Source organism: Bufo bufo, chromosome 5 (assembly GCF_905171765.1).
Source record: "Bufo bufo chromosome 5, aBufBuf1.1, whole genome shotgun sequence".
Classification (NCBI taxonomy): Eukaryota; Metazoa; Chordata; class Amphibia; order Anura; family Bufonidae; genus Bufo; species Bufo bufo.
In genome coordinates this window covers 544488737-544777094 of record NC_053393.1, presented here as the reverse complement: position 1 = coordinate 544777094, position 288358 = coordinate 544488737, and the positions used below count along the sequence as shown (strand labels likewise).

General features: G+C 43.4%; 1 protein-coding gene across 1 annotated transcript; it reads left to right on the top strand.

Annotated features, from left to right (window-relative positions):
- Positions 1-68533: 68533 nt before the first annotated feature.
- On the top strand, positions 68534-240368 carry ADCYAP1R1 (ADCYAP receptor type I). The gene is given in 17 exon segments (XM_040431354.1): positions 68534-68621; positions 105035-105137; positions 141864-141971; positions 164960-164992; positions 165472-165504; positions 167561-167661; positions 173035-173132; positions 178869-179001; positions 182568-182721; positions 190063-190123; positions 197019-197088; positions 198027-198118; positions 216373-216453; positions 234671-234800; positions 239293-239334; positions 240179-240283; positions 240285-240368. Coding segments are annotated over 17 exon segments (1479 nt in total). The 5' UTR covers positions 68534-68570.
- Positions 240369-288358: the final 47990 nt, after the last annotated feature.

Genomic DNA, 288358 nt, shown 5'->3' with positions numbered 1-288358 from the left:
TGCCGTCATAGAATTCCGTTATGGTCCTTGGTAGCAGAATCCATAACGGGATTCTCCGATAACCAGAACCTTGGACGCCAAACTTAAAACAGAAGTCCGCTCAACACTATTCGCTACCCTGAAGCACGAGGAAATTCGGCTTCGCGGCAGATCGAATTTATCCTGAAATTTGAAGTGAAGTCTTTGCTCAACACTAGCTATACCCAAAAATAAGAGCTCACGCACAGGACCATGTTTTTGTCCGCATCCGTTCCGCATTTTTTCTGCGGGTCGGACGTGGACTTATTCACTTCAATGGGGCTGCAAAAGATGCAGACGGCACCCCGTGCAAAATGCGTCACGAACACGGCCGGTATCCATCTTTTGTGGATCTCTAATTTGCGCATCCGCGAAACAGGCAACGGTCGTGTGCGTGAGCCCTAAAAAATGTGCACGACCAGTGGGCCTCTGCCTAGAGGAGACCAAATCGTAACTGGTCCCAGGGTGGCAGGAACATGTTGGTGAGAAATCAACCCCTGGCTGTGTCGAAACCTCACTGTGAAGCCCCCCTCCGTACGGTACTGCATAACGTCTAGACCCAGGAGCTTAGTCATAGGACCAGTGATCTCCAGGACCGATGGAGGCGGCGACATTCGATGAGATAGGTGTCCATGTTTTACGTCAAACCCTGAAGATGCAATAGTCTATATCATCGCCTTCCAAGGTTCCATTGATCTTTCTTTTTGTTCCTTTCACCCCTGAGGTCAGAGAGGAGGCATGAATGTGAGAAGCTCTGCAATGAGGCCACGTGACCAGGAGAGTGAAGCAGCATCTGCACATCAATAGAGACGAGGCAGCTGTGAGGGCGCTCACATCCCACTGCAGTGCTCCTCAGCATCGCAGCCCAGCACCCAGGTCCCTTCTCCCCGGAGTTGAATGACTCAGTTTGATTTAAGAGCGTAATCTAAATAAGCCCCGTCCCATTCACACCCTAATTGGCCCGGTGGACCGGATGAATATTTATAAGAATCGCTGCCTAGAAGTGATTGGCTAAGACGCCTTTTCATCCCCCTGACTGTAGGGTGGTCTTCTTCTCTCAGCAAGGTTTGCCGTGCTTTGTCTAGTGCTAAAGACCAGGGACCTGCAATTCCCTTAGAGACGCAATTCACACAGAAGCCGCTTCGGGATCTCGCGTTCTCCCTATGGATATGTCAAGCGGGCACGTAAACTTCTGGATGGCATTCGGCAGCCTGTAAGGGAATGCACTCCTTGCAGGATCCTCCGCGTTGGCTGTGCCGGAGCCCCCCCCCCTCCCTCTATATTCAGATCACATACTTCTACCCCTGTACTGCAATAGAAAATCACTGATACCAGGCAGATACTGCTGCGCCTCCAATGCTGCCACCAGCACCAAACTTCCACCTCAGCTTTGGGACTGAATCTCTCGGCTGCGGCAATTGGTAAGTAAGTGCACTTAACTCTTTGGGTGGTGGCATCTTCATTGTCTAGTAGCATGCATGCAGCCAAGTGACAAACTTGGCTCTGCTATATCTATGACTAGATAGGTGTAACAGCCTCCTGAATGGTCTGGTGGTGTGTGCATTAGTTGCAGTGTGTATCCTGTCAGTGATACAATGTCTTTATATGACCCCCCCCCCCCCTAATTCTCCGCAGCCCTTGTAGTCACAGTCACAACATGTTGTCATCACTGGTTGAATGGCTCCTCTATGCCTATTAGAGGGGTGCAAGGAATCTTCTTATGGAATTCACATCTATGGATGATATACATGTATCTACGGTCAGGTGGACACTGGGGGAGGGGGGCAGGAGGCTCCTTTAGATTCCAGTGCAGTGCTTTCCTCTGGCACCTGAATTGTTCATGAGGATCACGTCTAGGGTAATGCAATATGTCCATGGGATACAATTCCAACGATGATGGATTGATTTGAAGCGCAATAAATGTTTTTAAAAATCGCAGTTTTTTTTCATATTAAAAAAAAATAATATGTGCTTGTATTAACATTTGAAAATACAATAATGTAACAATGTATCCAGTGTGCAGGTTCATTCCCATCACATGTTTACAAACAAAATCGATAAATATTTACATTTTTTTTTCTTCCTCTGGTCTGAAGCCGATTAGATCTCAGAGCCAAAGATTTGTTTCCATCTGTTTCTACTTTTATTTTTATTAATATTTTTTATTTTTTTTTATTATAATAAGAACCATTCTTCGTACAGTCACATCTCCTTGGAAGTTTATATTCAAAAATCAGAAATTGCATTTTTGTTATTCCCAAGAGACTTTTTTTTTTGCTTTTATTTATACTATTCCAAAAATATAGAATTCTTTATCAAATAGAAAAAGAGAGATGCTTTTATATTTTTTTTAAATCTTTTTCTTGGGGAAAAAAAATCTATTTAAAACACAATTATTATATTTTTTTACATTAATAATAATCATTATCACTATTGCCAATTTATTTTATGTTTATCTTATGTTTATTATTGATGTTTTATTATTTATGTTTCATTTTTCTAATTTTTTATAATAGTCACATTTTGCATTATTATTTTGCATTTTTATTACTAATGATGTTCAATTTATTTTTCTATTACTATGCTTATATATATTATTATTATTATTATCGCTGTTACATTTTCTATAATTACTATTATTATTTATTTTATTTCCCCCCCCCCTTATTTTAGATGTTTTTAAGCCATCTTATTGTGGTGCAATAGGGACAGAGCTCTTGTTCTTTTTACATGGCATAAATTATAAGACAAAAGTTAGTTTTTTCTTCTGATCATTCAAAGATGCCACCGATAAAGGGAAATGGTGGTGGATCGGAGAACATGATGTCATGCTGGAGGGTCTGCTGCAATGTCACCATAACGCGGCGTCACTCTCAGTCTATGAACGCAGTGCCCAGGACCAATGCTGTGCATGGTATCAGATGGGATATTTAATTAATAGCTTTGGTTTGGTGCATTTTTATCAGGAATCCCTCATTATTAACCCTCCGGTGACTTATGTCCTTGAGGTCTCCTAATTTTCCCTTTGACCTTGTCTTCTAGGCACTCCATAGAGTCCACAGGCAAGGCGTGTGGTCGGTGCTCCATCACATTGTCTATGGGCACCAGCACCATAAAATAACAATAGGCCGTTTGGGTTTATAAGACATGACCTTCCTGGCCCAAAAATAAGGGAACAGACACACGTGGCAGACGCCGACCGTGCAACCTGCGCCAATTTACAGTGTAATCAAACCGCGGCCGCTGCGTGTGTCGGGGCTTTTCTGCACCTGACCCTGAGAGCAGCTAGGAGGACAGTCATATCTCCATTTGGTAAATCCGGCAGAGGAACAAGCTACCAGATGTGGCCATAGCTGGACACCGCCAGGCACCACCGCATCCCCATCCACTGTAATGAGATCTGGCGGATTTCCAGCATAAATGGCAGGAGATACACCTCTGCATGCAGCGGCACTGTCCACCCCAAACTGATCCCGTTATAGTAAATAGGCTTCCGGCAGTGCCTGGCGGTGTCCAGCTATGCCAGATCTGGTAGCTTGTTCCTCTGCTGGATGAACCTACCCTAAAACATTTGGGCATCGTTTATTTAGGCCACTGTTTTTGCCGCTGCGCTGGCGGTGGATGCGCAGGAGTTATGTGCCAGTTCTAAATGTAAGACAGCGTCCGAGTCGTCTTACATTTAGATCATTTTCTACTCCTAAAAAAGTCGTAGAAAATTATGAATGAGACTGGACTTCCAGCCCGTCCCTTTCCCCGCTCATGGCAGGTCTAAAATTCTGGGTCCGGGAAAGTCACAAATTGCTGCGCAAAGGACCTTTGCACCACAATCTGCCCCAGAAATAGCGCCTACTATAGACCTATTTCTGGTTAGTAAAAGACCCCCTTGGAGTCAAGACTTCAATAGCAGAGAATCAATTAGCTGCTTAATAAGGGCAAACTAGGCAGATGGAGACACTGCCCCCTTGTGGTGAGAAAGAGAGAGAGAAAGTACATAGAATAGTCTCCTTACCAACAGAACAGTGAGTGCAGCTCTGGAGTATAATACAGGATGTAACTCAGGATCAGTACAGCATAAGTAATGTAATGTACACAGTGACTCCACCAGCAGAATAGAGAGTGCAGCTCTGGAGTATAATACAGGATAAGTAATGTAATGTATGTACACAGTGACTGCACCAGCAGAATAGTGAGTGCAGCTCTGTAGTATAATACAGGATGTAACTCAGGATCAGTACAGGATAAGTAATGTAATGTATGTACACAGTGACTGCACAAGCAGAATAGTGAGTGCAGCTCTGGAGTATAATACGGGATGTAACTCAGGATCAGTACAGGATAAGTAATGTAATGTATGTACACAGCGACTGCACCAGCAGAATAGTGAGTGCAGCTCTGGAGTATAATACGGGATGTAACTCAGGATCAGTACAGGATAAGTAATGTAATGTATGTACACAGCGACTGCACCAGCAGAATAGTGAGTGCAGCTCTGTAGTATAATACAGGATGTAACTCAGGATCAGTACAGGATATGTAATGTATGTACACAGTGACTGCACCAGCAGAATAGTGAGTGCAGCTCTGGAGTATAATACAGGATGTAACTCATGATCAGTACAGGATAAGTAATGTATGTACACAGTGACTGCACCAGCAGAATAGTGAGTGCAGCTCTGGAGTATAATGCAGGATGTAACTCAGGATCAGTACAGGATAAGTAATCTATGTACACAGTGACTGCACCAGCAGAATAGTGAGTGCAGCTCTGGAGTATAATACATGATGTAACTCAGGATCAGTACAGGATAAGTAATGTAATGTATGTACACAGTGACTGCACCAGCAGAATAGTGAGTGCAGCTCTGCAGTATAATACAGGATGTAACTCAGGATCAGTACAGGATAAGTAATGTATGTACACAGTGACTGCACCAGCAGAACAGTGAGTGCAGCTCTGGAGTATAATACAGGATGTAACTCAGGTTCAGTACAGGATAAGTAATGTATGTACACAGTGACTGCACCAGCAGAATAGTGAGTGCAGCTCTGGAGTATAATACAGGATGTAACTCAGGATCAGTACAGGATAAGTAATGTATGTACACAGTGACTGCACCAGCAGAATAGTGAGTGCAGCTCTGTAGTATAATACAGGATGTAACTCAGGATCAGTAATGTAATGTATGTACACAGTGACTGCACCATCAGAATAGTGAGTGCAGCTCTGGAGTATAATACAGGATGTAACTCAGGATCAGTACAGGATAAGTAATGTATGTACACAGTGACTCCACCAGCAGAATAGTGAGTGCAGCTCTGGAGTATAATACAGGATGTAACTCAGGATCAGTACAGGATAAGTAATGTATGTACACAGTGACTGCACCAGCAGAATAGTGAGTACAGCTCTGGAGTATAATACAGGATGTAACTCAGGGTCAGTACAGGATAAGTAATGTAATGTATGTACACAGTGACTGCACCAGCAGAATAGTGAGTGCAGCTCCGGAGTATAATACAGGATGTAACTCAGGATCAGTACAGGATAAGTAATGTATGTACACAGTGACTGCACCAGCAGAACAGTGAGTGCAGCTCTGGAGTATAATACAGGATGTAACTCAGGATCAGTACAGGATAAGTAATGTAATGTATGTACACAGTGACTGCACCAGCAGAATAGTGAGTGCAGCTCTGCAGTATAATACAGGATGTAACTCAGGATCAGTACAGGATAAGTAATGTATGTACACAGTGACTGCACCAGCAGAACAGTGAGTGCAGCTCTGGAGTATAATACAGGATGTAACTCAGGGTCAGTACAGGATAAGTAATGTATGTACACAGTGACTGCACCAACAGAACAGTGAGTGCAGCTCTGGAGTATAATACAGGATGTAACTCAGGATCAGTACAGGATAAGTAATGTATGTACACAGTGACAGCACCAGCAGAATAGTGAGTGCAGCTCTGGAGTATAATACAGGATGTAATTCAGGGTCAGTACAGGATAAGTACCGTAATGTATGTACACAGTGACTGCACCAACAGAACAGTGAGTGCAGCTCTGGAGTATAATACAGGATGCAACTCAGGATCAGTACAGGATAAGTAATGTAATGTACACAGTGACTGCACCAGCAGAATAGTGAGTGCAGCTCTGGAGTATAATACAGGATGCAACTCAGGATCAGTACAGGATCAGTAATGTATGTACACAGTGACTGCACCAGCAGAATAGGGAGTGCAGCTCTGGAGTATAATACAGGATAAGTAATGTAATGTATGTACACAGTGACTGCACCAGCAGAATAGTGAGTGCAGCTCTGGAGTATAATACAGGATGTAACTCAGGATCAGTACAGGATAAGTAATGTATGTACACAGTGACTCCACCAGCAGAATAGTGAGTGCAGCTCTAGAGTATAATACAGGATGTAACTCAGGATCAGTACAGGATAATTAATGTAATGTATGTACACAGTGACTGCACCAGCAGAATAGTGAGTGCAGCTCTGGAGTATAATACAGGATGTAACTCAGGATCAGTACAGGATAAGTAATGTATGTACACAGTGACTGCACCAGCAGAATAGTGAGTGCAGCTCTGGAGTATAATATTTCAGGATCAATGTATGATAAGTAATTAAGTATACTGCTTACGATTACTCTGTAACATCCTTACACCTGCCAATGTTGTGGTCTGCTCAGGTGTCAGTCTTCACTGTAGCCTTTGCATTATATGTATGAGCCAGCAAGCCAGATGAAGAGGGCTGCTGTATACGTTTCTCTCTGATGGATGGAATTGTGAGAACATACAGAAAGGTAGATGTTTTGGTAAAAGTAAAGGTGTGATTATCAGCGGTAGCAATGCCTAATCTTTATGTAGAGAGACTCCTTAAAGAGATCCAATTGAGTTGTTTTTTTTGTATTACCACCAGAGTATTCTTATATCTTCCTATCTGTTGCTTCTCTGACACCACCCTACCTGTGGGTCATTCTTCACTGTAGTTTTGGCATTCTATTCATGAACTAGGAGGCTCAGGATGAACAGAGCAGGGCATTGCTGTTGTGCATGGAAATGTCTTAAACATCCCTGCAGCCGGTGATTTACAGTGAGAAGCTTTTTCTCGACTGCACCTGAGATCTGAGCTGCGACATAAACACCTATGTGATGAATTCCTCTGTACTTCTGTCTGACGTGCGGGCACAAAGACCGGGATTAGGACTGGAGACCCGTCCATGATGATGATGATGATGAAGGCCAACGAACTGGTCAGAAATGATTGATGATCGGTACAAGATTCTTAAAGGAAAAGCGCCACTCAGTACATGGGAAGGGGCTGGGGGTCTGTAAAATTGAATTAAAGTGAAATCCAGCCAAAAATCCATATGTTCAAGGCTGTGGTTTTCGGAGAGGGCTGTGGAGAAGTTTCTGAAACTGGAAATGAAACACAAAAGTCTATGCAAAAGGCTATTGAAATCAATGGCAGTGTGCTAAGTGTGATAATCTCTGACCCGTGCCTTTTGTTGAAATTTGTGGTTGTCCGAAATCATAGGCTGCACCAATGGGATCTTCTCATGTATGAGATATGATAGGTGTTCATGTGCTTTCTCCTTTAAGAAAACGTAAATCAGCGATATCTTTATCAGCGAAATTGCAGAAGGCCTCGATGGTAAGGTGTGTCTTTTTGCTGATGACACAAAGATTTGTAACAGGGTTGATGTTCCTGGAGGGATACACCGAATGGAAAAGGATTTAGGAAAACTAGAGGAATGGTCAAAAATATGGCAACTAAAATTTTATGTTGATAAGTGCAAGATAATGCACCTGGGGCGTAAAAACCCAAGAGCAGAATATACAATCAGTGATACAGTCCTAACCTCAGTATCTGAGGAAAGGGATTTAGGGGTCATTATTTCAGAAGACTTAAAGGTAGGCAGACAATGTCATAGGGCAGCAGGAAATGCTAGCAGAATGCTGGGGTGTATAGGGAGAGGCATTACCAGTAGACAGAGGGAGGTGCTCATGCCGCTCTACAGAGCACTAGTGAGACCTCATCTGGAGTATTGTGCTCAGTACTGGAGGCCATATCTCCAGAAGGATATTGATACTTTGGAGAGAGTTCAGAGAAGAGCTACTAAACTAGTACATGGATTGCAGGATAAAACTTACCAGGAAAGATTAAAGGACCTTAACATGTATAGCTTGGAAGAAAGACGAGACAGAGGGGATATGAGAGAAACTGCTAAATACATAAAGGGAATCAACAAGGTAAAAGAGGAGAGAATATTTAAAAGAAGAAAAACTGCTACAAGAGGACACAGTTTTAAATTAGAGGGGCAAAGGTTTAAAAGTAATATAAGGAAGTATTACTTTACTGAGAGAGTAGTGGATGCATGGAATAGCCTTCCTGCAGAAGTGGTAGCTGCAAATACAGTGGAGGGGTTTAAGCATGCATGGGATAGGCATAAGGCCATCCTTCATACAAGATAGGGCCGGGGGCTATCCATAGTATTCAGTATATGGGGCAGACTAGATGGGCCAAATGGTTCTTATCTGCTGACACATTATATGTTTCTATGTAAATGTATTTTAGGAGTAACGGTCTGCAACAGCGCTATGCCCCTTAGAGAACTCTGCCACCACCATCGTGCCAAAAAATCCAAGAGTAAAGGGTTAAAATTTGCGGCAACTTAGAAATACTCCTAGAATTGGATTGATGGGAAGCTGAGATTCTAGGTCCTGTATGTAAAAACTGCAGAAGGGGATTTGAGGTATAATGTGAAACTTTTGGGCCCCAATGCCATATCTGGGCCCTGCGCCATTTACAAAACTTATATGGCAGAGAGCCCCCATGAGACACCAGCGCCCGGGTGCAATTCTCACCCCTGATTGTCATTCTCTGCTACATTTTAACCCCCTGAACAGGAATCAAATGGCGCATAGCAAAACTCTGAAAGGGCTGCAACCCCGAGAGCAATGATGTTATTAAAAGTAGTCTTCACCATTTTAGGGCCACATTTTTGAGTTATTTCATTTTATCTCTTTGTCTAAATGATTGAAAAATGATAACATTCTCTCTTCCAGCAGCCACCACTAGAGGGCGCTCGCTGCAAATAGATTAATGGAACTGATTGGGAACTGTATTAATCTCTATGTCTTGAGCTCCCTCTGGTGGTGGCTGCAGGTAGTCAATATAATGATTAGGCCCCGCCCACCAGGAGCCCAATAGCATTAACTTGCTGTGTTTCTAAGGTAGGGACAACACTTTCTCTTAGGAATTACATCACATTGTAGAAAGCCCGGACTATGACATGACAGATTGACAGGATTTTACTATTTGACGCTCTATGTAGTTTATCTCCATTATTTTATAGCCTATATTATATGCTGTATACAGTGGATGTATACAGCCATATAGCTCCCTGGTAACGCTATGCGCTGCCGTCTCTATCTCAGCATTCATATACATCCCCTGTCACTTGTGTAAACATCATGGCGCCTGACCTCACTTACATATACATTCCCGTCTCTCTTCCGGAAGGCAGCGCTCATTCAAAATCCTTCCCAACACTCAGACCTGTTCCTGAATTTGCATTTGTAGAGAATTTCATCCGTCTGTATGGAGACAAATACTGAGTAGATTATAAGTTGTAGATTTCAAGGTCCAGAAATGACCGACTGGTTTGACCTTAAAGAGGACCTTTCATCAGATTTGCAAAAGTCCAATTAGGGTGTTACCTTATAGGGCGTCCCCCACTGATGCCATGGCTTTTTTTTTTTCAAAAACCCACCCGTTTGTCCGCTGTGGCCCCCCCCCTGTTCATTTTGGCGCCTTGTATTATAATGAGGAGTATCGGAACAATGAGGAGGGGACCCCAGGGTTTCTCAATGGGCGTCTCCTTCTCCCTGGCTGTAGCGCTGTCCAATCACAGCCAGGGAGAAGGAGACGCCCATTGAGAAACCCTGGGGTCCCCCCTCCCCCCTGTACCGATGATAGTAATTAGCATACTGAGCGAGGAAAATACCGGAGGGCAAGCGGGCGAACGGAGCGGCGCCCAGGAATAATAGTAAGCACTATAGGATCCCTGCTTTATGCCTTATCTAACGTGTTACTTATCTTATAAAGTCTGGACCCATGAAAGGTCCTCTTTAAAGGGGTTGTGTGATGAAGAGCCTTCCCCTGTGTCTCCCGTAGACGTCTCCTATACGTACCGTTAAGCCTCATACAGATGTCCGTGGAACACGGTTCGTGAGATACCGGACTGGCATTGCAGGAGCGCACGGCGTCATTGGTTGCTATGACGCCGTGCGCTCCTGCAATGCCAGTCTGGTATCTCACGGACCGTGATCCACGGACGTCTGCATGAGGCTTTATATGCACAGACACCTGCCTGTCAATGTGTGAGAGGAGATATACCGAGGAGGGCGCAGAGTATTTTACCATATGTCCTGCCCATTTATATAAAGTAGGGCGCAGTCCTAATCTAAGCCATTGGAGGTGCTGGTAGTGTACAGTCGTGGCCAAAAGTTTTGAGAATGACACAAATATTAGTTTTCACAAAGTTTGCTGCTAAACTGCTTTTATATCTTTGTTTCAGTTGTTTCTGTGATGTAGTGAAATATAATTACACGCACTTCATACGTTTCAAAGGCTTTTATCGACAATTACATGACATTTATGCAAAGAGTCAGTATTCGCAGTGTTGGCCCTTCTTTATCAGGACCTCTGCAATTCGACTGGGCATGCTCTCAATCAACTTCTGGGCCAATTCCTGACTGATAGCAACCCATTCTTTCATAATCACTTCTTGGAGTTTGTCAGAATTAGTGGGTTTTTGTTTGTCCACCCGCCTCTTGAGGATTGACCACAAGTTCTCAATGGGATTAAGATCTGGGGAGTTTCCAGGCCATGGACCCAAAATGTCAACGTTTTGGTCCCCGAGCCACTTAGTTATCACTTTTGCCTTATGGCACGGTGCTCCATCGTGCTGGAAAATGCATTGTTCTTCACCAAACTGTTGTTGGATTGTTGGAAGAAGTTGCTGTTGGAGGGTGTTTTGGTACCATTCTTTATTCATGGCTGTGTTTTTGGGCAAAATTGTGAGTGAGCCCACTCCCTTGGATGAGAAGCAACCCCACCCATGAATGGTCTCAGGATGCTTTACTGTTGGCATGACACAGGACTGATGGTAGCGCTCACCTTTTCTTCTCCGGACAAGCCTTTTTCCAGATGCCCCAAACAATGGGAAAGAGGCTTCATCGGAGAATATGACTTTGCCCCAGTCCTCAGCAGTCCATTCACCATACTTTCTGCAGAAGATCAATCTGTCCCTGATGTTTTTTTTGGAGAGAAGTGGCTTCTTTGCTGCCCTTCTTGACGCCAGGCCATCTTCCAAAAGTCTTCGCCTCACTGTGTGTGCAGATGCGCTTACACCTGCCTGCTGCCATTCCTGAGCAAGCTCTGCACTGGTGGCACTCTGATCCCGCAGCTGAATCCTCTTTAGGAGACGATCCTGGCGCTTGCTGGACTTTCTTGGACGCCCTGAAGCCTTCTTAACAAGAATTGAACCTCTTTCCTTGAAGTTCTTGATGATCCTCTAAATTGTTGATTGAGGTGCAATCTTAGTAGCCACAATATCCTTGCCTGTGAAGCCATTTTTATGCAACGCAATGATGGCTGCACGCGTTTCCTTGCAGGTCACCATGGTTAACAATGGAAGAACAATGACTTCAAGCATCACCCTCCTTTTTACATGTCAAGTCTGCCATTTTAACCCAATCAGCCTGATATAATGATCTCCAGCCTTGTGCTCGTCAACATTCTCACCTGAGTTAACAAGACGATTACTGAAATGATCTCAGCAGGTCCTTTAATGACAGCAATGAAATGCAGTGGAAAGGTTTTTTGGGATTAAGTTCATTTTCATGGCAAAGAAGGACTATGCAATTCATCTGATCACTCTTCATAACATTCTGGAGTATATGCAAATTGCTATTATAAAAACTTAAGCAGCAACTTTTCCAATTTCCAATATTTATCTAATTCTCAAAACATTTGGCCACGACTGTACACGACCCAATAAATCACCCTATATTAAAGAGAGACCCACTTAAACATACAGACTCACAGACCAGACTCCCTAAATAAATGCAAAACCCCAGACCAAGCCCTAAAGAAATACAGCCCACATAGCAGTGCTTATTTTCCAATCACACAGCAGGGCCTATATAATAATCACATAACAGTGTCTATATAATAATTACATAACAGTGCCTATATAATAATCACACAGCAGTGCCTATATAATAATTACATAACAGTGTCTATATAATAATTACATAACAGTGCCGATATAATAATACATAATAATGCCTATATAGCAATCACACAGCAATAACTATAGTAGACAAATTAGACAATCCCTTTAAGAGGCGGAGCCTGAAGGAGGACGTCTATAAAGCTAAATCATCACTCATTTCAATTTTTCTGCATTTAATATTTTAATATAAAACAAATTAAGCAAAAAAAGTAAGGTCCCTGTAATTATCAGTGCCAATAGCAGCAGAGCCTGGCCACAGCCATAGCTCATTATAATTACAGATATCAGGTGTTTGGATTTCTACAGCTGAAGTCTTTATTCCGTGACCACAGACATTCGTCTCATCCCTTCACTGCTTACAGGCCCCATGGGACAAGCAACATCCACTGTATGTTCTATCAGCGGCAGCAACAAAACCAACCGGCGACGCAGGAACACATCATTAGTGGTGAACCTGACCGGAAAACACATTATATACATCTGTACTAATATCCTGTACAATATTCTAACACCACATGTTTATCTGTGGATTATCATATAATAGCGACAGACTACGATCACTATTACACTGCAGCCTGAAAAACAGAAGGATGGGAAATGACAACTCTAAGAAGCATAATGGGACAGAAAAAGGTTGTCACTTGTCAAGTATATAAACTAGACATCTAGGTTAAATACATCAACACAAACTAGTATAATATTTTGCCCCCACACTACAGACAATGAAACTGTAATTACATAATATTTTACTAAATCCTATTCAGAAAATAAAACTATTATAAAACTGCCTCCTTTGTATAAGAATATAACTACTATTATACTGCTCCTATGTACAAGAATATAACTACTATAATACTGCCTCCTATGTACAAGAATATAACTACTATAATACTGCCTCCTTTGTATAAGAATATAACTACTATAATACTGCTCCTATGTACAAGAATATAACTACTATAATACTGCTCCTATGTACAAGAATATAACTACTATAATACTGCTCCTATGTACAAGAATATAACTACTATAATACTGCCTCCTATGTACAAGAATATAACTACTATAATACTGCTCCTATGTACAGGAATATAACTACTATAATACTGCTCCTATGTACAAGAATATAACCACTATAATACTGCTCCTATGTACAAGAATATAACTACTATAATACTGCTCCTATGTACAAGAATATAACTACTATAATACTGCTCCTATGTACAAGAACATAACTACTATAATACTGCCTCCTATGTACAAGAATATAACTACTATAATACTGCTCTTATGTACAAGAATATAACTACTATAATACTGCTCCTATGTACAAGAATATAACTACTATAATACTGCCTCCTATGTACAAGAATATAACTACTATAATACTGCTCCTATGTACAAGAATATAACTACTATAATACTGCTCCTATGTACAAGAATATAACTGCTATAATACTGCTCCTATGTACAAGAATATAACTGCTAAAATACTGCTCCTATGTACAAGAATATAACTGCTATAATACTGCTCCTATGTACAAGAATGTAACTACTATAATACTGCTCCTATATACAAGAATATAACTACTATAATACTGCTCCTATGTACGAGAATATAACTGCTATAATACTGCTCCTATGTACAAGAATATAACTGCTATAATACTGCTCCTATGTACAAGAATGTAACTGCTATAATACTGCTCCTATATACGAGAATGTAACTACTATAATACTGCTCCTATATACGAGAATATAACTACTATAATACTGCTCCTATGTACAAGAATATAACTGCTATAATACTGCTCCTATGTACAAGAATATAACTACTATAATACTGCCTCCTATGTACAAGAATATAACTGCTATAATACTGCTCCTATGTACAAGAATATAACTACTATAATACTGCTCCTATATACGAGAATATAACTACTATAATACTGCCTCCTATGTACAAGAATATAACTACTATAATACTGCCTCCTATGTACAAGAATATAACTGCTATAATCCCTGTTACCAGGCAGATTAGGTGTAATTTATACATCCCACCACTAGATGGGGATGAAACTTAGGTTCTATATACACCTAGCCCAGGCCTAGTTAGTCAGTTGAGGTCTCTCTGAGGAGATTAGAGCAGATCTGAGGAGGTCAGATTAGATTAGTGGAGAAAATGTAGAGTGAAGAGTCCATGACACAGATTAGTGAGTGGAACCAACTTCGCTATGAGGTGATACTAAGATGTGAGGCGCAGAAGAGCGATTTCCTTCTGTGGCCGGACTATACACTTGCATCCCTGACCAGTAGGAGAGAGTTGCCTCCCTGGAATAGAAACAAGCATTCCTAAGGAATCATAGGTGATAAGAGCCATTATTGAGGGCCACAGACACCTTTGCGCATGGTGGAGGATTTATAGCTTCTGGCAGCCACACCAACCTTCTGAGAGACAGATGAGTTTGCCTGTCACAATGTTCAGCTTGTAGGGAAAGGACAAGGAATAGGACCCAGCACATCAACAGGAACAAGGTACACCTTACCCACAGCTCCAAGCCAAACCTAAAAAGCCTACAAACAGTGGATTTGCAGAATCAACTCTGTTAACAACAAGAGACTGCATATTTGTACTGCTGCAACCAAAGTCATCAACAGTAAAAGTTGTGAGTTGCATCTTACCACTGTCTACCTCATTATTACCACTATTGGTTGTACCACCATTAACGGTACTGGCGTCACGACAAAAACCATCAAGGGACTGAGCCGCAACAAGCACCCTAAGCACCCCTAACATCAAGGAACCACCATCTTGGCTGATGCTTCCTACCACAGAGCGTGCCCCGGAGGATTTCCTGCTGTCCACCTCAACACTGTGCTGCCAGCCCAGGGAGGCTTTCTGCTAACCGTGAATAAACTGATGAACTGTGTGTTATAATTTTGCCCCTCATCGGTCCACCGTGCACCTCACGTGTTACCCCTGCGCTACTGGCTGGCTGCACCAGGACCCCCCAAAAAATGCCTGGAGTCGTGGCACTCCATCCTTCTCCTCTAGTGCAGGCTATACAGGCCTGGCCTTTAAAAGAAGAAATGTGGTGAGGTTCAAACACCGAGGTGCCAAAGAAGACCTCCCCGATAGGAGGTTTGTGGAGAGGGAACTTCTGTGTCACCATGGGGTTCGTGCCAGCTGACATCTTGGCAGTGATAAACCTACCAGATAGACAGGGTTATGATGTCAGCTTTAAGCTCATGTCTAATCTGGATAGGTTCTGGGCTAATTTTCCCAGGTTTAGGGACACAGAAGGTTGGAGTAAATTCATTTTTATTGCAATCTCCAAACCGGTCACAGTTAACATCACGTTCTGGAATGAGGCTGTCCCTCCCCAGGATATGTGGTGTGGCTCTGGAGACACTGCGACCTTATGTCTGACCTAACTAAGAACAGGGACGATGATGGTATCTGGACAGGAGGGTGGAAGGTCCTGGTCAAACTGCGCCAACACAATAATATCACATGGCATCTACCCAATTTCTTCTACATTGAGAGAGAGAAATGTGTCTGCTTCTACCCTAGTCAGCCCGGGAAGTGCTTCAGTTGTGGCAAGGCCTTTCATCTGGCCAGTGCCTGCACTGTGGTGAAGTGCAATCTGTGTGGTGAGGTCAGTCATGTAAGTGCGGTACGCCAGACCTGCAGGGTAATGCGATTGTGAGGTCACGGTCAATGGCAAGCGAGGGTTACTCACAGTTATGTATGGAAACCCTGGGCAGGCATACAGCAGTGAAGGAGAGGCTGGCACAAAAGTCCTCTGGGGCACACTCTGTATTGAGGGACCAGGCCTGGTGTTGGATGAGGTGCCCTGGATGTTGCAGGTGTTTTATGTGCCCGGGGCAAGGTCCCTTTAAGGTTCGTGCCGGTAACGGTGGCACACCGTGTAGAGATAGGTGGAATAATGGAGGAATCAGTAGATAAACCAAATGTCTTTTTACTGGAAACTCACAGTGCAAACTTTACACATACAGTTCAATTTATGGATGGTTGTAAGGCAGTTCCTCAGACAGTTCTTTCACAAACAGGTAGACTTCAGATGGTGGTAGGAAATAAACAGGCAAGATACTTGGAGGAACACAATGATGATTGCTTTACAGTGCAATGCTGCTCTATCCCCTTCAGCTATTCTAGCTGGCTGGATCCCAAGGCCCGGATGCCTAGATGCTGGCTTTTATCCTTGGTATATCGTTCCTTCTCCAAGATCGCACTTGCTGCATTCTATATAACTCTGTCCATCATGGTACTTATCTGACCTGGTGTTGACTGGAATGGAAGGGAGGATAACTGCTGGTTTTCCCCAGGAGGTGTTATCCTGCTACTGGGGAGTCTTCAGAGCTAACCTAGGCTCTCTTTATCCACAGGTAGGCTAGGATCCCTCTACTAGCCCCCTGGTTACAGCTAACAGCCTGGGCTGTCCAGCTGCATGTCAGGGGGGGGAGGCTCTGGCTTGTCCTCCTCACTGGTCTCAGCAGACCCCTGACTTTGAACTCACTCCGAACTGACTCCGAACTGACTCCCCTTCCCTGTCTGGACCTGAATACTTATACCAGGGCTACTCTAGCTCCCTCTAGCGTCTGGGATGACTAACTACAGAGACTAGGCCTGATACTACCTAATACAGGGAAAACATTACATATAAAGCAATACGTTAGAATTTACAGAACACATGCACAATTGAAAATGACACTCCTGTCCCTAGTGAAGAGAAGTCACGCACACCCCAATTGACCCTCGTGTAGTGCCCACGCTTAGTCCGTGAGGCCACTACATACCCCCACGCTTTAACGTTGCCCGACCTCGGCGCAGCATGAAGGGGCCCTGCCCAGCTGGATACTGCACCTGAAAAAGAGACCAAAAAGCAAAGCAGGAAACACATCTACATTTGCAGAAGCATAATATATACACACATCAGGCAATTCCAACTGGCTTAGGAACAAGTACTGGTGAAAAGGGGCGTCGTTCTCTTCTCTCAGGATCATGTGAGGGAACAGGGGCGCTGACCTGGCACAGCGTAACATTATACCAGGATAGTCCATATGTGCAAATTGTCCTTAAGAGAACAGCAGAACACAATAAAACAATTTAAAAGTTCTTGGAGGCTCAAAGAACAAATAAGAGTCCGTACCCAGGTTCCTTTCTTATAAATCACAGAGGCTCGCGTGCAGTGGAGTCCATCTCTGGGCACATTTCTTTGGTCTTCCGTTACACAATAAAAATGACAGCACATAAAAGATAGTCCATACTGTCAGGTGATATAAAAACAAGTGCTGTAATACCCCTGATCAACCTGAAAAGGGGGTTAAGGGTAAAAGGTGCAACAACGGAACAGGCACAACTTGATGTGTGATAGCAGAAGCAGGCAGGAGGTCCTGGAAACAAACATGGCTTTGCTGACTTTATTATTTCAGTAAGTGACCACTACCACTGAGTCGTGGGAGAACTGGCAGCAGCAACAAAGGACCAGAAACATAGGACTCCTGTCCTGAAAGGGTTACATTTTCAAAAGTCATCCCTTGGCAAAATAAATCAAAGGCCTAGCAGGCTAATTTACAAGGGCGTATCACAGTTACCCGGCTCTGCTGGCAAATAAGGCCTGTAGTAATCCTCTACAGGTGGATGTGCCCACATTACAGTGTTAGGGGGCAGCTGTAGCATGAAGGGACCCCTAATAGGTATCGGCCCCATAGGCCTAGGGGTAAGGACATTTGAGGACCGCACCGGTCCAGGCATAATGATTGTAGGCTGTGCTGGATTAGATACCGCCGCCGCAAGCGGTCCGGTGGGCGCTGGAATGACTGACTCTGCGCAGCAAGTCACAGGGTTAGAGGGTTGTCTTGGGGGCACCGACGGAGCGGAGGTGGTAGAAGGTGGTCTACGGGTGGTGACAGGCACCCTTACTTCGTCCTTCCTAGGCGGCGTCTGGATCCTGGCGGTGGCAATCTTGCGCAGCTCCCGCAACTTTTCTTCCAGACGGACGATCTGGTCACCTATGCTTTCGGTCTCAGAATCGCTGTCCTCTGCTGTCGCCGCCGGCGCAGGTACAGTGTAGGATGCATCGGACGCAGCCGCTGCAGGTTCCGGTGGCGCATCGGGTCTCCTACCCTTCCGGATATTTTCCACGGTAACGCGGAGTCCTTTTAGATTTTCCATTTCATGGATTGTTTTCTCCCGGCGAGGCAGCTCGGGGGACGGATAGGGACTCACCCATTTTTCCAACACAGTTGGCTGCCAAAACACATTAGGACCAATGAAAGAGCCCCGCTCCTGGAACGCGTGATGGGCTGGTTCTGGAGAGCGCTCAGGTTTGCACTCGCAGCCAGAATAGTCCTCATCTGCCTCCCAGTCCTCCGGTTCCTTCTTGGGACGGGTCACGGCAGTCGCATATGGGCCTCGCAGGCTCTCGGCAGGGGTGAATTCTACCTCCTCTCCCTCGCGGAGGTTATGCAGATGCTCAGGGAGGTAACCTCTCTTGACGGACCTCCGGTTGACGTACAAGTCTCTGCCAGTAATGTGGTCTTGTATGAACCCGTAGCCACGGGTTTTGTCAAAGGACAGCACCAACCCCCTTCTCCTTTCCAGGCGGGGTTGGGTATTAGGATGACGGTCGTAAATGGACTTGGTCAGTTCTTCATAGTATATTTTAGTTTTAGTATTCCTCTTTATCGCGCCCTCCCGGATCTCTGCCATAAGTGTTGACCACTTGAATGAGGGCTGAAAGAAGTCTCTCCAGGAGCCGTAGCAGTGCTCTGGTTCTTTCCCCAGTGGCGGGCAGGCGGGTCTCTCCGGTCCCGGAGAGTAGGCCGGTGGAGCCTCTTCTGGCTCTACACCAATATCAGTCATGTTCAGTAAATCAGGCGCGGACATCCCAGCAGAGCAGTCTTCACTCTCCAACATGCTCGATCCTTCTCTGGAGAGCGACAGGGTGGCGCCAATAAGTTCAGACAGATCCTCCCATTGCACTGGGAGGCCGCCCCCCAGGTACTCCAGTATGGGGGAGGCGGAGTCCATTTCTGCAGACATGCAAATGTCCAGACAGGCGGTGACGCCAACTTTTAGCTTTTTCCCGCTCTTCTCAGCAAAAAGGCGCCAACTTTTACCGCCAATTTAGGATGAAGATGACGCAGCAGTAATCTCAAGCAAGCTCAGCGGCCATCTTTAGCAAAAACGCTGTCTATTCACTGACAGCAAGCGGTGGCTTAAACAAGCAGCAAACAGTCCATAAAACACTATTTTCACACCGCTACTTAGGACAGTCCTTTGGCCCAGTAATTTTCAATAAACCAATTAGGGCTTGGTCACTTTAAGATTATTTTCAGCAGACAGTTTTGTAATCCAACAATGGCGCAGATATGTTCCGTATCCTGTTCGTGGACGCCAATTTATGCGGTACGCCAGACCTGCAGGGTAATGCGAATGTGAGGTCACGGTCAATGGCAAGCGAGGGTTACTCACAGTTATGTATGGAAACCCTGGGCAGGCATACAGCAGTGAAGGAGAGGCTGGCACAAAAGTCCTCTGGGGCACACTCTGTATTTAGGGACCAGGCCTGATGTTGGATGAGGTGCCCTGGATGTTGCAGGTGTTTTATGTGCCCGGGGCAAGGTCCCTTTAAGGTTCGTGACGCCAGTGCCAATTGGACGGTGGCACACCGTGTAGTGACAGATGGAATAATGGAGGAATCAGTAGATAAACCAAATGTCTTTTTACTGGAAACTCACAGTGCAAACTTTACACATACAGTTCAAATTATGGATGGTTGTAAGGCAGTTCCTCAGACAGTTCTTTCACAAACAGGTAGACTTCAGATGGTGGTAGGAAATAAACAGGCAAGATACTTGGAGGAACACAATGATGATTGCTTTACAGTGCAACCCTGCTCTATCCCCTTCAGCTATTCTAGCTGGCTGGATCCCAAGGCCCGGATGCCTAGATGCTGGCTTTTATCCTTGGTATATCGTTCCTTCTCCAAGATCGCACTTGCTGCATTCTATATAACTCTGTCCATCATGGTACTTATCTGACCTGGTGTTGACTGGAATGGAAGGGAGGATAACTGCTGGTTTTCCCCAGGAGGTGTTATCCTGCTACTGGGGAGTCTTCAGAGCTAACCTAGGCTCTCTTTATCCTCAGGTAGGCTAGGATCCCTCTACTAGCCCCCTGGTTACAGCTAACAGCCTGGGCTGTCCAGCTGCATGTCAGGGGGGGGAGGCTCTGGCTTGTCCTCCTCACTGGTCTCAGCAGACCCCTGACTTTGAACTCACTCCGAACTCACTCCGAACTGACTCCCCTTCCCTGTCTGGACCTGAATACTTATACCAGGGCTACTCTAGCTCCCTCTAGCGTCTAGGATGACTAACTACAGAGACTAGGCCTGATACTACCTAATACAGGGAAAACATTACATATAAAGCAATACGTTAGAATTTACAGAACACATGCACAATTGAAAATGACACTCCTGTCCCTAGTGAAGAGAAGTCACGCACACCCCAATTGACCCTCGTGTAGTGCCCACGCTTAGTCCGTGAGGCCACTACATAAGTGCTAACTGTGACACCATCAGATGCAATCTGTGTGGAAATATGGGCCACCCTCACAGAGATTGCCCAGATGCATGGCACAACATCTGTAAAGAGCTCCCTGATGAGGAACTGGTGGAAGAGGCCGAGGCTGTAGAGGAGGAGGCCTTGATGTCAGGGACCATACTGACGAGGCAAGAAGTCCAGCAGAGGTTAGATAGTGTAGAGCCAGAACATCGGGGCTTAGAGAGTGTGCAGGGTGACATGGAGACTGTCCCTCAGGTCCAACAACAGTCAGATGAAGCCTCATTTGTATCACCATCTGTACCTGAGGAGAGTAAGAGCAAGCAGGGAAAATGGAGGAAAAAAGACACGTCTTCCCGTAAGCCCGAGGCAGATTACAACATGGACCAAAGGGTCAAGAAAAAAGTCAATACAGGTGCAGATGTAATGGTGATATCTAATAGGTACGAGGTTCTGACAGGGCCACGTTGAGGCAGGGGTGAGACAGGGTTGCCCGTTGAGTCCACTGCTGTATATGTTTGCCTTAGACCCGTTCTTGAGGTTGCTGCAGGAGTGTGATTTTTCAGGGGGTTCCAGACCCCACTGTTTGCTTCTGAGTGTTGTTACCTACGTGGATGATCGTGAGGAACAGATGTTGTTTGCAGCCATTAGAAGTTACTCAGAGACCTCAGGGTCTCTGGTCAATCTTGAGAAGAGTCAAGCATTCTGGACACTGAATTCTGATCCAGATTTTGATCTGCCACAATTTGCGAAAGCCTCCACCTATATTAAAATTCTTGGGGTTAAACTCGGGAGGGAAGATAATGCCAGGCTAAATTGGGAAGAAAGATTGGAAGCCGGAAAGGCAAAGGTTCAGCGATGGAAGAGCTGGAGGCTGACCTATAGAGAAAGGGTTAAAATGACTTGCCTGGTCCCTGTCTTCTTATATGTCTCTGTCTTTCCTTTGCCAGAATCTTTCTTGGCTAGGCTCTTTAGCCTGTTCTTCCAACTTCTTTGGGGGAACAGGTTGAACCCAGTTAAAAGAGGGATCACCTACCTAACTACTATAATACTTCCTTCTATGTACAAGAATAACTACTATAATACTCCTCCTACGTTCAAGAATATAACTACTATAATACTGCCTCCTATGTACAAGTATATAACTACTATTATACTGCCTCATATAGAAGAATATAACTACTATAATACTGCTCCTATGTACAAGAATATAACTACTATAATACTGCTCCTATGTACAGGAATATAACTATAATACTGCTCCTATGTACAAGAATATAACTGCTATAATACTGCCTCCTATGTACAAGAATATAACTGCTATAATACTGCTCCTATGTACAAGAATATAACTACTATAATACTGCTCCTATGTACAAGAATATAACTACTATAATACTGCCTCCTATGTACAAGAATATAACTACTATAATACTGCCTCCTATGTACAAGAATATAACTACTATAATACTGCTCCTATGTACAAGAATATAACTACTATAATACTGCTCCTATGTACAAGAATATAACTTCTATAATACTGCTCCTATGTACAAGAATATAACTACTATAATACTGCCTCCTATGTACAAGAATATAACTACTATAATACTGCCTCATGTAGAAGAATATAACTACTATAATACTGCCCCCTATGTACAAGAATATAACTACCATAATACTGCTCCTATATACAAGAATATAACTACTATAATACTGCTCCTATTTACAAGAATATAACTACTATAATACTGCCTCCTATGTACAAGAATATAACTACTATAATACTGCTCCTATGTACAAGAATATAACTACTATAATACTGCCTCCTATGTACAAGAATATAACCACTATAATACTGCCCCTATGTACAAGAATATAACTACTATAATACTGCTCCTATGTACAAGAATATAACTACTATAATACTGCTCCTATGTAGAAGAATATAACTACTATAATACTGCTCCTATGTACAAGAATATAACTACTATAATACTGCCTCCTATGTACAAGAATATAACTACTATAATACTGCTCCTATGTACAAGAATATAACTACTATAATACTGCCTCCTATGTACAAGAATATAACTACTATAATACTGCCTCCTATGTACAAGAATATAACTACTATAATACTGCCTCCTATGTACAGGTATATAACTACTATAATACTGCCTCCTATGTACAGGAATATAACTACTATAATGCTGAATCCTATGTTTTATGCCTAGTGTCCTATGAACTGTGGAGCAGTAAGCTATCGGCTGCCGTACCCCACCGCGGTATTCATTGCTATCTTGAGGCACCTGTGACCGGGAACATAAGCACCTGACGCTCCCACCATTATTTATGTGTCCGGCCAGCAGTTGTCAGAATGGCTTGGGCGGCCGCCTGTGCATTGACCAACTGGGGCGTTTTCCAGTTGGGTCTATGACCAGTCCATTCCTGATGTATATGGTCGAACTGAAAATCTTTCACAGGAAATAAGGTCCCGATAAAGCAGGGGTGCACAACCTGTGGCCCCGGGGGGCTGCATGTGGCCCTTGATATCATTCTGTGCATTTTTCATGTATTCTCCCATTAGATGGGAGTCCTGGGGGTGTAACCAGACATTTATGGTATATATTGTATGTACAACAGACCATAAATACAGTATTTCAGTTAAAAATATCCCTTTAACTTTTATTTTCAGCCCTTGAGTTTCCTTCAGTCTGACAATGTGGCCCCCATCAAGAAGAGGTTGTGCACCCCTGCGATCAAGGCTGGTTTTATTTTTTGTTCTTGTGTTATTGTTTTTTTCCCCTTATTATTATTTTTTTTACAAAATCCATAAGGAATGCCTTACAAGAAAATCATTACCCAGCAGAAATAAAGCGATGATCATTACCGTGAACAGAATGTAGATTCTATGATATTATCAATTTGCTATTATAGAAACGGAAGCGAATGGTAATTTTAATTTAAAAAAAAATATTAATTTTCCCTGGAGAATTTCTACAGACCACTAAATGTTATTTATTCCAAGAAACTGCTCCATAGAAAGTTCTGTACAGAAAACAGGAAAATGACCCTATAATTAATGAGCAGTCATTATAGAGGACGAGGGATGAAAGAAAGCTCCTGGAAGACGCTGCTAATTGTAACACAGCATGAGGCCTCACGCACACGGCCGATCCGTGCATTGGGGATGCAAATTGCAACGTCCCAACTTGAATGGGTCCATGATCTGTCCGCACCGCAAAAAAAATAGAACATATAGTGCTTCCGTGGGGTTCCGTGCCTCCATTCGAGTGAATGGGTCCGCACCTGTGATGCAGGGAGCACACGGCCGGTGCTTGAGGCCTGAGGGTATCGCAAAGAGAAGAGGTCACCTGATTAAAGAGCACGTAGATAAAATGATAATACAAGTCAAAATATTATAAAATAATTATATCTGTTATAAAAATAAAGACCTAAAACTACTACTCCCACTATTTACAATAATATAATACTAATGACTATAAAAGTAATAAAATGGCTATTGTAAAAGGAATGCATACTACTACTGCTTCCACTACTACTACTGCTACTAGTACTAATACTACTATTACTACCAGTACTAACACTAATACTATTACCACTATTACTACTACTAGTACTAATACTACTACTACTACTACTACTACTTCCACTACTAGTACTGCTACTAGTACTAATACTACTACTAACAGTATTAATACTAATACTATTACTACTGCTACTAGTACTAATACTACTACTACTACTACTACCACTTCTGCTACTACTAGTACTAATACTATTACCACTTCTACTACTTCTGCAACTGCTACTACTACCACCAACACTACTACTACTACTGCTGCTACTACTACCACTACTAGTACTAATACTACTAATACTACCACCACCACTACTACTGCTACTAGTATTAATACTGCTGCTACTACCACTACTGCTACTAGTACTAATACTACTACTACCACTACTTCTACTATTGCTGCTACTACTACCACCACTACTGCTACTACTACTGCTGCTACTACTACTATTACTGCTACTACTACTACTACTACTAGTACTACTGCTACTAGTATTAATACTACTACTACTTCTACTACTACTACTACTACTATTACTACTAGTATTAATACTACTATGACCACTTCTACTACTGCTACTACTTCCACTACTGCTACTACCACTACTATGAGTATTACCACTTCTACTAGTACTATTACTACCACTACTACTACTGTTACTACTACTATTACTGTTGCTACTACTACTGCTACTACTACCAATTCTACTACTACTTCTGCTCATACAAATACTATTGCTACTACTACTACTGTGCTGCTGCTGCTGCTACTACTACTACTGCTACTATTACTACTGATACTACTACTAGTACTAGTACTACTACTATTACCGCGCCTATTGGTACTACTACTACTGCTACTACTACTACTATTGCTGCTGCTACTACTACTACTACTACTACTACTACTGCTACCACTACTGCTACTACTAAAACTAAATGTAATCTAAAATAAAAAGTTATAGTAATATTAAAAATTAGCACTAGTAATATTAACAATCTAATAATAATAATAATAATAATAGTATTAATAATAGTAAGCATACAGTATAATAGTAATGACAAAAACATAACATCTTATATCACATTATTATTATACATTATTATTAATAAATATCAATAATAATAATAATTATATTAATGATTGAAATAAAAATATGCAATATAAAATTAATGATAAAAATAATTTAATAAAATAATATAGCACAATAGAAAAAAATAATAAAATATGTGATAAAAATTTATAATAACCTTTTGGCTGAAAACTTTAGTAATCTGGGACAGACTGGTTGCTGGGCAACTACTGCCTGACCAGCTCACCTAAAAGACTGAAAGCAAAGTATCCCTAGCAACTGTTGTTAGGCAGGGCATTCTTAGCAACGAGCTGCCAGGCCATGATACTCTCCATTCGTGACAACATTCTCTTTGTTGAGATAATACGGGATGGGATTATGCAAACCCCACCCAAAAATCAATGTTCCCGGACATTTTGGGGTTTCCTCTTAATTGTTACAATTCTAACTTTGTTGGTGTCTGTGGTCTCCATCATGAAGATACTGACCGACCTTTACGTGGCCAATATCGGGACATTTATGTCCACCCCAGATACACCCTCACTATCGGAACTCCCATTTTTGAATGTGGTTGTATAAACTTCAGTTCCCAGGATTGTACCGGTGAGAAAGGAACCGGTGGCGTGTGTTACAGTTACAGATGTAGCAGAGCTCGCAGGCGCACTCGGTGAGTTATGACTGTGACTCTTAACTCTGCTACATCTGTTTGTTCTTACTCTTTGTGACATGTGGTGGGGGCAATAATGTACATGGGGCATGGAGGGTTCGGGGCAGAACGGGGAGTCCGTGAAAGGAAAGATGGAGGAGTAGAAACAAATATAGGGCATAGAATATCGAAGCTTCTAGCGATTAGGTGTCGAGGTTTGAAAGAAAATAAAAATGTAGCGTTTGGTGCACTTGTTCTGGTCTCTGGAAGAAAATGCTGCAGGCGGAATAATAAGAGCGAGCCGTCACAATGAGGACACCCGTCGAGGAAATAGGACTGCACAGCAATTGCCATAAAGCAGGTTCCATTAAGCAGCCCGTTCGGCTTCTGGCTTTTGTTGGATAAAGCTCCTTTCACAGAACGGGGAGTTCATCCTCCTCCTCCTCCCCCCCTTTTATTCCTTCTGCGCGGGGCGCCGGATATTTTTGCATGATCAAAAATTGCTCTGGTTTGTTGATGTGAAAACATGGAAGGAAAATAATGTAGAAAGTGGAGGTAAGAGAAGCAGAATCGCCGTGCAGAGACGTGTGGCCCCGGATGTCACCCCTTCTGTCTCTTCATGGATACATTGGAGGAAATGGATTTCAACTTTTTGCAAATAAAAAGTGGAGCAATTGAAGAAGAAGTCACTATTATTATTACCGTTTCTTAAGGGACCTCTGAAAATAACAGCGGAAACCTGATTTTCCTTCCTTCTTTCCATCCTTCCTTCCTCCCATTCTTCCTCCCTCTCTCTCCTTCCTTTTCATCATCCCTCCCTTCCTTTCTTTCCTCCATCTTCCTTCCTTCATCCCTATCTAACTCTCATCATTTCTTATTTCCTCCTTCCTTCATCCCTATCTATGTCCATTCCTTTCTTCCTTCCGCTTTATATTCCTTCCTCCCTCTTTCTGCCTTCAACGCTATCCAACTCCCTTATTCCTTCCTTCATCTTTTCATTCCTTCCTCTCTCTTCCTTCCTTGTTTCCTTCCTGTCTTCCTGTTTCTTTATTTAACCTCTCTCCAGTCTTCCTTCCTTCACCCTAACTCCTTTCTTTCCTTCCTTCCTTTATCATCTCCTTCTTCCCTTCCTTCCTTCCTTCCTTCCTTCCTTCCTTCCTATCATCCTCTTTTTCTTTATATTCCCTCTCTCCAGTCTTCCTTCCTTCATCTTTTCATTCCTTCCTCTCTCTTCCTTCCTGTTTCTTTATTTAACCTCTCTCCAGTCTTCCTTCCTTCCTTCCTTCCTTCCTTCCTTCCTTCACCCTAACTCCTTTCTTTCCTTCCTTTATCATCTCCTTCTTCCCTTCCTTCCTTCCTATCATCCTCTTTTTCTTTATATTCCCTCTCTACAGTTTTCTCTCTCATTCTTTCATCTTTGTCTTTCTTTCTTCATTGTCCTTTTCCCTTCTCTCTAATCTGCCTTTTCCCCCCTTTCCTCTTTCTTCTTTTTGACCTTCACCTCTCCATACCTCTTCCTCCTTTCACCCCTTACTTTGTGTATTCTCATCATCCTTTTTTTTTTTCTTCTATTTTCGGTGGGTAGGTGAGTATCAGTCATTGAGCCCACTTCCACCTCTGGAGACCCCCTTTTAGTTTCTATGCCCATCTCTTCTCTTGAGTGTGAACTTTAAGTTTCTCAGTTGGAATTGCGGAGGTCCTAGCTGAGGAGCAGAGGAAACCGGAGGTGCAGCTCAAGGAATGTCCTGTTTTTCCTTGGGGAGAGCTAACTGGTATATGGAGTCTTACAAGCAAGGCTTTCTAATATGCAAATTAGATTTCTGCCTCAAGAGTGAACTGAAGAGACATTACCCCAGTAGAAGAGTGGAGGGACCAACTTCATGTACATAGCCATGGTCTTGGAATGTACCAAGCACATAGAGGTCATTAGCCCTGTAGTGAGTGGAATTAACTGTTTTTGTACAGAAAACAGTTGACTCAGAATAGACACCGGGTAGCACAAAAAAGTTGCTACAGATCAGCGAGTGTGAACCCACTGTGCCAACTGACTGGCTTGGCTTTTGGCTAAACCGTAAGGGGGTTATTAAGGCGCCCCCCTGGTATTCACCTTTAAACCCCTACACAGTGATCTGGACTTTTCTGCAGGGAACAAACGGACTGCTACCTCCTGGGATAGTCCGAGGGTAGTTGGCACTGGGGTCAGCTACTCTGGTGCAAGCACTAGAAGCTCAGGGTACAGAAATCACACCGGAAAACACAGAAAAACCACTGGTATAGTCTGAACAGTCAACAAGACTAGAATGCAGTGCACAGTTAATACAGACACAGGAAATACTTGCAGGCAGAGTAATGACGAGGCAAACACGAGGCAGGCAGGTTAGGGACTTGACTGGAGCACAGACAGGGTAGACGGACTGGTTTAACATAAACATGAACTGAACTTGGACTTGAGAGGGCAGGGACACACAGGCAGGAAGGCAACCACTCGAAACGCGGCAGTAATACAGGCAGGAGATAATACAGGATAAGCACAGGTAAATCGCAATAGCACTAGACCAGCAAACCCTTTACTGGTCACAAGGGAACCTAAAGCTCAGGCACCCTCCTGCTGGAGAGAAGCCTTGGAAGATGTATTTGAGGGTAAATGAATGACATCCTACGGATACATAATGGTTTACGCTATTTCATACTGAAAGCTGTCTGTATCATGTGTACACTGAGAATTGAGGCGGTGTGTATACTTTTGCAACTCCCTTTTTGTTGCTTCAATGCATCCGGAAAAAAAAAATGAAACAATTTTGCAAATAGTTTTTATATAAAATATCCTACCGTATTGTGTACACAGCTCCTATGCATACATATGGTTACAGAGTGCAAACTAATTCATTACAGTAGAGAGACCATTATCCCCATGGTCTGAATGAACTGAAAACCGAAGAGGAGGAATTTGTATTAACCCCTCCCCCTCCAGTATAGGTGCATCCTGTTCTCTCAGGGAGAGCGTTAGGTAGTCCTTGGGAACTGATTTTGTGTTAGGGCACAAAAATATGTGATCTTCTATATAACAATGATAGTATGCAATTTAAAATGCACCTTAAAGACTCCGCCGCTTCTACTGTACTTTGTGTTTCAATTTGTCGCCATTTTCAAGATCCGTTTTTCTGTCAGTGAACAACAACAACACTGTTGAAGGCACGACTGAGGGCTTGTTGCAATGTATCAGTGTAGATAACAGCTTTGAATCCAGGACAGAGCTTTTTGTTGCCGGGGAATTGTCTAAACTGATACATTGTAACGTTCTACGGTCTTAAAGATGCGAACAAGAATGTTCTCATTCACTTACAGCAAGATGAGATCTTAAAAATGGTAAAGAATTTAAAGCCTAGAGTATATGATAGAATTATCACCACCTATTACAGCTCATGCTGTGCTCTGCGGGGGGAAAGCTTCGGACCCCCCATAAACTGGGGACGCCCTGTAGCTCTGATAATTTACTGGAGCCATTACGGGGGCTCTTTCCACCTCCGCCCATCATTACATACAGATGAATGAGGTTCCCTGGGTGGAATGACCTGCGAGCTCCTCGTGTTGCTGCACAGACCTGTTACATGCTCCCTCTCTCATATTTTGGATGGTGCTCTACAGGCAATCAGTGCATCAGCCAGCAGGGAAGGCGCAAGCTCCTCAGCTCTCCATTGTACTCCGTCGCAGCAGCACACGACAACCCGCCGAGCTTTTATGTCTTCTCACACACGCCGAATGACAGTGAATGCGGAGTGTGCCGCAGCTGCCGGGTACATACTGACAGGTCACTTTAATGACAAGAGAACAAAACGCCACAGACAGCCACGAGCCCGGTAACAGTGAGGAACGAGGCGCGAGGCATCCGCTGGGCTACATAGGAATACTAGAAGATCAGCTCTCTTATTACAGTTCAGGATCTGTTCACATCTTGTTTTGCGAGCATATGCTCCAAAAATCTCATTTTGCATGCCAGGCGTATGGAGGGGCCCACTCGCACCCAGTGTATACCAAAAGAGTAAGGACAGTCCCAGTCCCGTTATATAAACAAGTCCCAGTCTAAAAAAATCAAAGCCCAACACCAATAACATACAGGAAATCTAACTTTGGCTCTGTTCACATGTACATTGGTCATTCTCTTCCGTCAGAGCAGTGAGTGGAGAGCGGGAACCAGTACAGGACAGACACCACCAGCACCGAATGGACCCCAGTGACTTAAACTGGCCATACGCTCCTAAATGTGTCAGCTGTGCTTGTCGGGATTTGCCAACTATCTAACGGCACATGTCATAGAGATCAGGATCGGCCAGTTGGATTCCCTCATGCCCGATCCTTTTGATAACGTGTTGCCAGAGGAGTTAGCGGCAGTGCCTTACCCCCCTCTTTCCATTCAGATGCCTGCGTGCTCGGTTGTATGAAGGGTTAGGAAAGGTAGCTAACGAGAATGTCAAATATATGGCCGGCCTTATAATGGGTTCCGTCATGGTTGTCTTGCATTTTACCAGAAAAGGTAGCATTCCCCCCCCCCCCCCAATTCTTGTGATGGAATCTGCCACAAAGGGTCTGAACGGAGGATCCAATGCAGATGTGAACAAACCCTTAGCACAACTTCATAACCACAAACATCCTAAAAAAGCTCAACGCTTGTAATGTTTACTAGCAAGAAAGGTACCCATCATCGCATACTCTAGAGAACCAGCCCTACTCTGGATCAGACAATGGAGGCACCCACCTTACTGTAGACCTTTGGGGAACCAAAGTAGGACATGCTCCAAGCTTTCCAGCACATTGCCACAATCCTCCTGTGGACTCAAAATACCCACATAGAAGCAGTCATTGAACACTTTAGTCAAAAGAAGAACCAAGGAGCCCTTAAAGGTCTTATAGAACTCATATTAGACCAGCTATGCCAGGGACTTCTTCAGAGTAAATCCTTCATTCGCTGGTCTCACTTCTCCTACCTGATCACTTTAATTTTAACATCAACTGAAGGTTCCTCCTAAGTTTGGGATCCTTCCTTCCCAAAAGATGTTAGTAAAATAATGTCTCTGGACCTTCTCACGGATCCAGTACAATCAAGCATAACTGTCTCATAAGGGTCAGGTGAGCGATACCTCCTGATCAGGTGATGCATACCTCCTAGATGCATCTCTAGAACCAAGTACACATATTACTGACGGCTCTTAAGAAGATATTTCACTCTGGAGATGTCCTCATAGCTTCCTCAAGTTTAGACAAGACAATCAAGCTTCCTTCTCAGGTCCTGGTATAGACAATACCTGTCTAGTGCTCCTGAGGTAGGAGAGCTGAGGGAAGAACCACCACCCATGTCTCCCAACTGAATGGCTGGCACAACGATGCTCAAAATAAAGGATCCAGTTTTATACTTCTTTTGACGGATCAGAAGAACAGACAACGAAACGGTGATGTGAACCTACCCTAAGGAGATATTTCTGATCCCACCAGGTTTGTGGGACATAAATGTAATTCAGTGTTAGATCCAGTTCCTTCATGAGAAGATCTAAGATCAGGCAGTTCACTGTTTCTAACTCGATGACCATTCTGTGGTCTTAAAAGGGACCAGCACTCCATTACATTGCTATGTATCTAGAGAGCAATGTAAAAGCCCAAACCTTCACTCCCTTTCAGCCTTATACACTGTGGGCAAATCTTCCACAGGTGGGTCCACCTCCTTCCCTTTACTATCCAGCGCAATAGACATCACATCGCCCTTCTGGCTTCTGTGGACAGACTCCACTGCAGAAGCCAGGCTAGTGTGGATGATGGCATTTTCGTCCTCTCTTTCATTCTTAAATCATCTTTAGAGCCTAGATCAGTACCCAAGGAGATGACCTCTTGCTGCTCTTCCAGTTGGTCAGTTTCCTGCTGTATGAGCTTTACCTTCTCCTAGACAACCTTGTAAGGCTCCTACAGCAGGAAACTGACCAACTGGAAGAGCAGCAAGAGGTCGTCTCCTTGGGTGATGATCTAGGCTCTAAGGATGATTCAAGATGAATCATTGCTGCTAGTGACATCATCTAGGGATCTGGTTCTACTCAACCAGTTGAGGGTCCTTGTTCTTTCTTTAAACTCATGGAATTGGTTCAGGACCCAGAAGCCACAGGTTCTTACAGACTCAAGACCTATCAGCCTTCTTTCAAACAACTTCGGCAACTTTCCCTACACCTATGAGTTTTGTCTTCTGCCCAGTTTCGCCTTCAGCTATCTGTGGGCCTTGTGGATTTCCTAAATCCTGGAATGACCAGGAACCCCATCCTTGCTGTTCTTGCAGGATCCTGGAGGCAAGTAGGTGGCTGGTTTCTCCTGCTCCACAACTGACCTACTGTACACCAGAAAATAGGAGCCTGGGACTGTATTCTGAAGCTCATTCCAGTGATCTTAATGCTCCATGGGGAGACAACAAGACCTCCATGCAGATGGCTGATGCAGGTAACTCCAAATATGAATAATGAATATGCTCTCTGTGTTGATCCTAGGGATGAATGTGACAGGAGAAATCCTTATCCCCTCCGGTAAGGATTGGTGGTTACATCCGGCTACAAATCCCAGAAGTCTTTGTTCTTTCGTCATCTGTGAGAAGAAAGACATGACAGACATTCATCTCCGGGAGTCCTGTGTATATGTCCCTGAGGATACGCTGTTCTCGTCTCAGGGATCCTGCCCTGCACAGTACAGGATGGAGACATCAAATGACGCCCTGCTCTTCTCTGAACTCCAAAGTTCTCCTCATCTTTTTCCTAGCAGTTTATCTAATATCTAGCATTCTCATATCTTCTCTATTTTTTTCTGTCTCCTTTGGAAAGATACCTGACAGACATTACAGGCCTGAGCTTCACCAGGGTTTGTGTAATCACTGGCGTTTTTGTTGGTAAACTCAAGGCTTTAAATCCCCATGTATCCGGGTAGAGTTTGCACAATGCCTGATCATTTTTAGGAAATCTTATTTAGTTGGGATTGTCACTGAAATGTCGGTACAATGCTAAAAATTTCAGGATGAGCTTGTCATCCAAATGTCCCAGACTTGGTTAATCTTCCATTTTATGTCATACAATAGTAGAGTATGTATGGATAAACTACAAAAAAAAAATAATCTCTGGGTGAAGAGTCTCTGCTGGTGCAGTCACTGTGTACATACATTACTTATCCTGTACTGATCCTGAGATACATCCTGTATTATACTCCAGAGCTGCACTCACTATTCTGCTGGTGCAGTCACTGTGTACATACATTACATTACTTATCCTGTACTGATCCTGAGTTACATCCTGTATTATACTCCAGAGCTGCACTCACTATTCTACTGGTGCAGTCACTGTGTACATACATTACTTATCCTGTACTGATCCTGAGTTACATCCTGTATTATACTCCAGAGCTGCACTCACTATTCTGCTGGTGCAATCACTGTGTACATACATTACATTACTTATCCTGTACTGATCCTGAGTTACATCCTGTATTATACTCCAGAGCTGCACTCACTATTCTGCTGGTGCAGTCACTGTGTACATACATTACTTATCCTGTACTGATCCTGAGTTACATCTTGTATTATACTCCAGAGCTGCACTCACTATTCTGCTGGTACAGTCACTGTGTACATACATTACATTACTTATCCTGTACTGATCCTGAGTTACATCCTGTATTATACTCCAGAGCTGCACTCACTATTCTGCTGGTGCAGTCACTGTGTGCATACATTACTTATCCTGTACTGATCCTGAGTTACATCCAGTATTATACTCCAGAGCTGCACTCACTATTCTGCTGGTGCAGTCACTGTGTACATACATTACTTATCCTGCACTGATCCTGAGTTACATCCTGTATTAAACTCCAGAGCTGCACTCACTATTCTGCTGGTGCAGTCACTGTGTACATACATTACTTATCCTGTACTGATCCTGAGTTACATCCTGTATTATACTCCAGAGCTGCACTCACTATTCTGCTGGTGCAGTCACTGTGTACATACATTACATTACTTATTCTGTACTGATCCTGAGTTACATTCTGTATTATACTCCAGAGCTGCACTCACTATTCTGCTGGTGCAGTCACTGTGTACATACATTACTTATCCTGTACTGATTCTGAGTTACATCCTGTATAATACTCCAGAGCTGCACTCACTATTCTGCTGGTGCAGTCACTGTGTACATTACATTACTTATCCTGTACTGATCCTGAGTTACATCCCGCATTATACTGCAGAGCTGCACTCACTATTCTGCTGGTGCAGTCACTGTGTACATGCATTACTTATCCTGTACTGATCCTGAGTTACATCCTGTATTATACTCCAGAGCTGCATTCACTATTCTGCTGGTGCAGTCACTGTGTACATACATTACATTACTTATCCTGTACTGATCCTGAGTTACATCCCGCATTATACTGCAGAGCTGCACTCACTATTCTGCTGGTGCAGTCACTGTGTACATTACATTACTTATCCTGTACTGATCCTGAGTTACATCCCGCATTATACTGCAGAGCTGCACTCACTATTCTGCTGGTGCAGTCACTGTGTACATGCATTACTTATCCTGTACTGATCCTGAGTTACATCCTGTATTATACTCCAGAGCTGCATTCACTATTCTGCTGGTGCAGTCACTGTGTACATACATTACATTACTTATCCTGTACTGATCCTGAGTTACATCCCGCATTATACTGCAGAGCTGCACTCACTATTCTGCTGGAGCAGTCACTGTGTACACACATTACTTATCCTGTACTGATCCTGAGTTACATCCCGCATTATACTGCAGAGCTGCACTCACTATTCTGCTGGTGGAGTCACTGTGTACATACATTACTTATCCTGTACTGATCCTGAGTTACATCCTGTATTATACTCCAGAGCTGCACTCACTATTCTGCTGCTGGAGTCATAATATACATTCCTCTCGCCTTTAGGTGGCAGTTTCTGTAGCGGGGGATACTAGGGGGTTGTTGCTCTGTTCCTGTAGTGGTTTTGCTCTAGGTGTAGCTTTGGACCCCATGGTATGTTTAGTATTAATGCTCTTCAGCCTCATCAGTAATCTTGCCTCATACAGGATCTTCTCCTCCGCAGTGTCAGACATGGCCGCCCATCCCCCACAGCTCTTGTGTCTAATTACTGCAGATTGTACATGTGCTCGGCCTGATATAGTTCACTACCTAATGTCTCAGAGCTGAGATAATCAAGTAGCAGAGCGCACCCTGCACAGCCGAGACGTGTATACAATGATGTGATCGGACCGGAGTGGTGAACCCGTCAGTGCACGTGGCCCTCGCACTAATCACTGCGCTGACAGCGCTCACATCCTCGGGGAGGAGAGTTACTACTTCTGTCCTGTGCTCTGTGATCTGCTGGATTACGTAGACAAGGAGGGCAAGAGCTGCCCGCAAACTCCGACGTAATGCCCATATTATAGTATCAGTCATATTAGTGCCCATATTATAGCATCAGTGATATTAGTGCCCATATTATAGCATCAGTCATATTAGTGCCCATATTATAGCATCAGTCATATTAGTGCCCATATTATAGTATCAGTCATATTAGTGCCCATATTATAGTATCAGTCATATTAGTGCCCATATTATAGCATCAGTCATATTAGTGCCCATATTATAGCATCAGTCATATTAGTGCCCATATTATAGCATCAGTCATATTAGTGCCCATATTATAGTATCAGTCATATTAGAGCCCATATTATAGTATCAGTCATATTAGTGCCCATATTATAGTATCAGTCATATTAGTGCCCATATTATAGCATCAGTCATATTAGAGCCCATATTATAGTATCAGTCATATTAGTGCCCATATTATAGCATCAGTCATATTAGTGCCCATATTATAGCATCAGTCATATTAGTGCCCATATTATAGCATCAGTGATATTAGTGCCCATATTATAGTATCAGTCATATTAGTGCCCATATTATAGCATCAGTCATATTAGTGCCCATATTATAGCATCAGTCATATTAGTGCCCATATTATAGTATCAGTCATATTAGAGCCCATATTATAGTATCAGTCATATTAGTGCCCATATTATAGTATCAGTCATATTAGTGCCCATATTATAGCATCAGTCATATTAGAGCCCATATTATAGTATCAGTCATATTAGTGCCCATATTATAGCATCAGTCATATTAGTGCCCATATTATAGCATCAGTCATATTAGTGCCCATATTATAGCATCAGTGATATTAGTGCCCATATTATAGTATCAGTCATATTAGTGCCCATATTATAGTATCAGTCATATTAGTGCCCATATTATAGCATCAGTCATATTAGTGCCCATATTATAGTATCAGTCATATTAGTGCCCATATTATAGTATCAGTCATATTAGTGCCCATATTATAGTATCAGTCATATTAGTGCCCATATTATAGTATCAGTCATATTAGTGCCCATATTATAGTATCAGTCATATTAGTGCCCATATTATAGTATCAGTCATATTAGTGCCCATATTATAGCATCAGTCATATTAGTGCCCATATTATAGTATCAGTCATATTAGTGCCCATATTATAGCATCAGTGATATTAGTGCCCATATTATAGTATCAGTGATATCAGTGCCCATATTATAGCATCAGTCATATTAGTGCCCATATTATAGTATCAGTCATATTAGTGCCCATATTATAGTATCAGTCATATTAGTGCCCATATTATAGTATCAGTCATATTAGTGCCCATATTATAGTATCAGTCATATTAGTGCCCATATTATAGCATCAGTCATATTAGTGCCCATATTATAGTATCAGTCATATTAGTGCCCATATTATAGTATCAGTCATATTAGTGCCCATATTATAGCATCAGTCATATTAGTGCCCATATTATAGTATCAGTCATATTAGTGCCCATATTATAGTATCAGTCATATTAGTGCCCATATTATAGCATCAGTCATATTAGTGCCCATATTATAGCATCAGTCATATTAGAGCCCATATTATAGTATCAGTCATATTAGTGCCCATATTATAGCATCAGTCATATTAGTGCCCATATTATAGCATCAGTCATATTAGTGCCCATATTATAGCATCAGTCATATTAGTGCCCATATTATAGTATCAGTCATATTAGTGCCCATATTATAGTATCAGTCATATTAGTGCCCATATTATAGTATCAGTCATATTAGTGCCCATATTATAGTATCAGTCATATTAGTGCCCATATTATAGCATCAGTCATATTAGTGCCCATATTATAGTATCAGTCATATTAGTGCCCATATTATAGCATCAGTCATATTAGTGCCCATATTATAGCATCAGTCATATTAGTGCCCATATTATAGTATCAGTCATATTAGTGCCCATATTATAGTATCAGTCATATTAGTGCCCATATTATAGCATCAGTCATATTAGTGCCCATATTATAGTATCAGTCATATTAGTGCCCGTATTATAGTATCAGTCATATTAGTGCCCATATTATAGCATCAGTCATATTAGTGCCCATATTATAGTATCAGTCATATTAGTGCCCATATTATAGTATCAGTGATATTAGTGCCCATATTATAGTATCAGTCATATTAGTGCCCATATTATAGTATCAGTCATATTAGTGCCCATATTATAGTATCAGTCATATTAGTGCCCATATTATAGCATCAGTCATATTAGTGCCCATATTATAGTATCAGTCATATTAGTGCCCATATTATAGTATCAGTCATATTAGTGCCCATATTATAGTATCAGTCATATTAGTGCCCATATTATAGCATCAGTCATATTAGTGCCCATATTATAGCATCAGTCATATTAGTGCCCATATTATAGTATCAGTGATATTAGTGCCCATATTATAGTATCAGTCATATTAGTGCCCATATTATAGCATCTGTGATATTAGTGCCCGTATTATAGTATCAGTCATATTAGTGCCCATATTATAGTATCAGTCATATTAGTGCCCATATTATAGTATCAGTCATATTAGTGCCCATATTATAGCATCAGTCATATTAGTGCCCATATTATAGTATCAGTCATATTAGTGCCCATATTATAGTATCAGTCATATTAGTGCCCATATTATAGTATCAGTCATATTAGTGCCCATATTATAGCATCAGTCATATTAGTGCCCGTATTATAGTATCAGTCATATTAGTGCCCATATTATAGTATCAGTCATATTAGTGCCCATATTATAGTATCAGTCATATTAGTGCCCATATTATAGTATCTGTGATATTAGTGGAATTATGGTATCGGAGAGTTTTATGTCAGGGTTCGGACACGTGGTTGGATCCGCACAGTGGACATAATACCAGGTGTGGTGCCCATTAAACACCATCCATAGAGCCCGTTGTCCATAGAGCGCCAATAGGACTTCTGCTGTGATGTCTGTATAGAGGAACGACCGGTCTAGAGAGGGGATCGTTTTCCTGAGGTTCATCCAGCAGAGAAATATCCGCAGACGGCAGCAAACTTTCTCCCAAACGAAGCGGTGACGGACAGCTGTTTGTATGTTACGGGGCCAGGGAGCCGCCGCCGCCATTTATCAATATTTCATCTTCTTTCCCATTGTTTAATTTTGACAATTTTCGGTAGAGAGGATTAGAGGGTAAAAGCCATCAATCTTCCGTAGTGCGATATCCTGCAGCGACTGCGGAGAAATCATTTATCAGCATCCCCGATCCGGCGGAGGACACTGTTTAGATATCTGGAGCGGACGACACGGCAGAGCTGAATTCCTGCCAAATAGGGTCTAGTGGAGGTTGCGAATCTATTATCCATTTATCTATCTCCTATCTCTCCACCTGGTGTCTATCTTTCATGATTCACGAACCAGGAGGCTCAGGATGGACAGGGATGCCCGTTGGCCCCTGTAGATTTATTTTGTGGTATGTGACAGATATAAAGGAGATTTGGATGTGAACGGGTCTTGTGATTGGGACCAGATGGCAGCATCGGAAGCTGGAATCTTAGGGGGTTCCCTGTACAAGGACGCGTGACCCCCGCGCTGCGCTCCGTCTTACTCAGCCTTTCTATACCTCAGTCCTGTATGTTCTCCGCGTCCCGCTGCTCGTATCCGGGGAATCTGTCTTCTTTCCCATGGAATCCATCGTTTTATGTCCTGCCAGGAACGGTCGCAATTCTTTTTTCTTGCTTCATGCAAATAATTTCTATGATGACATCAATGGCGCCGCTGCTCGGGGGGATACTTATTAATATATACTGAAAGAATGAGAAAAACTCATTCTATCTATTTATCCATTATCTATCTATACATCTACAGTGGATATAAAAGTCTACACGCCCCTGTAAAAAACAAGACAAAGATAAATCATTTCAGAACTTTTTCCACCTTTAATGTGACCTATAAACTGTACAACTCAATTGAGAAACAAACTGAAATCTTTTAGGTGGAGGAAATAAAACAAAAAAAAACCTAAAATAATGTGGTTGCACAAGTGTGCACACCCTCTTATAACTGGGGATGTAGCTGTGTTCAGAATGAAGCAATCACATTCACAATCCTGTTAGATCGGAGTCGGCATACACCGGCCATCATGTAAAGGGCCTCTGATTAACCCCAGATACAGTTCAGCTGCTCTAGTTGGTCTTTCCTGAAGTTTTCTTAGTCCCATCCCACAGCAGAAGCCATGGTCCACAGAGAGCTTCCAAAGCATCAGAGGGACCTCATTGTTAGAAGGTATCAGTCAGGAGAAGGGGACAAAGGAATTTCCAAGGCATTAGATCTACCATGGAGCACAGTGAAGACCGTCATCATCAAGTGGAGAAAATATGGCACAACAGTGACATTACCAAGAACTGGACGTCCCTCCAACATTGATGAAAACTGGTCTGGGAGGCGACCAAGAGGCCTACAGCAACATTAAAGGAGCTGCAGGAACATCTGGCAAGTCCTGGCTGTGTGGTCCATGTGACAACAATCTCCCGTATTCTTCATATGTCTGGGCTATGGGGTAGAGTGGCAAGATGAAAGCCTTTTCTTACCAAGAAAAACACCCAAGTCAGGCTACATTTTGCAAAAACACATCTGAAGACTCCCAAAAGCATGTGGGGAAAGGTGTTATGGTCTGATGAAACCAAGGTGGAACTTTTTGGCCATAATTCCAAAAGATATGTTTGGCGCCAAAACAACACTGCCCATCACCAGAAGAACCCCATCCCCACAGTGAAGCCTGGTGGTGGCAGCATCATGCCAAGGGGCTGTTCTTCTTCAGCTGGAACTGGGGCCTTAGTTGAAGGGAGTCGTCACCACAATTTGCCCTTATAGACCACTTACATAGCGCTGTAGCAGAACTATAGATCAGTCAAACGGTACCTTTGTCTTTTTGTTTGGATGTTCACCAGGGGCAAAAACGGAGTTTTATTCATATGTGAATGAGGGCTCGCAAGTGCCCAGGGGCGGCGTTCGGGCTGTAAGTGCCCAGGGGCGGCGTTCGGGCTGTAAGTGCCCAGGCCGCTCTGCCTTCTTCTCACATAACCCCTCCCCGGCCTGTTGCTTGGCCCGCCCTGTAAGCCTCTTACGTCATCCAGTGTACTGGCCGATATCCCGCCGGCGCATGTGCACTGTGATGACCATTGTGGGCAGCAGCATCATACTATGCGCGGGCGGGATATCGGCCAGTACACTGGATGACGTAAGAGGCTTACAGGGCTGTGCCCAGGAGATGCCCTCGCAATCTGACAGATTTGGAGGGTTTTTGCCAAGAAGAGTCAAAATGTGCCATGCTGATAGACTCAGACCCAAAAAGACTGAGCGCTGGAATAAAATCGAAAGGTGCTTCAACTAAGTATTAGTTTAAGGGTGTGCACACTTATGCAACCATATTATTTTAGTTTTATATTTTTTTCTTCCCTCCACCTAAAAGATTTCAGTTTGTTTTTCAACTGAGTTGTACAGTTTATAGGTCACATTAAAGGTGGAAAAAGTTCTGAAATGATTTATCTTTGTCTCATTTTTTACATCACAGAAACCTGACATATTAACAGGGGCGTGTAGACTTTTTATATCCCCTGTATACAGTATGTCTGTGTATATCTCCTGTTATCTATCTTTCTATCTCATATTTCTCTAATAACAATAATAATAATGATATTTATTTCTATAGCGCCACCATATTCCGCAGCACTTTACAATTCCGAGGGTTCATGTGCAAAACAAAAGACATCACAACGTAACCGGCTAAAATAGAACCGCACCACTAGTAGTGAGGGCCCCTCTCGCAAGAGCTTACAATCTAAATGTTTATCTATCTCCTATCTATCTATTTATCTCATATCCCGGCTCAGACTGGCTCACAGGGCTACAGGTGAATCCAGCGGCGTTCCCGCTGCGTGAATGAGACCCGGGCCCCGCTCCGGACAGCAGAGACACGGAGCAGTAACATGGCTGATAACCCTCCGTGCCTCTCTGTGACCTTTTTACTACAAAATCACAGTGAGATAAAGTTGTCACTGTAATTTTGTAGCAAAACGATCACAGAGAGGCACGGAGGGTTATCAGCCATGTTACTGCTCCGTGTCTCTGCTGTCCGGAGCGGGGCCCGGCTCTCGATCACGCAGCGGATTAGCCGCACGGGATCCGCTCGTGTTAAAGAGCCCTAAGCCCAATGCATGGCTACACTCACCCAGTCGTAATAAAATCAGGTCCTACCTCATCCAGGGTGTCGCTGGCGTCGGCGTGATGTCCGCTGGATCCAGAACAAGGTCCCTGTGGTGATAGAGAAAAAGAATAATCACATAAGGAAGGGATGGTGACTGCCCATGTGAAATCGCCAGCAGGGGGCGCTGTGCTGGTCTGGAAGACTGAGCCATGCCAATGTATAGCAGGGTAATTTAGGACAAAAGTTATGTCCTTCTTGTGGCCCCTCACAGCAGTTATGCCCACCTTTGTTCCCGTCACAGTAGTTATGCCCAGATATGTGCCCCTCACAGTAGTTATGCCAAATATGTGCCCCTCACAGTAGTTATGCCAAATATGTGCCCCCTAACAGTAGTTATGCCAAATATGTGCCCCTTCACGGTATTTATGCCAGATATGTGCCCCCTCACAGTAGTTATGCCCAGATATGTGCCCCCTCACAGTGGTTATGCCCAGATATGTGCCCCCTCACAGTGGTTATGCCCAGGTATGTGCCCCTCACAGTGGTTATGCCCAGATATGTGCCCCCTCACAGTGGCTATGCCCAGATATGTGCCCCCTCACAGTGGCTATGCCCAGATATGTGCCCGCTCACCGTGGTTATGCCCAGATATGTGCCCCTCACAGTAGTTATGGCCAGATAATGTGCCTCTCACATTAAATATGCCCACATATGTGCTCCTCCCAGTGGTTATGCCAGATTATGTGCCCCCCCTCACAGTAGTTATGCCTTCATATGTACCCTCTCATAGTTATGCCTTTTATATGTGCCCCCTCACAGTGGTTATGCCAGATTATGTGCCCCCCTCACAGTAGTTATGCCTTCATATGTACCCTCTCATAGTTATGCCTTTTATATGTGCCCCCTCACAGTGGTTATGCCAGATTATGTGCCCCCCTCACAGTAGCTGATATATGTTCCCCCTCATAGTTATGCCTTTATATGTGCCCACTTTTGTGCCCCTCACTCTAGTTGTGCCCATCCCCCCCCCCTTCCCCTTTGCCCCCAGTCTGCCTTGTTAGGAAAAGGAAAAAAAAAAACATACTTACCCTCTTCCCTGATGTTGCGCTGCCGCACTCACATCGCGCTGCTGGCTGTACTGAAGGCAGTTTCGCGGCCCTTCAGAGCTCCTCCCACAGCCAGCAGCGCGATGTGCGGCCAGCAGAGGGAGCGCTAGAGCTCCTGCTTCACTGATGATCTGGAGACAAGAACTGCCGGTTCGAGTGTATGTGAGTGAGTGCGCGCCTCCCCCCTCTGCGCAAACCTCCCCCACCTTGCCTCATATTAAACATGTAATGACGGGGCCCGGCATTGTCACTGTACCTCACGCCGGGCCCCGTCACAGCGCTTCATTACATGTTAGTACAGCGGGCCCCCTCCCCTCACCGGGCCCGGTCGCACCCCCTGCGACCGCGATCGTTACGCCCCTGGGTGAATCCTCCGGTGGGCCCCTGAGCAAGCTGGGCCCCTAGTCTCCCACCCCCTGCACCAGTGGCACATAACACAGTAGACTTACTGCACTACATACATATATTCAGTGTACAAGATCTCATCCAGCCTATGTTCATATAAAAATCCTGATAGATTATTAAAGAAACTCCCCAGTTTATTACTATAGACACGATCAGAGCTGAGATGACTTCTCGGTATAGAGGAAAGCCACCAGTGTCCTCTTCTCCCCAGGACCTACCTTCTCAAAGTCACTGCAGGGACCCCCATATTCAATCATCTGGTAGCATCTTGCTGCTGTGTGAGCAGGGAATATCTATCCATCTATCCATCTATCTATCTATCTATCTATCTATCTATCTATCTATCTATCTATCTATCTATCTATCTCATATCTATCTATCTATCTAATTATATCATATCTATCTATTATCTATCTATCTCTCTATCTTCTATCTATCTATCTATTATCTATCATCTATCTATCTATCTATCTATCTATCTCATATCTATCTATCTATCTATCTATCTATCTATCTCATATCTATCTATCTATCTATCTATCTATCTATCTATCTATCAAAATAGTTTATTTTAGCGGCTCATCCCTTTTCTTGCTCTGGCTCCATGACTCACCCCGTCATACCTGGTTCTACGTATTATCACTGTAGACCGGCACTCTTCATTTGGAACAATCCAGAGACGTCAAATTTATGTCATCCATATATCCATTTATTATATCTAATATAAAAAGTATGACAAAAATATAAAAGTCAAAAATAAAAACACACAGACTTAACATGCCAATGCCCCTCTAATGACAGTAGATCTGTTTGGTCTCTCTTCGTCTCCACATAGGCCTCCAATAGGGCACTGTACCTACAGGTGAAAGTCGAAAAATTAGAATATCGTGCAAAGTTCATTTATTTCAGTAATGCAACTTAAAAGGGTGAAACTGACATATGAGACTCATTACATGGAAAGCGAGATATTTCAAGCCTTTATTTGTTATAATTTGGATGATCACGGTTTACAGCTTAGGAAACCCCAAAGTCACAATTTTGAGGTCCCCTTTGCTCAGGGGGTATGGATTAATTAGCTGACTAGAGGGTGACACCATGAGCCGAGAATATTGAACCTTTTCATAAAATTCTAATTTTAAGCTGCATTACTGAAATAAATGGACTTTTGCACGATATTCTAATTTTTCGAGTTTCACCTGTGTGTGTGTATATATATATATAATATAGTCCTCCTCATCTACTGTGTATCATTCTTCTAACCCGATTGGATGTCAGTGTTGGTATTTAGCTGATATTATAGTTTAAAAATATATAATTCAAACATTTATTCCAAATATGGTCGTATTATAATAACACACTGGTCAGCAATCTGTAGACAAACCATCTGTCCCAGAAGATATTTTGTATTATTGTGCACATATATAATTCATCTATGTTCCCGATGCGTTCGTTTTCCGGTTCACCTTTATATTAATAATGATATTTTTTGCGATATCTATCCAGCAGTGATCAGGAGTGTATACTCAAATATATTTTGATGCTATCCACCGTGGCGTCCCACGTGGTAGCGATAGCGCTCAGCGTCTCCGTCTCCTGTACGAACAGCAGTACCTGCACCACGATTGCAGTTGCTGGACCCCGGCGTGCCACGCGGTGCATTGCGCTATGTCTTAGCTGCCCGGATCTTCACAGGGTAAGGCTACTTTCATACTAGCTTCCGTTACTGATAATACAGCCGTCTGCATCCGGTATGAACAGATCCGGTTGTATTATCTGTAACATCGCCAAGACGGATCCGTCATGAACTCCATCGAAAGTCAATGGGGGACGGATCCGTTTTCTATTGTGGCAGAGAAAACTGATCCGTCCCCATTGACTTACATTGGGGGTTATGACGGATCCGTCTTGCTCCGCATCCCAGGACGGAAAGCAAACCGCAGCACGCTGCTCTCCGGTATGAGGACGGAACGGAATGCATTTTGGAGCGCTCCGTTCTGTTCAGTTACGTTTTATCCCCATTGACAATGAATGGGGACAAAATGGAAGTGTTTTTTTTTGTTATTGAGCCCCTATGACGGATCTCAATACCGGGAAACTAAAACACTAGTGTGAAAGTAGCCTTACTCAGGTGATGTCTGTGGGGCTCTGCACACTTCATCTGTACTTATTCCAGCAACAGGATTTTTCCTCAATAGGTTAGTGGGTCCTGGATTCTATAAGTAATAATCAATAATCCATGGTATTACACTCCTGATCACTGCTGGATAGATATCGCTAAAAAATATCATTAATAATCTAAAGGTGAACCGGAAAACGAACGCATCGGGAACATAGATGAATTATATACACTCACCTAAAGAATTATTAGGAACACCTGTTCTATTTCTCATTAATGCAATTATCTAGTCAACCAATCACATGGCAGTTGCTTCGATGCATTTAGGGGGGTGGTCCTGGTCAAGACAATCTCCTGAACTTCAAACTGAATGTCAGAATGGGAAAGAAAGGTGATTTTAAGCAATTTTGAGCGTGGCATGGTTGTTGGGGCCAGACGGGCCGGTCTGAGTATTTCACAATCTGCTCAGTTACTGGGATTTTCACGCACAACCATTTCTAGGGTTTACAAAGAATGGTGTGAAAAGGGAAAAACATCCAGTATGCGGCCGTCCTGTGGGCAAAAATGCCTTGTGGATGCTAGAGGTCAGAGGAGAATGGGCCGACTGATTCAAGCTGATAGAAGAGCAACGTTGACTGAAATAACCACTCGTTACAACCGAGGTATGCAGCAAAGCATTTGTGAAGCCACAACACGCACAACCTTGTGGCGGATGGGCTACAACAGCAGAAGACCCCACCGGGTACCACTCATCTCCACTACAAATAGGAAAAATAGGCTACAATTTGCACGAGCTCACCAAAATTGGACTGTTGAAGACTGGAAAAATGGTTTCTTGAACATGACAATGAGTTCACTGGACTAAAATGGCCCCACAGTCACCAGATCTCAACCCAATAGAGCATCTTTGGGATGTGGTGGAACGGGAGCTTCGTGCCCTGGATGTGCATCCCTCAAATCTCCATCAACTGCAAGATGCTATCCTATCAATATGGGCCAACATTTCTAAAGAATGCTATCAGCACCTTGTGGAATCAATGCCACGTAGAATTAAGGCAGTTCTGAAGGCAAAAGGGGGTCCAACACCGTATTAGTATGGGGGCACTAATAATTCTTTAGGTGAGTGTATGTGCACAATAATACAAAATATCTTCTGGAACAGATGGTTTGTCTACAGATTGCTGACCAGTGTGTTATTATAATACGACCATATTTGGAATAAATGTTTGAATTATATATTTTTAAACTATAATATCAGCTAAATACCAACACTGACATCCAATCGGGTTAGAAGAATGATACGCAGTAGATGAGGAGGACTATATATATATTTGTGGTCGGGGCTATGTGCGAAAGAACCTACCCCCTAATGTACGCCCCAACAGAACTAGCGGCTTGAGTTGTGCCATAACCGCTTCCGTCGAGAGTACACCTGAAAGAGGCCATACCCTGTAGGAGAGTGAAAGGAAAAAGGGCGGGCTGGGAGGGGAACACTGCTGCCGTCCGTCCCCTCTGGAGAAAGGTGCGTGCCAGATATAGGGCAGGGCGCCCCTCCCACAAATACAGTCCAATTAATCGGCCTTAATACTTGTGGCCGGGGCTATGTGTGAAAGAACCTACCCCCCTGATGTACGCCCCAACAGAACAAGCGGCTTGAGTTGTGCCATAACCGCTTCCGTCGAGAGTACACCTGAAAGAGGCCAAAAACCCAGCATGAAAATACAAAGCGTGTTCATTGACGTATTACAACGCCAAATTCTGAAAGGCACAAGAAATCGCGCTAACGGGGTTCGGAACATAACGGCTGTAACAAGACGAGCGCCACCGGCCCAACTTACGGATAATGTGTGCTGGCACCTGATTCCTGAAGCGGCCGAGGCTGCCCCAATCCTGAACGAATGCCCTGACACCGTGAGGGGGTCAAAACCTAGATTGACCGCCAGTATACGCGCATGCGCTATGAACTGGGAGGTGGACAACGCTGCTGTCCCGAAGGGTAACAGTGGGGTGTTAGTGCCGCGACCTGCCAGTGCCCCTGACAATTCCTGCAGGACGTGGACCAGACCCCATTTGTGAGACGTGGGGGAAGAATTTGACCTGGGTAGGGGGACCTGACTGGGAGGTCTTGGTCATTTAGACCACAGTACGGCCTGTCCAATGGTTACCCCAAACATGCGCTGCTGCCACCACGGGATACAGGTCCCTAGCCTCCGTTGACTGGAAATTCCCGTGGCCTCGCAAATCTCCTCCGGCCACGCCCCATTCAGCCAATGGGGGCCAAAATAGCAGAGAAACCAGTGCTGACCCCGCTGTTGGAGAATATGACGGGGGAGTTGTGCGAGACCGCCGGGACAAACATGGACACGCCATTCCAATGACTCAAGAAGTGGTCCCACATGCTCAAATCCGCTTGCGCTTGACTGTCCAGGAACACTGGACTATCCTGACAGGGGGCTGCTGAGAGGAGTGGTAACAATCTGTCTACGAAAACCTACCCTGAAGAATGACGCGCATCGCAAAATTTACATGCCTAACAACGACTGCGGTTCCACCTTGGTGGTGACCCTACCAGTGACGAAACTGTGAATGGCTGCGCGGACCCTAACCAACTTGTCTTCCGGCAACCTAGCTGACATGCTCTCTGTGACTGTAAAACAAGCAAAATGACGGACCGTCACTACCACTGTTTAGCAACAATTTGACTACCACCCGTGCCTTGACACCACCACCGCCACTGCAGAAACCATCATGCAAAGGTAACTGACCCTGGTGACCACCTGACAGCGGAGGTACGGAGAAAGAGGAGACGTGTGACAGTGGAAAATAAATTGGAGACAAAGAAGGAGGACCTTACCGGAAACAGGACACGATGCTGATATGAGAAGAACACAAGGAACCAACCGTGGAAATAGACCTATCCGCATGAAGTAAGCAGAATAAGTATTTTCTTTTATTTTTTATTTTTTTAACAGCGCTTGCGCCTGCGTTCAAGTGGCCCGAAGCTGGGTGACGAGACACGATTGTCAGATTGCCGGGGTTCTCACGGAGTTGGCTGAACGGCTGACGGGCATATGCAAAAATAAAAACACAGCTATCTATGTAGCAAGCAAATTGCGACAAGTGTATGAAGACAGGCAAGTGAGAAACCTGCACACCTGGAACAGAACAATGGAATAAAATGCCATACAATGTGAAGGGTCTGGCGTGCCCCTGCTGGCCTACGTCTAGGGGCGCCTGTTACTGGGGGTACTACCCCCAACAACTCATCACCATCACGCTGTATGGCAATAACCCCCTACCTAACTGACAGCACGGCGGCCCGTGCCAGACTTTGCCCCCCATATAACAGTCACGGTGATTATACAAAATTCGTCTTGACAGAAAAGTTAAAACAGCTAGGCTGTGATTAATCAGGCAGATTGAAACTCTGCCCTCAAAGACTAGCCTTCTCATTGACATTCCCCCCCCCTCCCCCCGTCCTTACTCCCTTACAAGCCTCCCCCAATGCAGAAAGATAGAGCCTAATGCGAGTAGCCCCAGCAAATATACGAACGGAGTCCCGCTGACTCCTGCTACCTGCGTGCAAGTCACGTGGGAGCGGGGCCGTGCTGCCAGACTGCCGTTCCGGTGTAGGGATGTCCCTCTCATACCTTAGAGGGACCGACCCCACCGACCGGACTAAGGAGCCGATACTGCGCTGAAGCAGCAGCTACTTACGCGCCGCACGAGGAGGAACAGGACGCCGGACTGCAGGAGGAAGCGCCGACCGGAAGTGATGCTCTGTCGCCTAGGAGATGCTGACGCCGCCGGCTGTAACAGGAACACTGCTGCCGTTCGTCCCCTCTGGAGAAAGGTGCGTGCCAGATATAGGGCAGGGCGCCCCTCCCACAAATACAGGCCAATTAATCGACCTTAATACATATACAGTACAGACCAAAAGTTTGGACACACCTTCTCATTCAAAGAGTTTTCTTTATTTTCATGACTATGAAGGCATCAAAACTATGAATTAACACATGTGGAATTACAAACCGGATTCCAAAAAAGTTGGGACACTAAACAAATTGTGAATAAAAACTGAATGCAATGATGTGGAGATGGCAAATGTCAGTATTTTATTTGTAATAGAACGTAGATGACAGATCAAACGTTTAATCCGAGTAAATGTATCATTTTAAAGGAAAAATACGTTGATTCCAATTTTCACGGTGTCAACAAATCCCCAAAAAGTTGGGACAAGTAGCAATAAGAGGCTGGAAAAAGTAAATTTGAGCATAACGAAGAGCTGGAAGACCAATTAACACTAATTAGGTCAATTGGCAACATGATTGGGTATAAAAAGAGCTTCTCAGAGTGGCAGTGTCTCTCAGAAGCCAAGATGGGTAGAGGATCACCAATTCCCACAATGTTGCGCAGAAAGATAGTGGAGCAATATCAGAAAAGTGTTACCCAGCGAAAAATTGCAAAGACTTTGCATCTATCATCATCAACTGTGCATAACATCATCCGAAGATTCAGAGAATCTGGAACAATCTCTGTGCGTAAGGGTCAAGGCGGTAAAACCATACTGGATGCCCGTGATCTCCGGGCCCTTAAACGACACTGCACCACAAACAGGAATGCTACTGTAAAGGAAATCACAGAATGGGCTCAGGAATACTTCCAGAAACCATTGTCAGTGAACACAATCCACCGTCCCATCCACCGTTGCCAGCTGAAACTCTACAGAGCAAAGAAGAAGCCATTTCTAAGCAAGATCCACAAGCTCAGGCGTTTTCACTGGGCCAGGGAGTGTGGCAAAATGGAAGACTGTTCTGTGGTCAGACGAGTCACGATTCGAAGTTCTTTTTGGAAATCTGGGACGCCATGTCATCCGGACCAAAGAGGACAAGGACAACCCAAGTTGTTATCAACGCTCAGTTCAGAAGCCTGCATCTCTGATGGTATGGGGTTGCATGAGTGCGTGTGGCATGAGCAGCTTGCATGTCTGGAAAGGCACCATCAATGCAGAAAAATATATTCAGGTTCTAGAACAACATCTGCTCCCATCCAGACGTCATCTCTTTCAGGGAAGACCCTGCATTTTTCAACAAGATAATGCCAGACCACATTCTGCATCAATCACAACATCATGGCTGCGTAGGAGAAGGATCCGGGTACTGAAATGGCCAGTCTGCAGTCCAGATCTTTCACCTATAGAGAACATTTGGCGCATCATAAAGAGGAAGGTGCAACAAAGAAGGCCCAAGACTATTGAACAGTTAGAGGCCTGTATTAGACAAGAATGGGAGAGCATTCCTATTTCTAAACTTGAGAAACTGGTCTCCTCGGTCCCCAGACGTCTGTTGAGTGTTGTAAGAAGAAGGGGAGATGCCACACAGTGGTGGAAATGGCCTTGTCCCAACTTTTTGGGGATTTGTTGACACCATGAAATTCTGATTCAACATATTTTTCCCTTAAAATGGTACATTTTCTCAGTTTAAACTTTTGTTCCGTGATTTATGTTCTATTCTGAATAAAATATTAGAAGTTGGCACCTCCACATCATTGCATTCAGTTTTTATTCACGATTTGTATAGTGTCCCAACTTTTTTGGAATCCGGTTTGTATATACATAACAAACAAGTGTGAAACAACTGAAAATATGTCATATTCTAGGTTCTTCAAAGTAGCCACCTTTTGCTTTGATTACTGCTTTGCACACTCTTGGCATTCTCTTGATGAGCTTCAAGAGGTAGTCCCCTGAAATGGTCTTCCAACAGTCTTGAAGGAGTTCCCAGAGATGCTTAGCACTTGTTGGCCCTTTTGCCTTCATTCTGCGGTACAGCTCACCCCAAACCATCTCGATTGGGTTCAGGTCCGGTGACTGTGGAGGCCAGGTCATCTGGCGCAGCACCCCATCACTCTCCTTCATGGTTAAATAGCCCTTACTTTCAAAGTTTTCCCAATTTTTCGGCTGACTGACTGACCTTCATTTCTTAAAGTAATGATGGCCACTCGTTTTTCTTTACTTAGCTCCTTTTTTCTTGCCATAATACAAATTCTAACAGTCTATTCAGTAGGACTATCAGCTGTGTATCCACCTGACTTCTCCTCAACGCCACTGATGGTCCCAACCCCATTTATAAGGCAAGAAATCCCACTTATTAAACCTGACAGGGCACACCTGTGAAGTGAAGACCATTTCAGGGGACTACCTCTTGAAGCTCATCAAGAGAATGCCAAGAGTGTGCAAAGCAGTAATCAAAGCAAAAGGTGGCTACTTTGAAGAACCTAGAATATGACATATTTTCCGTTGTTTCACACTTGTTTGTTATGTATATAATTCCACATGTGTTAATTCATAGTTTTGATGCTTTCAGTGTGAATCTACAATTTTCATATTCATGAAAATAAAGAAAACTCTTTGAATGAGAAGGTGTGTCCAAACTTTTGGTCTGTACTGTATATATATGTATACACACACACAGGTGAAAGTCGAAAAATTAGAATATCGTGCCAAAGTCCATTTATTTCAGTAATGCAGCTTAAAATTAGAATTTTATGAAAAGGTTCAATATTCTCGGCTCATGGTGTCACCCTTTAGTCAGCTAATTAATCCATATCCCCTGAGCAAAGGGGACCTCAAAATTGTGATTTTGGGGTTTCCTAAGCTGTAAACCGTGATCATCCAAATTATAACAAATAAAGGCTTGAAATATCTCGCTTTCCATGTAATGAGTCTCATATGTCAGTTTCACCCTTTTAAGTTGCATTACTGAAATAAATGAACTTTGCACGATATTCTAATTTTTCGACTTTCACCTGTACATACAGTGCCCTATTGGAGGCCTATGTGGAGACGAAGAGAGACCAAACAGATCTACAGTCATTAGAGGGGCATTGGCATTTTAAGTCTGTGTGTTTTTATTTTTTACTTTTATAATTTTATATTTTAGTCATATTCTTTATATTAAATATCATAAATGGATATATGGATGATATAAATTTGATGTCTCTGGATTGTTCCAAATGAAGAGTGCCGGTCTACAGTGATAATACTATCTATCTATCTATCTATCTATCTATCTATCTATCTATCTATCTATCTATCTATCTCATATCTATCTATCTATCTATCTATCTATCTATCTATCTATTATCTATCTATTATCTATCTATCTATCTATCTATCTATCTATCTATCTATCTATCTATTATCTATCTATCTATCTATCTATCTATCTATCTATCTATTATCTATCTATCTATCTATCTATCTCATATCTATCTATCTATCTATCTATCTATTATCTATCTATCTATCTATCTATCTATTATCTATCTATCTATCTATCTATTATCTATCTATCTATCTATCTATCTATCTATCTATCTATCTATCTATCTATCTATCTATCTATCTATCTATCTATCTATCCCTGGGAGGTCTTGTAAACCTAGTTCACTTTAATTGATCAGTTGTTAAGTTGCTCTCAAATGAAAAAATATAAATCTGTAAATAATAATCCCTCCGCACCCACATCGGGCTCCCTGCTCTTACAGTAAAGAATCCTCCCCGCTATAGGTGCCTGAACCCTTCCCCCTCCAGGAGGCGCTCTTGTCTGTTAATATAAATATCCGCTCCCAGTCTTTTTGGTATAGACTTTATAAATACTTGTAGTTGCTTATGTTTTGTAAAGCTCTTAAAGGAACCCTCTGGACACAATGGATACACTATGTTCTGCTCCAAAGAAGGCGCGCCGTGGCACATGGATTCTGATTGGGTCTTCTCTGAATACTTGTGTCATGCCCCGCCCCCAGCCTCGTATAGATCTTCCTGGAGTGCCCCTCTAATCTCTCCTTATGACGGAGGTTTTCTACCACCCCGATCGATTCTTTATTCTTCTCTGGATATTTCTTTTCTCTGGAAATATTATGGCTGTGACTGGAGAGATTCATTACTGATATACTGGTATCTGGCCTGAGCCGCTGTCAATATCAGCCGCCGTCCTGTTTGTCTGTAATGAGCTGCCTGACATCTGCATCTAAGGGCTCATTAGATTAATTACTAGGAGACATCAGCCCTGGGATGAAACATGGCTATTTTCCATTGCAAGGCTACATAGAAATGGCGATTCACATTGTATGGTGGGCAAGGTGCATGGCACATCTGCAGAATGTTATCGGAATGGGTTGTAGCAGAGGGGGAGCGCAGCTCTGAAGCACAGACCGATCCACTGTATTGATCTCCTACAACGTACACATTAAAGGGCATCTCCACTGCAATAAACACAGGCAGCAAAGTGTTTCTTAATAGGATCTAGTGTATTCATCTTCTTCGAGATCCCTTTTAGTCTCTTCTGCAAGCTCTGGGACATCGAGTAGACCAGCAATCAGTTGGCTTCCTGTCCCGGTGACCACCATTTGCGTTACAGGCTTCTACATGAACAGAAGTGGTCACAGGCCGCACAGACTGGTTTTACTTCCCTCTAGCTCCGGCAATGGGAGAATGTAACTTAGGGGAGATATTTAGTGACCTGAGCAAAAAAAAAACTATTTGTAAATTTTTAAAAAATTCCTAGAATTTTGTGATTGTTGTAAAACCCCTTTAATACTTAAAGGGCGACCTCATCAAGTTAACCCTTTCTCTAAATGCAGACCCACCAGTGTTCAGCTGACTGCTGTGGATCCAACACCTGAGATCCCAATGCCCACACCTCACCTGGCCTCATTCGTGGTGCACCCCTGGCCCCACTCCTACTCCACTGAATATTTAGATATTTTTCTAGAAAAACTCCCACCTGTTTTGCGGTGGGTGGAGGACTGGGATCTTCTGCTGACAGATCTCTATCAAGTCGAGCAGAAACCATTGATGAATTCACTTCTCGTGTGACTGTTATTTGGGGAGATTTATTGTCCATATATGAAGGCGGCTGATCAGTTATTTCTATGTTTTCTGCAGAACTCGGTTGAGCCTCACACTGTCACAACCATATATTTGCATTAAAGGAGATCCGGTTGCTAAGCAGCAGCAATGTTGGTGCTACATTCAATTCTGCACGATACATACCAAACAATGGGAAAATTAACTTACTGTGCATGATGCTCTGCAGAGGCCATAGCGCCAAATCCTGAGAATCTGACATCATTTCATTTTCTCTTCTGAGCTTTGAATATTGCAAGAATAACCTTTGCGAAAAAAGTTGCCAGAATAACGGACAATGACGAAACTCCCCACCCTGAAAACGTGCAAACAGGGGGTCAGCACTGTCTATTCTGTGTGACAAATATCTTTTGTGGCATTTATTTCTCTGGGTGAAAATTCAAAACAATCATCACCTAATAGCTGAATTATTCAGTAAGAAGAGAGTAGGTCACACAAACCACTGCATGAAATATACTGACCATAGGAAGATACAACTGGTCTGCCTAAAATATACACAACAATGAACCACTGAACTGTTTCCTATGAGCAAGCAATAATTATAATAATGCCCCTATGTACTATAACAATATAACTACTAAACCAGTTAAAAATAATATAACTACTATAATACTACCTCCTACGTACAGGAATATAACTACTATAATACTGCTCCTACGTACAAGAATATGACTACTATAATACTGCCTCCTATGTACAAGAATATAACTACTATAATACTGCTCCTATGTACAGGAATATAACTACTATAATACTGCCTCCTATGTACAAGAATATAACTACTATAATACTGCTACTATGTACAAGAATATAACTACTATAATACTGCCTCCTATTTACAAGAATATAACTACTATAATACTGCCTCCTATGTACAAGAATATAACTACTATAATACTGCCTCCTATATACAAGAATATAACTACTATAATACTGCCTCCTATGTACAAGAATATAATTACTATAATACTGCTCCTATGTACAGGAATATAACTACTATAATACTGCTCCTATGTACAAGAATATAACTACTCTAATACTGCTCCTATGTACAAGAATTTAACTACTATAATACTGCTCCTATGTACAAGAATATAACTACTATAATACTGCTCCTATGTATAAGAATATAACTACTATAATACTGCTCCTATGTACAAGAATATAACTACTATAATACTGCCTCCTATGTACAAGAATATAACTACTATAATACTGCTCCTATGTACAAAAATATAACTACTATAATACTGCCTCCTATGTACAAGAATATAACTACTATAATACTGCCTCCTATGTACAAGAATATAACTACTATAATACTGCTCCTATGTACAAGAATATAACTGCTATAATACTGCTCCTATGTACAAGAATATAACTACTATAATACTGCTCCTATGTACAAGAATATAACTACTATAATACTGCTCCTATGTACAAGAATATAACTACTATAATACTGCTCCTATGTACAAGAATATAACTACTATAATACTGCTCCTATGTACAAGAATATAACTACTATAATACTGCTCCTATGTACAAGAATATAACTACTATAATACTGCCTCCTATGTACAAGAATATAACTACTATAATACTGCTCCTATGTACAAGAATATAACTACTATAATACTGCTCCTATGTACAAGAATATAACTACTATAATACTGCTTCTATGTACAAGAATATAACTACTATAATACTGCTCCTATGTACAAGAATATAACTACTATAATACTGCTCCTATGTACAAGAATATAACTACTATAATACTGCTCCTATGTACAAGAATTTAACTACTATAATACTGCTCCTATGTACAAGAATATAACTACTATAATACTGCTCCTATGTATAAGAATATAACTACTATAATACTGCTCCTATGTACAAGAATATAACTACTATAATACTGCTCCTATGTACAAGAATATAACTACTATAATACTGCTATGTACAAGAATATAACTACTATAATACTGCTCCTATGTACAAGAATATAACTACTATAATACTGCTCCTATATATAAGAATATAACTACTATAATACTGCCTCCTATGTACAAGAATATAACTACTATAATACTGCTCCTATGTACAAGAATGTAACTACTATAATACTGCTCCTATGTACAAGAATATAACTACTATAATACTGCCTCCTATGTACAAGAATATAACTACTCTAATACTGCTCCTATGTACAAGAATTTAACTACTATAATACTGCTCCTATGTACAAGAATATAACTACTATAATACTGCTCCTATGTATAAGAATATAACTACTATAATACTGCTCCTATGTACAAGAATATAACTACTATAATACTGCCTCCTATGTACAAGAATATAACTACTATAATACTGCCTCCTATGTACAAGAATATAACTACTATAATACTGCTCCTATGTACAAGAATATAACTACTATAATACTGCTCCTATGTACAAGAATATAACTACTATAATACTGCTTCTATGTACAAGAATATAACTACTATAATACTGCTCCTATGTATAAGAATATAACTACTATAATACTGCTCCTATGTACAAGAATATAACTACTATAATACTGCCTCATATGTACAAGAATATAACTACTATAATACTGCTCCTATGTACAAGAATATAACTACTATAATACTGCTCCTATGTACAAGAATATAACTACTATAATACTGCCTCATATGTACAAGAATATAACTACTATAATACTGCTCCTATGTACAAGAATATAACTACTATAATACTGCTATGTACAAGAATATAACTACTATAATACTGCTCCTATGTACAAAAATATAACTACTATAATACTGCTATGTACAAGAATATAACTACTATAATACTGCTCCTATGTACAAGAATATAACTACTATAATACTGCTCCTATGTACAAGAATATAACTACTATAATACTGCTATGTACAAGAATATAACTACTATAATACTGCTCCTATGTACAAGAATATAACTACTATAATACTGCTATGTACAAGAATATAACTACTATAATACTGCTCCTATGTACAGGAATATTACTACTATAATACTGCTCCTATATATAAGAATATAACTACTATAATACTGCCTCCTATGTACAAGAATATAACTACTATAATACTGCTCCTATGTACAAGAATATAACTACTATAATACTGCTCCTATGTGCAAAAATATAACTACTTTAATACTGCCTCCTATGTACAAGAATATAACTACTATAATACTGCTCCTATGTACAAGAATATAACTACTATAATACTGCCCCTATGTACAAGAATATAACTACTATAATACTGCTCCTATGTACAAGAATATAACTACTTTAATACTGCCTCCTATGTACAAGAATATAACTACTATAATACTGCCTCCTATGTACAAGAATATAACTGCTATAATACTGCTCCTATGTACAAGATTATAGCTTCTATAGATTATAGCTACTATAATACTGCCCCATACGTACAAATACATGTACAGTCAGGTCCATAAATATTGGGACATCGACACAATTCTAACATTTTTGGCTCTATACACCACCACAATGGATTTGAAATGAAATGAACAAGATGTGCTTTACCTGCAGACTGTCAGCTTTAATTTGAGGGAATTTACATCCAAATCAGGTGAACGGAGCAGGAATTACAGCAGTTTGCATATGTGCATCCTACTTGTTAAGGGACCAAAAGTAATGGGACAGAGTAATAATCATAAATCAAACTTTCACTTTTTAATACTTGGTTGCAAATCCTTTGCAGTCAATTACAGCCTGAAGTCTGGAACGCATAGACATCACCAGACGCTGGGTTTCATCCCTGGTGATGCTCTGCCAGGCCTCTACTGCAGCTGTCTTCAGTTCCTGCTTGTTCTTGGAGCATTTTCCCTTCAGTTTTGTCTTCAGGAAGTGAAATGCATGCTCAAGCGGATTCAGGTCAGGAGATTGACTTGGCCATTGTAGAACATTCCACTTCTTTCCCTTAAAAAACTCTTTGGTTTTTGGGTCATTGTCCATCTGCACTGTGAAGCGCCGTCCAATGAGTTCTGAAGCATTTGGCTGAATATGAGCAGATAATATTGCCTGAAACACTTCAGAATTCATCCTGCTGCTTTTGTCTGCAGTCACATCATCAATAAATACAAGAGAAGCAGTTCCATTGGCAGCCATACATGCCCACGCCATGACACTACCACCACCATGCTTCACTGATGAGGTGGTATGCTTAGGATCATGAGCAGTTCCTTTCCTTCTCCATACTCTTCTCTTCCCATCACTCTGGTACAAGTTGATCTTGGTCTCATCTGTCCATAGGATGTTGTTCCAGAACAGTGAAGGCTTTTTTAGATGTCATTTGGCAAACTCTAATCTGGACTTCCTGTTTTTGAGGCTCACCAATGGTTTCCATCTTGTGGTGAACCCTCTGTATTCACTCTGGTGAAGTCTTCTCTTAATTGTTGACTTTGACACACATACACCTACCCCCTGGAGAGTGTTCTTGATCTGGCCAACTGTTGTGAAGGGTGTTTTCTTCACCAGGGAAAGAATTCTTCGGTCATCCACCACAGTTTCTTTCCGTGGTCTTCCGGGTCTTTTGGTGTTGCTGAGCTCACCGATGCGTTCCTTCTTTTTAAGAATGTTCCAAACAGTTGTTTTGGCCGCGCCTGATGTTTTTGCTATCTCTCTGATGGGTTTGTTGTGTTTTTTCAGCCTAATGATGGCTTCACTGATAGTGACAGCTCTTTGGATCTCATCTTGAGACTTGACAGCAACAGATTCCAAATGCAAATAGCAGACTGGAAATTACCTCTGGACCTTTTATCTGCTCATTGTAATTGGGATAATGAGGGAATAACACACACCTGGCCATGGAACAGCTGAGAAGCCAATTGTCCCATTACTTGTGGTCCCTTAATAAGTGGGAGGCACATATGCAAACTGCTGTAATTCCTGCACCGTTCACCTGATTTGGATGTAAATGCCCTCAAATTAAAGCTGACAGTCTGCAGGTAAAGCACATCTTGTTTGTTTCATTTCAAATCCATTGTGGTGGTGTATAGAGCCAAAAATGTTAGAATTGTGTCAATGTCCCAATATTTATGGACCTGACTGTATACTATATGACTTTGCAGCAGGCAACAAGAATACATTTTGTTGTGCACACAGGATTTTAGGTTTATTTGACCTCTGACGGTTTTGTTTCTCACACGGTATGGCAATGCACCGTACTATATAAATTTATCAGAAAACCAAATCTTAGTCTTGTTCAGGCATTAACTGCACTTGTGTTTTACCCTCACTATCAGGACCTTCACTCCTCTGTATGGTTCTGTCTCTTTTGATTCCCTCATGCTTGGCATCGCGCGTCCCTCTATAGACCAGGAGATCTGTTGGAAGAGCTCTCTCCTTATTAAATGAGCTCTCTAACTGCCTCCTGATGAGCCTAATGAGCTCCTCAGCTCCTCGTTAGTGGAGTGGATGATGGTGGAGTTGGAAGCCTCCCTTCTCTCCCCCAAATCTGGAAAACCAAGTCCTTTTCCAGGTTTTGGATTGAACCTAAATACAGCTTTGCTGCACAGTTCACTCCCAGGATGCCAATACACTTTCAGTGGCATTTTTGTGGCATAACCAAACCATTCCAATAGCTGTGCTGCCACCAACCGTATCTACCACTAGTATCCTCTAATATAAGGTCATCTGTATCTTCGGTCGGTAGCACTAGAGTTTTTGAATTAGTGATATAAGACAACAAGTGTCTAAAACCAAATCTGGGGGACGGTGATTTCTCAGAGGGGAGGGTTGAAACTTATTTACTTGACTAATTAAGTTTGATGAAGAACAGTAAAAAATATCTCACAGGTATCTCTCTCCATTGAGAGCACAGGCACAGTCGATCGAGCCGATCGTGTATGTTTTTTTTTGGGGGGGGGAGAGACATAGCTGTCCAACAAACAAGCGTATCTAGGGTTTATGACCACCTTTTGGAAATGAAAAGGGACATGAGGAACATTCACCATGATCTCCACTCCTGGGATGATGGGTTTAGTGGAGGTTCCATATTCTCTATGTCATCCCACCACTATGGGGAGCTCAGTGCACAGGAGGTTATACAGTTACCATTGAACTGAATGGAACCTTTAAAATCTCTTTGCACTGAGTTCCACTCAGAGGCATCTGCAGGAAAATGCTATGGATTTATGTCAGGAAGCCGGAGCCCAGTGCTATGCACGCTTTTTCACCATAGCAGTGACGTGATCTGTCTCCATGGTGAGTATCCCATCATTAATGCCCATTTGCCATGTTGTGTTTGTAGGCTATGGCTAGCTGTAGTAGGTTCCTTCACCATCTAGTCCCTTGCTCTACTCTTACCAATTCTTGGCATCTGGCTTCAGCTTGGAGATATGCGACCAGATTCTGGCTCACGAGGTTACCGCACTTTTGTGATCTCTGGGAAGGTCTCCGAAGACATCTCCAGCTTCTTCTCATCCGCACACTTATCTGTCCCTTGCTGTTGTTTCCAGCAGACCACTGGTTAACTGTTAATTAGATTCCATTCTGGTGAAGAATCCTGCAGCAGGGGAAATTCCTTTTCATTAAATACACACTCGATAACCCGTTGTTGGGTGACAGACTGTCTGTGTGTAGAATGCTAATGTCCTCTTCTGGAGACCCCTAGTGCGGCCAACAATAGCGCATTGAACTGCTTCCAGCATCTCTTTCACTTTTCTAAGGAGCACCATAAAGGTATTCAACATTTTCAACATTAGAGGCTTTAAAAAACATTCCTTCTACCGTCTTCAGAGCTGGTCCTCCTGATAGGCGTCACCGGCCACAATCTGGCTGCTTGCCTATATCACACCTCAACCTCAGCTACATATGGCCGCTTTATCCATAGGGAAAGAGGTGATCTGCACTCCATTGTAAAAAAAAGGGGTGGGAGGGCATTTCTATGGTTCTTTGCTTTTTTGAGCACAACTCTATTTTATCATAAGGCAATATATGATGTCACTGGGTTATGAAATCACCAAAAAGAATTAAAAGGGTTGACTAGCCAACAATAACATTTTAAAACAGACTCAGATTGGAGCTAAAAAGGAAAATAAGTGATGTTTACTTCCCGAGTCCCTCCTGTTCCAGTCCAATTCAGTAATTGGCTGAGCGGTCACTGCCTGCCTTTCGAAAGGAAGCTGGAAGTAGAGAGAAGTGAGGGACTAGGAAACATAAGACCACTGTGCCCTGGACTCTTTAAATCATTGATAGTTCCATGATGGAAGTTAGAAATGAGGGCAGATTGGACATCAGGATCATCATGGCAGAGCAGTCGTTTCCTTTCTTTACAGAGGAACCAGGAATCGGAGAGAGGTGGGGGACTAGGAAACATCATCTCTGGACCACCGTGACCTGGACTCTTTACATCATTGATAGTTCCATGATGGAAGTGAGAAATTAGGGAGATTAGGCATTGGGATCCTCATGGCTGAGCAATCATTTCCTTCCTTTCGAGAGGAACCAGGAATCAGAGAGGTGGACTAAGGCACATCATTTCTAGCCAACCATGTTTTGGACTCTTTACATCATTGATAGTTGCATAAGAGAAGTGAGAAAATAGGGCAGATTAGGCATTGGAATCCTCAACATTGTCCAGAACGATGGAATCAATACAAATGTGGAGACTGTTTGTTTTTGTATCTCCAAATTTGTAGGAATGGTAACTGGGGCTATGAGTTGTATGTACTGGCGATATCTATAAGAAAGGGTCTTGATTTCTGGTCACCCTTGATCACAGGTTGTTGTAGATACTGTTGAGATGATCAATCCAGCCCCAGTACAGATTTGTACTGGTGAAGTTGTCCTCTTCCAGAACTCCAGCCAGTATGGTCTTTCCAACATGTTGACCTCCAAATCCAAAACATTTTACTATCAATACTTTTGTCTTTTTGCCAGTCTTAGTCTTCGAGCAACAAGGTAATTAGTTAATTGGATATGATCTTGATGAGCTGTTCCAAAAAAAACACAAAAAAACCCCAGATTTTCTAGTGTTCTCCATGAGGACATAGGAAATGTTACTCGTTCTAAAGAGAAACAGAAGCAGCTAATGTCATACTTGTGGAGACAATGATATCAACCGTGAAGATCATTTATCAGGACAGAATGTTGTTTGCCACGGCCATTAGTCTGATTTGATATCCTGCGGAAAATAACGCAATGATTGCTTGCAGGTTCCATCACGGCCAGTTCATGACTAGTTGGCAGGAGGAAACTTTATCGGTTATGATTTTGTCATGCCAGGATTGAGGGTGGGGAGGGCAGGATGCCAACGCTAGTTATTACATTCGCTTATGTTCTATTTGCTTTTTATGGAACGTTTTTTTTTAATGTTAGCATTTTATCTTTGTGTTTATTCCATAGTGAGAAAAAAGGCAAGGAATGGCTACCAAATAGCATGGTGGACCACCCAATGCCTGTAGAATAGCCTTGACCCCACCTCAATGACTTCATACAACATATGCATGATGGATCCAAAAGTCACTCCTCACATGAAGGTACATGGATAACATGGACCATCATTCAACTGTGATTCAACAATTACCCAATTTGACTCACACTGGTTGATAGCTGAGGAGGTTTTGGTCCATTGCAGATGTCAAGAGTCATATTTTTCTGCAGGTTTCTCCTGTGAAACATATCTTAAAGTGTAACAGTTTCAGTTTATTTTTAATATTGAGTAAGGACGATGATGTTAAACATTTTTGTAATATACTTTATTAGGGAAAGAGGTTTCTTTGTACTAGAAAACAGTGTGTACAGCCTAACTGAGGAGAGACTGTCTTCAGCTTCCTACTGAGCGCTGAAGGCTCCTGTGTCAGATAGGCAGGCTGATGGGGCACATTTACATAGCTAGTGGGGCAGGCTGGAAGCCTCTGTACATTGCACACAAGTGTCTTCAGTGCTGAAGACTGAAGACAGACTTCCCTTAGCAATGCTCCGTTAGAGCTCCTTACACCCTGTTTTCTAGTACAAAAAAACATTCCCTATAAAATACTAACAATAAACTGAAATAATGGTTACATTTGAAAGGGGGTGGGATTTATGCAAATATACTCATAAGTGGGCGTTTCCACACAGTCCTGTGGGCATCTCTGAGTAGAGCAGGGGCAAGGCTTAAAGCGGTTTTCCCATCTCAGACAATGGGGGCATATCTCTCCCCAGAGGTGAGACCCGCACCTTCACCGAGAACGGGGCCTGCAAAGTTGTGGAGGGTGCACTGCGCATGCGCTGCCGCCCTTTATTCATTTCTATGGAGCGCTGGCTCAGCTATTTCCGTTGGCCCCATAGAAATGAATGGGAGCGGTGGCCGCCCAAGCCCTATTCACTTCTGTTGGGAGAGTGCTTGGTGGTGGCCGGACCCGGGGAAACCTCACAGGCTGTGGCTAAAAGTCAGAGGTTGAGCCAAATATACTTTGACTTGTGCCATTTTTCTGCCACAACCATGAGGCTACATAATTGTGCTGTGCAGCACGCCTCTTGTGCTAAATATTTTGCTTGATTTTGATAAATTTTTTGACATTTGTGCCAAATTAAGCCTCTGGTATTGTGTCCAAGCAATGTGTGGGTTTGCCATGTTGCAATAAATATCTCTACCACCAGGGGGTGCTGAAGCTGGTGGATATTTTGTGCAACAGCACACTGTGTGGTCAGGTGTTGTACTACAAGTAAAATGTAGAAAAAAAGTTTTAAAGGGAATTCTGTTTCTTGAAGCATTATCATGATGCCTGTATGGCATAAAATGACACTTTTCATGTGAATTTTATCTTTTTCCCACACGATGAGGCACTTCGGTCTTGTTATAATCCGGTGACTATTGTATTGGCTTTTCATGCCTATGATGATTATGTCTATTCTCCTGCACATTCTGCTACCTCCTGACATGAAGCATCAGAGAATACACATCACACTTTGCAGTAATTAAACCCTTTTTACGCGTCCTCTCCTGATTTTCACAGTAATTAACCATCAGTTTATTTCAGCTGGTGGTCAATTATAGGATTGTTGGCGCAGATGTGCGCACTCTTCAACTTATCCTCAAGCAGAGGATTATCCCGTCATTCAGACGGGGAAATTTGCCATTGCTAGATTTTGGTTATAGTAATTAAGGATTGTTTTTTTGAGGAAGTGGGAAGTACGGTTAGGCGGTATTATTTATCATAATTAATTGCAAAGGGGTTTCAGAAATCAGGTTACTAAAAAGTGCGAAACCATGCGCTAAAATGTACCTCTGTATTATTAAATAAAACATCTGGCTATCTACCAGTCTGCACACTCTTTTCTCCATTCACATCTAAAGCTGCTTTCAAAAGTCTGATGGTTGCTCTTGCCAACAGTCAGCAGCTTAGCCCCGCCCCTTTGTCAGACATGTGACACAAGAGCGACTGAGCTTCAGTTGTGCAAGCTGTGCAGAGGATACATTGTAGCAACTTGTGGCTGTTTCTCTGACGCAGTTTGTCTCACAGGTAGAAATATGTCAGCTGTCATGTGACAGTTAAGCCCCGCCCAAGTTAGTAAAGTATTATTTTTTTTAATGTTAATTTTTTTCAGTGGTAACTATGTACCCATCACATCCTGTAAAGGTTTCACCAGTGCAACACTATATAACGCCTGGGCTTTCACACAAATAATCCTACCATTGTGTCTGTGTATACAGCTCCTATGCATAGTGTGGGGTATTGCTCTGGTAGACAGGCTAGCGGACGCAGTACAGAGGCAATCACAAAGTCTTTAACTTAAACAGTTCAGTGTTTATTCACACATAAGGAAAAACAAAATGACCGTTCACAGTCTTGGTGTTTGTTCACACCATGCAATGTCCACAGAACAAAATCTCCACCTGGTTAGCAATTTTCCACCCGCAGTCCACAGCAGGCTTTAGGGGCCTGTTTCCCGGCATGCGGCTCTCAGCCCTTTAGCAGGGCACAACTTCATAGGTCCCAAAACCCAGAGACTCCCCAGCTTCTCTGTCAGATGGAGGATAAACCACACACAGCTGAGACTGCTGGCTGGGCCTGGAGCGTGGGGAGTAGCCACCCACCCAGCACTTTGGCTGCTCCCAGTAAGAGCCGGCCCGGATCGGCTTTACAGCCATACTAACAAAAACAGTGTGTAATAGAAATATTTGTAGTAGAAATTCATCAAGACTCAGACAAAGGTGTTTTCATCCTGAGTTCTGCTGAGCACTGCTCCATTCCTGCCCGGTCTGTTCACTTTTATTTCTTAGTCACAAAAGGGTGTGACAATAGAAAAGGGGCCGGCCTGTCATCCGACCACTTCCTTCATGTAACAAGGAGACAGGAAGTGATGACATACAGGAAGATGAGAAACCACCATCATTTAAAATAACATAGCCAGCTAACAAACACATGTATACAATAATCTCCCATTACCACTGGAGTGAACTTTATCCAGCCTTGCTCAGTGATCAATGCCAAATAAAGTTACTATGATCCTCATGAATGTTTATTTACAGGACAGCGTCATTATCTCCAGGGGCTGATCAGGCGCACTAGAGACAACAAACGCACGTTCCTTTCATATATTGTTCTCTTAACAAATGCATCCACGCCAAGCCAATAAATCCGCGTCTTGCGCGGGGGCCCTAGCCGGCGTCCATACATCAGCCAACAAAACACTGCTCTGCTGAACACATCAGTCTCCCCCGGCCCACAGCCCAGTGCTTAGCACATGGACCATTCGCCGACAGAGACCTCTGCGCCCGGCAGCTGTGTTTCCACATATACAGGAAGATATCCACTCCAATAGTTTACCCTGACACTGAGAGACATGATGACAATACACAATATATTAGAAACACATCCTAATAAAATTTCCACAACAAGTGTCAGTCAGCACTAGCTGCCGCTGACACTTAAAACTACCGGCTCTTTCCTCACCGAGGCCAGGAACCTCCGTGACACATATCTTCCGTCACTGACAGCCCCTTGTGCCTTCCTACATACCTCCCCCTTTGTTCAACCCTTAGGGGGTGAACACCCACCTGACAGTGTACCCAGGACAGGGCATCTGCGTTTCCCTGTAACCTGCCTGCCCTGTGTTCCACGGAAAACTTGAAGTTTTGTAAAGATAAGAACCATCTGGTGACCCGGGCATTCCTCTCTTTGGCTTGGCTCAACCACTTGAGAGGGGAGTGGTCGGTCACCAGACGGAACTTTCTCCCCAATAGGTAATAGCCGAGAGGCACTCTCTCTCCACTATACTGTACCGGGTCTTGGCTGGGGTAAGCTTCCGGCTCAGGAAAACAACAGGGTGTTCCTCCCCATTGACGTCCTGAGAGAGTACAGCTCTGAGGCCTACTTCAGAGGCATCGGTCTGTACCACAAACTCCCTTTTGAAGTCCGGCGTCACCAATACCGGGGACCCACCCAGGGCCGACTTCAAAGTGGAGAAAGCCTTTTCCGCCTGCTCATTCCACTGAACCGTCACTGACTTGCGTCCCTTCAAAAGGCCTGTCAATGGTGCGGCGACTGTAGCAAAATTGGGGACCAACCTCATATAGTACCCCACCATACCCAGGAACGACTTTACTTGCCGAGTAGTGACAGGTGGGGGCCAATTCCTAATTGCCTCAATTTTGTTCACCTGAGGTTTGATAGTTCCGTGCTCAATAACATACCCCAGGTACTTGGTCTCTTCTAACCCTATCGCGCTCTTTTCTGGGTTAGCAGTTAAGCCAGCCTTCCTAAGGGAGTCAACTACAGCCTGTACTTTAGGTAGGTGACTTTCCCAGTCGGTGCTGTGTATAACGAGATCGTCCAGGTACACTGAAGCTGGGGGCTCGTTATCTGGCAGGTTGGGCAAGACTTACAATATTTTTCTATCTCTCTGAACACACTGGGCCAGTAAAACCGCTGTCGAATCCGGTCCTGCATTTTTTGCATTCCCAGATGACCCCCGAGAACATGCTGGTGGGCTAACTCTAACATGAGTTTGCGATAAGCCTGGGGCACCACCAACTGTTCAATGGATTCACCTCGCAGCTGGTTTACTCAATACAACATCTCTTGATGAACCACAAAACAGGGAAACACAGACTCTGCCCCCGGTTGTTGTGGTTCCCCATCTATTATTAATACATTTTCCTAGGCTCTGGTTAGGGTTGGTTCCTGATGTTGTGCAGTACCAAAATTATCCCCGGAGATATTGAGGTCGGCTAACTCCGGACCTGGCGGCAAGTCCTCCATGTCTCCCACCATCACACTTAACGGGGTTGTCTCCCCCTCTTCCACCGAAGTGGCGGTCACACCTACCGCTGGCCCTTCGGACTCGGGTTCCCAAGGTTCTGATCTCCCCCCTGAGCCGGGCCACTCTTCTAAGGTTACATCTGTCTCACGGGTTTTGGCAACTTTCGTGTCCGGCCATAGTGCAGTGAAACCGGGGTAGTCTCTCCTAATTATTAGTTCATATGGTAATTTTGAGGCGACGGCCACCTCATGAGTCCACCTGCCGGCCACCGTTGATATAGAGACCAGGGCGGTGGGATAGTCCTTTAAGTCCCCATGAATGCACACAACGCCGACCTTTTGGCCAGTATACTCGACGGCCGCACCAGGGCAACTCTTACCAAGGACACCAGGTTCCTTGAATCCAGCAGTAAAATGTAATGAAATCGGAGTTGGAGGTGGGTTGAGGTTCCTCAAGGTGAGAGCTGAACAGTGAAGACAAGCAGTCTGTACCAGCAATACATTATCTCTATAGTGAGAGCTTTTATGGCTTGTCCTTCACAGACTCTTCTGCTTCAACGGCTTTTCAAAAAGAAAAAATAATTCACAATTTTCGATAGTTCAATTTTCCTGTCATTCCCCAGGCAGAGCAACGATTGTGTTGATGTAATTTTCACACTATTTCTTCTTACCCTCTTCTTTCTTCTTGTATTTGTTACAGAGCCCTGGACTGAAATCTGAAGCTTTTGTCAAGCAGATTTTTTTCTATTTATTTTTTATTATTTTCTTGAGAGCAGAGCAGAATAATTCACAGAATTCTTCAAACAAGATAAAAATGGAGATGATTATCAGACTGTACTTGCTGCTCAATGTGGCTTCTTCACTGGTAGGTATCACCATCTCCTGTTTTCTGTAGCCTATTTTTCAACTTTGCCGTGTAGACTGGGACAGGGTCAGCAGAGTCATCTCTTTATCATTGAAGGGTGGGGTCATCAGAGTCATCTTGCTGGAATTAGAAGCTGTAGTCAGGAGAGTTATCCAGAGTTAGTCATCAGTCATCTCATTATTAGATGGCAGGGTTAGCAGAGTCATCTCATATCATTAGAGGGAATATTAGGAAATTCATCTCAGGAACAGGGTCAGCAGAGTCATCTCATTATCTTTAGTTTATGGGATCAGCAGAGTCATCTCATTGTTATTAGAGAGCAGAGTCAGAAGAGTCATCTCATTATTATAAAAGGGTGTGGTCAGAAGTGTCCTCTCATAATTAGAGGGGGGGTCACAAGAGTCATCTTGTTATCATTAGAGGGTAGGGTCTGCAAAGTCATATAATTTTCATTAGAGGCGATGCTAAGTAGTCATATCATTATCAATAGAGGCAGGGATTAAATCATGTTTAAATGGAGGAGGTGGAGACTTCCTTCTGCTTAGGACTCCTGTGAGAGAAGAATCCATTGAAAAGCTAAGGAGATTCGAGCTTAAATGATCGGAAATGTACTGTAGGGCACAGTGCTCTGCTGGAAGCTTCTTCCCCTTCATTTTGGTTATGTTGGCTGCTGATGCTCCCTCACTGACAATTACTAGGATTGATGCGCACACACCTTAGACAAAACTTGGCCAAGATCTCTGGTTCCTGCATTTTGGTTATCTGTTGTGTATGGGGGTCTCAAACTTCAACTCCTGATTCTTCTCCAACACCAATGTAGTTGGAAGGAAGGATCCGGCATGTTGGCTTTCAGAACTTCTTCAGAACTACGTTCAGCAATTCTTTTTTTGCTTTGTCGATTTAGTAAATGTCATGTTGTAAAATGTGTTGGAATATGAACTGAACAAAAACCTGTGTAGTCGGTGGACGTGTGTGTGCGCTAATTTGTTATCCAATTTTTGGGTATTAAAAATTATATAATGTTACCCAACCAAATTCTTCCCTGTCAAAAGTTTTGGGACAAAATTGGCACAAGATAACGGCCCAGGGCCATGTAAATCTCAAAGATTGAAAACTGCAAATAATAGACTAGGAGGTAACTTTTTATATTAGTCAAAAACATCACATCAATTTTTGAATTTCTAAAATGACCTCAAAGGGGTTTTCTAGAATATGACACCAGTGGTCTATCCTTAGGACAGGCCATCAAAGGATGATTTCTAGGTGCCATATAGTGATCCAATAGCGAATATTAATCGTGAATATCGCAACTTCGTAAATTCGCGAATATTTCGAATATAGTGCTATATATTCGTTATATCGAATATTCGTCATTTTTTAACATCTGAAAACATGATTCCTCCCTGCTTCTTTCTTGTGTGTAAATAAGCCATTGGCCCACAAGCAACTTAAGCAGGAAGAAATCATGTTTTCATCTGGAAAATAAAATTCCCAATATTAAAAAAAACAAATATGTAGCAACAAAGTGAATATATTCGTTATTTAGAATTTTCTCATAAATATTTCCTATCTGTACAGTTGTTCGCATACTCCTCCCCGACAAGCGTCCCCGTCACCATGGGAACGCCTGTGGGTTAGAAAATACCATCGGATCTGAGTTTTCCGTGAGATCGTGAAAACTCAGATCCGATTGTATATTCTAACCCACAGGCGTTCCCATGGTGACGGGGACGCTTGTCAGGGAGCAGTATGCCAAGGTGGAATAACAGTACACATTGGAAAAAAAAAAGATGAATATTCAAAATAACGAATATATTCGCTATATTGCTATAACTTCGTCTTTTAGAATATTACGAATATTCTAAAAAACTAAGTTATAGCAATATAGCGAATTCTCGTAAAATACACATATAGACTGCAATTTAGCTAATATAGTGCTATAGTATTTTTTTTTTATAGTGTAAATTTTTTCCAAAACTGAAGTTCAGAAGAGGCAAAAAAACTAGACTAAAAATAAAAAATACTATAGCACTATATTAGCTAAATTACAGTCTATATGTGCATTTTACAAATATTTGCTATATTGCTATAAATGTGTTTTTTAGAATATTCGTAATATTCTAAAAGACGAAGTTATAGCAATTTAGTGAATATTCGTAAAATACACATATAGACTGTAATTTAGCTAATATAGTGCTATAGTATTTTTTTTTTTATAGTGTACAGTTTTTTCCAAAACTGAAGTTTAGAAGAGGCAAAAAAAGTAGACAAAAAAAAAAAAGATTATAGCACTATATTAGCTAAAGTACAGCGTATATGTGTATTTTACGAATATTCTCTATATTGCTATAACTTAGTTTTTTAGAATATTACGAATATTCTAAAAAACGAAGTTATAGCAATATAGAGAATATTCGTAAAATACACATATTAGCCTAGCCATAGCCATAGGAAAGTTGCCTTATACAGTTGAAAGAAAATTTGCAATACGCAAATAATTAAATTGCATATTATTCGCGATAAATAGAATAATGACGAATATTCGATTTCGACGAATATAAGACGAATATTCAATCGAATATTCGCGAATTATCGCGAAATCGAATATGGCACCTCCCGCTCATCACTAGTGCCATATTAACCATCAGAATGAAGAGGCTGGAGCACTGGGGTCTCTTTCCTGTCCAGCGATGTCCAAATGGATGTGGCTACATCCGGTACTGCTGTTCAATCCTTTCAAGTAAATGGTGGACAGTTGAGCTGCAGCAGCAGGTGTGGACCCACAACGTCACTGAATGGATCTGACTTAGGTTTTTAACTTCTAAGGAGTTGACTAAATGGTCACAAAGGTCTTCACCCTTTAAACTCCTATAGGGATCTGGACTGTGCTGCAGGGAAACTACCTACCTCTTGGAGTAGTCCTACCTCTTGGAGAAGTCTCTGTTCAGTCACAGCTGAACCAGGCGGGTCAAAAGACACCAGTGCAAAGCACCAAGGGGACAAATGAGAGAGGCCAGTGGACAGGCTGAGGTCAGAGCAGGTAGACTTTGGTCAGTCCAGTAAAAAAGTGATAGGCCAGAGCAGATGGCACAGGATGAATATGGAAGTCAGGCATGTGCCAGGACAGAAAACAGAGGGCAATCTGGTAAATAGAAAGAGGTCAGGACAATTCTATAACAATACTTCACAGGACTAAAGCTAGGTCCTTATTTCTCAGGCCCCCATAGAGAAGGGCACCTTAAATGCCCCAGAAAAGGCTTCCATTGGCTGGAGACCAATTAGATGCTGGTTCTTTAAAGGTGTTGTGCACATTGGGGGGAGGGATGGAGGGGGTTAGGCAACCTCACCCTCTTGGTCAGATCTGTGAAGGAAAGCTTACTTACATGCTTTAAGCTGGCTCCCCACTCCTTCTCTCCCCGGCTCCACGGTTCCCCCAGGATATCAACTTCCATTTTAACACCACTGCAGCCAATAACGAGCCACAGTGGTGACCTATTTCCCTGGCATCAAGTGGACCATTTAACATGATGCAAGGGGAGCAGGTCACTGCTATGGTCAGTGACTGGCTGCAGTGGTGTTAAAATGGAAGTTGACATTGTAAAGCAGTGGAGCAGCCAAGGCCAGGGAGAGAAGGAGCTGGGACTCCAAAAATAGGGGTTTGCCAAACCCCCCCAAAGGTGGACAGTCCCATTAATAGGGAAGAGTGTGTGCACCCTATGGAAGCAGGGAATAGCATCAAGTTAAGGAAGTTGTCATGGGCGCAGACCACTAGCATCATACAGCACCATGGGCAGCCACACCATGGACAATTGTGTGCTGTGGATTGCAGTGGTTGGCGGTGGTCCTTGGGGGGTTGGGATTGCGCCAAAGTGTTATATCCTGAAAAATGGCTTTAATGTAAAGAAAAACAACAATCAATGTCTTGGGCAAATGTAGAGACAACTTGTGGGGTCTTAGGAGGACCACTAATGTCTAAAGCTTCAGCTCAATCCGGCATTAGTCCCGAAGATGCTTCCCTCCCAAATATTCTCCACAGAAGTCTTCATTGGCTTTCCATCCTGCTTCTGGTCTTCTGGTGCTGTAGCAATCACAGGGATTGCATCAGCCTCCTCTTGGCTCGATAATGTCGTTCTGCTCTGTTTACGTTTTCTCGATGGAAATGCAGTAATGATATTTGATTAACCTAAGCCGTTTTGAAAAAATATAGGGAGAATTCTTCCGAATGCCATTCTTTGGGGTTGCAAAAAAGGCTCTTCAAAAACAAAGAAAGTCATGAGTCATAAATCTGGCTCCCTGTTGGAAGTGAATATTAAACTCGACTGCAATGCAGCTGTTTTACCAGGCAGCGATAATTCACACAGACTCGTTTCCATAGATATCGCTTGGATTCATTGTGTGACTCCGGAGCGAGGTGACATCAGGACAGGCACTGTTGTTATTGTTATTGTAATGCCCTGGAGCAGGGAGTACTTTGACCTTAGGACATTTGTGGACATTTGCCTATATCCCCTATACAAAGTTAACACTTCTTACTTTATTTCTCTTGAAAGGGTTAACTTATACTGTTTAATACTGGGTACCTGCATTTTATATGTTGTGATGATATATATCCTGTTCATTATCACTGTATTTACATGACTCTGTGGAAAGGGTTAATGAATACTGAGAGACTGTTAGGGCTTTGATTAAGAAGCTGGTAATTTTCCACAGCTGCCATAGGGTTTAAGTAGACCATGTTTTGGAGGGAAAAACCCAGACTTGTTTACCATTAAAAGCAGACAGCCTGACCTTTTAAATGTATGGATTTTGCTCTGTTGTTGTCTGGAAACTTATTTTTGTTTGGAAAACCTGCTGTGTCATTGCCATTGAGTATCATTGAAGCTCTAATGTAAGACTATACCAGACGGGAGCTGAAACAATGTATCTGTTTGTGCTGAGTTTCTCCACTCCACCCCTCCCACTAGAAGGTTCTAGTCTAGGAAAAACTGTATATAAGGAGAGCAGTCAAAACTCCTAGTGTGCTGCAGTTGGAGGGGAAGACTCTGCCAGACTACTGAGTGACCAGAAGAAGACACTGAGATGGGGATGCTGAGCCACAGACCATGGGTCACTAGCCCTGTGACCAAGGAACCACCCGGACTACTGAGCTACAGACCGTTGGCCCTTGACCAGGATGCCAGCCTTCTGAGAGAGAGAGACGGACAGCTAGCCAGGAAGGAGACTCTTCCAGACTACTGAGTGACCAGAAGAAAATGCAGAGAAGGGGATACTCTGCCACAGACCCTGGATCGCCAGTCATAGACCAGGGTACCAGCCTTCTGATGAGAAAGAGGGACCGTTAGCTCAGGCCTTTCCTCAGCATAAAACCCTTCTTCTGCCAGGGAGGAGACTCTTCCAGACTACTGAGTGACCAGAAGAAAATGCAGAGAAGGGGATACTCTGCCACAGACCCTGGATCGACAACCTTAGACCAAGGTACCAGCCTTCTGATGAGAAAGAGGGACAGTTAGCTCAGGCCTTTCCTCAGCATTAAACCCTTCTTTTGCCAGGGATGAGACTGGAGAAGCCGGCCCTACACCTCTCCTGTATTGTTTTGCTCCTGAATTCCTCCCATAAAGAAGCACACTGGTTTTTTGCAGACCCCACCTCTCTGGACTGATTTCCCATTGGGATGCACTACGCCTTACCATCCCTTCCGGAGAGCAGCAACACGTGGTGACACTTTGACTGTGTCCGGGGGAACCGGCAGAGCGTTAGGGCCACCCTAAACCCGGCCACTGCATTATCGCTCCTCTGTCGAGACTGCTACAGTCTACGGCAGAAATACTCAACCTGCGGCCCTCCAGCTGTTGTAAAACTACAACTCCCACCATGCCCTGCTGTAGGCTGACAGCTGTAGGCTGTACAGGCATGCTGGGAGTTGTAGTTTTGCAGCAGCTGGAGGGCCGCAGGTTGAGCATGCCTGGTCTACGGTAAAAGATGCAGTTTTGGATACATTTACTCTGTTGATAACAAATGATTAAACTAAATATAACACAGGATCTTTACTCTCCACCCATGTACATCACCGGGCATGCACTCTAAACGTCTATAGAGGTCTATAAGTCATTTTCTGATGCACAGGTAGATGTCTGCTATATAGCAAATCAGTGCAGAGAGATGGCTACTGCTTAACAAAAACATGTTACACATTCTCTTTCCTCTGCTTTCGTCCTTAGTGAATTCTGTACATTTCATGAAGCATCCTCACTACAGTTTCATAAATTAAGCAATATCCCATATTTTTTTTTTTTATATAGATGTGCATGTCTATTTTAATCTTACAGCTTCATCTTAGTGTACATAGGAGGAGTATTATTATAGTTATATTCTTGTACATAGGAGGAGTATTATCGTTAATTTCTAACAATAATTTGTTTTCCCTTAGTCCTAACAGCAGCACAGATGGGGTTAACTGCCCCTGTGGACTGGTAGGACCGGCGGAATTTTAATGAGCCCAAAGAACCAATAAACGATCTTCAGCTCCCTGAAAGGGAGGAGATCACCCCCCAGCCCACCGTGTTTTTAACAAGCATAATGTATTTAGGGTGGGATATTTGTGTGCTGCTGTTAGGACTAAGGGAAAACAAATTATCATTAGAAATTAACGATTCCCTTACGTCCTACCAGCAGCACAGATGGGGAGATAGCAAGAAGAATCCCCTAGGGAGGGTCCTCATGCCTGGCAGAACTAAGAACAGTCTGCCCAAAAGCCGAAAACTCTGCCATCCTAGCATCTATCCTATAATGGGAGATGAAGGTTGACTCAGAGCTCCAGGAGGCCGCCTTACAGATCAACTCTAAGGGGAGGAGTCTTCTCTCCGCAACCGAGGTGGAGACCACCCTAGTAGAATGGGCTCTCACAAACTCAGGAGGATCTAAGGATTGGGAGACGAAAGCTTCCATAATGGCCTCCTTAATCCAGCGACTAATGGTAGCTTTAGACGCTTTATGGCCTTTAGACTTACCGGCAAACAGGATAAGAAGATTCTCATCTATCCTGAACTCTCTAGATCTATCCACATAGATCTGGAGGCATCTTGAAATATCCAGCGGGTCTCTAGCTGGAGTATCAGAGGAGGAGGCTGTAAACAAAACTGGTAAAGAGATTACCTGATTGATGTTCTGGAAAGTAGGCACCTTAGGCCTGAAGTAGGGTAAAATCTTCAGGAGTACTCTGTCCTGCCGCCAGTCCACCTGTCCAGAGGACAGAAAAAAACACGGTGGGCTGGAGGGTGATCTCCTCCCTTTCAGGGAGCTGAAGATCGTTTATTGGTTCTTTGGGCTCATTAAAATTCCGCCGGTCCTACCAGTCCACAGGGGCAGTTAACCCCATCTGTGCTGCTGGTAGGACGTAAGGGAATAGTAGTTATATTCTTGTACATAGGAGGAGTATTATTATAGTTATATTCTTGTACATAGGAGCAGTATTATAGTAGTTATATTCTTGTACTTAGGACCAGTATTATAGCAGTTATATTCCTGTACATAGGAGGCAGTATTATAGTAGTTATACTCTTGTACATAGGAGCAGTATTGTAGTAGTTATATTCTTGTACATAGTAGCAGTATTATAGTAGTTATATTCTTGTACATAGGAGGCAGTATTATAGTAGTTATATTCTTGTACATAGGAGCAGTATTATAGTAGTTATATTCTTGTACATAGGAGCAGTATTATAGTAGTTATATTCTTGTACTTAGGAGCAGTATTATACTAGTTATATTTTTGTACATAGGAGCAGTATTATAGTAGTTATATTCTTGTACATAGGAGCAGTATTATAGTAGTTATATTCTTGTACTTAGGAGCAGTATTATACTAGTTATATTTTTGTACATAGGAGCAGTATTATGGTAGTTATATTCTTGGATATAGGAGGAGTATTATAGTAGTTATATTTTTATACATAGGAGCAGTATTATAGTATTTATATTCTTGTACATATGAGCAGTATGATAGTAGTTATATTCTTGTACATAAGAGGTAGTATTATAGTAGTTATATTCTTGTACATAGGAGGTAGTATTATAGTAGTTATTTTCTTGTACATAGGAGGCAGAATTAAATAAGTTATATTATTGTACATAGGAGCAGTATTATAGTAGTTTTATTATTATACACAGGAGGCAGTATTATAGTAGTTATATTCTTGTACATAGGAGCAGTGCTATAGTAGTTATATTATTGTACATAGGAGGCAGTATTATAGTAGTTATATTCTTGTACATAGGAGGCAGTATTATAGTAGTTATATTCTTGTACATAGGAGGCAGTATTATAGTAGTTATATACTTGTACATAGGAGCAGTATTATACTAGTTATATTCTAGTACATAGGAGCAGTATTATAGTAGTTATATTTTTGTACATAGGAGCAGTATTATAGTAGTTATATTCTTGTACATAGGAGCAGTATTATAGTAGTTATATTCTTGTACATAGGAGGCAGTATTATAGTAGTTATATTCTTGTACATAGGAGCAGTATTATAGTAGTTATATTCTTGTACATAGGAGGCAGTATTATAGTAGTTATATTCTTGCACATAGGAGGCAGTATTATAGTGGTTATATTCTTGTATATAGGAGGCAGTATTATAGTAGTTATTTACTTGTACATAGGAGCAGTATTAAAGTCAGGGCTTTTTTTCTGGCGGAACGCACCGGAACGGCGTTCCGACACCTTTTGACATCGCAGCCTGCGATGTATCAGCGGGGATGGACTGGGAGGAGGAGCTGGGGGCCGGTACGTTCACTGTGCTCCGGCCCCGCAGTTCCAGTAGAGACTTATAAAATGTGTAATTAAATGAATAATGATTCATGCTGCCACCTCAGTAGTATAACTTTCAATATATTGTACTCACAGGGCTACTACTGTTATCGTAATGCAGGCCGGCCGGGCAGACGAGCGGCAGCGTCACTGACTGACGTCACCTGCCTGCGCCGCCTACTTTATGAATGAAGTAGGCGGCGCAGGCAGGTGACGTCAGTCAGTGACGCTGCTGCTCGTCTGCCCGGCCGGCCTGCATTACGATAACAGTAGTAGCCCTGTGAGTACAATATATTGAAAGTTATACTACTGAGGGGGCAGCATGAATCATTATTCATTTAATTACACATTTTATAACTGTACTGGAGCGGCAATGGGGGGGTCTGTGGATGACACTGTTATGGGGTGGGAGGGTCTGTGGATGGCACTGTTATGGGGTGGGGGGGTCTGTGGATGGCACTGTTATGGGGTGGAGGGGGGTCTGTGGATGGCACTGTTATGGGGTGGGGGGTCTGTGGATGGCACTGTTATGGGGTGAGGGGGTCTGTGAATGGCACTGTTATGGGGTGGAGGGGGGTCTGTGGATGGCACTGTTATGGGGTGGGGGGGTCTGTGGATGGCACTGTTATGGGGTGGGGGGGTCTGTGGATGGCACTGTTGTGGGGTGGGGGGGGTCGGTGGATGCCACTGTTATGGGGTGGGGGGGGGTCTGTGGATGGCACTGTTATGGGGTGGAGGGGGGTCTGTGGATGGCACTGTTATGGGGTGGGGGAAGGTCTGTGGATGGCACTGTTATGGGGTGGGTGGGTCTGTGGATGGCACTGTTATGGAGTGGGGGGGTCTATGGATGTCACTGTTATGGGGTGGAGGGGGGTCTGTGGATGGCACTGTTATGGGGTGGGGGGGGGTCTGTGGATGGCACTGTTATGGGGTGGGGGGGTCTGTGGATGGCACTGTTATGGGGTGGGGGGGTCTGTGGATGGCACTGTTATAGTATGGGGTGGGTCTGTGGGTGGCACTTATAGGATGGGGGATCTGTGGATGCCATCCCCAGATCCTCCACCCCATAACAGTGCCATCCCCAGATCCCCCATTAACAGTGCCATCCCCAGATCCCCCATTAACAGTGCCATCCCCAGATCCCCAATTAACAGTGCCATCCCCATCTGTGGGGTTTCTTTGCTGGGCTGGACTTTTATAGCCCCCCCCCCAAATTTTACTTGCATCCCTGTTCTCTAAAGGGGCGGTTTTAGGGGGCAGCCCTGGGGGTGGGTAGGGGCGGTCCTAGGGGGTGGGTAGGGGGCGGTCCTAGGGTTGGGTAGGGGCGTGGTCAGGGGAGGGGGGGTGAGTTCCACCACCTTTTCTCTGAGAAAAAAAGCCCTGATTATAGTAGTTATATTCTTGTACATAGGAGCAATATTATAGTAGTTATATTCTTGTAGATAGGAGCAGTATTATAGTAGTTATATTCTTGCACATTGGAGGCAGTATTATAGTAGTTATATTCTTGTACATAGGATCAGTATTATAGTAGTTATATTCTTGTACATAGCAGCAGTTTTATAGTAGTTTTATTATTGTACATAGGAGGCAGTATTATAGTAGTTATATTCTTGTACATAGCAGGCAGTATTATAGTAGTTATATTCTTGTACATAGGAGGCATTTTTATACTAGTTATGTTCTTGTACATAGGAGCAGTATTATAGTAGTTTAATTATTGTACATAGGAGCAGTATTATAGTAGTTTAATTATTGTACATAGGAGCAGTATTATAGTAGTTTAATTATTGTACATAGGAGGCAGTATTATAGTAGTTATATTCTTGTACATAGGAGCAGTATTATAGTAGTTATATTCTTGTACTTAGGAGCAGTATTATAGCAGTTATATTCCTGTACATAGGAGGCAGTATTATAGTAGTTATACTCTTGTACATAGGAGCAGTATTATAGTAGTTATATTCTTGTACTTAGGAGCAGTATTATACTAGTTATATTTTTGTACATAGGAGCAGTATTATGGTAGTTATATTCTTGGATATAGGAGGAGTATTATAGTAGTTATATTTTTATACATAGGAGCAGTATTATAGTATTTATATTCTTGTACATATGAGCAGTATGATAGTAGTTATATTCTTGTACATAAGAGGTAGTATTATAGTAGTTATATTCTTGTACATAGGAGGTAGTATTATAGTAGTTATTTTCTTGTACATAGGAGGCAGAATTAAATAAGTTATATTATTGTACATAGGAGGAGTATTATAGTAGTTTTATTATTATACACAGGAGGCAGTATTATAGTAGTTATATTCTTGTACATAGGAGCAGTGCTATAGTAGTTATATTATTGTACATAGGAGGCAGTATTATAGTAGTTATATTCTTGTACATAGGAGGCAGTATTATAGTAGTTATATTCTTGTACATAGGAGGCAGTATTATAGTAGTTATATACTTGTACATAGGAGCAGTATTATACTAGTTATATTCTAGTACATAGGAGCAGTATTATAGTAGTTATATTTTTGTACATAGGAGCAGTATTATAGTAGTTATATTCTTGTACATAGGAGCAGTATTATAGTAGTTATATTCTTGTACATAGGAGGCAGTATTATAGTAGTTATATTCTTGTACATAGGAGCAGTATTATAGTAGTAATATTCTTGTACATAGGAGGCAGTATTATAGTAGTTATATTCTTGCACATAGGAGGCAGTATTATAGTGGTTATATTCTTGTATATAGGAGGCAGTATTATAGTAGTTATTTACTTGTACATAGGAGCAGTATTAAAGTCAGGGCTTTTTTTCTGGCGGAACGCACCGGAACGGCGTTCCGACACCTTTTGACATCGCAGCCTGCGATGTATCAGCGGGGATGGACTGGGAGGAGGAGCTGGGGGCCGGTACGTTCACTGTGCTCCGGCCCCGCAGTTCCAGTAGAGACTTATAAAATGTGTAATTAAATGAATAATGATTCATGCTGCCACCTCAGTAGTATAACTTTCAATATATTGTACTCACAGGGCTACTACTGTTATCGTAATGCAGGCCGGCCGGGCAGACGAGCGGCAGCGTCACTGACTGACGTCACCTGCCTGCGCCGCCTACTTTATGAATGAAGTAGGCGGCGCAGGCAGGTGACGTCAGTCAGTGACGCTGCTGCTCGTCTGCCCGGCCGGCCTGCATTACGATAACAGTAGTAGCCCTGTGAGTACAATATATTGAAAGTTATACTACTGAGGGGGCAGCATGAATCATTATTCATTTAATTACACATTTTATAACTGTACTGGAGCGGCAATGGGGGGGTCTGTGGATGACACTGTTATGGGGTGGGGGGGTCTGTGGATGGCACTGTTATGGGGTGGGGGGGTCTGTGGATGGCACTGTTATGGGGTGGAGGGGGGTCTGTGGATGGCACTGTTATGGGGTGGGGGGTCTGTGGATGGCACTGTTATGGGGTGAGGGGGTCTGTGAATGGCACTGTTATGGGGTGGAGGGGGGTCTGTGGATGGCACTGTTATGGGGTGGGGGAAGGTCTGTGGATGGCACTGTTATGGGGTGGGGGGTCTGTGGATGGCACTGTTATGGGGTGAGGGGGTCTGTGAATGGCACTGTTATGGGGTGGAGGGGGGTCTGTGGATGGCACTGTTATGGGGTGGGGGGGTCTGTGGATGGCACTGTTATGGGGTGGGGGGGGTCTGTGGATGGCACTGTTGTGGGGTGGGGGGGGTCGGTGGATGCCACTGTTATGGGGTGGGGGGGGGGCTGTGGATGGCACTGTTATGGGGTGGAGGGGGGTCTGTGGATGGCACTGTTATGGGGTGGGGGAAGGTCTGTGGATGGCACTGTTATGGGGTGGGTGGGTCTGTGGATGGCACTGTTATGGAGTGGGGGGGTCTATGGATGTCACTGTTATGGGGTGGAGGGGGGTCTGTGGATGGCACTGTTATGGGGTGGGGGGGGTCTGTGGATGGCACTGTTATGGGGTGGGGGGGTCTGTGGATGGCACTGTTATGGGGTGGGGGGGTCTGTGGATGGCACTGTTATAGTATGGGGTGGGTCTGTGGGTGGCACTTATAGGATGGGGGATCTGTGGATGCCATCCCCAGATCCTCCACCCCATAACAGTGCCATCCCCAGATCCCCCATTAACAGTGCCATCCCCAGATCCCCCATTAACAGTGCCATCCCCAGATCCCCAATTAACAGTGCCATCCCCATCTGTGGGGTTTCTTTGCTGGGCTGGACTTTTATAGCCCCCCCCCCAAATTTTACTTGCATCCCTGTTCTCTAAAGGGGCGGTTTTAGGGGGCAGCCCTGGGGGTGGGTAGGGGCGGTCCTAGGGGGTGGGTAGGGGGCGGTCCTAGGGTTGGGTAGGGGCGTGGTCAGGGGAGGGGGGGTGAGTTCCACCACCTTTTCTCTGAGAAAAAAAGCCCTGATTATAGTAGTTATATTCTTGTACATAGGAGCAATATTATAGTAGTTATATTCTTGTAGATAGGAGCAGTATTATAGTAGTTATATTCTTGCACATTGGAGGCAGTATTATAGTAGTTATATTCTTGTACATAGGATCAGTATTATAGTAGTTATATTCTTGTACATAGCAGCAGTTTTATAGTAGTTTTATTATTGTACATAGGAGGCAGTATTATAGTAGTTATATTCTTGTACATAGCAGGCAGTATTATAGTAGTTATATTCTTGTACATAGGAGGCATTTTTATACTAGTTATGTTCTTGTACATAGGAGCAGTATTATAGTAGTTTAATTATTGTACATAGGAGCAGTATTATAGTAGTTTAATTATTGTACATAGGAGCAGTATTATAGTAGTTTAATTATTGTACATAGGAGGCAGTATTATAGTAGTTATATTCTTGTACATAGGAGCAGTATTATAGTAGTTATATTCTTGTACATAGGAGCAGTATTATAGTAGTTATATTCTTGTACATAGGAGCAGTATTATAGTAGTTATATTCTTGTACATAGGAGGCAGTATTATAGTAGTTATATTCTTGTACATAGGAGCAGTATTATAGTAGTTATATTCTTGTACATAGGAGGTAGTATTATAGTAGTTATATTATTGTACATAGGAGGCAGTATTATAGTAGTTATATTCTTGTACATAGGAGCAGTATTACAGTAGTTATATTCTTGTACATAGGAGGCATTTTTATACTAGTTATGTTCTTGTACATAGGAGCAGTATTATAGTAGTTTAATTATTGTACATAGGAGCAGTATTATAGTAGTTTAATTATTGTACATAGGAGCAGTATTATAGTAGTTTAATTATTGTACATAGGAGCAGTATTATAGCAGTTATATTCTTGTACATAGGAGCAGTATTATAGTAGTTATATTCTTGAAGCAGTATTATAGTAGTTATATTCTTGTACATAGGAGGCTGTATTATAGTAGTTATATTCTTGTACATAGGAGCAGTATTATAGTAGTTATATTCTTGTACATAGGAGCAGTATTATAGTAGTTATATTCTTGTACATAGGAGCAGTATTATAGTTGTTATATTCTTGTACATAGAGAGCAGTATTATAGTGGTTATATTCCTGTACATAGGAGCAGTATTATAGTAGTTATATTCTTGTACATAGGAGCAGTATTACAGTAGTTATATTCTTGTACATAGGAGCAGTATTATAGTTGTTATATTCTTGTACATAGAGAGCAGTATTATAGTAGTTATATTCTTGTACATAGGAGCAGTATTATAGTAGTTATATTCTTGTACATAGGAGCAGTATTATAGTAGTTATATTCTTGTACATGGGAGCAGTATTATAGTAGTTATATTCTTGTACATAGGAGGCAGTATTATAGTAGTTATATTCTTGTACATAGGAGGCAGTATTATAGTAGTTATATTCTTGTATATAGGAGCAGTAATATAGTAGTTATATTCTTGTACATAGGAGGCAGTATTATAGTAGTTATATTCTTGTACATAGGAGCAGTATTATAGTAGTTATATTCCTGTACATAGGAGCAGTATTATAGTAGTTATATTCTTGTAGATAGGAGCAGTATTATAGTAGTTATATTCTTGCACATTGGAGGCAGTATTATAGTAGTTATATTCTTGTACATAGGATCAGTATTATAGTAGTTATATTCTTGTACATAGGATCAGTATTATAGTAGTTATATTCTTGTACATAGCAGCAGTTTTATAGTAGTTTTATTATTGTACATAGGAGGCAGTATTATAGTAGTTATATTCTTGTACATAGCAGGCAGTATTATAGTAGTTATATTCTTGTACATAGGAGGCATTTTTATACTAGTTATGTTCTTGTACATAGGAGCAGTATTATAGTAGTTTAATTATTGTACATAGGAGCAGTATTATAGTAGTTTAATTATTGTACATAGGAGCAGTATTATAGTAGTTTAATTATTGTACATAGGAGGCAGTATTATAGTAGTTATATTCTTGTACATAGGAGCAGTATTATAGTAGTTATATTCTTGTACATAGGAGCAGTATTATAGTAGTTATATTCTTGTACATAGGAGGCAGTATTATAGTAGTTATATTCTTGTACATAGGAGGTAGTATTATAGTAGTTATATTATTGTACATAGGAGCAGTATTACAGTAGTTATATTCTTGTACATAGGAGGCATTTTTATACTAGTTATGTTCTTGTACATAGGAGCAGTATTATAGTAGTTTAATTATTGTACATAGGAGCAGTATTATAGTAGTTTAATTATTGTACATAGGAGCAGTATTATAGTAGTTTAATTATTGTACATAGGAGCAGTATTATAGCAGTTATATTCTTGTACATAGGAGCAGTATTATAGTAGTTATATTCTTGAAGCAGTATTATAGTAGTTATATTCTTGTACATAGGAGGCTGTATTATAGTAGTTATATTCTTGTACATAGGAGCAGTATTATAGTAGTTATATTCTTGTACATAGGAGCAGTATTATAGTAGTTATATTCTTGTACATAGGAGCAGTATTATAGTTGTTATATTCTTGTACATAGAGAGCAGTATTATAGTGGTTATATTCCTGTACATAGGAGCAGTATTATAGTAGTTATATTCTTGTACATAGGAGCAGTATTACAGTAGTTATATTCTTGTACATAGGATCAGTATTATAGTAGTTATATTCCTGTACATAGGAGCAGTATTATAGTAGTTATATTCTTGTACATAGGAGCAGTATTACAGTAGTTATATTCTTGTACATAGGAGCAGTATTATAGTTGTTATATTCTTGTACATAGGAGCAGTATTATAGTAGTTATATTCTTGTACATAGGAGCAGTATTATAGTTATTATATTCTTGTACATAGGAGCAGTATTATAGTTATTATATTCTTGTACATAGGAGGCAGTATTATAGTAGTTATATTCTTGTACCTAGAGAGCAGTACTATATTTGTTATTTTCTTGTTTAGTTGGTGCAGTACTTTAGAGTTTAAACTATGTAGCTGAATTAGTTTGAAAAGGGACAATCCAAAAGGGACTATCCTGTCGGGAGCACATATAGAGTGTCTTACTCAGATGGGGGATGTTGAGCATAGTTGACTGTTGTTTTCTGATTGTGAGACATTTTGCAACTAAATAAAAAATTTTTTTTTAATCACATCTGAAATATTGAATCCCAAGTTGATATCACCTGTGACTGGAATTCCTCTTGAAGTTGAATATGACAAGTGGGTGATTCATGCACTGATGGTGCAGACTTTTGTTCCCTGCTCACTATGAGAACTGAATTGTGAATGGAATGTGCATCTCATTGAAAAGATAATCATTTGCAGCACAAGAATTAACAGAACAGGAGAGAAAAGCAGTGAAGACAAGTGGGTCGTACTTGACGACACAGTGTGAACTGAAGACAATATGCTTCTTTTCATTTTTTAACCCTGGTATGATGGTCTGGAATTGGCCAATGGGAGTGAAGAATGGAGATTCGGTCAGCGTCAGAGAAGAACAAAATGTCTCAGATTGATTTTACCATCTCTCTTGGCTTCTTTTGTCTCTATTTATTAATGCTACGGTGATACTCCATGGTATTCTATTGGTCTTGCTCAACCCATATGACTCTGGGCATGTATGGTCCAAGACACTATGATTGGAGAACAGCTTGACAGCATTCGGTCCAGAAGAGAATCCCTAAATGGATTCTACATCTCTACATCTCTTAGACCTCATGGCTTACTTACTCTTCTTGCCAGTCAGGAGTGGGATATAGGTTTTCAGATGTGACTGTCACGGATGTAGTAGGGGAAAACACCAAAAGACAACAAGAAGGAAGGGGAAAGACACTTGGCGTTACCGCTAGGGAAGGAATAGGGTCACCACCTATAAAACCCTGCTCCTGGCCCTAACTCCTATCCGTATGGTCACCTCTCGATGGTAGAGATGCCCATACACATGAACCTAAAAAACCCTGGTAACCCTTGGATGCCCTAAAGGTAATGATAGGGCAGAGACAACCCATTACTTCCCTGGTGAAGGAACCAGTGTCTTGCTGAGGCCTAGTAAACAACTGGGGGGGGGATACAAAACACATCAAGCGGAGCACTTAACTTCTGAGGATGATGGACAGGACTTCAACAAGAACCGCATTCCAGCTCTTCCAAAACCAAATGAAGCTATCCCAAGCAAGGAGTGATGGGTGAAGTCAGACTAAATAGGGAGAGATAAAGTTCACATGATCCACACGTGAATAGGAGGTGTGGATGTACCAGCAACACACAGACAAAGTGAAAACAAAAGAGGCTGTCTGATCACTCATGTGCAGTCAGTCTTTCAGACCTTCTAACACCTGTCATAGGTGTGACAATACCCCCCCCCTTCTACAGGTGACCTCCGGGCACCCAGGACCGACCTTATCAGGATGAGCTCTGTGGAATGCTCTCACCAGACGACTAGCATTAACATCGGTCGCTGGAACCCACATCCTCTCCTCTGGTCCATACCCTCTCCAATGAACGAGATACTGGAGGGATCTCTGGAGAATTCGGGAGTTCACAATCCTGCTGATCTGAAATTCTAAATTGCCGTCCACCATGACAGGAGCGGGGGGTAAGGAGGACGGTTCAACAGGTTTGACACATTTCTTTAACAGCGATTTATGAAATACGTTAGGGATTTTCAAAGCCTGAAGAAGTTAAAGACGGAAGGCTACAGGGTTAACAATGGCAGTGATCTTATATGGACCAATAAATCTTGGGACCAACTTCCAAGAAGGTACCTTAAGTTTAATGTTTCTTGTAGACAACCACACAGAATCACCCACTCTCAGGTCCGGACCACTCATACGTCTCCTGTCAGCCGCACGCTTATACCTGTTACCCATATTTTTCAGGTTATTTTGGATTTTCCGCCAAATAGAAAACAAAGAAGAGGAAAATCGTTCCTTCTCAGGAATGCCGGAATTATGAGCACCAAAAAATGTACCAAACTGTGGATGGAACCCATATGCCCCAAAAAACGGCGACTTATCAGTGGATTCCTGTCTACGGTTATTTATAGCAAACTCGGCTAACGACAAAAATGAAGACCACTCTTCCTGATTCTCTGAAACAAAACATCTCAAGTAAGTCTCCAGATTCTGATTAGTCCGTTCAGTCTGTCCGTTCGACTGAGGATGAAAAGCCGAGAAGAAGGACAATTGTACACCCAGACGAGTACGGAACGCTTTCCAGAATCTGGATACAAACTGAGTCCCTCTATCGGACACCACATCAGAGGGAATGCCATGTAGTTTCACAATGTCGACAAACACCTGTGCAAGAGTTTTAGCATTAGGTAGACTAGGTAATGCAATAAAGTGTGCCATTTTACTAAAAAGATCGACAACCACCAGAATCACGTTTTTTCCCGAAGAATGGGAATACAGTGTATTCAATACACCATAAAAGCAAAATTTTAAGTGCCTTTATGTTCAGCCGCTTTCCTCTGGTGGAGTAGAGAAGTCAGGGGCAATCCAGGCCTTGTTCATTTTGATAAGAGTCAACCTGTCAGCATTTTCAGTTGACAGGCAGATGCGCTTATCAGTTATTATGACCCCAGCAGCACTAAATACACACTCTGACAAAACGCTGGCGGCAGAGCAGGCCAGCACCTCCAAAGCGTAGAGCGCCAGTTCATGCCACATGTTCAGCTTGGACACCCAATAGTTGTAAGGCACAGAGGGATCATTGAGGACGCTGACACGGTCTGCTACGTACTCCTTTACCATCTTCCAAAACTTTTCCCTCCTTGTGACACTAGGCCGCACATCAGGGTGAGGGTGCTGACGGGATGTCATGAAACTGTCCCATGCATTGGAGAGTGTTGCCCTGCCTCTGTTGGAACTGCTGTGAGTTCCCCTCTTCTCCCCTCCTCGGTTGCCCAAGGAAGTACAGACTCTGCCGCCAGAGTTGTCAGCTGGAAATTTTTGGAGCAATTTTTCCACCAGGACTTTCTGGTATTGCACCATTTTGCTAGTCCACTCCACCACAGGAATGAGAGATGAGAAGTTCTCTTTGTAGCGGGGGTCGAGAAGGGTGAACATCCAGTAATCGGTGTTGGCCAAAATGCGTACAAGGCGAGGGTCACGGGAAAGGCAGCTTAACATAAAGTCAGCCATGTGTGCCAGAGTCCCAATAGATAAGACTTCGCTGTCCTCATCAGAAGGATGACTCTCAATATCCTCATCCTCTTCCTCCTCTTCGGCCCATCCACGCTGAACAGATCGAATCAACCTGTTGTGGGTACTACCCTCTGTAGCGGAGGCAACCGCTTCTTGCTCCTCCTCGTCATCCAATTTGCGCTGGGAAGATGAACTGAGGGTGGTCTGGCTATCACCCTGTTTACTGTCTTCCCCCATTTCCACCTCTTCCACATGCAAAGCGTCCTCCTTCATTGTGAGCAGCGAGTGTTTCAGTAGACACAGAAGTGGGATGGTTACGCTGATAATAGCGGCATCGCCGCTCACCATCTGTGTTGATTCTTCAAAGTTGCAAAAAACCTCACAGAGGTCAGACATCCATGCCCACTCCTCGCTTGTAAAAAAAGGAAGCTGACTGGAAAGGCGACGACCATTTTGCAGCTGGTATTCCACTACTGTCCTCTGCTGCTCACAAAGCCTGGCCAACATGTGGAACGTGGAGTTCCAGCTCGTGCTCACGTCGCAGAACAGTCGGTGAGCTGACAATTGCAAGCGCTGCTGCAGTGTTGCCAGACTGGCGGCAGCTTCAGATGACTTTCGGAAATGGGCACACAAGCGGCACACCTTCACCAGTAGCTCAGGCAAATTGGGGTAGGTTTTGAGAAACCGCTGAACCACTAGGTTGAACACGTGGGCTAGGCATGGTATGTGTGTGAGCTTGCCGAGCTCCAAAGCCGCCACCAAGTTACGGCTACTATCAGACACAACCATGCCTGGTTCTAGGTTGAGTGGCGAGAGCCACAGCTCAGTCTGGTCCCTTATACCCTGCCACAGCTCTGCGACGGTGTGCTGTTTGTCACCTAAACATATTAGTTTCAGCGCGGCCTGTTGCCGCTTCCCCACTGCGGTGCTACACTGCTTCCAGCTACTGACTGATAACTGACTGGTGCTGCAAGATGACAATTTAGAGGTTGAAGTGGAGGAGGAGGTGGAGGAGGAGAAGGGGGGCTGCAGCCACTAATGTAGGTGGTGGTGGAAATCCTGATGGAAGTAGGACCCGCAATCCTTGGCGTCGGTAGCACCTGTGCCATCCCAGGGTACGACTCGCTGCCGACATCCACAACGTACACCCAGTGTGCCGTCAGGGAAATGTAGCGTCCCTGGCCAAAAGCACTTGTCCATGTGTGAGTGTTAAGTGGACCTTCCCTGTAACTGCGTTGGTCAGGGCACGGGTGATGTTACAGGACACATGCTGGTGTAAGGCGGGGACGGCACATCGGGAAAAATAGTGGCGGCTGGGAACTGAGTAACGAGGGACGGCCGCCGACATCAGGCTGCGGAAAGCCTCAGTGTCCACAAGCCTAAATAGCAACATTTCCAGTGCCAGCAATTTGGAAAGGTGCGTATTTAGTGCTATGGTCTGTGGGTGGGTGGCTGGGTATTTGCGCTTTCATTCAAAGGCCTGGGGTATGGACATCTGTACGCTGCGCTGGGACACAGAAGTGGATGTGCTAGCTGATGGTGCTTGCAAAGGTCCAGGTGCAGGGCGGGAGGCTTACGGGCCTGTGTCTTGGACAGGGGATCGGCCAGCACGTAACACAGGTGAAGAGGAGGCAGTGATGTGACCCGCAAATCACTGATTGTGGACCCAGGCGTTTGGCCCACTTATTACGGTGCTTGGATGCCATGTGGCGGATCATGCTGGTGGTGGAGAGGTTGCTAGTGTTCACGCCCCTGCTCATTTTTGTATGGCACAGGTTGCAAATGACAATTCTTTTATCGTCCGCACTTTCCTCAAAAAAGCGCCAGACTGCGGAACACCTACCCCTTGGCAAGGGAGATTGCCGCAAGGGGTGCTCCGGGGAACAGTTGCGGGCCTTTTTGGTGTGGCCCGCCTTCTCCTTTTTGCCACCCCACTGCCTCTTCCAGCCTGTTGCGGTGCTGCGGATCCCTCCTCCTCCTGCTGCAGCCAGTTTTCTTACAGCCAGAGACAGGGCAGTGAGGAGGAGGAGGGTAACTATGGCTGGTCTCCTGGGAAACTGAATCATTTTTATATATTTCTTAGTTTAATTGTAAACTGAAAAAAAATTGCATCAAATGAAAGTATGAAAAAAGAGAAGCGCTGAGAGATTTTTATTTTTTGTGCATTTTCTATATCTAGTGCTATTTTAATGCAAAGCCAGTGGTGAAAGCCAAATGTCAATCAGTAGTGGTGTGAGGGGGCAGACAAGTTACTGAAGCCTAGATGGACTGGAGATTAACAGCTGAGACATCTCAACTAGGGTGAAGCGAAGAAACAGGAACGTGTCCGAGCGAGACGCAACCAGGGACATCAGAGATCAGGGTCAGAGGCAGGCCCAAAAGACAAGCAGGCAGTGACTGTCAGGTGTAAAGGATTTTAAAGGGGTTTTCTTAGACTTTTAAACTGATGACCTAGCCTCTAGTGGAGGCCGATCAGCTGCTTGTGAAGGCTCACAGCTTTCCCTAGGCCGTGTGACATCACAATCACTCAGTCCCATTTAAGTGAATAGAGCTGGGCTACAATACCAAGCACAGCCACAAGACAATGAACGGCGCTGTGCTTGGTAAGTGAGAAGGCCGCGGCACCCACAGGAACACCAGTGCCTTCTGAAACAGCTGACTGGCAGGGGTCCTGGGTGTCGGACCCCCACCAATCGGATACTGATGACCCGATGTACATGTCGGTTCTTTAACTGCTTCCCAACATATGACGTAATAGTACGTCATGGCGGCAAGTGACTTGCTGCATTTTGACGTACTATTACGTCATGGTGATCGGGCGGGCACCGGAGCGGTGCGCACCGGATCACTGCAGGGACCCAAAAGTCCCTGATAGCCGGGCCCCTGCTGTATCCGCCGGCGTCGCTGTAAAAGCCGATGCCAGCGGATTAACCCCTTCTATGCCGCGATGGGAGCGCAACCAAACGGAACGGAATGCATTTTGGTGCATTCCGTTTCGTTCCCTTCAGTTTTGTCCCCATTGACAATGAATAGGGACAAAACTGAAGCGTTTTCTTCCACTATTAAGATCCTATGACGGATCTCAATAGCGGAATTGAAAACACTAATATGAAAGTGGCCTAAGACAATCGGTCAAAAATAAATAAATAAATATGGCTCTCAGACTATGGAGACACTAAAACATCATTTTTTTGGTTTATAAAATGCTATTATTGTATAAAACTTAAATAAATAAGAAAAAAAAGACATATTTAGGTATTGCCACGTCCGTAACGACCTGCTCTATAAATGCTGTAAAAATAAATAAATAAAAACTGTGCCAAAACAACCCATTTTTTGGTCACCTTGCCCCATAAAGTGTAATAATGAATGATCAAAAAATCATATGTACCCAAAAATGGTACCAATAAAAACCTCAACTCTTCCTGCAAAAAACGAGCCTCTCAAAAATGCTTTATTATGTAAAACTGAAACAAAGTATGTAGACTTAGTTGATATTGTCATGTCCGTAACAACCTGCTTTATAAAAATAGCACATGATCTACCCTGTCATAATATTGTTGTAAAAAAATAAAAACACTGCCAAAACAGAATTTTTTTTTGTTACCTTGCCTCACAAAAAACATAATATAGAGTGATTAAAAATCATATGTACCCCAAAATAGTACCAAAAAAACTGGCACCTTACTCCCTAGTTTCCAAAATATGGTCACTTTTTGGGAGTTTCTACTGTAAGGGTGCATCAGGGGGGCTTCAAATGGGACATGGCATCTAAAAACCAGTCCAGCAAAATCTGCCTTCCAAAAACCATATGGTGCTCCTTCCCTTCTGCGCCCTGCCGTGTGCCCTTACATCAGTTTACGACCACATGTGGGTTTTTCTGTGAACGGCAAAATCAGGATGATAAATATTGAGTTTTGTTTGGCTGTTAACCCTCGATGTGTTAAAGAAAAAAACTGATTAAAATGGAAAATCTGCCAAAAAAGTGAAATTTAGAAATGTCATCTCCATATTCCTTTAATTCTTGTGGAACACCTAAAGGGTTAACAAAGTTGGTAAAACCAGTTTTGAGTAACTTGAGGGGTGTGGTTTCTACAATGGGGTCATTTATGGGGGGTTTCCACTATGTAAGCCCCACAAAGTGACTTCAGACCTGAACTGGTCCTTAAAAAGTGGGTTTTGGAACTTTTCTTAAATATTTAAAGAATTACTTCAAAAATTTGAAGCCTTCTAACGTCCTAAAAAAATACAATGACATTTACAAGATGATGCCAACATAAAGTAGACATATGGGGAATGTTAAGTAATAAATATTTTATGAGGAATCACTTTCTGTTTTAAAAGCAGAGAAATTAAAATTTTTAAAATTGCTAATTTTTACAATTTTTTGGTAAATTTGGGATTTTTTCATAAATAAAGGTGAAATATATTGACCCAAATTTATGACTATCAGGAAGTACAATGTGTCACGAGAAAGCAATCTCAGAATGGCTTGGATAAGTAAAAGTGTTCCAAAGTTATTACCACATAAAGTGACACATGTCAGATTTGCAAAAAATGGCCTGGGCAGAAGGGCGAAAACTGGCCCGGAGTAGAAGGGGTTAAAGATGGTGCTCCAGATCGGGTGCACTAGCTGCCAGGTTTCTGCTGTTTTACACAGCTGAAGCCTCAGGTTAATGTCTGTGAATGGTGATAATGCAAACTACATATATTTAACCCCTCAGATGTCGTGGTCAATTGTGACCACAGCATCTAAAAGCAGCTTTCCCCATGCGCTCCCAAGGCCCGAATTGCATCCACAAGTGGCGACTGGGGGAGACGTTCATTCCTTGTGATAGCCTCAGTCCCAACCACAGCAAGGCTCCATAGGAGCATAGCATAACTCCTATAGGCTGCAATGGTACTTCATTGCAGTCTATGGGACAAGCAAAAAAAAAAGAGTAAAATTTTTTTTTTTAACAATCTAAAAATATATAAAAATTCACATCATCTCTTTTCCCCATAATAAAAATCAAACAACAAATTAAAGATCATATGCACCACCACTTCCCAAAATGCCCAAACTATTAAAATATAGATGTATGTATCCCGTAAGGTGAAAAAAGGAAAAAAAATAATCAAAATGACCCACCTCCTTCAAAGAATTTTTAAAAAAGTGATCGAAAAGTAATACATATATATTCAAAATTATGTTTCTAAAATCTACAGATCACCCCACTAAGGCCTCATGCACACGACCGTTGCACCGTTTATCATCCGCGTCCGTGATCCGTGTTTGCTGTCCGTCAAAAAAATATGACCTGTCCTATTTATTTGATGGACAATGGTTCACGGACCCATTCAAGTCAATGGGTCCGTGAAAAAACACGGAGGCACACAAGATTGTCGTCCGTGATCCGTGTCCGTAGGCTACTTTCGCACAGACGGATCCGTAGATCCGTCTGCATAAAAGCTTTTTCAGATCTGAGTTCTCAGATCCGACAGTATATTCTAACACAGAGGTGTTCCCATAGTGATGGGGACGCTTCAAGTTAGAATATACTAAGAACTGTGGACATAACTGCCCCCTGTTGCCTGTCAGCACCCGATCTCTTACAGGGAGCTGTGATCCGCACAATTAACCCCTCAGGTGCGGCACCTGAGGGGTTAAATGTGCGTATCATAGCCCCCTGTAAGAGATCAGGTGCTGCCAGGCAGCAGGGGCCAGACCCCCCTCCCTCCCCAGTTTTAAATTCATTGGTGGCCAGTGGGGCCCCCCCTCCCTCCCTCCCCAGTATTATATTCATTGGTGGCCAGTGCGGCCCCCCTCCCTCCCCAGTATTATATTCATTGGTGGCCAGTGCGGCCCCCCTCCCTCCCTCCCCAGTATTATATTCATAGGTGGCCAGTGCGGCCTCCCCTCTCTCCCCCCTAATTAAACCCCCCCCCCCCCCATCATTGGTGGCAGTGGAGAGTTCCGATCGGAGTCACAGTTTAATCACTGGGGCTCCGATCGGTTACCATGGCAGCCAAGACGCTACTGAAGTCCTGGCTGCCATGGTTACTTAGCAATTTTAGAAGCATTATACTTACCTGCGATGTCCGGGCGCTCCTCCTACTGGTAAGTGACAGGTCTGTGCTATAAGCAATGCGCCGCACAGACCTTTCACTTACCAGTAGGAGGAGCGCCCGGCCGAACACAGACAGCGCAGGTAAGTATAATGCTTCTAATATTGCTAAGTAACCATGGCAGCCAGGACTGCAGTAGCGTCTTGGCTGCCATGGTAACCGATCGGAGCCCCAGCGATTAAACTGGGACTCCGATCGGAACTCTCCGCTGCCACCAATGATGGGGGTGGGTTTAATTGGGGAGGGGGAAGAGAGGGGAGGCCGGACTGGCCACCAATGAATATAATACTGGGGAGGGAAGGAGGGGGGGCCGCACTGGCCACCAATGAATTTAAAACTGGGGAGGGAGGGGGTCTGGCCCCTGCTGCCTGGCAGCACCTGATCTCTTACAGGGGGCTATGATACGCACAATTAACCCTTCAGGTGCGGCACCTGAGGGGTTAATTGTGCGGATCACAGCCCCCTGTAACAGATTGGGTGCTGCCAGGCAGCAGGGGGCAGTTATGTACACAGTTCTTAGTATATTCTGACTTGAAGCGTCCCCATCACTATGGGAACGCCTCTGTGTTAGAATATACTGTCGGATCTGAGTTTCACGATCTAACTCAAATCCGATGGTATATTCTAACATAGAGGCGTTCCCATGGTGATTGGGACGCTTCAAGTTAGAATATACCATCGGATTGGAGAAAACTCCGATCCGATGGTATATTAATAGGGACTCCTGACTTTACATTGAAAGTCAATGGGGGACGGATCCGTTTGCAATTGCACCATATTGTGTCAACGTCAAACAGATCCGTCCCCATTGACTTGCATTGTAAGTCAGGACGGATCCGTTTGGCTCCGCACGGCCAGGCGGACACCAAAACGACTTTTTTTTTTACTTTCCTTCATGTCCGTGGATCCTCCAAAAATCAAGGAAGACCCACGGAAGAAAAAACGGACACGGATCACGGAACTACGGAACCCGTTTTTGCGGACCGCAAAAAATAACGTTCGTGTGCATGAGGCCTAAAAATGAGCCCTCATACAGCTCCATTAATATAACAAAGTTATGGGGGTCAGAATATGGTGATGCAAAAAAACTAAATTGATTATTTTTTTTTTATAAGTTATAAAACACAGGTAAAACTATATAAACGTGGTATCGCTGTAATCGTACTGACCCGGAGAATAAAGAGAACAGGTCAGTTTTATCTCATAGGGAACATAGTAAAAACGAAACCCATAAAACGATATAAACGTGGTATCACTGTAATCGTACTGACCCGGAGAATGAAGAGAACAGGTCATATTTACTGCACAGGGAATGCTGTAAAAACAAAATCCATAAAACTATGGTGGAATTGCATTTTGTCCCCCAATTTCACCCCATTTTGACTTTATTTCCAGCTTCACACTACATCGTACGCAATATTAAATGGTGACATTAGAAAGTACAACTTGTACTGCAAACAATAAGCCCTCATGCACCTATGTAAATGGGAAAATAAAAACAAATTATAGCTCCGGCAGGGGCAGGGAACGAAAACACTTTTGTCTCGAAAGCTCGATATGTAACATCATTACTTCTATTTTTGTTAGCCATTAAAAGGGATCAAACCTGCAAGACTCTTATTTAGTTTCTCTTAATGAGAGTACTAAACGAAAACATGAAAATGGAAAAAGTCCAGGGTCCTGAAGGGGTTAAAATCCTTACGATTTTCTGGACTTCTGAGTTCACATCTAAAAGTCTAGTTCTTCCAGCTGAGGTTTTGTTAGCATTGTATCCACTGTAGACAATCTGAAGTGAGCTGTTTGGACTGCGGATTGATACATTGTATCCGCCCTTATACACTGTAAATGTAAACTAGCGAGCCTTGTGCTGCTCCCTTTATGGTCTAGACTAGATACAATGGTAACAAGCCCTTGGGCTCTGATCTCATCCGCGTCACGACCTTCCTTCATGTTTTAGACTTTTTGACTTCCCACCAGTTGCTTTTTGCTTCTTACAATAAAACTGTTATGAGAAGATTCAACATCTGTATGTGATTCACACAGGATAAATCCCCATCGGATGTCACTTCTGAAGTTCTAGCCAAGAAAGTATTAAGTTGTGTAAAGAAATAAGGATAGGTCATATAAATGATGGTCTGGACCATCTACAGTTGTGTTCAAAATAATAGCAGTGTATTTAAAAAAAAAAGTGAATAAAGCTCAAATCCTTCCAATATCTTTTGTTTCCATACATGCAAATGCATTGGGAACACTACACATTCTATTCCAAATCAAAACATGAAGAAAAATATATCAAATTTGTGTTGTTCCTCTAAAAAAATTGAATATTTGACTGTTAAAAAACATAGCAGTGTTTGTATTCTTCTTTACAAACTCAAACATTCACTATATAAACTGAAGAATGTTTGAAGATTTTGCTTTCCTCTGAATCACTTCACTAATATTTAGTTGTATAACCGCTGTTTCTGAGAACTGCTGGACATCTGTGTTGCTCGGAGTCACCACCTTCTGGCCCCTGTGAACAGGTATTCCAGCCCAGGAGGATCGGACTACATTCCACAGTTCTTCTCTGTTTCTTGGTTTTGCTTCAGAAACTGCATTTTTGATGTCACCCCACAAGTTTTCTATGGGATTAATATCCGGGGATTGGGCTGGCCGCTCCATAACGTCAATCTTGTTGGTCTGGATCCAAGATGTTGCACGTTTACTGGTGTGTTTGGGGTTGTTGTCTTGTTGGAACACCCATTTCAAGGGCATTTCCTCTTCAGCATAAGGCAGCATGACCTCTTCAAGTATTCTGATGGATTCAGACTGATCCATGATCCCTGGTCTGTGATAAATAGGCCCAACACCGTAGTATGAGAAACATCCCCATATCAGGATGCTTGTCCACCATGCTTTATTGTCTTCGCAGTGTACTGTGGCTTGGATTCAGTGTTTGGGGGTCGTCTGACAAACTGTCTCCGGCCACTAGACCCAAAAAGAACAATATTACTTTCATCAGTCCACAAAATGTCTCTTTAGGCCGTCAATGTGCTCTTTGGCAAATTGTAACCTCTTCAGCTCATGTCTGGGACTTTGCGGGGGCTTCTAGCAGATCGCTTGGCTTCACATAGGCCTCTTCTCATTGTAACAGGACTCACAGGTAACTTCAGACCTTCTTTGATCTTCCTGGAGCTGATTGTTGGTGGAGTCCTTGCCATTTTGGCTATTCTTCTATCCATTCGAATGGTAGTTTTTCGCTTTCTTCCACGTCTTTCAGGTTTTGGTTGCCATTTTAAAGCATTTGCGATCATTTTAGCTGAGTAGCCGATCATTTTCTGCACTTCTTTATATGCTTTCCCCTCTCCAATCAACTTTTTTAATCAAGGTACGCTGTTCTTCAGAACAATGTCTGGAACGACCCATTTACCTCAGAATTTCAGAGAGAAATGCACTGTAATCAGCATGTATAACATTTGCTGCCTTCCTTCCTTAAATAAGGACAATAATTGCCATCTGTTTTTCAAACAATGAATGACCTCACTCATTGAACTCCACACTGCTATTATTTTGAACATGCCCCTTTCAATAAGTGATAGAATAACAGAGAATCAGCAGCATGCATGTCATGACTGTTGGGTCTGTTTATTTCTATTACTCTACTACACCTGCTAGTAAATTATTTGCCATGTAGAAATATCATTTCTACCAAAAACAGTGATTGATCAGGTTAGTGATGTCTGACTGCTATTATTTTGAACACAACTGTATGTTTTGGGTCCCCAGCTTGAGTGCTGCAGATTGCTGACCACTCATCTGCAGTAATTATGCAGAATTTGGTGCATTTTGGGAATGTTCATGAAAAGTGTCACTGCTCTCCTGCCAGTTTAATGTAAATATCGTGAAATGCAGAGGAACGAGAATCAGAGGGTGAAGGAAGACGAGATTGAAACTGATGGACAGATGGTGGCATGCTGGACGGCAGAGACCTGTGATCCTGTCCCTCCCTGGATCTGAACTGAGTTGTTCCAATCAAAGCAATTGTGGCAGGTGACAATTATTCTACGCCATCACTTTCAGTCAGTACAATGAGTGGAAAATCAGTGAGAGAGAGTAAACAGGAGCGTGTAAAAGAGAGAGAAATGAGAGCAAGTACAAGAGAGAGCAAGAAAGAGATGAGAAGAGAGAGAATGAGAAAAAGAGCAGGAAATAGAGGGGAAGAGAGAATAAGAAAGAGAGCAGGAAATAGAGAGGAAGAGAGAGAGAATGAGAAAGAGAGCAGGAAATAGAGAGGAAGAGAGAGAATGAGAAAGAGAGCAGGAAATAGAGGGGAAGAGAGAGAATGAGAAAGAGAGCAGGAAATAGAGGGGAAGAGAGAGAATGAGAAAGAGAGCAGGAAATAAAGGGGAAGAGAGAGAATGAGAAAGAGAGCAAGAAATAGAGTGGAAGAGAGAGAATGAGAAAGAGAGCAGGAAATAGAGGGGAAGAGAGAGAATGAGAAAGAGCAGGAAATAGAGGGGAAGAGAGAGAATGAGAAAGAGCAGGAAATAGAGGGGAAGAGAGAGAATGAGAGAGCAGGAAATAGAGGGGAAGAGAGAGAATGAGAAAGCAGGAAATAGAGGGGAAGAGAGAGAATAAGAAAGAGCAGGAAATAGAGGGGAAGAGAGAGAATGAGAAAGAGCAGGAAATAGAGGGGAAGAGAGAGAATGAGAAAGAGCAGGAAATAGAGGGAAAGAGAGAGAATGAGAGAGCAGGAAATAGAGGGGAAGAGAGAGAATGAGAAAGAGCAGGAAATAGAGGGGAAGAGAGAGAATGAGAAAGAGCAGGAAATAGAGGGAAAGAGAGAGAATGAGAAAGAGAGCAGGAAATAGAGGGGAAGAGAGAGAATGAGAAAGAGAGCAGGAAATAGAGAGGAAGAGAGAGAATGAGAAAGAGAACAGGAAATAGAGAGGAAGAGAGAGAATGAGAAAGAGAACAGGAAATAGAGGGGAAGAAAGAGCATTAGAGAGCAAGACATAAATAGTGAGAGAGAACAAAAGAGAGAAGAGCGAGAGAAAGGTACAAAGAGACAGAAGAGAAGAGAATGAAAGAGAGAGGGGAAAGAGTGCAACAAATACAGAAAAAACGAGTGAGAACATAGTAACATATAGTAACATAGTACATAAGGCCGAAAAAAGACATTTGTCCATCCAGTTCGGCCTGTTATCCTGCAAGTTGATCCAGAGGAAGACAAAAAAAACCTGTGAGGTAGAAGCCAATTGTCCTCACTTTAGGGGAATAAAAAATTCCTTCCCGACTCCAATCAGGCAAGAGAGTTAAGAAGAAAGAGAGAGAGGGCAAGAAAGAGAGTGAAAGCAAGAGAGGGAGAGAACATGAAAGAGAAAAGAGAGATAATAAAATAGTGAGGAATACAGAACATTAGAGAGAAATACAGAAAGAATGAGAGAGAGTGGGAGAAAGGGAGAAGAGTGAGAGGGGTAAAAGGAGTGAGACAGAGAAAAGGAGTGAGAAAGAAAGAGAGTGAAATTAGAGAGCGTTAAAAGAGATTGAAAACAAGAGACTGAGAGGGGAAGTGAGTGGAAGCGAGAGACTGAAATAGAAGAGTAAGAGGTGGGAGAGAAACAGAGTGACAGAGAGGAAAGAGAGAGATAAGGAAAGGGGAAGAGAAGGAAAGAGCAAGAGAGAGGAAATACAAGATACAGGAAGAGATTAAGAGAGGGGAAGAGACAGAAAGGGAGAGAAAACTTGACTAAATGAATGAGAGAGCGTCAGAATTCTTGGCTAACAGACGGGTGCACCACAATTTTTTTGATATTTTTTCCTTGGCTGACAGGCGTGTGGTTTAATGGTGGAGGGATCGTGGCTTTAGAGGAAGCAAAATTCAGGGACCTGATTCCAGCACAAATGAAGCCACCAAACAGAGGAGACAGCGTAAGGTGTGCCAGACTCTCCATCCATCCTCTGTGATAAATCTGGGGCATCTCTGCCTGTCTAGGCTGGCGCCTCAGCGAGAGAGCGACACAAGAGCAAAAGAAGGAAATGGGAATTCATGTCTCTCCTGATTTTATATGAAGAAGGTTTAGTCCTTGTACAGTGAACGGCTCTGCTTCTGCCTCTTTCTTTAAGACTTTATCCCACACTTTTTGCGTCTGTTTTTGGTGCATCTTGTCCGATCCGCTGTGGGACGTACCTATTAAAGGGGTACTCCCCACTCGAACACTTGTCCAAGTGGAGAATACATTTAGAGGTGACTGCACATGTGTAATGTTCTCTACATTCACTACTATGGGAGTTATGGAAAAGAGCTGAGAACACTGGAACCTCAGGGGCGGGACTCTCATCTCTCAGACATTAACCACATCACTTCCAGTTCACACACATATAACATCTTCTCTTCTTTCGCTCTCTGTGTCTGTGCAAATCCTGCAGAAAGGAACGTGAGATGCAAATCTAATTCCCCAAATCTAAGCAGACAGTTCTGAAGCAATGAAGTCCAGTTTGCTTTGTTGTGCTGTGGCCATACGCTGTACTGAGTGGCCGGACTTGTGGCCCTCGGCTTTCAGTCTGCACACCGATACAGGATACAATGAGGGTTACTAGGTTTCATGGTAGTAGGTCTTGCACTATATATGTGCACACTGTAGCTGGTACCTTACCAGGGTATACTGCAGCTAGCACTTTATGGGGGGTTACACAATATGGGTGCACACTGATGCCTGATGCATTTTTATGGTGCACTGTGGCTAGTAGTCAATGGGGGCACACCATTACGTGGTTCAGTATGCCTGGCACTTTATGGTGACACATTTGTTGGCACCATATGGGGGCACTATGACTTGCACCATATGGGTGCACACTGTTGTGGGGTACCATATGAGGGTGCACACTACCTAGCACTGTATGAGGGGACCCTTTGGCTGGCACTATATGGTGGCACTTTTGGCACTACATGGGGGCATGCTGTTCTGCATGGGGCACACAATGACTACATGGGGGCATGCTGTTCTGCATGGGACACACAATGATGACACCAGGTGGCTTGCACACTGGGACTAGCATAATCTGGCTGGCACTGTATATTGGCATACTATGCTGCATGGGGCACACAATGGGGGCACACTGTTCCATAATATTGTGATCTGTGAGGGTCCAACCTCTGGGACCCCCAGTAACCCGGAAAACAAAAATACTAATTGACAGCTCCATTTGGGGTTTGATGTGATTTGCCAATGTGCAGGAAAACGTGAACGGGTTGTAGCAGTCGGACCCCCATCGATCCGTAAGTGATGGTGTGGGAAACCCCTCGAATACACCCTCCACTCTGGCAGATCCTATTGTGAAGTGGAAAAAGAGACTCGTGTTATTCAATCCATGATTAACTAATATAAGGTGAATTCTGTTTTATTATGACTACTACCCCCACCATTAGAGATGACAGGTGTAATTATCCCATATGGAAATCTACAATGAGATATTTCCAGGAAACAATGTAACGAGGAGCCACTTCCAGTCTTCTTGTATTCCCCCCAGATCCTCCTTGTAATGGGTTATATTTTAAGAACCAAACATTTCAATGACTTAGTAGCTTCATTCCTGAATGTCTATGATTTCTTCCTCCTCAGAAAGTAATACAAATTGACTGAGCCACTTTCCGCGGGGATTACACAAGATTGTTCTTTCATATTTTTTTTATCTAAGTGTCTAAGAAATGACTGTAATTTTCAACACTTTACACAGAATCGAAGGACGAGGCTCAACGTGGGGACAAAGTATAGGCTGTGACATGTTTCGACACAGAGGTAGAGTGCGGGATGATAGGCGGACATGAGTCAATCCACACACCACAATGGAATGACACCAATTTTCCAATCGATAAACGCCCTCAAAGATGCCACATTTTGGGATTGGTTGTTGGTTAATACAAAAACTTTTCTGATTGGTTCTGGGACTAGATTCTGTGAGCGGGGGCTGGGTAGTTCTCCACTCCCATAACAAGAATGATAGGAGAACTTGACAGGGGAAGGGAGTGGAAGGGAGAGAGCAAAAGAGAGAGGTGGAGAAAGAACAAAAAAGAGAGAGGGAGGAGGAGAGAAGAATAGAGTGAATGAGAGAGAGAACAAGAAAGAGATAGGGAAGAGAGACAGAGAGGGAAGAGAGACATAACAAGGGAGAGAAGTAACGAGCAAGAGGGAGGAAATACAAGAGACAAGGAGCAAGGAATAGACAGGAAGAGAACAAGCCAGGGAGAGATTAAGAAAGAGAGGGGAAGAGGCAGAACAAGAAAGTAAGAGACAGCAAGAAATAGAACAGAAAAACACAAGAGAACAAGAGAGAGAGAGAGAGAGAGAGAGAAAATAGTAAGAGGAAGGTAGAAAGAGAGAGAGAGAGAGAAAAGGGAAGAGAAAGAACAAGAGGTAACGAGAGAGAGGGGTAAGAGAGTGAGAGCAAGACAGACAGGTGAAGTGAGAGAAAAAGATAACAACAGAGAGAACAAGAGAGTGGGGAAGAGAGAGATTGAAAGAGAGAGGAAGAGAAACAACAAGAGAGAGAAGGGAAGAAAGAATAGAGTGAATGAGAGAGAGAAGAAGAAAGCGATAGGGAAGAGAGACAAAGAGGGAAGAGAGAGATAAGGAGGAAGAGAAATAAAGAGCAAAAGGGAGGAAATACTAGAGACAGGGAGAAAGGGATAGGAAGGAAGAGAACAAGAAAGACAGAAAGAGATTAAGAAATAGAGGGGAAGAGAGAGAACCCAAGAGAAAGAGAGAGACAGAGAGAATAAGGGAGAGAGGGAAAAATTGAGAGGAAAGTACAAAGAGAGACCAAGAGAGAATTGAAGAGGAAGAACGAGCGAGAGAGAGAGAGAGAGAGAGAGAGAGAGATAGAAGAGTAACAGGTAAGAGAATGAGATGAAAGCAGAGAAAAAGAGAGTGAGCAAGAAATAGGGGAAGAGGGAGAGAAAGATGATAAGAGAGAGGACTAGGGAGTGAGTGGAAGGGAGAGACTGAAAGAGAGAGAGATGAAGAAAAAGAACAATAGAGAGAAAGAGAGGAAGAAAAAAGGAAGTGAGAGCAATACAGTGCATGAGAAAGAGATGGATAGGGAAGAGAGAGATAACAAGGGAGAGAAGTAACGAGCAAGAGGGAGGAAATACAAGAGACAAGGAGCAAGGAATAGACAGGAAGAGAACAAGCCAGGGAGAGATTAAGAAAGAGAGGGGAAGAGGCAGAACAAGAAAGTAAGAGACAGCAAGAAATAGAACAGAAAAACACAAGAGAACAAGAGAGAGAGAGAGAGAAAATAGTAAGAGGAAGGTAGAAAGAGAGAGAGAGAGAAAAGGGAAGAGAAAGAACAAGAGGTAACGAGAGAGAGGGGTAAGAGAGTGAGAGCAAGACAGACAGGTGAAGTGAGAGAAAGAGATAACAACAGAGAGAACAAGAGAGTGGGGAAGAGAGAGATTGAAAGAGAGAGGAAGAGAAACAACAAGAGAGAATAGGGAAGAAAGAATAGAGTGAATGAGAGAGAGAAAAAGGAAGCGATAGGGAAGAGAGACAAAGAGGGAAGAGAGAGATAAGGAGGAAGAGAAATAAAGAGCAAAAGGGAGGAAATACTAGAGGCAGGGAGCAAGGGATAGGAAGGAAGAGAACAAGAAAGACAGAAAGAGATTAAGAAATAGAGGGGAAGAGAGAGAACCCAAGAGAAAGAGAGAGACAGAGAGAGTAAGGGAGAGAGGGAAAAATTGAGAGGAAAGTACAAAGAGAGACCAAGAGAGAATTGAAGAGGAAGAACGAGAGAGAGAGAGAGAGAGAGAGAGAGAGAGGGAGAGAGAGAGATAGAAGAGTAACAGGTAAGAGAATGAGATGAAAGCAGAGAAAAAGAGAGTGAGCAAGAAATAGGGGAAGAGGGAGAGAAAGATGATAAGAGAGAGGACTAGGGAGTGAGTGGAAGGGAGAGACTGAAAGAGAGAGAGATGAAGAAAAAGAACAATAGAGAGAAAGAGAGGAAGAAAAAAGGAAGTGAGAGCAATAAAGTGCATGAGAAAGAGATGGATAGGGAAGAGAGAGATAACCAAAGAGAAGGAAAGAGCAAAAGTGAGGAAGTACAAGGGACAGGAAGCAGGAAATCTAATCCCATAATGGAAATGATGGGAAAACTTTTTGTGTTTTTACAGCTGGAAACAAGAAGTCTTTAACCCTTTCCTGTACTGGGCCGTATATCTCTGGATAGATGGGAGTGTACGGCAGTGTCATTATGTTGGCACTGCTGTTGCACATGGTGTGGTTGATAGCCGGACTCCTGCTACATTGGCCAGCACAGTAGAAACCTCTAATTCCGGGTGTTAAAGGAGCAATAATCCCAGAAACTAAAGTTACGCAGGAGACACACTAGGCCCCAGTATTCATCAGCCTCGAGATCATCTGCACCTGATACAAACACTCAACACAAGGATCAAATTCCACCACATCCCTTACATTGTCAGATGAAAGATGGGGGAGGGGTGGCCCAATGGGCATCTCCAAATGAAGAGAACTGGAGGGAGGCTTCTGATGCAGCCGGTTGCCTTACAGCCTTTGAAATCTTCAATCTATGAAAAGAATGAGGGGGATGGGGGGATGGTTGACCCCCTAGGAAACATACAGACAAATTCTTTCTAGGGCAATATTAGACAGATTAGGACCAAAGGAGAAGAGGAGATGGAGAAGAATTTTTTTATGTTTGTTTTATTTTTTATTTAGTATTCCTTTAGCTCTACTTACCTTTACTTCTGGTAAATGAGTACAGTTTTTACAACCCGAAAGGTTGGGTATAAAGTTGGATGTTGTGAGTGATGTCACCCATTTTTCTTTTTGGTATTTTCAGATGGCAGTGATGCACCCGTACTGTGTGATCAAGAAGGAGGAGGAGTTGTGTGCAGATAAAATACAGAAACACGAGGCTGAGAAGTGGAACGATTCTCTGCCAGGTAATTTGCTCTTATACAATACTCGCAGGATAAGATAACATTCATGTCTTCATCGGCTCACAGACAGTCCCATCAGATGCACAAAGCAAAGGCTGATCTTTAGAATTTGAGGCCCATTGAAAATAAGTTATAATGGAAACTTTAAGTAGAAGTAGTCTAGACTGCATGGAGCAGAGCTGGAAGAACATACTCTGCAGAGGCCTCGCCTGGTGAAGGGGGGGGGGGGGGGGGCCCCAGGATAATAATAAAATAGGTTCATGTGACTGTCCAAGGCAAACCAGAGGCTCGGCCAGGAAAACAATCAAGTAAAGCCAAAAGAAAAAAAACACAATAAGAGGGTGACCCAGGATATTCTCACACATGGCACAAGCAATGCTAACACTCTCATTTAATCAGATCATAACTCAGGCTATCCTCATGCTCTTAACTAATCAAAGCATAACTCAGAATATTCTCACAATCTCAACTAATCACAGCATAATCCAGGCTATTCTCACACAATCCACTAACCAGAGCATAACCCAGGATATTGTCATACTCTCAGCTAAACAGAGAAAAATCCAGGCTAATCTCACACACAACTAATGAGAGAATAACTCATCTAATCTCCAATTTAAACAAATCTGAGTTTGACCAGGCTATTCTCATTCTCTGAGCAAAGCAGAGAGAAAATAGGTTAGTTTAATGTTCACAACCAATCAGAGCATAGCCAAAAAGCTATGTTCATGCTGTCAGCTAATCAGAGCACAGCCCAGGCTATTCTTATACTCTAAAATAATCCAAGCATAACGGAGACTATTCTTATTCTCTAAACTACTCACAGCATAATTCAGAATATTCTTATGCTCTCAACTAATTGGAGCATAACCCAGGCTATTCCTATTCTTTCAAATAATCAGATCATAACCCAGGCTATTATCATGCTGTCAGCTAATCATACTATAGCATAGGCTATTCTCACACTCTTAACCAATCAAAGCATAACCCAGGCTATTCTTATGCTCTCTCAAGTAATCAGAGCCCAACCCAGCCTATCATGAATCTCTCAGCTAATCATACTATGACAGGCTATTCTCATGCTCTCAACTAATCATACTATGACAGGCTATTCTCATGCTCTTAACTAATCATACTATGACAGGCTATTCTCATGCTCTTAACTAATCATACTATGACAGGCTATTCTCACGCTCTCAACTAATCATACTATGACAGGCTATTCTCATGCTCTCAACTAATCATACCATGACAGGCTATTCTCATGCTCTCAACTAATCATACTATGACAGGCTATTCTCATGTGCTCAACTAATCAAAGCATAATCCAAATTTTCGCACTCTCTCAACTAATCACAGTATAAGGGTACTTTCACACTAGCGTTATTCTTTTCCGGCACTGAGTTCCGTCCTAGGGGCTCAATACCCGAAAAGAACTGATCAGTTTTATCCCCATGCATTCTGAATGGAGAGCGATCCGTTCAGGATGCATCAGGATGTCTTCAGTTCAGTCTTTTTGACTTTTCAGGACGGAGATAATAATGCAGCATGCTACGGTTTTATCTCCGTCCAAAATTCCGGAACACTTGCCGGAATGCCGGATCTGGCATTTTTTCCCCATTGAATTAAATAGTTGAGAGCATGAGAATAGCCTGGGTTAGGGTACTTCCACACTTGCGGCAGAGGATTCTGGCAGGCAGTCAAAATGCATGCAAACCGATGAGGATCCTGATCCGTCTGACAAATGCATTGAAATGCCAGATCCGTCTCTCCCGTGTCATCCGGAAAAAAATGGATCCGGCATTTATTTTTTTCACATTTTTTGCGATCTAAGCATGCGCAGACCGCAAAAAACGGATCAGTTTTGCCCTGAGTGTTCCAGCAAAACCGATCCGTTTTTGCGGTCTGCGCATGCTTAGATTGCAAAAAATGTGAAAAAAATAAATGCCGGATCTACTTTTTTTCCGGATGACACGGGAGAGACGGATCCTGTATTGCAATGCATTTTTCAGACGGATCCGCATCTGTATCCGTCTCACAAATGCATCCGTTTGCGTCCGGATTGCCGCAACCGGCAGGCAGTTCCAGCGACGGAACTGCCTGCCGGAATCCTCTGGCGCAAGTGTGAAAGTAGCCTAACTCAGGCTATTCTCATGCTCTCAACTAATCGCTGCTTAACCCAGGCTATTCTCATGCTCTTACCTAATCACAGCTTAACCCAGGCTATTCTCATGCTCTTACCTAATCACAGCTTAACCCAGGCTATTCTCATGCTCTCAACTAATCACAGCTTAACCCCAGGCTATTCTCATGCTCTTACCTAATCACAGCTTAATCTCGGCTATTCTCACACATTCTGAGTGTGAGAAGCTGTTGCCATTGATAAGTGACCATTCCCTACACAATTGTGATTATGATCCACGCTAATTTTTCCTGATAGAAGAGGCTCTATAAGACACCTCCTGATTGTCTGCCCAGTATATGGTAAAATTAGACAGATTTATTAGCTCAGTACAGACCCTGAATATCTGGGTTATTTCATTATATTGAACAGTGACATCACGGAACCAGACTCGGCGACATTAGCTAGTACAAGGGAGATATTATCATAAGAAAACACTCCAGCTCAATATATTAATTTAATCTGAGAACTTATCATCAGGGAACATCTCCTCGGATGGAGGATATTTTAACTGAATCTGACACCCACATTCACTCATTGGTACTATGAATGTCAGCTTGCTTACACAGGAGAGGTTGGCACGGCATCCTGTTAATAATATCTCCCACTATGCTGACCAGATTGTCTTCTATACTGGGAACAACCAAGCAGAAATCCTAAGCCTCATACACATTGAAGGGCACTAACCAAAATACGCCCTGCACTATATTAGGAGCCCACACAGATTTTTGCTGTATCCTTCCATAATTTCATGAAATGACACGCTCCCCTTTCTGGATAGAATGCATCGATTTTTTTTTTTTATCCAGAATCTTCTGGTTTGGGAATATCATTCTAGAACTGCAGTAAAAACTGAGATTTACAGAGTCAGAATAGTAGCAAAGTGGCAGATGGATCAGTTATAAATGCCATGGCAGATGAATGGTGTTATACACCTGCCCATTCCATGGCAGTCGCCAGCCATGTGCCATGTGCGTCCTGATGGCTAACCTGGCTCTCTTCCGCTTGTGTCAGTTTGCCATGACAGTCTGACTGCTCTCCTGGTGATGACCCCTGGCTGACCACACTGCAGCTCTATCAGTGCTCCTGGGGGCTACAACCTGGGAATCCACAGGCCGCACCGCCGGCTATAGGAGGCGGATACACTGACAGTGACCACAGACCACACCACCGTCTATAGGAGGTAGATACACTGACAGTGATCACAGGCCGCACCGCCGTCTATAGAAGGCGGATACACTGACAGTGATCACAGGCCGCACTGCCGTCTATAGGAGGTAGATACACTGACAGTGATCACAGGCCGCACCGCCGTCTATAGGAGGTAGATACACTGACAGTGATCACAGACCACACCGCCGTCTATAGGAGGTAGATACACTGACAGTGATCACAGGCCGCACCGCCGTCTATAGGAGGTAGATACACTGACAGCGATCACAGGCCGCACCGCCGTCTATAGGAGGTAGATACACTGACAGTGATCACAGGCCGCACCGCCGTCTATAGGAGGTAGATACACTGACAGTGATCACAGGCCGCACCACCGTCTATAGGAGGTAGATACACTGACAGTGATCACAGGCCGCACCGCCGTCTATAGAAGGCGGATACACTGACAGTGATCACAGGCCGCACTGCCGTCTATAGGAGGTAGATACACTGACAGTGATCACAGGCCGCACCGCCGTCTATAGGAGGTAGATACACTGACAGTGATCACAGGCCGCACCGCCGTCTATAGGAGGTAGATACACTGACAGTGATCACAGACCACACCGCCGTCTATAGGAGGTAGATACACTGACAGTGATCACAGGCCGCACCGCCGTCTATAGGAGGTAGATACACTGACAGTGATCACAGACCGCACCGCCGTCTATAGGAGGTAGATACACTGACAGTGATCACAGGCCGCACCGCCGTCTATAGGAGGTAGATACACTGACAGCGATCACAGACCGCACCGCCGTCTATAGGAGGTAGATACACTGACAGCGATCACAGGCCGCACTGCTGTCTATAGGAGGTAGATAAACTGACAGTGATCACAGGCCGCACCGCCGTCTATAGGAGGTAGATACACTGACAGTGATCACAGGCCGCACCGCCATCTATAGGAGGTGGATACACTGACAGTGATCACAGGCCGCACCGCCGTCTATAGAAGGTGGATACACTGACAGTGATCACAGACCGCACCGCCATCTATAGGAGGTAGATACACTGACAGTGATCACAGACCGCACCGCCGTCTATAGGAGGTAGATACACTGACAGTGATCACAGGCCGCACCGCCGTCTATAGGAGGTGGATACACTGACAGTGATCACAGGCCGCACCGCCGTCTATAGGAGGCAGATACACTGACAGTGATCACAGGCCGCACCGCCGTCTACAGGAGGTAGATACACTGACAGTGATCACAGGCCGCACCGCCGTCTATAGGAGGTGGATACACTGACAGTGATCACAGGCCGCACCGCCGTCTATAGGAGGAGGTAGATACACTGACAGTGATCACAGGCCGCACCGCCGTCTATAGGAGGTAGATACACTGACAGTGATTGCAGGCCGCACCGCCGTCTATAGGAGGTAGATACACTGACAGTGATCACAGGCCGCACCGCCGTCTATAGGAGGTAGATACACTGACAGTGATCACAGGCCGCACCGCCGTCTATAGGAGGTGGATACACTGACAGTGATCACAGGCCGCACCGCCGTCTATAGGAGGAGGTAGATACACTGACAGTGATCACAGGCCGCACCGCCGTCTATAGGAGGTAGATACACTGACAGTGATCGCAGGCCGCACCGCCGTCTATAGAAGTTGGATACACTGACAGTGATCACAGGCCGCACCGCCATCTATAGGAGGTAGATACACTGACAGCGATCACAGGCCGCACATCCGTCTATAGAAGGTGGATACACTGACGGTGACCACAGGCCGCACCGCCGTCTATAGGAGGTAGATACACTGACAGTGATCACAGACCGCACCGCTGTCTATAGGAGGTAGATACACTGACAGTGATCACAGGCCGCACATCCGTCTATAGAAGGTAGATACACTGACAGTGATCACAGGCCGCACCGCCGTCTATAGGAGGTAGATACACTGACAGTGATCACAGGCCGCACCGCAGTCTATAGGAGGTAGATACACTGACAGTGATCACAGGCCGCACCGCTGTCTATAGGAGGTAGATACACTGACAGTGATCAGAGGCCGCACCGCCGTCTATAGGAGGTAGATACACTGACAGTGACCACAGGCCGCACCGCCGTCTATAGGAGGTAGATACACTGACAGTGATCACAGACCGCACCGCTGTCTATAGGAGGTAGATACACTGACAGTGATCACAGGCCGCACCGCCGTCTATAGGAGGTAGATACACTGACAAGTGATCACAGACCGCACCGCCGTCTATAGGAGGCGGATACACTGACAGTGATCACAGGCCTCACCGCCGTCTATAGGAGGTAGATACACTGACAGTGATCACAGGCCGCACCGCTGTCTATAGGAGGTAGATAAACTGACAGTGATCACAGGCCGCACCGCCGTCTATAGGAGGTAGATACACTGACAGTGATCACAGGCCGCACCGCCATCTATAGGAGGTAGATACACTGACAGCGATCACAGACCGCACCGCCGTCTATAGGAGGCAGATACACTGACAGTGATCACAGGCCGCACCGCTGTCTATAGGAGGCAGATACACTGACAGTGATCACAGGCCGCACCGCCGTCTATAGAAGGTGGATACACTGACAGTGATCACAGGCCGCACCGCCGTCTATAGGAGGTAGATACACTGACAGTGATCACAGACCGCACCGCCGTCTATAGGAGGTAGATACACTGACAGTGATCACAGGCCGCACCGCCGTCTATAGAAGGTGGATACACTGACAGCGATCACAGGCCGCACCGCCGTCTATAGGAGGTAGATACACTGACAGTGATCACAGGCCGCACCGCCGTCTATAGGAGGTAGATACACTGACAGTGATCACAGGCCGCACCGCCGTCTATAGGAGGTAGATACACTGACAGTGATCACAGGCCGCACCGCCGTCTATAGGAGGTAGATACACTGACAGTGATCACAGACCGCACATCCGTCTATAGAAGGTGGATACACTGACAGTGATCACAGGCCGCACCGCCGTCTATAGGAGGCAGATACACTGACAGTGATCACAGACCGCACATCCGTCTATAGAAGGTGGATACACTGACAGTGATCACAGGCCGCACCGCCGTCTATAGGAGGTGGATACACTGACAGTGATCACAGGCCGCACCACCGTCTATAGGAGGTAGATACACTGACAGTGATCACAGGCCGCACCGCCGTCTATACTAGGTAGATACACTGACAGTGATCAGACCGCACCGCGGTCTATAGGAGGTGGATACACTGACAGTGATCACAGACCGCACAGCTGTCTATAGGAGGCAGATACAGTGACAACAATCACAGGCCGCACCGCCGTCTATAGGAGGCGGATACACTGACAGTGATCACAGACCGCACATCCGTCTATAGAAGGTGGATACACTGTCAGTGATCACAGGCCGCACTGCCATCTATAGGACGTAGATACACTGACAGTGATCACAGGCCGCACCGCTGTTTATAGGAGGTAGATACACTGACAGTGATCACAGGCCGCACCGCCGTCTATAGGAGGTAGATACACTGACAGCGATCACAGGCCGCACCGCCGTCTATAGGAGGTAGATACACTGACAGTGATCACAGGCCGCACCGCCGTCTATAGGAGGTAGATACACTGACAGTGATCACAGGCCGCACAGCTGTCTATAGGAGGCGGATACAGTGACAACAATCACAGGCCGCACCGCCGTCTATAGGAGACGGATACACTGACAGTGATCACAGACCGCACATCCGTCTATAGAAGGTGGATACACTGACAGTGATCACAGGCCGCACCGCCGTCTATAGGAGGTGGATACACTGACAGCGATCACAGGCCGCACCGCCGTCTATAGGAGGTGGATACACTGACAGTGATCACAGGCCGCACCGCCGTCTATAGGAGGTAGATACACTGACAGTGATCACAGGCCGCACCGCCGTCTACAGGAGGTAGATACACTGACAGCGATCACAGGCCGCACCGCCGTCTATAGGAGGCGGATACACTGACAGTGATCACAGGCCTCACCGCCGTCTATAGGAGGTAGATACACTGACAGTGATCACAGGCCGCACCGCCGTCTATAGGAGGTAGATACACTGACAGTGATCACAGGCCGCACAGCTGTCTATAGGAGGCGGATACAGTGACAACAATCACAGGCCGCACCGCCGTCTATAGGAGACGGATACACTGACAGTGATCACAGACCGCACATCCGTCTATAGAAGGTGGATACACTGACAGTGATCACAGGCCGCACTGCCATCTATAGGACGTAGATACACTGACAGTGATCACAGGCCGCACCGCCGTCTATAGGAGGTAGATCCATAGAAACATAGAAACCTAGAATGTGTCGGCAGATAAGAACCATGTGGCCCATCTAGTCTGCCCAATATATCTGAATACTATGGATAGCCCCCGGCCCTATCTTATATGAAGGATGGCCTTATGCCTATCCCATGCATGCTTAAACTCCTTCACTGTATTTGCAGCTACCACTTCTGCAGGAAGGCTATTCCATGCATCCACTACTCTCTCAGTAAAGTAATACTTCCTGATATTACTTTTAAACCTTTGCCCCTCTAATTTAAAACTATGTCCTTTTGTAGCAGTTTTTCTTCTTTTAAATATTCTTTCCTCTTTTACCTTGTTGATTCCCTTTATGTATTTAGCAGTTTCTATCATCTCCCCTCTGTCTCGTCTTTCTTCCAAGCTATACATGTTAAGGTCCTTACACTGACAGTGATCACAGGCCGCACCGCCGTCTATAGGAGGCAGATACACTGACAGTGACCACAGACCACACCGTCGTCTATAGGAGGCAGATACAGTGACAGTGACCACAGACCACACCGTCGTCTATAGGAGGCAGATACACTGACAGTGATCACAGGCCGCACCGCTTACTCACTCTGGTGATGAACTGGTTAAATTAAACAAGTGTTTACTCCTTGGATAACCCCTTTAAATCCATATTGACCCTTACATGACAGAATACACATCATTTCAGTTAACGCCCCCGAGGAACATCAACATTTGTTGGGGGCTTTGTAGTGCCGAGTGCAAGTAGCCAGGCGGAAGGGGTTGTTCCTCAAACACATGTGCCTAAAGGAGGTGCAGATATCCGAATTTTACTCTTCATTGCCTTGTAAACTACACATTTATCACTGGAACAGGAACTTCACCTGTAGATGAAGCAGCTAAAGTAAGACTGGAGCTCTTCTTTCCTCCTCTTAAATAATAGTCTGCATCAACAACTCAAAGCCTGAGCATTGTCAGCATTGTGAGCCTTGTGAGCATTGTCAGCATTGTGAGCATTGTGAGCATTGTCAGCATTGTGAGCATTGTCAGCATTGTGAGCATTGTGAGCATTGCACTTTGGTTATGAGTGACCACCGGGTATCCAGCTGCTTAAACCCCCAGCGATATATAAACGGGGGGAGCACTAATTCCACTGCCGTGCCACCACAGGTGAAATCGGGCATTGCAAGGTTCTCATATGAATCAAGGACAACGAGAGGACACAGCCTTTATTGTTCTTTCCTTACTTCTAGATACTCATGGCTGGTAGCGTTCTCTGTGTAGTCAGAAGCTGAATTTCCTTGTATTTCCTTGATTCCTGTGATGTACGCAGGCCTTCTGCATGGTAATGTCTGCCGTGGCTCTTAGAAATATTTCCATTAGTGAATATGTAGTAATCATTGTTATGCTGTATGCCTGGGACTTGTGCCTCAAATCATGCATGATGGCGGCTCAGCACGATTAGAGGCGAACGCGCATCAAACGCACTTTGAAGAAGGCACTTCACTGGAGAGAATGTTAACGGATGGCTAATAGTGGAAGAGCCCGCCGAGCAATTAAAAGCAGCACAGCCTCAGAATTTAAGAGATGAATAGAAAATCCAGCCAGACATGGGGAATGTCTCGTCTAGAGGAGTCAACAGAAGCTGGCCATCCTTAGGATGTGAATCAGTAGCGCAGGATTTGTATGAGGCTTATTAGATAAGAGGCTGCCATGAGGAATGCTACAGTGTAAAGCATCATCAACATGTCTTCATGACCTTGCCTGACAGGCTTGGATATTCAGGACAGGGAAGGTAATCCCTAACAAAAGCTACACACCAATCATTCAGAATAAGATTAACATGCAAAATTATGCATTTTCCCATGTTAACTAATCAGAATAAAACAGTCCCCTATGTATGGTAAAAAAAATCTATAAACTACCTAGTGTGATACTGCCTTCTACCTGTAGGAATATAAGTACTATAACACTGCCTCCTATGTACAAGAATATAACTACTATAATACTGCCTCCTATGTACAAGAATATAACTACTATAATACTGCTCCTATGTACAAGAATATAACTACTGTAATACTGCTCCTATGTACAAGAATATAACTACTATAATACTACTCCTATGTACAAGAATATAACTACTATAATACTGCCCCTATGTGCAAGAATATAACTACTATAATACTGCTTCTATGTACAGGAATATAACTACTATAATACTACCTCCTATGTGCAAGAATATAACTACTGTAATACTGCTCCTATATACAAGAATATAACTACTATAATACTGCTCCTATGTACAGGAATATTACTACTATAATACTGCCTCCTATGTACAAGAATATAACTACTATAATACTGCTCCTATGTACAAGACTATAACTACTATACTACTGCTCCTATGTACAAGAATATAATTACTATAATACTGCTCCTATGTACAAGAATATAACTACTATAATACTGCTCCTATGTACAAGAATATAACTACTATAATACTGCTCCTATGTACAAGAATATAACTACTATAATACTGCTTCTATGTTCAAGAATATAACTACTATAATACTGCCCCTATGTACAAGAATATAACTACTATAATACTGCTCCTATGTACAAGAATATAACTACTATAATACTGTTCCTATGTACAAGAATATAACTACTATAATACTGCTCCTATGTACAAGAATATAACTACTATAATACTGCTCCTATGTACAAGAATATAACTACTATAATACTGCTTCTATGTACAAGAATATAACTACTATAATACTGCTCCTATGTACAAGAATATAACTACTATAATACTGCTCCTATGTACAAGAATATAACTACTATAATACTGCTCCTATGTACAAGAATATAACTACTATAATACTGTTCCTATGTACAAGAATATAACTACTATAATACTGCTCCTATGTACAAGAATATAACTACTATAATACTGCTCCTATGTACAAGAATATAACTACTATAATACTGCTCCTATGTACAAGAATATAACTACTATAATACTGCCTCCTATGTACAAGAATATAAATACTATAATACTGCTCCTATGTACAAGAATATAACTACTATAATACTGCTCCTATGTACAAGAATATAACTACTATAATACTGCTCCTATGTACAAGAATATAACTACTATAATACTGCTCCTATGTACAGGAATATAACTACTATAATACTGCCTCCTATGTACAAAAATATAACTACTATAATACTGCCTCCTATGTACAAGAATATAACTACTATAATACTGCTCCTATGTACAAGAATATAACTACTATAATACTGCTCCTATGTACAAGAATATAACTACTATAATACTTCTCCTATGTACAGGAATATAACTACTATAATACTGCTCCTATCTACAATAATTTAACTACTATAATACTGCTCCTATGTACAAGAATATAACTACTATAATACTGCTCCTATGTACAAGAATATAACTACTATAATACTGCCTCCTATGTACAAGAATATAGCTACTATAATACTGCTCCTATGTACAGGAATATAACTACTATAATACTGCTCCTATGTACAAGAATATAACTACTATGATACTACCTCCTATGTACAAGAATATAACTACTATAATACTGCTCCTATGTACAAGAATATAACTACTATAATACTGCTCCTATGTACAAGAATATAACTACTATAATACTGCCTCCTATGTACAAGAATATAACTACTATAATACTGCTCCTATGTACAAGAATATAACTACTATGATACTACCTCCTATGTACAAGAATATAACTACTATAATACTGCTCCTATGTACAAGAATATAACTACTATAATACTGCCTCCTAGCTGTGAGGTTGTGTGTCAGTAGCTCTCCTGAGGCTTTGGATGTCTGGAGAAAGCCCAGGGCGGGGCCACTCTGGGTGGGGATGCTCCCCAAGCAAGGCCCAGGCTCCAAGGCCTGTTCTGGGAAATAATTCCCAGTCTTCTCACTCCATGGATAATTATCCAGAAGTTTCTTTGGAAGGAAGGAATGTTCCGAGTGTTGCCAGTCCCAGTGCAGCAGGAAGCAAAGATGAAAAGAAAATGTTGGAAGTAAAGAAGGAGACATCACTGAGTAAGACCATGGCTGCAGGTGTGCAATCCACCCCACCCGCAGGCAGACAGAGGAGAACATCCCTGGAGAAGCAGACCATGCAGGAGAATCTGCAGCAGCCTGTCCTGATACGGTCTGACCGCACACGTTACGGGAGTGGGAACAGCGCAAAAGTCGCCAACCCGACAGATGAGACCAGAGGGAATACTGAAGGAAGGCTTCATGAGGCCACAAGTGCAGTTACTGAGAAGAACCAGGGGCCCAGTCCCCAATCTGGAGATAGTGACCTCGCAGCAGTGACCACGGCTGCACCAAGTCCAGTGCAAGGACCAAGGAGCCATTCTGTGAGTACACTGCCGGCGCAACCCCCCAATACTCAGCGTGCACCTGAACTATGTCTGGCCGAGCGGATCCCAGCTCTGGTCAAGAGACTAGAGACATTAAAAAGAACAAAACTACAGCTGCAGAAACAGATTGTGTCTATAAGTTAAAGGCAGCAAACACTAACAATCAGGCTGTCCATGACAAGAAGCTGAGCTCCCTCGCCGTGCAGCTCGCTGAGACTGTGCAGGACATGGAGGCTGTACTGGAGCAGATGGGACCAGTCGCTGAATCCTTCAGGAACCAGCAAAGACTTGAGGGACATGGGGGAAGACCTGCGCCAGAACCATCTCCATCTAAACCCAAGTCTCCAACCTGTCCAGATGACACCCAGCAGGCCTGTGCAAGACCAGTCCTCAGACCAGCCAGCTTCCCTTTTGAGAAAGGGAATTTGTACAGAGAAGTGGGAGAAAGTGTCCAGCAACAGCAAAGACCTGCAGAGACTCCTCAAAAGGTACCACAAGTCCCAGCGGTTTGTATTGTGAAGCAGGACTATGGACTCAAGCCAGAAGGTAACTCTGCAGTAGCAGTGCAGTCACCACAAGCCCTGGGGGGCAGTAGAGAGCAGCAGGACTGTGGACTCTCGCCTGAAGGTGACTCTGCAGTAGCAGTGCAGTCACCACAAGCCCTGGGGGGCAGTAGAGAGCAGCAGGACTGTGGACTCTCGCCTGAAGGCAGCAGTGCGGCAGAGAGCTCACAGGTCATGGCTCAGCAGGACTGTCGGGGCTCTGTAGAGCAGGATCATACTGCTAGTGACTGCACTGATATGACTGTATGTGATGTTACTGATGAGGTTTCTGCAGAGGGGAGCGCTTCACAGTCTGTGTGGGATTTGGGGTCATCTCTAGAGTCAGGTCCACCATTAGATCAGCCTTCAGAGGCTTGTGACTCGCAGAGTATTATGGATGATGGTGGGGAGGGGGCTGTACAGTCTGATGCACAGCACTTCCCCCCTTTAGTTACACCAGAAGTGTCAGACCCCCATAGTGCAGGCGGTCAGCAGCCACCACAGCGCCCCCAAGTACAGCAGGAGGGTGGAACTGGTGGTGTCTCCTCTGGTAATGCCTGGAGCCGTGGGTCACCATCCTTCAGGTCTAATGTGAACTATACAGGTCAGGCTTTTAAGAGGAGGAACGTGGTCAGGTTCAGACATAGAGGGGTCAAGGAGGAGTTGCCTGACAGGAGGTTTGTGGTCCGTGAACTTCTGTGCCACCAAATGGGTTTCCTGCCATCTAACATCCTGGCAGTGATAAACCTTCCTGACAGGCAGGGGTATGACGTCAGTTTTAAACTCATGTCTGACCTGGACCGCTTCTGGGCTCATTTCGCCCGGGTGAGAGATGCTGATGGCTGGAATAGGTTCAGCCTCATCCCCATCTCTAGACCAGACACAGCAAACGTCACCATAATATTCTGGAACGAGTCGGTACCACACCAGGATATTGTTGTGTGGCTAAAAAGACACTGTGACCTAATGTCAGATCTGACCAAGACCAGGGACGAGGATGGCATATGGACTGGGGGGTGGAAGGTCCTGGTAAAGTTACGGCAGGTTAACAACATCACCCAACATCTGCCCAACTCATTCTTTATTGGCCGGGAGAAAGGGGTATGCTTCTATGCGGGTCAGCCTAGAAAATGTTTTAAATGCGGAAAGGCCGGTCATATTGCGAGTGTGTGCACCCTGGTAAAATGTAACTTATGCGGGGAGATCGGCCATGTCAGCGCCACCTGCCAGAACATCCGGTGCAACCTCTGTGGTAGGATCGGTCACTCCCACAGGGACTGTCCAGACGCCTGGCATAATGTTTGTAAGGACTTCCCTGATGAGGACTTGCTGGAAGTGGCAGATGACCTAGAGGAGGAGACGCTGTTGTCAGGGTCAGCAGTGACACCGCCCGAGCCTCAGCACAACATGGGTGACAATATAGGTGACATAGTGCCTGACCAGTCCCAGCCAGGAGACACTGAGGGGAACGGGGAGGTCACTGAGCAGGTTGTGGGCACGTCATCTTCTGCCCCAGCATCAATAAATCCGCAGAAGAAACGGAAGAAGGACAAAACCAGCCGTAAGCCTGAGGGGGAATGGACCACTGTCCAAAAACCTTCCAAAAAGAAAGTAGACCCCGGGTCAGGTGTCATGACTATCACAAATAGGTACGGTGTCCTATCAGAGTCAGACGCTGAGGAAGAGATGGAGAGAGAGTTAAAGAGGGTGGTAGATGAATTTAATGAGGACCAAGAGGGCGATCCCCCCACAAAAAGGAAACCCCCGCGAGCTAAACGTCTGTCCGAATCAGACATGGAGACAGGTGGTCGGCAGGTGGGCTCAGACTCAGACCCATGATGATGGGGGAAATATCTCTGCTACTTGTACTTTGCTTTGCTTTGATGGCTGACTTTACCCTTAAAGTGTTCTCCAGTAATGTGAACAGTGTCAGAGTGAGGAGGACCAGGCATGTGGTTTATGAACATCTAAGGTCTCTTGATGCTGATGTCTTTTTCTTACAAGAGACACGTTTGAATACTCTAGGACTCTTACGGGAAGCCGAGCGTGAATGGCGGTCTGGTCCATCCTTTTGGTCACTGGCTGTAGAACCAAGTGCCGGGGTCTCTATCCTCTTTAACACCAATGATGTAACTATACATAGGTTGACAGAGGTATTGATGGGAAGGTGCCTAATTCTGGAAGTTACTATTCGGGGTAGGAGGCTCCGTCTTATAAATATCTATGGTTCGCAGACAGTGACTGAAAGGGTTAACCTTTATAATGAAGTGAAGCCATATCTCTTCACATCTATCCCTGTCATCATGGCTGGAGATTTCAATGCCACCAGGACATCTTGTGACAGGACCTCTAATAGGCCTCTTACCAGAGACTCCAAGGTCCTAAACAGAATTATTCAAGAGGCCGGGTTGTCAGATGTGTTTGTGCAGGGTGGTCGGAAACCAAAATTTACTTATTTTTGTGGTGAAAGAAGAAGTCGGATAGATTTAGCTCTGGTGAGTCCCACAGAGACCATTGGTGAAAAAGATGAGAAGATCGTCCCTTATTCAGACCATCTGGCCTTATATTTCTGTTTAGGTGTCACAAAGTGTTCTGGGACAGGTAGAGGGTTATGGAGACTTAATTCCAGTCTATTAGAAGACCCTTCGGTTAAGAGTCATGTTCACTCTCTTATACAGAGTCAGCTAGAGAGAGTGGACTTTTATGACAATATGGCCGACTGGTGGGAGGATGTCAAGGATGAGATCAGATCCCTCTTAAAGAGACTGTCAGTTATAAAGGGGAAGAGTAAGTATGGCCAGTATCTCAAGCTGCGGAAAGAATTGGAGTCACTATATTCGGCGGGAGGGGATGACCAACAAAGGATAGACCGGCTGAAATCTGAGATAAGGCAGTATCAGTACAGCAGGTATACCTCCCTGGTTCTTGAACGGGATTATGGGACCTTAGGGTCTCCTGATCCCTTTGAGAATTGCCGGGAGCGAGTGGCAAATAAATCTGTCACCGGTCTCACTGACCCCCAGGGTGTTTTGCAAGAATCTCGGGAGGGTATCCTGGGGGTGGTGAGATCTTACTATGCTGACTTGTTTCAGAGGAAGGTTTTGGATAGAGACAAGATGACCCAATTCTTGGAGGCAACTCCGCTCCCTGATACTAATGATTTGGACTTTTCTCCTTTGACAGCAGATTTGACGGTGGCGGAGGTTAAAGAGGCAATTGATAAGTTACATCTGAAGAAGGCACCAGGTCCAGATGGGATAACAGCAGAATTCTATAGGACATTCAGAGACCTCTTGGCCCCAATCCTCGTGGATGTATATACAAATTGTCTAGAAAGTCACCTGATGCCTCCATCCATGAGAGTGTCCTCGCTGATTCTGCTGTCCAAAGGTAAAGAGTCGAGTGACATCAAGAACTGGAGGCCGATTGCCCTCTTGAATGTCGACAGAAAGATTCTGGCAAAAATTCTGTTTTCTAGATTAGTTTGTCTGTCCTCAGCACTGTTGGCAGGCTGTCAGTTTGGCACAGTAGAAGGGCGGAACATCTCTGGAGCAGTCATCTCGATAAGGGAGATGTTTGAGAGATGTAAAGCCCTGAGGGGTGGGAGATATGTTGTGAGTCTTGACCAGGCTAAAGCCTTTGACAGAGTAGATCATGAGTATCTATGGGCCACTTTGTCAAAGTACGGTATTCCGGGGCATTTCATCGATTGGCTGAAGACTCTGTATTGCGAGGCTGAGAGCTTTCCTCTGGTCAATGGTTGGCAGGGTGATACCTTCAGGGTTGAGGCAGGGGTGAGACAGGGTTGCCCACTGAGTCCACTGCTGTATGTATTTGCCTTAGACCCATTCTTGAGGTCACTGCAGGAGTGTGGTTTTCAGGGGGTGCCAGTCCCCCATTGCCTGCCTCTGAGTGTTGTTGCCTATGCGGATGATGTGACTGTAGTGATATCTAAGCCTCGTGAGGTGGAGATGTTGTCTGCGGCCATCAGAAGTTACTCGGAGGCCTCAGGGTCTCTGGTCAACCTTGAGAAGAGTCAAGCTCTCTGGATATCAGACAGTGATCCAGACTTTGATCTGCCACAATTTGTGAGAGCCTCCACCTATATTAAAATCCTAGGGGTCAAATTTGGGAGGAATGATAACGCCAAACTAAATTGGGAAGAGAAGTTGGAAGCCGGAAATGCAAAGGTTCAGCGATGGAAGAACTGGAGGCTGACCTATAGAGAAAGGGTTAAAATGTTGAAGACTTACCTGGTCCCTGTCTTCTTGTATGTCTCTGTCGTTTTTCCTTTGCCGGAATCTTTCTCCGCTAGGCTCTTTAGCCTGTTCTTCCAACTGTTGTGGGGGAACAGGTTGAACCTGATAAAAAGAGGGATCACCTACCTACAGAGGAGAGAGGGTGGGTTGGATATGCTGAATCCAAGGGTGTTCTTTGACTCCATGTTTCTAAAAGTTAATTTTGGTTGCCTGGACTCAGAGAACAGCTTCCTGTGGGTGAATAGTATCAGGGACTGGATAATGCCTTTTGCAGAGTCTTGGGTGCGAGGCGGCAGTCTCAAGAGGGGTCGATGGACGAGTGACTACCTCCCCCAGTACCTGGACTATGGGCTGAAGTGTGTGAGAAGGTGGAAGATAGAGAAGTCCTACATTGAGGGTAAGCCAAGGAAAGATCTATATGTGAGGGTCTGTAGGGCTTTCTTTTGTTCTCCACTTGTCTTGAGGGATTGTGTGACTAGCACTTTACAAGAAAGTCTGAAGCTTCTCAATGGGAAACGACTCCCCGCCAAATTATTTGACATAGCTTGGTTGTCATTACATGGAAAGCTATTTGTTAGGGGTAACCTGAAATTTTTAAGTGTTTCAGATAGGAACTGTCCTCTCGGTTGTCAGCAGGAGGAGACGATGGAGCACTTCATATCTGACTGCAGGGGTGGGAGGAGAATATGGGAAGAGGTGTCACAAAAGCTAAACATCCCATTACTGCAGTCCCTGACTTATCCTGATATAATCTATGCTGTTCCATCCAGAAATAGGAATGTAGACAGGGGGACAATGTACCTGATCATTTCTGTCATAAAATATTACCATTGGCACATGAGAACCCGCGTGTCTATACACAATGAGCCATTCCACCACACCACAGCTGTAAGCCAAATAATGTCTGAGCTCCAGTGGGTTAAATCATTAGAGATAAAGAGTAACCCGAATAATAGGAAATTATGGAGAAATGTGTCTTTGGTTTAAAACAGAAAATATGATGTTATTTTGTGTGTTTTTTTTCTCTTCTTTTTCCTCCCCAGCAAATGTGGACTTTCTAAGTTTAATATGATTCTATAGTCATTCTAGTTGAGTAGTCATTGTGTGTACAATGCCTGTTATTTTTTGTTTTTTGTAAGAATGTATTTTAATTGTATTTTTTTTGTTTGTTTTCACAATAAAAATTGCCTCCTATGTACAAAAATATAACTACTATAATACTGCCTCCTATGTACAAGAATATAACTACTATAATACTGCTCCTATGTACAAGAATATAACTACTATAATACTGCTCCTATGTACAAGAATATAACTACTATAATACTTCTCCTATGTACAGGAATATAACTACTATAATACTGCTCCTATCTACAAGAATTTAACTACTATAATACTGCTCCTATGTACAAGAATATAACTACTATAATACTGCTCCTATGTACAAGAATATAACTACTATAATACTGCCTCCTATGTACAAGAATATAGCTACTATAATACTGCTCCTATGTACAGGAATATAACTACTATAATACTGCTCCTATGTACAAGAATATAACTACTATGATACTACCTCCTATGTACAAGAATATAACTACTATAATACTGCTCCTATGTACAAGAATATAACTACTATAATACTGCTCCTATGTACAAGAATATAACTACTATAATACTGCCTCCTATGTACAAGAATATAACTACTATAATACTGCCTCCTATGTACAAGAATATAACTACTATAATACTGCTCCTATGTACAAGAATATAACTACTATGATACTACCTCCTATGTACAAGAATATAACTACTATAATACTGCTCCTATGTACAAGAATATAACTACTATAATACTGCTCCTATGTACAAGAATATAACTACTATAATACTGCCTCCTATGTACAAGAATATAACTACTATAATACTGCCTCCTATGTACAAGAATATAACTACTATAATACTGCCTCCTATGTACAAGAATAGAACTACTATAATACTGCCTCCTATGTACAAGAATATAACTACTATAATACTGCTCCTATGTACAAGAATATAACTACGATAATACTGCTCCTATGTACAAGTATATTAAAACTATAATACTGCTCCTATGTACAAGTATATAACTACTATAATACTGCTCCTATGTACAAGAATATAACCACTATAATACTGCCTCCTATGTACAAGAATATAACTACTATAATACTGCTCCTATGTACAAGAATATAATTACTATAATACTGCCTCCTATGTACAAGAATATAACTACTATAATACTGCCTCCTATGTACAAGAATATAACTACTATAATACTGCCTCCTATGTACAAGAATATAACTACTATAATACTGCCTCCTATGTACAAGAATATAACTACTATAATACTGCCTCCTATGTACAAGAATATAACTACTATAATACTGCTCCTATGTACAAGAATATAACTACTATAATACTGCTCGTATGTACAAGAATATAACTACTATAATACTGCTCCTATGTACAAGAATATAACTACTATAATACTGCCTCCTGTGTACAAGAATACAACTACTATAATACTGCCTCCTGTGTACAAGAATACAACTACTATAATACTGCCTCCTATGTACAGTAATATAACTACTATAATACTGCTACTATGTACAAGAATATAACTACTATAATACTGCTCCTATGTACAAGAATATAACTGTTATATTCTTGTACACTATGTAAGTGTATACTTTACCAAACATTTGGCATTTTGCCTGGTAACCCACCCGTTATTTCCCCCCTCAGAGGCGATATATGAGGATGATATAGGTCCTGCTATTGTCACTGACGTCTGGATCTTCTCAAGGGAGGCATGAAACAAACATCAACCCATCGAGTGGATGGGAGGTAAATTCAGCAGTGGCGCGGTGATGAGCCCCAGTCGCTCTGTGCACATGAGACGTCCTGAAATATCTCCAGCTATTACCGCAGAACGATAGCAGACCTCCGCCACGAACAGCAGAAGAAAGTGCGACGTAACCACCATCAGACAGCCCATCCGGGATGAAACCTCGTATTTAAAGAGATACAGGTGACCTATACTCAGAATAGGTGATGAATATCAGATCAGTGGGTGTCCGTCACCCAGGACCCCCGCCGACCAGCTGTTTCGGGCCAGACACTATGCAGTGGATTAAACCAGAAGCAGACAGCGCCATGTACTGTGTAGTGGCAAAGTGGGGTACTGCAGCTTGACTCCAGGCCCCCTGAGGATAGGTCTTCAATATCGGTAACTCAGACGACCCCTTTATGGGAGTTTTGTCTATTTTAGTGACGTGAGGTGAGCAGGACCATAAGGCTTATTAACATGAACGTGAACAACTGCCATTTTTAGAACCAATTGAAGTCTAAGCGGCTTTTAACATGGGCATTTTTTTAACGTCCAGTAAAGAATGGCCATCAAAATATAGGACACAGCAATATGGACTTCATTGAAATAAATCTGTCCATTTTTAACTGCCGTTTGGACAGGAATGCGCCCCTCTAACAGGAGTTAAAAACAGGTACACTATGTTGAAAAAATGTAATTTGAGGGGTTAAAATAAAAAAATAAAAAAAAGACATGCAGGGGCAGTTGCTTTTCACTGCAGGTATCAGCTTTTTGATGTTACATTATCATGCTGGAAGGGCACAAGGGGGAGCATAATTTATACTGGAGGGTGCAAGGGGGAGCATAATGTATACTGGGGGGCACATGAGGGAGCATAATTTATACTGGAGGCTCAAGGGGGAGCAGAATTTATACTGGAGGGTGCAAGGGGGAGCATAATGTATACTGGAGGGTGCAAGGGGAGCATAATTAAGACTGGAGGGTGCAAGGGGAGCATAATGCATACTAAGGACACAAGAGGGAGCATAATTTACACTGGGGGGCACAAGGGGAAGCATAATTTACACTGGGGGCACAAGGGGGAGCATAATTAAGACTGGAGGGCACAAGGGGAGCATAATTTATATTAAGGGCACAAGGGGGAGCATGATTTATCCTGAGGGCGCAAGGGGGGGCATCATTTACACTGGGGGGCACAAGGGGGAGCATAATTTATACTGGAGGACACAAGGGGGAGCATAATTTATACTGGAGGGCGCAAGGGGAGCATATTTTATACTGGAGGGAACAAGGGGGATGTAACGGTCGCGTACACACACACACAGGGGGGAGGGAAGTGACCACTGCGCTCCACCCTTACCCCTGGCCCTGCCTACTTGCCTCGCGAGTCCTAATGACAGGGGACAACTGGACGGCAATCCCTAACTTGGAGTAAGTGCAGGGATGACAGACAGACAAACAACAGGACGTGAACGGACCGAGTCAATACCAGGAAAGCTGCAAAGTACAAATGGAGCAAGCAGAGAATTGTCAGGAGAAGCCGGGGTCATAAATACCAGGAGAGCAGAGAAGTACAAGAGGAGCAGGCAAAAGGATGGTCAGGAACAGGATCAGGTAAGTATTCAGCAGTCCAACAAATAGCCAGGAACCTAGAAATTAACAGGCAACCTGTAGCCAGCAGGCTGCCTGTATTTATAGTGGGGAGTGAGGGTCATGTGACGTGGCCAGCGTCACATGACCGACAGACCAACCAGTCGAGCACTGAGTGATCAGCTCGGCGCTCAAGGCAGACTAGGAGCAGGGAGCCACCCAGCTAGTAAAGCCGCCCTGGGAATGAGGTCAAACACAGAACCTCATTCCAAAAGCTAAGCAACAGTTCTGCGGGCAATGGGGGACCGAGTGCACCTTCGGAACCCCGTGACAGTACCCCCCCTTTTACGAGGGGCCACCGGACCCAAGACTTCAGGCGATGGCTTTTCAGGGTGTTCTAAATGAAATTTACGAACAAGTCTAGGAGCATGAACCTCCCTGGCAGGTACCCAAGATCTCTCTTCAGGTCCATACCCCTTCCAGTGAATCAGGTACTGCAAGGAATTACGCACCTTCCTGACATCCACTATTTTAGACACAACATACTCGACAGCATCATTAACAAGAACCGGCGGAGGCGAGGCTTTTGATGGTACTACAGGTTCAAAATATTTTTTAAGCAGAGATTTATGGAACACATTATGAATGTGGAATGACTCAGGCAGCTCCAACCTAAAATATACTGGGTTAATCACTTCCGTGATCTTATATGGTCCAATAAAACGAGGAGCAAATTTTTTAGAAGTTACCTTGAGAGATAGATTCTTGGAGGACAACCATACTTTATCCCCAACCTGAAAGTTTACCCCCCTTGAACGTCTCCTATCGGCCTTGAGTTTTTGAGAACATTGAGCCTTTTCTAGGTTCGATTGAACCTGGGCCCAAACTGTGCACAGTTCGGAGGAGAGTTTATCCGCTTCAGGGTTAGAGGAGGAGACGGATGACCCAGAATGAAAACGGGGATGAAAACCATGGTTACAAAAGAAAGGGGAGAACTCAGCAGAAGAATTGACACGGTTATTCAAAGCAAATTCAGCCAACGGAAGGAATTTGACCCATAATTGCTGGTCATCAGCAACATACAACCTCAAGAATTGTTCCACAGACTGATTAAGGCGTTCAGTCTGCCCATTACTCTCAGGATGGTAGGCGGAAGAAAAAGACAATGAAATTTTACATCTTTGACAAAAGGCCCTCCAGAATTTGGACACAAACTGCACACCCCTGTCAGAAACAATATTTTCCGGGATGCCATGTAAACGAACAATCTCTCTCACAAAAATAGATGCCAGGGTTTTAGCATTCGGAAGTTTAGACAGGGGAATGAAATGAACCATCTTGCTAAACCTATCGACCACTACCCAAACCACAGTCTTACCCTCCGCCAGCGGTAGGTCAGTTATAAAGTCCATCGAGATATGGGACCAGGGTCTACTGGGAATGGGTAGGGGTCGTAGGTTACCAGCAGGGCGAGTCCTAGGTGTCTTGGACCTGGCACAAACCTCACAGGCTGACACGTAGGACTTGACATCCCTACTTAGAGTGGGCCACCAATAAGATCTAGAAACCAGATCCTTAGTGCCCTCAACACCCGGATGTCCACAAAAGGCAGAATCGTGACACTCACCCAACAGCTGGAGACGAAATTGTACGGGAACAAACAACTTATCTGTTGGGGTGGATACCGGTGCCAGATGTTGTTCAGACCTAATGCGAGCCGAGATATCCTGGGTAAGAGCTGCTAAGAAGATTTTTGCTGGTAGGATGGATTCAGGTGGTACCTCAGTAGGTTGAAAGGCCTGGAAGCTCCGAGATAATGCGTCCGCCTTCACATTTTTACTTCCCGGCCTGAACGTGATGGAAAAATCAAAACGAGTAAAAAACAGAGCCCATCTGGCTTGACGGGGATTCAACCTCTTAGCAGACTCGAGAAACATAAGGTTTTTATGGTCAGTGACAACAGTTACACAATGTCTTGCCCCCTCCAGGAAATGCCTCCACTCCTCAAATGCCCATTTAATGGCCAGCAGCTCCCTATTCCCCATGTCGTAGTTTCTCTCCGTGGGAGAGAATTTCCTGGAGAAGAAGGCACATGGTCTCAGATTAGTGAGGCTAGCAGGACCTTGTGAAAGGACTGCTCCTACGCCGTCCTCGGACGCATCCACCTCCACAATAAAAGGTCTCTCCTGATCAGGCTGGATCAGAATGGGAGCGCTACTAAATGCCTCTTTTAATTTTTCAAATGAAGAAATGGCCTCAGTAGACCAATTCTCCAAATCCGCCCCTTTCTTAGTAAGGTCGGTCAACGGTTTAGCAATTACGGAAAAATTCATAATAAATTTACGATAGTAATTGGCGAAACCTAAGAACCGTTGTAAGGCCTTTAAGGATGAAGGTCTTACCCATTCCTTAATAGCTAGTACCTTACCAGGATCCATCTTGAAGGCGTGAGGAGTCAGAACATGCCCTAGAAACAGAATCTCCTGTACACCAAAGACACATTTCTCTTGTTTAGCGGATAGCTGATTCTCCCTCAACACCTCTGATACTTGTTTAACATGAAACACATGGGATTCGAAGTCAGGAGAGAATATCAAAATGTCGTCAAGATAGACAATAACAAATTTACCTAAGTACTCCCTAAGAATGTCATTCATGAAGTTTTGGAACACAGCTGGGGCATTGCTGAGTCCAAAAGGCATCACTTGATATTCAAAGTGTCCTACCGGAGTATTGAACGCTGTCTTCCATTCGTCTCCCTCCTTGATTCGGATTAGATTGTATGCCCCTTTCAGGTCAATTTTGGAAAACCAGGTTGCCCCCAGAACCTGGTTAAATAAATCCGGAATCAAAGGGAGGGAGTATCTATTCTGGACAGTGATTTTATTTAATCTCCGGTAATCGATACATGGCCTAAGACCACCATCTTTTTTGTTAACAAAGAAAAACCCCGCCCCCATAGGAGAGACAGAAGGTCTAATATGCCCTTTACCAAGGCTCTCCTTAATATAATCTTCCATGGCCTTGCGTTCGGGCATAGAAAGATTATAAATTCGTCCTTTAGGAAACTTGGCCCCCTCTACTAACTCTATGGTACAATCATAAGGTCTATGGGGGGGTAGAACCTCCGGGGTTGGTGATGAGAATACATCAGAATATTCTTTAACAACAGAGGGTAAAGTATCAGACTTTACTGAGACCCCAGCCTGTACCACGGACAAGCACGAGTCACACTTAGGCCCCCATCTCACCAACTCCCCATTGGACCAATCTATAGTGGGGTTATGTAGTCGGAACCAAGGCAACCCTAGTACCACCTCAGCAGGTAGGTTCTCCAGGACTAGAAGCGAACATCTCTCTGAGTGGCACACACCCACGGTTAGAGAAATCTCCGAGGTACATAAGCTCACCGTACCACCAATAAGAGGAGTAGCATCAATAGCCATGACATGGATAGGAGTTGGTAAGGCAAACATAGGAATACCCAATCTTACAGCATACTCAGAGTCAATAAAGCTAGCCGCTGAGCCAGAATCAATAAAGGCCTTACCCGGCCATTTATCTACTCCCAGAGAAATGGTAATGTGTACCGAAAGCTTACATTTAGAAAATTCAGGGTGTACCTGGTCTTTAGGTTGCCTTGTCTTAGGAGACTTGACAGAGAGGACCTTCTTAGGACACTGGTTGATCCAATGGTCAGGATCTCCACAGTAAAAGCATTCTCCACGTCTGCGGCGAAGATTCCCTCGGGTCATGCCAACCTGCATGGGTTCCTCGGTGGAGACCTCAGCATTGTCTCTGGGATAGGCCTCTGGCTGGACCACCATCTGGGAAGAGAACTGTTGTTCCTGTCGTCTCTCTCTAACCCGTCGGTCAAGTCGGACAACAAGGGTCATCATCTCCTCTAAGGTCTCTGGAAGTTGATAACTGACCAGAAGATCCTTTAATTTATCAGACAGACCTGACCTGAACTGACTCTTCAGGGCTGGTTCGTTCCAACCTGAGGGGACACACCACCTTCTGAATTGGGTGCAATAATCCTCCGCTGGTAAATTGCCCTGAACCAGTGCCTTTAGAGCCGTCTCGGCTTCTAGAGCCCTGTCTGGTTCATCATAGAGGGTACCCAAGGCCTGAAAGAACCCCTCCACAGAATATAAACAACTGGTGCCAGCAGGTAAAGAGAACGCCCAGTCCTGGGGATCACCCTGTAATCGGGAAATGATAATGCCCACGCGTTGACTCTCGGGGCCAGAGGACACGGGGCGCAAACGGAAGTAAAGTTTGCAACTCTCCTTAAAAGAGAGAAACTTCCTCCGGTCTCCAGAAAAGGGTTCTGGGAGCTTAATCTGGGGTTCAAAATGCGGACTGGAGGCCTGAGGAGTGGAAGAACCTTGCCCTAACTCAAAAGAACTGAGTTTTTCCCCTAACTCCTGCACCCTCTGCGTCAGATTAGAGACATGGTCAGTCAGGGTCACAAGAGGATTCATAATACAGTGGTTATTGGGCCTGTTAATCTGTAACGGTCGCGTACACACACACACAGGGGGGAGGGAAGTGACCACTGCGCTCCACCCTTACCCCTGGCCCTGCCTACTTGCCTCGCGAGTCCTAATGACAGGGGACAACTGGACGGCAATCCCTAACTTGGAGTAAGTGCAGGGATGACAGACAGACAAACAACAGGACGTGAACGGACCGAGTCAATACCAGGAAAGCTGCAAAGTACAAATGGAGCAAGCAGAGAATTGTCAGGAGAAGCCGGGGTCATAAATACCAGGAGAGCAGAGAAGTACAAGAGGAGCAGGCAAAAGGATGGTCAGGAACAGGATCAGGTAAGTATTCAGCAGTCCAACAAATAGCCAGGAACCTAGAAATTAACAGGCAACCTGTAGCCAGCAGGCTGCCTGTATTTATAGTGGGGAGTGAGGGTCATGTGACGTGGCCAGCGTCACATGACCGACAGACCAACCAGTCGAGCACCGAGTGATCAGCTCGGCGCTCAAGGCAGACTAGGAGCAGGGAGCCACCCAGCTAGTAAAGCCGCCCTGGGAATGAGGTCAAACACAGAACCTCATTCCAAAAGCTAAGCAACAGTTCTGCGGGCAATGGGGGACCGAGTGCACCTTCGGAACCCCGTGACAGGGGAGCATAATTTATACTGAATGGAACAAGGGGAGCATAATTTATACTGAATGGAACAAGGGGAGCATAATTTCTACTGGGGGCACAAGAGGGGGCATAATTTCTACTGGAGGGTACAAGGGGGGCATCATTTATATTGGAGGGCGCAAAGGGAACATAAGTTATACTGGAGGGGACAAGGGGTAGCATAATTTATACTGGGGGCACAAGGGGGAGCATAATTTGGACTGTAGGGCACAAGGGAAGCATAATTTATACTGTGGGCACAAAGGGGAGCGTAATTTATACTGAGGGCACAAAGGGGAGCATCATTTATACTGGAGGGCACAATGGGGAGCATAATTTATACTGGGGGTACAAAGGGGAGCATAATTTATACTGGAGGCAGAAAGGGGAGCAAAATGTATAATGGGGGCACACATGGGAGCAAAATTTATACTGGTGGACACAAAGGAGAGCATAATTTATACAGAGGGGCCGAAAGGGGAGCATAATTTACCCTGGGGCACTAATGAGGGGCATTATCTATACTGGCCCAACTACATGGGGGACATTATATATATTAGGGATATTGAAGGGGTTGGGGTTTTAAAAAAAATGAAATTCATCTGTTTTTAATGGTCATTTTTTACCAGCTGTTAAAAATTGATGCAAAATGGCCATAAAAAAACGGATCTGTTTTTCACAGACGTAAATGTACCGTAAGGAATTTAAGTAACATCTCAATATTCTCAATGTATTCTTACATTCACTGGCAGCAAGCAGAGATCTAGAAAATGGTAAGGTGTTGAAACGCGCAGTCAATTAGAAAGTTGCAGAACTTTGCATTATGCCGTGATTAAGCTTTACTTCTATAAAACACGGCCGCCCCTTTAATTCTAACGCTCCTAACACGTCCTGCTAGATTTGGAGAATGGCGGGGCTGTCGCTGGGGGAAAAGAAATCACTTTTACATTTTCCTCCATGAGGCCGAGTGCAGACAACTGTACGACAAAGCGTCAGCCTCTTCATTGTAATCCTGTGTAACACGAAACGCCTCGGGTTTTCCTGCATTTAATGGCGGCTGCAGAGAGATGTGACGGGTCAAGTCAAGATGTCCACATCAGAGTGCGAAGCCGTCCGACCGATCGAATGTGCATTAGAGTCTCCATGTAAGAGGGAATCTGACAGGAGGGTCTGCGGAACCCATGGGGGATCCAGATGCTGCAGAACCTCTTTAGAAATAGGAAACACAATTTCTTTACATTCAAGCATTAATTAAGGATAGGATCAGAGGAGAATGAAGAGAATGGAACAGAAGTAAATAGAGAAGCGAGGAGGAGAAGAAGTGAATTATCATCGGGGAGGACGGGACGGCAGATAATGGTGGAGGAGGAGTAAAGAAGCTGCACTAAGGAAAATAAGGGTATATATATATATAACATGGACATACCAAGCTAATATAACACCGCTATATCAATGCCCATATAATACTGCTGACTGCTGGCCATGCCTCTACAATGCACTAGAAGACATTTTGCCCAGTTGACAGACTTTGAGAAAGGGGCATCATTGGACTGAGAGAAGCAAGATGGTTGTTTTGATGAATTGCCGCCATCTAGTCTGTTTGGACTCCGCTGTTAGGAGGTCTTAGGAGCATTGGTTACACACACATAGTGAACAGATGCCAGGTGGCCTCGACAGACCATCAGCGGAGAGGATGGTTTGCTCTACCGACAAGCAAAGGAGCTCCACAGTTTTGTTCTCCACCATCCAGACACATTACAGCCCCCGGTCTCTGCCCGGACCATTCCTAGGCGCTTAGTAGAAAGCATTTTGGTGCCCATTGCATGTCCTGCCATTAACAGCCACCATCACCTTCATTTGCAGTGATGTCGTGAACAAGAAAACTGGACGGCTATGGACTGGAACTGTATTGTGTTTAGTGATGAATGCAGGTTCTGTTTGGGATTGTACGATAGTCGGGTTGGAGTATGGAGGCCTCGTGGTCAGCTCTTCAATCCTGCCTGTGGAAGGACACTCTGCCCCCACGACTGGTGTGATGATGTGGGGAGCCATCACATACGACAGTCGGTCACCCCTAGTAGAGATATGAGGGACACTAACAGCTCAGCGATATGTGCAGGACATCCTCCCGCCACATGGGTTCCTCTCATGGCAGGGCTGACAACTGAGGCCGTATCTCATCTTGCATCCAGGCTAGAGATCGTATCTCATCTTGTATCCAGGCTAGAGATCGTATCTCATCTTGTATTCAGGCTAGAGGCCGTATCTCATCTTGTATCCAGGCTAGAGGCCATATCTCATCTTGTATCCAGGCTAGAGGCCGTATCTCATCTTGTATTCAGGCTAGAGGCCGTATCTCATCTTGTATCCAGGCTAGAGGCCGTATCTCATCTTGTATTCAGGCTAGAGTCCGTATCCCATCTTGTATGCAGGCTAGTGGTCGGATCTCATCTTGTATCCAGGCTAGAGGCCGTATCTCATCTTGTATCCAGGCTAGAGGCCGTATCTCATCTTGTATCCAGGCTAGAGGCCGTATCTCATCTTGTATCCAGGCTAGAGGCCGTATCTCATCTTGTATCCAGGCTAGAGGCCGTATCTCATCTTGTATTCAGGCTAGAGGCCGTATCCCATCTTGTATCCAGGCTAGTGGTCGTATCTCATCTTGTATCCAGGCTAGAGGCCGTATCTCATCTTGTATCCAGGCTAGAGGCCATATCTCATCTTGTATCCAGGCTAGAGGCCATATCTCATCTTGTATTCAGGCTAGAGGCCGTATCTCATCTTGTATTCAGGCTAGAGGCCGTATCCCATCTTGTATCCAGGCTAGAGGCCATATCTCATCTTGTATTCAGGCTAGAGGCCGTATCTCATCTTGTATTCAGGCTAGAGGCCGTATCCCATCTTGTATCCAGGGTAGTGGTCGTATCTCATCTTGTATCCAGGCTAGAGGTCGTATCTCATCTTGTATCCAGGCTAGAGGCCGTATCTCATCTTGTATCCAGGCTAGAGGCCGTATCTCATCTTGTATCCAGGCTAGAGGCCGTATCTCATCTTGTATTCAGGCTAGAGGCCATATCTCATCTTGTATCCAGGCTAGAGGCCGTATCTCATCTTGTATTCAGGCTAGAGGCCGTATCTCATCTTGTATCCAGGCTAGAGGCCTTATCTCATATTGTATCCAGGCTAGAGGCCGTATCTCATCTTGTATTCAGGCTAGAGGCCGTATCCCATCTTGTATCCAGGCTAGAGGCTGTATCTCATCTTGTATCCAGGCTAGAGGCCGTATCTCATCTTGTATTACAGCCATATAGCGCACAAATAATACTACCATATACAGTCAGGTCCATAAATATTGGGACATTGACACAATTCTAAATTTTTTGGCTCTATTCACCACCACAATGGATTTGAAATGAAACAAACAAGATGTGCTTTACCTGCAGACTGTCAGCTTTAATTTGAGGGGATTTACATCTAAATCAGGTGAACGGTGCAGGAATTACAACAGTTTGCATATGTGCCTCCCACTTGTTAAGGGGCCAAAAGTAATGGGACATAATAATAATTATAAATCAAACTTTCACTTCTTAACACTTGGTTGCAAATCCTTTGCAGTCAATTACAGCCTGAAGTCTGGAACGCATAGACATCACCAGACGCTGGGTGTCATCCCTGGTGATGCTCTGCCAGGCCTCTACTGCAACTGTCTTCAGTTCCTGCTTGTTCTTGGGGCATTTTCCCTTCAGTTTTGTCTTCAGCAAGTGAAATGCATGCTCAATCGGATTCAGGTCCGGTGATTGACTTGGCCATTGCATAACATTCCACTTCTTTCCCTTAAAAAACTATTTTCGTTGCTTTTGCAGTATGCTTTGGGTCATTGTCCATCTGCACTGTGAAGCGCCGTCCAATGAGTTCTGAAGCATTTGGCTGAATATGAGCAGATAATATTGCCCGAATCACTTCAGAATTCATCCTGCTGCTTTTGTCAGCAGTCACATCATCAATAAATACAAGAGAAGCAGTTCCATTGGCAGCCATACATGCCCACGCCATGACACTACCACCACCATGCTTCACTGATGAGGTGGTATGCTTAGGATCATGAGCAGTTCCTTTCCTTCTCCATACTCTTCTCTTCCCATCACTCTGGTACAAGTTGATCTTGGTCTCATCTGTCCATAGGATGTTGTTCCAGAACTGTGAAGGCTTTTTTAGATGTCGTTTGGCAAACTCTAATCTGGCCTTCCTGTTTTTGAGGCTCACCAATGGTTTACATCCTGTGGTGAACCCTCTGTATTCACTCTGGTGAAGTCTTCTCTTAATTGTTGACTTTGACACACATACACCTACCTCCTGGAGAGTGGTCTTGATCTGGCCAACTGTTGTGAAGGATGTTTTCTTCACCAGGGAAAGAATTCTTCGGTCATCCACCAGAGTTGTTTTCCGTGGTCTTCCGGGTCTTTTGGTGTTGCTGAGCTCACCGGTGCGTTCCTTCTTTTTAAGAACGTTCCAAACAGTTGTTTTGGCCAGGCCTAATGTTTTTGCTATCTCTCTGATGGGTCTGTTGTGTTTTTTCAGCCTAATAATGGCTTGCTTCACTGATGGTGACAGCTCTTTGGATCTCATCTTGAGAGTTGACAGCAACAGATTCCAGATGCAAATAGCAGACTGGAAATGACCTCTGGAGCTTTTATCTGCTCATTGTAATTGGGATAATGAAGGAATAACACACACCTGGCCCTGGAACAGCTGAGAAGACAATTGTCCCATTATTTTTGGTCCCTTAACAAGTGGGAGGCACATATGCAAACTGCTGTAATTCCTGCACCGTTCACCTGATTTGGAGGTAAATACCCTCAAATTACAGCTGACAGTCTGCAGGTAAAGCACATCTTGTTTGTTTCATTTCAAATCCATTGTGGTGGTGTATAGAGCAAGAAATGTTACAATTGTGTCGATGTCCCAATATTTACAGACCTGACTGTAGTGCCTAAATACTATTTTAGGTAACCCGATGAACCAGTCATGTTGGGATGTCTGTCAGCTATATAGATAGGGTTGCCCCTCAGAATCACAGATATTCCGGATTGTGACGGGTGTACATGGGCACCTACGGTGCGGTAGTAGATGCAGCCAGCTCTGTTCCCTTATGTCGGGGCTGGAATGTGACTGCTGCAGTGTAAATGTTTGTGCAGGTTACTGTTTCCATAGGACATACACACGATCCAGGATTTACAGCCTCCAGATGTGACATGGTCCTGGGTGTGAAGGGTATTTACATTATGTCCCTGGCTCCCCTCCCCCCCTCCCATGTATCTCAATGAATGTCTAAAGAGCTTAATCCGAGCCAGTATATCACCACCTTAATATACCGCCACCGCACACAGCATCACACTGAGGAGCCGTTCCCTCTCCTGATATGTCAGTTTTAATAACATCTTTTCTTATAAGAAGCCGTTCCTCTGTGATTCCAAATAAAAATAAGTAATTGGGTGTTACCAGTTGGAAGGGGGGGGGGTCCCTCCACACTCTGACAATGGCAGCACTAATTGCATTGTGTCAGACTGTGCAGGGACATACCTCCAACCTGTAACACCCAAAGGGAACTTTATTCATATACTACTAGCAGGAATAATAGAGGAAAGACACAATGCAGAGTCATAAGAATAGATGCTCATTTCATGTAGAAAACAATGACTTACTATAACAAGCATGTCAGGAGAGGAGACAGCAGCCTGTATTCTGCCAGTGTATTTGTGACATGCCGACAGGTATAATGACATCCTCTATAGGCTGCCCGTTAGCAGAACAATGACTGCTGTAAGTGAGCCCTGCATTCTGCTGGTAGGGAGGCAGATCTCTTCCCATGCTGCTCCCTCCTCCCTACCTCAGCATGCAGCCTCACACACAAGATCTCCTGCAGCTCCATCCCCCTCTTCCCCCTATACCAAGAGTCACCTATTTCCCTGGGAACCCATGTCCTGCAGCTTCTGCCTACCGCTCCACCACTGCGTCTCCACAACGTGTTCCAGCACAGACCGCCCACATATCTCTGCAGCTTTTTAAAACATTTTGGGGCTTTAGCTTCTCATGATTTTACCTCTGCTTGCTGTCAGTGAACGGTCAGCAATGTAGAGTGATGAGATTGTGTTCCTTGTTAAACACCTTCGAGGCAATTTTTTTATGATTGCATTTTACTCATTTTGGTTTGACAAGAGGCAGTGTTTATGAGGTCAGGAGATCAGAGATAAGGCTTCACATGAACCATCAGCTGACGGGACAGATTTTTTTTTTTTACCCTTGTATCTCAAAAACAACTGAACAAAAATCTTAAGACCTTAACAAAAATAATTAAGACCAATAAAAAAAAAAAAGATTTCTAGTCCAAAATGATATAAATGCGATCATAAAAAAAAAAATTGCCCCCAAGGTGCCAATAACCTTTAGTGAATATTAATCGCAAATATCGACACTTCGAGAATTTGCGAATATTTAGAATATAGTGATCTCTTTTATGATTGCATTTTACTCATTTTGGTTTGACAAGAGGCAGTGTTTATGAGGTCAGGAGATCAGAGATAAGGCTTCACATGAACCATCAGGTGACGGGACAGATTTTTTTTTTTTTACCCTTGTATCTAAAAAACAACTGAACAAAAATCTTAAGACCTTAACAAAAATAATTAAGACCAATTAAAAAAAATATATAATTTTTAGTCCAAAATGATAAAAATGCGATCATAAAAAAAAAATTGCCCCCAAGGTGCCAATAACCTTTAGTGAATATTAATCGCTAATATCGGCACTTTGAGAATTTGCGAATATTTAGAATATAGTGCTATATATTCATAATTTTGAATATTCTAGATTTTTTTTTCATCAGTAACCTCCCTTCTTGCTTGTGGGCCAATGAGAAGGCTGCAATGTCTTTGTCAGAGCTTAGCAACATCCCTAGCAACCAACAGGAAAGTTGCCTCCCCCTTACTATATAAGAACCTCCCCAGCAGCCCTTGTATGCAGTATTTTGCAGATCTGAGAGAGAGAGCAGTGACATTGCTGTGCTCTGTGCTTTCCTGTGTCATTACATTAGTTAGCTAGTTAGTTAGTTAATTAGTTAGTTAGTTAGTTCGCTCATATATATAATACAGGTTAGAACATATAGGATACAATACATTAGAATAATTCACTGCCCTACCACAAGGCCGAGCAGCATCTGAATAACCCCTCACAAAACTCACGTCTTTACACGGCTAGGTACATAAAAATAGTCTTTATTTAAAAAATAATAAATAACATACAGAGACGAAAAACACAACCACAAACAGTGCGGTACAGCTGAGAGACCTGGTATACAGTATATCTGTAACCTGCTATGAAGAGGAGGGGGGGGGGGGGGCAGGGCTGCTATAGTTATCTACAATAACAACGCACAGTGCAAAAATATACCCCATATACTTAGTATGTAAATCTCAATAGAAAGTATCACATATCCCCCATAAAGGGGAGAGCACAATCCTAAAACAAAACATAGCTTACCCTCCTCAGAAGGACCGCACTCCCCGACGCGCGTTTCAGCAAACACCTTCATTCCTTTTACTTTAATTATTATTAATCATATAGTGTATTACCTCCGATTTTTTCACTATTATTATTGCTTTTTATTTTATATTGTTTTTAACCCGATTACTGTTATTTTATATATTATTATTATTATTATTATTATTAGTATCTGTTTGTTACTCCCATTTGGTAAAGGGGACAATGCACATATTGATGTGCAGCCCGAGTTCTTCTGATCCCTGATGTATTATTGAGAGTCTTGAAGGTGCCTTTTTTCTCCATCGGTGCAGTTATAGAGGAGGCTCTTGGAGACATTAGAAGAGGTTTGGTCTCTCTCTACAGTTTTACTTAAAATTTTAATAAAGTGATGCCATGTCATTGGCAGGTTTTGTGCTGATTCCTTTCTTAAAGGTTGTCCCAACCTTTAAGAAATATTGCTAGGATATGCCACCAATGTCGGATACTAGAGATGGGACCCCCAAATTGACTGAGCCACAGCCACCCTCTATTCACTTCTATAGTGTTGAAGATAGCCAAGCAAACTCCTGAACTGGGGGTGAAGGGGGGCGGTCAGAGGCCTTGATGTAGCCCCCAGGGCACTAGATCTGGTATGATGGAGGCAACGCAACATTGCCGAATCATTTATTCCAGCGTTCCAGTAAAGTTTCATTCAGGTATCGATGACCATCCAACTGGAAATGAGGAGGATCACCATACCTGCTGATAGACCACGTGTGGCAGATCTTCCTCCATCTGTGGCAGAAGCCGTTCCCTTAACATTTCCAGGTGGAGCGGTCGGTGACAGAATCCTTGGAATAAGAGAAGGGGCCGTAGACATTGCTTCTACTCATTGCACAGAACACGTTTACTTTGGGTGTGTCCTTCATGTGCTTGATAAGAGCATGTTCTGGTGATTGACCTTCCCACTGAGGTGACAGGAGCCTCATCGCTGAACCCCAGCCTGTCAGCGAATTCATCCTCTTCCGATCAGCCCTGAAACTCATTGCAGAAGTCATGGCGTTCCGGCTGTCGTCCGGTTTCAGCTCCAGAGGAATATATAATCTATATGGTCTACAGCACAGACGTTCTCATAAGATCCCCCGTATCGAGGTTTGTGGTACTTGTAGTTCCATACTGATCAGCCTGGTCGACTCTAGGACCATGCTCATACACGGCTCAGACCCTGTTCAGTTTCGTAGACTGTGGGCGGCCCGAACTTTTCCCATGACATAAACCGCCTGTGATATCGAATGTCTTCACCCTACCTGAAATGCCGTTTCTATGTGGAGCACATTGGCCAAATTTATTCCGAAAAATTTTGCTGTCCTGTCATCATAGACCCCGATTCTGCTAATTCCAACAATGTCGCCAACTTAATCTTGCCCCTTGGAGTACAGGCCATGACTAACCACAAAGGGGCAGAATTATGACAACTGTCAAAAAAAATTAAAATAAAAAAGCATAGCAGCTAACCAACCAATCACAGCTTTTATTATTTTTCCAGATCAGATTTTTTGTTTGAACTTCGACTCTTCGGCCTTTACTACAAGAACCGTCCTTTTTGTATCACCCTGTATGTCTCTAGCCGTCTGATACACAGTTCCAAATCCTAGACTTTCATGATGACATTCTGTCTTCCTGCAGCCACCACTAGGGGGAGCTCAGGTGCTCACAGTATAGTGCTGTGAAAACTCAGTCTACAGTAAACTCCTGAGCTCCCCCTAGTGGTGGCTGCAGGTAGCATTTTATCATAACTATATTAATGATTCCCAAGTTTTTTTTTTTTTTTTTTTGAGTGGGGAATAGAGATGAGCGCATTTCAGGTTATAAAATTCGTTCACGCTTCGTTTACTGGTAAATGGCGAATTGCGTTTTGGCTTCCGTTACCACGGACCATAACGCAATTTCTATGACGGAATGCATAACGGAATGCTTTTAGAGCCATTCCGTTATTCATTCCGTCATAATTGAAGTCTATGGGCTGCAAAACGGATCCTTCTCGTTTCCGTTATGCCGAAGAGGAGTCTAAAGGCATTCCTTCTTAGAATTGCGTTATGGTCTGTGGTAACAAAATCCATAACGCAATTCACCTTTTACCAGGAAATGAAGCGTGAACGAATTTCAAAATATGAAATTCGCTCATCTCTAGTGAGGAACCTCTGGGGATAAATATCTTGGGGAACCCTCAACAATTTTTTTTTTTAAATTCTGGGTGTGGTTGATATATAAAAGTTGAGACACCCGCCATTCCCTATGTGATGCTGCCCCGGTCCCTGATTTCTACTTCCTCTTCTCACTGACCGCAGTGGTGATCCACCTCAGACAATGACGGGCTGAGAGTCGAGACAGGCGGGGAATGGTGGGGGATGGGTCAGGTGAGTATCAGTTCTTTTATTTTGTTTTAACAAATTTCTTTCCAGCTGGAGAACCCCTTTAAGGAACTACCCAGCTCAGAATGTTGTCTTATGTAGACAAAAAGTACAAAATGGTGGAAATCCACTTTAGGGTTATGTTCACCTCTCTGCTGGTCATTGAAAATTGCCTTCTTCTGTATTGACCAGATGTTACATTGTAGCGCAAAAATGAAATCTTGTATCGGTGTGACATTAAATAAAATACAATGTAATCTTCTTTTTCAGGGTGCCCGGGAATATGGGATAACATAACCTGCTGGATGCCCGCGGCGGTTGGCGAGGTTGTTTATGTGCGATGTCCGGCGTGGTTCAGCATTATCGAATCTGAGTATGGTAAGAATCAATTGAGGTCATGTCAATTTATCAGTTTTGGGAAAAGCAGGGTGTCACCGAGTGACAAACGGCCACCATTAGGGCACATTCACAAAAACAGACGTTAAAAACGGATCCACTGTCAGTTTTTCATAGCCATTTTCGTATCCATTTTCTGGCCGTTTGTCCATTTTAATGGCCGTTAAAAATGTATTAACTTCATTGGCTTTTTTTTAGGAACCCAACCCCTGCAGTTCCCCCAGTATAAATAATGCTCCTATATTTTCTCCCATATTTATATTGGCCCCTGTAGTGCCCCCAGTGTCTATAATGGCCCCCGTAATAGCCACAGCATATGTAATGCCCGCCATAGTGCCTTTTGTAGATATAATGCCCCCCATAGTGCCTTTTGTAGATATAATGCCCCCCATAGTGCCCTTTGTAGATATAATGCCCCCCATAGTGCCTTTTGTAGATATAATGCCCCCCATAGTGCCCTTTGTAGATATAATGCCCCCCATAGTGCCTTTTGTAGATATAATGCCCCCCATAGTTCCCTTTGTAGATATAATGCCCCCATAGTGCCTTTTGTAGATATAATGCCCCCCATAGTGCCTTTTGTAGATATAATGCCCCCCCATAGTGCCTTTTGTAGATATAATGCCCCCATAGTGACTTTTGTAGATATAATGCCCCCATAGTGCCTTTTGTAGATATAATGCCCCCATAGTGCATTTTGTAGATATAATGCCCCCCATAGAGCCCTTTGTAGATATAATGCCCCCCATAGTGCCTTTTGTAGATATAATGCCCCCCATAGTGCCCTTTGTAGATATAATGCCCCATAGTGCCTTTTGTAGATATAATGCCCCCTATAGTGCCTTTTGTAGATATAATGCCCCCCATAGTGCCCTTTGTAGATATAATGCCCCCCATAGTGCCCTTTGTAGATATAATGCCCCCCATAGTGCCTTTTGTAGATATAATGCCCCCATAGTGCCTTTTGTAGATATAATGCCCCACATAGTGCCTTTTGTAGATATAATGCCCCCTATAGTGCCTTTTGTAGATATAATGCCCCCTATAGTGCCTTTTGTAGATATAATGCCCCCCATAGTGCCTTTTGTAGATATAATGCCCCCATAGTGCCTTTTGTAGATATAATGCCCCCCATTGTGCCCTTTGTAGATATAATGCCCCCCATAGTGCCTTTTGTAGATATAATGCCCCCATAGTGCCCTTTGTAGATATAATGCCCCCCATAGTGCCTTTTGTAGATATAATGCCCCCATAGTGCCCTTTGTAGATATAATGCCCCCCATAGTGCCTTTTGTAGATATAATGCCCCCCATAGTGCCCTTTGTAGATATAATGCCCCCCATAGTGCCTTTTGTAGATATAATGCCCCCCATAGTGCCCTTTGTAGATATAATGCCCCCATAGTGCCCTTTGTAGATATAATGCCCCCCATAGTGCCTTTTGTAGATATAATGCCCCCATAGTGCCTTTTGTAGATATAATGCCCCCCATAGTGCCTTTTGTAGATATAATGCCCCCATAGTGCCTTTTGTAGATATAATGTCCCCCATAGTGCCCCCTGAATATAAAATGCCTCATAGTGCCCCCTGTATAAAAATGCCCACATATACATAATGCTCCCAGATACCACCTCCCCCAACCCATGATAGTGGCAGAAAAAATAAATAAAAAAATCGCCTCACCACCGGCAGTCTGGGGAACACTTGCTCCGCACTGGAGGCCCCAGGACTTGACACTCCCTTGATCATGTGACTTCACAACGCAGGGAGCATCAGGTCCTACTGTCTCCAGTGCCGAGCGAGTATTTTATTTTTAACTCCTTGCCTTCTGCCCCTCTCGTATTCCTGTTTCCAACGGCCATTACACGGGCGCACTTCTGTCTAAACGGACATTGAAAACGGGCCCATTGATTTCAATGGGGTCCACCTGGCCGTGAAAACAGCAAAAAATAGGACATGTTCTATTTTTTAAGGGATGCTATTCACTGGCCGTTAAAAAAATGGCCATGTAAGTAGCCTCATAGATTGCAGTGGTTCTGAAAATGGCCATGTGACAGCCGTCGCAAAAACAGCCGTCACACGGTTGTTTTTCAATGTCATGTGAACATAGCCTCAGTGTGGCTTATCCACAGCAGTTGTCAGCTTCCCTCCAAAACTAAGCAGGTTCTGGACTATGAGATCTGGAAAAACTTCTTATAGAAAACAGGTAATTCCAATATACATCTCAGAAATCAATGGCCACAGTAAAACATACACAAAAATTCTGAGTACCTAGAGCTACCACTGGGGGGAGCACACTGTATACAGATGTTCACACGGTTCCTATTGTAGCTCCCCCTAGTGCTGGTTGTTATATTATTATGATTCTATGATATGAAGCAGGGGATTCTTAACTCTTTATCATAAAAACAAAACTCCAAACCCTATAGAAATATCTTACAAATTTCATTTTCAACCAAAGACTTTCACTTTGATCCCTCTGTCGCCATTTTTTTTTTCATTTTGAAAAATTCACATATTGTTTTTTGAGTTTTATTTTCTATGGCATTCACTGTGCAGTAGAAATCACATGATAGCTTTATTCTAGGGGCCACTAGGATGGCGGAGATACCAAATTGATAGCATTTGCGTCATGTGACACTAATGATACTTTAAAAAAATGACAAAAAAAATAATAATAATAATAAATTTGCTTTGCTTTGAGCCGTAACCTTTTTTTAAAATTATTTTTTCTGTCTATGGACCCGCTTGAGCGGGGTGAGTTGTAGTATTTTTGGGGTAACATGACTTTTTAATTATTATATTTTTTTTTTGGGGGGGGGGGGGTAATATGATTTTTTTGGTTTCTTAACAGCATTCACCGTGCAGGACAAATAATGTGAATTTTTTATATTTTCATACTAAATTGCATTCATTTTTATTTTATTATTATAGAAGGAAAACAATTTTCGGATCTGTTTTAAATATTTGTTTTATTTTTTAGATGTTTAAAAATACTTTTTTTTTATCACACTTTCTAATTATTATTTTTAGTCCTCCTAAGGGACTTGAACTGTACCATACTTCTATATTGCAGCGTATGGTGATTTTACTGACATTTTATCAAGCAAGGCTTTTGGCTACACCCCAAGTCAAAATGTTAGAAAAGGGTTAATGGGCGTCCCCCAAAAAATCCCCCTAAAAACAACCAAACTCTGTTTAATGGAGGGGATTCTCTCTGTTGCCTTCATGAAGGGTGATGGAAATCAGACTCCCAACATGGACATTCCCTTTAAGAGCAACACTGCCTACATTGCCTGCCGATGCAGCTGCACATCTGACATGACAGAGCTCAGGCGAGCAGACGGCAGCAGTATTTATTATCCCCCACCATCCCGTATCCCGCGCCGCCTGCGCCTGGGTTGCTGTGGCTACAGAACGAGTCTTATTTTTGTATCTTGTGCTGTTTGTCTAATTAGGATGAGATAATCAGTGAGCGGCAGGTGCGGCGCCAAAACACCTTGACAACGCTTTACTGCGTGCAGAATTGATCTAATTCCTCATTATATAGAAAAAAAATAAAAAAAATAAAAAAATAATGATTTTATCTTCAAAATTTCTTCCAGGAAGCCTCACAGCTCACAGCCAGCAATCTGCAGATTCTGCCACTGCTTTATAACCGTTTATGTTTCCGCAATCAACCACTTTGGAGGGGGTTGATAGAACTTTACATATTGATCTTACTGGTGCTTGCATATAATTCTAGAATGACAGTGAGGACGGACATTTATATATGTATATTTCCCAGACATATCTGGGAGCTTTAAGGTGTAGGCAAAAAACTTGAGATCTAAGAATGTAACACAGTACAGAGGTTCAGTGGCAGGAATACAAATACAGTATTTATGCCGTGAGCTCCCCCTAGTAGTGGCTATATAATCTGTATGGAGTGAGCTTCTTCTAGTGGTGGCTGTATAATCTGTATGTGGTGAGCTCCCTCTAGTGGTTGCTTTATAATCTGTATGTAGTGAGCTCCCTCTAGTGGTGGCTGTATAATCAGTATGTAGTGAGCTCCCTCTAGTGGTGGCTGTATAATCTGTATGTAGTGAGCTCCCTCTAGTGGTGGCTGTATACTCTGTATGTAGTGAGCTCCCCCTAGTGGTGGCTGTATAATCTGTATCTAGTGAGCTCCACCTAGTGGTGGCTGTATAATCTGTATGTAGTGAGCTCCCTCTAGTGGTGGCTGTATAATCTGCATGTAGTGAGCTCCCTCTAGTGGTGGCTGTATAATCTGTATGTAGTGAGCTCCCCCTAGTGGTGGCTGTATAATCTGTATGCAGTGAGCTCCCTCTAGTGGTGGCTGTATAATCAGTATGTAGTGAGCTCCCTCTAGTGGTGGCTGTATAATCAGTATGTAGTGAGCTCCCTCTAGTGGTGGCTATATAATCTGTATGTAGTGAGCTCCCTCTAGTGGTGGCTGTATAATCAGTATGTAGTGAGCTCACTCTAGTAGTGGCTGCATAATCTGTATGTAGTGAGCTCCCTCTAGTGGTGGATGTATAATCTGTATGTAGTGAGCTCCCTCTAGTGGTGGCTGTATAATCTGTATGTAGTGAGCTCCCTCTAACAGTGGCTTTATATCTGTATGTAGTGAACTCCTTCTAGTGGTGGCTGTAAAATTAATATGTAGTGAGCTCCCTCTTGTGGTGTCTTTATAATCTATATGTAGTGAGCTCTCCATAGTGGTAGCTGTGTAATCTGTATTTAGTGAGCTCCCTCTAGTGGTGGCTGTATAATCAGTATGTAGTAAGTTCCCTCTAGTGGTGACTGTATAATCTGTATGTAGTGAGGTCCCTCTAGTAGTGTCTTTATAATCTGCATGTAGTGAGCCCCCTCTTGTATTGTCTTTATAATCTATATGTAGTGAGCTCTCCATAGTGGTAGCTGTGTAATCTGTATTTAGTGAGCTCCCTCTAGTGGTGGCTGTATAATCAGTATGTAGTAAATTCCCTCTAGTGGTGACTGTATAATCTGTATGTAGTGAGGTCCCTCTAGTAGTGTCTTTATAATCTGTATGTAGTGAGCTCCCTCTAGTAGTGGCTGTATAATCTGTATGTAGTGAGCTCCCTCTTGTATTGTCTTTATAATCTGTATGTAGTGAGCTCCCCATAGTGGTAGCTGTGTAATCTGTATTTAGTGAGCTCCCTCTAGTGGTGTCTGTATAATCGGCATATAGTGATCTCCCCCTAGTGGCGGCTGTGTAATCTGTATGTAGTGAGCCCCCTCTAGTGGTGGCTGTATAATCTGTATACAGTGAGCTTTTTCTAGTGGTGGCTGTATACTCTGTATGAAGTGAGCTCCCCTTATTGGTGACTGTATAAACTGTATGTAGTGAACTCCCTCTAGTGGTGGCTTTATAATCTGTATGTAGTAAGCTTCCTCTAGTGGTGACTTTATAATCTGTATGTAGTGAGCTCCACATAGTAGTGGCTATATAATCTCTATGTGGTGAGCTCCCTCTAGTGGTGGCTTTATAATCTGTATGTAGTGAGCTCCCTCTAGTGGTGGCTGTATAATATGTATGTAGTGAGCTCCCCCTAGTGGTGTCTGTATAATCTGTATGTAGTGAGCTCCCTCTAGTTGTGGCTGTATAATCGGTATGTAGTGATCTCCCCCTAGTGGTGGCTGTATATTCTGTATGTAGTGAGCTCCCTCTAGTGGTGACTGTATAAATTGTATGTAGTGACCCTACTAGTGGTAGCTGTATAATCTATATGTAGTGAGCTCCCTCTAGTGGTGGCTTTATAATCTGTATGTAGTGAGCTTCCTCTAGTGGTGGCTTTATAATCTGTATGTAGTGAGCTCCACATAGTAGTGGCTATATAATCTCTATGTGGTGAGCTCCCTCTAGTGGTGGCTTTATAATCTGTATGTAGTGAGCTCCACATAGTAGTGGCTATATAATCTCTATGTGGTGAGCTCCCTCTAGTAATGGCTTTATAATCTGTATGCAGTGAGCTCCCTCTAGTGGTGGCTGTATAATCTGTATGTAGTGAGCTCCCTCTAGTGGTGGCTGTATAATCTGTATGTAGTGAGCTCCCCCTAGTGGTGTCTGTATAATCTGTATGTAGTGAGCTCCATCTAGTTGTGGCTGTATAATCGGTATGTAGTGATCTCCCCCTAGTGGTGGCTGTATATTCTGTATGTAGTGAGCTCCCTCTAGTGGTGGCTGTATAATCTGTATGTAGTGAGCTTTCTCTAGTGGTAGCTGTGTAATCTGTATGTAGTGAGCTCCCTCTAGTGGTGACTGTATAATCTGTATGTAGTGACCCTACTAGTGGTAGCTGTATAATCTATATGTAGTGAGCTCCCTCTAGTGGTGGCTTTATAATCTGTATGTAGTGAGCTCCTTCTAATGGTGGCTGTATAATCTGTATGTAGTGAGCTCCCTCTTGTAGTGTCTTTATATTCTGTATGTAGTGAGATCCCCATAGTGGTGGCTGTGTAATCTGTATGTAGTGAGCTCCCTCTAGTGCTGGCTGTATAATCGGCATAAAGTGATCTCCCCCTAGTGGCGGCTGTGTAATCTGCATGTAGTGAGCTCCCTCTAGTGGTGGCTGTATAATCTGTATATACTGAGCTTTCTTGAGTGGTGGCTGTATATTCTGTATGTAGTGAGCTCCCTCTAGTGATGATTGTATTATCTGTATGTAGTGAGCTCCCCCTAGTGGTGGCTGTATTATATGTATGTTGTGAGCTCCCCCTAGTGGTGGCTGTATTATATGTATGTAGTGAGCTCCCCTTATTGGTGACCGTATAAACTGTATGTAGTGAACTCCCTCTAGTGGTGGCTTTATAATGTGTATTTAGTGAGCCAGGAGCGTTACTAAAGTCTGAAGAGATCCTGGGCACGAGCCCACGTGAAGCCACGCCCTCCTCACCACTAGGGGGGCCTTCACAGTAGTTATTAACCCCTTTCAGCTGTCCCCCCTTTAGTGAATGGGGGACTTCTGAATGGGGTTAATAACTACAGTGAAGGGCCTAGCTGTCTGGGCAACCCAACAGATCCCCCATAATTGTCATCCACAGATCCCCATCAGTGTCATCCACAGATCCCCCATAAATGTCATCCACAGATCCCCCATAAGTGTCATCCACAGATCCCCCATAAGTGTCATCCACAGATCCCCCATAAGTGTCACCCACAGATCCCCCATAAGTGTCATCCACAGATCCCCCATAAGTATCATCCACAGATCCCCCATAAGTGTCATCCACAGATCCCCCATAAGTGTCATCCACAGATCCCCCATAAGTGTCATCCACAGATCCCCCATAAGTGTCATCCACAGATCCCCCATAAGTGTCATCCACAGATCCCCCATAAGTGTCATCCACAGATCCCCCATAAGTGTCATCCACAGATCCCCCATCAGTGTCATCCACAGATCCCCCATCAGTGTCATCCACAGATCCCCCATCAGTGTCATCCACAGATCCCCCATAAATGTCATCCACAGATCCCCCATAAATGTCATCCACAGATACCCCATAAGTGTCATCCACAGATACCCCATAAGTGTCATCCACAGATACCCCATAAGTGTTATCCACAGATCCCCCATAAGTGTTATCCACAGATCCCCCATAAGTGTCATCCACAGATCCCCCATAAGTGTCATCCACAGATCCCCCATAAGTGTCATCCACAGATCCCCCATAAGTGTCATCCACAGATCACCTCCCCTCCCAGCGCCGCCTGCTAGCTAATTTATTCACTTCCCTTACCTCTGTGTAATCTCGCACAGGCATCGTCGAACGAGGTGCGCTGGAAGACGGCGCATGTGCACTTCGCTCGACGATACCTCTGCCAGTGCACCTGTGCAAGATTGCACAGAGGCAAGTGAAGTGAATAAATTAGCTAGGAGGCGGCGCCGCGGGCTGGGGGCATTCGGGGCACTGGACAAAACATCCGGGGCTCCAGCCCCGAATGTTTTGACCTAGCGACGCCCTTGTAGTGAGCATCCTCTAGTCGTGGCTGTATAATCGGTATGTAGTGATCTCCCCCTAGTGGTGGCTGTATATTCTGTATGTAGTGAGCTCCCTCTAGTGGTGGCTGTATAATCTGTATGTAGTGAGCTCCCCCTAGTGGTGGCTGTATAATCTGTATGTAGTGAGCTCCCTCTAGTGGTAACTGTATAATCTGTATCTAGTGAGCTTTCTCTAGTGTTAGCTGTGTAATCTGTATGTAGTGAGCTCCCTCTAGTGGTAACTGTATAATCTGTATGTAGTGACCCCCCTAGTGGTAGCTGTATAATCTGTATGTAGTGACCCCCCTAGTGGTAGCTGTATAATCTGTATGTAGTGACCCCCCTAGTGGTATCTGTATAATCTGTATGTAGTGAGCTCCCTCTAGTGGTAACTGTATAATCTGTATGTAGTGACCCCCCTAGTAGTAGCTGTATAATCTGTATGTAGTAAACTCCCTCTAGTGGTGGCTGTATAATCTGTATGTAGTGACCCCCCTAGTAGTAGCTGTATAATCTGTATGTAGTAAGCTCCCTCTAGTGGTGGCTGTATAATCTGTATGTAGTGAGCCCTCTCTAGTGGTGGCTATATAATCTGTATGTAGTGAGCTCCCTCTAGTGGTGACTGTATAATCTGTATGTAGTGAGCTCCCTCTAGTGGTGGCTGTATAATCTGTATGTAGTGAGCTCCCCTTATTGGTGACCGTATAAACTGTATGTAGTGAGTTTCCTCTAGTGGTGACTGTATAATTTGTATGTAGTGAGCCCTCTCTAGTGGTGGCTATATAATCTGTATGTAGTGAGCTCCCTCTAGTGGTGACTGTATAATTTGTATGTAGTGAGCTCCCCCTAGTGGTGGCTGTATAATCTGTATGTAGTGAGCTCCCCTTATTGGTGACCGTATAAACTGTATGTAGTGAGTTTCCTCTAGTGGTGGCTGTATAATCTGTAATATCTCAGCAATCAGGGTTTGTGGGCCCACCCCTGGGGCCATTAGTCAGACACCCATACCATCATAGGTCGGTAGGACTTGGCATATAGATCCACATCTACATGGTGTACTTTTCAGTTACTTTGCTTTTAATTTTCTTTTCTGACCTTCGGTCATGCCATTAACTCCAGTCACCTCCAGAGCTGCATTTGCAAATTTTTTTTTTTTTAAGCTCTTTTAGATTCCTCCTCCCTCTTCTCCAGGGCGTACAATGTTTGTGCAAAGCCCTAATGGGATCCATTGAAGAAAATGAAGTGTTTACTCTAGCAGAGTGCTTAGGGCAGTGATGGCGAACCTATGGCACGCGTGCCAGAGGCGGCACTCAGAGCCCTCTCTGTGGGCACCCACACCCTGGAGAAAGTCTATGGTGTACCAATATGCCTTAGACTTTTCCTGCCATTCATCAGTGCAGGACATGCTATGAACAGCACAGGCAGCACATTGAATGTAGGCAGGTTATTATAGCTAAATGATAAAGTACATGGAAGATATATGATATTGGTGTTCAGGTTAAATTGCCGTGTTGGCACTTTGCGATAAATAAGTGGGTTTTGGGTTGCAGTTTGGGCACTCGGTCTCTAAAAGGTTCACCATCACTGGCTTAGGGCATCCTGAGGCACCAGGGCCCAAGTACAACTAGAATGCAAGGCCTATTCATGTTTACTGGCTGGCTCCCTCTGCTGGTGGGTGAGGTAAATGCACTTTTTTTTCTCTAGCTTTCATATAATGCAGTTAATATTTGCAGAATAAAGCTTGGTGTGCAGCTGTGATTCAGCATAATGTGGGCTGCGCTTCCCCGTGTGAGAGCACAATGATGAATTTAAGCAGATAAATGACACCCGGCAATGCTGAACTGTGACACAAGCTTGGGTCTTGCTGACGTAAATTGGTCCTGGACCAGAACAGATTATAATCTCAGAGTACTACTAGTGCCCTCTAATGGTTGTGCTGGGAATGGCAGCATGAAGAGCTGATGTATAGGTGTATGGGCTAGGGTTGCACCGGGTATCGAATTATCGATACCCAATCTATACTTTTGTACCGGTATTGATTCGATACCGGGATTTGACATTTACTGATACTAGGCTGCACTACTGCACAGCCTAGTATCAGAGAACATGGCGCACGCTGCGGGCAGCGCGCGCCATGTTCTCCTCAGCAGCACAGGGGAGAAGGAGTCTCTCTCTCCCTCCCCCCTGTGCCGCCGCTGCCAATGAGAAGAGAGACAGGAGGAGGAGGGGCTGTGGCCATTGCGCCACCAATGATGATATGTAACCCTTTAATAGAAATATAGGTGGTAGGTGCCGGCACCTGAGGAGTTAACTGCTACGGATCGCAGTGCCCTGTCATAGAGGTCGGGTGCCGTCCATGTGATTCTGGCGCCGGCACCCGCCTCCTGTATCTGTATTAAAAGGTTACTTATCTTCATTGGTGGCGCAGTGCCCCCCCCAACCCTAGTATTAAAGTCATTGGTGGCAGTGGCCACAGGGTCCCCTCCCCTCCTACTCATTGGTGGCAGCTCCGATCGGAGCCCCCCTGGGGCTCCGATCGATTACCATTGCAGCCAGGACGCTGCTGAAGCCATCCATGGTCAGCTCCTTGCTGCTGTGTGCAGAAAGCCCAGGGCAGCAAGGAGAGTGTGAAGTCCTATTCACCCTAATAGATCTCTATCAGGGTGAATAGGACAAGGGATGAAAAGATCCCAGGTTCTGGCCACTAAGGGGGAAATGGTTATTAAATAGAAAGTAGAAAAAAAAAAGGTTTAAAAAAACAAACACCAAAACATTCAGTATAAATCACCCCCTTTCCCAATTTTAACAAAAATATATAATACAATATATAAACAATAAATAAACATATCACATATCGCCACGCCCGAAAAGTCCAAACTATTAAAATATTTTTAAAAACTCCTATGCGGTGAATGCTGTAGCAGAAAAAATAAAAATAAAAACTGCGCGATTCGTCATTTTTTAGTTACCTTGTCCCCCCCCCCCAAAAAAATAGGATCCGACTATTCAGTTATGGACCGAACGTTCCATAAAATGCGGAATGCACCCGTTTTTTTTTTTGTTTTATTATTTTCGCGTGGTATCGAACGGTATTGAATATCGCAATACTTTTTATAGTATCAAAATCGAATCAAAATTTTGGTATGGTGACAACCCTAGTAGGGGCACTACTGTTTAGTGGAGATCCCAGTTTGATGAATGAGATGGAAGGGGATATCTATGACAGGAAGATATTCGAATCAATCGTTCTGAGTAATAGAAATGTCCAGCCAACTCTGGAAGGTTTAATGCCGGCCCTCGGCCAGTAATGTGGCACTTTTGTCATGTGACTTTTGACTTATGCATGTGCAAAGGCTTATAGCAAAATTCGGAAGGGACCTCAAAACCTACTATAACAGCAAAAATATAGCTACCTTCAGCCACCACCAGGGTGCGCTCACAGGATTTGGATTTAAATATCTCACTGAGGGCAGTATTAATGGCAGTATTAATCTGCATGCTGTTAAAGGGCTTCTGTCACCCCACTAAACCTTTTTTTTTTTTTTTTTGCTCACTTATAATCCCCACACTGCGATTTATGCCTACATAATCTAATTAATCATTTTGGTCCTGTAGATTTTGTTTAAAACATGCTTTTAAAATATGCAAATTACCTTGCTACCAGCAAGTAGGGCGGCTACTTGCTGGTAGCAGCCGCATCCTCCGATCCTAAAGACGCCCCCTCCGCATTGTGATTGACAGGGCCAGGGAACGGAATCGTTCTCTGCTGGCCCTGCCTGTTTGCATTCAAAATCTGGCGCCTGCGCCGCGGCCGTACCTGTCTTCAATCGGCGCAGGCGCACTGAGAGGCGGCCGCTCGCACGGCCGCTCCATCCTCAATGCGCCTGCGCCGGGTGTAGATGTGATCCAAGTAGTGGATGCATAATCTGTATGTAGTGAGCTCCCTCTAGTGGTGGCTGTATAATCTGTATGTAGTGAGCTCCTTCTAGTGGTGACTGTATAATCTGTATGTAGTGAGCTCCCTCTAGTGGTGGCTGTATAATCTGTATATAGTGAGCTCCCTCTAGTGGTGACTGTATAATCTGTATTTAGTGAGCTCCTCTAGTGGTGGCTGTATAATCTGTATGCAGTGAGCTCCCTCTAGTGGTGACTGTATAATCTGTATGTAGTGAGCTCCATCTAGGGGTGACTGTATCATCTGTATGTAGTGAGCTCCCTCTAGTGGTGGCTGTATAATCTGTATGTAGTGAGCTCCCTCTAGTGGTGGTTATATATAATCTGTATGTAGTGAGCTCCCTCTAGTGGTGACTGTATCATCTGTATGTAGTGAGCTCCATCTAGTGGTGGCTGTATAATCTGTATGTAGTGAGCTCCATCTAGTGGTGGTTATATATAATCTGTATGTAGTGAGCTCCCTCTAGTGGTGGTTATATAATCTGTATGTAGTGAGCTCCATCTAGTGGTGGTTATATAATCTGTTAGTGAGCTCTCTCTAGTGGTGTCTGTATAGTCTGGATGCAGTGAGCTCCCTCTAGTGGTGGCCGTATAATATTTATGTAGTGAGCTCCCCTTAGTGGTGGCTTTATGATATTTATGTAGTGAACTCCCTCTGGCGGTGGTTGTATAATCTGTATGTAGTGAGCTCCTTCTAGTGGTGACTGTATAATCTGTATATTCCGGGCTCCCTCTAGTGGTAGCTGTATAATCTGTATGTAGTGAGCTCCCTCTAGTGGTGGCTGTGTAATCTGTATGTAGTGAGCTCCCTCTAGTGGTGGTTGTATAATCTGTATGTAGTGAGCTCCCTCTAGTGGTGGCTGTATAATCTGTATGTAGTGAGCTCTCTCTAGTGGTGGCTGTGTAATCTGTATGTAGTGAGCTCCCTCTAGTGGTGGTTGTATAATCTGTATGTAGTGAGCTCCCTCTAGTGATGGTTGTATAATCTGTATGCAGTGAGCTCCCTCTAGTGGTGGCTGTGTAATCTGTATGTAGTGAGCTCCCCCTAGTGGTGGCTGTATAATCTGTATGCAGTGAGCTCCCTCTAGTGGTGACTGTATAATCTGTATGTAGTGAGCTCCCTCTAGTGGTGGTTGTATAATCTGTATGTAGTGAGCTCCCTCTAGTGGTAGCTGTATAATCTGAATGTAGTGAGCTCCCCCTAGTAGTGGCAGTATAATCTGTATGTAGTGGGCTCCCTTTGTGGTAGCTGTATAATCTGTATGTATTGAGCTCCCTCTAGTGGTGACTGTATAATCTGTATGTAGTGAGCTCCATCTAGTGGTGACTGTATAATCTGTATGTAGTGAGCTCCCTCTAGTGGTGGCTGTATAATCTGTATGTAGTGAGCTCCCTCTAGTGGTAGCTGTATAATCTGTATATAGTGAGCTCCCTCTAGTGTTGACTGTATAATCTGTATGTAGTGAGCTCCCTCTAGTGGTGACTGTATAATCTGTATGTAGTGAGCTCCCTCTAGTGGTGGCTGTATAATCTGTATGTAGTGAGCTCCCCCTACTGGTGGCTGTATAATCTGTATGTAGTGAGCTCCCTCTAGTGGTGGTTGCATAATCTGTATGTAGTGAGCTCCCTCTAGTGGTGACTGTATAATCTGTATGTAGTGAGCTCCCCCTAGTGGTGGCTGTATAATCTGTATGTAGTGAGCTCCCCCTAGTAGTGGCAGTATAATCTGTATGTAGTGGGCTCCCTTTGTGGTAGCTGTATAATCTGTATGTATTGAGCTCCCTCTAGTGGTGACTGTATAATCTGTATGTAGTGAGCTCCATCTAGTGGTGACTGTATAATCTGTATGTAGTGAGCTCCCTCTAGTGGTGGCTGTATAATCTGTATGTAGTGAGCTCCCTCTAGTGGTAGCTGTATAATCTGTATATAGTGAGCTCCTTCTAGTGTTGACTGTATAATCTGTATGTAGTGAGCTCCCTCTAGTGGTGACTGTATAATCTGTATGTAGTGAGCTCCCCCTAGTGGTGGCTGTATAATCTGTATGTAGTGAGCTCCCCCTAGTAGTGGCAGTATAATCTGTATGTAGTGGGCTCCCTTTGTGGTAGCTGTATAATCTGTATATAGTGAGCTCCTTCTAGTGTTGACTGTATAATCTGTATGTAGTGAGCTCCCTCTAGTGGTGACTGTATAATCTGTATGTAGTGAGCTCCCCCTAGTGGTGGCTGTATAATCTGTATGTAGTGAGCTCCCCCTAGTAGTGGCAGTATAATCTGTATGTAGTGGGCTCCCTTTGTGGTAGCTGTATAATCTGTATGTATTGAGCTCCCTCTAGTGGTGACTGTATAATCTGTATGTAGTGAGCTCCATCTAGTGGTGACTGTATAATCTGTATGTAGTGAGCTCCCTCTAGTGGTGGCTGTATAATCTGTATGTAGTGAGCTCCCTCTAGTGGTAGCTGTATAATCTGTATATAGTGAGCTCCTTCTAGTGTTGACTGTATAATCTGTATGTAGTGAGCTCCCTCTAGTGGTGACTGTATAATCTGTATGTAGTGAGCTCCCTCTAGTGGTGGCTGTATAATCTGTATGTAGTGAGCTCCCCCTACTGGTGGCTGTATAATCTGTATGTAGTGAGCTCCCTCTAGTGGTGGTTGCATAATCTGTATGTAGTGAGCTCCCTCTAGTGGTGACTGTATAATCTGTATGTAGTGAGCTCCCCCTAGTGGTGGCTGTATAATCTGTATGTAGTGAGCTCCCCCTAGTAGTGGCAGTATAATCTGTATGTAGTGGGCTCCCTTTGTGGTAGCTGTATAATCTGTATGTATTGAGCTCCCTCTAGTGGTGACTGTATAATCTGTATGTAGTGAGCTCCATCTAGTGGTGACTGTATAATCTGTATGTAGTGAGCTCCCTCTAGTGGTGGCTGTATAATCTGTATGTAGTGAGCTCCCTCTAGTGGTAGCTGTATAATCTGTATATAGTGAGCTCCCTCTAGTGTTGACTGTATAATCTGTATGTAGTGAGCTCCCTCTAGTGGTGACTGTATAATCTGTATGTAGTGAGCTCCCTCTAGTGGTGGCTGTATAATCTGTATGTAGTGAGCTCCCTCTAGTGGTGGCTGTATAATCTGTATGTAGTGAGCTCCCCCTACTGGTGGCTGTATAATCTGTATGTAGTGAGCTCCCTCTAGTGGTGGTTGCATAATCTGTATGTAGTGAGCTCCCTCTAGTGGTGACTGTATAATCTGTATGTAGTGAGCTCCCCCTAGTGGTGGCTGTATAATCTGTATGTACTGAACTATGAACTGCCAGGACGTGTTATCCGTGGAGTAGAGTATTTTGGCCACTTCAAAGAAAACTACCAGACATACTTCAATTTCCATGATAACTTCTCTGTGTATTCTTTCCAGGGGAGGAGAACTTTAAACACCCCCAACACACACCCTGGTCTTGTCTACAGCTGGTTTTCGTTACAGTGTTTTTTCACTGTTTGCCCGGAGATACACAGAAGCGATAAACTGTGGGCGAGAAGCAGGTTTTCTCATCACCGCTCCCCAGATGCTTATTTTATCGAATTAACTATTCATTAGCTGTCCTCCAGATCCCAGCTGGACGGCAGCGTCGCCTGCTCTCTTGTAGCAGCCATGTGCAGGAGGATAAATAATATATAGAACATGTCGAGCGCTGCGCACATTCATAATTCATGAGCAAAAAGTGGAAATGCGCTCATTATCCCACCGACAATCCCCCCCCCACACCAACCTGAGTGGTAGGTCCTTATACCTGGCATGCTATAGTGCATGGATAAGCAGTCTCCGGCACCGAAACTACAACTCCCAGAATCCTCCTTTCACTTCTATAGGCGTTACAAGAATAGCTGAGCAGGTGTGCATGCTGGGAGTTGTAGTTTCACAGCAGCTGGAGTGCCAAAGGTTGCTGATCCCTTCTATAGTGTGTGCGAGCACTTACCGTACAAAAATGGCAGCATTATCACTAGAGATGAGCGAATTTCATATTTTGAAATTCGTTCACGCTTCGTTTGGTGGTAAAAGCAGAATTGCGTTATGGATTCCGTTACCACGGACCATAACGCAATTCCATGACGGAATCCGTTTTTCATTCCGTCATAATAGAAATCTATGGGCTGCATAACGGATCCGTCCAGTTTCCGTTATGCAGGGGAGTCCTCTCCTGCCTCTAAATGCATTCCGTTATAGAATCGCGTTATGGTCCGTGGAAACGGAATCCATAACGCAATTCACCTTTTACCACCAAACGAATCGCAAACTAATTTCATAACGGAAAATTCGCTCATCTCTAATTATCACGATGCATGAGAATGCAAGAAAATTCCGAATAAATGCAAAAAACCCTCGGTTTTCCTCCTCTTGGAAATACTTTATTACATTGTATTCAGATGTAGCAGAGTTGTATTTGTTTCTGGGAAGGATGAGTGAGACCCATTATGGCCACCACTACTTCTCCCACCAGGGTCACGGCTAATCCGCTGATACTTACAAATTAACCCTCTCATGAACCTAGCAGATTGGAGCATCACTGTGTTGCATAGCAGAGTTTGTCACGGCTCATGCACACGAACGTATCTTCTTTCCGCGTCTGTACCGTTTTTTTTTGCAGACCGTATATGAAGCCATTCATTTCAATGGGTCCGCAAAAAAACAAACGGATGGTACTCTGCGTGCATTCCGTTTCCGTATATGTCCGTATTTCCGTTCTGCAAAAAAATAGAACACGTCCTAGTATTCTCCGCATTACGGACAAGGATAGGACTGTTCTATTAGGGGCCAACTGTTCCGTTCTGCAAAATACGGAATACACACGGACGTCATCCGCATTTTTTGAGGACCGCAAAATACATACGGTCGTGTGCATGAGGCCTTATATAGATAGATCTTCATGGGACTGATGGTGAATATGTAATCCAGAACATGAACTTAAAGGGTTTCTGTCACCCCACAAAACTCATTATTTTTTTTTGGGATAGTTAGATTCCTCATAGTGCGATATAGGAGAATATAATAGTCTTACTTACTTTCATGCGGCCGATTCTTTAGAAAACAAACTTTTATAATATGTAAATGAGGGCTCTACCAGCAAGTAGGGCGTCTACTTGCTGGTAGCCGCAGCAGAAAACCGCCCCCTCGCCGTGTTGATTGACAGGGCCAGCCGTGATCTCCTCCTCCGGCCGGCCCTGTCAGTATTTCAAAAATCGCGCGCCTCTGGTCATTTGGCGCAGGCGCTCTGAGATGAGGAGGCTCGTCTCCTCAGAACTCCCTCAGTGCGCCTGCGCCGAATGACCAGAGGCGCGCGATTTTTGAAATACTGACAGGGCCGGCCGGAGGAGGAGATCACGGCTGGCCCTGTCAATCAACACGGCGAGGGGGCGGTTTTCTGCTGCGGCTACCAGCAATTAGACGCCCTACTTGCTGGTAGAGACCGGATTTACATATTATAAAACTTTGTTTTCTAAAGAATCGGCCGCATGAAAGTAAGTAATACCATTATATTCTCCTATATCGCGCTATGAGGAATGTAACTATCCAAAAAAAAATATATGAGTTTTGTGGGGTGACAGAAACCCTTTAAGCAAAAATGCTGCTAAGGAGTATTCGTATAGCTCTGCTAGGTCTGTTTATTTAAAGGGGTACTAACACGTATTCGTATCTGGTAATCCTCTTCTCCCTGGTGGTTTAGTTTTAGTTTTTCTGTTTTTGCTGCAGTGGAAATGAACTGTCCATTTGCTGATCAACTTGTGCCCATGCACAGCAATCAATCCGAACGAGCAGGGCTGCAGTGTAAAGCATGGTAGGAGGAGAGAGCAGCAGCCAAAGCCTTGAAAAAATTGGGAGACATATTTCACATCATCTCTAAGCTGAAGGCATCAGTGTAAATCACGGAGGAGGGACAGCCAGAGCCTCTGATGAAAAAGGAGGTTGATTTTAGACTACCACAGACTCCAAAAGTCAATGTAGCTGTGCCGAACGTGTCATCGGAAGACCCGTCAGCTGGCAGTTTTGCACTGCGTGCTTCAAGTCACACTCAAAGATGTATTGAAGTAGAGCGGAGTTTATGGGGACACTAAGCCAACAGCGGGATAGAGTGAAGTCAAGGCTGAAAGAATCCGGCTGAATTATGAATGCAGCTCTGGATGTGTCTGAAGAAAAAATATGTGATGTAAGATCAGTCAAGTGCGGCAGGTGACGGGCCCTTTTGCAAATTTTGCCCTGGGGCCCAGGAGCTTCAAGTGATGCCTATATTTAAGTTGTCTCTATCAGAATCAGCGCCACTCTTGTCCACTGGCTGGTTGTGGTACTGCAACTAAGCCCCATTCAGGGGTTATATTTTTGAATACTGCGCTAGAAAGTGTTTTTTTTTTTTACCCGCCAACATTTAATTGAATGCACTTACCACAAATATGACAATAATGTTCAGATTTCTCTCCGCCGCCTGGAAATGATAGATAAATGTAACCACAAAACATTTCATCCCAGTCGGCCTTTTCTGCATTTACAATTCCTGCTAATGGCAAAATTAATTGTCAAATTACCGAGGAGCCTGAGTATGTCGGTGCGGAGAGGAGTGCGTGTCGGTTAAGCTGTTGATGGAGTGCTGAGTTTTCTATAGGGGACGTCTGCTGTGAGAAAAGAGGGAGCAGAATAAAAGCTGGAATAAGGAGCGAACAACGTGCTGAGGAATATATGATGATAGAGGAGCTGTCACTTTATAGCTGATGATAATTTAAAATCAAGAAGAAAATCAATAATCCATATTACGTGCAGTACCACAACTGACCACATGGCATACTGTTAATCTATGTGTCGTTTAATACCCAGCAGCAGCAGCAGCACCTAGTGGTAGGAATATTTATTGCAGGATATCCCATTTTTATACAATGTGTACACTGATGTTTTTCATTAAAGTGGGTGTCCAGTTACCGCCATGTTCTTTTCAATTCCAAAATTCAAAGCAGCCAAAGCGTCATGTGGCTTATACAGAGCTGCAGATCCTCTGCACAAGTATAGTTAAATGAGAATATGTAGTCTTCTTGCAGTCACCTCTAGAGGGAGCTGACAACATACTATGTCAGTTTAGAGTTCAGTGTATAAACAGTATGCATACATCTCATGAGCTGTTCCTAGTGCTGGATGTATATATCTGTTTGCAGTAATCTCCTGAGCTCCCTCTAGTGGTGGCTGTATATATCTGTATGTAGCAATCTCCTGAGCTCCCTCTAGTGCTGGCTGTATATATCTGTATGCAGTAATCTCCTGAGCTCGCTCTAGTGGTGGCTGTATATATCTGTATGTAGTAATCTGCTGAGCTCCCTCTAGTGGTGGCTGTATATATCTGTATGCAGTAATCTCCTGAGCTCCCTCTAGTGGTGGATGTATATATCTGTATGTAGTAATCTCCTAAACTCCCTCTAGTGGTGACTGTATACATCTGTATGTAATAATCTCCTGAGCTCCCCCTAGTGGATGGCTGTATATATCTGTATGTAGTAATCTCCTGAGCTCCTTCTAGTGGTGGCTGTATATATCTGTATGTAGTAATCTCCTGAGCTCCCTCTAGTGCTGGCTGTATATATCTGTATGTAATAATCTCCTGAGCTCCCTCTAGTGGTGGTTGTATATATCTGTATGTAGTAATCTCCTGAGCTCCCTCTAGTGGTGACTGTATATATCTGTATGTAGTAATCTCCTGAGCTCCTTCTAGTGGTGGCTGTATATATCTGTATGTAGTAATCTCCGGAGCTCCCTCTAGTGCTGGCTGTATATATCTGTATGTAGTAATCTCCTGAGCTCTCTCTAGTGGTGGCTGTATATATCTGTATGCAGTAATCACCTGAGCTCCCTCTAGTGGTGGCTGTATATATCTGTATGTAGTAATCTCTGGAGCTTCCTCTAGTGGTGGCTGTATATATCTGTATGCAGTAATCTCCTGACCTCCCTCTAGTGGTGGCTGTATATATCTGTATGTAGTAATCTCTGGAGCTTCCTCTAGTGGTGGCTGTATATATCTGTATGCAGTAATCTCCTGAGCTCCCTCTAGTGGTGGCTGTATATATCTATATGCAGTAATCTCCTGAGCTCCTTCTAGTGCTGGCTGTATATATCTGTATGTAGTAATCTCCGGAGCTCCCTCTAGTGGTGGCTGTATATATCTGAATGCAGAAATCTCCTGAGTTCCCTCTAGAGGTGGCTGTAAATATCTGTATGAAGTAATCTCCTGAGCTCCCTCTAGTGGTGGCTGTATATATCTGTATGTAGTAATCTCCTGAGCTCCGTCTAGTGATGGCTGTATATATCTGTATGTAGTCATCTCTGGAACTTCCTCTAGTGGTGGCTGTATATATCTGTATGTAGTAATCTCCGTAGCTCCCTCTAGTGGTGGCTGTATATATCTGAATGCAGTAATCTCCTGAGTTCCCTCTAGAGGTGGCTGTAACTATCTGTATGAAGTAATCTCCTGAGCTCCCTCTAGTGGTGGCTGTATATATCTGTATGTAGTAATCTCCTGAGCTCCTTCTAGTGCTGGCTGTATATATCTGTATGTAGTAATCTCCGGAGCTCCCTCTAGTGGTGGCTGTATATATCTGAATGCAGTAATCTCCTGAGTTCCCTCTAGAGGTGACTGTATATATCTTTATGCAGTAATCTCCTGAGATCCCTCTAGTGGTGACTGTATATATCTGTATGCAGTAATCTTCTGAGATCCCTCTAGTGGTAATTGTATATATCTGTATGCAGTAATATCCTGAGATCCCTCTAGTGGTGACTGTATATATCTGTATGCAGTAATCTCCTGAGCTCCCTCTAGTGGTCGCTGTATATATCTCTATGTAGTAATCTCCTGAGCTCCCTCTAGTGGTGGCTATATATATCTGTATGCAGTAATCTCCTGAGCTCCCTCTAGTGGTGGCTGTGTATATCTGTATGCAGTAATATCCTGAGATCCCTCTAGTGGTGACTGTATATATCTGTATGCAGTAATCTCCTGAGATCCCTCTAGTGGTAATTGTATATATCTGTATGCAGTAATCTCCTGAGCTCCCTCTAGTGCTGGCTGTATACATCTATATGTAGTAATCTCCTGAGCTCCCTCTAGTGGTGACTGTATATATCTGTATGTAGTAATCTCCTGAGCTCCCTCTAGTAGTTGTTTCAGGCAAATAATCTGTTATATTTGCAGGAAATTTGCAGGTCTGTAGCATAATTGTCTGCAACCTGTTTCTCCTTAATAAAACTATAATTTCTATAATTTTACAACATTCTGCTTATTTTATTGCATGCTGGGACTTATAGTACCAAAATCATCTTCAGATGTGTAAAAAAACAAACAAAACATAATTAGTCACTACTTCTGGTGTTTTGTGCAAATTCACACTTTGGTATTTTATGGTGGGTTTTGGGGGCTGTTCTCATTCAGCATATGGGTGGGCTTACAAAAATGTAGTAAGTAGCATGCAGTTTATTCATGGTCTGAATTTAGGGCGTGGAAAGCTGGTAGTTTATTTCCTGCCCAAACGTTTCTCCCCCCTGCCCAACAGTGTGGACTTTTACCTGATATCTGGAGTCACCAGCAGGCGGCGCTCTCCCCGGGCCACTAGATTACACTGCAGTGTCCTTAAGAAAGAAATTCATTAAAATGTCTTTTTTTGCTTCGGTCTATTCTGTCACTCGATTCCCAGCAACTGTCATCTACATCCCCTTCTTATTCCTTGTAGGACAGGCTGGGGACTATGACCTTCTGTGGATATCCTCAAATAGGACTATCCAGGGCAGGGCTCCCAGGGCCCCCTTGTATTCAGGGGACCCATAGCAGCTACATTTATGGCATGAATGTCCTTGAACAGATGTTTGATCGTATTGTGATTACATTACACCGTCATCTATGAATGCAGGAAAATCGCTCCCATCATTTTTGGGGTGCACCTTGGTTTCTTGGTCACCTTGCAGCTGCCCCTGTATCTCTATGTCTGGTGCATGCTAAGTCCCTGTGTTTGGCCGCAGCTTCTGTGCTGTTTCCCTAGTGATCCCCCCCCCGAAAGCCAATGAACAACTGCATTCCACCCATCCAAAATGTGCACTGCACTCCATCGACATCTAGTGGCCAAGATCCGTATGACAGCCTTGTAGCGACACGACTTCTGTACCACTATCAAAGTATCGTCTTTCCTGCTATAAATACAAAATTTCGGGAAAGTTTTTTCACAGTAGAAATTATTTCAGTAAAAAAGGGGATGTTCTATGATGTATGTTAATGTCTTATCCTGAGAGACCAGAAAAGACATCCTGCTCCGCACTTGAAGGCTAGAGCTGCTTCGCCGCCATCCGCCTGGCATTAAAAAAGGCCTATTTACTTTCACATAAATAAAGCTTTATCATCTTGAAATACAAAATTCTGCATTTTTCTAATACACTTTGCATTTAATTTCTATTTTAAAGATTGCTGCTTGCTGTCAGTGAATAGTAACTTCAAGGCCTGAGAAATGTCTAGAGACGTTGGTCAGAAAACTTTCTACAATAGTAGAGTTTAATCAATAAGGCAAGCGCCGATGTGAATATGGAGCAAATTATGCCAAATGTATATAAAAAAAAAAAATGGTGCGGGATAGATTTGGCGCAATTTATTTGGCAAACCTCAATGTACAATGGATCTGCCTGGCTGTTGGCAGAGGATTGTTTAGACCAGATCAGACTGTAACAAATCCTCAGCTGTGAGAAGTATTAGGCCTGTACAGGGGTTCTGTCTCGGGCTCACAGTACGCCTTTCTTGACAGCAAGCAGAGATCTTGAAAGCAGTGAGAAATTGAAATGCAAAGCTAGCAATGCGAAGTAGCCTTTTGAATTTTTTCCATTCATGTCGGTGGGGACTGCATGATATTATATTGGGGCGCTGCGGCCGGTAATTGCCGGTCGCGCAGTTTTCCGGATCCTCTGCTGTGATGACGCATAAAATGTTTGTTTCTGTTGTTTTTTTTTTCAGATTTCGCCCTGACGGACACACAGGTTGATCCGGGTAAGAGCGTGACGTATATTCCTGTATATAGAGCTACGCAACAAAAAAATAGTAACCTATAGGGCAGTAGTTCCGAATGGCAGGCTGCTGGGAGTTGTAGTTTAGTAGCACAAGTGAAGGGATGTAAGCATATAGCGAGAAGATCGATAATAATTAACAGAATTTAATAATCAAACCGCAGAGTACCTAAATCCTGAGCTTTATCCCCCCCTTATTGAAATCCATGGGGCTATTAGTGGTTCCTGGGCTCCTCATCTGTAAATATGTAGTGGTCTCCTCATGGGGGGCTAAGGTCAAGCTCCAGGGCCCGGGTGCCTTCCCAAAGTCTCCCCCCCAATAGTCCTCCTTCTGCAGCTCCAATACTGGTAAACCTGCCAGCACTTTTATGGTTAATTGGATTTACAAAGAATTCTACATTTCTGATACATTGTATATTGTCACATTGTATCATTTATAATTATGTCTTTTCCATTGGTCAGAGTCCATGGAGAGCCCGGAAGAGCTGCAGTCAGGTGAGAAGTATGGCCGCACATGTGTCCCTCCAGCTGGAGAAGGAATGGGGATCTTCTTGCCGTGATTGGCTAAAAACCATTATTGAGGATGATGATGATGAAATTGATATTCACAGAAAAGCTGAGAATATAAATAATGAAGATGTTGCTAAAGTTCAATGGTGATGATGGTGAAGATGATGATGGAGATAATGTTGATGAAGATGATAATGATGGTGATGATGGTAATGATGGTGAAGATGATAATGATGATGGAGATGATAATGATGGCGATAATGGAGATTATGATGGTGATGATGGAGATGATAATGATGGTGATGTTGGAGATGATAATGATGGTAAAGATGATAATGATGGTGATGATGATGATGGAGATAATGTTGATGAAGATGATAATGATGGTGATGATGATGTTGGGGATGATAATGATGGTGAAGATGGTAATGATGGTGATGATGATGTTGGGGATTATAATGATGGTGAAGATGGTAATGATGGTGAAGATGGTAATGATGGTGAAGATGGTAATGATGGTGAAGATGATAATGATGATGGAGATGATAATGATGGCGATAATGGAGATTATGATGGTGATGATGGAGATGATAATGATGGTGATGTTGGAGATGATAATGATGGTAAAGATGATAATGATGGTGATGATGATGATGGAGATAATGTTGATGAAGATGATAATGATGGTGATGATGATGTTGGGGATGATAATGATGGTGAAGATGGTAATGATGGTGATGATGATGTTGGGGATGATAATGATGGTGAAGATGGTAATGATGGTGAAGATGGTAATGATGGTGAAGATGGTAATGATGGTGAAGATGATAATGATGGTGATGATGATAATGATGGTGATGATGATGGTAAAGATGATAATGATGGTGATGATGATAAAGATGATAATGATGGTGATGATGGAGATGATAATGATGGTGATGATCGAGATGGTGATGGTGGTGATGATGGAGATGATAATGATGGTGAAGATGATAATGATGATGGAGATGATAATGATGGCGATGATGGAGATGAAAATGATGGAGATGATGGAGATGATAATGATGGTGATGATAATGATGGAGATGATAATGATGGAGATGATAATGATGGTGATGATAATGATGGAGATGATAATGATGGTGATGATGGAGATGATAATGATGGTGATGATGGTGATGATGGAGATGATAATGATGGTGAAGATGAAGATGATAATGGTGATGCTGATAGAGATGATGATCGTGAAGATGATAATTAAGGAGAAGATGGTAATGATGGTGAAGGTGATGATGGTGATGATGGTGGTAAAGATGATAAAGAAGGTAATGCTGATAGTGAAGATGATAAGGATGGTGAAGATTATTGTTGAGCGAATTGAAATTAAAGAAATTTACTTCGATCTGAATTTCAATTTGCCACAAAGCCAAATTTCCTCACGCTTCGTGGTGGTGACGAATCAATTTTTCCTGAAATGGTTGTAAAAAAAATACATACTCCCCTCATCCATTTGCTCGCGGAGAGGCCATCAGGGCCATCTTCATTGAAGAAACTGCACAAAATCTCGCTCGTGGTGACGTAGGACATCACCACGTCAGTGCACTGGTTGAGCGCAGAGATGTCTTCAATCAATATGGCCGTGACAGACTCTCTACGAGCAAACAGATGAGGTGGGGATTTACTTACTTTTTTTTACCCCTGATTAACCCCTGAAAGGCCTCAATGTAAATCTCAGATGCCGCAATCAGCCATGAATGTGGCATCTGATGGTGGTGAAGATGATAATAATAGTGATGATGGAAATGATGATGATGGTGAGGAGGATGCTAATGATAATATTGATAGTGCGGATGATGATTCTTAAGATAATGGTCATATTGATTGCGATAATTTAGATTGGTATAATGATGATATTGGTGGGGATGATAATAATGATGTTGAAGCTGATGACAATAGTAATGGTAAGAATGACATTTATGATGATGATATAGAATGATAGTGATATTGATGGTGATGATCTAATTGAATCTGTCCAAAGCAGAAATGATCAGTCGGAACTGCACTGAGGACGGCTGGTCGGAGCCCTTCCCTCATTATTCGGATGCTTGTGGCTTTGACCCTAATAAGACGGATGTGAACGAGGTAAGAAAGTCACCCAGACATCGCTCTCCTCCTTCTACTCATCTCTATCCACAGTGATAGACAGCACATCATGACTGTCCGAAATAGCCTGCGTCCGGATGCACCGCATTGTGAGAGATGTGGATGTTATAGCCCAGTATTGTAAGTGGCAGATATTAACACTACATCTTCCACAATGCATCAGATCAAAGGAAAGCGTGAGCCAACATAAAAGCAACCACAACGATCGCCAAACTGACAGGAGAAAAAAAAGCAGAATCTTAAATGCAACACGGAATGCGAATGGAAGATAAAAAGAATCTGAATAATAACAGTATTCCTTGAACCAACGGTTATTATTCAGCACAACCTACTGGTCATCACAATGATTGGTAACGCAAGGTTGTCAGTTACAAACGTGTGCAACCAATATAAAGATCTTTATTCAGACCCAAAAATGTGGTGAAAAATTATTGAATGTGGAGAAATAATATTACATATGACATTTTAACTACAGGGAGAACTTACAGTAATGAGCTACTATGTACAGGAATATAACTACTATAATACTGCCTCCTATGTACAAGAATATAACTACTATAATACTGCTCCTATGTACAAGAATATAACTACTATAATACTGCTCCTATGTACAAGAATATAACTACTATAATACTGCTCCTATGTACAAGAATATAACTACTATAATACTGCTCCTATGTACAAGAATATAACTACTATAATACTGCCTCCTATGTACAAGAATATAACTACTATAATACTGCTCCTATGTACAAGAATATAACTATTATAATACTACCTCCTATGTACAAGAATATAACTACTATAATACTGCTCCTATGTACAAGAATATAACTACTATAATACTGCCTCCTATGTACAAGAATATAACTACTATAATACTGCTCCTATGTACAAGAATATAACTACTATAATACTGCTCCTATGTAGAAGAATATAACTACTATAATACTGCTACTATGTACAGGAATATAACTACTATAATACTGCTCCTATGTACAAGAATATAACTACCATAATACTGCCTCCTATGTACAAGAATATAACTACTATAATACTGCTCCTATGTACAAGAATATAACTATTATAATACTACCTCCTATGTACAAGAATATAACTACTATAATACTGCTCCTATGTACAAGAATATAACTACTATAATACTGCCTCCTATGTACAAGAATATAACTACTATAATACTGCTCCTATGTACAAGAATATAACTACTATAATACTGCTCCTATGTAGAAGAATATAACTACTATAATACTGCTACTATGTACAGGAATATAACTACTATAATACTGCTCCTATGTACAAGAATATAACTACTATAATACTGCTCCTATGTACAAGAATATAACTACTATAATACTGCTCCTATGTACAAGAATATAACTACTATAATACTGCTCCTATGTACAAGAATATAACTACTATAATACTGCTCCTATGTACAAGAATATAACTACTATAATACTGCCACATATGTACAAGAATATAACTACTATAATACTGCTCCTATATACAAGAATATAACTACTATAATACTGCTCCTATGTACAAGAATATAACTACTATGATACTGCTCCTATGTACAAGAATATAACTACTATAATACTGCTCCTATGTACAAGAATATAACTACTATAATACTGCCTCCTATGTCCATGAATATAACTACTATAATACTGCTCCTATGTACAAGAATATAACTACTATAATACTGCATCCTATGTACAAGATTATAACTACTATAATACTGCTCCTATGTACAAGAATATAACTACTATAATACTGCCTCCTATGTACAGGAATATAACTACTATAATACTGCTCCTATGTACAAGAATATAACTACTATAATACTGCTCCTGTGTACAAGAATATAACTACTATAATACTGCTCCTATGTACAGGAATATAACTTCTATAATATTGCTCCTATATACAAGAATATAACTACTATAATACTGCTCCTATGTACAAGAATATATACTACTATAATACTGCTCCTATGTACAAGAATATAACTACTATAATACTGCTCCTATATACAAGAATATAACTACTATAATACTGCCCCTATGTACAAGAATATATACTACTACAATACTGCTCCTATGTACAAGAATATAACTACTATAATACTGCTCCTATGTACTAGAATATAACTACTATAATACTGCTCCTATGTGCAAGAATATAACTACTATAATACTGCCTCCTATGTACAATAATATAACTACTATAATACGGCCCCTATGTACAAGAATATAACTACTATAATACTGCTCCTATGTACAAGAATATAACTACTATAATACTGCTCCTATGTACAAGAATATAACTACTATAATACTGCTCCTATGTACAAGAATATAACTACTATAATACTGCTCCTATGTACAAGAATATAACTACTATAATACTGCTCATATGTACAAGAATATAACTACGATAATACTGCTCCTATGTACAAGAATATAACTACTATAATACTGCTCCTATGTACAAGAATATAACTACTATAATACTGCTCCTATGTACAAGAATATAACTACTATAATACTGCTCCTATGTACAAGAATATAACTACTATAATACTGCTCATATGTACAAGAATATAACTACTATAATACTGCTCCTATGTACAGGAATATAACTACTATAATACTGCTTCTATGTACAAGAATATAACTACTATAATACTGCTCCTATGTACAAGAATATAACTACTATAATACTGCTCCTATGTACAAGAATATAACTACTATAATACTGCTCCTATGTACAAGAATATAACTACTATAATACTGCTCCTATGTACAGGAATATAACTACTATAATACTGCTCCTATGTACAAGAATATAACTACTATAATACTGCTCCTATGTGCAAGAATATAACTACTATAATACTGCCTCCTATGTACAATAATATAACTACTATAATACGGCCCCTATGTACAAGAATATAACTACTATAATACTGCTCCTATGTACAAGAATATAACTACTATAATACTGCTCCTATGTACAAGAATATAACTACTATAATACTGCTCCTATGTACAAGAATATAACTACTATAATACTGCTCCTATGTACAAGAATATAACTACTATAATACTGCTCCTATGTACAAGAATATAACTACTATAATACTGCTCATATGTACAAGAATATAACTACTATAATACTGCTCCTATGTACAAGAATATAACTACTATAATACTGCTCCTATGTACAAGAATATAACTACTATAATACTGCTCCTATGTACAAGAATATAACTACTATAATACTGCTCCTATGTACAAGAATATAACTACTATAATACTGCTCATATGTACAAGAATATAACTACTATAATACTGCTCCTATGTACAGGAATATAACTACTATAATACTGCTTCTATGTACAAGAATATAACTACTATAATACTGCTCCTATGTACAAGAATATAACTACTATAATACTGCTCCTATGTACAAGAATATAACTACTATAATACTGCTCCTATGTACAAGAATATAACTACTATAATACTGCTCCTATGTACAGGAATATAACTACTATAATACTGCTCCTATGTACAAGAATATAACTACTATAATACTGCTCCTATGTATAAGAATATAACTACTATAATACTGCTCCTATGTAAAATAATATAACTACTATAATACTGCTCCTATGTACAGGAATATAACTACTATAATACTGCTTCTATGTACAAGAATATAACTACTATAATACTGCTCCTATGTACAAGAATATAACTACTATAATACTGCTCCTATGTACAAGAATATAACTACTATAATACTGCTCCTATGTACAAGAATATAACTACTATAATACTGCTCCTATGTACAGGAATATAACTACTATAATACTGCTTCTATGTACAAGAATATAACTACTATAATACTGCTCCTATGTACAAGAATATAACTACTATAATACTGCTCCTATGTACAAGAATATAACTACTATAATACTGCTCCTATGTACAAGAATATAACTACTATAATACTGCTCCTATGTACAGGAATATAACTACTATAATACTGCTCCTATGTACAAGAATATAACTACTATAATACTGCTCCTATGTATAAGAATATAACTACTATAATACTGCTCCTATGTAAAATAATATAACTACTATAATACTGCTCCTATGTACAGGAATATAACTACTATAATACTGCTTCTATGTACAAGAATATAACTACTATAATACTGCTCCTATGTACAAGAATATAACTACTATAATACTGCTCCTATGTACAAGAATATAACTACTATAATACTGCTCCTATGTACAAGAATATAACTACTATAATACTGCTCCTATGTACAGGAATATAACTACTATAATACTGCTCCTATGTACAAGAATATAACTACTATAATACTGCTCCTATGTATAAGAATATAACTACTATAATACTGCTCCTATGTAAAATAATATAACTACTATAATACTGCTCCTATGTACAAGAATATAACTACTATAATACTGCTCCTATGTACAAGAATATAACTACTATAATACTGCTCCTATGTACAAGAATATAACTACTATAATACTGCTCCTATATACAAGAATATAACTATTATAATACTGCTCCTATGTACAGGAATATAACTACTATAATACTGCCTCCTATGTACAAGAATATAACTACTATAATACTGCTCCTATGTACAATAATATTACTACTATAATACTGCTCCTATGTACACGAATATAACTACTATAATACTGCCTCCTATGTACAAGAATATAACTACTATAATACTGCCTTCTATGTACAAGAATATAACTACTATAATACTGCTCCTATGTACAAGAATATAACTACTATAATACTGCTCCTATGTACAAGAATATAACTACTATAATACTGCCTCCTATGTACAAGAATATAACTACTATAATACTGCTCCTATGTACAAGAATATAACTACTATAATACTGCTCCTATGTACAGGAATATAACTACTATAATACTGCCCCTATGTACAAGAATATAACTACTATAATACTGCCCCTATGTACAAGAATATAACTACTATAATACTGCCTCCTATGTACAAGAATATAACTACTATAATACTGCTCCTATGTACAAGAATATAACTACTATAATACTGCCTCCTATGTACAAGAATATAACTACTATAATACTGCTCCTATGTACAAGAATATAACTACTATAATACAGCTGTGTTTTGTTGTGTGCATTATTTAATATCTTTGCTTTTTTTTTCCGGTTATATTTTAGAATTATTTCATGGTTGATATCAGTTTATGATTTCTGTGTTTTTCTCTGCAGGACACTTACTTTTTGTCAGTGAAGGCCTTATACACAGTCGGATACAGCACGTCCCTCGTGGCTCTGACCACCGCCATGGTCATCCTTTGCCGCTTCAGGTACATTAGATAAAAAATAAATATCTTACATGTAAAAATACATAAAAATGAAATGCAAAAAACATAACAAATAATGTAAAACAGATGGAAAAGGTCTCCTCCCCCCCAAATTAAGTTCACTCCCCTGTGAAGCCACATAGACCGCTATCCGACATGAATGTATTTTGCATAGGCTCATGGCTCAGAGTTATAAACGTTACTTTGGCGTGTGTTTTTTTATATTGCTTTGTGTGTTTTTCATTTTTTGTTTTTGCTGATTTAATTACTACTTTTAGAGTGTTTGTTTTGGCCATGGATTCGCCAATTCTACGGCTGCATGAGATTTGCGACCAGCACTTATATTGTATCCTATGCTTCTATATATCTTATCCTGTTGCTATTTTTATGGGTTTTTTTTTACATGTTCCCCTTCATTTTTTTTCCTACTGACCTGATGTGTGGGTGTTTTTTCTCGTGTTTTTAATGGGGTGAATGAGACTGTTTTGCTGACGGAGTCCAGAGGACGTGCCTCTGTGGACCACAGTACTATAGCGCCGTATAGTAACAATGCTATACAATGTCACTACCATCATAAACCAGCAGTGGTATGTAATGACAAAAGACATACCGCTATACAGAGCTCAAAAATACCAACATAAGATGTCAAATACAGTATACTGTGCAAAGATTAAACAAATGCTACAGTACAGTGCTCAGACGACTCCTATATACAGCGGCCAACACTGCCTAAATTATAGTAACATATAGTGACCTAATGGTAGTTCCATACAATGTCTAAATGCTGTTATATAAGTATTAGTAATTAGTAGTGTTGATCGAGCACCAAAGTGCTCGGGTGCTCGAGTAGAACACTTTGGGATGCTCGGGTTCTCTACAGAGCACAACGAGCACAATGTAAGTCAATGGGAGAACCTGAGCATTAAACCAGGCACCCGCTGCTCTGAAGAGGGGAGGGTGTCTGGTTCATAGGAAAAGGTCAGAAATTTACACATAAATGAGGGCATCATACACACCCTTGAAAAATTATGATTGATGGCCTGCTGGTGAACCCTAAAACATGAGGGGTGAGAGTCTGCTGCTGAGCTGACCCTCAAAAACATTAGGGGCGAGGGTCTGCTGCTGAGCGGAACATCTAAAACATTATGGGTGGGGGCCTGCTGGTGACCCTCTAAAACATTAGGGGCGAGGGTCTGCTGCTAAGCTGACCCTCAAAAACATTAGGGGTGAGGGTCTGCTGCTGAGCGGAACATCTAAAACATTAGTAGCACTAAATACCGGCTCTGACAAAACGCTGGTGGCAGGGCAGGCGAGCACCTCCAAGGCGTAGAGCGCCAGTTCGTGCCACGTGTCCAGCTTGGACACCCAATAGTTGTAAGGCACAGAGGGATCACTGAGGACGCTGACACGGTCTGCTACATACTCCTTCACCATCTTCCAAAACTTTTCCCTCCTTGTGACACTAGGTCACGCATCAGGGTGAGGTTGCTGGCGGGGTGTCATGAAACTGTCCCATGCCTTGGTGAGTGTTGCCCTGCCTCTGTTGGAACTGCTGTGTGTTCCCCTTGTCTCTTCTCCTCGGTTGCTCAAGGAACTACATACTCTGCCGCCAGCGTGGTCAGCTGGAAATCTTTGGAGCAATTTTTCCACAAGGACCTTCTGGTATTGCACCGTTTTGCTCGTCCTCTCCACCACAGGAATGAGAGATGAGAAGTTCTCTTTATAGCGGGGGTCGAGAAGGGTGAACAACCAGTAATCAGTGTTGGCCAAAATGTGTATAATGCGAGGGTCACGGGAAAGGTAGCCTAACATGAAGTCAGCCATGTGTGCCAGAGTCCCAACAAGCAAGACTTCGCTGTCCTCATCAGGAGGATGACTCTCAATCTCCTTATACTCTTCCTCCTCTTCGGCCCATCCACACTGAACAGATGGAATAAACCTGCTGTGGGTACTACCCTCTGCAGCGGAGGCAACCGTCTCCTGCTCCTCCTCATCATCATCCAATCCGCGCTGAGAAGACAAACAGGGGGTGGTCTGGCTATCACCCTGTGTAATGTCTTCCCCCATTTCCACCTCTTTCACAGGCAAAGCGTCCTCCTTCATTGTGAGCAGCGAGCGTTTCAGTAGACACAGAAGTGGGATGATTACGCTGATAATAGCAGCATCGCCGCTCACCATCTGTGTTGATTCCTCAAAGTTGCATAAAACCTCACGGAGGTCAGACATCCATGCCCACTCCTCGCTTGTGAAGAGCGGAAGCTGACTGGAAAGGCGACGACCATGTTGCAGCTGGTATTCCACTACTGCCCTCTGCTGCTAACAAAGCCTGGCCAACATGTGGAACGTGGAGTCGGTGAGCTGGCAATTGCAAGCGCTGCTGCAGTGTTGACAGACCGGGCGGCAGCTTTAAATAATTTTCGGAAATGGGCACACACGCGGCGTACCTTCACCAGTAGCTCAGGAAAATTGGGGTAGGTTTTGAGAAACCGCTGAACCTCTAAGTTTAACACGTGGGCTAGGCATGGTATGTGGGTGAGCTTGCCGAGCTCCAAAGCCACCACCAAGTTACGGCCATTATCAGACACAACCATGCCTGGTTCTAGGTTGAGTGGCGAAAGCCACAGCTCAGTCTGGTCCCTTATACCCTGCCACAGCTCTGCGGCGGTGTGCTGTTTGTCTCCTAAGCAGATCAGCTTCAGCACGGCCTATTGCCGCTTCCCCACTGCAGTGCTACACTGCTTCCAGCTACCGACTGATGACTGACTGGTGCTGCAAGATGAGAATTCAGAGGTGGAAATGGAGGAGGAAAAGAGGGGGTTGCAGCCACTAATGTAGGTGGTGGCGGAAATCCTGATGAATGTAGGGCCTGCAATCCTTGGCATCGGTAGCACATGTGCCATCCCAGGGTAGGACTCGCTCCCGGCCTCCACAACGTTCACCCAGTGTGCCGTCAGGGAAATGTAGCGTCCCTGGCCAAAAGCACTTGTCCATGTGTCAGTCGTTAGGTGGACCTTCCCACCAACACATGCTGGTGTAAGGCGGGGACGGCACATCGGGAAAAATAGTGGCAGCTGGGGACTGAGTAACAAGGGACGGCCGCCGTCATCAGTGCCAGTAATTTGGAAAGGTGCACATTTAGTGCTATGGCCTGTGGGTGGGTGGCTGGGTATTTGCGCTTGTGTTCAAAAGCCTGGGGTATGGGCATCTGTACGCTGCGCTGGGACACAGAAGTGGATGTGCTAGCTGATGGTGCTTGTGAAGGTCCAGGTGCAGGGTGGGAGGTGTCCGGGCCTGCGCCTTCGACAGGGGATTGGCCAGCACGTAACACAGGGGAAGAGGAGGCAGTGGTGTGACCCGCACACACTCATTGGGGACCCAGGCATTCAGCCCATCTATTAGGGTGCTTTGATGCCATGTGGCGGATCATGCTGGTGGTGGTGAGGCTGCTAGTGTTCACGCCCCGGCTCATTTTGGTACGGCACAGGTTGCAAATGACAATTCTTTTATCACCTGCACTTTCCTCAAAAAAGCGCCAGACTGCGGAACATTGCCGCAAGGGGATGCTCCGGGGAACAGTTGCAGGCCTGTTTGGTGTGGCCCACCTTCTCCCTTTTGCCACCCCACTGTCTCTTCCAGCCTGTTGCGGTGCTGCGGATCCCTCCCCTTCTGTACTGCTGTCCTCGCTCGGCTTGCCACCTTCCCAGGTTGGGTCAGCGATTTCATTGTCCACCACCTCCTCTTCCACAACCTCAGTTATTGAAAACTGTGTCTAATCCTCATCATCAACCTTTTGAGACACTAATTGCCGATGATTAATTGGCAACTGTGTCTCATCATCATCATCCACCTTGTGAAACACTAATTACTGTTCCCCACCGTCATCTTCTTCTGACTGTGGATGCTCAAGAGTTTGGGAATCAGGGCACAAGATCTCCTCATGTCCCTCTTCAAGCGGGCCCAAATCAAGGAACGGCGATGAAAAGAGCTCCTCGGAATATCCAAGTGTGGGATCACTTGTTTGGCAAGACTCTCCATGGTGGGAGGAAGGAGGATCAGGGTGAGGATTCTGTTGACCAGACTCTTGGCTACTGAGACTGGACTTTGTGGAAGACAGGGTGGTGCTCAACCGACTGGAAGCATTATCTGCTGCAATCCAACCGACCACCTGGTCGCACTGGTGTGACTTGGAGAGTGGTGTCCTGCGCCGCCCTGCAAACTGGGACATGAAGCTAGGTATCGTGGATGAGTGTGTTTCTTGTGCTCTGGCAGCAGGCACAGTTTCACCGCGCCGAGGGCCACGGCCTCTGCATGCACCATCAGCAGCGCTGCCACTTCCCCGTCCCTTACTGCTCGCCTTCTGCATATTAAATGGTATATATGCTTGCAAGTACGTCACACGTTCAGTAGCGCAGGTTTTGTAAGTGTATGCACAAATAAATTACACTGAATGTCACTGATATTTAGGACGCGCAAACGTTACACAGGAGATGTAGCGCAGGTAATTTCGCTGTCACCAACGGCCAAACAATTGTGCTGAATTTCACAGCGCAAATGTAACACAACAGATGTAGCAGAGGTTGTGTCACTGTCAGCAGCGGCCAAACAATTGCACGCAATTTAGCGCAGGTTGCGCTAATAATATATATATATGACTTTTGGGTCTCAAAAAAGTCCTTTTGGGTCGGACACATTCACTTCAATGGGTCTGAAAATCCGGAGATGCAGAATGGTGCGGATCGGAAGCACGGAATGGAACCCTACAGAAGCACTACAGAGTGCTTCCGTGGAGTTTCGTCCCGTACTTCCGTTCTGCAAAAATTAGAACATGTCCTATCTTTTTGTGGAATGGGCAGATCGCGGACCCATTAAAGAGAATGGGTCTGCGATCCGCTACGGTTGCCCCACGGTCGTTGTTCGTGCATTGCGGCCTAAAATTTGCGGGACGCAGCACGGCCACGGGGCGCACACGTTCTGGAGGCCTAAGACTGAGCCGAACCACGTGTCATTGGGTGCTGTATAGCACCCGATGACGCGTTCCGGCCAGCCAATCACTGTAATGCCAGTAACCAACATGGCTACGGCATTACAGTGAGTGCCAGTACCTCCGCGCAAGTTTATTTCCTGCGCAGCAGCCAACAAACATGCGGGGTGGAGGCTCGAGCATCGCGATTCAAAAAGTGTTCGGCCGAGCATGCTCGCCCAACACCAGTAATTAGTTAATTGAAAACCTGCAAAAAGTTGCCTTGTGTGATCCAATCCCATTCCTGAACAATAGCAAAAGCAAAAGGGCCCTACGTAATCGTGTCCTGGATGATATCACTATATGGCTTTTATATGGCACTATTATGTAAGCAATGTTTGTCACTATTAAATAGGTACTGCATGGCCACATCATGTGGTCACTGTATGGCACTGTGCTCCTGCAATGAATGCTTCCATTTATATTGATGGCAGCGCTCATTGCTTCTAGGCGGACCATTGCTATATACCATTGTGCAGCACTAGTATACAGGCACTGTATAATCCTATTATGTGATTACGGTACGGCGCTGGTATTTGGCATTATATGGCGGTACTGTTGGTATGCCAGTAGTAATTTTCTATTACCTACTTTCCAGGTAAGTGCTTTAACCCGGAGCCTTCACAGACCTTACATGAAATATAAGACATTTTTTATGTAACCTTTGGTCTTGAAGTGAAATGTAAGTAACATAACTGCATCATTTGTGAATGTTTTAGGAAACTCCACTGCACCAGAAACTTCATCCACATGAATCTATTTGTCTCGTTCATCCTGAGGGCGATATCCGTATTTATCAAAGACGAAGTTCTGTATGCCGAGCTGGACAGCAATCACTGCCACGTGTCCACCGTAAGTAGAGATAAGCCTGTGTAATACCAGGTGGAGGTCTTCTTGTGCCTATAAATTCATATTCAGCTATGCACCTACTTTTATACTACAGAATAGTGATAGTTTGCTACCTGGAAACTGTCAGCAAGCAGATACTTAATGAGCCCATTATATCCACAACCCACCATTATGACCTCGCCATAAAATGGGCTTCTGATTAAACCTCTGACAGCAGCTTGTTGATGGTTTCCAGAGAGCAACAGGACATTTTTTTCCACCACGCACAGAATAAGTGTAAAAAACAACAACAGCAAAGAAAACGAATATCGGAGGCAATTTAAGGATTTTGTTTTACAGTAGCTCCCTCTAGTGGTGGCATGAAAATATTATTAATCTTAGGCTATAAATAAGTATTTAAGCAAGTGAATATGATCAGAGAAGAGGTCTTCCCCTTACCGGACTTCACGTGTCACTTACCGAAGAAGCAACTCTTGATGCATTTAAGGGAGAAGATGTTACCTCCATTTTATGAAGTACATTATGGGAATTCAAAAATTCAGGAAATTTAGTTTTGGAGACAATCTTCACTCAAGGTCCTCCAGATCAGTGTTAGTCAACTGTTTGTGGAACTACAACTCCCAGTATACTTATGCAGCCTTTACCTGTGAGAACATGCTAGAAGCTTGCAGAACAACGACCTAGATGGCCTCCAGTTGACCATGCACATTAGATGAAAGTTGGGCAATTTTTATAACAGCTGACCAATGACAAACAAGGCATTGGTCATGTTGGATGATTTTTTTAGCTGCTAATTGGCTTAAACTATGACCAATTATTGGCCACTTTTTTGGTCTCATGTTCCTGGCGCTGTATGTCCTGCCAAAGGTCATACAAACAATCCAATCTACAAGTTAGTGGTTACATTGTGGCCAATCTTAATGTAATGTGCAGGGGCGTAGCTAAAGGCTTATGGGCCCTGGTGCAAGAGTTCAGCTTGCCCCCCCCCCCCCCTTCACTCAGCGCTGGTGCACCTAGATTTTCTGCTGCCCAAGGCAAATATTGAAATGCCCCCCCCCCCATGCCGAATTCTCAACCCAACCCCTTCCCTCCAGTCCTACTGTTAAAGGGGTTGTCCTCTTTTTGCTACTGATGACCTATCGTCAGGATAGGTCATCAATATCAGATCAGCCGGCGTCCTCCTCTATTTGAAGAGAGGGCAGCGCTCATATGAGAGCTGCTTTCTCTGTTCTGTTCACCGGCTCGCCGCAGCATATGCAGTGATGAGCAGGTAAACAGAGCAGAGAAGGCAGCGCTCGTACAAAAACAAAAACAAAAAAGCAGACAACCCCTTCAAAGACATACTTGGAAAACATTCCATACAGCACTACAGAACATACAGGGTCATACAGCCCCACATATCTACCTCTTACATCCAGTGACTTCTCTTCTCTGATGTAGACATTCTCTTTCCTCTTCTTCTCCTCTCAGACCAGACCGCCATGGTGACTTCTTTCAGCCGCGTCTCGTCTCTGCAGAGTTTAACAAACCAACATCTTACTTTCCTACTTTTCCATCCTCCTTCTCAACACCCCATCCTGCCACCCCCAATACTGTGCCCACTGTGCTCCCAATACTTTCCTACAGAAACAGTCCCCCTGAAAATACTGGTACCACACAGATAGTGCGTCAGTACAAAAACACCCCTTTATATTGTGCGTTAGTACAAAAAAATCCCCCCTTCCATTCAGATCAGACCCCCATATAAAACCCTAAATAATTTCCCCCATCTCAGACCAAATCCCCTTTAGACCTCTATGTCAGACCCCATATAAGACCCCAGTTTTAGACCTCAGATCAGACCCCCATTAGACCTCCATGTAAGACCCCGACCCAATATCAGACCTCAGATAAGACCCCCATTAGACCTCCAGACAGACCCCCATATAAGACCCCCATAAGACTTCCAGACCCCCATTTCAGCCTACAGACCCCTATATCAGACCTCTAGACCCCCATTAGACCTCCAGACTCCCACTAGACCTCCAGACCCCCATATCTGACCCCCATTACACCTCCAGACTCCCATATCCGACCCTATTAGACCTCCAGACCCCCAGTCAGACCTCTCCAGAGCCCCAGTAAGATCTCTCCAGACCCCCCCAGTCAGACCTCCAGACCCCCCAGTCAGACCTCCAGACCCCATATCAGACCTCTAGACCCCCTTTAGACCTCCAGACCCCATATCTGACCCCCATTAGACCTCTCCAGACCCCCATATCTGACCCCATTAGACCTCCAGACCCCCAATCAGACCTCCAGACCCCCATTAGACCTCCAGAGCCCCAATCAGAACCACATTAGACCTCTAGACCCCCAATCAGACCCCCATTAGACCTCTAGACCCACAGTCAGACCTCTCCAGACCCCCCAGTTAGACTTCCAGACCCCCCAGTCAGACCTCCAGACCCCCTAATAAACCACTTCAGACCCCCCAGTCAGACCTCCAGACCTCCCATAGACCACTCCAGACCCCAATTAGACCTCTCTAGACCCCCATTAGACCTCCATATCAGACCTCAGATCAGACTGTAAAATAATAAAGTAACTTACCTCTCCTCCCACCACTCTCCTTGTCCTGGCTGTCTTCTCTTCTCACGGCCCGCGCTGCGCTGCAGTCACTTGACCTCCTGCAGCGTCAGGTCAGAGTGCGCTCTGTACATCCTGGTGCTGCAGGCAGCCAGGACACAGTAGCGCGGGCCCTGAGAAGAGCGAGCAGGAGGAAGGGTAAGTACTGTACACCGCTCACAGCGCTTCTCTCCCCCTCCTCCTGCAGACTAGTGAGCACTTCCATTATAGAAGCGATCGCTAGTATTCCCTTTATAATATGCACTGCATCTTATAAAGGGAAAAGTACAGTACCACTGGCAAGGGTGGCCCTCTGGGCCCCCCTGGCTTAGGGGCCCGGTAGCAACTGCGACCGCTGCGACTCTTATAGTTACGCCCATGGTATTGTTTATGGCCAGCTTAAGGGTGGCATCGATCTAGGCTTGTTTATGCAACACGGTTTAAGGTGAGGAGTCCCTTTAAGACAACTTCTGGTGCAAATGATGGTGGTCCATGAGCTGGGGCCACCATCAATCACTAGAATGAAGAGACCTACAGCTGGTTGTCATGGGTCTCAGTTCTCTTACAGCTGTAATGGCTCAAGCTTCGGGTTGCGTATGTGGCTATCCATATGATGCATGGATAGTGCTGCCAAAGCTCTATGTCCTGGTGCATAGAGGGGGCCCCTCTGGACAAACTATAGCAAATATGGCTGTAAATATATAAACAGTCCTTTTGCTGGTATATGTGCATGTACAGAGGCAGTAGTGATTACTTAAGGGTTTGAAGACACATTTCAATTTCATGGAGGTTCAGTGCATTTTTGATAGAATTCATTGAGCTCCTCAGCTGGTTAGCTCCACCCACGAGGAGCAAAGATCTCACTGTCTCTGCCTATACCTGTTCAGATTCACAAAAATAGCTCTATTTTGTCACCTCTTTATAAACATTACTTTTATCATTTAATTCTCGCTTATTTCCAGGTGGAATGTAAAGCTGTGATGGTGTTTTTTCACTACTGCGTCATGTCCAACTATTTCTGGCTCTTCATCGAAGGCCTTTATCTCTTCACGCTCCTGGTGGAAACGTTTTTCCCAGAACGAAGATATTTCTATTGGTACACTATAATCGGTTGGGGTATGTATTCCAGTCTACATTATGTAAGGGATTCTTCAATGACTAATACTGGTGGGAGGGGGATATGTTCTTCATGGGTGGGCTGAAGTTGAGATCAGTACATACAGTGGGGAAAATAAATATTTGATACGCTGGCAATTTTGCAAGTTTTCCCACCTACAAAGAATGGAGAGGTCTGTAATTTTTTTGTTAGAGACAGAATCTAAAAAAAAATCCTGAAAATCACATTGTATGATTTTGATGCATGAGATAAGTATTTGATCACCTACCAACCAGCAAGAACTCTGGCTCTCACAGACCTGTTGGTTTTTCTTTAAGACGCCCTCCTACTCTTGCACTCATTATTACCTGTACTAATTGCACCTGTTTGAACTCGTTACCTGTATAAAAGACACCTGTCCACACACTCAATCAATCACACTCCAGCCTCTCCACCACGGCCAAGACCAAAGAGCCGTCTAAGGACACCAGGCACAAAATTGTAGACCTGCACAAGGCTGGGGTGGGCAACAGGACAATAGGCCAGCAGATTGGTGAGAAGGCCACAACTGTTGGCGCAATTATTAGAAAATGGAAGAAACACCAGATGACTGTCAATCTATCTGGGTCTAAAGCAGTGTAATGAGGCCCCTCATTCGAAGAACAAGATGGGACAAGGTTGAGTGATGAAATATGTGTCTTGTGCTTTCAGAAATGTTCAGATATTTTAGAGTTGAGCGCCATATTAAATAATTCACCGATGAAGCGCGTCCGTCTGATGCGCCAATGTCTGACATTTATTTGCATTTTAATTCCGTATCACAAGAGTGAATTCTGCCTCGGACAATTTATTCAGGAGATCGGCTTTGGTTCCAGTTTTGCATTTCAAAGGCATCGACTGTGGAGCTCTTGTCAGTTCTCAGAACCTCACTTCATGTTCTGGGTTTTCATCATCGGGCGGCGTTACGCTTTTGATCTTTCTTTTATAAAATCCATCCTTGACTTTCAGGTCTAATGTGACATATTCTATAATCATCTGTATCCTCTGAAGAACAAGAGAAACATAGTACAGAGACATACATGACCAGGGGGCCGGAGGAGCGAACATTGTGTCCAGTGTCTCTAATCCTATCCTGTGTGATACTGCCTGCTGAGCTGTGTATCTAATCCTGTGTGATACTGCCTGCTGAGCTGTGTATCTAATCCTATCCTGTGTGATACTGCCTGCTGAGCTGTGTATCTAATCCTGTGTGATACTGCCTGCTGAGCTGTGTATCTAATCCTATCCTGTGTGATACTGCCTGCTGAGCTGTGTATCTAATCCTGTGTGATACTGCCTGCTGAGCTGTGTATCTAATCCTATCCTGTGTGATACTGCCTGCTGAGCTGTGTATCTAATCCTATCCTGTGTGATACTGCCTGCTGAGCTGTGTATCTAATCCTATCCCGTGTGATACTGACTGCTGAGCTGTGTATCTAATCCTATCCTGTGTGATACTGCCTGCTGAACTGTGTATCTAATCCTATCCTGTGTGATACTGACTGCTGAGCTGTGTATCTAATCCTATCCTGTGTGATACTGTCTGCTGAGCTGTGTATCTAATCCTATCCTATGTGATACTGACTGCTGAGCTGTGTATCTAATCCTATCCTGTGTGATACTGTCTGCTGAGCTGTGTATCTAATCCTGTGTGCAACTGCCTGCTGAGCTGTGTATCTAATCCTGTGTGATACTGCCTGCTGAGCTGTGTATCTAATCCTATCCTGTGTGATACTGCCTGCTGAGCTGTGTATCTAATCCTATCCTGTGTGATACTGCCTGCTGAGCTGTGTATCTAATCCTATCCTGTGTGATACTGACTGCTGAGCTGTGTATCTAATCCTATCCTGTGTGATACTGCCTGCTGAACTGTGTATCTAATCCTATCCTGTGTGATACTGACTGCTGAGCTGTGTATCTAATCCTATCCTGTGTTATACTGTCTGCTGAGCTGTGTATCTAATCCTATCCTATGTGATACTGACTGCTGAGCTGTGTATCTAATCCTATCCTGTGTGATACTGTCTGCTGAGCTGTGTATCTAATCCTGTGTGATACTGCCTGCTGAGCTGTGTATCTAATCCTATCCTGTGTGATACTGCCTGCTGACCTGTGTATCTAATCCTATCCTGTGTGATACAGTCTGCTGAGCTGTGTATCTAATCCTATCCTGTGTGATACAGTCTGCTGAGCTGTGTATCTAATCCTGTGTGATACTGCCTGCTGAGCTGTGTATCTAATCCTATCCTGTGTGATACTGTCTGCTGAGCTGTGTAGCTAATCCTGTCCTGTGTGATACTGCCTGCTGAGCTATGTATCTAATCCTATCCTGTGTGATACTGTCTGCTGAGCTGTGTAGCTAAACCTGTCCTGTGTGATACTGTCTGCTGAGCTGTGTATCTAATCCTATCCTGTGTGATACTGTCTGCTGAGCTGTGTATCTAATCCTATCCTGTGTGATACTGCCTGCTGAGCTGTGTATCTAATCCTATCCTGTGTGATACTGTCTGCTGAGCTGTGTATCTAATCCTATCCTGTGTGATACTGTGTGCTGAGCTGTGTATCTAATCCTATTCTGTGTGATACTGTCTGCTGAGCTGTGTATTTAATCCTATCCTGTGTGATACTGTCTGCTGAGCTGTGTATCTAATCCTATCCTGTGTAATACTGTCTGCTGAGCTGTGTATCTAATCCTATCCTGTGTGATACTGCCTGCTGAGCTGTGTATCTAATCCTATCCTGTGTGATACTGTCTGCTGAGCTGTGTATCTAATCCTGTGTGATACTGCCTGCTGAGCTGTGTATCTAATCCTATCCTGTGTGATACTGCCTGCTGACCTGTGTATCTAATCCTATCATGTGTGATACAGTCTGCTGAGCTGTGTATCTAATCCTATCCTGTGTGATACAGTCTGCTGAGCTGTGTATCTAATCCTATCCTGTGTGATACTGTCTGCTGAGCTGTGTATCTAATCCTGTGTGATACTGCCTGCTGAGCTATGTATCTAATCCTATCCTGTGTGATACTGCCTGCTGAGCTATGTATCTAATCCTATCCTGTGTGATACTGTCTGCTGAGCTGTGTAGCTAAACCTGTCCTGTGTGATACTGTCTGCTGAGCTGTGTATCTAATCCTATCCTGTATGATACTGTCTGCTGAGCTGTGTATCTAATCCTATCCTGTGTGATACTGCCTGCTGAGCTGTGTATCTAATCCTATCCTGTGTGATACTGTCTGCTGAGCTGTGTATCTAATCCTATCCTGTGTGATACTGTGTGCTGAGCTGTGTATCTAATCCTATTCTGTGTGATACTGTCTGCTGAGCTGTGTATCTAATCCTATCCTGTGTGATACTGTCTGCTGAGCTGTGTATCTAATCCTATCCTGTGTAATACTGTCTGCTGAGCTGTGTATCTAATCCTATCCTGTGTGATACTGCCTGCTGAGCTGTGTATCTAATCCTATCTTGTGTGATACTGTCTGCTGAGCTGTGTATCTAATCCTATCCTATGTGATACTGTCTGCTGAGCTGTGTATATATATCCTGTGTGATACTGCCTGCTGAGCTGTGTATCTAATCCTATCCTGTGTGATACTGCCTGCTGAGCTGTGTATCTAATCCTATCCTGTGTGATACTGACTGCTGAGCTGTGTATCTAATCCTATCCTGTGTGATACTGCCTGCTGAACTGTGTATCTAATCCTATCCTGTGTGATACTGTCTGCTGTGCTGTGTATCTAATCCTATCCTGTATGATACTGCCTGCTGAGCTGTGTATCTAATCCTATCCTGTGTGATACTGTCTGCTGAGCTGAGTATCTAATCCTATCCTGTGTGATACTCTCTGCTGAGCTGTGTATCTAATCCTATCCTGTGTGATACCGTCTGCTGAGCTGTGTATCTAATCCTATCCTGTGTGATACTGCTTGCTGAGCTGTGTATCTAATCCTATCCTGTGTGATACTGTCTGCTGAGCTGTGTATCTAATCCTATCCTGTGTGATACTGCTGACATGGAGGGTGACGTACATCTGAATATAGCTGTATCCCAGTGTATCCGAGCTATAAGATAACCTCCTGTCAGCTGGCCATATGCAGCACAATGTTTGGGGCCCCTTCAGTATATATGGTAGGTGATCGGCGCTCCATGTAGAGGGGAGATGATGGTTCCCAGGGGCACTCAGAAGACCCCAGGTGGGGTAGAGGTCTCCTGGCTTCGGGTTCTTCAGATGCCCTTTGTTTCTTCCTTTGGAGGACACTTGAAAGACATCCTTGTGACGGGGGCGGCCTGCTGGGGGGAATGTCTGCATCAGATGTGGGGGCACTTACCTATTCCTCCCGATGTTCTTCCTGTCATCACTTCTGACCAAGGTGAATGTGTAATAAGGACCATGCAGAGTCATGAGGAAGACTTCACTGCCTGGGCTGGGAGCTACTGCCACCTTCTGGCCAAGTCCTATTCACCGAGACTTCACAGCTCCGTTATTTTTCCTTTCTTCGGATCCGTCAGAATTAAAATAAAACGGATCCTGAGCATCAGTTACGCACATTTGGCATCCGTTTGAGATCTGTTTTTTAGATGGAAAAAAGTCCTGCATGCAGGTAAAACGGATGCCAGATGTGCAGAACTGATGCTCAGGATCCTTTTTAAAAAATATATTTTTCTGTTCTTCTGACGGATGAAAAGAATCGAAAAATAACATGATGTGAACTCACCCTTAGACAGATGCTATTTGTTACAATGTATCAGTTTCCACTTATATTGTATTCTTGCAGCCCGGGACAAAATAGAAAATGATGCTGCCTATACTGATACATTGTAGCAAACCCTCATGGATACTTTAGACATGGTAAAATAGATTTTTACATACATTACGTAGTTGTTACCTTGAGCAGAAGAAATTGCAAGTATTAGGGTACATGACCATGACCGTATGTGTTTTGCAGTCCGCAAAGTGCGGATCTGCAAAAAAATAAATAAATGGAAGACGTCCGTATGGCATCCCTTTTTTTGTGCGGATCCGTTGTAACAATGCGTATCCTTGTCCGCAAAACGGACAATAATAGGACATGTTCTATCTTTTTTGTGGGGCTACGGAAAGGACATACGGATGCGGATAGCACACGGTGTGCTGCCCGCATTTTTTGCAGACCAATTGAAATGAATAGGTCCGCATCTTATCCGCAAAAAAAAAACAAGTAATATATGCTGAATCTGTGACCCCCCAGTAATATATGCTGGATCTGGGACTCCCCAGTAATATATGCTGGATCTGTGAGTCCTTCCCAGTAATATATGCTGGATCTGGGACTCCCCAGTAATATATGCTGGATCTGTGACCCCCCAGTAATATATGCTGGATCTGTGACCCCCCAGTAATATATGCTGGATCTGTAACCCCCCAGTAATATATGCTGGATCTGTGACCCCCCAGTAATATATGCTGGATCTGGGACTCCCCAGTAATATATGCTGGATCTGTGAGTCCTTCCCAGTAATATATGCTGGATCTGGGACTCCCCAGTAATATATGCTGGATCTGTGACCCCCCAGTAATATATGCTGGATCTGTGACCCCCCAGTAATATATGCTGGATCTGTAACCCCCCAGTAATATATGCTGGATCTGTGACCCCCCAGTAATATATGCTGGATCTGTGACCCCCCAGTAATATATGCTGGATCTGTTACCCCCCAGTAATATATGCTGGATCGGTGACCCTCCAGTAATATATGCTGGATCTGTGACCCCCCAGTAATATATGCTGGATCTGTGACCCCCCAGTAATATATGCTGGATCTGTAACCCCCCAGTAATATATGCTGGATCTGTGACCCCCCAGTAATATATGCTGGATCTGTTACCCCCCAGTAATATATGCTGGATCTGTGACCCCCCAGTAATATATGCTGGATCTGTGACCCCCCAGTAATATATGCTGGATCTGTTACCCCCCAGTAATATATGCTGGATCTGTGACCCCCCCCCCCAGTAATATATGCTGGATCTGTGACCCCCCAGTAATATATGCTGGATCTGTGACCCCCCAGTAATATATGCTGGATCTGTGAGTCCTTCCCAGTAATATATGCTGGATCTGTGACCCCCCCCAGTAATATATGCTGGATCTGTGACCCCCCAGTAATATATGCTGGATCTGTGAGTCCTTTCCAGTAATATATGCTGGATCTGTGAGTCCTTTCCAGTAATATATGCTGGATCTGTGAGTCCTTTCCAGTAATATATGCTGGATCTGTGTCCCCCCCCCCAGTAATATATGCTGGATCTGTGTGTGTCCCCAGTAATATATGCTGGATCTGTGTGTGTCCCCAGTAATATATGCTGGATATGTTTGTTCCCCCAGTAATACATGTTTGATCTGTGTCCCTCCCCCCAGTAATATATGCTGGATCTGTGTGTCCCCCAGTAATACATGCTTGATCTGTGTCCCCCCCCCCCAGTAATATATGCTGGATATGTTTGTTCCCCCAGTAATCCATGCTTGATCTGTGTCCCTCCCCCCAGTAATACATGCTTGATCTGTGTCCCCCCCCCCCAGTAATATATGCTGGATATGTTTGTTCCCCCAGTAATACTTGCTTGATCTGTGTCCCTCCCCCCAGTAATATATGCTGGATCTGTTTGTTCCCCCCATCATCCCAGTAATACATGCTGGATCTGTGTGCCCTCCCCAGTAATTTCTGCTGGATCTATGTGTCCCCCCAGTAATATATGCTGAATATGTGTGCTTCCCCCAGTAATATATGCTGGAGCTGGATCTACATGCCCCCCTCCACCACCTTCCCCCAGTAATGGATTCTGGATCTATGCATGTCCCAGTAATACATGCTGAATTAAAAATCCAGTTTATTAGAAAGTTGCAGACTATTCCCCTGCTCCTTTCGCATCATGATAATATTCAGTCTACCTATAGTTGCCAGTAGGGGGAGCTCAGTGCATACAGATTATATAAAGGAGAAGGAATACTTTGGGAGCTGAATAAATCCCTAGACATTTAGCTCCCCCAAGTGGTAGCTCCAAGTATCCAGCATTTTATCTTGTAATTCTAAGGCTGCATGCAGCAAAGCTGGAGGAATATGGACTCTGTGTCAGAAAATCTGACCCCCTATGTAGATCTATGATGGAATTGTGGACAGATGCTATCTTTGTTGATGTTGTATAGACTGTGTGTTTGCACCCCGCTCTGATATAATGGGTTTCGCTTTGGGCGGTGAGCCTTATGTTGCCCATGCCACATGACCAGGCCAATTTAAATTAATTTTTTTGCAGCTTGATTGACAACTTCTCCTCTCCTTCAGGTACTCCGCTGATATGTGTGACCATATGGGCCGTCTTAAGACTCCATTTTGATAACGAGGGGTACGTATGAGATGTGTTCAGTTGCCGCATACAGCCTTATACGCTGGTGGAAGCCACAAGGGCTTCCCTGAGAAGCAGTGGAATAATATAGGTTTACACAATGGTGCCTACTGCAAGGTAATCTTGTGTTCTGTGAATGGCGGTGGGCACTGTATATCAGTTTTATTCGGTAGTGTTCCTTTAAGGCCTCAATGTGTGACACAAGTAATTATGTATAGTGGCCAAAGAACAAAGTCAGTAGTGATTGGCTGCTCTGGTTGATCCAAGAGAAAGTGAAACCCCACATAAGGTGAGTCCAGAGATGAGCACATTTCTGAAAATTCACTTCTGATTGAACCAAATCAGCAGTTCAAATTGATTCAGGTCAGAATAAATTCAACCCAGACCGAAAGTGCGCTAACTGCCTGAAAAGTTTCTCTCTCCCTTCCTTGAGTCTCCCCCTTCTCTTCTCTTCTTTCCCTTCTCTCTCCTCTTCTCCTCTCTATCCTCTCTCTCTTCTTTTTCCTCTTCTCTTTTGACTCTCCTCTCCTTAAGTCTCTCCCTTCCCTTCTATTCTTCTTTCCTCTCTTTCCTCTACATTGCTCTCTCTCTCTCTCCTTGTCTCTCTTTCCTAACTTCTCCTCTCTTGCCCCTCCTTGAGTCTCTCTCATCTCTTCTTTTCTTCCTCTCCTCTTTCTTCTCCTTGATTCTTTCTTCTGCCTTCTCACCTCTCCTCTCTCATCTCTCTATGAGTCTCCCTCATCTCTTCTTTCTTTCCCCTTCTCTCCTTGATTCTCTCTCTTGTCCTGTTTCCGCTATCTCCTGTCCTCTCTCTCTTTCTGGTCCACACCTTGCTATCCTCTCCTCTCTCATGTCTTTTCTCCCCTCTCTCTCCTTGATTCTAACTCCTCTCCTCTTTTGTCAATCATTCTTCTCCTTAATTCTCTCTCCTCTCCTCTCCTCTCCTCACCTCTCCTCTCTCTGCTCCCTCCAGTACTATTTCCCCTCTTTCTACTCTCTTTGCTCTCCTCTCTCTCCTTGATTCCCTCTCCTCACCTCTCTTCTTTCATCTTTCAAGTTTCTCTTATGTCTTCTGTCCTCTTTCCTCTTCTCTTCTGTCTCTCTTATTTCTTCTCCTCTCTCTTCTCTTTCCTCTCCTCTCTCCTTGATTATCTCTCCTCTCTTCTGACCTCTCCTATATTGTCTCTTCACCCAATTCTCTCTCATCTCATCTCTTCTCTCCTTTCTCTTCTCTCCTTTCTTTCCTCTCATCTCCTCTCTCTATCCTCTTATCTTTCCTCTCCTCTCTTTGATTTGCTCTCCTTTCTTCTCTTCTCCCTCCCCTATCTCCTGTCCGTTCACTCTCTCTCTCTCTCCCTCTTTCTTTCTCTCTCTCTCTCTCTCTCTCTTTCTCTCTCTCTCTCTCTCTTCTGCCTTCTCCTCTATATCTTCTCCTCTGTTATCTCTTCTCCTCTCTGTCCTTAATTGTATGTCCTCTCCTTTTTCATCTCTTCTCATTAATTTTCTCTCCTCTCGTCACCTCTTCTCTCTCCTGTACTCTTCCCTCTCCTCTGTCTGCTCTCTCCTGTACTCTTCCCTCTCCTCTGTCTGCTCTCTCCTGTACTCTTTCCTCTCCTCTGTCTGCTCTCTCCTGTACTCTTCCCTCTCCTCTGTCTGCTCTCTCCTGTACTCTTCCCTCTCCTCTGTCTGCTCTCTCCTGTACTCTTCCCTCTCCTCTGTCTGCTCTCTCCTGTACTCTTCCCTCTCCTCTGTCTGCTCTCTCCTGTACTCTTCCCTCTCCTCTGTCTGCTCTCTCTTGTACTCTTCCCTCTCCTCTGTCTGCTCTCTCCTGTACTCTCTTTTACCCTCTCTCTCACAGAACTTTTGGAAAAATTCAGGTGAAATACTGAAAATGTTAGAATCATCTCTAGATGTAACCCAATTTGCATTCAGGGCCCCTAGTGGTGTTCAGTCTGGGTAAATATTCAATAAAATGCTATCATTTTTTAAAATCTAAAAGTCCTAAATAGAGTTGAGCGAACACTTGGATGTTCGGGTTCGACGGGTTCGGCCGAACTTCACAAAAAAGTTTGAGTTCGGGACCCGAACTTGACCCTGAACCCGAACCCCATTGAAGTCAATGAGGACCCGAACTTTTGAGCACTAAAATGGCTGTAAAAAAGTCATGGAAAGGGCTAGAGGGCTGCAAATGTCAGCAAAATGTGGTTAAGAGCATGGAAAGTGCTCTGCAAACAAATGTGGTTAGGGAACTGACTTAATATAACATAAAATACGTAAAAATAAAAAATAATAATCTTGATCTTGGAGGACGAGGTCCATATGGAGTAGGAGGTTGAGGAGGCGGTGGATGTTGTGGTGTAGGTGGTAGGTAGTTAGTGGAATATGAGACTTTGTAAGAAAAAACAAAAAAACAAAAATCTATTTCCGCTAACTTGTGACAAAAAAAATCTTCTATGAACTCGCCATGCCCCTCAAAAGTGATCTTTTTATAGCGCCTCAGCAATTTTACTGTGTTTTGCAGTGATCAGAAAAAAATAAAATTCTGTCACTGCGATGGGGCGGACTGAACGCAAGTGTGCGCACAAGATCAGGCCTGATCGGGCGAACACTGCGTTTTTTGTAGAGCATATAGAACATGTCCTATTCTTGTCCGAAATTGCGGACAAGAAAAGGCATTTTCTATATAGTTCTGGCAATGTGCGGATCTGCAAAATGCGGAAAGCACATTGCCAATGTCCGTGTTTTGCGGATCCGCGGTGTCCGCAAAACACATACGGACGTCTGAATGGAGCCTTACAGGGGGGTGATCAATGACAGGGGGGTGATCAGGGAGTCTATATGGGGTGATCACCCCCCTGTAAGGCTCCATTCAGACATCCGTATGTGTTTTGCTGATCCACGGATCCAGTAACAGGGATCCAGCAGCGTGGCCACCCAGTAATCAGCACGAGTTAGAATGTGGGCAACTCGGCGGTCGTTGCAGAGACGCTGCAGCATGTAATGGCTCATGTGTGCCAGGCTGCCCAGAGGCAACGATAAGCTGTCCTCTGTGGGAGGTGTATCGTCCGTGTCCTCTGTATCCCCCCAGCCATGCATCAGTGATGGCCATGAGCTGCTTTGGGTGCCACCCTGCTGTGAACACGGTTCCTCCTCCTCCATCTCCTCCTCCTCATCCTCCAGAACTGTGCCCTGGCTGGACAATTGTGTACCTTGGGTTTGTGGGTGCAGGAACCCACCCTTAGAGCCACTTTGGAATGACTGGCCGGAAACCCTACAAAATGATCCCTCTTCATCCTCTTCCTCCTGTGCCACATCCTCCTCCATCATCGCCAGCAGCATTTTTTCAAGAAGGCATAGAAGTAGGATAGTAACGCTGAGAACGGCGTTATCAGCACTGGCCATGTTGGTGGAGTACTCGAAACAGCACAACAGGGCACACAGGTCTCGCATGGAGGCCCAGTCATTGGTGGTGAAGCGGTGCTGTTCCGCAGAGCGACTCACCCGTGCGTGCTGCAGCTGAAACTCCAATATCGCCTGCTGCTGCTCGCAGTCTGTCCAGCATGTGCAAGGTGGAGTTCCACCTTGTGGGCACGTCACATATGAGGCGGTGAGCGGGAAGGCCGAAGTTACGCTGCAGCGCTGACAGGCCAGCAGCAGCAGGGTGAGAACGCCAAAAGCGCGCACAGACGGCCCGCACTTTATGCAGCAGCTCTAACATATCGGGGTAATTTTTAAGGAATCTCTGCACCACCAAATTCAGCACATGCGCCAGGCAAGGGATGTGTGTCAAACCGGCTAGTCCCAGAACTGCTACGAGATTTCACCCATTATCGCACACCACCAGGCCGGGCTTGAGGCTGACTGGCACAAACCACTCATCGGTCTGTTGTCCAAGGCCCGTCCACAGCTCCTGCTCGGTGTGGGGTTTGTCCCCCAAACAGATAAGTTTTAAAACTGCCTGCTGTCGTTTACCCCTGGCTGTGCTGAAGTTGGTGGTGAAGGTGTTACGCTGACCGGATGAGGAGCTGGTAGAGGATGAGGAAGCGGAGTAGGAGGAGGAAGCAACAGGAGGCAAACTGAAGCGCCCTGCAATCCTCGGTGGTGGAAGGACATGCGCCAAACTGCAATCCGCCTCAGGCCCAGCCTCCACTGCATTTACCCAGTGTGCTGTTAGGGAGATATAACATCCCTGACCGTGCTTACTGGTCCACGTATCCGTAGTGAGGTGCACCTTGCCGTAGATGGCGTTGTGCAGTGCACACCTGATTTTGTCCCCCACTTGGTTTTGCAGGGAAGGGATGGCTCACCTGGAAAAGTAGTGGCGGCTGGGCACAACGTACTGTGGGACAACCACCGCCATAAGGCCTTTAAAACTATCCGTCTCCACCAGACGGAATGACAGCATTTCAAAGGCCAGTAATTTAGAAATGCTGGCATTCAGGGCCAGGGATCGTGGGTGGGTAGGGGGGTACTTCCTCTTCCTCTCCAGTGTTTGGGAGATGGAGAGCTGAACGCTTCCGTGGGACATTGTGGAGATGCTTGGTGACCCAGGTGGTGGTGTTACTGGCAGATCCTCTGTTTGCGGGGTGGCAGGTGGCACTGTCATTCCAGAGGTGGATGAAGAGGCCGCGACTGCAGCAGAAGAGGAAGCAGGAGGAGCCAGAGACCTTTCTTGGTTTTTGAGGTGTCTACTCCACTGCAGCTCGTGCTTTGCACTTAAATGCCTGGTCATGCAGGTTGTGCTGAGGTTGAGAACGTTTATGCCTCGCTTCAGGCTCTGATTGCACAGCGTGCAAACCACTCGTGTCTTGTCGTCAGCACATTGTCTGAAGAACTGCCACGCCAGGGAACTCCTTGGAGCTGGCTTTGGTGTGCTAGGTCCCTTGCTGCGGAGGGCAGTAGCAGGCGTACTGTCTAGGGGACGGCCGCTCCGCTTTTGCACCCTGCTCCCTCTTCTGCTGTGCTGGTGTCTCTGTGCGACCACCGCCTCTTCCTTCGAACTACACAGGTCACTCACATGACCTTGATTCCATGTGGGGTTGAGGACATCATCATCCTCCACATCATCTTCCACCCAGTCTTCACCCCTGCCCTCCTTGTTGGTCTGCACAATGCAGAAAGCCCCAGCAGTTGGCACCTGTGTTTCGTCATCATCCGAGACGTGCTGCGATGGTCCTCCCATGTACTCATCTTGAAAGATAAGTGGTTGGGCATCGGTGCACTCAATCTCTTCCACTTCTGGGGCAGGGCTAGGTGGATGGCCCTGGGAAACCCTGCTAACAGAGTCATCAAAAAGCAGAAGAGATTGCTGCATGACTTGGGGCTCAGACTGCTTGGCTGATTTGCATGGGGGTGAGGTGAAAGACTGATGGACATCGGCTGCAGGTGCCAACTGTGGTCTTTCAGCAGGAGACTGGGTGGGAGACAATGTGAAGGAACTGGATCCACTGTCCGCAACCCAATCTACTATTGCCTGTACTTGTTCAGGCCTCACCATTCGTAGACCCGCATTAGGTCCGACCAAATACCGTTCTGTCGCCTACTCGCACCTGAGGAAGGTGTTTCACTTGTGCGTGTAGCTGGCACAGATCGACCACGTCCTCTCCCTGCAATAGGAGCTCCACTAGCAGCACCACGACCTGGGCCACGTCCCTTATTCGACGCTCTCCTCATTCTGTGCAAATTTAGGATATTGCCCAAAATGGGTGTTTTTTTAATAACAGAATAGAACACCAGTATCTAACGCGTGTATCTCACACTGACAGATGCAGCAAAGGCCGCAAATTTAGTATTTTGCCCAAAAAGGGTGTTTTTTAAAACCCAGAAAATTATTGCAGTATTTTAAGATTATATTTCACACTGGAAAATGCTGCATAGGCACCACATGTAGGGTATTGCCAAAAATGGGTGATTTTTTAAACCCCGAAAATTATTGCAGTATTTCAAGATTATATTTCACACTGACAAATGCTGCAAAGGCCCCAGATGTAGGGTCTTGCAAAAAATTGGTGATTTTTTTGAACCCAGAATATAATTGCAGTATTTCAAGCTTGTATTTGACTGTAACAAATACACAGATGCAGTGCTGGTGCACAGAACTTGCATAAAATGGCTGCCGCCGCCCACCTAACTAACAGACAGATAAGTTATTTTTCTGTGTCACTGGGCTCAGGGCAGGGTAAAAAGATTGTGCACTGCACCCACAAAACAAAATCTAGGTAGATCACTGAGTTAACAAGCACTTCAGATTAAAGATTCTTTCCTATTCTCTCCCTCACAGCAGCTGCAACCTCTCCCTACACTAGTAAGAGCTGAGTGACGTGCAGCGCTATGTGACTCCAGCTTATATAGAGGCTGGGTCACACGCTGCACTGGCCAATCACAGCCATGCCATTAGTAGGCATAGCTGTGATGGCCTCTAAGGGCACACGATTAAAACACTTGATTTGCTGCTCTGCAGCCATTCAAAAAGCCCCATTAACTCGCCGAACACCGAATCCAGACTTTTACAGAAAAGTTCGGGTTCGGGGTCCAAAAACACTAAAGTTCAGTACGAACCCAAACTTTACAGTTCGGGTTCGCTCAACCCTAGTCCTAAACCTTTGTGCTGATCAAATTATTACGACTCTTTTAATGCACAGAACTATCCTGTTGGCTTTAGAAAAAGCCGATTGGCATTGTGCTAATTTTAATCTTAAAATACTTGCCAAATAATCTAAGTAAAGAATTTTTTTTAATCCTTAAAATGTAGTAATTGTAACCCTTCATACTGGTACCGGGGGGCTATTACAGGGGGCTTTGTTCAATACAGGTCAGTCTGGCTCTATACATTATAATTGTATTATTGTATATTGTACAGGATTAGAGAATGATATTGGGATTATTATTTTTGTAGGTGCTGGGAAATGAATACCAGTGTGGCTCTCTGGTGGGTGATTAAAGGTCCCGTCATTGGCTCCATCATGGTAAGTCAAATCTAGATAGATGACAAAAAGTGTAAATGGTGGCTGGTAATATTGTATTTCCTACCTATTATACAGATGGTCCCTTCCTCAACTTCCTGAGATGAGGGGCGTCAGATGTGTATTTTGAGATACTCTTTTGGGAGATGTTTATATTATATGTGTCTATGTGTGGCCACCAAGTGGTTGTGATGTGAATTGCAGCCGCACAAGGTTTTGCTTGCACATTTTGTTAATAAATAGAAAAATTGGAGAAACGTAAAGATGGTCATTAGGTTTGTTTTAGTATGTAAGCGAAAAGCTATAGTGCTGGATATGTGCGGTTTTATCGAGTTCCTCCATAACCCTTCAGTTGTCCCAATAATATAACATGAGACTGAAGGAGTCTGACAGCTGGGACCTACAATAGATAGGTCAATTCTGGTGGCCATTATCTTTGACCAAGACCAGCTCCACTAAAGTGAGTGGAATCGAGGGAAGACATGACCCCCGTCTATAGATCTGGTCGGCACTGGGATTGGCCTTTTTTTCACGTAGGTCCCAGATTTTCTTTGGTTGAACTTTTGGTGCAACGAGAACTTTAAGCTGCGAAAATGAGTAGATTGGGAGCAAATTTGAATTTCTATGCTGTGGCGTGGTTTACCATGAAAGACACGACCTAAAACCATTTGACAGATATATTAAAACAAAATCGCTAACTGGTTCGAATTTTGGCACAAATCTAGACATAGAATATCTTCTACAACGACCCCATACCAAAACCGTGCAATCATCTTATATCGCACCTCAGCAGAGCAGTTTCCAGTGTCTCGGGCAGCTCACGCTGACAGCCTCTATCTTGTTTCCATCTCGCTCTCTCATAAGAATGTGATAATAAGTTTCTGAGAAACGTATGAAATCCGACATTGTTTCCAGTTTTCAATTCTCACTTTCTCCAACAGATCAATTTTGTCCTGTTTGTGGGAATAATAATTATTTTAGTGCAGAAGCTTCAGTCCCCCGACATCGGAGGCAATGAGTCCAGCATTTACCTGTAAGTACAAAGATATCAACGTGTCACTTCTGATATTTTCTGAAGAAAACTAAATGTCATGTGAGGTTATTTCATATATATTTCCCATCATCACTGTATACAAGAAGATGTATAACTTATACCAGCTGTACATATATAATTATATACAGGAGATGCCCAGGTTATACCAGCTGTACATATATAATTATATACAGGAGATACCCAGGTTATACCAGCATGCTCCATATCACTATATACAAGAAGATGTATAACTTATACCAGCTGTACATATATAATTATATACAGGAGATACCCAGGTTATACCAGCATGGTCCATATCACTATATACAAGAAGATGTATAACTTATACCAGCTGTACATATATAATTATATACAGGAGATGCCCAGGTTATACCAGCATGCTCCATATCACTATATACAAGAAGATGTATAACTTATACCAGCTGTACATATATAATTATATACAGGAGATACCCAGGTTATACCAGCATGGTCCATATCACTATATACAAGAAGATGTATAACTTATACCAGCTGTACATATATAATTATATACAGGAGATACCCAGGTTATACCAGCATGGTCCACATCACTATATACAAGAAGATGTATAACTTATACCAGCTGTACATATATAATTACATACAGGAGATGCCCAGGTTATACCAGCCTGGTCCATATCACTATATACAAGAAGATGTATAACTTATACCAGCTGTACATATATAATTACATACAGGAGATGCCCAGGTTATACCAGCATGGCCCATATCACTATATACAAGAAGATGTATAACTTATACCAGCTGTACATATATAATTACATACAGGAGATGCCCAGGTTATACCAGCCTGGTCCATATCACTATATACAAGAAGATGTATAACTTATACCAGCTGTACATATATAATTATAGTTATATACATGAGATACCCAGGTTATACCAGCATGCTCCATATCACTGTATCCAAGAAGATGTACAACTTATACCAGCTGTACATATATAATTATATACAGGAGATACCCAGGTTATACCAGCTGTACATATATAATTATATACAGGAGATGCCCAGGTTATACCAGCATGCTCCATATCACTATATACAAGAAGGTGTATAACTTATACCAGCTGTACATATATATATATATATATATATATATATATATATAGTTATATACATGAGATACCCAGGTTATACCAGCTGTACATATATAATTATATACAGGAGATACCCAGTTTATACCAGCATGCTCCATATCACTATATACAGAAGATGTATAACTTATACCAGCTGTACATATATAATTATATACAGGAGATACCCAGGTTGTACCAGCATGGTCCACATCACTATATACAGGAAGATGTATAACTTATACCAGCTGTACATATATAATTATATACAAGAGATGCCCAGGTTATACCAGCATGCTCCATATCACTATATACAGGAAGATGTATAACTTATACCAGCTGTACATATATAATTATATACAGGAGATGCCCAGGTTATACCAGCATGCTCCATATCACTATATACAAGAAGATGTATAACTTATACCAGCTGTACATATATAATTATATACAGGAGATGCCCAGGTTATACCAGCATGGTCCATATCACTATATACAAGAAGATGTATAACTTATACCAGGTGTACATATATAATTATATACAGGAGATGCCCAGGTTATACCAGCATGGTCCATATCACTATATACAAGAAGATGTATAACCTATTCCTGCTTTACATATATAATTATACTGTAAACACGAGATACCCAGGTTATACCAGCTGTACATATATAATTATATTCAGGAGATGCCTAGGTTATACCAGCATGCTCCATATCACTATATACAGGAAGATGTATAACTTATACCAGCTGTACATATATAATTATATACAGGAGATGCCCAGGTTATACCAGCATGGTCCATATCACTGTATACAGGAAGATGTATAACTTATACCAGCTGTACATATATAATTATATACAGGAGATGCCCAGGTTATACCAGCATGGTCCATATCACTATATACAAGAAGACGTATAGCTTATACCAGCTGTACATATATAATTATATACAGGAGATACCCAGGTTATACCAGCATGGTCCATATCACTATATACAAGAAGATGTATAACTTATACCAGCTGTACATATATAATTATATACAGGAGATACCCAGGTTATACCAGCATGCTCCATATCACTGTATACAGGGAGATGTATAACTTATACCAGCTGTACATATATAATTATATACAGGAGATGCCCATGTTATACCAGCATGGTCCATATCACTATATACAAGAAGATGTATAACCTATTCCTGCTTTACATATATAATTATACTGTAAACACGAGATACCCAGGTTATACCAGCTGTACATATATAATTATATACAGGAGATGCCCAGGTTATACCAGCTGTACATATATAATTATATATAGGAGATACCCAGGTTATACCAGCTGTACATATATAATTATATACAGGAGATACCCAGGTTATACCAGCATGGTTCATATCACTATATACAAGAAGATGTATAACTTATACCAGCTGTACATATATAATTATATACAGGAGATGCCCAGGTTATACCAGCTGTACATATATAATTATATACAGGAGATACCCAGGTTATACCAGCTGTACATATATAATTATATACAGGAGATACCCAGGTTATACCAGCATGGTCCATATCACTATATACAAGAAGATGTATAACTTATACCAGCTGTACATATATAATTATCTACAGGAGATGCCCGGGTTATACCAGCTGTACATATATAATTATATACAGGAGATGCCCAGGTTATACCAGCATGCTCCATATCACTGTATACAAGAAGATGTATAACTTATACCAGCTGTACATATATAATTATATACAGGAGATACCCAGGTTATACCAGCTGTACATATATAATTATATACAGGAGATGCCCAGGTTATACCAGCATGGTCCATATCACTATATACAAGATGTATAACCTATTCCAGCTGTACATATATAATTATATACAGGAGATACCCAGGTTATACCAGCATGGTCCACAGCAATATATATAATTACAGTAGATACAGAAAATACCCAGGATATAGCAGCTTGGAGGGTGTTTCTCTTTCATTTAGAATTCCTCACCAAGCATCTGTCAAAAATCTCTTAAAAAACTGCCTCCTTAGCCGTTTATTACTTGCTATTTGTAATGAGGTTTGTGACCTTTTCAGTCCTTCCTGTTGATTTGTAATGTAACGAGCTTATAATGTCAGATTCTCGTCAGTCTGTATTATAATTACGGCTGCCTTCGCCTTATCTGTGCTGTCATTCTGTTACTGTGTGACAGTGACAAGGTGACATTTCTTGTCGCACATTGTTCTAGGATACACTGTAGCAGTGGAGATAAATTTACATAAGATAAAGTTACATTCTTATTAACCCTATAATGTGGTTTCCTTGGATTTGTTTACTTACATTAGGCCATTACTGTATGATCTGCAGGGGTCTGACCTCAGCGGGCCCCCTAATCAGCTCGTCATGGCAGTGAGTAGATCTGAGGTGCGAGTACCAGGCATTACCACTCAGTAATCTAAGGCGCTCTTCCCATTTAAACCCATCATTCTGCCGACCCCTGGGACTCCAGCTAATCCCACATTGAAGCTGGCATATTCCACAGATGCAGATTGTCCATTTATTAAAATACTGGAAAACTCCTTTGATATTTGGCCTATTTTTGGACATTAGAGATTGCGCTTGCTAAACGTATACAACCTTATACTTACAGAATGTATACAATTGGAGGGATCTTTGCATCTTGTTTTCATTTTACATTTTCATTTTTTTTCATTTACATTTTTCAAGCCTAAACCCTCTGTGTGTCCAGTGTCCACCAGTAATGGCAACTGGTCAGGACACAGGACATTAAAAGGACATTACACCGACAGCCTTTCTGCCCCACAAGGACAGTCATTGTATTGAGGAGCTGTTGTAACTGTTACAGTTATAGAGGTAATGTCGCAAGCATAGTTCTGACTGTCTGTTATGGAGGCACTCTGCCAGGAGCTGTTATGGAGGCACTCTGACAGGAGTTGTTATGGAGGCACTCTGACAGGAGCTGTTATGGAGGCACTCTGCCAGGAGCTGTTATGGAGGCACTCTGCCAGGAGCTGTTATGGAGGCACTCTGACAGGAGCTGTTATGGAGGCACTCTGACAGGAGCTGTTATGGAGGCACTCTGCCAGGAGCTGTTATGGAGGCACTCTGCCAGGAGCTGTTATGGAGGCACTCTGCCAGGAGCTGTTATGGAGGCACTCTGCCAGGAGCTGTTATGGAGGCACTCTGCCAGGAGCTGTTATGGAGGCACTCTGCCAGGAGCTGTTATGGAGGCACTCTGCCAGGAGCTGTTATGGAGGCACTCTGCCAGGAGCTGTTATGGAGGCACTCTGACAGGAGCTGTTATGGAGGCACTCTGACAGGAGCTGTTATGGAGGCACTCTGCCAGGAGCTGTTATGGAGGCACTCTGCCAGGAGCTGTTATGGAGGCACTCTGCCAGGAGCTGTTATGGAGGCACTCTGCCAGGAGCTGTTATGGAGGCACTCTGCCAGGAGCTGTTATGGAGGCACTCTGCCAGGAGCTGTTATGGAGGCACTCTGCCAGGAGCTGTTATGGAGGCACTCTGCCAGGAGCTGTTATGGAGGCACTCTGCCAGGAGCTGTTATGGAGGCACTCTGCCAGGAGCTGTTATGGAGGCACTCTGCCAGGAGCTGTTATGGAGGCACTCTGCCAGGAGCTGTTATGGAGGCACTCTGCCAGGAGCTGTTATGGAGGCACTCTGCCAGGAGCTGTTATGGAGGCACTCTGCCAGGAGCTGTTATGGAGGCACTCTGCCAGGAGCTGTTATGGAGGCACTCTGCCAGGAGCTGTTATGGAGGCACTCTGCCAGGAGCTGTTATGGAGGCACTCTGCCAGGAGCTGTTATGGACTTCTGTTATGGAGGCACTGTGGCTGGCCCTGTTGTAGCTGTCTCTGTTATGGAGGCACTGAGACAACAGCTATTGCAGCATCTGTTATGCATACAGTTTGACAGTAGCTGACGTGCCTGTCTATGTTATGGAGGCAGTATGGCAGGAGCTGTAATGGATGTCTGTTATGGAGGCACTGTGGTCAGAGCTATTGGGGATGTTTCTGTTATGTTGTAGGTGTCTGTTATGGAGGCACGCTGACAGGAGTTATTGCGCTTGTCTCTGTTATTGTTATGGAGGCACTGTGGCTGTCCGTTGTTGAGGTACTGTGGCAGGAGCTGGGCTGGCTTTGTCTGTTATGGAGGTGCAATGAGCAGGATATGGGATAACACTGATGCCAAATTATGCAATGGCTGGGTCAGGTGTTTTGTTTGTGGCGCCAATTGCAGCGTGCTCAGGGTACTATCACAGGACCCTCCCAAGGTGTTATAACTCACGCCCCAGGTTAGGAATGCCAGAGTGGTGTGATTGCCTATAATGTCTCTGTATGGTGATGATAATGGTGTCAACGGTGTCTCCTACCTGGGTACGGCTGGACTCCTGGCTCCTGGCTCACTTGCAATAAATTTGAATGTGGTGATAGTAGGAGTAATAGAGGGATTTTGCAGCAGAAATTGATGTCCAGACCTTTAGGTGAAGTTCAAACTTGTCTTTACTGAAGAGAACTTTCATCCAAGCAAAATACAGCTTTGCCAAAACCTGCTGGGACCAGAGACCAATGGGTGGCAGGAAAGATTCTTCTGCACTATAAATCTGGAACTTGCAGGAAAGAACGTCTGCTTAGTAGCTCTAAATCTGTGGCAGGAATTTGGCTTCTGTACTTCTTTATATCTTCTGCTTTAATGGGGACTGACTAGCTGAGGAGGAATATGGCTTCTCCTAGGTCTCTGGACTTTACTCACAGATAGGCTCACAGGGAATGCTTACGTCCTGGAACTCTGGAGATTGTCTGCTTGCTTCATCCAGCTGAGACTGCAGGGCTCAGTCTGGGTATGTGATCCATGTCTCAGCTGAGACAAGATCCTGGCTTTCTTCCCTATGCAGGGGGGTCTCCTGAAGGCTATCACACAGCCTTCCCCAACAGGGGTGGCTGGCACACTGACCTAACTTCCTTCTCCACTCAAGTGCAGGATGTGGTTACAGTCCACACCTCCACAGAGGGGGAGCTAAGCTGGAATAATCAATTCCAGATTAGATATGTATAAACTAAACTGAACTAATTCCTTACCAATCCATTGCTGCAACCTGCTGGTGAACATGAAAATTACAACGAAATTTACATTTAACATAGTTTTAAATGCACAGTTGTGAAGACATGAGCAAAATCATATGAGAAGACAAATGAAAAGGCTCTTAACAGATAGTAGCTGGATAGAGGCATGTAGTAACACAACTCTGGGGTGTTACAGTCCTCCTTACTTTGAGTTAAGCCGCCCTCGGCTTATGCTTAGGAGGGGAGGAACCAGCTCTGGGGTACCCAAATAAATACAAAGTGCTGCATGTAATACATATAAAGACATACAAAGACAAACACAAAACAGCTACCCTGAGGTTCCTGCCCTCATGAGTAGAGTGTCCTAAGTAACAGTTTCCCTCTGAACCTAAAACCAGTGAACCAAAGGTCTGCACTAAGAAATCACTACTGACTGACTTGAATTTGAAGTATTGTCCACCGATACCAAAGAAAGCATGGGGGTGTCTTTACTATGTAATCCCACCATTATGTAGTGAAATGCCCGCAAATGGAAGGGTGGCTTTATCCTGTATTCCCTTCCCTGCACCAAAGTAAAAATATAAGGCTTATAGCACGATCACTATGGTGACTATGGGTAGCTAAAAGTGTATCTAAGGTTTGAGGTGCCATACCTTAGGCAAAGGCACAGAAGAGGAAGTCATGAGCTTCTCCAAACACTTCTGGCAGTCACAGGAGGAGGGCATAGTAATCCCATGGAAGTCCTGGAAGACACACCAGGATGGGGGTTTAGTAGTCCCATTACCAATCCTGGCACATATAAAAAACAGGAAGGAGGGGTATATGACTCCCCTAGCCATTCCCGAAGCAGCGGGGTTACCTGTGTAGTTACTGGACCTGCCAGGACTTACCACTTGATCCTACCCTGGGTACCTATGGGCATATAACACCGTGTGTAGGCCATTAGTATTAAGCGTCCAGATAGGCAGTCCGTATAAAGGGGGGAAAAGAGACAAGAGCTGTAAAGCAAGGCACATAAAAGTAAGGTGCTACTGCTCTGGCTAAAGGCAAAAGTTAGTGCAGTTTCACAAAAAGTGCATGAAGGTCACATTGTGGCATCTGTAAAAGAGTCCATACAATGGGCATATAATACTTGAATGTTGCATAACCTGTAAACTTGTAATGAAATTAGTGCAAAAACATTATGCAAATATCAGTGCAATCAATATTATCATAATACGCTCAAATATAACTTGAGTCCTTTTTCTTTGAAGTGCTTTATGTGGACCTGAAGAAAAGTCCATAAGTTTCCTGAAATATTCTGGAAGCAGATAAAAGTCAATTGTAATCCACAGGAATAATAAAGTTAATTGTAATCCAATAAGAGGTATAAAATGTTATATCAAACACATATAAAATAGCAGCAGGATGAGAACCACAGTTCCATAAGGCTCTCTAGTAACCTGAGAAAGGGGATGAAACAATGTAAACTTGGATGCAAAGGGTTAAAGTAGTTGGGGGAGTCCTCACAAGAGTGGCCATGCAGCTGAGGCTGTAATTTGTGGCAATGGAGACAACAAAACTGGCCAAAAGTCTCTCAATTTTCAAGACCAGTCCACGCTGTGGCTCCCATAAGTCCTTTATTTTAGAATGAGAAGGGCGCTTAGAGAAGGACTTCCAGGTCCTCCTCGCTGCTGGAGCTACTGAAGCTTATTAGAGGGCGCTCTTGCTTTTGATAACGCAGTTTTGCGGCTGTAGTGGTGCGACACTGCCCTCTTGTGGTGTCTTTTGGAATTGGCCGAGCAGTCAGCCTGGTGAATGCAGCTGTGACATGCTGCAAGCCGGGATCCCTAGCTGGTGCAGAGGTGGATAAAACCTCCGGCTGAAGGGGCACTGGTAGGCAAACTGAGGGTGCCTGAGGCAGCTTCAAGGGTAGGATGTATGGCTGCACCCTGGGATTGAAGGTCAGGACTGAATTGTTAATCTGGCCCACCCTGCTCCTACCTGGTGTCACGGCCGGGAGGCCCGTTCCGGTGCTTCCTGCTGGTCATCTGGGGTGATCCTGGCTTGCTTCTGGGCGGCGGTCATCTCCTCCGGTGGTGCGACTGGCTCTTGGACCGGGGATTGGTCGTCGGTGCCGGCGGTGACGTGGTTGGTGCAGTCGGTAACAGGGCAGAGGGGGTCATCTCCTCTGGTGCCTTGATAGCCGCTTCCGCGGGTGCAGAGTCAGCCGCCGCGGAGGGATCCACTGCCTCCGGGATCGTCGCCAGCGTCGAGTGGCCATTCTTCCAGACCAGCTGGGATACCCGGATCTCCTGTGGGTACTGTTCGTACACTGGATCCCCGTTGAGCATCTCTCCCCACTTAGATTGTGGGAGCGCCATATTCCTTGCGTCTTCTCTCTCACTCAGTGCAGGGAATGAAGGTGGAGCCCAGAGAGAGGAGTCTTCACTCCCTTGGCTCACATTGCAAAGTTCTTGGTGGGCAGTCTTGAGTTCTAGGGTGGCGTAGACATCATTTTCACACTCCTGAGAGGGAGTTCTTGAGTTTTCCCGCTTCCAAAGGGCATGAAGAAGCTGTGCCATTACAAGAATGTGGCGGATTAACCCTTGGAGTGCTGGTGCCCACCGTGTAGCGCTTTCTGGCACCGCAATGACAGCAATAAAAGTAAATTTTCAGGGTATTCACACAGTCCGTAGATCTTGCAATACTGTTAGACATACAATTGGGTCCTTTTGGCACACAGTTCGATCCTGTTCGTGATGCCAAAATTCAATGAGCAGGATATGGGGTAACACTGACGCCAAATTATGCAATATCTGTAAAGAATAAATCAAGGCAACTGGACTTACTGTAGATTTCTTGAAAACGTTTCACTCATTCTTCAATTTTGAGGGACTGTACAAGAATTCTCTGGGAATAAATATGTAACTGAATCAACATCTGGTAATTATACCCAGCATGGGGTCAGAGGTCATTATACCCAGCATGGGGTCTAAGGTGTTGATTCCATTATCCTAATTGGAGTCAGTAGGTGATAATGACTTCCCAGAAAAAGATGTCAAGACAGCATTGTATGTAGCAGACAATAGATGTCTAACCCCCACCACCACTATTCAATCTTGGCTTCTCCATTTTTACGTAGATGGCCTCCTTCACACCTCGTTTGTACCAATCAGCCTCCTTATCCAAAACACGTACTTGACTGTCTTCAAAGGTGTGACCTGTTTCTTTTAGACGTAAGTACACGGCTGAATCTTGACCAGAGGTTTGGATAAGGACCACTAAGACAGTGAAGATGAAGAAGATGAAATTAATCAGCACAGATTATTATAAACCCATTTCCAGTGTGGTATCCATAGCCTTGGGATCAGAATACGTCATTTTTTCAAGAATGTATGGTTCAGAGTATAGAATCTTGCATGGTGGGAGTGCTGAATTATCAGGTGTCAGATTCATGGACTTATACTGTTCTGATGTTTTAGTGGCTTACACCTTTGCCATTTCTTCATTGTCAATCACAAGTTCTGCCAGTGTTCATACAGAAAGTGCTCAGTATTCAACACCTACCTTGTTCACAGACTCAAAATGTCAGACATCCTCGCTAGAAAATGTCAAGTCCGTTTACCAGATGTCAGACGTGTCTGTTAATGCTAGAGATGAATGAATCGAAGTTGACGAAGTGGAATTCGATCCGAATTTCAGGAAAAATTCAATTTGCACCGAATGCGAATTTCCTCACGCTTCGTGATAACAAATCACATTTTTTCCTAAAATGGCTGCTGCACTTGTGAGGACATGGAGCAAGGAACTCTGGGAAGGAGGGATCACCTATAATCAGCAGCCAGCCAGCCCTGTGATGTCACAGCCCTATAAATAGCCTCAGCCATCTTGGATTCTGCCATTTACCAGTTTACTTAGTGCAGGGAGAGACACCTTGCAGCACTGACTGGGGATCCAAATTGCCATGATACAGCTCTGTAATTCCAGCAAACCGTTCTTGTTATTGGGTAGCAAGTGCTGTGTGATACAGCCATTAACAGGGTTTATTACAAGGAAATATTTCTACGTCTTATTTGCCCTTGTGAGGTGCAGTTATATGTTCTAAAGCATTTTTTGGCTTGTATTAGTGGGAAAAAAAGACTTATTAGCCGTAGTGTGGTGAAGTGCGAAAATGACAGCCCTTTTTGGCATGTATTAGTTGCACACAAAAAAAGGTTATTTGCGGTTCAGCGGTGCAGTTATATGTTCTAAAGCCCTTTTTGTCCTGTATTAGTGGCAAAAGAAAAATATATTTGCCGTTCAGCGGTGCAGTTATATGTTCTAAAGGCTTTTGTGTCGTGTATCAGTGGAAAAAAATAAGGACCTATTTGCCGTTCAGCGGGGCAGTTATATGTTCTAAAGCCTTTTGTGGAGTGTATAAGAGGAAAAAAGAAAAATATATTCGCCGTTCAGCGGTGCAGTTATATGTTCTAAAGCCCCTTTTTTGCGTGTATTAGTGGGAAAAAAGGGCTTATTAGCCGTTGTGTGGTGAAATGAGAAAATTACTGACTTTTTTGGTATTTTTTAATTTACTTTTTATTTATTTATTTGATCTAACAGTATGTCAGACAGAGAAGTGCCAGGCCCTGCACAGGGGAGTGGCAGATGCCTAAATGTTTCTGGCGCAAGCACAGGTCGCAGCAGAGTAAGGGGGCGTGGCAGCAGGACTCGCAGAAGAGGCCTGAGCTCCCGGTGTCATCTAGCAGTCATGTCTTGACCAGCAACCCAGCGGTTCTTGAATGGTTGACTCAGTCATCCACTTCGTCCCAAGTGACCTCAGACACCCCCAGCCAAGAGTCGGTGGGTTCGTCAAACACAACCCTTAGTTGGCATGGTCCGGGAGCAGGCCCTGTGCCCTTACCTGTCCTCAACCTGCCTCTGTCCTTTCCTGTTCCCTCAGCCAGAGAAGTTTTATATGCTGTGGGCTCAGCCTCACTATACAGCGAGGACAAGCTACTAGAGGACAGTCAGCAGCTACTGGCCAGCCAAGATGTGGAGGAGACATCCGCCGATTCCTCCACTAGGCGGGCAATTAGTGATGAGGAGAGTAGCGTAGGAGCTGGTGTTGCGAGTGGTGAGGCTCCTGACCAGAGACCATTGAGGAGGACATCAATGATGTGCAGACAGTACTCGATGATGATTATGTAGCTGATTGCACTTGGGAGCCGGGTGAATTAGGGGCTTCATCATCATTGGGAGAAGAGGGTGGCAGCTTGCCCATGAGGCAAGTCGCTAGCATGGCCATGAGTCAGCACGGTGGCAGTAGTGGGAGGTCGGAAGCCAAACGTGCCTGGGGTACAACATCTGCTTTGCAGGAGCCTACCTGCCTGGAAAGTAGTGGTGCATGGGTCCACGGAAGCAGCGGCAGTAGCAGTTAGTCGGTGCGTAGTGTTGGGGGTAAAATCACCTACTCGGCAGTGTGGCATTTTTTGGTTAAGCCGCTGGAGGAGGTGAGCATGGCCATATGTAGAATCTGTGGGCAGAATGTGAAGCGTGGCCAGGGCGCCAATGTTGGCACTACGGCCCTGCATCAACATATGCAGCGTCACCATAAAGTGGCCTGGGAGAACCATGGCTCCGATGTGGTGGTCCATCCTGCCGCAGAAACTGCTGCATCACCCAGTGGCATGCACTATGTTTCTGGCAGTCAAGGCTCCACCACCTTAGCCGAAGGGAGCTGTCTGTCCTTCCCATCATCTGCTGGTCCTGATGCCTCTGCTCCTCGCCCTCCTACTCCTCATTAATCATTCCGTCAGCAATCGATTACCGAAACGATTGCCAAGAGACAACAGTATGCGTGCACTCATCCAACTGTGCAGAAGATGAATGTGCCCTTGTCCAAGTTGCTGGTGCTGCAGTCCCTCCCTTTTCAAGTGGTCGACTTTGCACCTTTCAGAGAACTGATGGCTTGTGCCGAGCCGATGTGGAGAGTCCCAAGCCGTCATTTCTTTGCCAAAAAGGCAGTACCAGCCCTGCACACACATGTAGAACAGAAGGTGGGCCAATCCTTGGGCCTGTCTGTGTCTGCCAAAGTGCACGGCAGCGTCGACGTGTGGAGCTGTAACTACGGTCAGGGACAATACATGTCCTTTACGGCCCACTAGGTGAATGTGGTGCCTGCACAGCCACACCAGCAACTTGGCCAGATGACGATGCTTCCGCCTCCAAAAATCAAATCCTGGCTTTCTCCGCGACAACTCAAAATCGGACTCATGGTGACCGACAACGGGAATAACATGGTGTCGGCTCTGCTTCAAGGAGGGCTGAGCCATGCGCCTTGCATGGCACACGTGTTCAATCTGGTTGTCAAGCGGTTCCTGAAGTCTTACACCCATGTGCAACACATCCTAAAAGTTGCCAGGAAACTTTGCATGCACTTCAGCAACTCGTACACCACAAAGCACACCCTCTTTGAAGCAGCAGAACGGCATCCCCCAACATAGGCTGATATGCGAAAGGCCATAAATGATTTCTTGATGATCCAAGCAGACAGGAGTACTCCTCTGAGTAACTTCGATGTCAGCCAGTGGCAGCTCATGTGTGACACCTGCCATTTGCTCAGGCCCTTTGAGGAGGCCACGTTATTTGTCAGTCGCCAGGACTACAGGATGAACAATGTCCTTCCACTGCTTCATGTCCTGGAACAGATTCTGGTAAATCTGGCTGGTCAGAGGACTGGAGACATGGCGCCTACATCTCACGGCCACATGAGCCCTGTAAGGGCTGAACTGAAGAAATTACTCACCAGCAGCAGCAGCTAGACCTGGAGCAGGACCTGAACCAGCAGGTGGTGGCATACTTGGACAGTACCCTGCCACCCCACATTGAAGATCCGCTGGACTACTGGGCAGCCAAATTGGATTTGTGGCCGCAACTAGCAGAGTTTGCCCTGGAAAAGCTGTCCTGCCCGGCCAGTAGTGTGGCATCAGAGCGGGTGTTTAGTGCTGCGGGGGTCATAGTTACCCCAAGAAGAACTCGCTTCTCCACCCAAAATGTGCAGAGACTGACCTTTGTCAAGATAAATCAGGCGTGGATCAGCCAGGATTTCCATCCACCAATGCCTGATGCATCAGACTAGATCATCCATGGTGCCACACCAACACTTTGACAAAAGAGACCGGTTTCTTCTGGCTACCTGTCTCAGCCACTATTCTGATGCTGCCACCCACCTGATGCCACACATCTGATGCCAAGTGCTCCTTCTTTCACCCACTATCTTCAGCTGGTACTCTTATTGCCACCCACCTCCCTACTCTGTCACCGGTTCACTCTGTGGTCTCCTGATGCTGCTTCCACCACCTCACTATGTCACCTTGCCACTCTGTGGTCTCCTGATGCTGTTGCCACCTACCGACTCTGTCACTGGGTCACCCTGTGTTCTCCTGATGCTGCTGTCACCTCCACACTATGTCGCCTTGCCAGTCTGTGGTCTCCTGATTCTGCTCTCACCTCCACACTATGTCACCTTGCCACTCTGTGGTTTCATGATGCTGCTGCCAGCTCCACAATATGTCCCCTTGCCACTCTGTGGTCTCCTGATGCTGCTGCCACCTCTACACTGTCACCTTGTCACTCTGTGGTCTCCTGATGCTGCTTCCACCTCACCACTATGTCATAGGGCCACTCTGTAGACTTCTCATGCTGTTCTTACCCTCCCCACTTCATGACTTGGCCACTATTTTGCCTCCACACTATGTCACCTTGCCACTCTGTGGTCTCCTGATGCTGTTGCCACCTACCGACTCTGTCACGGGGTCACCCTTTGGTCTCCTGATGCTGCTGTCACCTCCACACTATGTCATCTTTCCACTCTGTGGTCTCATAATGCTGCTGCCTCCACCTCCACACTCTGTCATTGTACCACTTTGTGGTATCCAGATGCTGCTGCCACCTCCACACTATGTCACTTTCCCACTCTGTGGTCTCCTGATGCTACTGTCACCTCCACACTATGTCACCTTGCCACTCTGTGGTCTCCTGATGCTGCTGATGCCACCTCCACACTGTCATTGTGCAACTCTGTGCCTCCTGATGCTGCTGCCACCTCCACCGCTCTGTCATTGTGCCGCTCTGTGGCCTCTTCCTGATGCTGCTGCCACCTCCAGACTCTGTCATTGGGCCACTCTGTGGTCTCCTCATGCTGCTTCCACCTCACCACTATGTCATAGGGCCACTCTGTAGACTTCTCATGATGTTCCCACCCTCCCCACTTCATGACTTGGCCACTATTTTGCCTCCACACTATGTCACCTTGCCACTCTGTGGTCTCCTGATTCTTCTGTCACCTCCACACTATGTCACCTTGCCACTCTGTGGTCTCCTGATGCTGCCGCCACCTCCATACTGTCATTGTGCCACTCTGTGGCCTCCTCCTGATGCTGCCGCCACCTCCAGACTTTGTCATTGGGCAACTCTGTGGACTTCTCATGCTGTTTCCACCCTCCCTCCTTCATGACTGGGCCACTATTTTGCCTTTCGGCCTGGCTGACATCATCATTTATTTGACCCTTCTTCTGATCTGTCAGAAGGAAGGAAAAATGAGACGCACAATGGATCCTGTCTGTGTAGCGGCTGTAAGGCCTGTATGGTCCCATCAGAATTGGCATATGATTTGGTAGCCAAAAGCAGGAGTGGGTACGAAACACAAAAGACATGCAAATATTCCATTCACGTGTCATCTCTGTTTTGGATCCACTCCTGTTTTATTTTGCAATACTGATGGATTACTGACCAAATGCTGACCGAATGAAGGCGGATGCTCAACAGACAGGATCCTTTTTTGGGGGGTTATTGTTCTGACGGATCAGAGAAAGGGCAAAATAATCAGTGACGTCAACACAAACTTACTGCTGACACCCTCTCCACTCTGTTGGTGGGCTCTACTTGTATAAGTGTTTAATAGAACAGGTTCTGTTGACATCTATGTGGAATCAGCTGACGACGGTGTAAAAGGAGTGTGCTTCTTCTTGGCGCTAACATCGACCTGTAAGGCTAAGTTCACACTTGAGTTATTTGGTCAGTTTTGGCCCCTTGACTGCCCAAATAAGTGAAGTGTGCAGTGATTCTAAGAGCGACGTCTGTCATCTGCATGTCATACAGACTCACAGTATTATTTCACTTGCGTGTTACTGCAAGGCACAGTGTTCTACACCACTATAAAGGCTCTCTGCAGCCAGGAAATTACAATTTTTAACGCGATTCACCACAAATAATGTCGGATTGAACCAAATTTTTTCGAAAAAGTCGGCTAACTGGCGAATCTAATTTTTTTCAAATTCGCTCATCTCTAGTTACTGCTAAAACAGTGTCTTCTCTAATCAACTAATGCATGAAAAACAGAGAGATTCCTAATTATATATGATTAATTACTATTTAATGTGTATAGATAAACAGGAAAACATCCCGCACCGCTGATAACAAGATGACAAATACAATAGTACAAATCCAAAGGCAGCGTATGTTACTAAACAGTTGATATACTGTAACAAACCTCTGATATATCAAGACAGAATAACTACATTCACATTTACTATCCAGTATCCTGCACCATCATGCATAAAAATGAGAAATTTGGGAAATAACACAGTACCAAACTTCTACAATACTATCCGCTTATTATAATACTGCACGCAAGAAGTTCTCCATCCACCAGTAAAACTTCAGATCTTTATTGTAGTCTTTCAAATAACATCTAATCTAATAAAATATGTCTCCTGTATGATTGAATATAACTACTATAATACTGTATTCTAGGAAGAAAATGATTACTATAATACTGCTCCTATGTACAAGAATATAAAAACTATAATACTGCCTCCTATGTACAGGAATATAACTACTATAATACTGCCTCCTATGTACAAGAATATAACTACTATAATACTGCCTCCTATGTACAAGAATATAACTATTATAATACTGTCTCCTATGTACAAGAATATAACTACTATAATACTGCTCCTATATACAAGAATATAACTACTATAATACTGCTCCTATATACAAGAACATAACTACTATAATACTGCTCCTATGTACAAGAATATAACTACTATAATACTGCTCCTATGTACAAGAATATAACTACTATAATACTGCTCCTATGTACAAGAATATAACTACTATAATACTGCTCATATGTACAAAAATATAACTACTATAATACAGCTCCTATGTACAGGAATATAACTACTATAATACTGCTCCTATGTACAAGAATATAACTACTATAATACTGCTCCTATGTACAAGAATATAACTTCTATAATACTGCTCCTATGTACAAGAATATCACTACTATAATACTGCTCCTATGTACAAGAATATAACTACTATAATACTGCTCCTATGAACAAGAATATAACTACTATAATACTGCTCCTATGTACAAGAATATAACTACTATAATACTGCCTCCTATGTACAAGAATATAACTACTATAATACTGCTCCTATGTACAAGAATATAACTACTATAATACTGCTCCTATGTACAAGAATATAACTACTATAATACTGCCTTATATGTACAAGAATATAACTACTATAATACTGCTCCTATGTACAAGAATATAACTACTATAATACTGCCTCCTATGTACAAGAATATAACTACTATAATACTGCTCCTATGTACAAGAATATAACTACTATAATACTGCTCCTATGTACAGAAATATAACTACTATAATACTGCCTCCTATGTACAAGAATATAACTACTATAATACTGCCTCCTATGTACAAGAATATAACTACTATAATACTGCTCCTATGTACAGGAATAGAACTACTATAATACTGCTCCTATGTACAAGAATAGAACTACTATAATACTGCTCCTATGTACAAGTATATAACTACTATAATACTGCTCCTATGTACAAGAATATAACTACTATAATACTGCTCCTATGTACAAGAATATAACTACTATAATACTGCTCCTATGTACAAGAATATAACTACTATAATACTGCCTCCTATGTACAAGAATATAACTACTATAATACTGCTCCTATGTACAAGAATATAACTACTATAATACTGCTCCTATGTACAAGAATATAACTACTATAATACTGCTCCTATGTACAAGAATATAACTACTATAATACTGCTTCTATGTACAAGAATATAACTACTATAATACTGCTCTATGTACAAGAATATAACTACTATAATACTGCTCCTATGTACAAGAATATAACTACTATAATACTGCTCCTATGTACAAGAATATAACTACTATAATACTGCTCCTATGTACAAGAATATAACTACTATAATACTGCTCCTATGTACAAGAATATAACTACTATAATACTGCCTCTTATGTACAAGAATATAACTACTATAATACTGCCTCCTATGTACAAGAATATAACTACTATAATACTGCTCCTATGTACAAGAATATAACTACTATAATACTGCTCCTATGTACAAGAATATAACTGCTATAATACTGCTCCTATGTACAAGAATATATCTACTATAATACTGCCTCCTATGTACAAATACATAACTCTTATAATACTAATCCATATGGTATATTCCTGTGTTGTACCTTGATAGATCTTGGTATTATTCTACACCTCTACGGTGCTTGGTTTAGTTAAAGGCTTGTGTCTTTAGATTGAAAACAATTGTGAAAATTGCTCCAAATTTTGATGAAAAGTAAGTCGAGCAATAACTTGGAGTAAACCGGTGTAGGCCTGTACCAAACTTGAGCCACTGTGAAAAATTTGGGGCACTTTTAGTCGGCCTCGTGCTGACTACATTCGGATTAGTAAATCTGCCCCATTGTGTTTATGACCCCATCCTCTAAAATTAGTTCCTTACATGCCGTATTCAGTATGTACTATGTTGGTTTGTGTCCTGTGAGGTGTCTGTTCTGTTTTTCTCCTGTTCTTTGTTGACCATGGTCAGGCATGTTCTCAGCTGATATGTGTTAATCTTGTCATGTCCATCAGCTGCCTTCAGAAATGCTTCTGTAACAGTAAGAGGGCTGACCACTACTCATTCAAGATGTCTGAGCTCTCCATCGTTACACTGTAAGTGTGCTCCGCCCTGCGCCATTGCTGTGGTTGTTGTGCATGATGACGTCATACATGTTTTGTGCGTCTAGCTTTGTCAGTAGCTTTGTCAGTTTGCATGTTGTGTCCATATCTTACTCTTGAAGGGATTTTCTGAGCTAATGATATTATTGACTTATCCTCAGGAATCGGTCATCAGTATCAGATAAGTGGAGGTCCAAACCTGGCACCTCCTCCAATCAGTAGTTTCCTGCCATCCCCTGCACCAAAATGACCACTTTTTATGGAGTCTAAAGCACAGCACTGTTCAAAGCGTAGTGGGTTACAGCAGGTCAGCTAACATTGATGTGAACAGACACCTCTTAGGTAATGATTTACTATGGGAATAATAGTATCTCGCATATTGAAGTACAACATTCCTGACCCATCTTTGCAGAGTTTGACCAACATACATCTTATGTGTATGACCACCTTTAAAGGGCTTTAAACACGGTCAGCCTTAGGTTACATGGCACCCTGTGCGAGATTTTTTCTGGTGCACGAAGGACCAAGCATGGTACATACAGTACAGACCAAAAGTTTGGACACACCTTCTCATTCAAAGAGTTTTCTTTATTTTCATGACTATGAAGGCATCAAAACTATGAATTAACACATGTGGAATTATATACATAACAAACAAGTGTGAAACAACTGAAAATATGTCATCTTCTAGGTTCTTCAAAGTAGCCACCTTTTGCTTTGATTACTGCTTTGCACACTCTTGGCATTCTCTTGATGAGCTTCAAGAGGTAGTCCCCTGAAATGGTTTTCACTTCACAGGTGTGTCCTGTCAGGTTTTCTTGCCTTATAAATGTGGTTGGGACCATCAGTTGCGTTGAGGAGAAGTCAGGTGGATACACAGCTGATAGTCCTACTGAATAGACTGTTAGAATTTGTATTATGGCAAGAAAAAAGCAGCTAAGTAAAGAAAAACGAGTGGCCATCATTACTTTAGGAAATGAAGGTCATTCAGTCAGACGAGAACTTGGGAAAACTTTGAACGTAAGGGCTATTTGACCATGAAGGAGAGTGATGGGGTGCTGCGCCAGATGACCTGGCCTCCACAGTCACCGGACCTGAACCCAATCGAGATGGTTTGGGGTGAGCTGGACCGCAGAGTGAAGGCAAAAGGGCCAACAAGTGCTAAGCATCTCTGGGAACTCCTTCAAGACTGTTGGAAGACCATTTCAGGGGACTACCTCTTGAAGCTCATCAAGAGAATGCCAAGAGTGTGCAAAGCAGTAATTTAAAGCAAAAGGTGGCTACTTTGAAGAACCTAGAATATGACATATTTTCAGTTGTTTCACACTTGTTTGTTATGTATATAATTCCACATGTGTTAATTCATAGTTTTGATGCCTTCATAGTCATGCAAATAAAGAAAACTCTTTGAATGAGAAGGTGTGTCCAAACTTTTGGTCTGTACTGTACAACACTATAACCAAGCTCATCACATAAATACAGCACCAGAATCAAGCACGGTACATATATATAAAACTATAATCAAGCTCATTATATAAATGCAGCCTTAGAACCAATGTAATGCATATATACAGCACAAGATCAAAAACAGCTCACTACAGATATCATTTGCATAGTCAGGTTAGCCCTTGACATATAAGTAAGCATAGTGTGAAAATACAGGTCCCAGTATGGCCTGAACAGGTTTAGGGCTTTTTCACATGACCGTGCCGTGTTTTGCGGTCCGCAAATTGCGGATCCACAAAACACAGATGTTGCCCGTGTGACTTCCGCAATTTGGATGGCCCATTATAGAAATGCCTATTCTTGAAGAATAGGACATGACTTATAATTTTTGCTTGGCCAAGGAACGGAGCAACAGATGCGAACAGCACACAGAGTGCTGTCCGCATCTTTTGCGGCCCCGTTGAAGTGAATGGGTCCGCACCCAAGCCGCAAAAAATGTGCATTGGATGCAGAACCAAACCACGGTCGTGTGAATGAGCCCTTAAAGGTATGCTGGGAGTGGTAGTTTCCCAAAAGAGAATGCTACCACCGATTATCACACAGCAGACCATGCAACTGACTACAGCACTGATCAGACACAGTCAGTGGCAGAATAAACATTTGCATTTAGTTACTTACAGGTGACGACTCCTCTTGAGTTCTTCTCTTTCCTTATCTTTCCATCCGTTTCAGACACCATGATGACATCTCCTGGCTATGACTCGTCTCTCCAGAGTTTGCTGCAAAGATGTCTACCTACTAACAGAACAGAAACTCCTCTTAGTGACGCATACTGTGCCCTGACTGTAATAGCGGTATACACTGTGCCCTTGAGTACAGTCATGCCACATACTATACCCCCTGAAAAGAAAGCAGCACACACACAGTACTCTTAATGGTAGTACCCCCTTATGTAATGCAACACACTCTGTGCCCCATGTATGTATAGCCTTATGCTCTGTGTATAGTGCCCGGTTATGTGCCCCCATATATAGAGCCAGGATCTGTGACCGCTTTGTATAGTACCTCTTGCTCTGTGCCCCTTTTATATGTTGCCTCATGTTCTGTACCCCCAACAGTGTCTCATGGTCTGTGCCCTCCTATAGTGTACCTCATGTTCTGTGCCCCCCTATAGTGTTCCTCATGCTATGGCCACCTGCATCACAAAAAAGCTCCAAATGGTGCTGCATGGAACTACTGGCTACCTGCCTTGCCATTTGGCACTTTTTTTGTTATGTAAGGCTACTTTCACACCTGCGTTCAGGTGTCCGCTCGTGAGCTCCGTTTGAAGGGGCTCACAAGCGGCCCCGAACGCAACCGTCCAGCCCTAATGCATTCTCAGTGGAGGCGGATCCGCTCAGAATGCATCAGTCTGCCAGCGTTCGGGGGTCCGCCTGGCCGTGCGGAGGCGAGCGGATCCGTTCAGACTTACAATGGAAGTCAATGGGGACGGATCCGCTTGAAGATGACACCATATGGCTCAATCTTCAAACAGATTTGTCCCCATTGACTTTCAATGTAAAGTCTGGACGGATCCGTTCAAGCTACTTTCAGACTTAGTTTTTTTTTTCAAACTATAATGCAGACGGACCTGCTCTGAACGCTAGTGTGAAAGTAGCCTAAGAGGCCCAATTACATTATCTGTAACAGCAGCGGCGGGGCGCCGCTGTTCCCCCCGCTCACTGCTGCAGTCCTGGGCTCTGTCGGGGTTCTGCTATTGCTTCTGAGGATTCCACCCCACAGCTTCCACTCAGCCCTGGACTCAGCCTGTGTTCGGCTGGTTTCATGTTTCACCGTCCATCTACTATGAATGACCTGATCACTTTGGCCACTAGGATAGATTTGAGTTTCAAGGAACGTTCGAAGGAGGTTGCATGTACAAGAAGACCACCTCGTGTGGCTCCATCCTTCCAAGGTCCGGCCTTTCCTCTAGTGTCCATGCAAATAGAGCGCCTTCGATTGTCTGTCCAGGAGCGTCTACGCTGCAGAGCAGACAGTCTGTGTTTGTATTGTGGAGGCAAGGGTCACTTTGTGCGTAATTGTCCCCAGAAGCTGGGAGAATGCCAATGCCTAGGATCTATTAGAGAGGTGATTCTCGACAATGAGAAGTCCTCTCCTAAACTTTCTGTTCCAGTGTCTCTCTCGCACAAGGGAGTCACATTGTCTGTGCCTGCAGTCTTGGACTCCGGGTCAGCTGGTAATTTCATTCAGAAAGCTCTGGTCCATCAGTTCCAGCTTCCTACCATCCGTCTCGAAAGGCCTCTGTCTGTGGCCTCCGTTAATGGTCTGCCGCTTCCTGAGCCAGAGCTCTCCATGACCAAGCCCTTTAAGCTGCAAATTGGGGTTCTGCATTCTGAGATGATCTCCTTCTACGTGGTGCCAGCCTCCGTGAATCCGGTTATCCTTGGTCTTCCCTGGCTACGTCCAGTGGCGTCGCCAGGGGGGGGCCAGAGGGGGCCACGGCCCCCCCTACATCACGCTGTGCCCCCTATGTGCCCCCCCCAACTAAAATGCCCCCCCCCCCAAGTGAGCCGCCGCACTGCCGCAGTCGGGTTCAGGGAGATGAGCGCTTCCATTGCGCTCATCTCCATAGTAATCTGCCTGTGCTGCAGCGGTGCAGGGGAGGGAGAGGCGTGTCCCTTCCCCTTCCTCTGATAGGCTGCCAGCCTAGTGCCTGCAGCCTATCAGAGGCCGGCGCAGGCATCGAGCCGCCTGAGCCATACAGCGCGGGACACAGGCTGGAAGAGGCCTGCATCGCATCGCTGACATAGAGGTAAGTATAAGTGTTTTTTTGGGGGGGTTTTTTGCAATATTTTTACAGGCACAATAAGGGGGGCTCTTGTTACTGGCACATTAGGGGGCTTATTACTGGCACATTGGGGGGGCTTATTACTGGCACATTGGGGGGGCTTATTACTGGCACATTGGGGGGCTTATTACTGGCACATTGGGGGGGCTTATTACTGGCACATTGGGGGGGCTTATTACTGGCACATTGGGGGGGCTTATTACTGGCACATTGGGGGGGCTTATTACTGGCACATTGGGGGGGCTTATTACTGGCACATTGGGGGGGCTTATTACTGGCACATTGGGGGGGGCTTATTACTGGCACATGGAGGGGGGCTTATTACTGGCACATGATGGGGCGGCTTATTACAATACTGGCACATGATGGGGGGCTCTTGTTACTGGAACATTGGGGGGGCTCTTATTACTGGCACGTGATGGGGGGCTGGGCTCTTATTACTGACACATGATGGGGGGCTCTTGTTACTGGCACGTGATGGGGGGCTCTTGTTACTGGCACGTGATAGGGGGCTCTTGTTACTGGCACGTGATGGGCGGCTCTTGTTACTGGCACGTGATGGGGGGCACTTTTTACTGGCACTTGATGGGGGACACTTATTACTGGCACGTTATTGGTGGGCACTATAGGGGCATCTACTGAGGCCACAAAGAAGGGGTATTTTATATGGGGGCTCTGTACAGTAGCATTTTATACTGGGACACATTATGGTGGGTACTATTGGGAAGGGGGAGAGGAGTACTATGGAGTCATCTACGGGGGCACTAAGAAGGGGTATTTTATACTTGCAAATTATGGGGGACACTGAGGGCCTCTACTGGGGCACGATATATGGGGTATTTTATACTGGTACATTATGGGGGGCACTAGGAGGAAGGGGGGAGAGGAGCACTATGGGGGCATTTACTGGGGGCACTATATAGGGGTATTTTATACTGGCACATTATGGGGGCACTATGGGGACATTAGCTCAACTGGGGGCATTACAAGGGGGTATTTTTTGCATTGTCACATTATAAGGAGAATTATTTCTACTGGGGGGGCATTATGGTGGGCTTTATTACTCCCCCATTGTATGACCCCCTAGTAGCAGCACCAGCCTCTCCCTGCTCTGCTATCCCTCTGCCCCTTCTCCAAATCCTTATTATGAAATCTTTCTCATTAGGATAAAACACAACATCAGCTCCGCCGAGCCCCCGGCCAAAGTGTTGAAGTGGTGTCCGAGATCCCCAAGGGCCAAGCGAAGTAATTCTAAGTTTTCATGTGGAGTATGTTTATATTATACACACATAGCCTACACTGTGCCACACAATATACAGTATACCTCTACACTGTTCCACACAATGTACAGTATACCTCTACACTGTTCCACACAATATACAGTATACCTCTACACTGTGCCACACAATATACAGTATACCTCTACACTGTGCCCCACAATGTACAGTATACCTCTACACTGTTCCACACAATGTACAGTATACCGCTACACTGTGCCACACAATATACAGTATACCTCTACACTGTTCCACACAATATACAGTATACCTCTACACTGTGCCACACAATATACAGTATACCGCTACACTGTGCCACACAATATACAGTATACCTCTACACTGTTCCACACAATATACAGTATACCTCTACACTGTTCCACACAATGTACAGTATACCTCTACACTGTGCCACACAATATACAGTATACCTCTACACTGTGCCACACAATATACAGTATACCTCTACACTGTTCCACACAATATACAGTATACCTCTACACTGTTCCACACAATGTACAGTATACCTCTACACTGTTCCACACAATGTACAGTATACATCTACACTGTTCCACACAATATACAGTATACCTCTACACTGTGCCCCACAATATACAGTATACCGCTACACTGTGCCACACAATATACAGTATACCACTACACTGTGCCCCACAATATACAGTATACCACTACACTGTGCCACACAATATACAGTATACCTCTACACTGTGCCACACAATATACAGTATACCGCTACACTGTGCCACACAATATACAGTATACCTCTATACTGTGCCCCACAATATACAGTATACCTCTACACTGTGCCCCACAATATACAGTATACCTCTACACTGTGCCCCACAATATACAGTATACCTCTACACTGTTCCACACAATGTACAGTATACATCTACACTGTTCCACACAATATACAGTATACATCTACACTGGGCCACACAATGTACAGTATACCTCTACACTGTGCCACACAATATACAGTATACGCTACACTGTGCCACACAATGTACAGTATACCGCTACACTGTGCCACACAATATACAGTATACCTCTACACTGTGCCACACAATATACAGTATACCTCTACACTGTGCCACACAATATACAGTATACCTCTACACTGTGCCACACAATATACAGTATACCGCTACACTGTGCCACACAATATACAGTATACCTCTATACTGTGCCCCACAATATACAGTATACCTCTACACTGTGCCCCACAATATACAGTATACCTCTACACTGTGCCCCACAATATACAGTATACCTCTACACTGTTCCACACAATGTACAGTATACATCTACACTGTTCCACACAATATACAGTATACATCTACACTGGGCCACACAATGTACAGTATACCTCTACACTGTGCCACACAATATACAGTATACGCTACACTGTGCCACACAATGTACAGTATACCGCTACACTGTGCCACACAATGTACAGTATACCTCTACACTGTGCCACACAATATACAGTATACGCTACACTGTGCCACACAATGTACAGTATACCGCTACACTGTACCACACAATATACAGTATACCTCTACACTGTTCCACACAATATACAGTATACCTCTACACTGTGCCACACAATATACAGTATACCGCTACACTGTGCCACACAATATACAGTATACCTCTACACTGTTCCACACAATATACAGTATACCTCTACACTGTTCCACACAATGTACAGTACACCTCTACACTGTTCCACACAATATACAGTATACCGCTACACTGTGCCACACAATATACAGTATACCTCTACACTGTGCCACACAATATACAGTATACCTCTACACTGTGCCCCACAATATACAGTATACCGCTACACTGTGCCCCACAATATACAGTATACCTCTACACTGTGCCACACAATATACAGTATACCTCTACACTGTGCTCCACAATATACAGTATACCTCTACACTGTGCCACACAATATACAGTATACTGCTACACTGTGCCACACAATATACAGTATACCTCTACACTGTGCCACACAATATACAGTATACCTCTACACTGTGCCACACAATATACAGTATACCGCTACACTGTGCCACACAATATACAGTATACCGCTATACTTTGCCACACAATATACAGTATACCGCTACACTGTGCCACACAATATACAGTATACCTCTACACTGGGCCACACAATATACAGTATACCGCTACACTGTGTAGTCTGTTCTATAAGCACCCTTGTTCTGTGGCGGCGGACAGAAAATTATCTGGAAGTGCCCCTCTCGAGACCAGGCTCTGGATCTGCCACAGTTTAAAAATGTCAAATGTACACTCCTGTGAGAGGCGGGGAGGGAGATCTGTGGATGACACTGTTATGGAGGGGGAAATGAGGATGACACTGTCATGGGGTGGATCTGTGGATGACACATATAGCATAAGATGCTATATATGGTATGTGGCATCCACAGATTTCCCCCATAGCAGTGTCATCCACAGATCCCCCTCCCTATAAAAGTGTCATCCACAGGCAGCTAAGGCTACTTTCACACTAGCGTTGTTTGAATCCGGCGTTCAATTCCGACACCGGAACTGCCCGTCGGATCCGGAAAAACGTGTGAAAACGGATTACATTTGAATCCTGATCAGGATTTTGATCACAATGAAAAAGTGCATTGGAAAAAACGGATCCGCCATTTATGGACTTTTTTTTCACATTTTTCGGGTTTAACATGCAAAAGCCGGATCCGGTTTGAATGAACACACAGCGCCAGATCCGTCGTTCATGCAAGTAAATGGTAAAAAGGCCGGATCCGTCGTTCAGTCAAAGTATTCAGGATTTTTGGCCGGAGGTAAAAATACAACATGCTACGTTTTTCTGAAAAGCCTGATCAGTCAAAAAGACTGAACTGAAGACATCCTGATGCATCCTGAACGGATTACTCTCCATTCAGAATGCATTAGGATAAAACTGATCAGTTCTTTTCCGGATTTGAGCCCCTAGGACGGAACTCAGCGCCGGAAAAGAAAAACGCTAGTGTGAAAGTACCCTAATACATGTTGAAATCTGAGTGATTTTAAAAAAAAATTTAAACCACAGACAGCAGGACTTTTCTTCCCTGTTGCGGTTTTAGGTATTGGGTAAAGTATCGCAGCATTTCTAAGCGTACTTGTGTAAGTGTATCGTTGTTATAGCTGCCCCCCTACTTTTGTCCTGGCCCCCAGTGTGCCCCCCCAAAATTTGAAAGCTAGAGACGCCACTGGCTACGTCGGCAGACTCCAGTTGTGGACTGGTACTCCGGTCAGATTCTGTTTTAGGGATCATCCTGTTACCCCTGCTGCCTGTCGAAGGACTGACCTGCTTCCTCGTCTAGTGTGCCAGTGGACCTAGCAGGCTCTGAGCAGCATCAAACGTCTATAAGTAGCAGCGACATTTCTGATGAGAGCAAAGGCTCAGATGATGCTGAAGAGGAGAAAGCATACAGACTGGCAGAACTTCAGGAGCAGCTTCGCACAGCACATGTACAAAGTACAGCTGCTCTACCACAAAGAAAATAAAATAAAAAGTCCTCCAAGAAAATCACATCTGGAGGAAACTGCTAGCACAAGCAGCACAACTCTTGCGGTTTCAAAGGGTTCTATGAAATCTTCTAATTCACTTGCCTCCACCCCCACTAGTCATGTATGACTCCAAAGAAGAGATGATTATGGAGAGGAGCATCAAGGCGGATGCTCTGTCTAGGTCAATTGACTTCTCCGACCAACAGGAGGAGTCACAGTACATCGTAGATCCTGCCCACTTGATCACTATGGCTCCTGTCCTGGTAAAGGACATACCTCCCGGGAAGACATTCAGGCCATCTGCCAAGAAGAGGAGGCGTAAGGGGGATGGGGGGGTACTGTAACAGCGGCCGCGGGGAGCCGCTGCTCCCCCGATTACTGCTGCAGTCCTGGGCTCTGTCGGGGTTCTGCTATTGCTTCTGTGGATTCCGTCCCACAGCTTCCACTTAGCCCTGGACACAGCCTGTGTTCAGCTGGTTTCATATTTCACTGCTCTAAGGGCAGAGCACATAACTCCCTGGGCTGTGTGGGTTAGGTCAGGTGACCCCGCTGACCAACCCTGGCTCTCCTGTAGGTATTTCACTGGCTCAGCCCCTTCCCAGATGCCTCAGTGTCAAGGTCCTTGTTCTTGCTAAGTTCCTGATCCTCACGTGGGCTCCTGATTTACGCTTCGTTCCTGGACTCTGCTTCTCGTCTGTTCCCTATCTGCTTGCATTGACTCTCCTGTTGCCGACCCGAGTTGCCTGACCTGTACCTGTGCCACCTGCCCTGACCTTTTGCCTCTCTGACTACACCTCTGCTTTATCCTTGACCCTGCACTCTTGCTCCTGGTAACGGCCACGCCTGCCTGACTATGCTGTACTGCTGGTACCTACTCAGGTATCTCCTGGTACGCCCGGACCAGCTGCCTATGACTCGATAACTGCTCTGGAGTAGCTCCTGGCAACTACCCTAACGGCTCAAGTCTATCCTCACCATCTGAGGCTCTAGTGAAAACCAGGTAGTTGCTTAGACACGCCCCCCCAGAGTATAGCCAGTCGGTAGCACAGTGGGTTCACATCCGCTGATCTGTGACATTATCACTCTACCTGCAACACAATTTATACCCCCTTAGTGCCCCCACACAGTAGTCATGCACCCATAGTGCCCCCACTCAGCAGTTATGCCCCCTTAGTTCTGCACAAAACAGTTATGCCCCCACATAGTAGTTGTATCCCCTTAGTACCCCCACACAGAAGTTATGCCCCCTTAGTGCCTGCACATACAAAAATGCTCCATAGTGCTCCACATAGTAGTTATGCTGTCTAAGTGCCCGACAAAGCAGTTATTCCCCCATAGTGCCATATATATAGTATATAACATTTTAAAAATATGAAATTGTAGGACTTATCTTACAGTGATTCTGAGTTACATACTATATTATAGTCCAGAGCTGCATTCACTATTCTGCTGGAGCAGTCACTGTGTACATGCATTACATTACTTATCCTGTACTGATCCTGAGTTGCATCCTGTATTATGCTCCAGAGCTGCACTCACTATTCTGCTAGTAGAGTCTCTGTGTACATACATTACATTACTTATCCTGTATTGATCCTGAGTTACATCCTGTATTATACTCCAGAGCTGCACTCACTATACTGCTGGTGGAGCCACTGTGTATATACATTACTTTTCCTGTACTTATCCTTAGTTATATCCTGTAGCATACTCCAAAGCTGCACTCACTATTCTGCTGGTGAAGCCACTGGGTACATACATTACTCATCCTTTACTTATCCTGAGTTACATCCTGTATTATACTCCAGAGCTGCTCTCCCTATTCTGCTGGTGGAGCCACTGTGTGCATACATTACTTATCCTGTACTTATCCTGAGTTACATCCTGTATTATACTCCAGAGCTGCACTCACTATTCTGCTGGTGGAGCCACTGTGTACATATATTACATTTCTTAGTTTTGTTTATAATGAAAGCTTTAGTGCTGTGTTGAATCCAGCTTATCGGCTGTGACCCGTTGACATGTACTGGAATATGTCTTTTAAGAGCAAAAAAGTTTTGTGTGCACTTTTTTTTGTTTAAAAAAAATCAAGATCTTCTAATGAATCAGTACATGAAATTTGCATCAAGGGTGCTAGGACATCATAAAGATAAGTGAACTTACACAGGATTAGCCAGCAGGAGGCAGTGATCCGATGCACGGGTTGCGCTCCAGCAACATGGTGAATCCACAAAAAGTTGTCCGGCACTCAGAAATCAAATGGTCACTTCTTTATTCCAAAAATATTAAAATTCACGTTGGTTACTTTGAGGGTGAGAATCAAGCTGTTTAAACTGCTGTGGCTCCTGTGCTCGGTATTTCATGTGTTGATCGAAACGCGTTGACAGCTATTTAGTGTGCCACCAGAGTGAATTTTAGTAATTTGGAAAATAAGTGATTGTACTATATTGAGTGCTGGACAACTTTTGGTGGATGTTCTACGTTGCCAGGACATCAAGCAGCGCCACGGCCAATCAGCTTCTTTTTTTTTTTTGTTAATTTTAGACAATAATAGTTCCATACAAAATAAAACATCAGTCATTATTTCCATTTTCTTAAACTTTACCCGCCTAATTCCCTCCTAAACTCCGACCCCATTGTGATGCAACTCCCATCCTACCTGTCAACAAAAAAAACTAAAATGGAATGGGGATAGTGAGGAGTTTGAGGCAGGAAAAATTAAAAAAGTCCATTCTCCCCATACCTTGAACCATTTATCCTCAGAATTTCTTTGTTTATATAAAATATTTTCATACCTTGTTAATCTTGTTAACGAGCTTTAGCCATGTATTTATACTTGGAGTATTAGATGAGAACCAAGCCCGTGCAATCAAGAGCCTTGCCAAAAACATCATTTTAACCAAAAGAATCCTTTTGTATTTATGGCACCCAACCTTGGAAAGATCACTCAAAATCCATGACTCCACCGTAAATAGAATCACCACTTTCAATTTTTGGGTAGTATAATTATGTTTTGCCTCCCAGTATTCTTTTAGTTCTGTACAAGTCCAAAACATATATAAATGATCGGCCTCAGGTGAATCACACCGTGGACACCCCGTTTGTTAAGCCATAAAGGTGCAATATAAATTCTGTGTAAAATATTAAATTAAACTAATATGTGATTAAAGTTATGAGAAACTAATCCCACATTCACGAATATATTATCCCAATCATCCAATTGAATCATTGGGCAATCCCTTCTCCAGGCTTTTTGCCCAGGGGAATATATGTTAATAAATTGTGCTTTAAGTAAGTTTTTATAACATTGAGAAATCTTAACCCTCCGTGCTAGCTTTACTATCAAATCATGCAAAAATGTGGAAGTGTCTATATCAAAAAGAGATTTTTCTTTTATACTAGAAAGTGCCGAATGTAACTGAAAATACCGAAACCAAGATAAATTAGATATATTTTCTCTTTGTGCTAACTCCAAAAACCCCAAAATGTGGCCATTCCCAACCACCTGTGCAAGATAACAAATATGATTCTTTTGCCAATACTGATCCCCAGCCAAATTATCTAAGGCCTGTAGAGGACAGTTATACCAAAGGGGCGTACAGCAAAGGGATCTCTTTATTCCTAACCAGTCTCTAATAGTACTCCAGGACTTAATAAGTAGCTTCACAGTAACTCTATAGTCCTGTTGGTGATTGGTTAATTGACCAGATTCCAATAAAGTAAAGATATTATCGTGAAGAAGTCTTCACCAAGGTTCTGCAAAGTGGGCTTTTCTCCCATTTATAATACAGCCATAGCTGTAATGCTATAAAATTGCCCTTGAAACAGGGAAGATTTAATCCTCCCCGTTCCATCGGTTTATAAAAATACTCCAATTTAGGCCTTACTCGCTTCCTTCCCCAAAGTAGATCATTGATGATTCTCTCAATCAGTTTAAAAAATGAATCTTTAATCCATACTGGGGAGTTCCTGAGAATATATAATAACTAGGGCAATATCACCATCTTCACCAGAGATATTCTATCAGCTCTAGATAGCGGAAGTCGGAGCCATATCTTTATTTTAGGTCTCAATTTAGTTATCAATGGAATCAAGTTAAGCTGTAGGAAGTCTTCAATCTTAGAAAAAATTGTGATACCCAAGTATTCAAATGAATCAGAGATCTTCCAATTACTAGAAAACTCCTCAGAGAAAAGTTCTAGTCTATCTAAAAGCATAAGAATGGTCTTAGACCAATTAATATCAAGATCCGAAACGTCACTAAAGGAGCTAACAACTTTAATAATGCTCAGGAGTGTAGTATTAGTATGTTGGATATAAAATAAAACATCATCGGCATATAAGGAAATATGATCTTATGTTCCCGATATCCCAAATCCTTCAATCCTGGGATCCTGCCTGACCCTAAAAGCAAAGGGTTCAATATAAATATTAAATAATAGTGGAGAAAGTGGACATCCTTGACGAGTACCTCTCCCCAAGGAAATACACCTTGTAAACATCTTATTAATATTCAACCTCGCTTAGGGGATTTGTATAAAAGCTTGATCATATTTATGAACTTAATCCCAAATCCCACCTTCTCTAACACCCTGCAGAGGATTCTCCACTCCACCCTGTCAAAGGCCTTAGAGGCATCCAAAGACAAGAGACCCCTGGGAGCAGTGTCGGACAGGGGCACCTAGGGCCCACCAGTAAAAAAAAAATTTGGGGGTGGGGGCCACTATATGGATACATTTAAATATAATAAATAATCTAACAAGTTTTAAATATGAACGCATTGAATGCATTCAATCAAATCGTATTATGCATCCACATCTATGAACGAATATCCAGTACTTACTAGAAAAAAGACACATCAACCAAATGCCAGTTGAACCACCATACCCTATTTTTTAGATGTAGAGTGCCTGTCTAATATGTATTCAATGATCCAATACTACTTCCATTCTGGATCCGCCTTTTTTTTCTACATTCAAATCGTGCAACCCTTTTTGTCCCGCTCTTATAGTTACAACCTTTGGGGATTTAAATATTTTTTTCAATTTTGGCCGAATCTATCAGTTTGAGGCCTGTTTTGGCAGATGTATACTCAACAGAACACCTATTTTGGTTAGGGGCCTTTTTTTTTTTTTCTTCTTTCTCCTTTCTCTTTCCCCTTTTCCTCCTCCTTTTTCCCCCCTCTTTTTTATTTTTAATTTTTTTTTTCTTTCCTTCCCTCCTTTTTCCTTTTTATATTATTACCAAAGGGGAAAATACCATAAGCAATCTGGTCAAAACTTACTAGGGCAAAAAGGAAAAAAAGGGAAAAAAAAAAGAGGCAAAAATAGTTCATCCAATATACAGCCAGTACTTGTCCAGTAATATAATCAGAGGGATAGCAAATAGAGCGGACCTTTTGGTGTGACAAGGAAAACACAGGAGCATCGAGGGGTATGCACAGGAGACAAAAGGGCATACAGACCGGGGAGGACAGAGGGCAGCATCTCTTCAAACCTCGATCCCCCCTAAACCAGCGGGAAACGGAGATCTTGGAAGCGGAGGATCAAGGAGCGGAGAGGTAAAGGAAAGCAGGTGGAGACAGAAGACAGGAACCATTTACAAGCGCCACATAGAAGCAAACAGTCACGGCACGGAACGGTAAAGAAGAGCAGGTGGGGACCAAAGACAGGAACCATCCACAAGTGCCAGACAGAATCAGGCAGTCACGGCACGGAAACAAGCAGGGCACCGAGGAGGCCCGGAAGTGTCCAAGACTCGGAGGCGGTGAAACCCGCAGACCAGCCAGGGTAGAGAATGGTTTACACAGCGTGGTGAGGTGGAGAGGGAGGAGGGAGGTGAAACGTAGCGTGACTACGTCATCATGTCATCCAGACTACATCTTCCTTCACTCAGCTTCTTGAAGACATTGTGGCATTTGTATGAGTACCACGTTCACTTCACTGCTTACCTACATGCCATCGACATTGCAACGGTGGTGCAGTGCAACTACAACTGCTCCATCCTAAGCAAGTGAATGGGAAAGAGTTTCACGAACGTACCGAGACATACGGACATTTTCGCGACAGATGGCAGGAGGTCTGTGCGACTGGCAATACATGGTTTGATCTGACATGTTTTCCTTTTGTATCAAATGACGTCTGTGTTGTTTCTGGTGCTTGCCTCACCTTCTTTCCCAAGGTGTGGCTATTAGGGTCATTTAACCTTCTCTATTTATTGTTGTCTCTCCCACTATGCTATGCGGTTTATAGCTTCTGTTGGACTTGTGGTTAGCTTGTGTTTGGTTCTCGACTGAGTTCCTGGTGCTACCAAAGCTTCATTGGAGATAAGTGTTTCTGTTCCCTTTTGTATTTTGCTTATATATACACTCACCTAATGAATTATTAGGAACACCATACTAATACGGTGTTGGACCCCCTTTTGCCTTCAGAACTGCCTTAATTCTACGTGGCATTGATTCAACAAGGTGCTGATAGCATTCTTTAGAAATGTTGGCCCATATTGATAGGATAGCATCTTGCAGTTGATGGAGATTTGAGGGATGCACATCCAGGGCACGAAGCTCCCATTCCACCACATCCCAAAGATGCTCTATTGGGTTGAGGTCTGGTGACTGTGGGGGCCATTTTAGTACAGTGAACTCATTGTCATGTTCAAGAAACCAATTTGAAATGATTCGAGCTTTGTGACATGGTGCATTATCCTGCTGGAAGTAGCTATCAGAGGATGGATACATGTTCTCATTCTGTTTACGCCAAATTCGGACTCTACCATTTGAATGTCTCAACAGAAATCGAGACTCATCAGACCAGGCAACATTTTTCCAGTCTTCAACAGTCCAATTTTGGTGAGCTCGTGCAAATTGTAGCCTCTTTTTCCTATTTGTAGTGGAGATGAGTGGTACCCGGTGGGGTCTTCAGCTGTTGTAGCCCATCCGCCTCAAGGTTGTGCGTGTTGTGGCTTCACAAATGCTTTGCTGCATACCTCGGTTGTAACGAGTGGTTATTTCAGTCAACGTTGCTCTTCTATCAGCTTGAATCATTCTCCTCTGGCCTCTAGCATCCACAAGGCATTTTTGCCCACAGGACTGCCGCATACTGGATGTTTTTCCCTTTTCACACCATTCTTTGTAAACCCTAGAAATGGTTCTGCGTGAAAATCCCAGTAACTGAGCAGATTGTGAAATACTCAGACCGGCCCGTCTGGCACCAAAAACCATGCCACGCTCAAAATTGCTTAAATCGCCTTTCTTTCCCATTCTGACATTCAGTTTGGAGTTCAGGAGATTGTCTTGACCAGGACCACCCCCCTAAATGCATTGAAGCAACTGCCATGTGATTGGTTGACTAGATAATTGCATTAATGAGAAATAGAACAGGTGTTCCTAATAATTCTTTAGGTGAGTGTATGTGTGTGTGTTGCATTTGCCTGTTGTTTGTCATTAGGCCTGAGGGAGACTTCTGTTCGTTCTTCCCTTTGGAGGAACAAGTAGACTGATATGTAATCAAAGTCCGATAGGTGTGGGTCCCACCTCTGAGACCCGCACCCATCTCCAAATTTCTATATTAAATGACAGAACTGTTGGTGGACTGTGCTGCATTCCCGGTTCTTCAGGCTTGAGTGCTATATTTCCTGCTTATTCAGTGGCTGCTCAGCTGATTGTGGAGTTCTTAGTGGTGCTTCCTATTGTCTACTGAATGTAATATAGTGGGATCTGGATTTTTTGGCTTGCATTTCCTTTGAAGGGGTTCTCCCAGGACTGATGTAAAAAATGAAAATCAGACACTATATAGTACATGACAATCTCTTCTAACAAAGCTAGAACCAGGCTATGAGCTAAGCGCTATGAGCTAAGCCTGAGAGGTCTTCTAAAAACCTCTCAGGCTATGAGCTAAGCGCTGCGATTGGCCAGCGCTACAGCATAGGAGAAAGAGACGCTGTCAGGTTCCCCTGGGTGGAGCCTAACTATGAAGATACCGGAGGCTATACCGGGCGAACGGAGCGGCGCCCAGGTATAACAGTAAGTGCAGGGGGATCCCTGGGCGCCGCTCTACACGTCTGTATAGTTAGTTTAGATGTTTTATTCTGGTGAAAGGTCCTCTTTAAACTGAGTGCGTGTGACTACATCAGTGAGGTGGACAGAGAAATAAGGAATAAAACGAACAGCAGGTGGTGCTATAGAGATACATTTTAATGAATTGCTCAGCGGCTATACAAAATTTTTAATTACATGCTGTTACAAAAGTGTTCAGATCCAGGTGCTGGTTTGAAAAATGTAGAATATTTTTCATGGCACAACCCCATCTCATTATCATTCGAGGGTGTAGTCAGTAGAGTCAATTCATTATCATTAGAATGTGGGGTCAGCAGAGTCATCTCATTATCATTAGAGGGAGTCCGTAGAGCCATCTTATCATTAGAGGGTGAAGTTAGTAGAGTTGTCTCATTATCATTAGAGGGTGAAGTCAGAAGAGTCATCTCATCATTGAAGGGTGAGGATAGTAGATTCGTATCATTAGCATCAGAAGGGAAGGTCAGTAGAGTCATCTCATTATCATTATAGGGTGGAGGCATCTCATTATCATTAGAGAGCAGGGTCAGTAGAGTCATTCCATTATCATTAGAGGGTGAGGTCACTATAGTCATCTCATTATCTTAAGAGGGTGGGGTCCGTAGAGTTGTTTTATTATCATAGAAGGGTGGGAAATTTAACTACAGATGGCAGCTTTATTGTACTGCTGGTGGCCTAGATAAAGCAGTGTGCACACTGATAAGGCTCTGTGCTCAGCTCCCCTGTCACTCGGCAGAGGACTGTACTCCATCACTATATTTGTCTATGGACATTTTACTGACCATTAGCTGCCATTCATTGCTGCTGCCATAAAACACGCACCATTTGTTGTACTCTATACTGTCACTGCAAAAAGGAAGTATGTGTCTTCAATGACATCCAAAATGAAAAAAAAAAACATTGCGTCAGCATGTAAAAAAATAAAAAATGTGTATTTTTAATAAAGTAACTCATCACATGACTCCATATTAACCAGTGCATTACTTCCTTTCACAGGAGGTTGGCCCGCTCCACACTCCTGCTGATCCCGCTTTTCGGAATCCATTACACTGTCTTTGCCTTTTCACCTGAGAATGTCAGTAAGAGGGAGCGGCTCGTGTTTGAGTTGGGACTGGGATCCTTCCAGGTAAATTTGAGTAACATTAAAAAAAGTTACATAAGGTTCCTCCCTAGAGATGAGCGAATCAAATCCAATTGTAAGTGGAATTCGATCCAAATTTCAGGATAAATTTGATTCGCCGCAAAGCCAAATTTCCTTGTGCTTCGTGGTAGCGAATCAATTTAACCCAAAATAGTGTAAAAAAACAAAAAAAAACATGCTTACCTACTCCACTTGCTCGCGACGGGCCGGCCGCCGCCATCTTAAATGAAGATATCGGCAAAAATCAGTGCGTGGTGACGTATGACATCACCACGCTGTCCTGCGTGAATCTCGGGCCCCATGAGATTTTACGCAAGATATTCAAGCAAGTTGGCGGCGGCAGGCCCGTCGCGAGCAAATGCAGGCGGCAAGTATGATTTCATTTTTTTTTCTGTTAATTTCACACAGTATTATTTCTTTCAGATGGCACGATCTTGTATGATGGCGCCGCTCCTGGTCCCCGCACTGCCGCCGCTGCTTCTCACTGTACACGGATGAAAATCAGGGGAGCCTCCTTAGCATCACCCAAGATGCTAGGGAGGCTCGTCCCCGTCCCTGCCTCCCATTGTCTGCTCCACCCCCCCCCCCCTCCCCGACACCGGATATTTTCATCCGCGCACGGGGAGAAGCAGCAGCAGTGGTGCGTGGACCAGGAGCGGGACCTGGCAGTAGGTGTTCATTTACCTCCAGATCAATGGGTTGTCTATGTAATGCAGGGCAGGACAGGACCTCCTGAGTGAGAGATGTTCTTTGCAACCCCCTTACTCTGGCCAAGAGATGAGGATCCTAAGGAGACCCCTCTATGAACCAAGAATTACTCATTGAGCACATATAATACTGTGTGTTACCATTAGAGATGAGCGAAGTTATCAAAAATTTGATTTGGCTGCTTTGATGAATTTCACAAAGAAATTCAATTCCTCACGAACCACATTCCATTGTAAATAGCTGGCGCAATGACGGGGAACGGCGATCACGCTGCTTCCCATCATTGAACCCCTCAGATGCTGCGTTCATCTCTGATCGCGGGATCTAATATGAAAAGTAAGGTCTTTCAGGGGTTAATCAGGGTTAAAAATAAAATACATACTCGCCTTATCCATTTGCTTGTGGAAACGCTGTCGCGGCCATCTTGATTGAAGATGATGTCACTGCACCCGGCCAGTGCGCTGACATGATGATGTCACACGTCACTATGCGCAAGATTTTTTAGGATGTCTTCAATCAAGATGGACGCGAGCAAATCGATGAGGCGAGTATTTTTTATTTTTTTACCGCCATTTCAGGAAAAATTGATTCGTTACCATGAAGCACAAGGAAATTCGGTGAATCAAATTTTTCCTGAAATTCAGGTCTAATTCAATTCATTTGACTTCGATTCGCTCAATAATAGTTACCACATTAAGAGAGCCATAAATGTTTTATATTTCACTGATGTAGCCATAGATGGTCATGTTTTTGGGCAGGACAAATTGTTGTTTTTATTGGGACTATTTTGGGGCAAACAGAATTTATTGATCAACATTTAATATTTCTTGGGGTTGGGAAATGGGAGCAAAGGATTTCTGCAGTTATTTATTTTTGTTTTGCGTTTTTTATGCTGTCCACTATGCAGTTTAAATAACATGTTAACTTTATTATACAAATTATGTGTATGTGCATTTATTTTTTTACACTTAAAAAAATGAAAAATTTTATTGAAAAATTGTTCTTTTTAACCATATGTTTTCTTTAAACTTTATTAACTTCATAATTGATCATTTCATAGTTTTTTTTAACGCTTTACCAAAGCAAATTGTGCAGCTTTTTGGTGCAGTTTATGGAAATAATCTATCTAGGTGTAAACACATTAATAATGAGTATGAGGAGCTCTGGCTGTCCCTTATCAGATGATATTGGGAGAAAAAAAGAATGAGATATTTAGAATTTCAGCATTAGATCCTTTTGTTCTCCCATGTGATAAGCCACTGTCAGAGGTGCCTGGAGGGGACAGAGGGGGTCTGGAGAGGACAGAGGGGGGTATGGAGAGGACAGAGGGGGTCTGGAGAGGACAGAGGAGTCTGGAGAGGACAGAGGAGTCTGAAGATGACAAAGGGTTCTGGAGGGGACAGAGGTTTCCAGGGGAGGACAGATGTGTATAGAGTGGGAAAAGGTGCTTGTAGGGGAACATAGGTGTCTGGATAGGAACAGAGGGGGTCTGGAGGGGACAGATAATGTCTGGTGGTAGGTAAAGAGGTGTCTGGATGGGACTGAGATGTCTGCAGGGAGGGATAGGCGTTTGGAGGAAGACATAGGTGTCTGGATGGGACTGAGATGTCTGCAGGGAGGGATAGGCATCTGGAGGGAGACAGGGGAGTCTGGAGGGAGACAGGGGAGTCTGGAGGGAGACAGGGGAGTCTGGAGGGAGACAGGGGAGTCTGGAGGGAGACAGGGGAGTCTGGAGGGAAACAGAGGAGTCTGGAGGGAGACAGATTTGTCTGGAGATGACAAATGTTTCTGGAGGGGACAGAGATGTCTAGGGAGGACAGATGTGTATAGAGGGGGTAGAGGTGCTTTTAGGGAAACATAGGTGTCTGGATGGGAACATAGGGGGTCTGGAGGGACAGATAATGCCTGGTGGTAGGTAAAGAGGTGTCTGGATGGGACTGAGATGTCTGCAGGGAGGGATAGGCGTTTGGAGGCAGACATAGGTGTCTGGATGGAGACAGAGGAGTCTGGAGGGAGACAGAGGTGTCTGAATTGAACATAGGTGTCTGGAGTGAAACAGTTGTCTTGAGGGCACAGAGGAGTCTGGAGAGGACACAGATCTCTGCAGGGACAGAGCTGTCTGTAGGGGAACATAGAGAGTAAGGGGGAGAGCAGAGGGGTCTGGAGGGGAAAGAAGGGTTATGGAAGGGACAGAAGAGATGACAAAGTTTGGAGAGGACAAACGTGTCTGGAGAGAGGACAGAGGTGACTGGAGGGAGACAGAGAGGTGTCTGGAGGAGAAAGAGATGTCTGGGGTGGGACAGAGGCGTCTGTAGAGGACAGAGGTGTCTGAAGAGGATAGAGGTGTCTGGAGTGGACAAAGGAATTTGTAGGGAAACAAATGAAGTGTGGGGTGGAAAGAGGGGGCCTGGAGGGGAACAAAAGGTGTCTAGAGGGGAAAGAGGTGTCTGGAGGGAGACAGTTGTCTGGATGGGATGGAGATATCTGTAGGGGCCTGAGGAGTCTGGAAGGGATAGAAGAGTCTTATGGGAGACACAGGTGTCTGTAGAGAAAATGAAGTGTCTGCAGGGAGACAGCTGAGGGAGACAGAGGTGTCTAAAGAAAACAGGGGTGTCTTGAGGGAGACAAAGGTATCTGGAGAGAATAAATGTGCGTGTAGGGCACCAGAGGGGTTTGGAGGGGAATAGAGGGGTCTGGAGGGGGCAGAAGAGTCTGGAGGAGACAGATGCGTCTGGATGGGATAGACATGTTTGGAGGTAGACAGAAAGGTGTCTGGAGGGAGACAGATGTCTGAAGGGGGCAAAGATGCCTGGATAGAGCAGAGAGGTGTCTAAAGGGGACCAAGATGTCTGGAGGGAGACAAAGCTATCTGAAGTGGGACAGAGGTGTCTGGATGGGACTGAGATGTCTGCAGGGAGGGATAGGCATTTGGAGGAAGACATAGGTGTCTGGATGGAGACAGAAGAGTCTGGAGAGAGGCAGGAGTATGGAGGGAGACAGTGGTGTCTGAATTGAACATAGGAGTCTGAAGGGACAGAGGTGTCTGGACTGAGACAGTTGTCTTGAGGGCACAGAGGAATCTGGAGAGGACACAGATGTCGGCAGGGACAGAGCTGTCTGTAGGGGAACATAGAGAGTCAGGGGGAGAACAGAGGGGGTCTGGAGGGGATAGAAGGGTTATGGAAGGGACAGAGGAGTTTGGAGATGACAAACGTGTCTGCTCTCCATAGAGGTGACTGAAGTGAGAAAGAGATGTCTGGAGGGAAAGAAAGATGTCTGGAGTGGGACAGAGGTGTCTGTAGAGGGCAGAGGTGTCTGTAGAGGGCAGAGGTGTCTGTAGAGGACAGAGGTGTCTGTAGAGGACAAAGGAAATTGTAAGGAAACAAATGAAGTACAGTATGGAGGGGAATAGAGGAGTCTGGAGGGGCCAGAAGAGTCTGGAGGAGACAGAGGCGTCTGGATGGGATAGATATGTTTGGAGGGAGACAGAGATGTCTGGAGGGGACCAAGATGTCTGGAGGGAGACAGAGGTATCTGAAGTGGGACAGAGGTGTCTGGAAGGGACTTTCTCCTCTCTTCCTATTGGAAACACATACATGTTCAGCCAAACCAACTGTATAAAAGTGTTCAACTGACAGGTGTTGAAGGTGTGAACACCTTAAGAATAGATTTGACAGAGAAATTGTACATTAATTTGGAACAGATTTTGAACAAATATATTACTGTTTTTAAAAAAAAATTCTTTATTTCTTCCCCCCCCCCCTCCTAGGGATTTGTTGTTGCTATTCTCTATTGCTTCTTGAATGGAGAGGTAAGATCAGATTTCTTCTCAGTATTATTTTTCTCATTTTATCTATAGACTAAAGACAAAGAAAACCAAAAAAGGGGCAATTCTGGTATCAACATGACTAATTAACATAGCAAATATACTGTGTGTGTATATATATATATATATCTTTGCAAATACCGCATAGCACAGTCAGATAGTGTGTACTGAGTGCAATTCCTCCAGGAGGCCGGCTTTTCCTCCAAAGTATACAGTTTCCAAAGAATAAGGCAGCACTTCCAGATTGACGTGAAAGGGTGAAGACCCCAAACTTTAATTCCCCAGCAACGTTTCGGCCTACTCAATGAGCTTGACAAAGGCCTCATTGAGTAGGCCGAAACGTTGCTGGGGAATTAAAGTTTGGGGTCTTTACCCTTTCACGTCAATCTGGAAGTGCTGCCTTATTCTTTGGGAACTATATATATATATATATATCTTTAAATACTTTGAGCATCAAATCTCAGGAACAAGAACAGATTTTATTACCTTTTTAACTTGGAGGGAGCCTTTACCAATGCTTATTATTGCCCCACGCTGAGAGGAGCTAGATATAAGGTAATTTGTACTGGTTGGACAGATAGAAAGAAAAATATAAGTTCATGGAAAAATTAAATATACATAGATATAAGATAGATAGATATGAGATAGACACACAGACAGACAGCTATGAGATAGATATATAATAGATAGATGTGAAATAGATACCATAGGGATTGATAGATAGATAAATATTAGATAGATAGAAATACAGAGATTTGCAAATTTACCATCCTGTTCCAAAACAACAAAAGTACATAAAAAAATGACCTTTTAAAGTTTCTCCCTAAAGGTGCAATCAGAAATAAAGAGAAAATGGCGGAGCTGGAAAGTCAATCGGTATTTTGCTGTGGATTTCAAACACCGTCATCCATCGCTGGCGAGCAGCGGAGTGAACGGGGGGGACACAGTTGTCCATTCTGAGCAAGAGCAGCTCGCAGATCCGGATGTCCAGCATAAATGCGGAGAACCTGGCGACATGAGCTCAGAAACTGCCTAAACATTTTCTAACATTAATATTTCTTATTATTTTTTATTTTTTATGCATTTTACTTTTTTCGTTTAGTAAATGGGGAAAGGAGGCAAGAACATATTGATGCATTGTGTCTTGTAATTAAAGGAAAGGATAGTAAAAGTTTTGGGGAGAGAGAAGGTAGAATACTATACATCATGTTCATGAATTTTTTTTTGGGGGGGGGGGGGTTTCGCCAGCAATATAACTTCATATACAATACAATCCTTTAGTAATAAGGTCAATCTTTTTTTTTCTTTTAATTATTATGTCATTTGAAAATGTTAACAGATAGAAATTAAACAAACTCAAAAATAACATTTAAAAATAAAATCCAAAAAGTAAAGTTACAAATATAAAATTAAAAATTTAAATTTGAAAATAAAAATCCAAACATAAAAATAAAATGCAATAAAAATCCAAAAATGAAATGGAAAAATAAAATACAGTTCAACATTCAAATTCAGTAATAAAAAATCCAATATCAAATTCAAATATCAAATTAAAAATAAAATACAACATTTAAATTCGATAATAAAAAAATCTAATTAAAAAATATAAACAAAAATAAGCTAAAAACTCAAATTAAAAAATAAAATAGAAATATAAAATTCAAAATTCAAATACAAAAATACAAAGGAATACTTTTTATTCAAACTGGTGCAAACAAGTACTATAATCTTTTACAACTTTGCAGTATATTGTTTTTTTATTATTTACAAAGTAGAAGTTGCATATTACCTTTTTTGCCTTCATTTTTGCACCACTGTTTATCAATTTGTCTTCTATTTAAAAAAAAAAAAATGATTTTACCATATTACAAAAATGAAGGCAAGGGCAAATATGTATTTTGGTTTACAACATAAAACTATATCAGGCAGCTTGAATTATTTTTACATTTTTTTTCCGTTTTTTAAAATCTTTTTTTGCTTAGTAAATTTATGAAAAATGTGAATTTAATGATTTGTGTTGAATTCTGTATATAGATTGCACTTGTTATGGTGACGGTGGAGGCAGGGTGTATCTGCACACAAAAAATGCAGTCTCAACGCAAAGTAAGGATTATCATACAGTATTACTTTAGTAATGTTGTAGAATTTAGCAGGGCTAACAGCAATGTTTCTCTTGAACACTGGAAAATAGCATAAAATGTAACAGAACACTAACAGTATTAAATTATATTTTTTAAAAGTTTAGAAAGTTATATATATAAAATTATTATTACGATTATTATTATTAATATTTTGTGAAAGTCTTGCATAACTTTGCCTTGTACCCAGAAATACATCTGGTACATATTTTCTTAACTCACAAGTAATAAGATGTCAATTAACTTTGAAAACACTTTACAATAAGATTAACACTTCATTTTTATTTTAATGTAGAAAGCAAGCATTTTTGAAAATAAGAAAATAAACTGGAGAATTATGTTACATTTTTTAAATATTTTTTTTATCCGTATGTATTAACAGAACACAATAAGGGTAAAGGTACAAAAACAGTTGGAGTCTTGGACCTTTGGCTTTGTCGAATGTAGTGATATTTTTGAATGTGGGATTTGGGTAAATCTGTAGGAAAATCAGGATGTGTATATATAATGCAGAATGTGTATATTAAATGCAGAATGTGTATACTTCATACACTTTACATTATACAAAGAAACTGTTTTTTTTCCCCAAAAACATTGGACTATAATGTAAGCTGTGCCATAGTTCTCTCTGAGCCATTTTGAAAAACTATTCATATTTTATGTGTGGTATAGATAATACTTTCCATTATTACATTCCTAGACATTTAAAAAAAAATTCTTTGCTAACAATTGTAGACCCTGTAGACCCCCCCACCACCAAGTCCACCAGGAACCACATGACCAGTTAGATCAAGTCCCTTGTCTCAACTTTTGACTTTTCTCCATGGATAGAACAATCCATCACAAATGTAACTCTAAATCCTCTGTAGACCCCAGCACTACCAAATTCCACTGAAAGCCCATCATGGTCAAGTAGACCAAGACCAAAGGCTACCACATCTACCACATTTGATGATTCTACATGAATGTAACAATCCAATACAACCTCTCTAGTGTTTCATGATTGGTTATATTAGGTCTATTCTAGAGAAGACAAATTTTATTGGAGATAAGAGCAAGGCTTTTCAAATTTTTTCTACTGGGGGCCTCTCCAGCAAGAACAATATGTTGCCTGAGGCTCATCATTAATTGCAGTCCATGCCAATTTTTCTAAAATTACCACAACATATCATACAATTTCTATTTGAAAAACCAATAAGCACAAAGGAGTTGCTAAACTAGAGGTTGGTGCAGTCAGAAAAATATCTGTGCAGCATAATCAAAGCCGCCTCCTAAACTATACCTCATCAAAAAAAATGAGGCACCTCACCAGTCAGACCCACCTCACAGTTTGAGAAGCACTACACTAGAGCACCCTGCCTTTATGAAAAGGGAAGCTCTGTTAAAAAAGATTTCTACCCAAAAAATTTACTTTTAACAAATTTTTGTAAATTACAGTTAGAGCATTATCCAACCTTTAAGTAATGAACCAAAAGTTAGAGCAGTAGCCAGCCTTTGAATAGTCAATCAAAAGTTAGAAGAGTAACAAACTTTTGATTATTACATTTGATTCTCTCAGGGCTGGATTATAAGGAGGTCAAAAAGGGCAATTAAATACCATTCATTAAATTGTCACTACCAATGGAGAGAAGACCCTCCAGCAAATGTTATGCCAGTGGGGTTCCACCAGCTCTGATATTACTTCAAGAGATTTTTCTACTAAGTTGCAGTAGTTATTTTGAAAAAATAACTTCTTCATTATTGAAGATATTTTACTACTTACGACTATATCTGAGCATTGAAGAACCAAGATTTGGAGATAGTAGACATGGAAAATGTACTCTTTATTAATTTTTATATTATTTAGGTAAAATAATAAAAAAATAACTAAATGCAGAATTCTCCTTTAAATTACTTGTCTGGTGGCTCTTTTTTCTCCCCCAATGTATTAATGATGGACAATTATTTAAAATGTTTAATTTGAAGGTAAAAACGTTCCATAAATACATACAGTACTGGCTGTGTTTCAGAATTTTTCTATTTTGTATCACAGATTACTAATCAGCACATCAAACCAGTCTCGTTTTATATTCTGTACTTTGTGCTTCAATGCATGGTACATTTTCATGATCTGTGATTTAAACGATAGCAACCAGACCATTTTTTAAAAGTTTTGTGGTCTAGGATTTTTTTTTCTTTTGTAATTAAAATATCAACCAAGGTTCTGGATGGTTCAATGATATGTTTATGCACATTGCACTGTATTATTAAATGTAATTAAAGTGTACTTTTTGACTATAGACAATATTCCTCAGAATATGGTATGCCAATTTTTTTTAAACTATTACCACCCCCACCCCAGTAGATAATGTTTGCAGAGCAGTAAGCTCTGATAATAATATAAGTTTCATATGGTTTAATTTTGTTATTTCAATGTTGAAGGAAAATTCCATAAAATTAAATGGGTTGTCCAATCCAAGCAGTAAAAAAGGAATTAAAGTGGATTAGGAAAAAATAAAAGATTTCATATTTACCCCATTGACCCCCTACTGTTCCACTTCTAATGCTTCCTGGGTCCCTCCTGGTCTTTGTATCCTGGTCCCTCTTGACACTGGAAATTTAACCCACCTCAGCCAGTGATTGACCTTTTGTGTGTTGAGAGGTACCAGGAAGTGGAAATCACCCAGGAGGCATCTGGAGTGGCTGGAGATCAGTGAGGGGAGTATGACTATGGGTCACGAAATTGAGACTGGCAGGCGACCCAGGAACCATTGAAACTGGAGCAACTGGGGATTGATGAGGTTAGTATGACCAGGGGTCAAGAACTGGAGCCTAGTGGTAGAGTGAAGAACCGCACTCAATCAATTGTCTCTGGTGCCAGTCAAGGACTGCGAACAGTCAGTGATCCAGGAAACATCAGAACTGGAGTGGCTGGGGATCAATGAGGTGAGTATGACCGAGGTCAGGAAGTGGAGACCGGTCAGAGACCCAGAATGCATCCAAACTAGAGTGGCTAGGGATCAGTGAGGTGAGTATGACCAGGGGTCAGGATGTGGAGAACGGTCAGAGACCCAGGAAGCATCCGATTATACATTGGCTGGGGATCAGTGAGGTGAATATGACTTCTTTCATTTTATATTTTTACATTTTTATTTTTTACATTTACAATCTGCGTAATATACATATTTCCTCCTGTGGATTTGGATCTTCTTTGGTTATTGGAAGATATTGGTCAACTTTTCTTCATGAATTTGAAATTTCTAAGTCATAATTCAGCCTCAAAGCCCCCAACTACATGTAATTATAATAAAAATACAAACTGAAAGAAATATTATAATTAATGTAATATTTTCTATTTCATCCCAAATTTCTGTATTTCCATTACAACAGCAGAGGTCCCTCAAGTGCCTTTTCACAACAGCATTTTTGTGTTTCAACCATCACTGAAAAGCAGCATAAAAATGTCAAAGCAAAAAATATATAAAAACTACTACAAAATATTTTTTGGTAATATTAACAGTATTAAAATCACTCAAAGCAGCTTAAAAGTGTCAAAGCAAAAAATAAAATAAATACTATTACAAAAATATTTTTTGTTAAGAATAGCTAGGATGACTATTTTCAAAAAGAAAGAAAATATATCTATAACATAAAATATAACCTGACAGGTAATTATATATGGGCATTTAAGAACCACATACAGTAAATGTATTATGACATTTTTGACTGTCATTTTGATCTCTACGTTTGATTATATTTACAGATTTATTTTCCTGGTAATTAAACCGCTTTTAATATTAAGGTTCCTTTAAGCAGAGCTTAAGCTGAATGCAGGAAACAAAACAAATAACTAAAATAAAATGAAAAATAAAATCTCATAAAAATAAAACATTTATATGTAAAAATAATTTTAAAATGTAATGTACAAGTATAACACAAAAGCAACACTGATGTCATTTTCCACAGAGCTATTTTTTGTAAATTCTATAGTTATCTGCATTAAACATGCCAAACTTACTAGACACACAACTAGTTATATATTTTTTAGACAAGTCAGTCTAAAATAAGATTAAATTTTTTTTTAAGATTACATTTTTTAAGGTAAAAATGATATCCTAGATGATCGAAATAAGAAATGCAATGTTAAATATTATAGAATCCGAAAATAAAACTTTCATATTCGCAATAAAAATGTTAAAAAATGACATTTTATATTTTTACGGTAACATGAAGTTGTTGATGGATACTGTCCAATATATGAATCCTTAAAGGGGTATTGCAAAAAATATGGAAAAATAAGGCAATGTAATATATTTGAAGTAAGCATGTATGCTCCACCGGCCAGGATTCTCTTGTTTATCTCGTACAAGGCACAGATGAACCAATTGACTGCCTGTCCCCACATCCATGTTGGGGATACTGGCCAATGGGGGAATGTACCATGATTAAATATTTTCAGTCTATCATATTTGCTCATTAACTACTGTAGTTGGACTATATTTACAACTTACTTTCAGAGTTGGGAAACCCCTTTTCAAGTTTTTTTTAAATAATTAATCTTAAAGGGGTTGTCTAGTGGGTATTCATTAGAGTGAAAAAAAGAAGGTATGGTCACTGATCCCTCATTGATCCCGTTCCGTCAACTACCAGGTCCCTGCAGGTCTCTTCTTGATCTAGTCCGGACAAACAGGAAATAGAAAGAAATTCCTGCTCAGCTAATCACAGGCTGAAACAGGTTACTGTGGCTGCCAGTGATTGGCTAAATGGTCATCTCTAGCCATTTCCAGTGAGACCAGATCAGGAAGTAGATATCAGTGGGTACCCAGTAAGAGACACAACAAGAATGGCATGCGATGAGTTGAGGCGAGTGAGGATTAGTATTCCTTTTCATCACTTTTTTTTTATCCCTCTCTGAGCCCTTTCAAACATTCTTACCCCTTGGACAACCCCTTCAAGGTAGCTGATCTGTTGTGAAGAAGTGGGATTTTTTTTTTTAGCTTTATACAGTTCCTCTATGTTCTCATTCATATGATGAACTGATTTTACAATATTTAAATGTAAATGTCAGATATTTATGGTGAAACATTTTTTAAGATTTCATATCCTATCCAAAAATCACTACATTTGAAGGAAAGTAAAAAAAATGTACGAACAGCTATATAAAAAGTGATAAAAAAAAATGTCAAAACAATTATAATTGGGATAGTCATCAATGAACAATGATCCTCCCTCTGAATGGATATCTCACTATATCATTTGGGTTGTAGACCCATCTCAAACAACGTAAGAGAGACAGATCCATACTGAACTATAGCTACAAACACCAAGAATCTGTGCAACTTTCTGAACCACACTCACCATAAGGTTTTATGCAACTATAATCCAAAATGTGGCCAACTGAAATGGGCCAGAAGATGCATAAAAAAGTCAGTAATACAAAAATTCTCTTTTTTTATCCCCATTCTTAAAAATTCATGCCCACTTCTGTGTGTGATACCACCAACTTGAGGAACATTTAGCAAAATTTTCAGAAAGGTTGCTGAAGTTTTTATCAGCTACATATTGATTATGGATTCAATGTAGTGGTCATCTTGAGAAAAGACTTGGTCAAGTGCTGGGTTTCTATATATATATATTATTCATGCCATCTGAAAGAGGGTCTGTACCATGAGAAGTTCCTCAACCATTGACATGATCTCCAATAGCTCACAAGTTCTTACCCCCATCTGGAGAAAACAGATGTAGTTTCCGTACCATAAGGACACAAATAGGGCCAAAAAATTCTGAAATTGTCTTGGTTTGACTTTCACCAGATTTGATGGTAGAAGCTGGAGTCGAGTATAGTTTTCCAAATAGGGGTCCATAGCAACATCATGCTCATTAGATTCTTGTTATAGTTTGTTCAGGAGAGGAATATTGTTTCAATGGCACCCCTATGAGGAATGGGTCAGGAATGATTTGTCTTGGGAGAACTTTAGAGACGTATCTTGAATTTGGAGGACCCAACAAAAAAAGTCTGCAGTTGGGTTCTCCAGTGACCATGTGCCATTTTTAATACTAGTGTTGATATCTGTGGCAGAGGAGCTTTGGACATCCATTAGACACAACGGGCTGGGATCGACTGCCACTTCTACAACCCATATAGTTATCCCCTGGAGATTTCAAGTTTTTCTCCAGTATCATTCTCTTGAACACATTCACTCGACTGTTAGCTTAATAGTGCTCCTAAAATCGCCATACCTATTCATTTACTCTATTATGCATCGTGGCAACTCAACATTTCGAGTGCCTTATTGCAATGACAGACCATGATTCCTTTTATGTGTTTACTGTGATGTCAAAATAAAAAAGTCTTAACTTGTGTCATTGATTCAATGACCTTCCAATGTCTGTACAAAAAATAAAAGATTATAATAAAAAAATGCTACAGCTTTAATACAATGTAATAAGTCCTCCGTTGCTATGTGTTGTACAGTGTCAATGCCAAATTAACTTTTCGAGCTGTGTAGCATGTTGTAGCGTCTAATAATGAAGCCGTGGTGTACAGTTGTGTGTTTTTGTAATAGAGAGAACAGTTTAATTCAATGTATAGTGTATTTTAATGTATGTATAAAATGATAACCTTTAACAGTGTTGTGTATTGTCCATTTAACTTTTTTATTACTTTTTTTTACTTCTTGATTTTTTTTTAACCATGACTTAATATTAAGTTTTTTAATTTTTTTGTTTTATATATATATATATATATATATATATATATATATATATATATATATATAATTTTTTTTTTGTTTAATGAAATTACGTACAATGACAGATGCCCTTGTAGAATTTGATAAAGGGTCTTTCTTATTAATGCTTACTGTACTGCAAATCGGCATCTGCTGCTTCTTAATGTAAAATCATACTTCTTTTATAAAGTGTAAATGAAAAATGTGTTGATGCCAATCAGTGTAGAATGTTGTTTTAACTTTTGAAATATCTAAATAGAAATGTATTGATATTGGGGAAAAAACTGTTTTGTTACAGAAATTGTCAACTTATTAAACAGTGTTTGCTAACTACATATCCCGTGTAAGTATACTATCTATTTCATATCTATCTATCTATCTATCTATCTATCTATCTATCTATCTATCTATCTATCTATCTAATATCTTCTCTAATTTAAACTTTTGTTCTGTGTCTAATCTTAAAATCCATCTCATATCCTTTTATCTATCTCCTATTTCATATCTATCTAATCTCTTCTCCAATTTAAACTTTTGTTCTGTGGCTAATCTTAAAATCCATGGAGCCTCTTCTTGTCCAATTTACACCCCTTTTATTTTTTACAATTTGTTGCATGTCAAAAATTTTCAGATCACATTTTTGCTATGCACATCTATAGATGGCTTAGATGCTCCAGACCCTCCAGTAGATGTTTTTTCAATATCAGGTATATGGTTTGCAACATACATCTTAAGTTTTTAGGCTGTGCAGCCCTCGTACCTAAGATTACATGAAGTGCACTCAATTGAAATACTTGCATATGAAATCATCAGAGTTGCAATTCATAAAAGAATTCTTCCGATAATATAAACTCTCCCGACAATAAAAACATCCAAAAACTATTTAAAAAGTGGCTCTTAGGGAGTTATGCCAACAGTCATAACCTCTTCCAAATGCTGAGCTGAAACTAAAGGTAAGTCCATTAGAGACTTGTTTAATTTCTTTTTGAGTCAGAGTCTTCGAATAAAATAAACAAAATATTTGTGGCCAAATCGATTCTACACAAATCAAATATGCTCTAATTGCTCTAAAAATTATTATATTCTGAGGTCTCCAAGGACTTTTTTTTTAATATTCTGTCGTTCTCTTGTTTTTACATTTTCTTAAATAATTTTTTATTTTTCCCTCCCCACTCCCTAAGCTCTGGAATGCATTGACAGCAACAGTAAATCATGTCCGAGCGACAGTGACATACATAGTTATGGGTAAAGACATGTTTGACGGTGTTAACATATAGCGTGTTTAACATCACACCACGCCAGCGCATGTGCTATGCTTTTTCATATTCCAATCCAAAGCTTCCAAAAATTGTCCCTACCGATGGTATTTAAACACACACTGTGATATGCAAAAAAGAGTGTGGCTTGTTAGAACCAAGCATCCAAAAATTATACCTCAATAGGGGCAGAATGCCAGCCTGTATTTATACACATACACATGGTAATGTCAGAAGAACAAATAACTCATTCTCCACAATCGTGCAAAAATTATGCCTTAAAGTGGGCAGAATGCCTGCCTATATTTATACACATACATATGGTAATGTCAGAAGAACGAATTACTCATTCTCCACAAGGGTCCAAAAATTATACCTCAACAGGGGCAGAATTCCTGCCTGTATTTACAGTATACACATACATATGGTAATGTCAGAAGAATGAATAACTCATTCTCCAGAAGCGTCCAAAACTTATGCCTTAACGGGGGCGGAATGCCTGCCTATATTTATACACATACATATGGTAATGTCAGAATAACGAATAACTCATTCTCCACAAGCGTCCAAAAATTATGCCTTAACGGGGGCAGAATGCCTGCCTATCTCTAGTTTATGAGGGGCCATGGCTCTCTTTAAAGAACCCTGTATGGAGACTTACTGGATGTACTCCATAGTGTTGAGACTTATTGGCAATGCCTCATGGGAAAGAAATATGCAACGAGGTATCTTCCAAGGAAGAGTACTATCTCCCTAGCTCCACCTTGTAACAAGCTTTTTCCATTGTCATATTCCAAGGCTTATTAAACAGTCAGATCACTCATAGGGAGCCACTTCCACAAGGTGGAGCTAGCGAGTTGTTTTCCTTCCTTGGGAGATGCAGCTTTTCATATAGACTGTATTTATATACATATAAGTGTTAATTATCAGAAAAAAGAGAGGTTGTTCTTGTAACAGCGGCTGCTGTGCGCCGCTGTTTTCCTGCTTACCACTGCGGTCTTGGGTGCTGTGTTCAGCAGTGATCTGCTGCCTGTGCTTCCCCATTCACTGCTGCAGTCCTGGGATCTCTCCTTGCAGGTACTGTTGTTCTGGGATCCTCTCCACAGTTTCCTTTCAGCCCTATCCACAGCTTGCTGCTTCTTCCCTGCAGCACTTCCTTAAGGGCCGGCACATGTCACTTCCTGTGCTTTATGGGTTAGATCATGTGACCTTGCTGACCAATCCTACCCCTCCTGCATGTATATAAGTGGCTCAGCCCCCTTCCCAGATGCCTGAGTGTCAAGGTCTTTCTGTCCTGCAAAGGTTGCTGATTTATCTGCTTGTGTTTCTGTGTACCTGATCCGTGCTTGTGTTCCTGGACTCCTGTTTGATCCCTGCCTGCTTGCTTTGTCTCTCCTGTTGCCGACCTGTACCTGTGTCGCCTGCCCTATTCATTGTTTGACCTTGCCTCTGCCTCATCCTTCGGTCCTGCACGACTCAGCCTGTTTACTATGTCTGTACCTCTGGTACCTTGATCAGGTACCTCCTGGTCGCCTGCACCAGCTGCCTCGTGTGCCAATCCCCCTCAAGAGGTAGCGACCTAGTGTTCCTCTCGGGAAAGCCTATTCCCACCACCAGGGGTGCTGTGAAGAACGAGGGGTTCACTTAGACAATGCCCTTAGAGGAGGTAGGACGCATAGCAGAGTGGGTTCACACCCGCTGGTTCGTGACAGTTCTGAATGAGCTTGGAATAATTCCCCCTTTTAATTGGGAGACGAAGCAGTACAGTGTGGATGTGGAAAGGGTAGGTTATTAGAGGCCTGTGGCAGCAGTAGCAGCATTACATGGAACATACAAGGCAGTAGATGTGTGTAGAGGTGGTGACTGTGTATCAGTAATGGAAGTGGCTGAGGGGGATTAGCAGCAGGGAATAGCAGCTGCAGAATGGGTAGCCATACTGTATGGAACATGATGGTAGGCAGGAAGACAGCGACAATGACATGATAGAGGCAGGACAGCAGCAGTGACATGATGGGGCACCGTCAGCGAGGGAAGGTCAATTCATCGGCCTCAGCCAGAGGAGTGTAAAAACCCTCCCAGATCCATGCCTCATTCATTCTGACAAAAGTGATGTCTTGGACACTGGCGTACAACAACTTTGTCCGTTTGGGTGTCACCACTCCCCCTTCCACTCTGAAAATCGTCTCCAAGATGACACTGGAGGGTGGGCAAGAAAGAACAGAGAGAGCATGCTGTGCCAGGTCAGGCCACTGTTCCAGTCTGCCTGCCCAGAAATCCATGGGGTCGGGGAACTGGGTATGCACCAGAGACTGGACAGAGTGTAGGCAGGCCTGAACCTGGGTGCTAAAGAAGGAGCTGTCATTTTGCTGACTGGCCTCAGCTGGGTGTGGCACATGGAAAAACTGCTCCATCATATTGAGGAGACTGAAATGGCTGCTGCTGTGGCTTCTGCTGCTTGTGGTGGTGGGAAGGGAGCGACTCTGTAGGGGGCAGAGAGGGGCAGGCATCTGCTCACCAAAAGCTGCAACAAGCTGCATACACAGTGTTTCCTGGTAATAATGTAATGTGTCCTCCCTTTCATTAACAGGAAGACATTCGTCCATTTTGCCTTGATAGCGAGGGTCTAATGGTTCTCCAGAAATCATCAGACTGCTTGATGTCAACAATACGCCTCTCGAGCATACAGGTCTTTCAAGCTACACCCTCCACTGCAGTAATTGGTCATCATGGGCAGTGTAGTCATCATCATCAGCCTCCTCCACCTCCTCCTCCATGGAAGTTTCTTCTTGTGGGTCCCCAACAGCTACAAGGTGGACAGCAAGATGCATTATCTTTCCTTCCATCGTTGTCCACTGTTGCATTAGTGTCAGCTCCTGTTCTAAGATAAATATTAGGGGGATGATATTGTGAGATTGTTTTTGCCACAGATGTCCCTGCTGACAAACTTTGTGGCCTTTTCTAATGGCTTCAGCACCCAACAGGCATCTCAAATGAGCTCCACTGCCTGACCTCGAAACAACACATGCTTCCTGCCAATGAGTTGGAACATTGCAAATCAAACGGTGCGATGGCAGAAGAACCAGTACAGGAGAACGTTCTTTGCCACATAAGAATGGCTGAAATGAGAAAACAGTCTCCTGGACATTGTCAGAATTTCCCGTAATCCAGCGTACTTTTTCAAAAATCATTGCACCTATAAATTTATTACATGTGCCATGCAGGGAGCATGTGTTATTTCCCCAGGTTCAGAGCTGCCAAGATGTTCCTGCCATTGTCGCTGACCACCTTGCCCAGTTGGAGTCGGCGGAGGGACAGCCAGTGGGATGTTTGCTGCTTGAAGTACTTTAGCAACTGCTCGGCAGTGTGGCTCCTCTCGCCCAGGTCAATAAGCTCCAACACAGCATGACAATGCTTGACGCTACACGTGTGATAGGAGGGAAGAGATGTGGGAGTGATGCTGTGCCCTGCTGCCATTGGTGTCCATAGAGGAGGAGGCAGAGAAGCGCCTGGCGTGGGAACCAGACCAACACAAACAGAGGTGTCAATTGGACCTGGCCTTGTTGCTGTGGTGCTGCATCTACGCTGTTGCAAAAATCATTTATCCAGTGTGCCGTGAAGACATGTGCAATACCCCAGGCAGGGTATCTGCAAATCGTTTGGTTTGTAATGCTACTGTTGTGGGTGGTACTAGCAATGGAACAAACCGCTCCATTTTTCCCCTCTACCGTGTGTCTCCGAAAATAAGACAGGGTCTTATATTATTTTATCCTACGAAAAAAAGAGCTTCGGCTTATTTTTGGTTCCATGTACAACAATCACTCATTTATGCTTGAACAAAAAAAAAATAAAAAATGTATTCAAATACGTTATAATCATGTCATAACATTCTGGAAAATCAGCATAACTCTCCAAACCCTGAACTCCATCATAACTTTCTTCAGATCCTATTTCCTTTTCATGTACATTAACTGGTGGTATGATATTCATGAACAAAAAGAAGTTCATTTATTCAAAAACAGTCATTTTACCATCTTCTGGAACATCATCATGTCTAGCAATAGCTCGTTCCTGAAATGAGGACCTCTTGTCCAAGTAGCCTGCTTTTAGCGCATTGACAACGCAACTGTCAGTGACTTTCTCCCATGAATTCTTCACCCAAGTCACAACCTCTTGCAGTTTTGGCTTCACCAAGTTGCCCCACAGATTTTTCTCCATTCTATTTTCAATGTAGTCATTGATTTCTAAGTGCAAATGGCTTATTTATTGCAATATCACGAGTCTGGAGATAATCAGTCATTCCTGCGGGAATCATTATTTGATCTATTTTTCTGTCATGAAGGAAGTTCTTCATGTCTTTAGCGCGGTGTGTACTGGATGAATCCCAGACTACAGGCCTTTTTGGCCAGCCCGCAAAACAAGGGGCAGCATTAAATCAACCCACTTTCTTATAACTGCTTGTGTGCACTAGGCTTTTTCGGTTTCAAGAATATAAACGCCTGAAATGCGTTCAATCTTATCCTTTTTGCCTTAGCAATCAAAGGTGCACCTAGCCTTTCTGCTGCCTGAGGCGAAAACTGAAACAGCGCCCCCCCCCCCCCCCTTGCCAATTTCTTAACCTAACCCCTTCCCTTTAGCCCATGGCCCTTCGGCTGCCCCCTCTCTTGCCCCTACCTGGTGCTGCCTGAGGCGATCTCCTCACCTGGCCACATTGGTGGTTCACCCCTGTTAGCAATGATTAGAGGTGGGACCTTAGTTCCAACCAGACGAATTGTCAAAACACAGGTAACACGTGCACTTTAATAACCAGTGGAGAGAATGTAGACTGAGGAGGCACCCCGGTAATCAATTGTAGTTTGTGATCCTTGGCCCATAAACACTGCAGTTTCATCCATGGCAATCATGTTGGAAAGTTGGTATTTAGAAAAGTCGATGCCATCAATAAAGGTCTTGGATGCAAGTGCACTTTTAATAACTTCTGCATTGTCTAGCTTAGACATTGTTGTGGATCTTCTTAGAGACAGTTCATGTCGCTGAAGGAAGCCATCCAGCCAGCAATTTGATGCTTTGAAATATTCTGGAGATATGTCTAATTGTGGTCCCATTGCAAGGCTAAATTCTTGAATATCAGCTGTGTGCACAACCAAAGCCTTTGCTCTCCTGTCAGCAGCCCATTCACAGATCATGCCTTCCAGCTCAGGAAATGCACACCTGATCCACACTTGCACTCAGTATCGGACTGGGGTGCCTAGGGCCCATCAGTAAAATTAATTCTGGGGGCCCACTGTACAGCTACATGCAACTGCCACCTGTTCACACAGTGGCAGACAGCAGCAAGATGCGACAAGATGATTGATTATGGAGGTACCTGCAGAGATTTTTGCAGCGACCGGGTCCACAGGGGCAACACGTGAGGCTACAGTGGGCCGATTGGGGTAGTAGTTCATGTACTGCCAGTTAGCAGAGTCTCCCTGGGTCGGCAGTGCAGTGGATAGAAAGACAGCACTAAATCCTGTGGCAGGCAACACCAGCCAGATGGAAGTTGAGGTGTCATTGATGGTGTAGGTGTTTAAGGTGCTTTGGTAGCTGAGCCCCTGTGTTCGTGACGCCAGCACCGTAAGATGAAAATGTTGAGTGTAGTAGTAGAAATGATGAGGAGTCGGTTGCAATCAAACAGTTGAACATTTACTGAATCAATTGTCTTCAGGTAGTCAGTACAGATACAGTTCATTTGTATGGCATGAGTGATGACTCAGAAATAGGTTCAATATTACGCGTTTTTTTCGCCCTATAAGACGCTCCTGCCCATAAGACGCACCTAGGTTTTAGAGGGTGAAAATAGGAAAAAAAATATTTTGAACAAAAGGTGTGTTAAAATTTTTAATAAAATAACAGAACAATATTTTAACACTGTAAACATTAACAGTAGTAACCAGCAGCATTAATAACCATCATTACTGACTTAAATGTCCACGTACACTACTCCTCTATTCATCAGGGAACCCCAAAAACTCCTCATCACTACTGTCCAAGTTAATCATGCTCTGTGGCTCAGTATCACTACTAACGCTGCCTTCAGATTTGTCATACAGCATATTGTCCTCAGTGCCATCCAAGGCATTGCTAATGCCACACTGCTTGAACGATCTGACGACGATTTCATCGTTGACTGCCTGCCATGATGTTTTCACCCACTCACAGACTTGGGTGATGGTGTGCCTCTTCATCCGTCCAGTGGGAGTCAGGTCATGGTTCCCAGCTGCCATCCACTTGTTCCATTCCTCCCTCATGAACACTTTAAATGGTTTATTAATAGAATTGTCCAGGTTGTAGGTGGCTGGTAAGCCCCCCGGGAATGACCGCTAGATGAGTATTCACTTCCTTAAATCTAATTTTTGTGGTTTCGCTGATAAGTGCCTTAAACTGATCAAGCACTAGTAGGGCCACTTTCTTCAGAAGTCCTCCAGGGCGTTTGGACCCCACCTTTTCGATCCATACCTTCATGCCATTTTCGTCCATCCACCCTTTGTCGTGAACATGGACAATCACTCCTTGTGGGATCACCTCTTTTGGCATGGTCTTCCTTTTGAAAATCAGCATTGGTGGTAGCTTGGTGCCATCTGCAAAGCAGGACAACACAACCATGTAATGGGTTTTCTCCTGTCCTGAGGTTTTCACTGTTATGGTTTTTGCGCCTCTCACATCAACAGTCCTGTTCGATGGAACATCAAAGGTTAACGGGACATCATCCATGTTTCTAATCTGGCCTATTCCAAAGCCATTTTTCTTTCTTGAATCCAGCACAAATTTATGAAAACAGAGAATTTTGGACTCATATTCTTTGGGCATTTTTTGGGCAATTCTTCTTTTGGTGCGCATAGCAAGGCCACATCTCCTCATGAATCTGTAGCACCATGATGCCGATCCAGTGAAGTCGTCAATGCCTTTCTCTGCAGCAAGAAGTTTGGCTTCATATATGATCATTTTTGTAGATACTAAGAAGTCGTTGTTCCTGTGACGTGTGATCCACTCTTTCATGTCCACATCTAGCTGTGGCCACTTTGCAACACACCCACGAAGAGTGTGTTTACTTTTATCTGCTTTTTCCAACTGATCCGCCTGTTTCCTCTATTCTCGAATCATCTTTTCAGTTGGAGGCGGCCCAAAATGTCTCTCCGCTGCCCTGTTTCCATGCTCTTTGGTGTATTTTATCACCTCCGGTTTAAAAGGAATTTTATAAGAAAGCCTTTTCTGCTTTGAAATTGTTTAGAAATGTACAGTATGCAGCAGGAGACTATGGTAGTTTTCTGCAACAGAATACAGTAATGGAAGAACTGTCAGCACTACAATTATAGGGGTACTGTAGCTGAGAACATCAGTGGATGACAATGTTATCTGGGTGATCTGCTGCTGACAAAATGTTATGGGGGGGATCTACTGCTGACACACTTGAGGGGGGATGTGCTGCTGACACACTTATGGGGGGGATCTGCCGCTGACAGAAGTTTATGGGAGTAATCTTCTGCTGACAAACTTATGGGGGGGATCTTCCGCTGACACAAGTTTATGGGGGTAATCTGCTGCTGACAAACTTATGGGGGGATCTGCCGCTGACACAAGTTTATGGGGGTACCGTAATCTGCTGCTGACACAATGTTATGGGGGGGGGGGGGTCTGCTGCTGACACACTTATTGGGAAAGGGGGGATCCAGTGTCACTTTATTAGGGGGGTCACTTTATTAGGAGTGGGATCACTTTAATAGGAGTGGGGTCACTTTATTGGGGGGGTTACTTTGTTAGGGGTATCTTAGGGATGATTGTCAGGGCACAGCTCTGCAGCTCTGCCCCCGTCTGCCTGCTCCCGCGCTCCCATCAATTTTCCTCCGCCATAACTGCGCATCTTTCTCCGGACGGCCGGTCCCTACCACCCCGCACTTGCTACGCCGGCTGGTCCCTACGACAGAGCACCCGCAGAGGCGACCGGCCCCTGCATCCCACCATCTGCAGCGGCAGCCAGTCCCTGCACCCGCAGCGCGTGAGGACCTTTCTGTCCAGCACCCGCAGCGCCGCTGGCTCTTTCATCACTGCAGGGGCAGCCAGGTAATATCAAAGGCCACAAAAAAGTGGCGGACATTTCTTTTCTTCCCTATATTCACCCCATAAGATGCACCAACTACCCCCCCACCCATTTTGGGAGGGAAAAATATGGTATTCCTTTTATCAGGTTTAGGCAATTGTCAGTTGAGGGGTTCTCTTTAAGGCTGACACTTTACAGGCAAGACTTCTGTAATTATTCTAAATCCAAACTGTATCACTCTGGTACAAAATATGCTGTTTTCTACTTATCTTGAGCTATCCAATAAGGGCGTTTCTCCCTCACGGCAGGCAAACTCTCTGCAACATTATTTGCAGGATGCTCTCCTGAAGTATTCAGGTTCACTATATCCCGGAAGGCTTCTAGTGAATAAGGATAATTATGGCTTTTAATCATCCTGTCGTGTCCAGGAACATGGAAAGTTACTCTTGGTTGCTTGTGACGTCCATAGGCCAGACCCAGCTCTAACCTTCACTAGGCTTGCTTCATATTTAGACATAGACCTACTGTCTAGTGCTAAGCTGCTGTAACTACTCTTAGTTTGTCCTCTCCAGGATTGATCAGGTCCCGGAGGAAAGACATTGCAGTTACATGGTGGATAAGGCCTGTTTTTCTTCTTCATACACTTGATTTCCTCCTCTCTACAATACACTACACTGGAATGCAATCCCCTGAGCTAGACACACCCCAAGCTATATATATTATGTGGCCCCAGCACCACCTAGGGGCAAATGGGTGTAATGACATTGCCAGCCTGATAATAGGAAATACCATACATTGCAAATACATTAGATAAATAAGCAAATGTTTAAAGTGTCTCTTTTACACACATATGTGGGACGCTGCATACCCCACTGCTAAAAGAAAAGTCGTCCTCGACGTTTGCATTGATAGAAGCTGTGGATCTCTTTGCTATCACCTGAAATACACCAAATATACTACACACAAATATGCATATATTCATTGCAAAGTACTATTATGACACTTCGATAACCTCCTGTAATAAAAAGGGTTATGCACAATAATATAGATTAGGTAATTTATAATAGTTCACATTTTCAAGTAAATTCAGGTGCATAAAGTATTGCATATTATTGCACAAGATAGCAAAAAGGAATAATGGGTGTTGTTCTTCTTCTTTACTTGACGGGGACAAAATGGGCGGTGATCTCACATTTGGGGCAATGCAGTCAATGACTTAGTCCTGAGACAAAGTTCATCCCTGATTTGGGGTATAAATAATTTGCAATCTAATAGTGAAAGGTGTAAAAAGTTTTTAAGGCACAGAAAAGTCTTTTCTGGGTACATTTCTTGAACGTTGCAGAACATTTTGGTTTTTTAAAGTCACAGACAACCTGAGATGGGCGCAAACAAAGGAGCAACTTGGGATATTTTCTGAATGGTGGAGTCCATAATAGAGTCATTTAAAAGGGGCAAAGGGTTCCACAGTGGCTTGGAGGAACTGCCACCACAACAGCAAACATTAGAGTCCCTTTTGCAGTAGTGTCTCTGGCTCCATTTTAGTATTGGCCAACTGGCCTACTAACGGATATGGGTCTGGTGAGCTGGGTACATCTGTATCCAGGGGGCTTCCGGAATCATACTCATCAGGAGACCATGTGGGTACGACCTGGTCAGGACCGGACCTTTCGGCTTGGCTGTTAGTAATAGCTGGCGTGACTGGAGATGGCTGACCTGAGGTATAGGCGGGCGGCACAGGCGGAGGATCCACTCCTCTCTCTCTCCAATAGCACCCCCACACCTCCTGGATGCGGGCCTGCAGCTCCTTTTCATCATGGGCCACAGTTGAAGTGGACTGGATGACCACGAGGGGTGCAGTAAGGGACATCTCTTCCGCTACATTAGATAAATAAGCAGATGTTTAAAGTGTCCCTTTTACACACATATGTGGGACGCTGCATTTTGAGAAGCCAGGTCATGGAGAAAAAGGAAACTTGCCTGCTTCTGTGCCTATAAGTCATCTCAGCGAGCTAAAGCATCCATAATAATAGACTGCCTATCGATATGTAGAGCAGTCTGTCTACTGTGCCTCTTGTGCAGTGGGTGGAGGACTAGGGGCCCACTGGGGGATTCACCTGTTCCCCTGTGGGCCAGTCCAAGCCTGCTTGCACTTTTTAGAATTTCCCTTGCACACCTGTTGACTGAGCTTGTCATACTCTACTAGCCATTTTCTGACCATTCGCAAATCCAACATCTTTTCCTTGCAGAAATTAGTAAGATTTTGGCCCTGCGAGTCCTCAATTATTCCTCTCTTGTACTCCACAGTAGTTTTTTCTTTTTGAACTCATGTTGTCTGGGGGTAAAAATGTACTGTTACCTATACAGTATGATTAGAGATGAGCGAATCTTGTCAAATGGTTAGGGTTACCATAGTAACCATAACCCTAATGCACAAACACAATTGGTGGTGTAGTGTCAGTGGGTGTTACTGGCAGGTTAGAGCTTATTTTTGGAGACACGCGGTAGTTAGGAGAAGGCTGGTCCTGCTTCCTGTTAGGAAGGAGGGTCTGCTAGCCTAGTGAGAAGACAGGGAGCACTTCTATCAGCTCCCACTCCATAGGGCATTAGGACCAGGAATTGACTTGTATGTAAGGAACACTGCTCCAGAGAGAGGCGACGGTCCAAGGGCTGCAGAAATCCATCAAAATAATGGTATATCAGACAGAAGAGTGACCAGCTACAGCTACAATTAGCTTTACAGACCCTGCTGCAAGGTGAAGGAGAACAAGTTAAAACACCCATCACCATAATCCAATTCAGGCAAATCTGGAAGTCTGCATTACACAGTTGACACCTAAAGTCTCATGTGCCTGCTCTATAATCATAGTGAAGGAGAATCAGGAGTGAGAGACTTTGTCAGCTAGCATACAGATATTTCTGAGTGCCATCAATTCCCATCTAACCAGCCACCCACCATATCATCTGGTGACAGAAACTGCACCTTGTACTTACTATTGCTGGATGTAGTGCAAGTTATCCCGTGCACTTAGTAAGACATTTGACGTTCTCCCTTTGTCTGCCTGATTACTTCACCTGATCACCTTTCCACTACACCAATCTCCAGGGAGTGACGGCCTGAGGGAGTGCACCGTGACACAACATCTCATCAGGGCCACTACCACTCCCATCCTTTGCACTGGCTCCTTAGGGCTCTCTGCGCATAACAGCTGCTCCAGGTGTCCACCGTGGCATGCACCTTGCCGCACAGTGACAATTGCATGGAGCAGCCCACATTCTCTGCCACGTGAGAGTACAAGGAAGTGATGGCTTCAGAGTTCATAAGGAGACAGCTGAAGTACAGAGGACGGATATGACAGACTGTGACAATGTGGGGCCTTAGTAATGTAGTTTACTACATACAAGTGCTGCTGCTCATCATCCCTACCCTCCTCTCTGTACTTTATGTCTCCTCATGAACTCCATTCCTACAGAGATTCAGCTGAAGATCTTATCATCTGTATTCAGGATTATAATCCCTGACAAGCAGAGCAGAGAGGAGGATGAGGAAGCTCTTTAGCTTAGTGTTGTGAAGTAACTCATCCTGCTGTTTGATTAGGATGGGTTTTGTGTGTAATAATAGGACGGTGGACATTTTGTCACTACCACTGCCGCTATTGCCACCTCTGTGGTTACAAGGGCCACTACTACTACCATCATTAACACAGCTATGCATGGGGTCCCCGTCTTCCAGTCACCCGCCTCATCATGACATTTCAAACGCTGACTGCTCTCACACAAATCGTCAACAGCGAGACTCTCTTGACTCTCTGCTGTAATGCATGGTAGAGTTTTGTTGCTTCTTTGGAAAAAAAGGTGCCCCACTAGGAACGGGCAGTGAAGACTGGGAGGATGAAACTGAAAGGCTTCTCTGGGGCTGCAAGGAGGAGGAACAGAAGCAATGCTGTGACCCCTGGCTTCATGGCACGGTGTCAGACTCCGAAGTCACTTCCATTTCATCCTACTGTGACTGAGAGGAGGAGTGAGCCATCCAGTCTACAATCTCATCATCTTTCTCCTCAATGATAATGTTGTGCCTTTCCAAAGCCAGGAGGAACTGTGGCCTACTACTACTACTAGCTGGATAGCTAGTGCTGCTACTGCTGTTTGTACCACCACAGCCACCCACCCACATTCTGACTCTCAGATGATGAGGACTGAGTCTTTCATTTTCCACTCTTCAGTATATAAATGGAAAGCCTAAAATAACCCCCTCCCTTGCACATTAGTCTTTACCTTTCTATTCTAGAAGTGTATGATATGTTTAGGCTGTGTACATATTGGCATGCTATAGTTGATGACACAACTGCGCCCTTATTAGCCATCTCCTCTGCAGGCTAAGATGTGTTCCTCTGGTAGTTGGAGCCCACTGTTAGTAAGTGATGTATCAGCTGTTATTAAGCCCCCCTTTTGAATATCATTAGCATGCTGTGCTTTTTGGGTGAAGCTTTGGATTGCGTCCTGCATCTCTTATCAACACCTTGAGTAGCAACCCTCTCGCCTGTTGGTCCACGAAGCTAGGGTCACGCTTTCTGATGCAGGACATGCTGAAGGTTGACCAGAAGGCACCATCTTTAAACAGCACAGTGCAGGTAGGAGCAGCGTTCTCTGTATGTCACAGACACCGCAGTTTTTTCATAGGACCTGGTCCACCTACGGGCGATTCCTATCCCCTCTGGGCACATGCACTCATAAAGGTGCCCATTCTTGATAGCTCTTCTCTCACCATTGTATACATACGCCCCTATATAGTGCCCTGAGGAGTTAAACCAGTGTGACAGAAACATTAAATGTTAGGCAATATTAGGGGTAGCATAGGATGCAGAACCATATCTAGGGCCAGGTTCTGGATGGGGTCGCCCTTGTTGGGGCATTTACTCTCTGGAATGACAATTAGGGACTGCTAGCCCCTAACCCATTACTCAGGGATATCTAGGGTTAGAAACCATTTTACCTCACAGGAGACCCGGATCTACAGCCCAGGGTATCTTGTCTTAAGACGATGACAAATTTATCAGACTAGCCCATGGAGCATCTATTGTATGACAGGATTAGCAGATAGCCCATGTGAAGATCCATTCTACTAGGGCACCTCCTGCCTTCTGCCCACTGATTGGCTCATCCAGGCCGTCTGTCAGCCAATCAGGGTAAGCCCCTTCCCCCACTTCCTCTCAGGGTCATGTGAGCATCCTTCTTCTTCCTCCCTGATGGTTTAGCCTGCGGCACACCATTTTACTGGATTCCCCTGAAGCGAACCTAAAAAGCTTCAGGTTCATTTGGCGGAATTTTTTTTTTGCGACATTTGTAACTAATCAAGTTCATTACAAACTGATTCACTGATCCTTGAAATATAGTTACCTTGTTACCTTTTAGTTAATTATTTCAGGTCCAGTGCAGTGGTGGCTGCAAGTCTTGGCTTTGAACACGATAACTAATGTCCTTTTAGTAGCCTTCACATTTTTATTATGATTGTCTGGGATTTAGTCTTTTTAGGTATCCAATAAATAATTTGTTATAATATTCCCTTCTTTTAGTTATTTAGCTAGACAATTTTGAGGGACTCTGCCTGTGGTATAAGTTTAGTTTTCATTGGTATCATTTTGGGGTACACAACACTTTTTTATCGCTTTTTATTCTGTTTCTTTGTTGGCGAATAAGCAAAAAACAGCAATTCTGACCTTTTTTTGTCACAGTATTCACCTTACGGGATAAATGATATGTAATGCGGGTCATTACGCATGCTGCGATACCAAATATGGGGAAGGGATTTTTTTTGCTGTTTTTTCAATTGAAAAGCTTTTTTATATATATAATAAAAGTGTATGTTTTTTATTTAATAAAATCTTATTTAACTTTTTTTTTGAATCCTTTCCTTGTCCCACATGGGGACTTTAACAGGGGATCTTTTGATCACTTCTATAATACTCTGTACTGCTTATGCAGTACAGAGTATTATACTGTCAATGCTATACTGACAGTCACCAGCGGGCTGGGCCTCCCTGTCGATATACTGCAGGCCATGAGAATACATTGTGTAACACCCCAGAGTGGTGTTACCACTCCTGAACCCTGCTACTTTCTTTAATGGTCTAACATAAATGCCATCTGTGTAATTCTGTTCCAGGTTGACCACAATGTCCATCTATAATATTGTTATGCAGCTGTTATATATGTAATATGCCTGGTTCACCAGCAGGTGGCAGAGTTTCTGGCAGAGCTATCTTAGATAGAATGGAACTCACCATTCCATTCTCCCCCCTTTTGGACAGAAGTGGGCGAGTCCTGTTTGCTACCAGAAGGAACTGTGGCAGTTCTAGATTGTTTAGGTTTAGACTACATGTTTAAGCTGACAGGACACTAACCTATTCCTTGGCCGAAACTAAGTCAGACTAAAGAGTAGAGTGCAGCATAAAGAAGGAATCAAAGTTACTAAGCTAGCCTGTCAGTACAGCAGATAGAAAGAGATAAAGCAGAGCTGAGTTTGCCTGCCAGTTCATGCTAAAGCCTGCTGGAACCAAGACAAAGCCTGAAAACTGTTCGAAGAAATGTTTATTCAAGTAAAGCTGTAATTGAACTTCATCTCAAGGTCTGGACTCAAATTATTCGTTCAAATCCCTCAATTATTCCCTCTATTTATTGCTTCGGAGCCAAAGTCTGGTGTCTAGCAGTGTCCAGGTAGGAGCACCATGACACACATAAAGAGACATTTAGGCTGCACTACACCACTCGGCATTCCTACTAAACCTGGAACACGATATAGAGGGCCTTGGGGGGAGGCGCACGTTGCAATTGGCACCCTGCGATCTCATTTCTGGGGTGCTGATGGGAGACCGAGGGAGTCCCCTCCCTCTAAACCCCTTAGTGCCGTGGACTCTATTGACTGTGGCATCTAAGGGGTTAAATGGCCTGGATCAGTGCTTCTAATGATCCGGGCCATTAGAGAAGGAGCCCAGCTGTCCAGCTGTCATGTGAGAGCTGAGCCCCGACTCTCCTCTGCACGGGAGTTCCGTGAAGCACTAAGACTAGGCCCCTATAAAAAGGTGAAGACCTAGCCTAAGGCCTGTAAGTGAACACCGTAAAAAAAGCTTACTGGCGGCCACTAAGGGGTTAATAAATTTGACAGATCTTACCCCAGCACGTTTTTTTTAAAAATGAAACGCCAGTCTTAGCAAATTCCCCCAATAGGGTCTAAGTTGTTGAATCACACGCAGTGGGCAGAGCCAGACAGGAGGATCCTAAAGAGAGTCAAGCCCTTACTGTACATGAAAATGGGCCCCAGGCACCACAGGGCCAATAATAGTGACATACACCCCCGATCTGCATATTTGAAATTAACAGTTTATGATAAACTTTTTCTGCTGTTTTGTCGGATGGAGCATTGGTCTACAGAACTCAGTACAGAATTTATTAGGATCCACGTTGACAGACCTTCTGGAGAAATCCTGGTGCAATAGGTCACCCAAACATTCTGGACTCCCCCTGATGATACCTACTGACATAATTTTGTGACATATCAGAGGCCCATCCATTGCCTGGTACTGCAGGTCATTCCTAGTCACAGGTGCCTAGCTCAGTGGTAAGTGGAGGAGGGGCTGTGACAGATTTGGGACATTGGGACCCAGGGGCTCAAATGATTTACCATCTGTAATGTCAGGTAGTGGCCCTCCGATCTACTTGTGGGTTGGAGCACACTTTCACAAAATGAGATTGTCCCTTCTGGATATCCACAGGTAACACAGCTCTGATTGGGATTGGGCACAGAATGATTGGACAGCAGAGTGTGGACTGTGTTTTTGTGTTGTGGAGTCCTGAAGAGCCAGGGCATGACCCATGCCATGGATTCTGCTGGCCTCCACAAGACAGGATTACAGGGGGAAATCAGCCTAAATACACACGAGTGGACAGGGATACAGTGCCATCAATAACAAGATGGTGCTTTGTCCACAGCTCCCCTCGGGTATCCTAACCTAGTAGGGTGGCCATCCTTATCTGTTGGGGCAGAGGGATGTGAAGCAGAGGACGCGATCCTCTGAAGGTAGGGTGTCCAGACACAAGTGTTAGGATAACGAGGGGGCCTGTGATATGAAGGGCAGCCCAATAACTTTCTCTACTCATGGGCCAAAGGTATTGGTGCTGGTATTTGACATCTAACTGTACCGTGAGGGGAGAAATCCCCCAGGAGCGCCTGGTATTTTCTTCTGTCATAGATGTGTTCACTATGGAGCAGAGGAAAAACCCAGATGACGCCACAGAAGAGACTAGCTATCCGCCCTGACACCCTTATGAGGCTCCAGAGGATCCCACTGGATTTTGGCAGTCAAGCGACCTTTGTTCAAAGGTTTTTCAAGAGACGGAGAACTGTACTACAATTCAGCGGGAGCATTATCTCAGGCTCTGGAGAAAGATTTGGAGATGTTCGGGTGGACGAACTTATTCAATTACAATCACCCAGTGAAAGTTCTTCTGGTTCTGGTTATCATCATCTACATGGGACTGTGTATCGGAGGGTCAACAAACTTGCTGACCAGTTACACCAGAACCAGACGGAACTTCACAAACTTAACTGTAGGAGGCTCAGGACATAACGCCCACAAAGTCCAGGGACGTCATGGACATTTGTATAGATATTGTTCATTTGTAGGTTTAACTACTTGGTTTGCTATGAGGGTTCAGGATGTATAACCTGTGCTATCCTGAAACCCCATAGTACTATGTACATATATTAATTTTGTATGTTGGTCGATTGTGTACCCATATACACTCTAGGTACAAATGTGTGACAGCCTATACCCAGGGAAACTCGCCCAACGCACTGTGGTGAGTTATAATTTGGCTGTACACATTTGCATCCTACAGTATAGTCGTTTCCCATTGACACATGGGTCTGTGACCTACCTGTGTCTTTGGAGGTGTAGAGAGATATGCCAGGTTGCATGAGTCTCTATGGGTACACACTAAATTGAATTTGGTGGTGTTGGGAGGGATGTGACCTATTTTTGTGTGAATGGGGAAGAGTAGATTCCCTAGGGACAGGCCCCCTCCTTTACCAAGTTCATTTGCCACTTTAACCCCAAGAACGGTGACGTTTGTAAGGGTTGGACTGAATGTTAGTAGTGCGGTGTTCTTTCCCGCAGTTAGAATTTAGGTACCATGGCCTCTCCTCTTACCAGAAATTCTGACCTGCCTTGTAAAGACCTACGTATCTGTCCATTGGAGAACCTCCCCAACAACTGATTTTTCAATCAAGATGGAAGAAGCAGTGTCGGAAGAAAAGTCGTGCCGTTACTAACAGGAGGCCATTCCACTGTTGACCGTACTACCTGGAGACCGTGAGAGTGAAGCTATCCCAGAGTCTGACTAATAAAAGACGACAATGGGGGCGGCGGCGGGTACCTGAAGATCGGCACAGAAACGAAAGAAGGCCAGTCCACGGTTGCTACGTGGATCGACCTAGAGACTGTGAAGGTGAAGCCATTCCAGAGTCCGGAAAAGACGACATTGGGAGTGGCTGATACCTGAAGATCGACACTGACAGACCGCAGTCCAGAGAAGAAGAAGACGGTGTATCCTGTGGATAAAGACTCCTGGTTACGGTAAAGGGCAGGTCGGAGGAGTCGGTCACGATGGGTGATGTCTAGGTACCTAAGGGCCAGAGTATACTTTAGTCCTTCCTGAACTGTCACCAAGAGTGAGTGGGGTTAAGGAGGCAAATATATCCCAACCCTTGGTATAATGGATTGAACTGGCACTCATATATGGAATATAAACATGGTTTATTGTAATAACATAGGGATGATATCACCTATCGCATATACAGTATACCGTCAATAAAATACAATATCAATAAAATTAAAGCAAAACCAATATATTAAAAATCTTAAAATATATATCATTCAATGGTGCAGGAGCCGGTGGCACTAAACGTCCATGGACCTGTGAGGTCCTAGATATTGGTGAAATAGACAATGGTGCCGTCGGTTTCTGCAACTACAAATGGTATTTTCTTTGTATAATTTTTTTTTTAAATGGAGGTGTAGAGAGATATGGGTTGCAGTACCCAGCAGCAGATTAACCCCTGTATTACACTAACCTGTAACCCACGGCTACATCCCTGTCTATATCCCTAGCCTTCAAGTATTAACCCTTTCAGTGCCACCATTGCGTTAACCCCTTGTACCCCGTAGGGACAGTGAGTAGCCAGGCGGGTGGGTTGCTGATATACGTATGAATGTATGTAAGTGTAATGTATAGATAGTGTGTGTGGGGTGGAATGGGAATTGTGTATTGTGTAGTGTAGTTAGGACCGTATTAGTGTGTTGTTATAGTGTGTTTACTTATATCGCTGTGTGCTGCTATCAATATATATATCTATTCCCATTGATATAGATATATATATAATTATAAGCAAAAATTAGACTGTAACGTGTAGTGTGTTAATAAATACCTTTTATTTAAGCACAGTGTGTAGTCTTTTGTTGTAGTAGGCGCCGCAGCAATAGCCGCAGGTAGCTCAGTGTGGAGTAAGGCAATCAGTATTATTCTGTTTAACTTGTATAAATAGGCGGAGGCATCACTAGACGACTCACGCCTATTTATGAAATAATAATTATTGAGATTGGCATAAATTTCAATAATTTATATTTTCTTTAACACTCTGCCTCCTCTCCTCAGCCCCCATTCCTCTGCTCCTCCTTCCTGTCGGCTCCTCCCCCACTTTCTTGCTCCTCATCATTCCCCTTCTCTCCCACTCCTCTGCCTTCTCTTCCCTCCTCTTCCTCTCCTCCTCCCCCATTCCTCTCGTCTCCTCAGCACTCCCTCAGTGCGCCTGCACCGATGACGTCTTCTCTTTCGGTGATGTCATCGGCGCAGGCGCACTGAGGGAGTGCTGAGGAGACGAGCCTCCTCATCTCAGAGCGCCTGCGCCGAATGACCAGAGGCACGCGATTTTTGAATTACTGACAGGGCCGGCCGGAGGAGGAGATCCCGGCTGGCCCTGTCAATCAACACGGCGAGGGGGCGGTTTTCTGCTGCGGCTACCAGCAAGTAGACGCCCTACTTGCTGGTAGAGCCCTCATTTACATATTATAAAACTTCGTTTTATAAAGAATCGGCCGCATGAAAGTAAGTAAGACTATTATATTCTCCTATATCGCGCTATGAGGAATCTAACTATCCAAAAAAAAAAAAATGAGTTTTGTGGGGTGACAGAAACCCTTTAATACAAATGCAGGAGGCGGGTGCCGGAATCACATAGCCGGCACCCGACCTCTGTGACAGGGAGCTGCGATCAGCCTCATCAGCGGCAGTTAACCCCTCAGGTACCGCTCCCTGTCATAGAGGTCGGGTGCCGCTATTTGATTCCGGCACCCGCCTCCTGCATTTGTATTAACAGAGGTCAGTTATCTTCATTAACATTGAGTGCGGCACCCCCCCCCTAGTATAATAAACATTGAGTGCGGCCCCCCCAGTATAATAAACATTGAGTGCGGCCCCCCCCAGTATAATAAACATTGAGTGCGCACTGCGCCCCCCCCCAGTATAATAAACATTGAGTGCGGCCCCCCCAGTATAATAAACATTGGTGGGCAGTGGGCAATGCCAATGAGGGTTAAAAAATAAAAAATTAACTCACCTCCTCCAATTTATCGCGTAGCTGCTGCCGGTCTACTTGTAATTTCTTCAGGACCTGTGGTGACGTCACTGAGCTCCAGCCTCTATCACATGGTCCATTACGCCACCAATGTTTATTATGTTGGGGGGGGCGCACTGCGCCACCAATGTTTATTATACTGGGGTTTAAGGGGGTGCAGGTTTTTATTTTATTAAGGAAGGGTTAAGGGGTCTATTAAGGGGTGGTTAATGGGTTTTATTAAGGGGGGTTAATGGGTTTATTTCGTTAAGGGGGTGTGCAGAGGTTTATTTTATTAAGGGGTTTTATTTTTATTTATAAATATTATTGAAAACATTGAAAAAAGTTTGTGCATGTTTTCTTAAACTTTCTTGGGGGGGGGGGGGGGGGGGGGGGGGTGCCAAACAAAGGGTTTGCCCCGGGTGCCAAATGCTCTAGGTACGCCCCTGGCGATACTATTTATGTTTGTGATATAGCACTATGTACAGTATGTATTATTGGTGAAGTGAATTGTGCCTGTGAAATTTTTAGACCTTTGCATTAACACAAGTGCAAGTCATTGGAAAATACGGCGACTTAAATGCTGCACACTAATTTCCCTGCAATATGAAAAGCTGCAGTGAAAAGCACAAAGTATCCAGGCCAATGTGAGATCGTAACAAATGTATCAATCTGGTATTTCCACCAAACATCGGCAAACGCAAATTGTATCAACGTCACGTCCAATCTGTTACACGAAAGTGGCAATTGTAACAATGTCTTACAGGGGGCGCTCTCAAACTCTAAACCCATATATATGTTCCCGTACGTGAATTCCAACTTTTTGCCAAATGGTTTTGGTCATGGAAAGATGCAGAAACTTCTTTGAGAAAACAAGACAGAAATGAGGTCTGAGGGCAAAAAAAGGGGAAGCGAAGTGGGGGAAAAATAGCGCCCCTTTAATGGCACCATTGAGATTTTTGCAGGAAATTACAGAATGACAGTATCATACATGATAGGTAGAGATGAGCGAATTAAAAAAAAAAAAAATTCGGCCGGTTTGCCGAATTTTTCGGAAAAATTTGCTTCTATCCAAATTTATTCGCTGCAAATTGCGTAAAAAAATGGCTATTTCCTGGCGCAGAGAGCCTTTATAGCGGTGTAGAACACTGTGCCTTGCAGTAACACGCATAGGGAGTCTGCTGTGGTAGTAAAATAATACTGTGAGTCCATATGACATGCAGATGACAGGCGTCGCTCTTAGAATCACTGCACACTTCACTTATTTGGGCAGTCACGGGGCCAAAACTGACCAAATAACTCAAGTATCAACTCAGCCTTACAGGTCGTTGTTAGCGCCAAGAAGAAGTGCACTCCATTTACACCACCGTCAGCTGATTCCACATAGATGTCTACAGAACATGTTCTATTAAACGCTTATACAAGTAGAGCCCCCCGACAGAGTGGAGAGGGTGTTAGCAGTAAGTTTGTGTTGACGTCACTGATTATTTTGCTCTTCCTTGGATCCATCAGAACAACAACCCCCAAAAAAACGGATCCTGTCTGTGGAGCATCCGCCTTCACATGGTCAGCATTTGGTCACTAATCCATCAGTATTACTAAAGCCCAAAAAAAACAGGAGTGGATCTAAAACAGAGATGACATGTGAATTGAATATTTGCATGTCTTCTGTGTTTTGTACCCACTCCTGCTTTTGGCTACCAAATCATAAGCCAATTCTGATGGGACCATATAGGCCTTACAGGTGTTACACAGACAGGTTCCGCTGTGCGTCTTATTTTTCCTTCCTTCTGACAGATCAGAAGAAGGGTCAAATAAATGATGATGTCAGCTAGGCCGAAAGCCAAAATAGTGGACCAGTAATGAAGTGGGGAAGGGTGGGAACAGCATGAAAAGTCCACAGAGTGGACCTATGACATAGTGGTAAGGGGGAAGCAGCATGAGGAGGCCGCAGTGTGGCCCAATGACAGGGTCTGGAGGTGGAAGCAGCATGAGTAGGCCACAGAGTGGCACAACGACAGAGTCTGGAGGTGACAGCAGCAGCATCAGGAGGAGACCACAGAGCGGCACAATGACAGAGTGTGGAGTTGGCAGCAGAATCAGGAGGCCACAGAATAGCACAATGACAGAGTGTCGATAGACCAAGATACTTCTGGGGGAACCTGCCTGGCATGAACAGGACTCTAGTAGCTACAGACAATGACAAGACAAAGCGTCGAGATAGCTTTGAGCCCAGAAGAGTCGCGAAGTTTATCAAGATACGTCACTAAAGATTTTACCGCATATACCGTATTTTTGGCCCCATAAGACGCACTTTTCCCCCCCCCAAAAGTGGGGGGAAAATGCCCCTGCGTCTTATGGGGCGAATGCTTCCATTTTACAGCATCGCGGACTGTGATGTATGAGCCGGGAGAGAAGAGGGGCTGGAGTCCGGAACTAGGGGCGGGGCCCGGTGCAGTCACTGTACTCTTACACCGGGCCCCGCCGCTCACCAAAGTATTTATAAACATGAATCCTCATCCTGTAACTAACGCTGCGCTCTCCCATGTTCCCTGTATCCCCACAGCACTTACGAACAAGCTCCCATAGCAGGCAGAGCGGACGGCAGCAGTAACGTCACTCACTGACGTTGAGCGCCTGCTCCGCCCACTTTATGAATGAAGCAGGCGGAGCAGGCGCGCGACGTCAGTGAGTGACGTAACGCTGCCAGATGCTCTGCCTGCTATGGGAGCTTGTTCGTAAGTGCTGTGGGGATACAGGGGACATGGGAACATGGGAGAGCGCAGCGTTAGTTACAGGATGAGGATTCATGTTTATAAATACTGCGGTGAGCGGAGGGACGGTGTATTTTGGGGTACACTGTTAGGAGGGGGATCTGAGGATGACATATAGCAGTGTCATCCACAGATCCCCCCATAACAGTTCCATCCACAGATCCCCCACCGCATTCAATGCCATCCACAGATCCCACACCCCATAACAATGCCATCCACAGATCCCCCCACCCCATAACAATGCCATCCACAGATCCCCCACCCCATTCAATGCCATCCACAGATCCCCCACCCCATAACAATGCCATCCACAGATCCCCCGCCCCATAACAATGCCATCCACAGATCCCCCGCCCCATAACAATGCCATCCACAGATCTCCCACCCCATAGCAGTACCATCCACAGATCCCCCATAACAGCGCCATCCACAGATCCCCCATAACAGCGCCATCCACAGATCCCCCATAACAGCGCCATCCACAGATCCCCCATAACAGCGCCATCCACAGATCCCCATAACAGTGCCATCCACAGATCCCCCATAACAGCGCCATCCACAGATCCCCATAACAGTGCCATCCACAGGTCCCCCATAACAGTGCCATCCACAGATCCCCCACATGACAGTACGTCATCCACAGATCCCCCATAATAGTGTCATGCACAGACCACCATTAATTCAAAACCCACCATAGCACACCTTTTGGTTAAAAATTTTTTTTTTCTTATTTTTGTCCTCAAAAACCTAGGTGCGTCTTATAGGCCGGTGCGTCTTATAGGGCGAAAAATACGGGTAACTGCAGCACTGACCTCAGAATAAATTTAGTTTTTCGACCAAAATACTTCAATAAAGATTTTACTGCATAGAACTGCATCGCTGAACGCTGAATACAATTTGTTTTTACACCGAAATAAGTTACAAAAGATTTTACCGCATATAACGGAGCACGGAGATGGAGACTACCACCGCTACTTCCGTGAATCCCTGCACCACAACTTCCCAGGTAGGTAGGCTGCTGCGAAGCAGGTGCTCTACCCCCGGCCACGTTTGGCTCCTGACCTCCCACTGCTGCCACCCTGCTGACTCCCAACCATGCGTTTCAACACATATAACTGCCGACGTGAACTGAGAATATATTTTTCTTTTTGTACTGAAATAGGCCAGTAAACGCTTTCAGCAGAAATAAGTGCACCAGTCAAGTACGTATATATTTTTCTTTTTTTACTGTAATACGCCCATATACCAGTGGCAGATCCAGAGCCTGGTCTCAGGAGGGGCACAGTCTGTCAAACTGTCAGTGGCACCGCCACAGTTGTCTGCAACCCGTGAGGTGAGGTCCCATCCCGGCTCCCGAACGGCGCACCTCTGTTCCGGACTTCCAGTTCCCGGGCCCGGAACTTGGTAGGCGGGCCTAATTAGAACGGCCCCGGCTTGTACCGGCTTGATTCTGGCTGGCAGTAAGATGCACGGGGGGGGGGGGGGGGGGGGAATGGAAGAGACAGGGCGGGCCACCAATGTCGCCACCGCGCTAGTGTATGTGAAGGGGCCCTGAAAAACTTATTAAAGCTGACCTTTCATATGTCCAAATATTGCAAGATAACTATCTGTATATGTAGCGTGGCGCCCAGATCTCACTGCACTTACTATTATCCCTGGGTTCCGCTCCATTTGCCCGCTGTGGCCCCGTTACCTTCTCCCACGCTGTATGGTAATTGCTACTATCAGAACACCATTGAGGAGTCTGCCCTGTTTCTCCCTGGGCGTTCCTTCTCTCTGGCTGTGAGCTCTGCGTTGCGATTGGACAGAAGAAGGAGAAGGAACGGCCAGGGAGAAACAGGGCAGACTCCTCCCTGGTGTTCCGATAGTAGCAATTACCATACAGCGCGGGAGAAGGTAACGGGGCCACATCGGGCGAACGGAGCGGCGCCCCCTCTCTTACTACAATTGACCCGTTGCCCCCCCCCCCCCCTGATCCGCCAGTGCCCTATACGCTTTCACCAGATATATCTACAAAAGTGAACTGAGAATATATTTATCTTGTTGGACTGAAATAGGCCACTATACGCTTTCACCGGAAAAAACTTGTCACGGATCAGCGGATGTGAACCCACTGTGCCACTGATTAGCAGTACTCTGGAGGGGAGTAACTAAGCAACTACCTGGATTTCACTAGAGCCTCAGATGGTGAGGATAGACTTGACCGTTGGAAATTGCCAGGGACTACTCCAAAGCGTAAACTAGTCAGTGGCAGCTGGTCCAGGCAGACTAGGAGGTAACTGCGAAGTCAGAACAAGCAATGGGTCAGGGCAGGCGGCACAGGAACAAGGTCAGACAATCCAGATCGGCAACGGGAGAGGCGATGCAAGTAGGCAGGAATCAGACAGAGTACTGTACTGTGCCTAAAGACTACTTGGCCCCCGTATCTGGGGTGTAAGCACAAATAACAAGTAAGCCTTATGGCAATGCGTATTTTTACTTTAGGCACACTGATTGCAGCGATTGCTCAATGGGGTACAGCAGATTAAAACCTAAGTTCCGCCCCCCAACATGTTTCGCCAGCTATTCTGGCTTCTTCAGGGGTATCGGGCAGACTTGAATATCTAACGCTGGTGGGGAAATTTGTACTCTGATCTCTCACTTCCTGCAAGAGGAAGCTCCAATCCAAGAGAGGTATAGATCTAACTGGACACTTCTGACCTATCATTGCTAATGTTATTACCATGGCAGGTATGTTGCATCACTGAAAGGGGAGGTGCGGGATGACCAGGTGCGCACAGGGAGCCGCCGCAAACACTTACCCTCCATACATGCCTGTTCCCTTATAGTGCGCATGCGCTGGGACTTACCCAAAAAAACGGGTCCTCTGCGCACTACCGATCGCCGCAGACACTTGTCCTCTATTCGCGCCTGCTGTTTCTAACTGCGAATGCGCCGGGACTTAGAAGTAAAACAGGGCTAGGGAGAGTGATGCGGTTACTCCTGTACTTACAGTGCGCATGCGCTGGGACTTAGATACAAAGGCCCAGCTGCGCTAAGGGGATCGCCACAGACACTATTCACGCCCTCTAGTTACCCCTGCGCATGCGCCCGGACTTAACAGAGAAGCGGGCTAGGTAGGGTACTGCGGCTGCTCCTATACTTAGTTGCGCAGAGCCAATCGGTCACTATTAGACTTATTATAAACCTCCAAAGAGGTGAAAGTACATCCTATAATGTATATTAATGCCCCTACACCACTAATTTAGTCATAAGTGTCCATAGTTAGTCGACCCTACCATTATATTTTCCTACACTCCTCATAAAGAGAATGTTACAAGTAATTATTCTAGTTGACATAATCACTGTCGACATAAATATGAGGAAATGTTGACCCTATCTGGGGGTCCCTCTATCGGGTCCATTTTATACCCACCACAGAGAACAATAGTAGTGGGTTAGGAAACCAGCGTGTGTATCTGCTCACATTAAAATCTATTTTTTCTTCTACATATATTGTGCTGTCTTCATTTTACAGAAATGATGTATAGGTGAAGCCCTCATTAATCCCATTGGGGCTAAGGCTATTCAGGCGGTAGATCCACCTTGTCTCTTCTTGTAGCAGGATTTTGTCTAGATCCCCTCTCCGTGCCCCCAAGGTCTTTTTGCACACCCACAAAACTTAAGGGATTTCGGATCACCATTGTGAAAAGCTCTGACATGTCTTGCTATTGTTGTGTCCGACTTCGTATTAATACTGCTTATATGTTGGCAAATTCGTCGTCGGAATTCTTGAGATGTTTTGCCCACATATAATTTGGGACACGGACAACGTGCAATGTAGACGATGCCCATTGTTTGACAGTTTATGAATTCCCTGATCTCATATTTTCTGTCATCCAGGGGGTTTGTAAACATCTTTAGTTTTTGTATGTATGGACAAAAACTACACCTACCACATGGGTAGGTTCCTACTATGTTGGACTTCAACCAGGTGGTTTTTGGTGGATCCGTGCTATGGAAGCTATGCACTAGCAAGTCCTTTAAATTTTTGCCCCTCCGATATGTTATTTTAGGTTTAGATGATACAAATCCCTTCAGGTCATTGTCCGTACTTAGTACATGCCAGTGCTTTTGTAATATTTGGAACACCTTCCGGTGTTGTGCATCAAAGGTGCCAATGCATCTTATTGGTGATGTCTCCATGGTCATTTGTTTATTTGCTAGGAGGTCTACTCGATTAGTGCTCTTAGCCCTATGGAAGGCTTTATGTAGGGTCTTTTTCGGGTATCCCCGTTGATGAAAACGATGCAACAGGGTGTTACATTCGCGAGCGAACCCTAAATCATCAGAGGAGTTCCGACGAGCGCGTAAATATTGGCCAGTGGGGATTCCTCTTTTCAATGGCAGAGGATGATAGCTCTGCCAATGCAACAGGGTGTTAGTTGAGGTTGGTTTTCGGTAGACCTCTGTTCTGATGCGGCCACCAGATTCCAGAGAAATTTGCAGGTCAAGGAAAGTGAGCGTTTGCTGATGTATTCCTGAGGTAAATTTCATACCTACATCATTTTGGTTTAGGCTGGCAACAAAGTTGTGAAACAGTGCTGTTGTGCCATCCCACAAAATCAAAACATCATCGATATAACGACCCCAAAACATAATGTGCTTGGTGTACTGTGCAAACTCATCTGTGAACACTATAGTGTCCTCAAACCAACCTAAAAAAAGTTTGCGAAATTTGGTGCGCATTTACTCCCCATAGCTGTCCCAACTAGCGGCAAATAAAAGTGCCCATTAAACAAAAAATAATTGTGTGTAAGAAGAAAACGTAAGAGTGTGAGTACTAACTTATTGTGAGCGTGAAATTGTGTGCCTTTGGTAGAGAGAAACTATGCTACTGCATTGATTCCCAAATCATGCTTGATGTTAGTGTATAAGGCTTCAATATCCAAACTAGCGAGTTGGGTATGTTCTGTGACCTGAATTTCTTGTAATCTGGCGACCACATCCTTCGTGTCTCTAACATAGGATGGTAAAGAGGGGACGAACGGCGAAATAAACTTATCAACATATTCGCTGATATTCTCCATAAGACTATTATTACCCGAAATAATCGGTCGCCCTGGTATGGGGTGTCTCTGCTGATGGATCTTGGGGATGGCATATATAGTTGCTATGGTCGATCGCAGGTTTAGAAGATATTTGTGCTCATCCTTGGAGATGAGATTATCACTTTTTGCCGCCCCTAGAATCACCCTCAATTGCTCCACATACTGTGCTGTGGGGTTGGAATCTAGTTTTTTCACTTAAAGAGTGAAGTGCGTATATATTTTTCTTGTAGTACTAAAATACGCCCCTATACACTTTCACCAGAAATAACTGCAGAAGTGAACTGAGAATATATTTATCTTGTTGGACTGAAATAGGCCACTATACGCTTTGTTATTCAACTCAACAAAAAATGAAGTATCCAAATACCAATTCATATATGAAAGTTTATTGTCTTATCATTAAAAACACATATATATATATATATATATATATATATACAAAATGTGGAAAAAAAAGTAAAGTGCCAACGTGCAATAGCTAGCATTCCTCTAATAAAACCACCATATAGGGTCCCGACAGGATAACAGTCTGTAGTCTAACCTAGACCTAATATATGTCAATGTCTTCTAGGATACACCTAGCCGCTATATGTGGTGCATAGTAGGTAACCACACACCACCATCAGAGGTAAAGAGTTAAATAATTACCATGCCCCATGTCCGATATCTATCATACAGACAGACCAGTATCATAGTAGTCTACATAAGATAATTTGTGACTCATGTCAGGGAGATCTGAAAGCCTGGTCATATATACACTCTTACCTTAAATCCTCTGTGGTATGTGGAGATCGCAATCGCCTGTTGGTATGCCCCTCAACGCGCGTTTCGCTTCTTCAGGAGGCGTAGCTACGCTGTTTCTGTAGAGGTCTTTTAAACTATCCTATCAGCCAATAGTGATCTTCCTGCTGTTCACGTGATCACTCTTCCGTCTGCTCAGTTCTCGGCGCATGGCGATGATTCATTGGTAAGGCTGGTAAAGGACTTCCGCCCTTCCGTCTACGCGATCACAGCGAGGGCAGATCAACGTCTGACATCACTGCGAGCACAAGTGACGGGACTGCGCAAGTCCGCCCACCTCAGAATCGCGATGCGCACTAGAGCCAGAAGGTAACATAGTCTAAGTTGTTATGGGAATCTCTTTACCTGGCCATGACCTATCATATTCTAATATTTAGTATATACATTAAGGTAACATAACATAAGGAGGTGGTGGTGCTATAAGAACATATGAAATGTATACAATGCATACATGCAACATTAAAACATTCCTAAATGTCGGAACTATAAAATATATGTATGCACCTGCAATACAATACCCTATATGAATACCATGTGCAATACTTATTCTAAATAACACTATAAACCACACCTTTCTCCCAGCTGGGCCATGCGGGCAGCCCCACCCCATCCGATACCCCAATGAAGTATTGGGCACTGACGCCGGTATGATGTCTGCCCACACAGCACAGGAGAGAGGATGTGCCATACACCACTAATAATATAAAATAAATCAAGTGAAGTGTTGTAGATCATTGTCTAAACTATACATTATCCATAAGGTGCTCAGTGCAAGCATATTATTAAATATCCTAACAGTGTAAACATAATGTGTATATCCATATTCTTTCATGTTTAGTGTCATCACATCCTAGTGTACCAAATATCAGAATTCATGATGACATCATAATCTCATTAATCATAGTGTACAATATACTAACGTAAAATACATAGTATCTATCATTGTGTATTTAAAACTATCCATATAAATACCCACATGTTATATTACTAGTAAATACATTTCCATTCAAAAAATATATAATAGGTTAGCACTAGAGTTGAGCGAACACCTGGATGTTCGGGTTCGAGAAGTTCGGCCGAACTTCCCGGAAATGTTCGGGTTCGGGTGCGTGTCACGGACACCCCAAAATTCGGTACGAACCCGAACTATACAGTTCGGGTTCGCTCATCCCTAGTTAGCACCACTCATAATCCTAAAATGTCTTCCATGTTATACTTCTTATTATTGGTAGGTTCTTATCAGATGTTTTGTTCTTATTCATTCTTCTAGGGTTCCCATCACTGGACTCCAAGGACTCCCACAAGCTCGCAGCAGATCCGACCACAGGTAATTTCTACAACTCATCAAAAAGACAGTTGTTAAAAACATTTTTACTCACATAAAACCATTAAAACCTTCTACAGAATTTTTATAAAAAGGAGCTAAATCCCAGAGTCTCGTTTAATCCTTTTGGTGCCATAGTACCTAGTCGGAAGATCCATTTGCTTTCTATTTGTGCTAGCCTTTTACTTAGGTCTCCCCCTTGCATGCCCATATGTACTTGATCTATGCCTGTAAATTTAAGTAGATCTCCATTGCTTTGATGGAATAGTTTGAAGTGTCTAGGTATAGTCTTCAAACTATTCAGATCTTCTTCTTCCTTGCTTTTTTCTATATCTTGTATATGCTCTCTAACCCGCTTTTTCAGCTCTCTAGTGGTGAAGCAAATGTATATTTTATAGCATGGGCACTGTGCATGATAGATTACCCCTCTAGAAGAGCACGAGATATATTCTCTAATTAGATATTTCTTGTCATGATTTAATCCTTTCAATTCTTTTGTTCTTACCATGTTTTTACAGGCTTTACATGTTCCACATGGGAAGGATCCTTTAAGCCGTTCCTCATCTCTTCCTTCTATTTTCTGTATATAGTGACTATGTACTAATAGGTCTTTAAAGTTCTTTGCTCTCTTGGCTGTCACCAAGGGTTTCTCAGAGATACTTTTTTTCAGGTTTATATCTGTTTGGAGAATATTTCAGTGTTTCTGCATAATTTATTTAATTTGCCACCATTGGTTGTTGTATTCTGTCAGGAATCTAGTATTGTAGGAAATTTTTTCTTCAATCTTACTTGTATTAGGGCATAGAAGTTGTTCTCGAGTTCTTTTCTCAATTCTTGCTATTCCCTTTTTAATTTGTCTATTACTATAGCCCCTAGCTTTGAATCTTTCCGTCATATTTTTCCTTTGTTCTTTATATTTATTTTTATTAGAGCAAATCCTTTTTATTCTGGCAAATTGTCCTGTTGGTATCCCATCAATCGTTGTTCTCAGATGTGATGATTTTGCATGTAATAGGGCATTAACTGCAGTTTCCTTTCTATATACATCTGTTTCCAATCTACCATCTTCTCCTATATGGATTTTCATATCTAGAAAGGTAACTTCTGTTCCTACCTGGAATGTTAAAAATATATTTTGATCCTTGTCATTAAGGTCTTGGATGAATCTTTTTAATTCCCCCTGTGTGCCCTCCCACAGGAAAAATAGATCATCAATAAAGCGCATCCAATTATGCGCTTTATTGATGTTAGGTATTTGTTCCTCCATAAATATCTTTCTTTCCCAGGCTCCCAAAAATAGATTTGCGTACGACAGGGCACATGTGGCCCCCCATCGCCAAGCCTTGAGTTTGCAGAAAAAATTCATCCTTAAACAGAAAGAAATTGTGATTCAATATAAATTCAAGCAAGGCCAGAATCAATTCATTGAAACCCACCTCCATGTCAATACCTTTAAGAAATTCGGCAACTGCTTTCAATCCATCTTCATGTTTGATGTTTGAGTATAGAGCCTCTACATCAGCTGTTACTAAGATCATATTGTCTTCAACTTGTATGTCTGTCAATCTGTTCAGTGCCGCTGTGGTGTCCTGTATAAATGATGGCAGTGTGTTCACTAGTGATGAGCGGCAGGTGCCATATTCGATTTCGACGAAATTCGCGAATATTCGATAGAATATTCGTTTCATATTCGTCGAAATCGAATATTCGTCATTATTCTAGTTATCGCGATGATTATGCGATTTAACCACTTCAGCCCCCAGTGCTTAAACACCCTGAAAGACCAGGCCACTTTTTACACTTCTGACCTACACTACTTTCACCATTTATTGCTCGGTCATGCAACTTACCACCCAAATGAATTTTACCTCCTTTTCTTCTCACTAATAGAGCTTTCATTTGGTGGTATTTCATTGCTGCTGACATTTTTACTTTTTTTGTTATTAATCGAAATTTAACGATTTTTTTGCAAAAAAATGACATTTTTCACTTTCAGTTGTAAAATTTTGCAAAAAAAACGAGATCCATATAGAAATTTTGCTCTAAATTTATTGTTCTACATGTCTTTGATAAAAAAAAAATGTTTGGGTAAAAAAAAAATGGTTTGGGTAAAAGTTATAGCGTTTACAAACTATGGTACAAAAATGTGAATTTCCGCTTTTTGAAGCAGCTCTGACTTTCTGAGCACCTGTCATGTTTCCTGAGGTTCTACAATGGCCAGACAGTACAAACCCCCCACAAATGACCCCATTTCGGAAAGTAGACACCCTAAGGTATTCGCTGATGGGCATAGTGAGTTCATAGAACTTTTTATTTTTTGTCACAAGTTAGCGGAAAATGATTATTTTTTTTTTTTCTTACAAAGTCTCATATTCCACTAACTTGTGACAAAAAATAAAAAGTTCTATGAACTCGCCATGCCCATCAGCGAATACCTTGGGGTCTCTTCTTTCCAAAATGGGGTCACTTGTGGGGTAGTTATACTTGCCCTGGCATTCTAGGGGCCCAAATGTGTGGTAAGGAGTTTGAAATCAAATTCTGTAAAAAATGACGAGTGAAATCCGAAAGGTGCTCTTTGGAATATGGGCCCCTTTGCCCACCTAGGCTGCAAAAAAGTGTCACACATCTGGTATCTCTGTATTCAGGAGAAGTTGAAGAATGTGTTTTGGGGTGTCTTTTTACATATACCCATGCTGGGTGAGATAAATATCTTGGTCAAATGCCAACTTTGTATAAAAAAATGGGAAAAGTTGTCTTTTGCCAAGATATTTCTCTCACCCAGCATGGGTATATGTAAAATGACACCCCAAAACACATTCCCCAACTTCTCCTGAATACAGAGATACCAGATGTGTGACACTTTTTTGCAGCCTAGTTGGGCAAAGGGGCCCATATTCCAAAGAGCACCTTTCGGATTTCACAGGTCATTTTTTACAGAATTTGATTTCAAACTCCTTACCACACATTTGGGCCCCTAGAATGCCAGGGCAGTATAACTACCCCACAAGTGACCCCATTTTGGAAAGAAGAGACCCCAAGGTATTCGCTGATGGGCATAGTGAGTTCATGGAAGTTTTTATTTTTTGTCACAAGTTAGTGGAATATGAGACTTTGTATGAAAAAAAAATCAAAAAAAAAATCAGCATTTTCCACTAACTTGTGACAAAAAATAAAAAATTCTAGGAACTCGGCATGCCCCTCACGGAATACCTTGGGGTGTCTTCTTTTCAAAATGGGGTCACTTGTGGGGTAGTTATACTGCCCTGGCATTTTCCAGGGGCCCTAATGTGTGGTAAGTAGGTAAATGACCTGTGAAATCCTAAAGGTGCTCTTTGGAATATGGGCCCCTTTGCCCACCTAGGCTGCAAAAAAGTGTCACACATGTGGTATCGCCGTATTCAGGAGAAGTTGGGGAATGTGTTTTGGGGTGTCATTTTACATATACCCTTGCTGGGTGAGAGAAATATCTTGGCAAAAGACAACTTTTCCCATTTTTTTATACAAAGTTGGCATTTGACCAAGATATTTATCTCACCCAGCATGGGTATATGTAAAATGACACCCCAAAACACATTCCCCAACTTCTCCTGAGTACGGCGATACCAGATGTGTGACACTTTTTTGCAGCCTAGATGCGCAAAGGTGCCCAAATTCCTTTTAGGAGGGCATTTTTAGACATTTGGATACCAGACTTCTTCTCACGCTTTGGGGCCCCTAGAATGCCAGGGCAGTATAAATACCCCACATGTGACCCCATTTTGGAAAGAAGACACCCCAAGGTATTCAATGAGGGGCATGGCGAGTTCATAGAAATTTTTTTTTTTTGGCACAAGTTAGCGGAAATTGATATTTTTAATTTTTTTCTCACAAAGTCTCCCGTTCCGCTAACGTGGTACAAAAATTTCAATCTTTCATGGACTCAATATGCCCCTCACGGAATACCTGGGGGTGTCTTCTTTCCGAAATGGGGTCACATGTGGGGTATTTATACTGCCCTGGCATTCTAGGGGCCCTAAAGCGTGAGAAGAAGTCTGGAATATAAATGTCAAAAAAAATTTACGCATTTGGATTCCGTGAGGGGTATGGGGAGTTCATGTGAGATTTTATTTTTTGACACAAGTTAGTGGAATATGAGACTTTGTAAGAAAAAAAAATAATAATTCCGCTAACTTGGGCCAAAAAAATGTCTGAATGGAGCCTTACAGAGGGGTGATCAATGACAGGGGGAGTGATCAATGACAGTGGGGTGATCAATGACAGGGGGGGTGATCAATGACAGGGGGGGTGATCAATGACAGGGGGGCGATCAGGGAGTCTATATGGGGTGATCACCACAGTCATTGATCACGCCCGTGTAAGGCTTCATTCAGACGTCCGGATGCGTTTTGCGGATCCGATCCATCTATCAGTGCATCCGTAAAAATCATGCGGACATCTGAATGGAGCTTTACAGGGGGGTAATCAATGACAGGGGGGTGATCAGGGAGTCTATATGGGGTGATCACCACAGTCATTGATCATGCCCCTGTAAGGCTTTATTCAGACGTCCGGATGCGTTTTGCGGATCCGATCCATCTATCAGTGGATCCGTAAAAATCATGCGGACATCTGAATGGAGCTTTACAGGGGGGTAATCAATGACAGGGGGGTGATCAGGGAGTCTATATGGGGTGATCACCACAGTCATTGATCACGCCCGTGTAAGGCTTCATTCAGACGTCCGGATGCGTTTTGCGGATCCGATCCATCTATCAGTGGATCCGTAAAAATCATGCGGACGTCTGAATGGAACTTTACAGGGGGGTAATCAATGACAGGGGGGTGATCAATGACAGGGGGGTGATCAGGGAGTCTATATGGGGTGATAACCACAGTCATTGATCACGCCCCTGTAAGGCTTCATTCAGACGTCCGGATGCATTTTGCGGATCCGATCCATCTATCAGTGCATCCGTAAAAATCATGCGGACATCTGAATGGAGCTTTACAGGGGGGTAATCAATGACAGGGGGGTGATCAGGGAGTCTATATGGGGTGATAACCACAGTCATTGATCACGCCCCTGTAAGGCTTTATTCAGACGTCCGGATGCGTTTTGCGGATCCGATCCATCTATCAGTGCATCCGTAAAAATCATGCGGACATCTGAATGGAGCTTTACAGGGGGGTAATCAATGACAGGGGGGTGATCAGGGAGTCTATATGGGGTGATAACCACAGTCATTGATCATGCCCCTGTAAGGCTTTATTCAGACGTCCGGATGCGTTTTGCGGATCCGATCCATCTATCAGTGCATCCGTAAAAATCATGCGGACATCTGAATGGAGCTTTACAGGGGTGTGATCAATGACAGGGGGGTAATCAATGACAGGGGGGTGATCAGGGAGTCTATATGGGGTGATAACCACAGTCATTGATCATGCCCCTGTAAGGCTTCATTCAGACGTCCGGATGCGTTTTGCGGATCCGATCCATCTATCAGTGGATCCGTAAAAATCATGCGGACGTCTGAATGGAGCTTTACAGGGGGTTGATCAATGACAGGGGGGTAATCAATGACAGGGGGGTGATCAGGGAGTCTATATGGGGTGATCAGGGGTGATCAGGGGCTAATAAGGGGTTAATAAGTGACGGGGGGGGGGGTGTAGTGTAGTGTAGTGGTGCTTGGTGCTACTTTACTGAGCTACCTGTGTCCTCTGGTGGTCGATCCAAACAAAGGGGACCACCAGAGGACCAGGTAGCAGGTATATTAGACGCTGTTATCAAAACAGCGTCTAATATACCTGTTAGGGGTTAAAAAAAACACATCTCCAGCCTGCCAGCGAACGATCGCCGCTGGCAGGCTGGAGATCAACTCTCTTACCTTCCGTTCCTGTGAGCGCGCGCGCCTGTGTGCGCGCGTTCACAGGAAATCTCGCGTCTCGCGAGAGGACGCGCCGGCGCGTCCACCCAGAAGAGCAGGGCCGCCGCAAAGACGCAATCCTGCGTACGGCGGTCCTGAGGAGGTTAAATAATCGCGTATTGCGATTTTAACTTAAGGCTACTTTCCTATTGGTTTGATATCTAGAATTAGCGAATATGACGAATGTATTCGTCATATTCCTCAAAACGAAGATAACAAAGTATTCTCCATCTTCGTTTTAGCTACCTATTCGTCAACTTCGCTAATTCTAGCAATCATATAGGAAAATTGACTATAGAGACAGCTAAGTTTAATTCGCTATGCGATTATATTACTTTGCTTTTTTTTTAAAAAAAATTGAATAGTTAAATACTTGATTATTATAATGTATCTATTTATAAAAATAAAAAAAAGCAAAGTAATATAATCGCATAGCGAATTAAACTTACCGTATTTTTCGCCCTATAAGACGCACCGGCCCATAAGACGCACCTAGGTTTTTGAGGAGGAAAATAAGAAAAAAAAAATTTTGAACCAAATGGTGTGCTTTTGGTGGGTTTTGAACTAATTGTGGTCTGTGGATGGCACTGTTATGGGGGATCTGTGGATGGCACTGTTATGGGGGATCTGTGGATGGCGCACTGTTATGGGGGATCTGTGGGTGACACTTATGGGGGATCTGTGGGTGACACTTATGGGGGATCTGTGGGTGACACTTATGGGGGATCTGTGGGTGACGCACTGTTATGGGGGATCTGTGGGTGACGCACTGTTATGGGGGATCTGTGGGTGACACATATGGGGGATCTGTGGGTGACACTTATGGGGGATCTGTGGGTGACACTTATGGGGGATCTGTGGGTGGCTCTTATTGGGGTCTCTGGATGGCACTGTTATGAGGATCTGTGTATGACACTGTTATGGGGGGGGATCTGTGTATGACACATATATAGCATCTTATGCTATGTGTCATCCACAGATCCCCTCCATAAGTGTCCCTGTAGTGAATGACCCTTAATACACGCTGGGGGCCGGCATCTGCTTTTATAATGACAGCGGGGCCCGTGCAGTGACTGTATTCTACTACACGGGCCCCGCTCACTGTATAATCCTATGTCTAATAGTTAATTGTAATTGTATGTAATCACATAAGGAGCGCTGTGTATTACCGGTACTTACAACTACAAGCACTCACCGCTCGGTAGGTAGCAGAGAGGAGGGAGGAGGGAGGAGGCAGGCCGGGAGGACAGACGCTGGCAGCGTGAGTCATACGTCATGCGCCCACGCCGCCTGCTTCATTCATAAAGTGGGCGGCGCAGGCGCATGACGTATGACTCACGCTGCCAGCGTCCGTCCTCCCGGCCTGCCTCCGTCCTCCTCTCTGCTACCTTCCTAGCGGCGAGCGCTTGTAGTTGTAAGTACCTGTAATACACAGCGCTCCTTATGCGATTACATACAATTACAATTAACTATTAGACATAGGATTATACAGTGAGCGGGGCCCGTGTAGTAGAATACAGTCACTGCACGGGCCCCGCTGTCATTATAAAAGCAGATGCCGGCCCCCAGTCCTGCCTCCCTCACAGCTGATACACCCGCCGCACGGCATCGCGGCGGGTGTATAATTGAAAACTCAGCAAAATCAGCAGCATTCACTGTATAAGACGCACTGCTATTTTCCCCCCACTTTTGGGGGGGGGAAAGTGCGTCTTATACGGCGAAAAATACGGTAGCTGTCTCTATAGTCAACCTTCCTATTTGATTGCTAAAATTAGCGAAGTTGACGAATAGGTAGCTAAAACGAAGATGTAGAATACTTCGTTATCTTCGTTTTGAGGAATATGACGAATACATTCGTCATATTCGCTAATTCTACCAAGCCAACCATAGTAAACCAGGTCCAAGTTGAAATAGCAATTCGATTAATTCAAGTTATAATAATCGAATTTCGATTTCAACTTAGCACTGCTATATTCCATATTAGGCTAGAATTAACGAATATGGAATATAGCAGTGCTAAATTGAAATCGAAATTAGATTATTATAACTTGAATTAATCGAATTGCTATTTCAACTTAGACCTGGTTTACTATGGTTGGTATGGTAGAATTAGCGAATATGACGAATGAATTCGTCATATTCCTCAAAACAAAGATAACGAAGTATTCTACATCTTCGTTTTAGCTACCTATTCGTCAACTTCGCTAATTCTAGCAATCAAATAGGAAGGTTGACTATAGAGACAGCTGTGTTTAATTCGCTCTGCGATTATATTACTTTGCTTTTTTTATTTTTATAAATAGAATCATTATAATAATCAAGTATTTAACTATTCGATTAAAAAAAAAAAAGCAAAGTCATATAATCGCATAGCGAATTAAACACAGCTGTCTCTATAGTCAACTTTCCTATTTGTTTGCTAGAATTAGCAAAGTTGACGAATATGGAGCTAAAACGAAGATGGAGAATACTTCGTTATCTTCGTTTTGAGGAATATGACGAATACATTCGTCATATTCGCTAATTCTACCAAGCCAACCATAGTAAACCAGGTCCAAGTTGAAATAGCAATGCGATTAATTCAAGTTATAATAATCAAATTTCGATTTCAACTTAGCACTGCTATATTCCATATTAGGCTAGAATTAACGAATATGGAATATAGCAGTGCTAAGTTGAAATCGAAATTCGATTATTATAACTTAAATTAATCGAATTGCGATTTCAACGTAATTCTCAAATCCGACAGTACATTCTAGTATGGAGACGTTCCCATGGTGATGGGGACGCTCCATGAGCACAGAAGTCGTCAGAAGCGGCAACGGGCACTGACTGGAGCAGCCAGGAATCCTAAGGACAGGTAAGAACTACTTTTGGGAAGTGAGAAAGAAAAATATATAACAATAAAAAAGTAAAAAAAAGAATATTCGAAATATCGAATTCATAGCACTATATTCGAAATATTCGCGAATTATCCAAGTGCCGATATTCGCTAAAAAAATTCGATATTCGAATATTCGCGCTCAACACTAGTGTTCACCAATAAACTGGCCCATCTTTTCACATAATCCACCATTTCCTGCTATTATGGGCTTACCTGGGGGATCTTTGATGTTTTTATGAACTTTCGGAGTCATATAGAAGGTCGAGATTTTTGGGAATGGAATTGTTAACAAGGCCCTGACTTTGTTTGAGATGATGTAGTCTTCTTCGGCCTTATCTAGAATATCATCTAGTTTTTTCTGAAATATAAATAACGGGTTAGAGTCTAATT